This window comes from Capricornis sumatraensis, chromosome 14, assembly GCF_032405125.1.
Source record: "Capricornis sumatraensis isolate serow.1 chromosome 14, serow.2, whole genome shotgun sequence".
Classification (NCBI taxonomy): Eukaryota; Metazoa; Chordata; class Mammalia; order Artiodactyla; family Bovidae; genus Capricornis; species Capricornis sumatraensis.
Genome location: NC_091082.1, coordinates 84,607,251 through 84,895,608, shown reverse-complemented (window position 1 = coordinate 84,895,608; position 288,358 = coordinate 84,607,251). Strand labels below are relative to the sequence as shown.

At 43.2% G+C, this 288,358-nt stretch overlaps 1 protein-coding gene and 1 non-coding gene across 2 annotated transcripts; one reads left to right on the top strand and one right to left on the bottom strand.

The window, feature by feature from the left end:
- Positions 1 to 75,131: 75,131 nt before the first annotated feature.
- PTPRC (protein tyrosine phosphatase receptor type C) lies at positions 75,132 to 209,869 on the bottom strand. The gene is made up of 29 exons (XM_068985975.1): positions 209,754 to 209,869; positions 150,751 to 150,777; positions 142,300 to 142,371; positions 140,900 to 140,929; positions 138,595 to 138,804; positions 136,951 to 137,094; positions 135,707 to 135,850; positions 132,251 to 132,370; positions 130,008 to 130,166; positions 128,085 to 128,293; positions 123,549 to 123,609; positions 106,258 to 106,366; positions 105,617 to 105,651; positions 99,758 to 99,867; positions 99,105 to 99,195; positions 98,936 to 99,012; positions 97,160 to 97,196; positions 96,966 to 97,063; positions 95,992 to 96,117; positions 92,720 to 92,877; positions 92,047 to 92,182; positions 90,001 to 90,150; positions 86,571 to 86,661; positions 85,212 to 85,351; positions 83,396 to 83,530; positions 80,840 to 80,962; positions 80,438 to 80,616; positions 78,748 to 78,883; positions 75,132 to 76,372 (listed from the first exon to the last, which is right to left on the bottom strand). The coding sequence occupies exons 1-29, from the start codon at positions 209,824 to 209,826 to the stop codon at positions 76,097 to 76,099; spliced, it is 3,456 nt and encodes a 1,151-aa protein (XP_068842076.1). The 5' UTR covers positions 209,827 to 209,869; the 3' UTR covers positions 75,132 to 76,096.
- On the top strand, positions 122,246 to 122,348 carry LOC138090945 (U6 spliceosomal RNA). The gene has a single exon (XR_011145913.1). It is a non-coding gene; the product is annotated as a U6 spliceosomal RNA (small nuclear RNA).
- Positions 209,870 to 288,358: the final 78,489 nt, after the last annotated feature.

Below are 288,358 nucleotides of genomic sequence, written 5' to 3'. Positions count from 1 at the left end.
AAACAGTGCTGAGTGCAGAGTGGGAGATGAGTGAAGTTTTGGTTGACTAACTGAACAATGAATGAATAAATAAATACATATTTTGAAGTGGTTTCATCCCATAGCACCTACCACAGTGTCTGACATGGAGAAAACACCAATCAAATGTTACTATTCTTATGCAATTTTCTCAGAGTAAATTCTGAGGTTATTGGATCCCCAAATCCGTTCATAAGCGCGTGGATAGACTTTCCTATGTAATGCTCTATATGAATCCTGAAAATGATTGGGTAGCAACAAGAAAACGTACTGTGAGACATTTTTGTTTATCAAATTCCATGCTTGCTTGCATGACAATAACATATTTTATTATTGTAAAAAGTTTTTCAAAGCGTTTTCTCCAAGCAAGATTGGCTGCACTGTAATTTTTCTGCCTGGGGATATGTAGAACATCTTCTTAGCTGTCTTGCAGGCTATCTTTATCCAAACTTATTTAAAAGAGTGTCTCTAGAAATATCCTCACATTTTATTCTGAAGATGTTTATAAAGTAACTGTCACATATTTCTTACCAGTATTTCATTAGTGAGCTAACAAAGCTAACAAAGAAAATAATTTCACATTTTGCAGCTAAAAGGAGACTCTTAAAGTCAAGCCAGCTGTTCAATTCCTCAGTTCTTGTGATCACCAATGCTTGTCCAGTCATAGGAATTATCATAACCACCCTTTCCTTGAGTTGCTTGGAAGACTATGACCAGGCATAACTACAGAACTCTGGTTTCCCAGCTGGAAACATGGCTGCTCTCCATGGCATAAGCAAGACTTTCAAGCAGGAATCAAATTCCCAAGTTTATTTTAGGTATTAACGTAATATGGACAGACCATGTCGAAGATGAACACTCTTGGAGCAACCGTAAAAAGACCCACCAAAAAAAAAATGCAATTCACCTTCACTTTCCTATTGTTAAAGATATTTCGCACTGATAGCATGGAAGGAATCAATACGTGGAAGAGTTTGACCCGAAACACCTCATTTTTAAAGAAGGACGTTTATCATGGGTTTAAAGGATAGTGAGTTCGCAGGCCCCAGTGTGAACACGGGCAACCGAGGGGAGGAGGTTTCTAGCGAGGCCACTTCCAGCTCCCAGCAGGTGTGGCCTGGATGTCTGTCTGAAGCCTTGATTCATTAAGTCCTGCCACTCGGGCACTGTACTCTTTATGACAAGCAAAACAAGGAGGAACAGTGAGGCTTTTATATTTAACCCATAAAACTTAACACTCTGACCTCAACCATATAAACCAGAAGTGAAAGAGGGCATTGCAAATCTCACCAATAAAACTGGGAAAGCACTTCCAGGCTGGGATTAGAAGATGCCATGTCTGTGTACACCAGGGAGAATGATTTGCAAGCTCCTTTATGTAGGTGGTTCCAGAACTGGAGGAGTCCACATTCTTTACAGCATTTCAGACACATTGGTGAATGGTGGACAGGCCCCTTGGCAAGAGCTGGTTTGCACCAGGAGCTGGGAAGTCTCTTAGGTAGAAAGCGGTGGTGATGGGACTTACCGTGGTCCAGCGGCTGAGACTCCTCGCTGCCAATACAGGGAGCCCAAGTTCCATCCCTGGTCAGGGAGCTAGGTCCCTCTTGCTGAAATAAAGACCCAGCACAGCCAAATTAATAAGTCTTTAGAGAGAAAGAAAGATGTGGTGCGGTGAGAAAGGAACCCTCTGTTGTAGAGAGAAGATAGCATTTCATGTCTGTAAGTTTCCTTTTGTGTCAATCCTGAGAGACCCAGACCATGTAGAACTGAAACTGTGTACACAGCCAACAACAAGTCTCCACTTCCCTTCCTCCAGGCCCCTGACAACCACCATTCTACTCTCTGCTTTTGAATTTGAGTATTTTATTTTTAAATTTAAATCTTTATTAAATCTACTTAGTCAGTTTTATAAATGTTTTATTTATATTGGAGTGTAATTGATTAACCATGATTTCTCAGTTTCAAGTGCACAGCAAAGCGACTCAGTTATGCATCCGTAGGAATCTGTTCTTTTTCAAATTCTTTTCTGATGTAGGTTATCATTGAGTATTGAGCAGAGGTCCCTCTGCTGTACAATAGGTCCTTCTTGGTTATCTGTTTTAAATATTGCAGTCTGTACATGTCCATCCCAGGCTCCCAGTATGTAAAGTATGCTGTGATTTGTCTCACCTTGGAAGAGAGGAAAGGGCAGAGAACCGAGAGAAAGATGTTGTTTTAATGGTCTCTTCCTGGGGAAAGAGAAGTGAAAATAACACTGATGTCAAGAAGGTGTTCTTAAGTTATGATTTCAAGTCTTTCATAACCATATCATAACTTGAAAAAAAATTTTAAAACACCTTTCCTGCATGACTTTCACTTCAAGTTTTTATCTACTTAAAAATAAACCTACCTATGACCCAGTGATTCCACTCCTACGTATTTTTACCCAAGAGAAATGATAATGTAAGTTTTCAAAAAAAAAAAAAAACCCCTTATACAAGAGCGTTCATATCAGCTTTATTCCCAATAGGTAAACTAGGGGATTTTAATTTGCTACAGTTGGTGAAACTAGTGAGTGATAACTCAACCGAAGACCTACTTTTGTGAGAGGCCCAGGTGTACCCCTTAAACTCCAGCTGGAAGAGCACCGCATCCGCCACAATCTCTTCTGCACATCGTCTGATGAGCCCATGAAGGGAAAGGAATTATCTGGAGAACAGAAGCTTGTATCAAGGTTGTTTTCTGGACCCACCAGGAAACATATATTTTAAATAATGTATGAAGACACCATCCTAAGGATGGGGAAAATAAACTGATTCTGAGGCTAAGCCAGGGCTTCAGGGTTCCAGAGATCCACAAACCCAATGTTATGCTAATGGAGACCACCTCCAATTTGCTGCTAGGAGGCGCTGACCTGGAGGGGAGGAAACAGCGGATGCAGGTGTAATCCCTGCAGACCTGGGCTCTGTCTCTTGCCCCCTTGTCTCCCTCTGGAGCTCAGCAATGCTGTGTCTCGCTTCACGGAGTAAGGGAGGGGGTTGACGTGAGAAAGTGTGGGACACCGTACATTCGGGAGGAAGGGTATCCAGTGCATGCGCTTTAGGTAATTATACTTTTCTGATTTTATTGTTGTTCAGTTGCTCAGTCATGTTCCACTCTTTGTGACCCCGTGAACTGCAGCACACCAGGCTTCCCTGTCCTTCACTGTCTCCCGGAGTTTGCTCAAACCTATGTCCATTGAGTTTCTGATGCTATCTAGCTTTTCTGACGCCTTCAGCCAATTCTCCAGGAAACCCTTAACTCATGACAACAGGGTCGGTTTGGGGGCCAAGAAGATGGGGATGATCAGAAAAATCCTGAATACCTGACACCCTTTGAAATGTCAAGATCCTCTAGACACTGCTGTAACCCAGGCTTTAAAAGAAATGGCTGTTTGTTGTGTTTTATTCAGTTTTTTTTTTTTCACTCCACTTCCCATTCTCTGTTAGAGACACTGAAGCACCTGCAGCTGGCAAGCAGAAACAAAATAACAAAAAGACAAAGAGACAGGGATGAGATGAAGGGAAAAAACCACCACCAGAGTCTGTATAATTCACAAACTGATTACCGACTTTGGGCATTTGAGAGTTGGCCTCACTTATATGACTCGGAGCTACCAGAAGGCTGAAGGGGGTCTCCTAACCTAAAGCAGGCTCTACACATTTTTGCAGTTGTTACGGTGTTCCTCCGGAGTCTTAGGCATTGTATAGAACTGCTTAATTGTAAAACAGAAAACTCATTGTGCGAGGTTCAATGACATGTTTGCATAAGAGCCGGTGTATTCAGTGGCAATAAGCGGGTATCGTACTTTCTATTGTAGAGGAAACTGTCCAGTTTAAGCCCTTTTTCCCACTTCTTCAGCATGAAAAGATTTCAAGCTGAATGTGTTTGCATTTTACGGCTTTGTAGCAGTTATTTTAAAAGGTTTCTGTCCCTTCCTTTCAGGTATTTTGTTTTGGAGGGTTTTGAGATTTTATAAAAAAAATATATTGGAGTATAGTGGACTAACAATGTTGTGTAAGTTTCTAGTATTTTTAAATGTTTCTATTTACTGTTTGAGCAGTGCCAAGAACTATCCACCTGTGGTTCCACCATCTTTTCTCACAGTTTCGCACAATTTTCAGGGTGACTGTGAAATTTTGTAACTTTTCAGGAAATCTCTGCTGTTATGGTCCTAGTGGATGGATGTCCTGTTCTGATGCTGATGAAAGCACCTGCCTGTTTTAATACAACAGCACGTCTCCACAAAGATACCTGGAATGTGGGAGGAGGGGTTTGAGCTCACAGGTTTCATGTAGAAATGGTACACAGGAGAGGGTAATGCAAGGGGTGAGTGGAAGCAGAGACGGCTTCTGATCGGAGCTGCACCTGCGGAGGCATAAATCTAAGCCCAGTTCAGTTCAGTTCAGTTGCTCAGTCGTGTCCGACTCTGTAACCCCATGGACTGCAGCACGCCAGGCTTCCCTGTCCATCACCAACTTCCGGAGTTTACTCAAACTCATGTCCATCGAATTGGTGATGACATCCAACCATCTCATCCTCTGTCGTCCCCTTCTCCTCCTGCCCTCAATCTTTCCCAGCATCAGGGTCTTTTCCACGAAGTCAGTTCTTCGCATCAGGTGGCCAAAGTGCTGGAGTTTCAGCTTCAGCATCAGTCCTTCCAATGAATATTCAGGACTGATTTCCTTTATGATGTACTGGTTGGCTCTCCTTGCAGTCCAAGGGATTCTCAAGAGTCTTCTCCAACATCACCATTCAAAAACATCAGTTCTTTGGCGCTCAGCTATCTTTATGGTCCAACTCTCAAATCCATGCATGACTATTGGAAAAACCATAGCTTTGACTAGACAGACCTTTATTGGCAAAGTAATGTCTCTGCTTTTTAACATGCTGTCTAGGTTGATATGGAGAAGGCAATGGCAATCCACTTCAGTACTCTTGCCTGGAAAATCCCATGGATGGAGGAGCCTGGAAGGCTACAGTCCATAAGGTCGCTAAGAGTCTGACATGACTGAGTGACTTCACTTTCACTTTTCACTTTCATGCATTGGAGAAGGAAATAGCAACCCACTCCAGTGTTCTTGCCTGGAGAATCCCAGCGACGGGGGAGCCTGGTGGGCTGCCATTTCTGGGGTTGCACAGAGTCAGACAAGACTGAAGCGACTTAGCAGCTAGGTTGATAATCTTCATGCTGAAGAAGTGAGAAAAAGGGCTTAAAATGGACAGTTTCCTCTACAATAGAAAGTATGATACCTGCTTATTGCTACTGAATACACTGGTTCTTATGCAAACATTACACTGAGCCTCATAAAATGATTTTTCTGTTTTACAATTAAGCAGTTCTATACAATGCCTAAGACTCTGGAGAAATATTATTCAGTTGAATTATCACTCCTGGCTCACCGTAAAAATTGCTAAAATGTATAGAACTTGCTTTACGTTAAGGGACACCCTTCAGCCTTCTGGTGGCTCTGAGTTATGTAAGTGGCATCAACTCTCAAATGTCCAAAGTCGATAATCTAAGACAGAAGAGAGAATCTCTTTGCAGACAGTCTCTGAGCTGTCTTTCTTCCTGTAACAACTGTGGGGGAGCCTGATAATTAAGCCCAACACTTAATTTTGGATGAGCCCAAAAGAGGATTCAGAATTTTTTATATATATAAATAGAGTGCTACCAAAACACTACCAATCAATGGCAATTAGAACTTTTCATCAATGATGGACATACCACGCTGTTCTGAGATTAGGATAATATATGTAGCATGAGAGTGGTTCTAGGTGATCTTTTATTTGATTCATATAAAAAATTAAAAATAGATTTGGGGCCAGTCAGAAGGTAAGACCTGGGCACTTGTGCAGTCTGTGGCAAGAACCCATATAGTGAGGGAGTGACCTGTCCAGTCAGCAGTCATGTGAGTGGCTGTGCAGAGGCTCTTCCAGCCCCAAATGAATGCAGCTCCAGGTGACATCTTAAAGGCCAACTCAGAAGACTCCAAGTCATCACCATCAAGCTAAGCAGCTTCCTTTCGATAGGGACTACATTGAATCTGTAGAGTGCTTTGAGTAGTGTAGTCATTTTCACAGTATCCATTCATCCAATCCAAGAACATGGTACATCTCTCCATCTGTTTGTGCTGTCTTTGATTTCTTTCATCAATATCTTATAGTTTTCTGAGTCCAGGTCTTTTGCCTTCTTAGGCAGGTTTATTCCTAGCATTGTATTCTTTTTGTTGCAATGCTGAATAGGATTGTTTCTTCACTTTTTCTCTCTGGTCTTTCATTGTTAGTGTATAGGAAGCATGAGGTTTCTGGGCATTAATTTTGTATCCTGCTACTTTAGGTGCAGACAAATACTGTTTGATTCCACTTACACAAGGTACCTAGACTAGTCAAATTCATAGAGTCAGAAAGTACATTGGTAGATGTCAGGAGCTGGGGTGGAGAGGGGAAGGGGTGATGGGGAGCTAGTGTTTAAACGGAATGGAGTTTAAATTTAGGAAAGTGAAAAACTCAGGAGATAGATGATGGTGACCTTCATAAACGCAGTTTAGTTGCCTAGTCATGTCCAGCTCTTTGCAACCCCATGGACTGCAGCACACCAGGCTTCCCTGTCCATCCCCTGCTCCCAGAGCTTGTTTTTGCTTTGACTCCGTCTCTTCATTCTTTCTGGAGTTATTTCTCCACTGATCTCCAATAGCATATTGGGCACCTACTGATGAGCTGTCATATCTTTTTGCCTTTTCATACTGTTCATGGGGTTCTCAAGGCAAGAATACTGAAGAGTTCTGCCGTTCCCTTCTTCAGTGGACCACGTTTTGTCAGACCTCTCCACCATGCCCGCCCGTCTTGGGTGGCCCTACACAGCCTGACTCATAGTTTCACTGAGTTAGACAGTGGGATGATAAACGTATGTTTTTTGAGTCCAAAAAATAAAAGACTTCATTTCTAAAGGAATATGAGTTTGGGTGGTGAAAATCATTAAACCTTGTATTGTGTTTTTTGTTTTTTTTTGGCTGCAGCACCCAGCATGTAGGATCTTAGTTCCCTGACTTTGGAGGTGTGGAGTCTTAACCACACCAGAGGGTCCAGACGGGTTGCCATGCCCTTCACCACACCGTTCTGCGATGTCTGATAAAGCCCACTGCCTAACGTTTGTATATATGAAACAGCAGTGGAGACTTATATATGAAACATCAGTGGAGACTTCCCAGCCCAGACTCCCACCCCGTCAAGCCCTCAGCCTGCCTTTGTCTGTAGAAAAATTTTAGTCAAAGAATAAATTCAAACAGAAAAGTGAGAAAATGCAGGAGCAAAGGAAAATAGTCAAATAAGACCAAGTAATAATAGCTTAGTCATTAAACAAAGCCAAGGACCTTTAGTTCCGTCTCAAGGGCTACAGATAATTTTCTGGGCCATATCCTGTGAGCTGTCTCATAGATACTGAAACTCCCACCAGGTGGAGAAGTTAACTATGTGATGACTGCAACTGTAGCCACGATTCTGAAAACTGGCCTCAAAGAAATGGGAACAAACTGACCCGGAACTGAAGACTGACTGTACCTAAAACAGCCCAGATAATGCTGGTCAGACACCGATGACCAGTCTCAGCATGGCTGTCAGACCTGGCCGTGCTGTTTGTAGCCCCCTCCCTCCCTCTGTGCACCCTGGAAGCCCTGCATGTACCAGTTTTGCCCACTGTGACACGGGGCACTTCCTAGGTGGAGTGGTGGTACAGAATCTGCCTGCCAAGGCGGGACGCGTGGGTTTGATCCCTGGGTTGGGAAGCTGCCCTGGAGAAGGAAATGGCAACCCACTCCAGTATTTTTGCCTGAAAAATCCCATGGACAGAGAAGCCTGGCAGGCTACAGTTCATGGGGTTGCAAGGAGCTGGACATGACTAATCAACCAAGCATTCACACACACACATACACACACACACACACACACACACTGTGAGGAGTCAGCATTTGGACACAAGTCCACTTTCTCCTCTGGTTGCCAGCCTCTGAAATAAAGCAAACTGCCCTTTCCACCAACCTGTCTCGAATATTGGTTTTTGAGCCACAAGAAGCCAGATCCCATTTTAGGTAACTTATATGTGTTTCCGTGTGTGTGTGTGTGTGTGTTCATGTGTGTGTGTATGTATATTCATGTGTGCGTGCATGTGCACATACGAGTATCCATCTGTGTCCTTCAGGAAAATCCAGTGTCATGAAAATAGGACCAAGTTGTAAGTCCTGGCAATGCAGGTGATAGCGTGACTGATAGGAAGTACTATTTTTTGAATGCCTATACTGAGCCAGGTAATTGAGACACATTCTGTAAGATGTCTCACAACCTTCAGAGGCAGCTGTTATTAATCATCGTTTCCAGGCTACTGAATAAACACTTAAAGAGGTTACGTAAGTGCCTAGATCCATCTAACTAGAAACTTTATATACCTAGAGACAAGTGCTACAAAATGAAGAAGCACTATAAACAAAAAATAGAGAAGTCTTGATGAGAAGCTTCACCTGCCTTAACCTCTGCCCAGATCCCTAATTTGTACAGTAGACTTACTTGGGTTTACTATCAGAACTCATTCTTCATTATGACAGTTCCACTTGCATGAACACTAAAAAGTTCAGGGTAGACTCCTTCTTCATCCTTGCATGTGTGCATATGCTAAGTCACTTCAGTTGTGTCCAACTCCTTGAAAACCTACAGACTGCAGCCCACCAGGTTCCTCTGTCCTTTGGCTTCTCCAGGCAAGAATACTGGAGTAGGTTACCATGCCCTCCTCCAGGGGATCTTACCAACCCAGGAATCAAACCTTCATCTCCTGAATTGCAGGTGGATTTTTTATCACTGAGCCTTCAGGGAAGCCCCTCACCCTTGCATACCTGAATGTAAAATTACTTTCTGATTGCAAAGTTTCTAGTTTTAGTTTGGATGTGCATAAGAATGTGTGTGTGTGTGTGTGTGTGTGTGTGTGTGTGTGTGTGTTTTAATGTTTAGAGACCCAACATTTGGACTCCTTCAACCAATTCAACCAAAAAGTCCCCTGACAAAAAAACCCAGGACTCTCTGAGGATAGCTCTAACTTAGTGTAATTTGTTTATTGCATTTTGAGAATGCTGTGTATCCTTCCTACACTTGACATAATCTACTAAGCTGGTACCTGATGTCGATTACATGATTATATTCCAGAGTATTCAAAAGAGCTTCCTTGTATCTAGTCAGATGTGTAAATGTTGAGTGACACATGGAGATTCTTACTCAGACTGGGAATCCCTTTCAGAATCAATTCATAAACACTCACGAACAACATATGCCTGCAGAGGATTTGATTACGTTACTTTGTATTGCGTGTTTGGGAAGAGTGTTAATGGCTGGCTTATACTTGCTCTATTGGGATTTATTTTGGAAACAGAGTTTTATTCTATAGGCAGCCTCCTGTTGTGTATTTGTGGTTATTTTTCCACTTCACTGGTTAAAAAGAAACAATTCCAACCCAATCAATTTGACAACATACGTTACAAGAGTTTCCTTATTTCCATAGAAAAGTTTGCTACCATTTATCCAACACCCACTAAGAGTTTTCCATATATCAGGAACTATGCTATATATTTTTATGCATTATATTTTTATCTTATCTAACACCCAATAATCCTATGAGTTGGGTACCATTATATCTGTTTGATGAATAAGAAGCTAAGAGTCTGAAGGTCAGGCATTTGGTAACTAATGGATTCTATCCTGGGTTCTTGAGAACAGAATAGACATAGATTATTTCCACAAATCTCAAAGCCTATTAGCCCATAAATATTTATTTTAGCAGTTCTTGTGGTCTCTGAAGTGTAAAGACCATGATACTCAAGACACTTCGGGAACTCAGTTAAATCAGATCCCTAGCCAGTTAAATAGACCAGAGATTTGAGTGAACCTATTATTGTGAGTACTGATTCAGAAAACTTCAAAGAAACAGAGGACATATTTACATGCTTCCTCAATCAACGATTAACACTAAACTTTGCTTTCTGATGTCATGAAAGGAAACGCAGCTCTATCGCTCTTGCTGATCAATAGCTCAAGCTCCTGAGCCAGATGTTCAGCAGGTCACCTTGCCTTTAATTATTTGTAGCTTTGTGACTTTATTCAAGTTTCTGAACATCTCTGTGTCTCAATTTCCTCTTGTGTAATGTGGAGCGTGTAACAGCATTTATACCATAAACCAGTATAATGATTAACTGACTTCTCATTGAGAATTATTATTTTGCTTGTCACTAACATTTCTTTTGGAGAAGGCAATGGCACCTCACTCCAGTGCTCTTGCCTGGAAAATCCCATGGGAGGAGCCTGGTAGGCTGCAGTCCATGGGGTCACTCAGAGTTGGACACGGCTGAGCGGCTTTGCTTTCACTTTTCACTTTCATGCATTGGAGAAGGAAATGGCAACCCACTCCAGTGTTCTTGCCTGGAGAATCCCAGGGACAGGGGAGCCTGGTGAGCTGCCATCTCTGGGGTCGCACAGAGTCGGACACGACTGAAGCAACTTAGCAGCAGCAGCAGCAATATTTCTTTAAAAGCTTGGAACTATAAAGGAGATTATAAAGCTTCTCTGCCATTATTATTATGACTCAAGATGCGTGATTGGAACTGAGCAATGCGCTGCTTTCCCAGTGCAGTTCACATCACCTGGGAGGGAGGGTCACTCCTCACCCTCTGTTTCTCACAGTAAAACAACTATGGGTGAGTTCATGTAAGATGATCTGTGTATCGCTAAGAGGCACTTTGTAAACAATCCTGAGAAGTCAATAATGTCTTATCATTTATACAGCCCTTTTGAATTTCTTAGTATGTTTTTACATGACATATTTACTGCAACCGAGTGATGTTGGAAGGGAAACATCACCATCATTATTTACAAAAGCAGGAAGTGAGTTGAAATGTGAAGTTTTGGTAGAAGGAAAGATAGAGGCTTTAGCTCCTAATTTCTTGATCACTTGTGTCTCTGAACAGTCTGAGGAAAGATCAAAGGTGATGGTGGTCTGTTTATTGGAAAACTGGATTTGCCCCACCTTTGCCCATCCCAGTGAAGATTATCCCTAATGAGGGCAAGAGCACCCGGAAAGAAAGGATGGACTCACTTTTCAAACACTACCGGGTGGCCCAGAAATCCCACTACCAGAAATACACGCAGAAAAAAACCATAATTCAACAAGACGTCATTGCAGCCCTGTTTACAACAGCCAGGACGTAGCCTAGCTGCCCATCGACAGAGGAATGTGGTGAAGAAGACGCAGTACACGTACACAATAGACTCTTACTCAGCCACAACAGAGAGTGCAGCGGGCCACTTGGAGAGTCGTGGCTGGACCTCGAGACCATCATACAGAGAGGGAAAAATCAGAAAGAGGGAAACATATCACATATAATGAATGTGTGTGTGTGCAATCTAGAAAGATGGTATAGATGATCTTATTTGCAAAGCAGAAGCAGAGATGCACCTGTAGAGAACAAACGTATGGACACCAAGAGGGAAGGGGGGCGGGTGCTGGGAGGTTGGGATCGACACATGTATACTAACGATACTGTGTATAAAATAGATGGCTAGTGAGAAGCCACTGGAGAGTGCAGGGAACTCTAGTCTGTGCCCTGTAGTCACCTGAAGGGGAATGAAATCCAGAACAAGAGGGGAGGGATGGACGCACGTAGCCGATTCACTTTGCTGTGCAGTAGAAACTAAGACAGCATTGCAGCACAACGCGATACCTGTGGCTGATTCACGGGGACGGCAGGGGCCAACACGATATTGCAAAACAATTGTCCTTCGATGAAAAAAGATGATTAAAAGCATGAAGGGGATCCATTCATTCCCAGAGCCAAGGAAGGCAGGCGGTCTCTAGAAGCTGGGGAAATCAAGGAAACAGATTGTTCCCTTGGAGCCTCCAGAAATGTAGCCTGTTGACACTTTGATTTTAGCCCAGTAAGAGGTAACATGGCCTTCTGACCTTCAGAATTTTAAAGCAAGATAGTGTATCATTTTAGGTTACTGATTTGGCAGAAATTTGTTTTAAAACAATAGGAAACTGACATTGGATTTATATTTGATTTGATCATGAATTTTTAATTCAGTAAAAAGAGCAGGGAGGATGTGTGTTCCCATGAAAGAGAACAACAGACGATGCTTAAAGCACAAAGCGGAGAAGGCGATGGCGCCCCACTCCAGTGCTCTTGCCTGGAGAATCCCAGGGACGGAGGAGCCTGGTGGGCTGCAGTCCTTGGGGTCACTAAGAGTCAGACACAACTGTGCAACTTCCCTTTCACTTTTCACTTTCATGCATTGGAGAAGGAAATGGCAACCCACTCCAGTGTTCTTGCCTGGAGAATCCCAGGGACGGCGGAGCCTGGTGGGCTGCTGTCTATGGGGCCGCACAGAGTCGGACACGACTGAAGCAACTTAGCAGCAGCAGCAGCAGAGCACGAAGGCTGGAAGGAGAACAACCAGTGGGCCTGGATGAAATGAAGATGCCTGTGAGGACCAGATGCATGTAGGTGGGGAGGTGAGGGACACAGGTGCTTGGAGCCCTGAATATATTCAACGCCCTTCTTAAAGAATTTGAACAATAGGGAAACATGAGGCGTTGAACTTGCATTGGGAGAGACTTGAAAAATAGTCATGGCTAGAAGCAGAGTGAGATTGAAAAGCTCAGGTAGAAGTTAAGGAATATAGTATCTAGTGAGAAGAGTATATAATACAGGTGCCCTATGCAGGAGGAGACGGCTGGATGGCATCACCGACTCGATGGGCGTGAGTCTGAGTGAACTCTGGGAGTTGGTGATGGACAGGGAGGCTGGCGTGCTGCGATTCATGGGGTGGCAGAGAGTCGGACACGACTGAGCGACTGAACTGAGCTGAACAGGAGCACCTTCATGGGGTAGGAGAGCTACGGGGCTTCCCACGTGGCTCAGCGGTAAAGGATCTGTCTGCCAGGGCAGGAGACGAGGATTCAGTCCCTGGGCTGGGAAGACCCCCTGGAGATGGAAATGGCAACGCCCTCCAGTATTCTCACCTGGGAAATCCCATAGACAGAGGAGCCTGTCGGGCTACAGTGCACGGGCTCCCAAAAGAGATGGACAAGACTTAGCGGCTAAGCAGCAACAAGGTGATGATCGGGCACCAAAGGGTAACTTTCTTCCAGTTCTGATTTCCACCTATAGCAACCGAGAAGGCTGGGCAGGAACAGAGAAACAACTGCCGACCAAGGGCTCGCTCACCCCTCCACCTGCCAAAGAAGACCCACAGTAAAACTCTCTATAACCTGGAGACCTCACTCTGCAAACACAGGCTAACAAGTATCATTCACTACTATGGCTCCAGAAAACAACACTATCTATCTGTGATTTGAATTCATGACCATCAGCAGGCCAAGCTTTAACTTTCTGTTTATCTTAAAGCTTTAACTATTTTATTTTCATGGGAGATTAGTTCCATTTTTGTGCTCAGTTGCTGAGTTGTGTCTGACTCTTTGCAACTCCATAATGCCCACCATGCTACTCCATCCATGGAAATTTCCAGACAAGAATACTGGAGTGGGCTGCTGTTTCCTTATCCAGGGGATCTCCTTGATCCAGGGAGAGAACACCAGTCTCCTGCACTGGTAGGTGGATTCTTTACCACTGCACCACCTGGGAAGCCCATTTTTACACTAGCATTAACAAACAATGTGAAAATCGAAAGCAAAAGTCACTCAGTCATGTCCTACTCTTTGTGACCCCATGGACTGTACCCCGCCGGGTTCCTCTGTCCATGGGATTCTCCAGGCCAGAATACTAGAGTGGGTAGCCTTTCCCTTCTCCAGGGGATCTTCCCAACCCAGGACTCAGACCCAGATCTCCCACATTGTTGCCAGATTCTTCACTGTCTGAGCCACCAGGGAAGCTCAAGAATGCTTCAGTGGGTAGCCTATCCCTTCTCCAGTGAGTCTTCACAACCCGAGAGTCAAACTGGGGTCTCCTGCATTGCAGGTGAATTCTTTACCAGCTGCATTGCCAAGGAAGCCCGATAAATATTGGGGGAAAGATAAATTAGGAGCTTGGGATCAGCAGATACAAAACAAATAACCAACAAAGACCTACTGTATAATACAGGGAACTACAGTTCAGTTCAGTTCAGTCGCTCAGTCGTGCCCAGCTCTTTGCAACCCCATGAATCGCAGCACATCAGGCCCCCCTGTCCATCGCCATCTCCCAGAGTTCACTCAGACTCACGTCCATCGAGGCAGTGATGCCATCCAGCCATCTCATCCTCTGTCGTCCCGTTCTCCTCCTACCCCCAATCCTTGCCAGCATCAGAGTCTTTTCCAATGAGTCAACTCTTCACATGAGGTGGCCAGAGTACTGGAGTTTCAGCTTTAGCATCATTCCCTCCAAAGAAATCCCAGGGCTGATCTCCTTCAGAATGGACTAGCTGGATCTCCTTGCAGTCCAAGGGACTCTCAAGAGTCTTCTCCAACACCACAGTTCAAAAGCATCAATTCTTCAGTGCTCAGCCTTCTTCACAGTCCAACTCTCACAACCATACATGACTACTGGAAAAACCATAGCCTTGACTAGACAGACCTTAGTCAGCAAAGTAATGTCTCTGCTTTTGAATATGCTATCTAGGTTGGTCATAACTTTTCTTCCAAGGAGTAAGCGTTTTTTAATTTCATGGCTGCAGTCACCATCTGCAATGATTTTGGAGCCCAAAAAATATTTTAAAATAAACTATAAGGTGGTGGTCTCCAACCTTTTTGGCACCAAGAACCAGTTTTGTGGAAAATAATTTTTCCAGGGACCTGGGGATGGGCGATGATTTGGGGATGATTCAAGTGCATTGCATTTATTGTGCACTTTATTTCTATTATTATTTCAGGCATTCAATCCTTGAGTCCCTGACATAAGGGAAAAGAATCAGAATATACGTATATATAGACAGATTGACAGATAGATACATCACTTCGCTATACACCTGAAACTAAGAAAACATTGTAAATAAATTATACTTCAATTTTTAAAAAAGCAAAAATAAATCAAATATGGTGGTGGTGGTGGTTTAGTCGCTAAGTTGTGTCAGACTCTTGCAACCCCATGGACTGTAGCCCGACAGGCTCCTCTGTCCATGGGATTTTTTCCAGACAAGGATACTGGAGTGGATTGCCATTTTCTTCTCCAGGGGGCTTTCTCTAAATAATGTGATTTATAAGTTATATGGGCTTCCCTTGTGGCTCAGCTGGTAAAGAATCTGCCTGCAATGCAGGAGACATGGGTTTGATCCCTGAGTAGGAAAGAAAACAATAAGTAACTGAGGCATCGTTTTGAGAAGTTTTTAAGTGTGATTCGTTCATCTGTTCTCAGTCAAGCAGTCGTGTCCGACTCTTGTGACCCCATGGACTGTAGCCCGCCAGGCTCCGCTGTTCATGGGATTCTCCAGGCGAGAACACTGGAGTGGGCTGCCATTTCCTCCTCCAGGAGACCTTCCGGACCCAGGGGTATCTAGCGTCTTTGTGTTGGCAAGCAGATTCTTTACCACTGAGCCACCTGGGAAGCTGATTAGATAACAACAGCCACCACTCCAAGCCTCTCCAGGAGAGCGTTTTGTGTTACGTATGCCCCAATACCTAGGACTAGGAAGCCATTTATTTTCATCATATAAGAGAGCTTACATCTCTAACAGATTTTCCTTTTTTGAAAAAATTCATAAGAACACAGGACACTAACAGATGCTTTGTATGCGTTCTTTGTTTTAAAAAAAAATGTCCAAATATCTCACCCACTGTTTCTTTTTCTTCATCTGAGGCCCAAATCCTTTTTTGAAGCCTTTTGCTGATTTCCCAGAATGTGTCCGGATAGAGCACACACATGCTCAACTTCACTCACCCCAAGAGTCAGCACGTTTGTGACTATCTGGGTGAACCTTTTTCCAGCATTTTGAAAATTACTTATCAAATGCAACATATTATCCAAGCATCCTAACCTTGTCTATTTAACCGATTAACCTTTCTTTTCACTCTTAATGGGAGGGTAGAGCAGCAATTTACTAGGCTTGATGTGCCTATCAGACATAAATAAGGTACCAGTGGAAACAGTTTTTGTTGTAGCTGAAAAAACATATATTTTTGTACTACAGAACCCTGTGAACCATTAATAAAGTTAATCCTCTCAGCATATGTTATTTACTGAAAGAAATCACCATCCTATCCATTTTGCTTAGGCATAATGCCAGAACTATAATAAAATGAATTAAGGCTAATTACGATGATTTTGACCTCAGGATAATGATATTAAAATGATTAGGCAGAAGAGAAAATTGAAATTGAAAACATGTGGAGACCATCTTTTTGGTCTTTGGATTAATTTCAAATGCTTTAGGAGTATTAGTCAGCTGGTTGCCCTACTTTCTACAGTCCTCTTAGACTGTTCAGCTCAACAAACACGTTTCCTCAGGCAGCAGGACCAGGCTGGGTTCAGTCCTCTGCTTAGAGGATACCCCAACCTGAAAAGGGCAGAGATGCTCTTGGATTTGACATGGAATAGCTTCCTGTGTGGTGTTCATGAAAGGAACAGTTGAGTAGGCACTAAGCTAAATCAGTATGTGTGTGTGCGGGTGTATTTGTTAGTTGCTCAATTGTGTCTGACTCTTTGCCACCCCAAAGACTGCATAGCCCACCAGGCTCCTCTGTCCATGGGATTCTCCAGGCAAGAATGCTGGAGTGGGTTGCCATGCCCTCCTCCAGGGGATCTTCCCAACCCAGGGATCGAACCTCGGTCTCCCTCATTGCAGACAGATTGTTTACCATGTAAGCTACCAGGGAAGTCCCAAATTGGTATATGATGTGGATAAACAAAAGATGGATAACCAATGATGGACAGAAGATAAAAATACATATAGGCTAGATCAATGTACAGAGACCCTGGAGAAGGAAATGGCAATCCACTCCAGGACCATTGCCTGGAAAATCTCATGGACAGAGGAGCCTGGTGAGCTACAGTCCACGGGGTCGCAAAGAGTCGGACACAACTGAGCGACTTCACTATAATGTACAGAGATAGAAAGATGACAGAAGATAGACAGGGAGAGAGATGTATAGATAGATTAGATAGGCAAGTGTTAGTCATTCAATCATGTCCAACTCTTTGTGACCCCTTGGACTGTAGCCTGCCAGGCTCTTCTGTCCATGGAATTCTCCAGGCAAGAATACTGGAGTGGGTTGCCATTCCCTTCTTTAGGGGATCTTCCTGACCCAGGGATCAAACCCGCATCTCCTGTGGCTCCTGCGTTGCAGGTGGATTCTTTACCACTGAGCCACTGAGGAAGCCCCTACATGTAGCCATTCTCCCCCAAACTCCCCTCCCATCCAGGCTGCCATATAGCATTGAACAGGGCTCCCTGCGCTATACAGTAGGTCCTTGTTGGTTATCATTTTAAATGTAGCAATGTGTACATATCCATCCTAAACTCCTTAATTGGAAGTGTGAGTCCTCTCGCTTTGTTCTTTTTCAAGATTGTTTTAAATATCCAGTACTGAGATAAAAGGGGAATCAAAATCTAGTCCAAAGTGCATCATCAGCATTGGGCACAAGTAGTGCCAGGTACCAGAGAAGGCGATGGCACCCCACTCCAGCACTCTTGCCTGGAGAATCCCATGGATGGCAGAGCCTGGTGGGCTGCAGTCCATGGGGTCTCGCAGAGTCGGACACGACTGAGCGACTTCACTTTCACTTTCCACTTTCATGCATTGGAGAAGGAAATGGCAGCCCACTCCAGTGTTCTTGCCTGGAGAGTCCCAGGGACGGAGGAGCCTGGTGGGCTGCAGTCCATGGGGTCGCGCAGAGTCGGACATGACTGAAGCAACTTAGCAGCAGCAGCAGTTCTAGGTACTTAACTGTAAATGTGAACGTGTTACATAGCATGTATACAATACATACATTCCCATTCGTGTACACTTTCTTCTCACACACAACATAATATTCTATAGCTGAGATAGATTTTGGCAGCTAATAGGAATTTTCTGTGTACAGATTTCAGAAAGCAGGATTTTCTGTCTTCCAACGCACTACAGAGATGTCCCCTCTACTGAAAGATGTGAGATCACCAAGTTAAAACATGGTGCGGACTCAAATCCCTGGTCTCGATGTCCAGTACCCCCGGGAATAGCACAGGGTTGGATAGCGGTGGTGCTGGCCCAGTGAGAGGTGATGATATCTGACAAGCTGGGTTGTTCCCTTATCTACGTGGAGCTCCCGAGAGAGTCGTCAGACATTTTATGCCTGGTGAACTGCAGAGCAGGCTGGGCTCCTCTGACTGTCTTTCCAGCCTGGGGTATGGGGAAATAACAGACATATAAATCCCTGGAAGCTCCACTGAGTGGTCTGAAACACTGCGTCTCTTTGTAGACTGACTTCTGACTATTTCTCAGATTTCCCAGAGCAAGCAAGAGCCACTCAGGTCAATTAACTCTGTCTGTCAAGGGTTTTCTTTAGATTCCATCACTCCCGCTTGCTGAGTCAATATCCCTTTTTTGCATCTCCTCCTCTCTCTTTGAGGTTTACTTGCCCTGAGTACATCTTTCACTGGACTTTGTGATGTCCTTTCTCTAGCCTCTCATGACTACAAATCCCCCAGCCCTCTAATTTTCCTTCCCACCCCCACCACACCCTCATCTAGTCATCTTTTTACAAAGCCTTCCTTCAAAGATATCTTTATAATGAAAGCTGAGGAAGATGGTGACAGTTTCAGACCATAAGGACACACCAAATACACTTTTAAGTGGCTGTTACATTACAGGCATTTTGCGACCTGCTGGAGACACTTCAGGCAAAGGACGGGTCCCTCCCTTTCCACACAAGTAAACACATGCTTATGAGCGTGTAATAAATGCTATGGGAAAGCCTGAGGTTCTGTTGGGTGAAGCATTTGGCCAGAGATGCCTGGAGGAAATTGGGACAAGTAGGACGAATATGGGGAAATCGATGGAAGAAATATTCCAGCCAAAGAAATTGACGTTTGGAAGCCATGGAGTGGAAGAGCCTATTTCAAGACCCGAAAGTTGTCCAGTACAACTGGAGCTTAGGACAAACACAGAAAATAAAACTGTGAGTTGAGAAAGAGGTACTTAGAGACCACTTGTAGGAGTTTGCCACCATCTATAGGGAACAACCAATGGCTTACCAGAGGGCTGACCAGATGGAAGCTGTGTGTGAAAAGGATGAGAAGGGGACAACAGAGGACAAGATGGTTGGATGGCATCACCGACTCAAAATGGACATGAGTGTGAGCAAGCTCTGGGAGTTGGTGATGGACAGGGAAGCTTGGAGTGCTGCAGTCAATGGGGTTGCAAAGAGTCAGACACGACTGAGGGACTGAACAACAAGTTTATATATTAGGGGTGTATTGTAAGGGGACAAGATGTGGTGTGGTGAGGAGGTTATTTCCAGAGTCTAGATGAGGAATTGGAATGATGTCACTGTGTCACGCAAGTGAGTGGACAGGGATGATCCAGAGAGATGATATGGGGTGGGAGGGGGGTTCAGGATTGGAAACTCATGTACACCCGTGGCTGATTCATGTCAATGTATGGCAAAACCAATACAGTATTGTAAAGCAAAATACAGTAAAAATAAAAATTAAAATTAAAAGGAGTAGATTATTTAGTTCCTTCAGAGGTAGAAATTGCAAATATAGGACTTCTAGGAAGAGAAACCACCAGGCTTGTGAGAGAAAAACACAAAGATTCTAACCCGAGAAAGCAGAGATGTATAAAAATCAGATAGGCCTTGCTGGAGAGCGCCCAGGAGGCCAGAGAGCGTGTTTATTATGGCAGCGGGGCCATCAGTGGTTCGGGTATGCGAGAGGGCGCACTGGAATCACACTTCACAAAGGAAAAGCATGCACTTCATAACATTCCTAAATGTCAAAGTCTGTTGAGTTTTAGCTATTGCTAGCTTTGAAATATTTTTGTCTGCCTTACCTCATCTTATACTGGACTTCAATAAAATGGATTTTTCATTTAGGTAATAAAACCCAGCCTGCGTTCCTTGTAAAATTTGCACATGTATCCTCACAAGGACACAGATCCAGGAGGGAGAAAGCATGAGCCAAGGTCCTCATGGAGAATCAGAAGGTTGGTGACTGAGGCAGCCTCTGAAAAAGACATTAATTCCTATTTTTACCTCCTTAGGACCTTGAAAAAGAAGGCAATGGGACCTGGGATGAGCCAGAGAAGTTCCTTTCACTGATAGCATTTGAAAGACCCAGCCGTGGACTCCATAAACCTGTCACGGTGATTCTCATGAAATGTTTTTTAACTCAAGCCCAAACCCCTTCTCGGAGCTTCAGTCTCATTTATCCAAGTGCCTCCTTGACCCAGCCTTACATGTAGAGCAGAGCTTACCTTAACACGCCCACATCTGAACTCTGGGTCTCCCCCTCATGTTCCAAGGCGTCTCTGCTCTCAGTCTCCACGCCTCTCACTTAGCACCGCTAATGCCCAGCTTCTGAAGCCAGAAAAATAGGGGTCAGGTGTGGACCCTTCCTCGCCTACCACATCTAATCTTCCTGTTCTTTTCATCTTTTTTCTGTTATTTTTTTAGTTTCCACATGTAAGAGAGACCATATCTCATTTGTCCTTCTCTGACTTATTTCATGTACCCTCGAGGTCCATCTGTATTTTCACAAATGACAAGATTTCATTCTTTCTATGCGTGAATAATATTGCATTATCTTTATCCTTTCTGTATCTTTATCCATTCATCCATTGATAGGTGCTTAAATTGTTTCCATAGCTTGGCTACTGTGAATAAAGCTGCAATGAATGTGAGAGTGCATATATCTTTTGAATTAGTATTTTCATTTCCTTTGGATAATCTCACTTTTTTATTTTCACTTTTGATGTAAGATTTAAAAAATCATTGCTAAGACAGATGCCAAGGAGATTACTGCATATGTTTTCTTCTAGGAGTTTTATGGCCTCAAGTCTTATATTCAAGTCTTTAATTCATTTTAATTAACTTTCATGTATGGTGTAAGATAGTGGCTCAGTTTTTTTTTTCTTTTGAATGTGACTGTCTAATTTTCCTGGTACAATTTATTAAACAGGCTATCATTTCCCCATTGTATATTATTGGCTCCTTTCTGATAAATTAATTGACATATATTTGAGTTTATTTCTGGGTTCTCTATTCTGTTCCATTTCCATTAGTCTGTGTGTCCATTTTCTATGCCAATATCATAATGTTTTGATTCCTGGAGCTTTATAGTACAGTCTGAAATCTGTAGTAGAGTACAGTCATATAGTCTACTGCCGGGAGCCAGCACGGGAGATCCCACCCATGACAAGGTCATGTAGGACTCGAGGGACTCCCTGGGCCATCCTACCCATGACAAGGTCATGCAGAAGAGTCCTGATAAGCAAGGCCTCAGGACTTGACAGACCCCTGGACCTGCTCAAGCATCTACCCTCAAACCAGAATCTGTCTGTCTTACTATTTTATGTCTTTCACCAGCTCTTTTGACATTAGCAGGGGGCTGTCCCCCGACCACCTTTCTCTGGTAAGAGTTAACTTAGGGCTCTAGTTAATAAATCTCCTGGGCATGAAAGGAGTGTTTCAAACACTCTGTTAGCATTCTAGCTTACTTGACAGGTTTATCCAGACTCTTGCAACATTGTTGAGCCAATGCTCGCTGCCAAGTTCTCTTACTCCTTATCCATTGTGTTCCTGGGAGTACATATAGTTGAGATGTAGAAATAACAAGCAGTAGCTTTAGCATTAGCAACATTAGATTTTCAGTTAATAAGTTCTTTCTTTGCTGTAACCTGCTGAATCTTTGCTCCATAAAAATGTAACTCTTTAAGGGTGACGCAGGCTAAGAATTTAAGAAGAAACACTTTAAGGGAAAATTATTGTTCTGGCTGACCAACCTTTATCAAAAAGAGGTCATGGAATATCAACAGGCCTCCGGAACAGAAGATGATGTACAAAAAATAAGACTCTTACAAGAAGGAACCTGATATCGATAAAAGTTATTACTGATGGAATGTTGAGTTGACTCTGCATTTTTCAACCTTGCTGTATGTACAACTCAGGGTATAAAAGCCCCAAGGAAAATAAAGTAAAAGGGGCCTCGCTCACTGAAGCCTGGTCACCCCGTGTCTCTTTCCTTATCTCTTTCTCTATCTTTCTTCATTTGCTGATGTCGTCCATCCTGAGGATATCCCTGGACTCTACTGAGGCTGGACCCCGCAGTAGTCTACTATGGTACAGCCTACTATGGTACAGTAGTACAGCTCTGTAGTACAGTCTGAAAGTTTAAGACTTCTAGCGTTATTCTTTGTTCTTAAGGTTATTTTGGCTATTCAGGGTCTTTTGTGGTTCCATACGAACTTTAAGGTTTTTTATTCTCTTTCTGTGAAAAATACCACTGGAACCTTGATAGGAATTGCATTGAATAGGTAGATTGCTTTGCATAATGTGGACATTTTAACAATATTATTCCTTCCAATCTATGAGCATGGAATATTTTTACATTTTGTGTATCCTTCAATGTATTCCATTAATGTCGTCAATAGACAAGTCTTGTAGTTTTCAACATACAGGTCTTTTTGACCTTCCTGGTCCTTTTTCTTTTGATACAGCTGTGAATAAATGTTTTTCCTGTTTCTTTATAATAGCTCATGATTAGTGTATAAGATGCAACAGATTTTGTGTATTGCCTTTGCCCCACTAACTACAGTGTATTAGTCTATTAGTTCTAATAGTTTTTTCAGTTTTTGGGTTTTCTATATATGGTACCATGTCATCTGCAAATAATGACAGTTTTGCTTCTGCCTTTCAAATTTGGATGATTTTATTTTTTCTTCTTGCCTAGTTGCTGTACTAGGACTTCCAAACCTATGTCGAAAGAAAGTGGCATGAGTGGAATCCTTGTCTTGTTCCTGATCCTAGAGTAAAAGCTTTCGTTGACCGTGACTCTAGCAGACCCCCTTTCTAGAGAGTTTCTGTCATTAATGGGTGTGGAGTTTTGTCAAACATTTTCTGTGCATCGATTGTGATGATAGTATAAATTTTACTCTTCATTTTGTTACTGTGGTGTATCACATTGATTGACTTGCGAATGTTGAATCATCCTTGCATCCATGGAATAAATCCCAATTGACCATGGTATGTGCTGCTTTTTAATGTTGTTGAGAATTTTTACCTCTTCGTGCATTAGGGGTGTTAGCCTATAATTTTCTTTTTATGGCATCTTTGTCTAGTTTGGCATCAGGGTAAATGTGAATCAGGTAAACTGTGTTTGGAAGAGCGCCCCTCTCTCTTCTGTTTTTGGGAAGAATTTGAGAAGGATTTGGTATTAATTATTTTTTAAAATTTTGGTAGAGTTCTGGACTTTTGTTTGTTGGGAGGTTTTTGATCTCATGTTCTGATTCTCTGGAAGAAGAAATGAAATTTAAGGGCCTCTCCATGGTGGTTCAGATGGTAAAGAATCTGCGTGCAGTGTGGGAGACCTGGGTTTGATCCCTGGGATGGGATAATCTCCTGAAGAAGGGCGTGGCAACCCACTCTAGCATTCTTGCCTGGAGAATCCGCATGGACACAGGACCCTAGGTGGCAGGCTGCAGTCCCTGGGGTCTCAAAGAGTTGGACGTGACTGAGTGACTAAGCACAGAACATCGTGTTATTTTATGATGAATGAGGGAGAAGCATTGAAAAATAATGGTGCTGACACATTTATTGTAACAATTGAAAGGAGAGAGGCTTAGTTCTCCTAACTGAAGTGAAACCAGAAAGTGGCCTTTCACTGTGCATTCATGTTGCCTCTTTTTCTTTTGCGGTAGAAAAATAACTCTATAGGGAGAGGCATATGTTCGTGAGCTCCACTTGGTTTGTTTTGAGAAGCCCTACTGTTCGATCCAACAAGAGTAAGCGGCCAATATTGCCTGCATTCCGGCCCCTCCTGTGCCTCCTCTCAGCTCTTAGAAACAGACTGACAAGTTATCATTTTGATCCTGACTGCTTCATGCCTGTTTTCCTGCTGTGTCTGTTATATATATGAGTCCTTTTCCAAATGTTTAGAAGAGAAAAATATTGTGTCAGAGCTCATTGTAGCATCTTGAAATTCCTTGGAGAGTCTGGGGCTCCTCATGGAAACTGCTCTCCAGAAGCCTTGAGATGAGCTCCGTAGTTCATGCTGTCACTCCCGCGCTGCGTGAACTTGGACGAGCCAACCTGTGTCTCTGGACTTCAAATTACAGGCCAGCGTGCCATGAGACCATCGGATTAGATTACCCGTGATCATGTTTTCATGGTTTATCTTGTATGTGTGGGGACCCCTAATTAATTTAGATAAGCTCAGTGATTATCAAAAAGCAACACAGTGGTTATCACTTCTGAGCTGTTCACAGAAAGAAACTTAGAGGAGCAGAGAGAAGACATCAAGGAGAAACAGAGCAAGTACTGGGCTTTAGACCATGTGACTCATGCTAATATCGCAGCTGTGCTTTGGCCAAATAAAAAACTTCATTTAGATTCTGCACCAACCAGCTTAGGATAGATTATGTTGAAGTAATGGGTGTGTGCTAGTTGTTTGGGCATGTCTAACTCTTTTCGACCTCATAGACTATAGCCCGCCTGACTCCTCTGTCCATGGGATTCTCCAGGCAAGAATACTGGAGTGGGTTGCCATTCCCTTCTCCAGGGCATCGTCCCCACCCAGGAATAGAAGCTGGATCTCCTGCATTGCAGGCAGATTCTTTACCATCTGAGCCACCCGGGAAGCTGCAGTGATAAGTGGCCACAATTATCCGTGGCATACACCACCACCAACAAAAGCTGTTTTACATTTAAATTACACCTCCAGCACGGATTGGTTCCGGCTCTGCTTCTAATTTCCTCTATTCCTGGGCCCAGGCTTAAGGAACAGCCTCATCCCAGAGTCCCAAGGATGTGTCATTCTTTTTTTTTCTTTCTTAATGGCTTTCAACTTTTTGTTTCTGTCCTTATTTTAAACATTTATTTTTGGCTGCATCAGGTCTTAGTTACAGCACGTGGGATCTTCTGTTGCAGCTCAGGGACTCCTGTTGCGGGGTGCAGGCTTATGGGCTTGGTTGCTCAGTGGCAGGTAGGGTCTCAGCTCCCCAGCCAGGAATCAAACCCACCCCCGCTGCATTACAAGGCGGATTCTTCTCCACTGGACCCCCCAGGAAGTCCCAGGATGTGCCACCCTGAAATCAAAAGCAACAAACGGTGATGAAACCACAAAATTGCTCCTGAGCAGCATCACATTTCCCTTCCACTCCAGTCTCACTGGCCAAAGCAGAGCACACAGCTGAGTCTGAATTCAGGGGAGAAAGAGGGATGCCCATCTTACAAGGAGAGAAGCAAGCAATTAGGGACAAAAATGCAATCAGCTACAGGCACATTTTTATGGAAACTGAATAGAACATAGTGATCCTACAGGAAGGTAAGGATACTTGACTGCCAACTTACTAGATGAAAGATGTGCAAACACCATTACTGGTTGACTTTCTTTACACAGAGCGAAGACAGAGGATTCCCTGTCCTTTGGTACAGCGATCCTCCCAACACTGGCTCAGTTATGTGCTGATCAGAGTGGAGAAGGATCACATCCTGCTTGCGGGATTGTCCTTGGCTCTTCAGCCCCGCTGCCACGCCCGCACCTAATTCCGTTCACTCTTGCCTATTCTCTTCACCTTTGCATTATGGCCACAGTTTTTAGAACTCAGAGTTTCACAGCTTTTGTAAGTTTGGTAAATGCACGTGAACTTGGCTTGTTACAAAGCAATAACAAACCAGCTGCCGTAGGAAGGCTAACACTTCTGCAGATGGGAAAATGTATAATTTGCTTTGCGTGTATAACATAGTGCTTTTCCGAATTTAAGTATTTCAACATTTAAGACCACCGTTGGTATCACACCTATAATAATCAAGAGATTACAGCAATTTAGGGCACTTTAGCTTTATAACCTTTCAAGACTTACATTATTTAGTTGTATAACAAGAAAAAAATTGGTCTAAAGGAGAATGAGTTTTGCTACATGTTAAAAACCAACCAATAATTGCCTTTCAATGTTTATCGTTGCTTTGTTTTGTTTTCTAAGCAGGAAGAAACTTTACACATGCACTCCAGAAGACAATTTTACAGGGCTCTTTAGTATTCTTTCATTTATAGATACAAAGTCTAAGTATATTTAATCCATATAAATTATAATGCCCTTTAATTGGCCAAGTAAAAATTGGAGCTGATCAGAAATGAACCATTTCTATAGAGCAGTTGTCTAGACAAGGCAGGATTAGAGACCACCATTAAATAGTTTTTCCTGTCTCCTTTTAGCCACCTGACACTAAAAAGGCCCAATTAACAAGATTTCTTGCAGGGGGGAGGGCACACCTCACTGACCAAACTTTCTACTGATTAGATGATTATAGCCCCATTTTTTCTCTCCTGCCTCTTTTCTCACCCTCTTCATGCATCAACCCTTCTGCAGATATATTTTGAAAACTATCAGCAGACAGACTATATCTCCGCCTCTTTCCAATTTACTCATCTTCTTTTCATGTACCATGTTTTTGGTGTTTGACTTAGGCCAACCGTGAGGCCGAGATCAGAGACTGACTCGGGGCAGGACTCCTCCCCGTCGAAACTTCCCAACGGTTACTTCCAACCAGTATATCACGTGGTGACTTTGTGTCGTGATTTTGCTTTCAACTTCCACATAGTGATTTGTCACTTGCTTCTATTTTCAGCTGTTTGATCTTGGGCCAGTTATTCAAATTCCTGTGCCCCAGCTTTCCTATCTGTATAATGAGGAAAAGACGAGCATCTACCTATGTGGGTCATTATGAAAATAAACTGTTGCTAATAAAGCACTTGAAATAGTGCCTGGGACATAGTGAAAACTGTTCAGTCAATGTTAACTATTACCATGGAGATGAATACACATGAAAAATCTCAAGCTTTGGAATTTGACTCCTCTGTGAAGGCAAGTCTTTCCATTACTGCTTTTGAAAATAGAAAAATTTCCAATAATCTGATAAATGCATTTAACAATTTTATTTACCAAGCACTTTTGCATGTTATATTTTGGTAAGTTCCATGAGGGTAGAAATCTCTGGCTTCCTGTCTCGGTCATTGTGATGAGATGTATCTTGGTAACTGTTTGTTGACTAACGAATAACAAAATGATGTTCTTTTATCCTTGCAGTCCTGGATCTTGTGAAGGAATGGAGATGTGATTCAACCAGCTGTATTAGTTTGGTAGGGCTGCTTAACAGAGTACACAAGACTCGGTGGCTTAAACAACAGAAATCTAATTTCTCACAGTCTGGAGGCTAAACATCTGAGACCAAGGTGTCTGCAGTGCTGGCTCCTTCTGAGGTTGTCTCCTGGGCTTGTGGGTGTCCACCTCCTCCTCCTGTCTTCACGTGACCTTTCTTCCCTGTGTCTATGTCCTCATCGCTCCTTATAAGGACACGACTCATATTGGAGACGGTCTACCCTAAAATACCCCTCATTTTAAACATAATCGCCTCTTAAAAGACTCTATCTCCACTACAGTCACATTTGAGATTCTAGTGGGTGACAACTTCACTCTATTAACTTGCGGATGCCTCTCATGTTAGGGTTGCACATGGAACCAAACCTCTTTAGTCATCTTCCTGACGCAGGGATCAAACCTGCATCTCCTGCGTCTCCTGTGTTGGCAGGCAGGTTCTTCACCCCTGAGCCACCTGGGAAGCCCTTTAGTCATCACATTCATATTTTTTATTTCCAACAAAATGTGATTTATTCTAGGCTTCCCTGATGGCTCAGCAGGTAAAGAATTCACCTGTAATTCAACAGACACAGGAGACCCAGGTTCAGTCCCTGGGTTGGGAAGATCCCCTGGAGAAGGGAATGGCAACCCACTCCTATATTCTTGCCTGGAGAATTCCATGGACAGAGAAGCCCTGGAAGGCTGTATAGTCCATGCAATCGCAAAGAGACTGAGTACCTTTATCCCGGTAACAGTGGGAATGTGTGGCAAATATTTGGCAAAACAAGGAATTGGAATAAAGATGAAAAAATCAAAGTCAAAATAGAGAAAAAGGAGGAAAATAAAAGTTAAAGCTATGACAAACCTAGACAGCATATTAAAAAGAAGAGACATTACTTTGCCAACAAAGGGCTGTACAGTCAGAGCTATGGTTTTCCCAGTAGTCATGCATGGAAGTGAGAGATGGACTATAAAGAAGTCTGAGTACCAAAGAATTGATGCTTTTGAACTGTGGTGTTGGAGAAGACTCTTGAGAATCCCTGGGACTGCAAGGAGATCCAACCAGTCCATCCTAAAGGAAATCAGTCCTGAGTATTCATTGGAAAGACTAATGCTGAAGCTGAAGCTCCAATACTTTGGCCACCTGATGCAAAGAGTTGACTCATTAGAAAAGACCCTGATGCTGGAAAAGATTGAAGGCAGAAGGAGAAGGGGACGACAGAGGATGAGATGGTTGGATGGCATCACTGACTCAATGAGCATGAGTGTGAGTGAACTCTGGGAGTTGGTAATGGAAAGGGAGGCCTGGCGTGCTGCGGTTCACGGGGTCGCAAAGAGTCGGACACGACTGAGAATCAACCCAACAACAAGGGAAGAAAAGAGAAGGGAAGAAAAGACTGGCTAGAAAAGTAATTTATCCCGTGTTTTGAGGTTTTGTTTTTTTTTTTTTAAGGCTAACTGCCTGAAACCTTAAAAAAAAAAAAAAAAAAGGTTATTACAATGAGTAATCTAAGAATGAGAGGAAAAGCTAATGCTGGCCATAACATTATCACCATCTTTCTCCATGATTAATTCAAAGCCTCACTTTTCACTTTCAAATCACATTTAAATCATTTTTTTTCCATGATCCCAAGCTTACTCTGAAAGCACTGATGAACTTTTTTTTAAATTTTATATACAGAAAACCATCAACAAGCAAACAAAACCCAAAAGTCACTGGTAGAGTTTTTATTAACTGCCGCAGAGCAGCCTCTATCTGTGCCGGTCCACAGCTTGTCCCAGCAACCACAACTGCGGTGTCCAAATCATACAGCTGAAAGTTTCAGTGCTTGGAGCGATGCTGTACACGCTGCCTCTCCATTAATCCATGAACTTCATACACATCCGTCTCCCCAGTGGTGCCTCAATGTCTAACTGAACTACTTACATCCTGTAAATTTGCAGTCGTTTTGACTTCTAGAAAACAAAGCAGTCAGGCTTGCCTGACCTCATCAGTTTAATCTCAGAGTATCTAAGCTGCTCCACAACTCATGTATCTTTATGTAAAAAAGAAAAAAAAATGGCACAGCAAGAGCTGTTATTAGAGACATGTGTTCCAGGCTGTGATCAGAAATCATTCGTCTTTCTGGAGGAACATGAAAATATGAATATAATATATCAAAAACGAATGTGGGTAATGAATGACTATGTGCTGAAATCACCACAGTCACGTGTAGGATGACATCGTCGGGGTCTTCAGTATCAGTTGGAAAACACATCTTCTAGGGAAAATTATTATTCACGAAAGTCGTGAATCTGTCAATGTATGTAAGTGTGTATAATGTATTAATTACACTGTGTCTGAAAGTTTCTTAGCTCTGCTCATGTAAGTCTCAGAAGTCAGGAAACAGTATACACTAACCAGGAGGGCTTGATTCTACAGGGGTTTGGGGACAAAACTGTCTTTTCATGAGTTGTAACTTTATTGCCTTGAGCCTTCTCGGCACCAGGCAAGTGGGCACTGGTGTCATATAATGTCACACAGAAGCAAGAAGAACCAACCATTATAAAGAGGAACACCTATCAGCACATCTTCCTGTTTTACAGTTTGGACGGTGCCTCACAATACCCTTCCCAGTTCTGTGCATCAGATCGCTTCATTCAGTTCAGTCCCTCAGTCGTGTCCGACTCTTTGCGACCCCATGGATTGCAGCTCGCCAGGCCTCCCTGTCCCTCACCAACTCCTGGACCTTGCTTAAAGTCATGTCCATTGAGTCGGTGATGCCATCCAACCATCTCATCTTCTGTTGTCCCCTTCTCCTTCTGCCTTTAGTCTTTCCCAGCGTCAGGGTCTTTTCCAATGAGTCAGTTCTTCACATCAGGTGGCGAAAGTATTGGAGCTTCATCTTAACATCAGTCCTTCCAATGAATACTCAGGACTGATTTCCTTTAGGATGGACTGGTTGGATCTCCTTGCAGCCCCAGGGACTCTCAAGAGTCTTCTCCAACACCACAGTTCAAAAGCATTAATTCTTCAGTGCTCAGCTTTCTTTATAGTCCAGCTCTCACATCTATACATGACTACGGGAAAAACCATAGTTTTGACTATATGGACATTTGTTGGCAAAATAATGTCTCTGCTTTTTAATATGCTGTCGAGGTAAGTCATAGCTTTTCTTCCAAGGAGCAAGTGTCTTTTAATTTCATGGCTGCAATCACCATCTACAGTGATTTTGGAGCCCCAAAAGATAAAGTCTGACACTGTTTCCAATGTTTCCCCATCTATTTCCCATAAAGTGATGGGACCAGATGCCATGATCTTCATTTTCTGAATGTTGAGTTTTAAGCCAACTTTTTCACTCTCCTCTTTCACTTTCATCAAGAGGCTCTTTAGTTCTTCTTCTATTTCTGCCGTAAGTGTGGTGTCATCTGCATATCTGAGGTTATTGATATTTCTCCCGGCAATCTTGATTCCAGCTTGTGCTTCCTCCAGTCCAGCGTTTCTCATGATGTACTCTGCATAGAAGTTAAATAAGCAGGATGACAATGTACAGCCTTGATGTACTCCTTTCCCAATTTGGAACCAGTTTGTTGTTCCATGTCCAATTCTAACTGCTGCTTCCTGACCTGCATACAGATTTCTCAGGAGGCAGGTCAGGTGGTCTGGTATTCCCATCTCTTTCAGAACTTTCCACAGTTCATTGCGATCCACACAGTCAAAGGCTTTGGCAGAGTCAATAAAGCAGAAGGAGATGTTTTCCTGGAACTCTCTTGCTTTTTTGTGTGTGATGCAGGGAAATGGAAAAGATTACCAGCATTTATCAAATCCTTACTCTGTTCCAATTGTTTCCAATCACCCAGACTCTAGAACCACACTGTAAATGGAGAATTAAATTAAACCCACTCCACTTAAAACCAGAAGAAAAAAAAGGGGGGGAGCTTAAGTAACTTTCCAAAGTTGCCGTCCTCCGTGAGTAGGAGACTTTGGACTTGAACTCAAGCTTTTAGCACCAAAGCACTGAGACTAACTGCTTTGCTGTATAGCAATTAGGGGCATGAACTTCTGTTAATGAGGACCTTGGTCTTAAAGAGGAAATGCTGAAATGTCCTGTTTGTCCCACTTTGCCCTAACAGTAAGCCATGTGTGAAGGGGTCTGAGTAGGACAAAGGCCAACTGCTTTCAAAGAAGAAATAACAATAGGGATTGCCCCAAGTGGGGAACTTCCTCCATGCACTTTTCAAGCACTTTCTAAATAGCAACCAAAAGGAGGGGAGGGTGTGAAGGATGGATCTGAATACGGACAATCCCAGCCTCTCTACCTGGGAGACACTGAACTTTGGTTTCTTCACCTTTTCTGAAAATAACACAGTATTTATCTCCTACATTTGAGGAAGTCATAAGACTTCCTCATCTTCTCAAAAATATGACAAATAATTTTAATAGCCACACATGGTTAAATTCATTTGACAACTGAGAGAAGTAGGAAGCAACAAAGTTTAAATTAAATTCAGTCATTTCTAAACTCTATGCTTTTGCTCCTAAATCATGTAGCCTACCATAAGGAGCTGTTTCTAAATTTCTAAAAACTTCAGTGGATTGTTAAGTAGCAATAACTCCCCTCTCAGTGGAGATATTCATATGCTGAAGACCATCTAGCTAGGATGAAGCATTTCCTTGAGGAAGGAGCTATGTAAGAGTCTCCTAGGAATCTAAGGTCCTTAAGTACATGATCACCTAAGATACGGCCACCCATTGCTCTGACTTTCTGGAAGATTTCTGTTTCATATAACCATTGGTTATAGCATCTCTCTGTAGTTAGTTAGCTTAGAAATTTCCTGTGTCTAATTACACTAAGATGACTCAGTGGTAAAGAGTCCATCTGCCAGTACAGGAGCCGCAGAAGACCCAGGCTAGATCCCTGGGTCGGGGAGATCCCTTGGAGGAGGAAATAGCACACCCCTCAAGCATTCTTGCCTGGGAATTTCGATGGACAAAGGAGCCTGACAGGCTATAGACCATGGGTTCACAAAGAATCAGACACAGCTGAGTAACTGAGCGCGCACACTGGCATTGAGTCCAGAAGAGTATACTTATTACCCTGTGAGCCAATGAGTTTTGTATTCCATGTTGTTGTTCAGCCTCTAAGTTGTGTCTGACTGTTTGCTCACCCACGGATTGCACCATGCCAGTCTTCCCTGTCCTTTACTGTCTCCTGGAGTTTGCTCAAGTTCATGTCCATTGAGTTGGTGATGCCATCCAACCATCTCCTCCTCTGTCGTTCCCTTCTCCTCCTCCTCCCGCCCTGAATCTTTCCCAGCATCAGGGTCTTTTCCAATGAGTTGGCTCTTCACATCAGGTAGCCAAAGTATTGGAGCTTCACCTTCAGCATCAGTCCTTCCAATGAATATTCAGGGTTGATTTCCTTTAGGATTGATTAGTTTGATCGCCTTGCAGTCCAAGGGAATCTCCAGTTTTTTCCAGCACCACAGTTCAAAAGCATCAATTTTTCGACACTCAGCCTTCTTTATGGTCCAATGCTCACATCCATACATGACTACAGGAAAAACCATGGCTTTTACTAATGTGGTTCACTGGAGATGGGAATGGCAAACCACTTCAGTATCCTTGCCTGGAGAACCCCAAGAAAGTATGAAAAGGCAAAAAGATATGACTCCAGAAGATGAGCCCCTAGGTTGGTAGACGGGTTCCGTGACCCTGGATTAAGTCCTTAGATTCATCAAGATTCCTTGAGATACAACTAGGGATGAATTCACTCAATCCATCTTTAATTCTGGGAAGCAGATGAAGATGTATGTGCTACTAAAGGCAACTTGGTAGCCTTCTTAGGCTACTGTTAGAAACAACTCATTGCTAAAAAAGCTACATTTCATGGAAGGTTGTTTCAGTTTCATCAGTCCTAATGTGGGATCCACTTTCCTAAAATCTGAAATAGACCTACAACTTTCTGAATCTATCCTTAGGCTACACCTGCCGAGCTGAGTTTATTTTTAAACTGAACTTGTGACTAAATAACTTAATAAATATAGTACCCAGGTTGGAAAGCATCTTTTGATGTAATTTACCATTCTAATACCATCTGTTGCCTTTTGCAGGCATTATAAGCATGTCAGTCTGAAGGTTAATTCAAAAAGAAACCAGAATTCTCTTTGAAGTATTTTATTGCAGCTCTGTATTCTGCTTCCACTGGTTGTGTAGAGGTTATGTAATTTTGTTTTTGAAGAGTCAGACCTCTTTCTTTTCTTGAATTTGCATTTATTTGTGTGCTTTGTCCTTGCTATTTTTATGCTCAAAGGCCATACTCAGAAAAGATCAACTCGAATGAAACGGAACTAAGAAAAGGCATGCACACACACAGCTCTTTGTCACTTGGCAAGATATGGTAGTATCGACTTGGCTCTCATCTTTAAAAGAAATAAGAATAAGGTTCTGACCAAAAAGCAAGACGTGGGGGGAGGGGGCAGGTAGCTTCTTTAGATAAATCCTGGTTGAGATTTTCCAGTAACCTAGAATTATAGCCACCCATGATATCGCCATAACATTCAACAGCAAATGTGCTTCTTCTCCATTCCTGATGGAACACCAATACTGTACCCAACTGCTCTTTCACTTTTGCCACAGAAAATAATCTTAAAACAGAATAAAAATATGAAGGGACTAGACAACAGAAAGCAGAGGGTATGAGTCCTTGAGTGCCGAAAACACGTAAAATACACCCCAGGATTTTCCATAGACCAGTGCAAAGAGCTAGAGACCCAGCGGAGAGCAGTGATCCATTCTGCTGACAGAGGCTGAGCTCAGTGTAGGGCTGATGAGACAACTGGAATTGGTGGATCTAGATATCTGAAAACAGGGAACTTGGCTGAGAGCTGGTTTGTACACACTCAAAGGAGGACTCACAGTGCAGGATGGTGAGCAAGGCAGAGAGCAACATGGAGACATCAGATGTTGTGCAAGTATTCACTCAACTCCATCAGGGCACCATGGTAAGCCCACAACACCATGATTGTGTTTTTAAACATGATATATAAAATACATGCATGCATGTAGGTCACTTCAGTAGTGTCCACCTCTGTGTGAACCCATGGACTGTAACACGCCAGGCCCCTTTGTCCATTGGATTCTCCAGGCAAAAATACTGCAGTGGAACGCATGCCCTCCTCCAATAAAATATATAAGTATTTGTGTAATTAATAAAACATTAGCATATATGCAGCACTATTTATAATAGCTAAGACATGGAAGAAACCCAACTGTGCATCAACAATCAACTTAAGATGTGGTATTAATAGATAGACAGACAGATAGACAGTAGATATAGATAGTGTGCAATGGAATTTACCAAAGTCATTATAAAAGGATAAAATATTACCATTTGCAGCAACATGGATGAACCAAGAGAACATAATGCTTAGTGAAATAAGTCAGAGAAAGATAAAATACTATATGATATCACATAAACATGGAGTCTGAAAAATGAAACAAATGAGTGTATGTACAAAACAGACTTACAGATAAAGAGAACAATTTTATGGGTACCAAAGGGGCGAAAGGGAGGGGGATGAACAGTTCAGGGGCATGGGGCTAATCGATAAAAATGACTATATAGAGAGTAGATAAACAAGAATTTACCGTATAGCCCTGGGAATTATACTCAATATCTTGTAATAGTCTATAACAGAATATAATCTGCAAAAAAAAAAAACAAACAGCTTTCAAATCGCTATGCTGTACACCTGAAACTAACACAATATTATAAATCAACCACACTTCAATTAAGAAAATAATAGGATCAGTCAATCAATCCATGTATTTTGTTGTTGTTCAGTCACTAAGTTCTGGGCTGCAACACTCCAGGCTTCTCTGTCCTTCACTATCTCCCAGAATTTGCTCAGATTCATGCCCATTGAGTCAGATACTATCCACCATTTCATCCGTCACCCCCTTCTCCTCCTGCCCTCCATCTTTCCCAGAATCAGGGTCTTTTCCAATGAGTTGGCTCTTCCCATCAAGTGGCCAAAGTATTGATCGGTGCTTCATCCTCAGAATCAGTCCTTCCAATGAATATTCAGGACTGATTTCCTTTAGGATGGACTGATTGGATCTCCTTGCAGTCCAGGGAACCCTCAAAAGTCCTTTCCAACACCACAGTTCAAAAGCATCAATTCTTTGGTGTTCAGCCTTCTTTATGGTCCAACCCTGACAGCCGTACATGACTACTGGAAAAACCATAGCTTTGACTATACAGACCTTTGTCAGCAAAGTAATGTCTCTGCTTTTTAATAAGCTGTCTAGGTTTGTCATAGCTTTTCTTCACTGAGCAAACATCTTAAATTAAAATTTCATGGCTGCAGTCACCATCTGCAGTCAAGAATGCCAACAGTCTCTCCGAGCCATCTTTTTTTTTTTTTTAGCCAACTTACTGTGTTCCAACTTGAACATGATTAGCCTGAGGGCACTTCTCCAAAACCAGGAATTCATGCAGCCATTGGAAAGGCAGCCTGGCAACAGCCAGCAGTTTTAAGTGAGCAGATCAAGTATTGTTTGCTTTGTGAATAAAACCTATACCTCGTTTCTCTATAGTTGTTCTAGACTGTAAAAAAGCAAGCCTCTTTAACCAACCTAAACTTATGAAATAAGAAATATACGGCTACGTTTTAGCGCGGTGCCAACTTTAAAGAAACACAAGCATGTTGACATATTTGAACTGATTAAAATTCTTATAGCCGTTGATGGGCGTTTATGAAGCAGGTAAGTTCAACCGTGTTTAGAGCTGTTTGGTATATATTCTCTTGATGTAAAAAAACATGAAAGGAAAACAGAGACTAGTGTTATCCTTTGAAAGAGTTGGAAGCATGGCTCACAGATTACAACAATTACATTATTTTCTGTAAACATCTTCAACACAGAGAACTTTACCATTTCATAAGTGGAAAAATTGAGATAAATTTTGCATTAAGTAATAATATCCAGATTTCTTAGACCCTGCCCAGAATTCACTGGCTTCCAGCAAAGTAGCTGCTTGAATTTAAATTTTAAAAGAGCTATATTTTATGGGAGGCTCGCATGCATCTGCTGTTGGAGAATCTGAAGGAAGCAAAAAGCTCTTTGTATACAAGCTTCATTCCAGCAAACAAATCAAATGGATTTTGCCATAATGTGGAATGAAACATGAAAACGTTGGAGTTTATTAACTTTTGGTTTAATGAAAATATAAGTTTTTTTTAGTTCATGAAAATAATGATATTTGAAGTGTGAAATATTTCAAGAAAAGAATAATAACACTAAAACCACTTTGAAATCAAATGAATACTAGATATCAGTTATTAGAAAAATTAGTTTGTCTACTTATTACAACATTTCCTTAAGTTTATCAGACTTTTGTAATTTGGTATTCTTTACTGAGATTTACAGATTATAAGGTTTCTAGTATATACGTACCTGTGTGTGTTCTAAGTCACCTCAATCGTGTCTGACTATTTGGGATCCCATGGACTATAGCTCACCAGGCTTCTTTGCCCATGGGATTCTGCAGGCAAGAATACTGGAGGAGAGAACCAGGCCCCCCTCCAGGGGATCTTCCTGACCCAGAGATCAAACTCGAATGTCTTTCCACCTCCTGCATTGGTAGGCAGCTTCGTTACCTGCCACTCGTGCCACCTGGGAAGTCCGTATGTGTACATTAAGTCACACAAAATTAGAGTTTGGGTCTTTTGAGCCTGAACTGCCTGTTCTCCTTGCTTGGTCCTGCAGTAAGCCTTTCTTCCAGAAGTTGTTGTGCATTTCTTTACAATTCTGCTCTAAAATTTAAACCACAAACAAAAATGCCTGAGGCTTAATTTGATAATATAAAATCAATCAGGGACCATTCCTGAAGCAATCTGCCTGTGAAGAGATTCAGAGGCAGTTGCTTCCTGGAATCAGTGATACAATGACTGAAATTAAAGCAATGTCTTTTACTGTGGAAATCCGTGCCTCAGTCAGACCTTGACAGTACAGATGCGCTACGCATGCGTGCTCAGCTGCTCAGCCAAGTCTGACTCTCTGCAGCCACGTAGACTCTAGCCTGCCAGGCTCCTCTGTCCATGGAATGCTCCCCAGGCAAAAATACTTGAGTGGGTAGCCATTTCCTCCTTCAGGGGATCTTCCCCAACAAGGGACTGAACCTCATCTCCTGCATTTCAGGCAGATTCTTTTTACTGTGTCTGAGCCACCAGCGATTTCAATAGTAGTTATAAGACTTTTTATTATTATTATTTTTAATCGTTGAGAGAAACCTATTCACATGTAAATAAAGTTGTGTTTTAGAAAGAGATTTCTATGGCTCATTTGCTGGTGATTGAAAACATTGTCAGCTAAGATACAGAGGAGAGGTATTTGGGAATCTTCCTTGATTGAAATTGTTGACATAAAGTCAATAGACTACCAGATATTTCTCCAGCAAAGATGGATGTGTTTGGGATCAGCAGAGAATTGCAACTCGGGGCCTGCAAATGGGTCAAGCCATGTACAACTCCCACGCGGCGAGAGAAGGAGACCCCTCTTACAGAGGAGACGGAAGTGCTGAGGGCTATGGAAACAGAGAGACAGTAGCTTTTCACTGGCTGAGTCCTTACAGGAAGTAAGAGGAGCTTGTCTTCCTGTTGGGCTGCTGTGATCATAAGGAGAGCGCCCTCCCCATTCTGGACTACTGGGGTTTCTGTTTATTAATTTTTTGCAAAATCAAACGAGCCTATCAGTAGGAATAATAACATAGTGTATTAGTTGTTGTCAAGGTGTCTCAACTTAGTATTGTATTTAACTAAGTTTCCCAGGAGGCACAGTGGTAAAGAGGCTGCCTGCCAATGCAGAGGACACAGGAGACCCAGGTTCAGTCCCTGGATTGGGAAGATCCTCTGGAGGACGAAATGTCTCCCCACTCCAGTATTCTTGCCTGGAAAACCCCAGGGACAGAGGAGCGTGCCGGGAGACTGTGGGAGAGTAAAGAGTCAGACACAACTGAGCACATGAGCACTTAAAGTTCCAGAAAAGTCAGATATTTGTGTACTTTAGAATGATCTTTAAATATAAATGATATTCTCATGCATTTGATTTCCCAGCTAATATGCTTTGAGGGCCCACACCATCAATAGAAAGTGCCAGGAAATTGATATAAATTAACCAATGCTTAAAATAAAATCTACTCATTGATCAGGTTGGAAATGGTTTCTTGCAAACTTTGGGCCCTGGATATAGGCTTCTCTGAGCACACTCTTTGACAACGTGCCTAGTGCGCTGTCCTGCTCCATCAGCATTTGCGGGTGAAAAGGGTGTTACTGATGATTACCACTGCGTGTAACTTGAGAGCACCATGGAGTTATTAGTCCCAAACCAAATACTGCACATGTCAAAACAAAGCCAGTAGACTTGAAAAGGTTGTGGGAGTTTTTGAAAACTGCTCTAAATTCATGCAGACTGAAAGAAAACCGATTTTGATGCTGAGCATAAGAGTAATGACATGCGTGGAGTTGTGAAAACCTGTAAATGACACACAGCTCAGGAATGCCAATGAGAAGACAGCTAGATGCGCGGTCTTCCTCCCCTGGGCTGAACGGTCCACCCCTGCTGTTCCTTTAAGAAGCAGTTTGTGAAGGATCGAGATAAATTGATACCTTGTTTTTTTAATGCACAATATATTTTAATTCAAGCCTCAGTACTTATTTCCAATCAAATGCTGAGGAAGACAAAGGATCTGTCATATTTTGTAGAAAAGGGTTCATCTTTTGTTTGATAACTTGTCTTTTAGTAATATATATGTATATATATATATATATATATTTGTTATTCACAGAAAAGTTATTCAGGCACTTTGATAAATTACTGTTTCTTTCTCTGTACTAAAGTGAAAATAATATTGTGGCTTTCCCCAGACAATTCAGGGGTGAAAGTTACTATATGAATACACGGTATTTATCACAAGACTGGGTCCTATAACTTTCATGGTGATTTCATCTGGGCTTAGCTAATGGTTTTTCCGCTTATGCAGGATCCTATAAGACCACCCAGACTGGAATACTCGAAAAGGTTCCATCGCCACGGTGAACACACTGGCCTAGAATCCGTCTACTGGGCCCCCAGGCTTGTGTTGAATCACCTCTCATTCCGAAGCTTTTACATTCACTGTCGAGTGTTTTAAACACTCTCTTTCTGAAGTGACTTCAGCGCTCTTTGCAGTTCTGAAATGCCGTGATTCTCTGTGGGGAACCTTGCTTCTCTTCCTCAGAGCAGTTTCTTCCTTCCAGGGGATGTACCAGGTGAGTCGCCTTCCGGGACACCATCAGCATCGTGCTATAAATTCACCCTCTTGTCATAAATTCAGGCCCAAAAACTTCAGGATAGACTCCACAGGATGGCGCTGCCAAAGGGATGTGCCAAACCAGGAGAGCACAGGGTCTTAAATGTTCCAAGAGTTAAGAGAATGCGTTTGTGTGTTTCGTCTCCTTTTATTTTTTTAAAGAAGTAGAGTTGACTTGCAACGCTGTGTTAATTTCAGGTGTACAGCAGGATGATTCTCTTATACATATTCAGATATCTATTTTTGTGATGTCTTTTACAAATTTTTCTAACATGAGAGTTAACTTGTGAACGAACACATTAAGAAAACCATAACAATGAAAACTGTATTTCGAAACACGTATTCCAATGACTGCATGTTCTGTTATAGTGCCCCCTATAACAGAAATCCCCCGGCTAAAGGGAACTGCGTGATTCCTGAATGTCACTGTATCTGTGTTCTTAGTCAGAACCTAAAGATATTTTCATGATTTCTTGCAAGTTTACAAAACCTTTTCCCCGAAAGATAGTTTTTATTCCAGTCCTTGCTCTCGAGCGTGGAGGGCATTGCATATATTTCTAAATAACTTATTTGATTAAAATGATTTCTACTCAACCAATAAAAAGAGAAAGAAGGACAAGACAAGGACAGGGAAAAAAATTAAGAATAATCCGGGTGGAAAAAGCAGGGAAAAGAAAGTAGCAGCCATTCAAAAATATTCCTTGACTGCAGAGGAATCTACAGGGTTCTGCTTTCAATACTCAACATCTGTCTTTTAAAACATATCAATCACATGATCACTAACAGCTGTTGCATTAGAGTGTTAATCAGCCATGATTTTCAAAGGGGAGAAGGAATGCTTTTGGATCAGTGGATGGAAAGTTATAGCGTCGAGTGCACCAGCTTGGTACTGCCAACCAATGCAGAATTTAAAGAGACAAAACTTGACCGAGTATCATGAACACTCTTCCTGAGCAAAGAGCTTTGCTATGAACAGCATAAACGTTCCCACATGTTTGGAAGCCTGAAGACAACAGTGCAGGTCCTGCCATGTGTTTAAAATGATGCATTTAATGTGATATGAAGGGCATTAATTTCAAAACTGCTTCACATTCATAACCAGGCAGGAAAACATTGAAGTGTGGAACATTTTAATCATAAGAAATACTGAACAGAATGGGTCCTTTAAATGTAGGGAGCCTGTTTCTTCAGAGGTGTGTACAACTCCTACTCGTGATATTGGAAATTAATAATCCATGTGGGAGTGCGAGCTTCAGGATGGCAGCAGTTTTACATATATTGGGAAAGAGGTTACTCCTGTTTCGGATTAACTCCCAGCTTTCTTGGAGACGATGTATCAGGTCTGTGCCATTTACCTTCTCTGCTGCTGCTGAGTCGCTTCAGTCGTGTCCGACTCTGTGGGACCCCAGAGACGGCAGCCCACCAGGCTCCCCCGTCCCCGGGTTCTCCAGACAAGAACACTGGAGAGGGTTGCCATTTCCTTCTCCAATGCATGAAAGTGAAAAGTGAAAGTAAAGTCGCCCAGTCGTGTCCGACTCTTAGCGACCCCATGGACTGCAGCCCACCAGGCTCCTCCATCCATGGGATTTTCCAGGCAAGAGTGCTGGAGTGGGACTCCATCGCCTTCTCTGTTACCTTCTCCAGCTAGGACATAACGGCAATATGCTAAAAATTCTTGCACTGAAGTAGGGCAGGTTGTTCCAAATTAAGGGGGAAAATATACTTACTTCCAGCACAGAATATTTCTTATTTCCTCAACCATCTTCTGCTAGCGGTGGTCATGGAGGAATCAGTGGTGTCCAATGAGACTGAAAGAGAATTACACATATATGTGACTCTGGCAAAATAACTCGATCACACTCAAGAAATACATAGAATATGAGTGTTTCCTCCAGAGTCCTATTTGTTGAGACTGTGGTGGAGATAATGCCTCCCATATTATGAGTAAAATAAATTGCAACTGAGTTCCCTTTGAAGGCACAGATTTCCAGTCAGAAGGATTGGATGACCAAATGACCTTAAATGACCAATACAACAAATTTGTCTTTCATCTTATTTATAATAAATAAAAGACCTAGAATAACTACAGCTGTGACTTCTGTGTGGTACTTAACTTCTTTGTTGTAGATCATCATTTCTTATAAGGATCATAAGTTATATCATACAGGATTTATGATGGCTAATCATCCTAGCTCCAGTATCCTGGCCTGGAGAAGTCCTTGGACTATATAGCCCATGGGGTCACATAGAGTCGGACACGACTGAGCGACTTTCACTTTATCACCCTAATGGGTCTTCCTAAGTGGCATAGTGGTAAAGAATCTGCCTGCCAATGGAGGAGAGCTGGGTTCCGTCTCTGGCTCGGGAAGATCCCCTGGGGTAGGAAATGGCAACCTACTCCAGTATTCTTGCCTGGGAAGCCCATGGACAGAGGAACCTGGTGGGTTACAGTCCACGGAGTCACAGAGCGTGAGGCAGGACTGAGTGACTGGGCATGAACATGCAGCCATCGTAACCCGCTCTAGGACAGAGCAGAGATTTAGTGCAGACATATGTGCCCATATTCTACATTAAAGGTGGTGATGCACAAACATATTGCAAGGACATGGATGTACTTTCCTACTGGACGTACTCTCTTGGTCTTCAGGTACTGGGGGTCCTGGGATGAAAGCCTGGGTGAGCTTTCCCAGCAGGATAGTGCTGCTGGGCTTGGCAGTGTGTATCCAGGGAATCCTTGGTGGCCTGGGAGTTCACTGTAAGCAGCCAGATGGCTCCATGATGGACTCATACTCACAGAAAGGAAGTGTCAAGACAGGAAATGGAACACCTAAACTGGAGGATGACAAGTCATCAATGCCACACTCTCAGATCTGTGACTCTCCGTTAGTAAACACTGGGACGCCATCCAAGGAAATCACTTGCAAACCTCTGGAAGCATAGGATTCACCAGGAGATCCACCAGGGACTGCCATGGGAGAGAGGTCACCAAGGTGCAGCCCCCACTCAGAGTTCAGCCAGAGATGAGCAGCACACACTCACAGAACATCATTAAGGAAAGGGTTCTCCTGTGTAAGGAAAAATAAACCAATTTAAGAAGTCCTGTGCTAAGTCGCTTCAGTCATGTCCGACTCTGCAACCCTATAGACTGTAGCCCGCCAGGCTCCTTCATCCATGGGATTCTCCAGGCAAGAGCACTGGAGTGGACTGACGTTTCCTTCTCCAGGGGATCTTCCCCACCCAGGCATCGAACTCTCCTGCCTTGGCCGGCAGGTTCTTTACTACCAGCGCCACCTGGGAAGCCCTAATTAAAGAAGGGAGACATTTAGAACTTAACATGCTGCTGCTGCTGCTGCTGCTAAGTCGCTTCAGTCGTGTCCGACTCTGTGGGACCCCATAGACGGCAGCCCACCAGGGTCCTCTGTCCCTGGGATTCTCCAGGCAAGAACACTGGAGTGGGTTGCCATTTCCTTCTCCAATGCATGAGAGTGAAAAGTGACAGTGAAGTCACTCAGTCGTGTCTGACTCTTAGCGACCCCATGGATTGCAGCTCACCAGGCTCCCACGTCCATGGGATTTTCCAGGCAAGAGTACTGGAGTGGGGTGCCATCGCCTTCTCCCTTAATACGCTAAGTACTTTGAAATGGGAAAACCACAGATATACCATGTTTCTGTGGGCTGGTTGACTGGCTGGTTGGTGGGTTGGTTTTCAAAGCCACTCTGACAGCTGTCTGAAGAATGGACTTGAAGGAAGAGATAATAGAAGCTATGAACAGGCCAAGTGTAAAAGGAAAGAAAAATAAAAAAGAAGAGAACAGGTTTTAGAGATAGATTTGGGCAGACTCCCTGGCACTCATAGTGAACTGGAAGGGGTGATGGTTTGTAGGAGGTGGGGTCCCACAGGGCTACTCAAAGCCTTGTCCTTGGCCACCTGGAGACTCAGCACCCTCCCCAGATTTCCTCAGTCAGAATCTCTGGGATTGAGGAAGGGCAGGGTGCAGGGAGGAGCCAGAATTTGGTGTTAGAAAAAGTCGACCGGATGATCTGTATTCATCCCAAAGTTACAGAAGCCCTGGGATAGCAGATGAGCCAAAATCCCCAGGTCGGTGAACAGAGCAGATGGTGATTTAAAATGAGAAAGGTAAGTTTGGAGACTAGTCTTGAAAATATTCTATTCTAATCCTTAAAAGAGATTGAAGTGGAGTAAAAGTCGTGTCTGACTCTTTGTGACCCAATGGACTGAGTCCATGGAATTCTCGAGGCCAGAATACTGGAGTGGGTAGCCTTTCCCTTCTCCAGGGGATCTTCCCATCCCAGAAGTTGAACCCAGGTCTCCTGCATTGCAGGTGGATTCTTTACCAACTGAGCCACAAGGGAAGCCCAAGAATACTGGAGTGGGTAGCCTGTCCCTTCTCCAGGGGATCTTACTGACCCAGTAATCAAACTGGGGTCTCCTGCATTGCAGGCAGATTCTTTACCAACTGAGCTATGAGGGAAGCCCTAAAACGAAATTACTATAAAATAAGTACATAGTACTTTCTTGAAAACGTATAATATTTCTTTGAGATATGCTTTTTCATAGTATTATGTTTTGGCTCTCCTAGTAATGTTCACAGTATTTGTCTTACATTATCTATTATTATTTTAAAAATCACACACCTGGTCTGTGAAGGACAGGGAAGTCTGGTGTGCTGCAGTCCATGGGGTTACAAAGAGCTAGATGCCACTGAGAGACTGCACAGCAACAGCAGCCTGGAAGCTAGGATGGTAAATGGTTTGAAAAGTGATAGAGCAACGGCTTAGCTGAACAAGGTTTTATCCAAAGGTACAAGATAAGTGCAAATCAGTCTGATTGCTATGGAAGAGGACTGAGAGTCCTGATACTGATCTGATTGCATACCTGGAAATCATGATAAAACATGAGCTTTATGTTGCCTTCAGAAAACATTCTGCTTAATGGTGAGCAACGCACTGAAGTGTCAGTTGCTCAGTCGTGTGACTCTTTGAGACCCCTTGGACTACAGTCCTCCATAGAGGAGCCAGGCCACTCTGTCCAGAGCATTCTCCAGGCAAGAGCGCTGGACGGGGTGGTGGAGTCTAAATCCCTTCCCCTGGCACACAGAGGATCCCAGCATGCAGTTTCGATCTGTCTTTACAGACTCACTTTTGTCATGCTGGAGCCCTGGTTTCTCCCTGGCTTTCTCCTGCCCACTCCCTTGCCCCCAGGAGGCTCTGTGTGGGGAGGGGTATTCCCACAGGGCTCTGCAGAACACACTGAAAAAAGGCCAGATCCTTTCAGGAAACCAGGCAGAGGTGAGACGCACGGGCTGGACCCGGGATATACGTTTGAAACATTTCCCCGTAAGCCAGGTGTCCAAAGCGGTTCAGTCCGTTCACGCGCTGAAAGTGTCTGTCTGAATACGCTGCATTGGTTCTATTTGAAGATCACTTCACTGGAAGCCCTCTCCCATGCAAGGGATCATAATATCACATTCAGATGTGTGTTGTAAGGGATAAAAGGTATAACAACGGCGTGAGATAGAAGAACTCAATAAAGACCAAACATGACTTCTACTGTGTGCTTTTATGTCTCCCAGGACATTGCCAAGTGAAATCCCCAGAAGAGGGTGCTGGGGTTGACGGGGGTTTACTCTGTCCTCTGTGCTTGCTGAGGGAGGTAGGCCCAGCCGGCGGGGGAGGGTTGCTATGTTTATCTCTGGGGGACAGGGGCTGCTGGACTAAGACACCGCAGTGACAGCTGTCAGAATGGGGAGGGCCCGTTAATCCCTATAAACTTTTGTGAGAGTGGTTTCCTTTGTGACGAGCTTGAAATGTTACATGGCTTACTTTCGTCTCGCCAGTGGATATCATGAGGTCAGTCAAGTTTCCTTAGGTGGAGCAGGGCCAGACTTGTGGGGGCCTTGAACACATCCCCCAGGCAACCAGAGGGAGGCCACGGCTACCGAGAGGGGCGGCCCATCGTGGCTACCCTCAGTCTAGAAGGCTCTTACCTCCCTTGCTGAGAAAATTCTAAGCACAGTCCCAACGTTGCTTCTTGCCTGAAGTTAGCCGCCCTCCAGGCCCCACGCCACCCATGGCAGAAAAAGGGCTTCCCATCCACTGTTCCTATAGGGCTTTACTCCACCTGCAAACATGAAAGCAAACACCTTGAGCTACAGGGAGAGAAAGTGGGGCTTCATAGTGCTACAAACTTAGTGTCATCACATCTTTGTGTCTCTACCTCAAGTGGGTATCGATTCCTCCATGAAAAAGGCAGGATAGTATTAATATGTAAGAGACTTTATTGGGGGGGCTCCAAAATCACTGCAGATGGTGACTTTAGCCATGAAATTAAAAGATGCTTGCTCTTGGAAGAAAAGCTATGACCAACCTAGACAGCATATTAAAAACCAGAGACATTACTTAGCCACCAAAGGTGCGTCTAGTCAAAGCTATGGTTTTTCCAGTAATCATGTATGGACATGAGAGTTGGACTATAAAGAAAGCTGACTGCTGAAAAATTAATGTTTTTGGACTGTGGTGTTAGAGGAGATTCTTGAGAGTCCCTTGGACTGCAAGGAGATCTAACCACTCCATCCTAAAGGAAATCACTCCTGAATATTCATTGGAACGACTGATGCTGAAGCTGAAATTCCAATCCTTTGGCCACCTGATACAAAGAACGACTCATTTGAAAAGACCCTGATGCTGGGAAAGATTGAAGGCAGGAGAAGGGGCGACAGAGGATGAAGTGGCTGGATGGCATCACCGACACTATGGACATGAGTTTGAGCAAGCTTTGGGAGTTGGTGATGGCCAGGGAAGCCTGGTGTCCTGCAGTCCATGGGGTTGGACATGACTGAGTGACTGAACTGAACTGAACTGATTATTAACATAAAACCTATTCCAATAAAAGTGCAGGCTGTAGGGATGTGAGGGGCAAAAAATACAGAGAGGCAGGGCCATTCAAATAGAAAGGCCATTCCAGGCTTGATAATTAACCAGGGCAGGCCTTCTGAAGATTCAGTGCAAGAAGGTAACTCAGTTAAATACAATAAGGAAATAAACTGAATGGGAAATTCTCTGCAGATAACCAGAGGCTGCTAACACATGCAAGTGACATTCCAATTCAGATTAGATGGATCCAGAAGAGGTAGAAATCTTGCAAATCAAAGAAAAAGAAAAATCTTGATTGAAGAAGAAAATGAACAATCTCTTCAGCCATGAGGGCAAAGTTTTTGTTGTTTGTTTTTGTTTTAGTCTTATTACTAATGTTCTCGTTCTTCAATGTCTAATAAGGAAAATAAGATTAATAGCTTACATTTATTGAAAGCTTGGGCTTTCCAGGTGGCGCTAGTGGTAAAGAACCCACCTGCCAATGCAGGAAACATGAGACTCAGGTTCGATCCCTGGGCCAGGAAGATCCCCTGGAGGAGGGCATGACAACCCACTCCAGGACTCTTGCCTGGAGAATTCCAGGGACAGAGGAGCCTGGTGGGCTACAGTCCATGGGGTCACAAGAGGCAGACAGGACTGAAGCGACTTCGCAGACACGTAGAACACTGGAAGCTGACAATGGGCCAGACCCTGTGCTGTGAGCTGTGTATAGGTATTAACTCAGTCCTCATACCACTCATAAAACTAAGTTTGTTTACTATTGATATTTTACAAATGAGATGAGTCAGACCTAGAGAGGTGAATTACTGTCTGAAAGTGAGCGGGTGAGGCTGGCGATGGGGGCTGAGCTCGAAACCCAGGCAGCACCGTCACACTCTGTCCTGACGACTGTCGGATGACCATCTGTCATGCCATTTGCTGTCCTTGGTACCCTAGATGGAGATGCTGGGAGCGAGAATCAGAGCCAAGGACACTTCAGAGCAAAGGAATCCCTGATGAGGCAAGTTCTCCAAAGGGAGACAACTGGGTGGAGCAAGAGGGTGAGTCAGCAAGGGACTGAAGGACCTTCTAATCTAGGCGGGTGGGAGTGCTTCGTCCAAGCAGGGCTTTAGGGCTCCATGCTGCTTTAGGGGTGCTAAATATCTCTTGCCATGTTTATCAGCCATCTGTTTTCTATTCACTACTGAATACAACCTGTCCAACTTTTTAATTATCTTTTATAGAATGTATGAATACGGGTGTGTTTGTATGTGTGTGTGTTTTCATATTGATTCTACATTGTTCATATATGTTACAGGTATACATTCCATTTGTCTTTTCACTCAACACAGTATATTTCAGTGAACAGGCACTCTTACCTTTAAAGTAATGAAATGTATGATTTTTTTTTTTCCTTTATGGATGGTGCTATTTGTATCTGGTTGACAGAATCCTCCTCTTTCATAGGAAAATCATTGTCCCATTTCTTTAAACATGCAGGTTTTCTCCTTTAGCTTTTAAAGTCCTAAGCTAAGGGGAATTAGCATGTGTGTATGACTTGAGGCGGAAATGGGATTTCATTCTTTCCCCTTATTGCTAACCTGCTGCCTCTTTAGCCTCTGCCCCTTGGTCTGCATTGCCAGGACCACCTTGAGTTATGTTCCCTGCATGCCCACAGGTTCTATCGGGCTGTTCTGGCTGTGCTGCTATATTCCGTCAAACTGAGGATATGAGAAGGTTGGGCTATGAGACGGTTATCAGAGGTTAACCCAAGGCTGATGGTGTCTCAGAGGCTGTTGGTCCTGGTGTCTCTGCTGATCCCTTCGTTGCTGTGGTCCTTCTCCCCTTTCTCCCCAACACAGTCATCTCATCTCCCCTCCTCCCCACATCTTCGTTCCCCTTTTCTTTCCCCCCTGCAGTTCTTTCCACTCTTTATTCCATTAATTTATCCTTATCGTTCCATTATTTTATTCTAGAAATAAAGAACTCACTTGCCTCCCAAAGAAACTTGCCTCTCAAATAACTGAGCTGGAAGATAAAAACTTGAGTGAGATGTAAGTTGAGAAACAAATCCTTCCAAGAGGGGTAAACCCCAAAGAAGGAGGAAACCAGGGGCACAGAAGTGATTCTTAGAGCGGATAGCGTTTGAGTTGAGACTCAGCAGCAAGCTCTTCCAGTGCCATCTCCAGGCTCAAGGCCTTCCAAGCAGGACGAGCACAGTAAAATAGGCTCCAGGGACATAAAAGCAGATGGCAGCGAGCACACAGGGAATTAAGCAGGCCAGCTCCTGCTCAGAGTTGCCTGCAGGCAACAGGGCTGAGGGAGGGCGTCTCAGGCCAGCAAGGGAGACTAACCTTTCCTTGCGAGGCGTGGGAGGGTCCCAGAAAGACAATGCTGCCATTGGAGATGTATTACAAGAAAGTGATTTGACAGCAGGGTGTTGGATAAACCAAAGATGAGAGCATTGGAGTCTAGGAGACTCTGAGGTTGCATTAAAATAATCTGGTCAAGAGGTGGGAAGGGCTTCCACCAAGGCCTTGGCCTCAGGTATCAAAATAATGGACACTTGCCAGGCCCCCTGGAAAACAAAATCAATCAGTCTGTGTGATCACAGGCCCCAAGAAGGGATCAAAGGCAACACAGAAGCCTTGATCCCAGGACCCTGGGTGATTTTCAGTTGCATTTACAGGTATCCGATGGGAGTTTCCAGGAGTGAATTAAAATGTGAGTTTGGTCCCTCAAAGGAGGCACTGATGCCATCCTTTTTGGTCTAGTATCTAGCTATATAAATAAGACATGAATAGCACCATCCACAAAGGAAAAATGCATACATTTCTTTATATGTATGGCTGGCTTACTTTGCTGTACACCTGAAACTATCACAACATTGTTAATCGACTGTACTCCAACATAAAATTAAAAAGTTAAAAAATAAGTAAAGAAGCAAATAAAAAAGGAAGAACTTCTGTCCACCAAAATATATGGTGCTGAGTAAAATTATATTGTACAGGAAACTAAGGAGAAATTCACTCTATCACTGAATGTGGTAAAAAATGGAGTCACTATTCTATAATTAGAAACAGACCTAACAGAACAGAACCTTTTGGGGAAACTAGCGTCCTTCTAGATCCGAGGGTCGATGCCAGGGCAGGGTATTGAGGAAGGGGCAGTGGGCTGACCACATCTGGAGTCCCAGCTTAGTGGACAACTGAGATGGCCAGTGTGCTGGCATCACCTGCTACAGAAGTCAAGTCTCGTGAGGACTGGAAGGAATCACTAAATTTGATGATGCAGAGTTTATCACTAAATTTGAAAAGACTAGGTATCTGTTTGAGAATAAACATTAGACGTCAAAGATTTGAAAACTGAGCATGGACTGAGGCAATGCAAAAGATGATGTACACGACTCCTGAGAATTGGAAGTTAATGAAGAGGCAGCTATAACAGGACCAGCTGCGGGAATGGCAAGATAGATCGCTGCTTTTAGAATGGGGGAAATGTATTTGTTGATCAGAAAGATCAATAGAAGAATTTGGAGCAGGATCTCTCTGGTGGCTCAATGGTAAAGAATCCAGCTGCCAACGCAGGGGACGTGGGTTCAATCCCTGGTCCGGGAAGATCCCACATGCCGTGGGGAGCTAAGCCCATGGGTCATAACTACCGAGCCTGTGCTCTAGAGTCCATGAGCCGCAACTACACAGTCTGAGTGCTGCAACGGCCGGAGCCCGAGCGCCCTACAGCCCGCGCGCCCCAGAGCCCGCACTCCCCGACAAGAGAAGTGAGAAGCTCGAGCACCACGACCAGGGTCGCCCTTGCTCACCACAACTGGAGAAAGTCCGTGTGCAGCAACAGAGGCCCAGCACAGCCAAAAATAAACAAGGAAAATAAAAAAGAATTCGAAGTAGAGGCTGGTAATTGAGGAGGGAGTGTGAGGCTGTGGGACCGAGAACACAGACGGGCGCAGACGGGGTCTCCTGCAACGAAGAGGGAGAAACAGCGGATGCAAGGGACGCAGGAGGCCCGGAGGAGGACGCACAGGCCCCCTGGGCTCAGGAGAAGCTGGCCAAGGGGACGCGCGGGCTCGTCTTGCTCTTCCTGAAGAAGGAAGCGTTTTCTGCGGAGGCTGGTGAGGCGTGGAGTGGGAGAGTAAGAGGGTTGCAGACCAGGGTTTGCAGACGGCGATGGGATTTACTCACCCGTCTGTGGCAGAATCCACAGGACCCACCTCTTTCTCTTTTCTTATTATCATTGTTGTTGTCTTGTTATTACTTTGTTTTTTGCATAGTTTCAGATTTACTCTCCTGATAATATGAGCCCCAAAGAGTTGAGGAAAAGATTTTCGTTTTCAGCTTCACTGCTTATGAAATACATTAATAGGCAAAAATAGAAATCAAAGCCATCTTTTTTTTTTAAATGTGAAATTACAGAGTACATGTTTAAAAAACAAGTTTCCCTTTAACTCCAGACGCAGACCTGAATCTTGAGGGGTATAAAAAAAAAAGCTTCCACGTGGGAAGCTGGATTTTTAGGCTAATGAATGCAACTCTATTTTTGATACTATGCTGTGTGTTTATATAAAATAGAGGAGCATTTTAGGCCAATTAGTGGCTTGCAAACCCTATACTTTTTCCAGCAAGGGCTAAGCTTGACGAACTTGAGAAGTTAATACAGAAAAGTTGTTGGCAGCGAAATTGTGCGGTCGGGTTGATTCAAGGCAACAAAGCTGGAGCATAAATTAGTTTTTATTTGTTAAAAGGAAAACAAACTCTGTTTGTTTTTGCAATACAGTTTGTTAGTTCTTTTAATTTGGGAGAAAATTTGGGGAATTCCAGTTCGCAGAGCAGTAAGAGGCTGGGGCCAGGGCGAGGCAGGCCCCAGCTCCAGGCCTGTGTAAACAGCCCCCGCGTCTCCCTGGGTATACCTCGGTCAGGGCAGCGGGGTGGGCCTACCACGCCCGGACCTCGGCTGAACCAGAGTGCTGGCCGGAGAGTGACTGGGGGCGGAGTCACCGGGCAGCATTCAGAGCCGCAGAGGGAGGCGTGGCCACTGCCCCCACCCCCGCCGTCTTCAGCAGGGACTCTGGAACCCCAGACTTACAGGGAGATCTTGCTTCGATGGAATGCTGGAGATCCTGGAGGCCTCTCTCCTTCTTTCGGAGATAAGAAAAGTCAAGAGCAGACGGGCAGATGCGGCAACGCGAGACAGTCCCAGTGCCCAGGTCCGAGGCGCTTTGATGTCAACTGGGCCATCGGCAGACTCACTTGTTTGGTGGGACACGCGAGGATGTGAGGGGCGTTCTGAGCCCGTCCTAGGAAAGAAAATGGGGAAGCCAAAGATGTTCTGAATCCTGGTCGTCATTGTGCCTGCACGCAGGCCTCAGCTGCAGCTCCCCACTGAAACCAAGCTAACTCTATCTCTAGCCCCTAAACTGAACCGGGTCTCTACCCTCACCCTAACCCAACGAAAACTCTCACCCTAACCTTAACCCAACCCCCAAACACAACCCCAACCCTACCTCGAGCCCCCGTCTTGGGGAAACTTGAGGTGGGGGTTGCGCCATCTTCCTGACTTTTATGAGTTGGTAAGAATCACAGGATTTGTGGCGTAAGAGTTTCTTTACAAGAAGTCTGCAGCCAGGCTTAGCCCAGCATGGGTTTTTCTTCCCCTTTAGGGTTCACCAAACACTTTCCCATTTACAAGTCCCTTGAGACTCGTGACAAAACTCTAAAGGGCTGTGGTGGAAATTGCTAGTGGTTCCCAATGTCTATTTGGGTTTTTCTACAACAATAGAATTCCTGTATTAGTCAGGGTAACTGTATTACTCCGGAGAAACGGAACCGATCGGATACATAGGGAGATATAAGATGAGATTTATTGGAGGAACTGCTTCACAGGGTGACGGAGCCCGGGACGCCCCACAGTCTGCCGTCTGGCTGGTGGCCCAGGAAGGCTGCTAATGTAACTTGGTCTGAGACAAGGAGTCCTGATATCTGAGGGCAGGAAAGGATGGACCTCCCAGCTCAAGAAGAGGAAAAAAGTTACCCTTCCTTCACTTTTTGTTCTATGTGGGCCTCCACGCACTGGATGACGCCATCCACGTTGGTGAGAGAAGAGCCCACAGGTGAGGGAAGCTTCAGTCTACCGAATCAAAGGCCCACCTCTTGTAGAAACACCCTCATAGACACCCCTAGACATTATGTGTTGCCAGCTGTCTGGGTGCCCCTTAGCCTGGTCAAGTTGACACATAAAATGAACCATCACAAGCCCTGATTTTTACATGGACACAAAGACAGGCCACACATCCCAGGCTTCCTTGAAGCTAGACGAGGCTGTACATCTAAGTTCTGGCCAACGGGATGAGAGAGGAGGCAATGAGATGTTGGCAGGCGATGGGTGCTACTTCTGTGTTATGCCATTAAAAGGAATGCTGTTGGGTCATCCAGTACTCTTGCCTGGAAAATCCCATGGATGGAGGAGCCTGGTGGGCTACAGTCCATAGGATTGCGAAGAGTCAGACATGACTGAGTGACTTCACTTTCACTTTTCACTTTCATGCATTGGAGAGCGAAATGGCAAGCCACTCTAGTGTTCTCAGTCCCTAGAGAATCCCAGGGACGGGGGAGCCTGGTGGGCTGCCATCTATGGGGTCGCACAGAGTTGACACAACTGAAGTGACTTAGCAGCAGCAGCAGCAGACACACCTAGGTCTGGCACACAGATTGAAGTCAAAAACAGAAAAAAAAAAAGTGTGTATTAATGCACATACGTGTAATCTGAAAGAAAAAACTGGTATAGATCTTATTTATAAAGAAGAAATAGAGACAGAGAGGTAGAGAGCAAACATATGTATAGCAAGGGGAAAGTGGGGGATTAATTGGGAAACTGGGATTGATACATATATACTATTGATATACTCGTCTGAAGGACTGGTGCTGAAATTCCTGTATTTTGGTCATCTGAGCCGAACAGCTGACTCATTGGAAAAGTCCCTGATGAGGAGGAAAATTGAAGGCAGAAGGAGAAGAGGCATCAGAGGATGAGATGACGGGATGCCATTACCAGTGCGATGGCTAAGAACTTGTCCAGGGAGGCCTGGGGTGCTGCAGTCCATGAGGCCGCAAAGAGTCAGACACGGCTGGCCAACTGGACAACAGCAGCAGAATACTGTGCATAAAACAGATAACCAGTGAGGACCTGCTGCGCGGCACAGGGGGCTCCACTCAGTGCTCTGTGACCTGAATGGAAAGGAAATCCCGGAAAGAGGGGATATGTGTGCGTGTACAGCCGATTCACTTTTCTGTACAGTAGAGACTAGCACATTATAAAGCTGCTATACTCCAATATAAATTTTTAAAAGTAAACAAAGAGACACACAAAGGCAAAAAAACAAGAAAAAAAAGGCAATAACCAGCTCTTTCTCTCTTCCCACTTCGTGTCAGCACATAGAGTAGCATTGCGGGGGAGAAACCTAGTTCTAGGTGAGTTAGATATGTCAGTGAAGAAAACAAATGCGAAAAGCTGTGATTTTATAGATGCTAATGGTTATGTGACCCTGGGTACACTATGTAAACATTCTAAGTTTATTTCCTCAATTTAAATTTGAACTACAAATAGCTACCTTGGAGAATATAATGTATATTAGAGGGGTTGTGTTTAAAGCGGCGATCACAGAGTTCTTAGGTCAACAGCAAGCTGAGCCTGGATTTGTGAGCTTCGGAGGGGGCAGGGCTGGACAGAAAGGTGGGGAAGCTAGCCAGGGAGTGGGACGAAGACCTCGGTCAACACCGCAAGGCCTTCCTATCCTTTGTGAGACCACTGCGGGGGTTTCCTCAGTGAGTAGACAGGACTCTGTGGTTAGCACTGGGACGCTTTGTCCTGAATTCACAGGAACAGGAAGAGTGACTCAGATTCCAGCCTCAAAGGATGGAGAGGCTGAGTCTGGTTTGGAACTTCCTCCCTCAAGTCAGGATCAGTCTGGGAACGAGGAGAACAGAGTTGAGGGTTAGGATGATTCATAGACATCGGGGGGTAGGACAGTGAAGGCAGGGGGCATGTGGAGAGGCGAAGGGGATGAGCCAGTTCAGGCAACAGCCATTTTTCCTAGCTGGGTGGTTTGAGCTACGTTTTAGAAGTCAGTGGACCTCAGCGTGAATTGCAGCTCTGCTAGCTAGCAACTGTTACTGGTACCAGTTTCCACCTCTGTAAAGGGGATAATAGCTACCTTTTGAAAATGGTTACTAGTCATCTTCCACTGAGTTCTCAGTCACTCTAGCAATTTTTTTGCACATCATCTTGAGTAATCTTCCCATCAACCTTCAGGAGATAAGAACTCTCATGATTTCCAGGTTACAGATGAGAAAACTGGGGCTGAGAGAGGTCAGAACACAGACCCACCATCAAACTCTAATGCTAGTTTGCTTTTCATTTAGAATTAAATGAGAAAACCTAGTATGCTGAGCAGACTTCCCAAGTGGCTCTAGAGGTAAAGAACCCACCTGTCAGTGCAGGAGATATAAGAGGCGTGGATTTTTTGATCCCTGGATCAGGAAGACCCCTGGAGAAGGAAATGGCCACCTACTCCAGTATTCTTGCCTGGAGAATCCCATGGACGGTGGAGCCTGGTGGGCTACAGTCCATGGGTTCTCAAAGAGTCGGACACAACTGAAATGAGTGAGCACAGTATACTTAGCACAGTGCTTGAGTTATTGCCTTAAATAAATCGTCATCTAAAAATATTATTCCAATTTTAGAGATGAAAAAAATGGGAAGCTAAGAGCCATGTTAATAGAACAAAGCTCAGACATTCTGCTCTAAAGGCTTTACGAGCCCTGCACAAAAAGGACTGTCTGAAAGCAGCCTCCTCACCCAGGATGGAGTGGAAGGCTCGCCCTGCCCTCAGAGGTCAGGCTGATGCCCGGGCTCTTAAGGACATGGCCCCAGGCTTCACAGAAAGGATGTTTTCCTTGCTAGATGCATCTTAGGGCAGCAGCCAAGAGCAGCCTCCGTCCACCACCCTGCCCGCCCCTCCTTTCCAGGGAGCGGAGCTGCTGGAGTCACGTGGCCTCTAGCTCACTTCTGTTTATGGAGTTTCTCAGCCAAGAGGAAAACCATTAGGTGTCAAATTGCAAGTAGACAGCATCCAAGAAGCTGCCTCTTCCAGCGTGATTTGCTGCCAAAGAACCTTAAATAAACTCTGTGCAGGGCAGATGTCTAAGCCTCTGCTGCACGCAGCATATTTCATTTGTTAGATTAATATGTAGAGCTTGATTTGGTCTAATTAATTAGTTTATGTTCTGAAACAGAAGAAAACAATGGGCTTCTTTTCTCCTCTTCTGATTCTCTTTGTAGGGTTTCTTTTGGGGGAAAAACAAGTTAATGCATTACTTAAGATAAAAGAAAAATCTATCTGAGGACTTAAGCAATGCTTCATTTATTTATATTTTTAGCCAAAGGTGAGAGGTAAAGTCAACAATTGCCCTTGGAATCAACAGCTGTGCACAGCAGTAATACAGATAGAGAAGACTTGAACACGTAAGAGGAAAAAGTCAATAGAGTAATTAATAAAAAGTCTATAATGAAACATGTAAGACACTTCGCCTCCATTTTTTTTTCTACACGTACTTTTGGAAGGAAACTGAATCTTTTGACCCTCTCTGTATATATACAGATAATAAAGTAGAATCCTCTTATATTTTACATGACAATGAATTTCATGTCTCTTGCTTGATTCCCCACCACAAGGTACATTAATATAAATGGGCTCAGTCGTATTGGACTCTCTGTGGCCCCACCAGGCTCTCTGTCCATGGAATTTTCCAAGAAAGAACACTGGAGTAGGTTGCCATTTCCGCCTCCAGGGGATCTTCCCGGCCCAGGGATCAAACCCGCATCTCATGTGCCTCCTGCATTGGTAGGTCTGATCTTTATCACTTGCACCACCTGGGAAGCCTGCTATTAATAGAAATGACTCTCAGTAAGCAGGGAGATGCTCCTCAGCCCTGCAAAACTCCCTGCAGAGACAAAAGGGTATGCAGGAGTCAGGCTACTCCTGGTTCCTAACACTTGAGGTGGGGAGAGCATGGGCTGGAAATAGAAGGAAGCTGGGTTTGATGCTTTACGTTTAGACACAATGCAGTTTCTCAGGAGAGAATTCACACTGGAGACCAAGCAGACATCCTCTATAGGAGCTTATTGAAATACTCTGGGAATAAATTTTTGGAAGGACCTAAGTTGAGTTCAAGGCAAATGCTGAGACTTCCTGGAAACCTGGAAAGTGGTAGGAGTCTGTTCTGTAAGAAAGTGTCACACAGGCCAAAATGAGATGCCCCAGGAAGCCAAGGCAAGAGTGAAGAACCAAGGACGAAAGACAGTTGGAGGCCTAAACCGTGAAATGTTGATGTATGTGATCAGTACAAAAGCAGTGGACGGTTATCTGAGCGGAAAGCAGGGAAGGTTCAGATGGGCAGATGCAACCCTAAATTAAGGGTTACAAATGCAGAAACAGTGAACAGTCCAAAATTCAAGCTGGGAAACCAGTAGGCCCCAAGTGGCAGTCATGAAAAGAACATCAAGGAAAACTTACAGTACTTAACATTTGATTAAAAGAACTCCCTTCTGCTAGAAGAGCAGCAGTTAAAAAAGAGAAAATGAACCTGTGTAAAGGGATATCCATCCCAGGTGATGCTAGCAGTGAAGAACCTGCCTGCCAGTGCAGGAGATGTGAGAGACACAAGTGCAATCCCTGGGTCAGAAAGATGCCCCTGAGGAGGACGGCAACCCACTCCAGCATTCTTGCCTGGAGAATCGCATGGACAGAGGAGCCTGGCGGGCTACAGTCCATGGGGTCCTAAAGGAGTCGAACATGGCTGAAGCAACCTGGTACCCACAAAAAGCAAGGTCATCACGGAGGATGCTAGCCAAAGAAGAAAAGAGACCATCTGGGACAACAGGCTCCCTCTCGGGGACATGGTCCTCCTGGAGGCAACCTCCTCTCACCAGGTTTGAGGGTCGTTTATTCTTTTATTCTTAAAGAGGAGGAGGAGGCCAGATGCTCAAAAACACAGGGTCTGCCTCCTTGGTATCCATACATCTGAGGCCACAGATGTGCAGCAGTGAGTCTGAAGTGAGCACAGGTCACTAGGACAGAAGATTGGATGCTGTGAAGATGCTCTGCAGACCACAGAGCCTCGACCCACATGATAAGTGACCCCGTGACTGAGGACCTTGTCCCTGGTCGGGCCATGCTTCCCGGGGTGTTCATCTCATGAGTCCAGGGTAAATGAAAGTATGAGAGAGCAACTGGGACAACTAGTAAACCGAAGACATTGTCGCCCACACAGGAGTTTGCCCCGTCCATGGGCAGCCAGCTTCAACGCTGTGTGGCTTCAGGACCCTGTGAGCACCATGGGAGTGAAGGTCAAGGCATGCCTAGGTGTCCAGCTCAGCTGGTTGGGGAGCTTTGCCTTTAGGGGATGCCTTGCGATCTTCTGAGATGGTCACCCTTTGCGGCTGAGGACCACAGAGTGAAAGCAGGGGGTGAGAGCAGACTCCAGAGTCCAGTAAAAGCCCTGAAGACTGTCGTGCGCAGGGACCGAGCTCGGCAGAGAGCAGGGCAACGCTTCAAGTGTAAAGTGCCGCAGGGGGAAAGAAGCCATTGTTTCCCTGAGTAGAACAAAGACCCCTTCCTCCTCTTCTCCTCCTGGTCTTCCTCCTCCTCTTCCTCTTCAGGGGTGGAATTACAGTATATAAATGTGAAAAAACGGAAGGTGAAGTGAAGAGCGCCCTAGCAGATGGGTAGCAACAGTTCTCCCGGACGGAAACAGGGCTGGTAAACTTAGCACGGGGGTGGCGTCAAGCTCAGGCTGCTGGCGTGTGTACTCAGGCCAGAGCCACACTTTAAGAATAATTGAATGTGAGTGCTTTTAGGGGTATGCATTTTCCATGTTTTTCAAGCTGCCACCCTTAATATTTTATCAAGCTTTTCCATTCCTTCTTGTTATTTTCCTAACCACTGAAGGTATGTGAGTTTGCAGACTCCAGCTCTTGAGCAGTTCTGGGAAGATCTCGAGGCCAGCGTTTTTAGAGGCATAACCTCCAAAGATGATCAGACCTGCAGAGATAAGCTCGGACCCAAGGGAAGAAAGGTACAAAATCAAGACCACAACTGAGATGGAGACAAAAACCATCCCCGGAAAGGAAATACTGTTCTAAGAGTTTCCATAGAGTTTCAGACTTTTTATGATTAAAATAAACAGGTTTATGCACCCATGTTTTTCTGAAAACAATATATATATGTGTAACCTGGAAGAATGGGACAGATGAACCAATTTTCTGGGTAGAAATAGAGATCCAGGTGAAGTTACGGACACAGGTGGGGAAAGAGAGGCTGGGACAAATTGGGAGAGTGGCCTTGACATATATACACTGCCCTGCGCAGAATGGGCCTCCCTGGCGGCTCAGAGAGTAAGCAATCTGCCTGAAACAGGGGAGACCCCGGTTCCATCCCTGGGTCAGGAAGATCCCTGAAGGGCATGGCAACCCACTCCAGTATTCTTGCCTGGGAAATCCCATGGACAGAGGAGCCTGGTGGGCTACAGTCCATAGGGTCACAAAGATCTGGGCACAGCTGAGTGACTAACACTTTCACTGTAATGTGTAAAACAGTGGGAAGCTGCTGTATAGCACAGAGAGCTCAGCTCAGTGTTCTCTGATGATCTGGAGGAGGGGGTGGGGGAGGTGGGTGGGGGGTCCAAGAGGGAGGGGACATGTGTATACACACAGCTGATGACTTTTTTGTACTGCAGAAGCCAAAAATGTAAAGCAACTTTACCCTAATTAAAAAAAAAAAAGAAAGTGTACTTTCTAAATTATCTTTATTAAACATGTTGCTTGCTTGCCATCATATTATGTTATTTGTGTGTGTGCGTGCACGCTCAGTTGTGTCCGACTCTTTGTGACCCCATGGACTGTAGCCCGCCAGGCTCCTCTGTCCATGGGATTCTCTAGGCAAGAGTACTGGAGCGGGTTGCCATTTCCTCCTGCAGGGGATCTTCCTGCCCCAGGGACCGAGCTCCTCTCTCCTGTGCCTCCTGCATTGGAGGGAGAGTTCTTTAACACTAGTGCCCCCTGGGACGTGCAGATTATGTTATTTACTTCGGCTCAGTTACAAATTCTTTTGTTTCCAAAGATGATCAAAGAGTATATTGAAGTATCTAAACTTACTTGCATTTAATTTACCACCTGATAAAGGTCTAACAAGAAGGAAATGGCAACCCACTCCAGTATTCTTGCCTGGAGAATCCCAGGGACGGAGGAGCCTGGTGGGCTACAGTCCATGGGGTTGCACAGAGTTGTACATGACCGAAGTGACTTAGCAGCAAAGGTCTAACGAAGGAGTTGCTGAAGTCCTCAGAAAAGTCCTTCCTCTGTCCTCCAAGGAGCCCAAAAGCATTGCACAGAAGGGCTTCTGTGTGAGTGTTTCTGTAACTGAGATTCAGAGACAGGGTCTTTACAACACTGTTCTGATCTGGAGCAAAGAAAACTGTGACCAACCCGGGCCTCCTTTTATGTTTTCTGCCCAGGAGGAGCTGGTGTCGATGTGGTTTAGATAGAGGAAGATGCTGCTAAGATTAGAGGCTTGAGATCTGCTTCTGGAAGCTCTGACCCCAAAGCGAACTCCCTCCCCAGGGGTTCCTGCTGTCTGAAGTCAGAGACCAGTGGGTTTCTAAAAGGGGTGAGTGGAGATGTCAGGATGGACCACTTTGAAAGGATTGTTTGGAACACGGTCTAGAAAAATACCCTTCTCCACAGAAAGAATATGATGAGTGACCCATCAGTACTATTCCCAAGAGTGAGTGAGCCTACCGACGCAATGCCAGCACGCACATGGGAGCCTGGAGAGCGGGCCTGTCTGAATATGCCATTGCTTTTACTGACATAACACAGAAGTGTGTCAATTGCTCAGTCGTGTCTGACTCTTTGCAATCCCACAGCCTGTAGCCCACCAGGCTCCTCTGTCCATGGGATTCTCCAGGCCAGACTACTGGAGTAGGTTACCAGTCCCTTCTCCAGGGGATCTTCCGGACCCCAGGGACCTCATTGCAGGCAGATTCTTTACCATCCAAGCCAACAGGGAAGCCCATAAAGTGATAGCCTTTAGAAGCTGTCCACCCCTCTCTGCCCCAGCCTCCAGCAGAGTAAGACCATTGCAAAGGTTTTAGCACAACCTGCTGGTCATTCTACTTGGCACAAGAAGGTGAGGAAAAGCATTCAAGCACATCCACACAAAAACACCCCAGCGTGAAAAAATTATCCAGAAGACAAACCATTCCCATGAGATTTAACGTTCAGCATTAGCTAATAAGAAAATATGAGCACAAATCAGGAAAAATAGAGCATATATTCTATTAAATTTGTTTTTATTCACCACTCGCTCAGAAAAAAAATATCTATTTTGGTTGAAAAAGTATCCTGAATTGAAAATGGAGTCTCCGCAGACTCTTTTTTTCTTTTACTCAGAGAATTAATTATTTCTGTAGAATTAATTTTTTAAATTATTTGTAAAGTAGCAATTTAGTCTTCATCAAAGAAATAAGTTGGAGCTTAAAAATAAGTTAATGATTAAAAAAAAAAAAGTCGGGGGAAGTCCAAATTTAAACACTGAATATTTTGATATGTTGTTTCATTAATAAATTAACATTCCTCTTAGAGTGATTAAAAAAAAAACATATAGAGTAGTTGCATGCCTTATTTGTCTGGTTTTCTCACCCTAGCATAGAAATCCCACTGAATTCATATATATTTCATTTGTTTATAAGAGCTTTCATTTATTTATTTATTTTTGAGCATTACATGATGTCTATTTTTTCATGTTTATCTGGTTGACAAAAGCTTATTTTGTTGTTGTGTTAAGGTGTTTTTTTTTTTTTCTTTTTAATGTGGACCGTTTATAAAGTCTTTATTGAATTTGTTACAATTTTGCTTCTGTTTGATGTTTTTGGGGTTTTTGGCTGTGAGGCATGTGAGATCTTTGCTCCCTGACCGGGGATGGAACTTGCACTCCCTGAATTGGAGGGAGAAATCTCAGCCACTGGATGACCAGGGAAGTCCCAATCTGGCAAAAGTTTTGCTTATTGGTATTTGGTTTTTAGATTTCAATTTTACTTCATTTTGGAGCATAGTTGATTAACAATATTTCAGGTATACCGCAAAGTGTTTCAATTATACACATATATGATCTATTTTTAAAAATTATTTTTCCATTTAGGTTATTACAAAGTATTGAGCAGAGTTCCCTGTGATAGGCTGTAGGTCCTTGTTGGTTTTTCTATTTTAAATAAGCTTTATTAAAACATTTGCTAGTTCTTACAAAGCAAGGGCTAGAAGGGCTTATTGGGCTGAGACACAGGCTGCCAGTTCAGGGAAGCTGCACTTCCCAGGGGGGTGTATAGGGATGTATTTCCTCTGACACTTTAGGTTACAGTTGATTGAGGTTGGAACTGTTTAAGTCTAAGAATTTTAAATGCTAATTTTTAAAATATTTTTAAGACAATTTTTATCAAGTGAATGTATTAAAAAATGAAGAATTTCCACATTTCATTTATTATGAACCCACAGCTGTATGTCTTTGGTAATCTTCGCATTTTCTGTAATGATGGTATGATTTTTAAAGGTATAAACACCAGTTTTACTTATAAATTAATAAATTAATGATACTCTTTGAGTCAGTCATCCATTAAGAATTACTGTTGAAATATGACTATTTTGATCATTGAACTATGACTATTTAACTAAAATTGGAACAGAATATTTGCTTAGCTCTCTGTAATAACCCCAGTGCTCAGGAGCTACACACAATGGAAAAAAAGGTTAAAAGCTTCTCTTTTGTAATAATACCCCCCAAAAATGCTCTTTATTGGTAAATTTTACTTATTTGGAAGGTTATTTGCATTTGTATAAAAATGAACTATTTCACATGCATTAATGCTTCATTTATTAAAAACACAGATTCTCATGGAAAAAGAAGTCACCCATGTTTTAAATGCCTGTTCAGTAATAAAATCACTTCACAGAGACCCTGTAAAATTCATGATGCATTGAGTGATTTGGCTTCTTTATCGTACTACAATGATAATAGCTGTTTACTCAGATAAAGTGGAATTGCTAAACATGCACCCAAATGAAATTTAATCACATGTTCATTTTTGCACAAGTCTGATGGGAAAAACACCCTTCCCATTAATTCTTCTGGATCACTGTTTTTCATTAGCTGCTTCAAAGCAACCCCATTTCTTATCTTAAAACACAGCAGGTAGAGTGTGAAGTTAATTTTAGGTGAAGTAAGAAAACCAGGGAGACAAGTCTTAGACCCAAAAGTTTCTCTCCAAGACTACAGTGTCTACCCAAGAGCCTCCAAGGGCGATACTGAGTATCCTTGAGATTCCTGCTGTTCCCTCCTACCTGAGCACCTGTCTGAAATTGCCCCAGGGAAACCTCCCCTTCCTGTTTGATGGCAGGAAGACCTGCCCAGGCTGCAGGCTCAGTGCAGCATGAGCAGTTAGCTCCACTCTCTGCAGGGGTTTGTGGCCGACCACAAAGGCACCCACAGATTTGCTTCCTTCCAGTTAATAGCGCTTTCATTAGGATGTCCCCATGGGCTTCCCTGGTAGCTCAGCTGGTAACAAATCTGCCTGCAATGCAGGAGACCCTGGTTCGATTCCTGGGTCTGGAAGATCCCCTGGAGAAGGTCATGGCAACCCACTCCAGTATTCTTGCCTGGAGAATCCCATGGACAGAGGAGCCTGGCGGGCTACAGTCCATGGGGTCACAAAGAGTCAGAACCACTGCACAAGCAAGCACAGCACAGCACGGAGCCTACCACGTATCAGGCGCTCGAAAGACTAGCGACAAACTCGCTGGCGCGTGAGCTCCGTCAAGGTGAGTCCTGATGACGTCAAGACGCAGAAGCGAAAGGACGCCACAAAGAGCGCGGTGTCTATTGCCCATGGGGGGAACGTGCCCGATGCTGGGGAGAACAGGACAACTTTCGTTCCTCAAGGTGGGTGACGTGGATGAGAACACACGGTGATAAAGTTAAGCATCATCTGTTTTATCATCAAGTCAATATTTCACTTGAGGCGGCTCCCCAGGAGGCACTGGTGGTAGAGAACCCGCCTGCCAGGGCAGGAGGCATAAGAGACGTGGGTTTGATCCCTGGGTCGGGAAGATGCCCTGGAAGAGGAAATGGCAACTCACTCCAGTATTCCTTCCTGGAGAATCCCATGGACAGAGGAGCCTGGCGGCCTACGGTCCATGGGGCCGCAAAGAGTTGGGCACCACTGAAGCAGCTTAGCACCTGCAGCAGAGTATAGATTTCTATGGGCAGATCTTGGGGATATCATGGTTTCGGGTCCAGACCACTGCCCTAGAGGGCATGTCTTACTGAAGGGAGTCCCGCCCATTTCCTGTTGGTTTCCAGTGCATATAGAAGCTTGTTTATACGGTAGTGTAGCCTACTAAGCGTGCACATCATTATGTCTTTAAAAGTGCAAATTTCTTAAGTAACAATACTTTATTCACTTAAAAAGAAAGCCGTCACCTGAAAAGCCAGGTTTGCCGCTAACCTTCAGTCTGTAAACAACAAAGCATTTGTAAAGTGCAGTAAAGCAAAGGGTGATAAAAGTATGTCTGTGCAGAAGGACCCTGAGAGGTGACTGACCGCATTAAAACACGTTTAGTGACCCTCCAGTGTTCCTGCTACTAGAAGTTGCTTCGGAAAGGATATACAAATAAATTCTGACATAGTTCTTGATTCTGAGCAGCTGAGTTTCCTGAGACACTTGGATAATAGTCGTCATGGAATACGACATCGACGAAAACCACAGTAGAGTTCTAGAAACTGTGCAAGGAGAGGAAGCTGAAGGGGTGATGAAGTCTAACGAGGTAGTAAGAAGGTGCTTAGAGATTTAGTGATATTTGGGATGCGTCTTAAAGGCATAGAGAAGTTCACCAGTCTGTGATAAGAACTTACTAGGTCCCCAAGAAAGGACAAAAGTCTATAGTCGAGCAAAGGAAATGTAGACGAAACGTAGACAATACCAGGGCTAGGACAAAGTGGTAATTAATATGCTCAGAGAATGTTTCCCATCATGAAGTATCAACATGAGGTGATTAAAAACGGAGATCCTGAGAATAAATTAATTAATCAATTAATAAAAATTCTTATTAATAAAATTATATTTCAGAAGGAATAATCAATGTAAGGTAGAAAATGAAGTTGAAGACTCAGAGCGGAGACCAAAAAAATGATGTTTTATTTTGCTTAAAATAAATGAAAGAAAATTTGAGAATTAAGAAGTTCAATATAAAAACAAATGTAATCTTTACCTCCCCTCACACACATATGAAGAAGAAAATGAGATGGGGGGGGGGGTAAAGAGAGAGAGAGATCTGGAGACTGAGGATTAAAAGAGGAAAGACATCATCAGAGACAAGATTTAGGGAAATTTCCCCAAACTGGAAAATATTAGTTTCCACATGAAGAGGTCTCACAAGTGACTAAAAGAGTAACATTAAAAAGAAACAAAACAAAACCTTATGGTGAATAATAGATCCTAAAATATCTCAGGAAGGAAAACAAGAAACCTCCAAAAACAGGTATCAGAAATCAAGTAGCATTAGACTTCCCAGAAGTGACAGCACTGGAAATGAAAGAGAAATGCCTAAAAAAAAAAAAAAAACAAAAACAGAAGGAATCTAACAGATGTAGAAATTTGAGAAAATGTCCCTGAAAGAAATCAAATGTATGGAAGAAAAATTCAAAGACACAGTTCATGAAAATAATCATGACAAAGTAAATACTAGTTATAAAAGTTGGAAGTGCAGAGAGCCCCAAAATAAGCCCCCTCATATACAGTCAGTTAATCTATGACAATCCTGAGTATCCATTGAAAGGACTGATGCTGAAGCTAAAGTTCCACTACTCTGACCACTTCATGCGAACAGCTGAATCATTGGAAAATACCCTGATGCTGGGAAATATTGAGGTCGGGAGGAGAAGGGGACGACAGAGGATGAGATGGCTGGAGGGCATCACTGACTCAATGGACATGAATTTGAGTAGACTCCAGGAGATGGAGAAGGACAGAGGCGCCTCAGGTGCTATAGTCCATGGGGTGGCAAAGAGTCAGAAGGACTCAGTGACTGCACAACAATCTATGACAAATGTACCAAGAACACACAGTGGGGAAAGGACATTGATAAATGATGTCAGGATACATCTCACTGGATGACTTCTAATGGAAAGTGTATTTCAGATTGTTTTCCTTTATAAATTATTACAAGATTTTGAGTATAGCTCCTTGTGCTATACAGTAGGTCCTTGTTGGTTACCTGTTTGATACGTATTAGTTTGTACATATTAATCCCAAGTTCAGTTCAGTTCAGTTCAGTCACTCAGTTGTGTCCGACTCTTTGCGACCCCATGAATCACAGCACGCCAGGCCTCCCTGTTCATCACCAACTCCCGGAGTTCACTCAGACTCACGTACATCGAGTCCATGAAGCCATCCAGCCATCTCATCCTGGATCGTCCCTTTCTCCTCCTGCCCCCTATCTCTCCCAGCATCAGAGTCTTTTCCAATGAGTCAACTCTTCGCATGAGGTGTCTAAAGTACTGGAGCTTCAACTTTAGCATCATTCCTTCCAAAGAAATCCCAGGGCGGATCTCCTTCAGAATGGACTGGTTGGATCTCCTTGCAGTCCAAGGAACTCTCAAGAGTCTTCTCCAACACCACAGTTCAAAAGCATCAGTTGTTCGGCACTCAGCCTTTTTCACAGTCCAACTCTCACATCCACACATGACCACTGGAAAAACCATAGCCTTGACTAGACGGACCTTAGTCGGCAAAGTAATGTCTCCGCTTTTGAGTATACTATCTAGGTTGGTCATAACTTTTCTTCCAAGGAGTAAGCGTCTTTTAATTTCATGGCTGCAGTCACCATCTATAGTGATTTTGGAGCCCCCCAAAATAAAGTCTGACACTGTTTCCACTGTTTCCCCATCTATTTCCCATGGAGTGATGGGACCAGATGCCATGATCTTCGTTTTCTGAATGTTGAGCTTTAAGCCAACTTTTTCACTCTCCTCTTTCACTTTCATCAAGAGGCTTTTTAGTTCCTCTTCACTTTCTGCCATAAGGGTGGTGTCATCTGCATATCTGAGGTTATTGATATTTCTCCCGGCAATCTTGATTCCAGCTTGTGTTTCTTCCAGTCCAGCGTTTCTCATGATGTACTCTGCATAGAAGTTAAATAAGCAAGGTGACAATATACAGCCTTGACATACTCCTTTTCCTATTTGGAACCAGTCTGTTGTTCCATGTCCAGTTCTAACTGTTGCTTCCTGACCTGCATACAGATTTCTCAAAAGGCAGGTTAGGTGGTCTGGTATTTCCATCTCTTGCAGAACTTTCCACAGTTTATTGTGATCCACACAGTCAAAGGCTTTGGCCTAGTCAATAAAGCAGAAATAGATGTTTTTCTGGAACTCTCTTGCTTTTTCCATGATCCAGCAGATGTTGGCAATTTGATCTCTGGTTCCTCTGCCTTTTCTAAAACCAGCTTGAACATCAGGGAGTTCACGGTTCGTGTATTGCTGAAGCCTGGCTTGGAGAATTTTGAGCATTACTTTACCAGCATGTGAGATGAGTGCAATTGTGCGGTAGTTTGAACATTCTTTGGGATTGGAATGAAAACGGACCTTTTCCAGTCCTGTGGCCACTGCTGATTTTTCCAAACTTGCTGGTATATTGAGTGCAGCACTTTCACAGCATCATCTTTCAGGATTTGAAATAGCTCAACTGTTATTCCATCACCTCCACTAGCTTTGTTCGTAGTGATGCTTTCCAAGGCCCACTTGAGTTCACATTCCAAGATGTCTAGCTCTAGATTAGTGATCACATCATCATGATTATCTGGATCGTGAAGATGTTTTTTGTATAGTTCTTCAATGTATTCTTGCCACCTCTTCTTAATATCTTCTGCTTCTGTTAGGTCCAGACCATTTCTGTCCTTTATCGAGCCCATCTTTGCATGAAATGTTCCCTTGGTATCTCTAATTTTCTTGAAGAGATCTCTAGTCTTTCCCATTCTATTGTTTTCCTCTATTTCTTTGCATTGATCGCTGAAGAAGGCTTTCTTAACTCTTCTTGCTATTCTTTGGAACTCTGCATTCAGATGCTTATATCTTTCGTTTTCTCCTATGCTTTTTGCCTCTCTTCTTTTCACAGCTATTTGTAAGGCCTCCCCAGACAGCCATTTTGCTTTTTTGCATTTCTTTTCCATGGGGGAGGAGAAGGGGACGACAGAGGATGACAGGGATCTAATAGATCCACCTTTCCCTTTTTGTAACCATAAGTTTGTTTTCTATGTCTGTGGGTCTATTTTCTGTTTTGTATATAAGTTCAGTTCAGTTCAGTTCAGTTCAGTTCAGTCGCTCAGCCATGTCTGACTCTTTGAGACCCCATGAATTGCAGCACGCTAGGCCTCCCTGTCCATCACCAGCTCCCAGAGTTCACTCAGACCCACGCCCATCGAGTCTGTGATGCCATCCAGCCATCTCCTCTGTCGTCCCCTTCTCGTCCTGCCCCCAATCCCTCCCAGCATCAGAGTCTTTTCCAATGAGTCAGCTCTTCATGTAAGTACATTGGTATTATTTTTTAGGCTCCACCTTTAAACGATATCATAGGTATTTGTCTTTGTCTGACTTCACTCAGTATGATCATCTTTATTTCATTCTCTTCATACGGCTGAGTAGCATTCCATCGTCTATGTTTAGGTACCACGTCTCTTTTTTCAAATGTTTCTCACATTTTTGGCTGTGCTGGGTCTTTCTCGCCGCATGAGCTTTTCTCTGGTGGCAGCTGGGGCTGCTCTCCAGCTGGGATGGGCTGGCTCCTCCTGCACTGGCCCCTCTCGCTATAGAGTGCAGGCTCTGTGGGCTTCCGGCCTGTGGGCTCCAAAGCTGCGGCTCCTGCACAGTCTCAGCGGTTGCAGTGAACAGGCTTCGTCGCTCCATGACGTGGGAGATCTTCCCGATCAGGGATTGAATCCATGTCGCCTGCATTGCCAGCCAGAGTCTTTACCCTGAGCCACCAGGGAAGCCCTGTACCGCATCTTTCTTATCCATTCCTCTGTCGACGGTTGTTCAGGTTGTTGCTTCCATGTCTTGGCTCTTGTAAATAATGCTGCAATGAACACTGGTGTGTATGTATCTTTTTGAAGTACGGTTTTCTCCGGACGTATGGCCAGGAGTGAGATTGCAGGATCATATTGGAACTCTGTTTTCAACTGTTTAAGAAAGCCCCACGCTGCTCTCTATAGTGGCTGTACCAATTTACATCTCTAATTATTGGAGAAATGTAAGTCAAACCACAATGAAGTACCACCTCATACCCATCAGAATGGCCTTCATCAGGAAGTCTACAAGGAATAAACACTGAAGAGGGTGGAGAAAAAGGGAACCCTCCTACACTGTTGATGATAAGCTTTTAAAAGTAATAGTAGTTCTAAGCTGAGAAGTTGCAAGAATGGAAGTGGGAACAGAGATAGGAGAAACTGGACCAATTCAGAGTTGTCAGTAGGATAGGAGGTTTGAAATTAAAAGACTCTTGCTCCTTGGAAGAAAAGCTATGACCAACCTAGCCAGCATATTAAAAAGCAGGGACATTACTGTGCCAACAAGGGTCCGTCTAGTCAAAGCTGTGGTTTTTCCAATAGTCATGTATTCCTGGATGTGAGAGTTAGACAATGAAAAAGCTGAGCACCGAAGAACTGATGCTTTTGAACTGTGGTGTTGGAGAAGACTCGTGAGAGTCCCAAGGAGATCCAAGCAGTCCATCCTAAAGGAAATCAGTCCTGAATGTTCATTGGAAGGACTGATGCTGAAGCTGAAACTCCAATACTTTGGCCACCTGATATGAAGAACTGATTCCTTGGGGAAAAAAAAACCCCTGATGCTGGGAAAGATTGAACACAGGAGGAGAAGGGGATGACAAAGGATGAGATGGTTGGATGGCATCACTGACTTGATGGACATGAATTTAAGCAAGCTCCAGGACTAGGTGATCGACAGGGAAGCCTGGTGTGCTGCAGTCCGTGGGGTCACAAAAAGTCAGACACGACTGAGCGACTGAACTGAACTGAATTGAGGGTAGGAGGTCTGGTGGCCAAGGAGCTGGTGATGCTCCGGACAAGCATGTGACGGGAATGCACGGAGAGGAGGAGGAGGACCAGAGCTCTCCGTGGAGCTTTCCACTCCCCGTTCTTTTTTCCTCTTGTCAAAATTCATATCAAAACATGTCTTGCACTTGTAATAATTTTAGCTGCTACATAAAACACAAATCCCAGATAATATTCCTAGAAAGATATCTTATATGTAAATCTCCACATGAAAAATGTGTAAATGTAGAATGACATTAAGTAATGAATTATTTACAAAGTATGTCATCTTGCAATGCTAAATAAAATTAATCTCTTCCTTTAACATTGTATAAATTTAGAGTTGATTTTATTTCTGAAATTCGCATGTTCTCTGAATGACTACAGGGCATTGGATTAAAATACACTATACAAATCTGTAGAGAGAAAGAGTGGATTTTAGTGATTTGCCTAAACTTGTCACTGATTTTGACCTTTTTTAACTTCTTGTATTTAAATTGTGAATAAATATTTTGCTACTTCTTGCAAGAACAAATAGTTTATTTACCACTGACTCTCATCAAAGAGAAATTTGACTTCCATGATTTAATGCTACTCTAAACAAAGAGAATACTGCCAAAGCCTGTTTTATTTACAGAAATAACTAGTTTCATTTAAGAAGTCATTTTATAAAACTAAAACCAACTGTGAGCTCAGAAGAGAAACGTTAGACTATATGAAGGGAAACCCACACACTTGCACACACATTGAAAAATCCAGATGAAAGTGTATTGCTTTTATATCACTGATACCTACTATCTCTCGTAATTCACATGACTCTAGCTGTTGAGACAAAGGATTTCTTGGATGTCGAACTAACTGTGGTCGCGTGTGGTGGTGGTGGCATACTTGTGTCCCCCAGGAGGGAGTTCTTTAGGGTTATTAGACATTCCAAAAGAGTGTGGGAGGAAGGTCAGGATGAAGCTTAAGGTCTAATGGATTATTAAAGATTTGTAACCTAATCAGAGTGCATCCTCAGAGACACAATAGTATAAGAGGGGTAAAACACGTTTTTAAAAATGTTGTAAAAATAACCATTGCTAAGATGTTTGGCAGAGCATTCCCTTACATAGCCAGCTAACTGTTCTTTGCTATCGTCTAGGAAGACCCACTACAATGCAGGAGAAACAATGGGAGAGTGTCTGCTGAGTCAATCCGAAGTAACTCAGAGCAGATACTAGACAGCTGCTGAGTAAGTTTTTTTTTAACACGTTTATTTTTGTATAATTTTTTATTGGACTTCAGTTGTTTTGCAATGTTGTTTTCGTTTATACTGCATAGCAAAGTAAATCAGCTGCTGCTGCTAAGTCGCTTCAGTCACGTCCGACTCTCTGTGACCCCATGGACCTCAGCCTACCAGGCTCCTCCATCCATGGGATTTTTCCAGGCAAGAGGACTGGAGTGGGGTGTCATTGCTTTCTCCAAGATCAGCTACACATACACATATATTTCCTCTGCTTTAGATTTCCTTCCTACCCTGGAACTGAGTGCAGCCCCTTGTCCTATACCATAGGTGCACCTTACCTAGCCATTTCATTTTGGTTAGTTTTCTATTTCATACACCAGTCCCAGTCTCCCAGTTCATCCCACTGCTACCCCCAAGTTATGACAAATACCCAACTTTTAGCTTTAAATCTTCTGCATATCCTGTTTTCTATCCCTGTCTTTAGAATGTCCACACAATGAGAGCAAATGATTAAATATAAACGGAGACCCCCCTTATAAAGGGATTTACTACTCATCAATTTCTTATAAATGTACTAACTCAATTCTCCACTGTTTTATAACTCATAACATGTGACAAAAGTCATGCCACATAATTCATGAGGGATGATTTAGTCTGAACTAATGAAAAATGTAAATTATTAATTGCCAGGAAAAATTCTCAATCTGCAGTTATCTAAGCACATCTTGAGGAAACCCCTTCCTTGAGCCCATGTTAAAAAATGGGGGCAAGTTCTGTGGGCAACTCAACTCCATCCCATCTTTCATCCGAAATATTGGCAGGGCACAGACTCTTTCCTTCCCTACTGCCTAACCTTCTCCCCGCCTTACAGAGTGAGCATGGTAACATCATGCAATCCATAAAAATTCAAGAGGACATTTTTATTCTTTGACAGGTTATCAGCCTCTCTTGGTGGGGTTTGTTATACCTCAGAAGTTCTATTGAGTCTAACAAGTTATCCGTTCAAGGGAAATTAAATATAACATCCCAGAGGTCCCACTTATACTATGGTTAAAAAGAACATACGAATCAAGAGGGAAATTTTTCTAGAGGGAAATTTCTGTGTTCTTTTACACAGGAAGCCTACTTCCAAATCCCTGGTATCCTAAGTTTGGGGACAGCTAGGTCATTGGCAGGGCTTCCCTGATGGATCAAATGGTCTTTGGAAAAGACCCTGATGCTGGAAAAGATTAGGCAGGAGGAGAAGGGAGTGGCAGAGGATGAGATGGTTGGATGGTATCACCAACTCAGTGGGTATGAATTTAAGCCAACTCCTGGAGATAGTGAAGGACAGAGACACCTGACATGCTGCAGTCCATGGGGTCACAGAGACAGACACAACTTAGTGACTGAGCAGCAACAGGTCAGAAGAACCAAGCGCCCGTGGACTCACTCACCAGAGATGGGGAATGAGTCATAATCTCCATAAATGTGGTTTGCATTTTATGGTGCTCTGTTAACATGTTTCAAATACTGATTGATGAGTCGTCTGACAAACATACTGAAATGTGATCTAAACAGTAAGAACTTGTTCTGATCACCAAACTGAGAGACAATGGAACAATGACATTTGAGATTGATTGTTGGCTTTTCTTTCCTGGCACTCACTCCAGTGATGAGGTGATCTTTGTTTATGTGCGTTATGAGGACAATCCTTTCCCAGGGATGTTTAAGAGTGTGTTTGTTTTTGGATAATAATTTCAATGTTATGAGTTCAGCTAAGCCTACTGCATTGTACAGTGTTGTTGAGAGAGCCATTTCACGTGATTTTGTTTTTGTTTTTATCATGGGATAAAGACAGCAAATAAGTTTAGACTGTTTTTTCCACTGATTTTTCAAAACACATGAACAAAGTTAATACCCGGGAAGGCAGAAGGGCAAAACACAGACTATGATGTCAGGAAGAGCTGGTTAAACCCTGAGTCTATTATTTGCCAAATGTGTTATAACAAGCCAGGCACCTACCTTCTCTAAGACTCAACTCCTCACCTATAAAATGGAGGTATTACGAGCATGCGCAGCATAAAATTTATCTAGAGAAACAAATGCAGATAAAATAAAATGCCTCGCATGAACTATACCTCAATAAACATTATCATAGTAATACTATTTCTATTTATTTAGAAATGATACAGGATGTACACCCCCTTGATTAGATCAGTATTGATCCAAGAAAATGTGAAGAGGTTTGCAAAAGAAGGGTCTTTCCTGTTGACTCAGATGGTGAAGAATCCACCTGCCAAGCAAAAGACCTGAGTTTGATCCCTGGGTGGGAAGATACTCTGGAGAAGGGAATGGCTACCCACTGCAGTATTCTTGCCTAGGTAAATCCGTGAACAGAAAAGCCTGGCGAGCTATAAACCATGGGGTCACAAAAAGTCAGGCACGACTGAGCAACCAACACTTTACAAAAGAAGGACTGTAGAAAATGGACATTTAGCAGAATAAATCTTTTCACCTGAAATAGGAAATGAAAAAAAATCACAAATTTGAGCATGTCTTTTGAAGAACCTTTAGACCCTTCCAACTGTAAAATGTGTATAAGAGAATGAAAGCATAGCCTTTTCTACTCATTTTAACAGATAGTCTTTTCCCTTGAAGTTGTGCATTTTGAAGGTCTTTATATCAAGAGATTTGTTGCAATTAGCCGGGGCAATTACCACCCACTTTCTTGGACCTAATAGAGTGCTATGAGAACATTTTATAACAAATCTCCAGAGTAAATTAAAAACTAAATTTAAAAGATCAGTTCTAATTAGTTATAAGAAATAACAAGCTTCATATGCAATGCTTTAGCAAGAACAACAATAGATATGAAAGTATCACTGTGTAAGTATTAGAGTTCTAAAAGCCATCTAGGTCTCCCACAATGCAGGCAGATTCTTCACTGTCTGAGCCACTGGTGAAGGAAGCCCTGTTAAGTATTACAATTTTGAGTAAAAGCTAAAAGCTTACATTTAAAAAAGTATCATTGCAAAGACACTCAGCTAATATTTCACACAGTTTTATCTTTGCTTAAAGATGTTAAAATATATACTTCTTGTCTGCAAAGACTCATTTTTCATAGTAAAATGTTAACGTCTTAGGAGTAATGAACCTTCTGTCGGCCCACTCCCCCAGCTCATCCTTTACCGCACCTTCTCGTGTGCAGAAGAAAAACATGTTTCTAGTCTGCTTCTGTTAAACTATTGATAAGAGAAATTACTATTGCTCTATTATTTAAGGATTTATTTTGTGTCTTCTCAAAAGGATGGACTCAAGTGGAAAATACACATTTAAACACACAACGTTCACATTTTGAAGATGTCACTTGCAGCTGAAATCTCTAAAAAAATAAATAAAAAACTCTAAATTTTAACTATACCGTAGTATAAATGGCAACTGATCAAGTTTCTATGAAAGAAACTGAGGTACAGAGTTTGAATGAAAAAGTGAAGGCCAGTTTTCTTTCTTTCTGGAGCTCAGAGCTGCTGACTCCTAAAACCTCTTGTTTCATTAGTAACTAAACAATGTCAATTAGAAACTTGCTTCATTCTGAAATTCACTTCTCATAAGTTAATGGCACAGTACTATAAAATAAGGTAAATATTTATTGCTAATTTTGTGTGCACAGCAACAAAAGAAATAGAAGGCTGAACGTGAGACAAATGTGAGCTGAATGGAAAACAACTGAGTATGCATAGTTGAGACACTTAACTTAGCCAAGAGAGTGAAGATGTACAAAACCACGCCAACTCAGAGGCAGTTTGTGACTAATATAATAAACTGACGTGGAATTCAATAAAAAGGGTTTTGTTTGTTACCTTTTCTTGAATTTTTTCAGATCCCAAACAATTATTAGACTATAGATCTTTTATAAAATGAGACCTATAAAGTTGTTACACAAATGTTAACTGCAAAAAGCCTATATTTTAATACATGCTTACATAGTTCATATATGAACATGTGACACAATACATTATATACAAGAAAAGATAATAGTTGGATTTTATTGTGGTTGCTGTTACCAATTCATGGTAAAAAAGTAGTCTAAATATTTGAGAAATTCAAAGTAAATTCATTTCAGTGAACAAGAACAAACTTAACGATGAAAAATATGCCTGTGCAATATTATATACCTCCTATCAATGTCTTATTCCATAAAAATAGATATGTTAGGCTTCATATGTAAATACTTAGCGCAAATAGATTCTAATGACTCTACTTTTGTCCTAAGGATTGAATACACATTACATTTATTTAAAGGTGTTTATTGAAGCTCAATTGTAGCAAACACATAGTTTTGGGTCAAAAGTATCAAGCAATGAATTTCACAGATTATACATGTGAGAATAATCCGTGCTTCAAAATTATAAACAGCATATGAAGATAACAGGATAGGCTTTCTTGAAATTTTAAATTAGATTAAATAAGCCTGAAATATTGGACTAAATGCTAACATATGGAATATAAGATTTCCAAATGTTAATTTACTTAACTTTCCTGTAGTACACATATTCTATTTTTATGTCTATTCTGAAAGTAAAATAGGAAATCATAAGATGTATTTCAGCAGGACAAGGAGGCCATCTTGAGGTCATTCTAGAAATGTACATGTCCTTCTTACTGGCAGCACACACACAATTTATGATTAAAAAAAAATAGAACCTTTGAGAGAAGTTAATATTTCTAGTATAAAATACTGTCATTTTTCTTCAAAACCAAAATGGCAAAGATTTTCAGAGCACTTAGATTTACTCGAAAGCATCCTCTAACTCAACCCCATGTCTGTCTGTTTCTGCCTCTTTCTCTTTCACATACACACACACACACACACACACACACACACAAAGACTACAAACAAGCTGCTTCTTGCTGGATGATAGAGATGGATAAAACTTAAAATAAGCACAAGACTGTACAAAAATGCTGCAGCAAAACTGTCTTAAATATTTTTCTACAGTTGTAAAACAAAAGCCTCCCACAAACCCCAGTCCATGCCCTTCACGAATCCACTGTGTATCTATTTTGCCTCTCTGGTTCTAGAAAAATAGAAACAACCTTGAATCCGGGGATGGGAGCTGCCCCACGTCTTCTTTCCTACGCACTCTGAGTTAAAACGGGACTCGCCGGGCCGTTGGCGGCATGCTCCGGCTCCTCAGCACCTTCCGTGGGTTTGGTGCCTCCAGCCTCTTTGTCTCCTTCGGGAGTCTTCTCCAGGGCCTCCGGGGGGCTTGTGCAGTTAGCATCCGACTTAGCTTTGTCCACCTCGTTATCAATTTCAACCTTATCTTCTGGATGCTTGCTTTTCTTTACTTGTCCATTCTGGGCGGGATAGGTGCTAGCAATGATGTCATACAGGAATTGGTATTGCTCCTAACAAAGGGAAGAAGCCAGGGATTACGCAAAAGAGGTTATGTCCTTTTTTCTTTTTTTCTGTTAACATCAGATGAAAATGAACAAGACTTAATCATTTACGTGTGGAAGACTCTGGGTAACAGAAAACTATTCCTGTGTGTTTTCATAAAAAGATTGTTTTAAATGACTCACTCTCCTTAGGGTTCTGAAGGACTGACTGCAAGGCAGTCTTCAGGACTGACCTTGTAGCCACACCAAATCGATGTTTGGTCCCCTCTCAGGCCATAAGGGGGCATCTCGTTCCTAAGCTTTTGCAAAGGACCCCATCTTGGATGCCCATTCCCTTGATTTATGCCTACATATCACTTGGCATCCAATCCAGAGTCTGCAGAAAGCCAGTCTGAGCCCCTTGGGTTAAATTCAGTGCCCTCATTCATGTTCTAGTGATCTCTCCATCATTTCACTCATGTGTTCAGTTACTCAATCGTGTCCGACTCTTTGCAACCCCATAGACAGTAGCCCACCAAGCTCGTCGGTCCACAGAATTTTATAAGCAGGAATGGAGAAGAAATGGGTAGCCATGTCCTTCTCCAGGGGATCTTCCTGACCCAGGGATCAAACCCAGGTCTCTTGCAACTCCTGCACTGGCAGGTGGACTCTACCACCGCACCACCTAATAATTTCTCTGTCATTTCACGTATGGCATTGCTTAATATAGGTCTGCCTTTTCCTCACACTAAACAGTGAGTCTCTTAATGGCAAAAGCACATAGCAGGCACTCGGTATACTTTTAAAATCAATGCATGCAAGGTCAAGGTCATGCACAAGTAAGGGCCGCCCGTGCTTGGGTGAGTGGTTAAGTCTGCATTGTGACGAGTGCCTGGCTCCCAGACCATCACCTGTGGTCACTACACTTAGGACACAACTCGGGTTGATAAGGACAATGCTCATTCAACAGCCTCTCTGTACCCATGAGACAGAGCAGGAGCCTGTGGTCCTCATCCCCCGGACCCCGGTCCTCTGCTTGCCCTTGGTCGCTGGAAAAACCTTAGGCAAAGAAGAAGTTTAATCAGAGAAGTGAGAAACAAAGGAGAACAGGCAAAGGAGACTAAATAACAATGGTTTAGTCATTAAGCACAGTCAAGGCCCTTCAGTTCCTCTTCATGGGCTGCAGATGATACTCCGAGCCATATCCCGTGAGCTGTCTTACAGACAGTGAAACCCCCGCCAGGTGGAGAAGTTAACTACAGGGTAACCGGACTGTAGCCATAACAAAAGCTGCCACAATTCTGAGAATTGGCCTCAGAGAAACGGGAAGAAACCCGCCATGGAACTGAAGACTACCGGCACTTAAAACAATCAAGACGATGCTGGTCAAACCACCGATGACCAATCTGAAGATGACTGTGAGAGCTGACTGTGCTGTGTTTGCAGGCAGTCCCCACCCTTAGTCTGTAAAAGCTGTTGCCCGCTGATTGTCAGTGGAGGGGGGGAGCTGGCTTTGGACAGGCGTCCACCTCCCCGCTGCTCCAGGTGCCAGCCTCCAAGATAAAGCACACTTTCCTTCCTACCAGCCCAGCCTCTTTATTGCATCTGAGTGGCAAGCAGCCAGACCCCTGCTTTCCTAAGAGGCATCCACACCTCTTAGGAAACTGACTTTGCAGGCCCTTTGGGCAAAGGGCGAGTCTATCCCACCCCTACACTTGAGCTGGCCTTGTGACCTGTTCAGGTAATAAAATGCAGAGAAACACACATGCCAGTCCCAAGCATGGGCCCTCAGGGGTCTCACTCTGCAGGGATTCTGCTGCCTTTATGGGAACACGTCTGGACCAGAACAGACATGCAATCCACGCACCCCTGTTGCCACAGCTAAATGCCAGCCAACTGCCAGCCTAGGGGCACTCAAGGTCCCTTTGGACAAGCCAACTCCCAGTGGACACACCAGCGACAGCAGACACACGAGGGAGCCTGGTCCAGGCTGGCTGAGCCTGGTGTGAGCAGCAGGACTATTCAACTGACCAAACAGATGATTGAACTATAATAAATGTTACCTTTCTTCAGTCCCTAAACGCTGGGGCGGTTTGTGGTGCAGCAACACAAACTGATTCAAGATTGGCAGTGGAGGGGTGGGGGGAATTCATGAGCTTTTAAATAAAGTGTTCTTCATGAACCACCACCACGCATTGCTGGCAAACTCCCGTTAGGTCTCTTATTTATACTGATAACAATCCAATGTAAATCCAATGAACCATCATGTAAAATGCCATTTTAAAAGAGAAGACTAGAAAAGTAAATAGAAGAGAAGGAACAGAAAGGAGAGGATGCGAGAGGGGGAGGAGAGAGAGGAAGCAAAAAGGGAAAACACGCTAAAAGCGTAGGTGCGGCACACTTACGAAGGTGGGGACCATTCCTGGCCGAGCTTTGCGGAGCGACTTCACAGCTTGAAACACGTCTATCACCTCTTCTGTGTCAGCGCTTTCCAAGAGGTTGAACAACGCACAAAATACTCCTGTTTGCTGAGATCCATCTCTATAAAAGAAAGAAAAGATTTTTTAAAATGCTACGGTTTATGGAGAAAGTGATATTGGGATAAAAATCAAAAGACAGAGATAAGAATACATTCTTTGCTTCAGGTTTACTGTGATTATTTTATTCCCGTCTCTTAAGAGCAGAACGTTCCTGCTAAATGCATGTTTTATGCAAACTTTCTCAACCTGGGAATACAATAGTCCTTTAGTTTAAAAACGTACACTTTAAAAATATACTTTCTCCTGTTTAGTATTTTACTAATTACCGTGCACTTTAATTTATATATGAAGTTGTTAAGACACATATCATAAAGCCAGTTTGATAGGTGAAAATACTGAAATTTAGGGAAGATAAAGGCATGGCTAGAAAGTGATAAATCCAGAAAACTGGACCTGATGTACGGTAAATTACTAAACCATGTACTTTCTCTCCCCTCTGCTGCCTCTCTAGTGCTTTTTTTTTCTCTCACAAACGTTAACAATTCTGCACCAACAGGAAAAGGATACCTAGTGAAATTACTCATTAAGGAGAGGGCAGTCAAATCACTTATTAAACTGTGAGAGGCATGTTACATTATAATAAAAATTCAATGTAAAGAATATTATTGGAAGATTTTTGATGTAAATAACCAAGGAATGTACGGTAGGTACTCATCTGTCCCCTAAGAAACACATGCAGGTTTAAATACTAAACTTTCTTTCTTTAGTTTTCTTTCCATGTAAATTTTACCTTTGAAAACTCAAATAAATGCCCCAAAGTAGTACTTGTTTAAGGGCGTGGTTGTAGTATATGCAATTCTAATAATAATAATGAGGTTTTCTCAAAAAGCCTCATTTCTTCTAAGCACTTCGCTAGATTTACGTTTCTCATCTTACTTTACTATTTTAATTTCTGATTTAGTGTAACATTTTATGTAAATAGTTTACAGCTTGCATCCTTCTTTCAAACCTCTTATTTAAGGTGGACACCTATCACAGATGAAACTTAAGGGTCTGCATAACATAAATTCAATAAAATCAAGTATTATTATGTATATTTTTAAAATCTTTGCCTTTGGGGCTCTATTTAGAGAGTCAAGTAATGGGTTTCAAATCAAAGTTGCTAAGTATGAGATTTCAGCTAATAAATAAGATACGTGTATTGGAGGCAAAACATTCAGTCCTCTGGATTCCACTGACAACTAGCAGAGTGGCTCAACGCACTTGTAAAGGTAGAAATAAGATGTAACATCTGTCCACCCATCTGTCCACGCATGCTTCCATTCACTCATTCATTCAGGACAGGTGACATTCTGGGTTCAGCATTAGCACCGAGTCAGGGATTAAATGCCCCTGATACTAAGGGACTCATAACCTAATATTCCCGCACTAAAATATAGTTATTTCTACTGCATTTCCACAATAGTTGCGCTTCTGGAACACGTGGGAGGGACGTGTTCCACTGCAGTCCTGCATTTTTAACTATTAGGAGAAATCGCCTTTAACAAGAGGTGTGAGCCAAGAGGTCAAGCAGGACGGTGGGTTTTAGAACATATCCCGTGAAACCCCCACCAACCTGCAGTGGATGAGAAGAGGCACATTCCTGTGATATTTATTCCCTTCCGGAGAATTCTTCTTGGGAAGTTTTTGTTTGAGATTCTGGATCATCAAGACCAATTCTTTGGGTTCTGCAGGCAGCTCTTCCCCATTCCAGTTATTAAATTGGTACTGGTACACCATTCTGGGATCTTTCCTCTAAAACCAGGGGAAGGAACATGAATTCAAGGGAGAAACTCCGCCCATTCGGTAAGTTGATTGTTACTTTTCCCTCCCAGTTACTTTCATTTAAATCATTTTTTAAAGTTCATCCTGAAAGCATTATATAGAGAGTTGCTTTGCTCTCACAGAGCAACGCATCTTAATTTTTCAACCAGATCAATTATACCAAAGACACATACTCCTGAAATTGAGTGTGTACCTTGGAATGTCTCAGTTCAAATGCACGGACGGTATACGCTGAAGATTTGTTGGTGTCCTTCATGTGAACTTCCACATCTCCGTAGGTTTGCTTTCCCTCCTCCCAGTACTGAGCACAGGCTTCCTAGATGAGAGAGAACGTGGTTCAGCATCAGCTGCCCAAGCGCTCTGTTCACTTGTCCACGTGCTCAGAGCCACTGCGCTCATCTCGGCTTTGCCTCTGTCCTCTTTCGTGCTCTTCTTCACTCTGCTCTGTTAAATGTGAAATGACTAACTGTGCTGTCAAACTGAGTCCTCTTCACAAAAATCTAAAACCTATTGGAAGTATTCTGGACATCCATCCAACAGATACATGGTGTTACCTTGGGCAAGGAGCCCAGGGAGAGCCAAGGTGCCCAGCACACCATGGGCATGGCTCTGCCACCCCAGGCTAGGTCTCAGCTTTGCTTTTCCCACCCTTCCATGCCTCACCACCACCTTTTCAAAAAGGATGGACTGGGCTGATGTTGTCATGACCCCTTCAAGAACTTAGGTCTCCTTGTCCCTCCAGGGGTCTGGCGGGAAAGAGACTGCACCTTTAGAAGTTTCGTCTCTATCTTGTCTGTGTCAGCTGACTATCTGAGGAAAGAGTCAGACTGACAAACACATGGATCACAGAAGTACTTGCTCCTTCCTCAAATGATTTCCGCTAACTACAGACCCACAGTTGCTGAGCACGATAGGCATTCCTGTCTGAAGTCCTGTTCCATTCCCTGCCTTTCCCAATTTACATGAAGGAAAAGATTACTAGAATCCCATCCCTTAAAAAAGAAAGGAAAAAAAACACATAAAGTAGCTAGTGGGGAGCTGCTGTATAACATAGGGAGCTCAGCTGGGTGCTCTGTGATGACGGACAGGGTGGACAGCGGGTGGGCATGGAGGCTCAAGAAGAGGATATATGTATCCTCACAGCTGATTCACGTCACAGAGCGGAAACGAACGCAACATTGTAAAGCAATTCTCCTCCAGTTAAAGTTTTTTGAAAAGAAACAAACGGAAAATGAAAAAAAAAAACATAAAGAAAAAAAACTATTTTCTATGCACGCAGGTAGGGGAGAAAGGAAAGGAGAGAGAAAAAAAGAATACATATAGCGTAACTGCATACTGGTGAGAACATTCATTAAATAAGCTTTAACATATGTCAGATAAAGTGTTAGGTGGTAAAAACTAAGATGTACTGCCAGGAAAATCTTGATAACTTGTGATATTAAGAAAAGGCTCAAATATATGTAACAGGCATTAGGCAGAAGATCAAATTAGGTCTGAGGTTCACCTCCAACCATAGAATCTTGTGACAGTAACTCTTACATGGATATAAAGAAGACGGGATTTAGATATGGTTTTCAGGAGTTTTGTCTTTCTAGAAGAAGAGGATCAAAATGGAAAAAGAGGGTACATCTGGCTGCGTGGGATGTCAGAAAGTTAAGCTCACTGAGGAGAGTACGAACGCTGTGTTAAGGTTCCGTCAGTAACTTGTCCAGGGTGGAAAGTGAGGAAAACGTAAAAGCGTGAGGATATGGCAAGATACATTGGGCCTGATTACTAATGGTCTTAAATGTCAGATCAAAGAGGTGGGTTTCTATCCTGCAAAAAGAAAAAAAAAGAAGAATAAAGATGTGGCTGTTGTGTGTGTGTGTGGTAAAAGTCACATAATATAAAACGTAGTATCCTAACCATATCTAACTGCACAGTTCAACTTGTTGGGCAGCTCTCACCATCATCCATCTCCCCAACTTTTCACTTTTCTAAACTGAAACTCTGTCCCCATTGGACACTAAGTCTCGATCCCTCCCCACCTCCTGCACGCACCCCAGTCCCTGGCGCCTACCAACAGCGTTCTGACTCTACGAATGTGACTAGTCGAGGTGCCTCGTTCAAGCGGCATCAAGCTATGTCTGTACCTATCGCATCCTCCCCTGGTGGCTCAGACAGTAAAGAATCCGCCTGCAGTGCGGGAGACCTGGGTTTGATCCCTGGGTCGGGAAGATCCCCTGGAGAAGGGAATGGCCACCCACTGCAGTATTCCTGCCTGGGAAATCAATGGACAGGAGACTGGCGGGCCAAAGTCCATGGGGTTGCAGAGAGTCGGACACTCTCACTGCATACTGGAATGCGTTTTTAAGTTTCACTCAATGCATGTCCTACAAACAAATCGCACCTTGTTTTTTTCCCCTGTGCTATACAGTAGGTTCTCAGCAGCCCCCTGCTCACGCGGTCCGCTGCGTTTAGCAGAGGGAGGCCCGGGGTTGCTGTGCGTTATTAGACAATCGATCTGTGAACAGTGGGCAGAGCTGGCGGGGGCCGGGGGGAGGCAAACAGGGGGCACGGTCAGAACCCAGCTGAAAACTCCAGAGGCCAGCGCTCGGATGGAAAACAGGGAGAAGGAGCAAATGGAACTGTGTGACAGGGGGATCCACGGGACTGGGATACAGAGATCCATCCAGTAAGTGATCCAGGAAAGAAGGATCAGATTTTATGACAGAAAGACCCGAAAGAAGAGATTCTCAAACGCACAAACCTGGTCTCCACTCTTCAGTTCCGTCAGCATGACGATCACCTTGACTTTCCTTTGGAAGACCATCTGCCAGAAGTCACCAATGGTCTCTTTCAGCGGTCCCTGAGCCGCAATCATCACTTCAGGTTTCCAGTAACTCTTTCAACAAAGAAAAAATTGAGACCCAGTTAGTGCTGCTGGGGAGGGAATAGTGGATTCTTAAGACAACCATGTGGAAAGAGAGTCACCTAATTCGATGTCAGTGCTATTACATAAAAGTATTAAGACTCTTAGGTCCCATCCTGTGATGAGCCATAACAGAAAAGAGCACCGTAATGAGAGTGTGTGTATATACATGTATGTATGTATGATTGAGTCACTTTGCAGTACAGCAGAAATTAACACAATATTGTACAGCAACTACACTTCAGTTTTTTAAAACAGTGACAAACAGATTCTTAGGTCCAAAAAGAACCCAATGTCTCTATAAAAGATAATAGTTAATGATAATACTTGGCTACTAATGTAAAATCAAGTTTAGAAGATATTATTTTAGAAAACTAACACATTTTTCCCCTCCAAAAATACCATCTTTTCCTTTAAAAAGCTTAATGTGATGATTAAAAAAAGAAAGCATAAGCATTTCAGAATTGTCTTCATCATGCCTCTAATTTATGTTTATATATTCTTCTGCTAGGGACCCCTGGTAGCTCAGCTGGTAAAGAATCTGCCGGCCTGCAGTGCAGGAGACTCCAATTCGATTCCTGGGCTGGGAAGATCCCCTGGAGAAGGGATAGGTTACCCACTTCAGGATTCTTGGGCTTCTTGGTAGCTCAGAATTAACCTACAACGTAGGAAACCTAGGTACAATCCCTGGGTGAGGGAAGATCCCCTGGAGGAGGGCATGGCAACCCACTCCAGTGTTCTTGCCTGGGGAATTCCCATGGACAGAGGAACCTGGTGGGCTTCAGTCCATGGGGTTGCAAAGAGACAGACACGACTGAGCAACTTAGCTCAGACAGCATTCTTCTGCTATCTTATAACCACTATTCTATGAATATGTATTTTAAGAAAATTGGGAAAAGAAATAAACTCAGCTTAGTGAATATGCAAAAAGTATGTACTGAATTACCTAAGTCCCTTCTTGAATTCTCAGTATACTAAAAAAACCGTATGTGACACAGATTCACTTAAATATTCAGAAAATCTGAATGAAAAGGTTTAACTATACATACAAGCAACTTTGGATCTGCTTGCAATATGGGGATCTGAGTATACATAAACATTTTCAAATATTTGTTTCTGCTGAATTTCATTATTTTTCAAATTACATTGTAGTCATATTTGCCATAAATTGTAACTAACAGTATTGTTTTGTATCAACTCATTAGGTTTTAATGTCTAAGTATTGCAATAAGTTAAGATATAGTATTAAAAATGGAAACTTTCACATCAATGAATACATATATATGGTCAAGCTAAAGAGAAGGCAATGGCACCCCACTCCAGGACTCTTGCCTGGCAAATCCCATGGACGGAGGAGCCTGGGAGGCTGCAGTCCATGGGGTCGCTAAGAGTCGGAGACGACTGAGCAACTTCACTTTCACTTTTCACTGTCATGCACTGGAGAAGGAAATGGCAACCCACTCCAGTGTTCTTGCCTGGAGAATCCCAAGGACGGGGGACCCGGTGGGCTGCTGTCTCTGGGGTCGCACAGAGTCGGACACGACTGAAGTGATTTAGCAGCATCCTTCTTTTATAAAATCACTTAGTGCATGGCCGAAAGAACATATGCATCTTTTTGGAGGTGGACCTCGGGTTTGGGAATGTGAGGACGTACCATGATGAAGGAGGCATTGATGTATCTGCTTATCTCCTCCAGGTCGCTGTCGTTTTCGTCATCGGAGGACTCGTCAGAGTCTTGCTCACTCTCCTTGCTTGTCTCCAGCTCATGCTTCAGCGCCACTCTGTTAAAGTCATCTGTGCAAAGTAAACATGAAATTTAAATTCGATTTAAAAAACAAATAAATCTCTGCTTGACTGTCACGAGGAAACTAGAAAGTCATTTAGAAGTGACAGACAGCATTATGTATACTTCTCGATCTGCATGGAACAAGATCCTGCTCCATTCTCATTGATTAACAAATTATTTTTTTAAACTCTAATTGAAAGGCGATCGATCCCAAGAAAGTCCCAGGAAAAAAACACAGGACATAACTCTATGTCATAATGTTCCATATGATTATTCAATATTTAATACATATACTTTAGTTTTCCATGAAATGGCATAAATCTGATGGATAAAAGTTTTAAAAATACATCTGTAAGTTAATAAAATACATACCTTAGGTAAAACCTAATTTTTCAATTTTAACAGTAAATTAACAATCTTAATTAAATCAGTATCAAATAAATAATTATTTCATCGAGGAAAGTATTTAGTCCGTAATTTCTCGATGTTACTCAATTTCTTAAATTTAGAATAACCTGATCAAAGGATCTGATTAGTTGTATCACCATCAATTCCATATTTTAAACTGTATTCATAAGGTCCATTTCAGAAATTAACTAGGTCAACCCTGCATTGATCCAATTTATAAGGTTGTCTATCTTGGGTTATATTTTCTCCACGTTAGTTTTAGTGTATGAATATTTATTTAGCAACTGAATGAAATTATAGCTGTATAGGCACGGTCCTATCAATACACTCAAATAGCAAAAGATGCATGTTTTGTTCTGTTAAACGTGATGATCAAGAGTTCGTAGCATCTTTCCTGCCTACTTTTAACTGCCCTGAGGTAAGGATGGGATAAATAGAAAACATAAAGCGAACAAAAGGATGTAATTTTCTACTTGGCAATTAGCCTGGAGTGAATAACTGCAATAAACTAAAGATGAGAGAAAACCTGTAAAGAAAACTTGGCCTTTCCCCGGCTTAAAAGGTTATGTCTTTCTGAAAACTCATTTCTGAACTAACTGATAAAAAGAAAACAGTCAATACCGTCTGTCTTCCAAAGTCCATTGTGAATGTCTGGGGTTCAGTGTACTTGCTACAACTAAAATTTAAATAACCTATAACTATTCTCTGCTGTCAAGCAAATGTTGAAAAGTTGCTTCCCAAAGGTTTGTGTGTATGTCTCACATTAAACAAATTCAAAGAACTTCACTATGATACAAAAGATAAAAATAAACTGCATACATGGAATGACATTAGAATTCCTGTTTTTACTCTTATTTTCTTCTTGGTTCCCAATATGCTGTGTCCTCCAGCCCCTATAAGAAGGAAGTCTCTGAAAGAAAGAAATAGAAAGGAAACACCTTTTAAAATGTAATGACTGGTTTAGTTTATTACTGCAGCATAAGACGTTCTCTAAAGAAAAGAATTTCATTAAGTTTTATGAAATCTGCATACATTCCCTAAGGTCCCAATTTTTAAGTTTATCCCTGATCTTTTTTTTTTTTTAACTATTCAGGTCTTAAGTACTTTGACATGGTGAATTTGAACATATACAATTATATAACAGAATATGTTTCCCAGTGAAGAGGTGCTAGATAGTAAAAAAGTATGGTTTGATCTTTTATAAGTTAAAAGCACTGTACAGATATTGGCCATTCTCCATATGGCAAAAACAATGCTAAATTATTTTAAATGACCCAAAGTCAACTCTCCTCCAGGATAAAGCGTGCACAGATGACTCGGCTCATGCTTTGCATAATCAACACTTCATTTCTTTAAGCCCTCCAGATTCTTCCCCTCTCCCTCCTGGTAGTTAATCAGTTGGCAAAAGCTGTCATATCTCCGGGTGAAGCTCTCAAATCCTTCTGCGTTTCTCTCCTCCTGCTTAGGACAATCATTTTCATTTCTCACTTGAAAACATCAACAGTCTCTTTGCCGGCCTCTTTACCTTCAATCTCACTTGCTCTAATCCTTCTAGAACACAACAGGGCACGTTCCTCTCAGGTTTCTGGCAGCTTCCCGTCCTTGTCAGGAAGGACCCAACATCTATCTGCACAGCTCAGGAAGCCTCTAGGGAGGTGGCCCCGACCATCTCTGCAGCCTCACCTCCTGCAGGGCCCTCTGCGCTGCAGCCAAACCAACTCCTCCACCTTCGGATGGGGCCAAGCTGTCTTTGAATTCTCGGGAGACTCACAGGCGTGTTTTCTGCCTGGACTACCCATGACCCTTTCTGCCTGGACTACCCATGTTCCTTCTGTCACTCTGCTAACTTCTACTTGCCCTTTAGATATCTGTGCAAAGGTCAGTTTCTACTGGAAGATCTCCCTGCCTGCAGCCTTTTCTTCCTAATAAATAACTAATCTTTCAAGTGGATAAATAGCCTAAACTGAGGGAGCTCAACATGCACAGTTGAGTACCATTATACACACAGTTACACACACTCAGTTATACAGTTGTACACACTCAGTGGAAAAGACCCTGATGATGGGAAAGATTGAGGGCAGGATGAGTACCATTATACACACAGATATACACACTCAGTTTACACACTCAGTGGAAAAGATTCTAATGCTGGGAAAGATTGAAGGCAGGAGGGGAAGGGGACGACAGAGGATGAGATGGTTGGATGGCATCATCGACTCTGGACATGAGTTTGGGCAAGCTCTGAGAGGTGGTAAAGGTCAGAGAAGCCTGGTGTGCTACAATCCATGGAGGTACAAAGAGCTGGACATGACTGAGAGACTGACCACCAACAACAATACAGATAGGTGTATGCACATACATGTCTGCGTGTACATATATTATGAACACATTTAGAAAAACTATGGTGTCATCTTTCAAAGTCAGTACAGCACTTTGTTCCAAACCACACTCATGTCTTCACCTCCTGTAATTCTCCTCCAATCTTCAGCCATCCACAGTCTCCACTCCACTTTTGTAGACAGGTTTCATTCCAAAAATTGCATCACTTTAAACGCCATGATTTCCACCATACCTGCTATGGAAAATTGCCTCCATTGTTCCTAGCCATTTATTCTAGCACCTCCAATTCAGTAATCTGCAATCCTATCAAAACCTTCAGCATACTGCTTTTCTGACTTTCTCATTGTACCACATGTCTTTCTGTGGCTCATACGCTCTTTATTGACCACCCTAAATTATTCACTTGCAAGCACCCTCAGCTCCTTCACGTCCCAACTTTCAATTGGCCACTTTAAAATATGCTAGATGTGGCTAACCCAACTGCACACAGCCTCTAACCTCAATGTTACTGCAGGAAACAAAAACAAAAAACCAACTGGCTGACTCTCTCGGAAAATTCATGACCATAAATTTCAAAAGATCCAACAGTAATTTCTGGCCACCCTACCCCCTTCACCTGGGAGACTGCTTTCCTTCTTTGATAGAACTATTCCAAATCATTCTCTCTTTCTTGAGTATGAACTCTTCTTTGTGACTCACTTCTGCCCCACCCCCAAACTCTCAACCAATGATCTTACTTCATATGCCCTTAAGAAAGACGAGGCAGTTAGACAGCAACTGCCTCAATGTCCCATCACTAATCCACCAGCCAACCTCCATCTCCACTCTCATTTTCTGTCTCCCTTTCTGCTAAGCTGGAACAATTTCACTGTTTCTATCAGAGCTGTGGTTACTGCCTGTGCGGATCACACTCACTAGCCACTTCCACATACAAATCACTTAGACTCTTGTGCTTAGAAGCACAGGCTCAATCATATTTGCTCAGTCAAAGAATCTACTCTTTCTTTTAGTGACTTCACATATGAATTTTTAGATTAAATGTATAAGTATTTCAAACAGTGTCTGTGTATATGGAGTACAGCAGAGTTAGTGAATTAAATGCGTGGAAAGAGCAAGAATGAGAAAACACCCCTTACTGAAGACCAAGCTGGTAGTCTGCTGGTTTTTCCATCAGAGTACAGTCTTCAGGTTGGATCATGTTACTTGGTGACTATCTCAAGTCCTACCCCAGTCCCATTCTGATCCAAAACATTAAATGACTCTGTATCTGATTAAAAGCACGTTCCTGGTCTTGTTGTGATAACCTCTGAATTCACCAGTTTGGTAGTTCACACACAGATTCGATAAACTGAAAATTACAAGTGAAAGAGAAAAGTAACAAAACTTTTGTGACGGCTGAACAACCTGGAGACAGCTACACCAACTCTCTGAAATCACAGTGAGCCACATCCTAGGTTAGTTTTCAGAGTAATTGCCTAATAAATAGGTTAGGACACACGTATTTATCCTTTAGTTTCTGTCTACCAGCTCCAGCCAGTTCCCATTCCTCAGTCGTCATAAACTCCTATAATTATCTCCTTTACAAACCAAAACCAGATGCAGTTGTTGAAGGTGAGATGTTACGCTGCCTTTGGCGGGCCAATTTTGTGGCTATATACTATTATTTTGACACTTTATTTTATACCAGGTTAACGAGGAATGGTTAACATGTTGGCCACAGAGTCTGATTTCTAGATTTAAACAAGTTTCCTACATAACAGTGTTGTGCTCTCAGGCATTTCTCTTAAACTCTCTGTGTCTTAGTTCCCTCATCGGTGCGCTGTTTTATGGCAAAGCCCAAATACAAGAGCCAGGCCACGTGCACAGGACAGCCTGGGAAACAGACAGAGGTTCAAGTGGCTGCTGTTACCTGGAACTCAGCCTCCAGCGGGGAAGGCTCACTGGGCGGGTCTCTTTTCTTCATATTAGACAGGTATGGGTGTAACTCAGACAGGCTCACTTCCGTCTCCCCAAACTGATTGTACTCCACCAAGGCCTGGTGAATCAAGACGTACTGTGCCTGTCATTTCAAGGAAGGACAGAGTTAATTTATCATTTACAGTCCTATGAATCACATTTAAATAAAGTACACCCCCCCACACATTTGGTTCATCGGGAGACAATAGTTGGAAGGGAACACTGGTATCTGCCACATTTAAATAATCTGGAAGTTGGCACTCATAGATCTCCAGGAAATGAGTAAATTCCATCTTGGATTATTTTGCCAGGAAAAAAAAAATAGCTTCACAAATAGATTAGGCATCTTATAACTTCTATTTTATTCCTAACAGTTAAAAAACACTATCTGTTACTTCCTCCTGGGACTAGTGTTGAGTTAGTAAGTTAAATTACTAATATATAAAACTGTAAAGTTCCACACTGTATCTGAGAGGGGAAAAAATTTGATGTTCCAAGGAACACATTTTTTTAAAGTTTTCTAGCATTTTTAAAAATAGAGATTATACGAAAAAATCTGCCTGATTTGTGGGAGACCCAGGTTCAATCCCTAGGTTGGGTAGATCCTGTGGAGAAGGGAATGGCTACCCACTCCAGTGTTCTTGGGGCTTCCCTGGTGGCTTAGATGGTAAAGAATCTGCCTGCAATGCAGGAGCCCCAGGTTCAATCACTGAGTTAGGAAGATCCCCTGGAGAAAGGAATGGCAACCCACTCCAGTATTCTTGCCCAGAGAATCCCATGGAGAGCGGAGCCTGACCGGCTACAGTCCATGGGGTAACAAAGAGTTGGACACGACTGAGCAGTTAACACATATACGAGAAAGCATAAAATACCAAACCCAGATTTAACTATCCTTAAACTTTTATCATATTTGAATTTACTGTTTTTAAACAAATGACATATTTCTGATAAAGTTCAAGCTTCTTTAACGCCACCTCTAGTTTGACTGTATTCTTCCATTCTATATTATTTCTCCAAAGGAAATAGTTCCCTTTTTTCTAGTGGACGATCCATTTTAAGACTCCTACAATACCGTGTGTGTATTTATAAACACCGTATTTCTGTGTCCTTTCTTAACAGTTGCATACATTGTACTGTATATGTTTCATCTGGGAGCTGTATTTGCTCACTGCTCTCATCTGAGGGCCTGCCCACACCGAGAGCTATAGACCGATTAACCCTGCCAACTGCAGCAGAACACGGTGTACAGAGCCCACCTCCCACATTCTGCTGGCCTGTTCCCACACTGCTATATATTAAAAGTTTTCCGCTCGTTGTTACCCTAGCAATGTTGAATTCAGTGAGCACTCTTGAATGTGTGTCTAGCTGTGCAGATTTGGAAATGCTTCTCTTGGGTACATACAATATATGGAATTTCTGGGTCAAGTGCAGACATTCTCAATAATAATATTCATCGATTACAACTACTGACTACGTGTATGTTCCAGGGATCTGTGTAAGTGCTTTACTTGGATGACCTTTTGTGTCTTAACTCTGTAAGGTAAATACTCTTGTTATCTCCATTTGGATGACTTCACTGAAACACAAGAACTTTAAAAACTGGTTGAAGAATTAAGAATAACTGTCACTATTTGAAACTTCTAAATCTAGTTCCAAAAACCAGACTCTTAACCACTGCACTGTACTATTAGGTCTTCCTAGTTTTAATTTTATGAAATGCTGACAAATTGGGTTTTGGCGCTTTTAATTGTTTCCCAGCCTAGGATGTGTAAATGGTATTTCATTATTTTTTAACATAAACTTTATAGTCATCCTTATTCCACAAGTGCTCTCAGCCACCAATGCAAAATGCTTCTGTGATCAGGGCTTGAGTTTTCAGCAAACAGAAAGAAGCTGTTTGAGATTGAGAACAACTTGGATTTCCTTTAAGGTTACTACTCCCACCATGAAAAAAGGTTTAAGCCGGAAGCTGAAAGTGAGGACCGTGCCTGGAGCATACCTCCACCTGCACCATCAGGCACCTCTGGCGCCGGAGCTTGACGACGTAGCCGTAGACGTCCACCTTGTTCTCCGCCTCCAGGCCTTCCAGCATGGCGTCGATGCCGATGTAGGTGCCTGTGCGCCCAACGCCAGCACTGGCCAAACAAAGGAGCAGCAGGACAATGAGCAGAGAGGCCCAGGGGCGCCTCCCGCCTCCCTGCCCACCCGCTAGGCTGATCCAGAGCCCCTGTTAGACAGCAAACTCCCCTTGCCTCTCTATTTTGCATATGGTAATGTAAGTTTCCACGTTCCTCTTCCCTTATGACTCACCCTCTCCTCTCCCTCCCCACGTCCATAAATCTATTCTCTCTGTTTCTCCACTGTTGCCCTGTAAATAAATCCGTCAGTACCATTTTTCCAGATTCCATATATATGTGTTGGAATATGGTATTTGTGTTGAGGTTTGACAGAAAACAGCAAAATTCTGTAAAGCAATTATCCTTCAATAAAACAATAAATAAATTTAAAAATATAATAAAATAAAAGCCCAGAAGGGTTAAGCAGGGGGAACACTAACTTTCTTCTCATAGACTCTCTGGAAGCAACAGTTGCCAAAGGGGAGACCGCGCCCGACAGCCCCATGGGCGCGGGTGTGAACAGCCCTGCTGCTGTCGGGGGCCGTATCCACATACCTGCAATGCACCACAATGGGGCCGCTGAAGAAGTTGCTGAAAGCGTTCACCCTCCTGCGCAGCTTGAGGAGCAGGTGAGGGTCTTCGGGGACCCCGTGGTCCGGCCAGCTGGTGAACTGAATGTGAGTCACGGCTCTTCCGTTTGCCTTTTCTTTTCTCTAGTCAGGAGATAATATTTCTTTTAGATGACATATATGTTTTAAACTATGGAAAGTAAGTAGGTGGAAGGGAGGGCCAGTACAAAACACTTCTCATGCAAGCTTTTTTTTTTCATTCATGACTGCATTTTCCTCTCCAATGAATAACGAGGAATTGAGACATCATGCAGGGATGGCATGCACTAACCGGTAAGCAACTACTTACCAGGAAGGTAAGTAATGTATGACAAGTGTAGCTGAAACTGCTAGGAGCTTTCGTGCTGCCAAGCCAAAAACAAACAAAGTAAAAACACAAGAACATACACACAAAACCAGGGGCTGGTGGATGGGATTGAAAAGAAATAAAGTAAAAGCTCCTCTCACATGGTTTGGAATACTTCTTCCTGGGTAGGCAGACAAACAGGACTATCATCATAGGAAGAAAGTCTGATTAATTATTTGACTAATGCTGTATTTCTCATTAGAAATGTCAGTTCAGACAGTAGAGAGAGAACTGGGGAAAGTCAGCTCCAGATTACAGCTCATGTTCACCCCAATTCCAAGGCAAGCACTAGAAGACGCATAATTCATAATCTCTAACCAAGTATGAAGAGGAACTGCCAACTTGGTTGGTCATCATTTTCAGATCAGAAGTAACCGAGCTAATGAAGAAGAGTCATGTCAGACTAATCAAGGTAACCAGACGGGCATCGGCCTCTACACATCACCCTCACCTATGACTGGTCCTTCCTGGCTCCAGAGCATCATATATTCAGCCATGAACCACTGGCTTCACAGCCCTCCAAGGTCAGAGTTGCTAGTTGTCCAGTTCAGTTCAGTTCAGTTGCTCAGTCATGTCCGACTCTTTGCAACCCCATGAATCACAGCACGCCAGGCCTCCCTGTCCATCACCAACTCCCAGAGTTCACTCAAACTCATGTCCATCGAGTCGGTGATGCCATCCAGCCATCTCATCCTCTGTCATCCCCTTCTCCTCCTGCCCCCAATCCCTCTCAGCATCAGGGTCTTTTTCCAATGAGTCAACTCTTCCCGTGAGGTGGCCAAAGTACTGGAGTTTCAGCTATAGCATCAGTCCTTCCAATGAACACCCAGGACTGATCTCCTTTAGAATGGACTGGTTGGATCTCCTTGCAGTCCAAGGGACTCTCAAGAGTCTTCTCCAACACCACACTTCAAAAGCATCAATTCTTTAGTGCTCAGCTTTCTTCACAGTCCAACTCTCACATCCATACATGACCACTGGAAAAACCATAGCCTTGACTAGACGGACATTTGTTGGCAAAGTAATATCTCTGCTTTTCAATATACTATCTAGGTTGGTCATAACTTTCCTTCCAAGGAGGAAGCATCTTTTAATTTCCTGGCTGCAGTCACCATCTGCAGTGATTTTGGAGCCCAGAAAAATAAAGTCTGACACTGTTTCCACTGTTTCCCCATCTATTTCCCATGAAGTGATGGGACCAGATTCCATGATCTTCGTTTTCTGAATGTTGAGCTTTAAGCCAACATTTTTGCTCTCCTCTTTCACTTTCATCAAGAGGCTTTTTAGTTCCTCTTCACTTTCTGCCATAAGGGTGGTGTCATCTGCATATGTGAGGTTATTGATATTTCCCCCGGCAATCTTGATTCCAGCTTGTGCTTCTTCCAGCCCAGCATTTATCATGATGTACTCTGCGTCTAAGTTAAATACATGAGGTGACAATATACAGCCTTGACGTACTCCTTTTCCTATTTGGAACCAGTCTGTTGTTCCATGTCCAGTTCTAACTCTTGCTTCCTGACCTGCATACAGGTTTCTTGGGAGGCAGGTCAGGTGGTCTGGTATTCCCATCTCTTGAAGTATTTTCCACAGTTTATTGTGATCCACACAGTCAAAGGCTTTGGCATAGTCAATAAAGCAGAAATAGATGTTTTTCTGGAACTCTCTTGCTTTTTCCATGATCCAGCGGATGCTGGCAATTTGATCTCTGATTCGTCTGCTTTTCCTAAAACCAGCCTGAACATCAGGGAGTTCACGGTTCACATATTGCTGAAGCCTGGCTTGGAGAATTTTGAGTGTTACTTTACCAGTTATTAGTGATGCCGTAAGATTTTAGAAGGCCATAGGAGAAATAGGCAACTGGTATTTTTTTTCCCCTGTACAAAATGTATCTGGATCATATGGAAATACAATTCAGATTACTGAGAAAACTTCCAATAAGTGGAATTGAGAGAAACTATCAAACTTATCTATGTGCGTATGTGTGTGTGTTAGTCCCTCAGGCGTGTCTGACGCTGTGTGACCCCGTGGACGGCAGCCTGCCAGGCTCCTCGGTCCATGGGATTCTCCAGGCAAGAATACTGGAGTGGGTTGCCATTCCTTCTCCAGGGAATCTTCTCAACCCAGGGATCGAATCTCAGTATAAGGACCTCCCTTTTAAATACCTTTATTAAGATATTTTCGCATTCCTTTAAAGAGTAAAGTTTTTATTATATTCACAGAGTTGTGAAGGCATTACCACTAATTATAGGGTATTTTCATGACTCTCCAAAAAACCCCGTACAGATTAGCAGTCAGCTCTATTCTTGCCTCACCCACCTCAGTACCAAACAATCACTAACCAACCTTTTGTCTCTGTAAGTGTGACTATTCTAGACTTTTCATACGAGCAGAATCATGTAATAGTATATGGGAGGACCACCACTTTAACAGGCCACACTGACAATTTTTTTTTTCTGACCTAAACATTTTATTTCTCCTACAGAATTAGAACTTTAGACTTCTTAGAGTAGTCTCTATGCCATTGTATATTCTTTCCATAATGGTAATAAACCTACTGAGACTAAGGACCATTTTTATCACTCATTCAATAATTCGGTCATTCATTTAACACAATTAATGAGCTCTTTCTACTTCAAGGGTCACAACATTATAAATACCTGAATGCGATGCAGACAAATATCATCTGTCACTTACTTGACCTTGGTGGCTTATTGTTTTAACCAACTCTTCCCCCATGTAGTTCATTAAAAATAAAACTTCCAGGTATATTTCAATGTCTCACATTGACTATTCCATAGTCACATTTTAGACTAAGAGTTTGAAAATTAAAATTCTATCAAAACCAAACTCACGTTTCCAACAGTCAGCTTCTGAATGATGTAATCTGGGCATCTTTTGTGCTCAGTGATCTCCACAATCACATCTCCATAAACTCGGCTGCCCTCGTCCATTGACGGCCAGTACTCTGCACACTTGTTCTATGTTTAAAAAACCATTAAGCATTTAAGTTCTTCATTTAAATGAATTTGTTCATTAAACCCTCTTTGTAAAACAAAACAAGAAATGTGTTCTTTGAAGGTCTCAAAACATGTTTCTATTCCATTTCACTGGGATGCTTGAAAAGTGTTCCATTTCCCGTGAAGTGCCCAGAAGGATTTCCTTCATTCTACCCAGCAGATGATCTTACCAGGCTTAGCTGCATATTAAATGGGGACGTGCTTGGTGGTGAGCAAGAAATTATGTGGTTGCATGTGGTTAATTTCAGGCTGGGGCATGCAGAGGTTTTCAGGCTTCCAAAAGTCACGTTACATAAATTACCATCTATCTGCCTAGGGTCAGTGCGAAGGTCAGTGTGTTTCAAGTAGTCACAAGAACTTGTGAAACCAGCTCACAGAAGTGTACTGAACTTAAAATAAGACTTTAACAAAATAGGAACCCCATAGGAGTCCAGCAATTAAGCAGAAACATTTAAATTTTATTCTTATATATGTAGATTTGTACGCTCAGTTGTGAAGACATGCCCGCCTTTTGTAACCCCATGGGCTGCAACCTGCCAGGCTCCTCTGTCCATGGAATTTTCCAGGCAAGAATACTGGAGTGGGTTGCCATTTCCTTCTCCAGGGACGTATATTTATATACGTACATATTTTATCCTTCTATAGGTATGAAAATTTAAATCAAATGTTCAAAGAGAGAAGTGTCTGTTTTGTCACCAAGCACATACAGATGTGACTTTTTGAAATGCAGTCCAGCTCTCTTTCCCTAACATCCAGCCTCCACCTTGTGAGTCCCAGACCTTCACCCTGAGAACCTTCTGGGTTCCTACCTTGTTGCCTTCTTCACATCTAGTGACCATGACAATAACCGTGGCCTTCTGCTCCCAGATCATCCTCCAGAAGTCATCAACGGTCTCATCCCTGGGGCCTGGGGGTACACAAAGGAAACCTGGTGAGAAACACCCCTCTTAAAGGGCTAACAAGCAATTTTTCAAAAAGAATATCAGACTACCAGAGAAATTACCTTGTGCTGCAATGTACTTCCTGGGTTCTTTGAAACCCTGTTCAAGACAGACAAAAAAGAAATATCATTTACTGAACATTCAATTATTCATTTACATGCAAAAGTGTGAAGTAAGGACGTTACTTCAAATCAGTCATTTCTTGGATGTGTATTTTCCTGAGCAGTTTCAAATTATAAGGAGGAGTTTATTAACTCATGATCAGTCATTTAACTGTGCCAAACATATTAACATTTACAAACAATATCCATAACTTCATGTGTCTTTGTGATATACCCTAAACAAAGCTGAAAAGTACGTAGGTTTTAGCTCCATCTGGGATGGTGCAGCAATTTATAAGAGTAATCAGGCATTCCTACATTTTATATCCTGTCAAGCTTTAAAGCCTCCTTACCAGCCATAGAGTAACTTTGGGGATTTCTACTCAATTTCTTTCAATAACTCATCCTGAGATTAGCCTCAAACTTCTACCTTTTATCTAGTGCCGGGATATACCACTGATGGCCTAGTATTAGCCACATTGTGTATTATCTATAGAAGTGTAGCCATGGGCTTCAGAGTTGAGTAGCTGTGATAGAGGTGGTGCATCCTGTAAAACCCCCAAAGCTGCTATCTGGCCCCTTACAGAGAAAGCCTGCCAATCTCTGCTTTCATAGAGTGACATTTTATGTATCTGAAATATATATTTTAGGTAAATTAAACATCATACAGAACAGTATGAATATCATGGTAACATTTTTGCATAAGTAGGGGTAACAAATATTGCTGTTTTCTGCTTTATGTATAAAGAAAACTCTCAGTGGATAAAGAGGAAACAGGATGTGGTGGTTTAGTCCCTAAGTCATGTCCCACTCTTGCGACCCCATAGGCTGTAGCCTGCCGGGCTCCTCTGTCCATGGGATTCTCCAGGCAAGAATACTGGAGTGGGTTGCCATTCCCTTCTCCAGAGGATCTTCCCAACCAGGGATAGAACCCAGGTCTCCTCTGCCGCAGTCAGATTCAAGAATAATCTATGATAAAAACTGAAGCTTAGTATTAACATATATACATTACTATATATAAAATAGGTAACCAATAAGGCCATGCCATACATTCTGTAATAGTGTCTCTGTATTTTCATACTGCTTATTTTTTTTTAATTTTGTGTGATGCATTACTTCATTAGCAATGGTATAATAGATTACAATTTTAAAATATTTTGGATAAATTAACCATGTACAATATCCTCAGACATTTACTAACTGAACAAGGGCAAAGTAACAAATTAACCAGTGCCTTCCAATCTTCACCTCTACGGTGAGGCGCAAAGGCAGGGCTCTTATGAGAAACACACACATAGATAATCTGCGTAAGGTACAACACACGACAGGCACCAGAGCATTTTAATTCTTATCATTTTGTTGGGAGACAAAAGTCCTATAATAAATGATAGTAAGTAATAAATAACTGTGATAGTAAATAATATATAATTGTCCTTGCAAATATTAGTGATGTTGTTGTTTATACCAGTGACAGGGATGGGCTTCCTTCAAATGATTTCAAATAATGTTTCTAAAAACTTGCCATGAGTGGACATATGTATATGTGTGACTGACTCACTTTACCCCTGAAACACAGCATTGTTAATCAACTGCAGTGCAATAAACTCTTTGAAAACATTAAAATTTGCCATGACAAAGTTGGAGCCGAATAGAATGTATAGACACAAGAAAAATGAAAATGGTCAGTGACAGAATGGTGAAGCTGTAAAACCTGGCCATGATGCACTTTTTACTCACATCAATATAGCTGGCATTTATATAGTTTGATCCTGCATCTCCGTTTATGTCAGAGAGTTCAACACGGTTGTAGTCATCTGCTCAATGAAAAGAAATATTAAATAAGTGAAATAATGGATAATCAAGTAGCCTAAATGCATGGGAATCCAATTCTCAATGAACAACTTACAGGGAAGGATATCAACATAGCGATTTTTGTTCTGGTTAAAGGATTTTCGAGCATCCTTGATGGAAAACTTGCTGAATACCCGTGGAATGCTCTGAAAGACACAAAGATCCTTTGGGTCAGGGCAGATTGTAGAAAAACCACTTCCCCTCACCACTTATGGTTCTGAACAAGTGAGCCATCCTGGTGCATATTTCCTTTACCCCGTTGAACAAGCTGCATATGGTAACTGAAATGAACGTTATTAGGAATTATGCAAAAAGCCCTCTTTAAGAAAATGAATGATGGACTACTTGGAGAATAAATCCCATGAGAGCAAATTTAGCAGTAACTGCTCTGCCACTTTCAAATTCATTGAAAAACACACTTGGGTAATTATCTAGAGCACAAGGACACATCAGCCCAATGTGTTTCTGGACATGACTTTATAACTGGTACTCATTCACTGAAGCAGCATTATCTTGAAATGTTGACTAGTTTTATGACTGTGAATCTCTCTGCTGGTCTGCAAACACCTGGTAATAATAGCTGCTTTGACTCCGCTGCATTATTATGTGGGATAAACTATCAAGGCCAACAGCTACACAACACATTTAAGATGGAGCATGTTGGTGACAGAATGAACTTTCTCATCCTATGGCAAGAGGAGCACCCACCTGAAATTCAGCCAGGAAGAGCCTTGCCTCGTCAGCCATCTTCCGCTTGTAAGTCTCCAGCAAAACATCTGCATGGATGGGCTCCACGTGCATCAGCTGCTTCTCATCATCTTTAAACACATTAAAGGTTCATGGCTAGTATCACATCTCTCTTTCCCATGTTCATACACATTTCATTAGAAGCAAATCTTGGGTTAAGTCCTGAGTGTTTTTCCCTTCTCACACACAGTCCACCTGGAACACCTCACTCACATATAGAGATTCACCTGTAAACCTATGACATCTAAATTTAGGGCTCTAATATTCTTCTGGTCTTCTTTGTATTAATTAATCTTTCCCACTGACTCTCAGGTCTTCCACCCAATTATTCCGGAAGGACCCCAAACTCAAGATATTCAAAGTCATCTCCCTTTCATTCTAGCATCTCAGATCTCAGCAAATGGGACCACCATTCCCAAAGTCGGCTATCAAGCAAACTTCCAGGTGACCCACGATTTCTCCCTCTGTGCTTACATCCAACAGGTCACCGTGTGCCTCCCCTTCTGCCCATGGTCATGCTCGGGACCCCTCCTCATCCACATGATGACCCCTCTCCCTGCCTCCAGTCTGTGCCCACCCTGACTGACTTTTTAAACTCCACAAATTCATCTTCTGATCCACAAATATGAGCGTGCAACTCCGCTTGCTGACAAAAAAGCTCACACTACTGTTTGTGCTCCACAGGCTACGGGTTAATGTTTCGATGTTTAATGTGATATATGAGCACTTTTTATAACTTCACATGACTCCTCTCAACCACAGTTTCCTATACTCTTGTTCTATATCTTAGGCATGAATATTCAACAAGTACATCACAGAGGTTCTCCCCATGCCTCCATTCAACTGTTCTCAATGCAGAGAATGTCCCTCCTCACTGTCTATCTGCACTAACAGACTTCAGGTCAAGTATCACCACGATAAGCAGATCTCGGGCTACATTTCTCTGTTGCATTATATGCATTTCCAGTGGTCACGTATGGACGTGACAGCTGGACTGTGAAGAAGGCTGAGCACCGAAGAATTGATGCTTGTGAACTGTGGTGTTGGAGAAGACTCTTGAGAGTCCCTTGGACTGCAAGGAGACCCGACCAGTCCATTCTAAAGGAGGTTAGTCCTGGGTATTCTTTGGAAGGAAGGATGCTAAAGCTAAAACTCCAGTACTTTAGCCACCTCATGCAAAGAGTTGACTCATTGGAAAAGACTCTGATGCTGGGAGGGATTGGGGGCAGGAGGAGAAGGGGACGACCGAGGATGAGATGGCTGGATGGCATCACGGACTCGATGGATGTGAATCTGAGTGAACTCTGGGAGTTGGTGATGGACAGGGAAGCCTGGTGTGCTGCAATTCATGGGGTTGCAGAGTTGGACACAACTGAAAGACTGAACTGAACTGAACTGAACTATAGTTACCCATATCGTATTTTTAAATTTTATCTATTTTAACTTATTGTGAAATATTGTAAACATATAAATAGGAGAATTTGATGACTACCCTGATACCCGGGACTCATCTTAATGTGATAATCTCTGTCACTTCAGTTTAGTTCAGTCGCTCAGTCATGTCTGACGCTTCGCAATCCCGTGAATTGCAGCACGCCAGGCTTCCCTGTTCATCACCATCTCCCGGAGTTCACTCAGACTCACGTCCATCGAGTGGATGATGCCATCCAGCTATCCCATACTCGGTCGTCCCCTTCTCTTCCTGCCCCCAATCCCTCCCAGCATCAGAGTCTTTTCCAATGAGTCAACTCTTCGCATGAGGTGGCCAAAGTACTGGAGATTCAGCTTTAGCATCATTCCCTCCAAAGAAATCCCAGGGTTGATCTCCTTCAGAATGGACTGGTTGGATCTCCTTGCAGTCCAAGGGACCCTCAAGAGTCTTCTCCAACACCACAGTTCAAAAGCATCAATTCTTCGGCGCTCAGCCTTCTTCACAGTCCAACTCTCACATCCATACATGACCACAGGAAAAACCATAGCCTTGACTAGACGGACCTTAGTTGGCAAAGTAATGTCTCTGCTTTTGAATATGATATCTAGGTTGGTCATAACTTTTCTTCCAAGGAGGAAGCATCTTTTAATTTCATGGCTGCAGTCACCATCTGCAGTGATTTTGGAGCCCCCAAAAATAAAGTCTGACACTGTTTCCACTGTTTCCCTATCTATTTCCCATGGAGTGATGGGACCAGATGCCATGATCTTCGTTTTCTGAATGTTGAGCTTTAAGCCAACTTTTTCGCTCTCCTCTTTCACTTTCATCCAGAGGCTTTTTAGCTCCTCTTCACTTTCTGCCATAAGGGTGGTGTCATCTGCATATCTGAGGTTATTGATATTTCTCCCGGCAATCTTGATTCCAGCTTGTGTTTCTTCCAGTCCAGCATTTCTCATGATGTACTCTGCATATAAGTTAAATAAGCAGGGTGACAATATACAGCCTTGATGTACTCCTTTTCCTATTTGGAACCAGTCTGTTCCATGTCCAGTTCTAAGTCTTGCTTCCTGACCTGCATACAGATTTCTCAGGAGGCAGGTCAGGTGGTCTGGTATTCCCATCTCTTGCAGAATTTTCCACAGTTTATTGTGATCCACACAGTCAAAGGCTTTGGCATAGTCAATAAATAGATGTTTTTCTGGAACTCTCTTGCTTTTTCCATGATCCAGCGGATGTTGGCAATGTGATCTCTGGTTCCTCTGCCTTTTCTAAAACCAGCTTGAACATCAGGGAGTTCACAGTTCACGTATTGCTGAAGCCTGGCTTGGAGAATTTTGAGCATTACTTTACCAGCATGTGAGATGAGTGCAATTGTGCGGTAGTTTGAGCATTCTTTGGTATTGCCTTTCTTTGGAATTGAAATGAAAACGGACCTTTTCCAGTCCTGTGGCCACTGCTGAGTTTTCCAAATTTGCTGGCATATTGAGTGCAGCACTTTCACAGCATCATCTTTCAGGATTTGAAAGAGCTCCACTGGAATTCCATCACCTCCACTAGCTTTGTTCGTAGTGATGCTTTCTAAGGCCCACTTGACTTCACATTCCAAGATGTCTGGCTCTAGATTAATGAACACATCATCATGATTATCTGGGTCATGAAGATCTTTTTTGTACAGTTCTTCCATGTCTTCTTGCCACCTCTTCTTAATATCTTCCCCTTCTGTTAGGTCCAGACCATTTCTGTCCTTTATCGAGCCCATCTTTGCATGAAATATTCCCTTGGTATCTCTAATTTTCTTGAAGTGATCTCTAGTCTTTCCCATTCTGTTCTTTTCCTCTATTTATTTGCATTGATTGCTGAAGAAGGCTTTCTTATCTCTTCTTGCTATTCTTTGGAACTCTGCATTCAGATGCTTATATCTTTCCTTTTCTCCTTTGCTTTTTGCCTCTCTTCTTTTCACAGCTATTTGTAAGCCCTCCCCAGACAGCCATTTTGATTGTTTGCATTTCTTTTCCATGGGGATGGTCTTGATCCCTGTCTCCTGTACAATGTCACGAACCTCATTCCATAGTTCATCAGGCACTGTATCTATCAGATCTAGGCCCTTAAATCTATTTCTCACTTCCACTGTATAATCATAAGGGATTTGATTTAGGTCATACCTGAATGGTCTAGTGGTTTCCCCTACTTTCTTCAATTTAAGTCTGAATTTGGCATTAAGGAGTTCATGATCTGAGCCACAGTCAGCTCCTGGTCTTGTTTTTGTTGACTGTATAGGGCTTCTCCATCTTTGGCTGCAAAGAATATCATCAGTCTGATTTCAGTGTTGACCATCTGGTGATGTCCATGTGCAGAGTCTTCTCTTGTGTTGTTGGAAGAGGGCGTTTGCTATGACCAGTGCGTTTTCTTGGAAAAACTCTATTAGCCTTTGCCCTGCTTCATTCCTTATTCCAAGGCCAAATTTGCCTGTTACTCCAGGTATTTCTTGACTTCCTACTTTTGCATTCCAGTCCCCTGTAATGAAAAGGACATCTTTTTTGGGTGTTAGTTCTAAAAGGTCTTGTAGGTCTTCATAAAACCATTCAACTTCAGCTTCTTCAGCGTTACTGGTTGGGGCATAGACTTGGATAACTGTGATATCGAATGGTTTGCGTTGGAAACGAACAGAGATCATTCTATCGTTTTTGAGATTGCATCCAAGTACTGCATTTCGGACTCTTTTGTTGACCATGATGGCTACTGCATTTCTTCTGAGGGATTCCTGCCCGCAGTAGTAGATATAATGGTCATCTGAGTTAAATTCACCCATTCCAGTCCATTTTAGTTCGCTGATTCCTAGAATGTCGACGTTCACCCTTGCCATCTCTTGTTTGACCACTTCCAATTTGCCTTGATTCGTGGACCTGACATTCCAGGTTCCTATGCAATATTGCTCTTTACAGCATCGGATCTTGCTTTTATCACCAGTCATGTGCACAACTGGGCATTGTTTTTGCTTTGGCTCCATCCCTTCATTCTTTCTGGAGTTATTTCTCCATTGATCTCCAGTATCATATTGGGCACCTAATGACCTGGGGAGTTCCTCTTTTGGTATCCTATCATTTTGCATTTTCATACTGTTCATGGGGTTCTCAAGGCAAGAATACTGAAGTGGCTTGCCATTCCCATACTTGAGTGTAAAGAGACTGCATTCATTTTTTACACCATCAGAGTATGAAACTCATTATATACCAAAATTGCAAAATAACTTACTAAAGAACAAAATATATTAAAGTAAAGAGCTATAATTGCATATGGACACTGACAAACAAGTTTCAGAATCTTAAGAGACTATAAGCTGCCACATGTGTTGAAAGTTATGTTCCTGCTCCTAACCATGTACATCTAGCAGCATTTCTTTTAGTATCCATGTTAATGTCCCCTATTTATCAGATGAAAAAAATGTTCATTAGGGTTATATTTAGCTTTTTGACTGTGGAAATCTTCTATCCAATCACAACTATCAAACTGTCCATGTACACGTGTTCCTTTGGATGGTTAGAGCTCCTGGCATTCATTCATCCTGACCTAGGGCCACCTTGGAGGTTTTATGGGATCTGGGTAAGTTCTAACCACTCCAAGGGGCAATCTGTGGCAACTCTGAGATAAATGCTCCTTGACCCTTTCCAAGACAAGTTAAAACCAAAGAGAGGGGTTCTGAAATGTTTGCTATCTTGAGTACACAAAACCAAATCATTTTCTTTATTATAAACACAGTTTCAACTTCTTTAACCCCATCCCCATTTTACTGGATCAAAAAACACAGTTTAAAGAGAACTGAAAAAAGTACAGTAAAAGTGGGAAAAAAGAGAGAGAGAGACAAGATGAAATATGCTCTCATTTCCAAAGTCAGGGTGCGGTCTTTTGTCGTGTCTGTCAATGTGCCTTTAGTGGGATCAGCCCCCGTCCCACCCTTGCAGGGACATGAACACACTTGCCACCTCCCTGCCTATGTGACCTTCCATCTGCTCTTCCATCATGCTCCTTTGATGGTCTAATGATTCCCCACCACCTTAGAAGACCTAGCTTCTTGCCTTCTGCATAGACAGCTTTCTATCTTCTACAGCACTGTACACAGCCCATGCCCGCGGCACCTAGCAAATTCTACCATAGTTGTCTGCGTCTGTCTTCCTCTGCTAGACCCTAAAATTTTAAATGCAGAGTCTGTAACCTGTCACTGCCATAGTTTCAGGCACACTCTGAGAAGGTTCAGATCCTTGCTGGTTAAATCAACACATCCATGAATTTAAATTTTATCACAGAGGAAGTCCAGGTTAGATTTTTAAAATGTTGAATTATTATATAAAACAAGGGAGATATTCGCCAGTTAAAAAAATGTGCACACTTACCCCTTTCCACTAGCTCCTGCTGCTCATCTAAATTGCTGTAAAGATAAGACATGTAAGTTTGCATGCTCTTAAGAAACAGAATTCAGTTGGCAAGCAATTTATATTTGATGAACGCCTTGGGGGAATGAGGAAGCAGAGATGGGGAGGATGAAAGGGAAGAGGGGAGGGGGTAAGAAGGCATAAACCGGGGGGGAGGGGAGGAGAGGTAGGGGGTGGGGAACCAACCATGGGAGGTTGGTCAGTCTCAGAGAAGTGACCGCATTTTTTTTATCTGGAACTTCTTGATTTTCATAAAGTGTAGTTGTTCCTGGCTAGAGGAATGTATATGCTTCCCAATATATTTCTCTCCATTGTCACTTCTAGATACCTATGACCCACTTCGTACTAAAAGAACAGACACATTCTTTTCATTGGTTATTACTGAAGGAAATCTATCCCATTATTAGTAAACATAGAAAAAATAACATTTAATATAAACCAATAAGACCATAGGAAAGTCTTTCATCAAAGGTTAATGATGTCCTAGACTTCTTACTGTCATCTCTGAATTCCACTTAATTGGCTCCAAGTTGGCCTCATAAATGGGACTTTCATCATTATAACTACTATTATTATCTTTTCACTTTGAAATCAACTCTTACCTGGATCTTTTCTTATGCAGATCATAGATCTTATAGAGAACAACGAGCAGGGCTATCGATGTCACAATAATCAGAAATACCAAAAATATGATGACTGCGTTAGCGTTGTCTAGGAATGAAAAAGAACACAGGAAGAGAGCTTATGTCAAACATGTTGCTGGATTCTTTGAGAAATCACTTTTAAAGTACTTACATTTTAACACTTTCATTTCTTTTGAAGTTTTTTAAAAATATAATTTTTATAATGAGACCAAAGACAGGATGTTTCTGATTTTGTAGAGTCTTGCCCATATCTCACCCATTTATTGGTTCAGAACCAATAAAATATTTCATATTTTAAGAATTCATAGAGTATGGAAGATCAATTCTCTTCCTTTCTACTAAATAATGTCCATTTATGAGACACTACCATATAGATTTAATTCTCTTTCTTTTGGTCACTCCTTTAGAAAGGGATCAAATAGGTAATCTAGTTACGATTCTCAGAGATAACCTCCTATAGTTTATGTGCAGAACTCAGTTCAGTTCAGTTCAGTCGCTCAGTCGCGTCTGACTCTTTGCGACCCCATGAATCGCAGCACACCAGGCCTCCCTGTCCATCACCAACTCTCGGAGTTCACTCAGATTCATGTCCATCAAGTCAGTGATGTCATCCAGCCATCTCATCCTCTGTCGTCCCCTTCTCCTCCTGCCCCCAATCCCTCCCAGCATCACAGTCTTTTCCAATGAGTCAACTCTTCGCATGAGGTGGCCAAAGTACTGGAGTTTCAGCTTTAGCATCATTCCATCCAAAGAAATCCCAGGGTTGATCTCCTTCAGAATGGATTGTGCAGAACTAGCTAGCTTCTTAAGGGGATCAGAAAGGTCATTGCCCTACATGAGATAAACCTGTTTATTGAGGTATAAAATCAATTAACCACAGGACAAAATTATTTTATTCTACACTTGATATTAGACTTATCCTGACATTAATTTTTACAAAGGTTTAATGTGAAACCACATCCTTTCTTGGAGGAAGGGCAGAGAAAAGAGCGCTTATTGGAAATATCTCTTGTCCTGAACAAGTAGGTAATACTGTTCATCTACGGTGAAAGTCCAGTGAAATAATGTGGAGACATCAGGGTCTCAGTGCTGGATACAAACCTCTTGGGCTCCCAGCCTAGATCCACCACTTCCTGATTGGGACCGTGGCCACAACCCTTATTATCTTTGTATCTACATCCCTAATTAGTAAACTGAGGCTAAGTTGGATCTACAGTAGCATAGTGTCGAGACATCAGTTTAGTTCAGTTCAGTTGCTCCATTGTGTCCGACTCTTTGCGACCCCATGAATCGCAGCACGCCAGGCCTCCCTGTCCATCACCAACTCCCAGAGTTCACCCAGATTCACGTCCATCGAGTCCGTGATGCCATCCAGCCATCCCATCCTCGGTCGTCCCCTTCTCTTCCTGCCCCCAATCCCTCCCAGCATCAGAGTCTTTTCCAATGAGTCAACTCTTCGCATGAGGTGGCCAAAGTACTGGAGATTCAGCTTTAGCATCATTCCTTCCAAAGAAATCCCAGGGTTGATCTCCTTCAGAATGGACTGGTTCGATCTCCTTGCAGTCCAAGGGACCCTCAAGAGTCTTCTCCAACACCACACTTCAAAAGCATCAATTCTTCGGCGCTCAGCCTTCTTCACAGTCCAACTCTCACATCCATACATGACCACTGGAAAAACCATAGCCTTGACTAGATGGACCTTAGTTGACAAAGTAATGTCTCTGCTTTTGAATATGATATCTAGGTTGGTCATAACTTTTCTTCCAAGGAGGAAGCATCTTTTAATTTCATGGCTGCAGTCACCATCTGCAGTGATTTTGGAGCCCAAAAAAATAAAGTCTGACACTGTTTCCACTGTTTCCCCATCTATTTCCCATGAAGTGATGGGACCGGATGCCATGATCTTCGTTTTCTGAATGTTGAGCTTTAAGCCAACTTTTTTGCTCTCCTCTTTCACTTTCATCAAGAGGCTTTTTAGCTCCTCTTCACTTTCTGCCATAAGGGTGGTGTCATCTGCATATCTGAGGTTATTGATATTTCTCCCGGCAATCTTGATTCCAGCTTGTGCTTCTTCCAGCCCAGCGTTTCTCATGATGTACTCTGCATAGAAGTTGAATAATCAGGGTGACAATATACAGCCTTGACGTACTCCTTTTCCTATTTGGAACCAGTCTGTTCCATGTCCAGTTCTAACTGTTGCTTCCTGACCTGCATACAGATTTCTCAAGAGGCAGGTTAGGTGGTCTGGTATTCCCATCTCTTGCAGAATTTTCCACAGTTTATTGTGATCCACACAGTCAAAGGCTTTGGCATAGTCAATAAAGCAGAAATAGATGTTTTTCTGGAACTCTCTTGCTTTTTCCATGATCCAGCAGATGTTGGCAATGTGATCTCTGGTTCCTCTGCCTTTTCTAAAACCAGCTTGAACATCAGGGAGTTCACGGTTCACGTATTGCTGAAGCCTGGCTTGGAGAATTTTGAGCATTACTTTACCAGCATGTGAGATGAGCGCAATTGTGCGGTAGTTTGAGCATTCTTTGGCATTGCCTTTCTTTGGAATTGGAATGAAAACGGACCTTTTCCAGTCCTGTGGCCACTGCTGAGTTTTCCAAATTTGCTGGCATATTGAGTGCAGCACTTTCACAGCATCATCTTTCAGGATTTGAAACAGCTCCACTGGAATTCCATCACCTCCACTAGCTTTGTTCGTAGTGATGCTTCCTAAGGCCCACTTGACTTCACATTCCAAGATGTCTGGCTCTAGGTGAGTGATCACATCATCATGATTATCTGGGTCATGAAGATCTTTTTTGTACAGTTCTTCCATGTATTCTTGCCACCTCTTCTTAATATCTTCCGCTTCTGTCAGATCCATACCATTTCTATCCTTTATCGAGCCCATCTTTGCATGAAATATTCCCTTGGTATCTCTAATTTTTTTGAAGAGATCTCTAGTCTTTCCCATTCTGTTCTTTTCCTCTATTTCTTTGCATTGATCACTGAAGAAGGCTTTCTTATCTCTTCTTGCTATTCTTTGGAACTCTGTATTCAGATGCTTATATCTTTCCTTTTCTCCTTTGCTTTTCGCCTCTCTTCTCTTCACAGCTATTTGTAAGGCCTCCCCAGACAGCCATTTTGATTGTTTGCATTTCTTTTTCTTGGGGATGGTCTTGATCCCTGTCTCCTGTACAATGTCACGAACCTCATTCCATAGTTCATCAGGTACTCTATCAGATCTAGGCCCTTAAATCTATTTCTCACCTCCACTGTATAATCATAAGGGATTTGATTTAGGTCATACCTGAATGGTCTAGCGGTTTTCCCTACTTTCTTCTATTTAAGTCTGAATTTGGTAATAAGGAGTTCACTATTATTCACTATTCACCCAAAATATTTTGGGTCTTAGTGTGTGTCACTGATTTAAGTATTTAAGATGCCTCAGAGAATGAGACAGACAAAGATCCTTGTACTCATGGGACTGATGTTCTGGGAGGAAAGGCAGTTAACAATATATACTATAAACAAGAGAACAGTGAAGTAGGTTGAAAGATGATGGAGACTGGAGCGTCGGCTGCATGGTGCTGGAGCAACTGTGAGGATATAACCCCACGTCCAAGGGCAGAGAAGCCCCAGCAAGATGGTAGGAGGGACAAATTCACATTTAGAATCAAAGCCCATTCCCACCAGAGACACTCAGAGGGCTCAAACAAACCTTGTGAGCACCAGGACTCAGAGACCCAAAGAGACTGAGCCAGAGCTGTGTGTGAACATCTCCTGAGGAGGTCCGGGTCAGCAGGGGCTCTGTGAGCAGCAGACCTGGGTGTGGAATAAACCCTCTTGGAGGAGGTCGCCATTAACCACCATAGAGCCTCCAGACTGTACACAGGACTGGGGAAACAGACTCTCAGTTCAGTTCAGTTGAGTTGTTCAGTCCTGTCCAACTCTTTGTGACCCCATGAACCGCAGCACGCCAGGCCGCCCTGTCCATCACCAACTCCTGGAGTTGACTCAAACTCACATCCATCGAGTCGGTGATGCCATCCAGCCATCTCATCCTCTGCCTTTTCCTTCTGCCCCCAATTCCTCCCAGCATCAGAGTCTTTTCCAATGAGTCAACTCTTCAGATGAGGTTGCCAAAGTACTGGAGTTTCAGCTTTAGCATCAGTCCTTCCAATGAACACCCAGGACTGATCTCCTTTAGGATGGACTGGTTGGATCTCCTTGCAGTCCAAGGGACTCTCAAGAGTCTTCTCCAATACTACAGTTCAAAAGCATCAATTCTTCGGTGCTCAGCTTTCCTCACAGTCCAACTCTCACATCCATACATGACCACTGGAAAAACAATAGCCTTGACTAGATGGACCTTTGTTGGCAAAGCAATGTCTCTGCTTTTGAATATGCTATCTAGGTTGGTCATAAGTTTCCTTCCAAGGAGTAAGTGTCTTTTAATTTCATGGCTGCAATCACTATCTGCATTGATTTAGGAGCCCAGAAAAATAAAGTCTGACACTGTTTCCATTGTTTCCCCATCTAGTGATGGGACCAGTTGCCATGATCTTCGTTTTTTGAATGTTGACCTTTCAGCCAACTTTTTCACTCTTCTCTTTCACTTTCATCAAGAGGCTTTTTAGTTCCTCTTCGCTTTCTGCCATAAGGGTGGTGTCATCTGCATATCTCAGCTTATTGATATTTCTCCCAGCAATCTTGATTCCAGCTTGTGTTTCTTCCAGTCCAGCATTTCTCATGATGTACTCTGCATAGAAGTTAAATAAGCAGGGTGACAATATACAGCCTTGACATACTCCTTTTCCTATTTGGAACCAGTCTGTTGTTCCATGTCCAGTTCTAACTCTTGCTTCCTGACCGCATATGGGTTTCTCAAGAGGCAGGTCAGGTGATCTGGTATTCTCATCTCTTTCAGAATTTTCCACAGTTTATTGTGATCCACACAGTCAAAGGCTTTGGCATAGTCAATAAAGCAGAAATAGATGTTTTTCTGGAACTTTCTTGCTTTTTCCATGATCCAGCAGATGTTGGCAATGTGATCTCTGGTTCCTCTGCCTTTTCTAAAACCAGCTTGAACATCTGGAAGTTCATGGTTCAAGCTGAACCCTGGTTGGAGAATTGTGAGCATTACTTTACTAGCATGTGAGATGAGCGCAATTGTGCGGTAGTTTGAGCATTCTTTGGCATTGCCTTTCTTTGGAATTGGAATGAAAACGGACCTTTTCCAGTCCTGTGGCCACTGCTGAGTTTTCCAAATTTGCTGGCATATTGAGTGCAGCACTTTCACAGCATCATCTTTCAGGATTTGAAACAGCTCCACTGGAATTCCATCACCTCCACTAGCTTTGTTCGTAGTGATGCTTCCTAAGGCCCACTTGACTTCACATTCCAAGATGTCTGGCTCTAGGTGAGTGATCACACCATCGTGATCATCTGGGTCATGAAGATCTTTTTTGTACAGTTCTTCCATGTATTCCTGCCACCTCTTCTTAATATCTTCCGCTTCTGTCAGATCCATACCATTTCTGTCCTTTATCGAGCCCATCTTTGCATGAAATGTTCCCTTGGTATCTCTAATTTTCTTGAAAACATCTCTAGTCTTTCCCATTCTGTTCTTTTCCTCTCTTTCTTTGCATTGATTGCTGAGGAAGGCTTTCTCATCTCTCTTTGCTATTCTTTGGAACTCTGCATTCAGATGCTTATATGTTTCCTCTTCTCCTTTGCTTTTCGCCTCTCTTCTTTTCACAGCTATTTGTAAGGCCTCCTCAGACAGCCATTTTGCTTTTTTGCATTTCTTTTCCATGGGGATGGTTTTGATCCCTGTCTCCTGTACAGTGTCACGAATCTCCGTCCATAGTTCATCAGGCACTCTGTATATCAGATCTAATCCCTTAAATACATTTCTCACTTCCACTGTATAATCATAAGGGATTTGATTTAGGTCATATCTGAATGGTCTAGTGGTTTCCCCTACTTTCTTCAATTTAAGTCTGAATTTGGCAATAAGGAGTTCATGATCTGAACCACAGTCAGCTCCCAGTCTTGTTTTTGCTGACTGTATAGAGTTTCTCCATCTTTGGCTGCAAAGAATATGATCAGTCTGATTTCAATACTGACTTCCCTGGTGGCTCAGATGGTAAACAGACTCTGGGAGGGCACAAACAGAACCTTCTGCACATATGGACCCAGGAGAAAGGAGCAGTGACCCCACAAGAGACTGACCCAGACTTGCCCGTGAGTGTCCAGGTGTCTCCGCAGAGGCGTGGGTTGCCAGTGGCCTGCTGCAGGGTTGAGGGCACTGAGTGTAGCAGTGCATCATGGGACCTTTGGAAGGAGGTTGCCATTGTCTTCATCACCTCCACCATAGTTATGTCCCAGGTAAATAACAGAGGGAACACAGCCCCACCCGTCAACAGAAAATTGGGTTAAAGATTCACTGAGCATGGTCCCACCCATCAGAACAAGACCCAATTACCCCCTCAATCAGTCTCTCCACCAGGAAGCTCCAATAAGCCTCTTATCCTTCTCCATCAGAGGGCAGACAGGCTGAAAACCACAATTACAGAAAACTAACCAGTCTGGTCATATGGACCACAGCCCTCTCTAACTCAGTGAAAGTATGAGTCATGCCATGTAGGGCCAACCAAGACAGATGGGTCGTGGTGGAGAGTTCTGACAAAACGTGGTCCAGTGGAGAAGGGAATGGCAAACCACTTCAGTATTCTTGCCTTGAGAACCCCATGAACCGTGTGAAAAGGCAAAAGGATAAGACACTGAAAGATGAACACCCCAGGTGGGTAGGTGCCCAATATGCTTCTGGAGATCAGTGGAGAAATAACTCCAGAAAGAATCAATGGATGGAGCCAAAGTAAAAACAATGCCCAGCTGTGGATGTGACTGGTGATGAAAGTCCAATGCTGTAAAGAGCAATATTGCATAGGTACCTGGAATGTTAGGTCCATGAAACAAGGCAAACTGGAAGTGGTCAAACAGGAGATGGCAAGAGTGAACATCAACATTTTAGGAATCAGTGAACTAAAATGGACTGGAATGGAGGAATTTAACTCAGATGACCGTTATACCTACTACTGTGGGCAAGAATCCCTTAGAAGAAATGGAGTAGCAATCAAAAGAGTAGTCAACGAAAGAGTCCAAAATGCAATACTTGGATGCAGTCTCAAAAATGACAATGATCTCTGTTCATTCTCAAGGCAAACTATTCAATATCACAATAATCCAAGTCTATGCCTCACCAGTAATGCTGAAGAAGCTGAAGTTGAATGGTTCTATGAAGACCTACAAGAACTTATAGAACTAACACCCAAAAAAACTAACACCCTATAATGTCCTTTTCATTATAGGGGATTGGAATGCAAAAGTAGGAAGTCAAGAGATACTTGGAGTAACAGGCAAATTTGGCCTTCGAGTACAGAATGAAGTAGGAGAAAGGATAATAGAGTTTTACCAAGAGAATGCACTGGTCAGTGCAAACACCCTCTTCCAACAGCACAAGAGAAGGGTCTACACATGGGCATCACCAGAGGGTCAACGCTGAAATCAGACTGATTATATCATTTGCAGCCAAGATGGAGAAGCTCTATACAGTCAGCAAAAACAAGACGGGGAGCTGACTGTGGCTCACATCATGAACTCCTTATTGCCAAATTCAGACTTAAACTGAAGAAAGTAGGGAAAACCACTAGACCATTCAGGTATGACCTAAATCAAATCCCTTATGATTATACAGTGGAAGTGACAAATAGATTCAAGGGATTAGATCTGATAGACAGAGTCCCTGAAGAACTATGGATGGAGGTTCGTGACATTGTACAGGAGACAGGGATCAAGACCATCCCCAAGAAAAAGAAATGCAAAAAGGCAAAATGGCTGTCTGAGGAGGCCTTACAAATAGCTGTGAAAAGAAGAGAAGCAAAAAGCAAAGGAGAAGAGGAAATATATAAGCACCTGAATGCAGAGTTCCAAAGAATAGCAAAGAGAGATGAGAAAGCCTTCCTCAGCAATCAATGCAAAGAAAGAGAGGAAAAGAACAGAATGGGAAAGACTAGAGATGTCTTCAAGAAAATTAGAGATACCAAGGGAATATTTCATGCAAAGATGGGCTCGATAAAGGACAGAAATGGTCTGGACCTAACAGAAGGGGAAGATATTAAGAAGAGGTGGCAAGAATACATGGAAGAACTGTACAAAAAAGAGCTTCATGACCCAGATGATCACGATGGTGTGATCACTCACCTAGAGCCAGACATCTTGGAATGTGAAGTCAAGTGGGCCTTAGGAAGCATCACTACGAACAAAGCTAGTGGAGGTGATTGAATTCCATTGGAGCTATTTCAAATCTTGAAAGATGATGCTGTGAAAGTGCTGCACTCAATATGCCAGCAAATTTGGAAAACTCAGCAGTGGCCGCAGGACTGAAAAAGGTCAGTTTGCATTCTAATCCCAAGAAAGGCAATGCCAAAGATTTCTCAAACTGCTGCACAATTGCACTCATCTCACACACTAGTAAAGTAACGCTCAAAATCTCCAAGCCAGGCTTCAACAGTATGTGAACTATGAACTTCCAGATGTTCAAGCTGGATTTAGAAAAAGCAGAGGAACCAGAGATCAAATTGTCAACATCTGCTGGATCATCAAAAAAGCAAGAGAGTTCCAAAAAATAACGTCTACTTTTGCTTTATTGGCTATGCCGAAGCCTTTGACTGTGTGGATCACAACAAACTATGGAAAATTCTTCAAGAGATGGGAATACCCGACCACCTGACCTGCCTCTTGAGGTCAGGAAGCAACAGTTAGAACTGGACATGGAACAACAGACTGGTTCCGAATCAGAAAAAGAGTATGTCAAGGCTGAATACTGTCACCTTGCTTATTTAACTTCTATGCAGAGCACAAGCTGGAATCAAGATTGCTGGGAGAAATATCAATAACCTCAGATATGCAGATGACCCCACTCTTATGCAGAAACCAAAGAAGAACTAAAGAGCATCTTGATAAAAGTGAAAGAGGAGAGTGAAAAAGTTGGCTGAAAGGTCAACATTCAGAAAACTAAGATCATGGCATCTGGTCCCATCACTTTATGGCAAATAAATGGGAAAACAGTGGAAACAGAGACACAGTTTATTTTTGGTGGCTTCAAAATCACTGCAGATAATGACTGCACCCATGAAATTCAAAGACGCTTATTCCTTGGAAGAAAAGTTATAACCAATGTAGACAGCGTATTAAAAAGCAGACATTACTTTGCCAACAAAGGTCTGTCTAATCAAAGCTATGGTTTTTCCAGTGGTCATGTATGGATGGGAGAGTTGGACTGTAAAGAAAGCTGAGCGCCAAAGAACTGATGCTTTGAACTGTGGTGTTGGCGGAGACTCCCGAGAGTCCCTTGGACTCTGAGGAGATCATACCAGTCCATCCTAAAGGAGATCCATCCTGAATATTCATTGGAAGGACTGATGCTGAAGCTGAAACTCAATCCTTTGGCCACCTGATGTGAAGAACTGACTCATTGGAAAAGACCCTGATGCTGGGAAAGGTTGAAGGCAGGAGGAGAAGAGGGCGACAGAGGATGAGATAGTTGGATGGCATCACCAACTCCATTGACATGAGTTTGAGCAAGCTCTGGGAGTTGGTGATGGACAGGGAGGCCTGGCGTGCTGCAATCCATGGGGTCGCAAAGAGTCAGACACAACTAGGTGACTGAACTGAACTGAGAAGGTGAGGAGTTAGCTGGCAGGTATCTGGGGGATGCTTGTTCCGGCACAGGTTGGATTAGGTGAGAGCCTAGAGGCAGGAACACACCTAGCATCCAAGGAGCAGCAGGAATCCCCTGAGGCTGGAGTAGGGGAGAGGGATGGGCATCAGGAGATGCCAGCTGAGAATGAGTCAGCAGAGGGCAAGGGTAAGATTGGAGGGGATTGTGAAGCATTTAAGGTCACACTGGTGTGTGTGTGTGTGTGTTTGCTTGTTTGTTGTTTTGCTGCACCACTATATTTGTAAGATCTTAGCTCCCCAATCAGGGAGAGAGCACAGAGCACGAGCCATTGGGCCTCCAGGGAATGCCCGCTTGCCTTGGTATTTGAGTTAAATCTGTACCACCTGCAGGATTTTGAGTAGAGGAGAAAGAAACTGTGACTTGGGCATTATACAGATTTGTATAACCCCCTTGTTGAAAGTACTATCATCCAGGCAAAATTTGACAGTGGCTCAGACGAGGCTGGCAGCGCAGGTGTTAGGAGAAAGAAGTCATACAGCACCACAATCAGTGAAGACCACGAAGGCTGTGCGGAGCAGCCCTCAGAGGGAAACAGAAGCTCAGTTTGGGATTTGAGTCTGAAAGGACAAGTAGACACCCAAGCGGAGGTGCCAAGTAGGAAGCTGGCTAGAAGGGATCTGAGACTGGACAGAGGGTCTCCAACACACAGCTGTTGCTTAAAGCTGTGAAGACTGAATGATTAACCCGGAAATTAAAAGTGGACAGAAGTCCCAAGACTCAGTCCTGAGACATGCAGGGTTAAAAAGTAGGAGGCAAAGATGCAGCCGGCAAAGGGACTCTCATGAAAGCAGGATGAAAGGAGGTTTGCTGTTGACAGGTGTGCGGGTGGAGAACTCGGGCGGCAGCTGAAGAGGAAACGGGGTCAGGAGAGATACTGCGCTTGCTCCTGCTTGTTTGCTTTTAAGCACTGCATGCCGACGAGGCCTATCCAGCAGGGGAGGGAAACGACGAGCCAGGAGAAAAAGAAGGCTGTTGGTCATGGACGTTGGTTCCAGGATCAAGGGATTCCAGGGTAATGGCAAGAGAGAGATTACGGTGATGGATTACGAATTGACTTTGCGCATGGTGGGAGCCCTAAAGGCAGTCGGTCCTGAATAGTCGTTGGAAAGATTGATGCTAAAGCTGAAACTCCAATCCTTTGGCCACCTGGTGCAAAGAACTGACTCACTGGAAAAGACCCTGATGCTGGGAAAGATTGAAGGCAGGAGAAAGGGATGACAGAGGATGAGACGGTTGGATGGCATCACGGACTTGGTGGACATGAGATTGAGCAAGCTCCGGGAGTTGGTGATGGACAGGGAAGCCTGGCATGCTGCAGTCCATGGGATCAAAAAGAGTTAGACACGACTGAGGGACTGAACTGAACTGATGGTGGGAGTGGAGGGCCTTTATCTACATTAGGGTTCACTACTGCTGCTGCGGTCACTGTGCTTCATGAAGATGGGCAGAGACCTAGCATTCTTACTCTTGTAGATGAGGAAACAAATTCAACCCTCCTAAATCATGTTTCTAAGGCAATACAGAAATTACACATTTGAGGTGGGGGTGGGCTGAGAAGCCTGGGTGCTTTGAAGGAGATGGGTGGTGAGGAGAATTTCCAGATGGTGCCCAAGGTTTCCAGTCTCGGTTATCTCATCAACCACTAATGTAGGCACTACGACAAAGAAGCTGCAGAGCAAACTCCAGCCTCAAGTCAGCGGGGACTTTCCCACTAGAAGACACCAAGACTGTTCTGGGTGACCATGACCTAACCATGAGTCCTTTAAAAAAGCTGAAGTCAGTGATTTGAGGTGCTGAAGGACTCCCCAGGCTGTCTGGAGCAGGTCAGCTGAAAAGAACACAAGGGGCTTCTGGGAGCTGAGTGCAAGCCCTGGCCCCGGGACCCCAAGGAAATCAGGCCAGCGGTCCCACCACAGCAAGAAACAGGACTCCGCCAACCTGGATCAACCCTGGAAGCATTTGTATGCATGTTCTCCAGACAAAAACTCATCCTGGCCGACATCTAGGTTTCAGAAGACCCAGTCACACGGAGCCAGAACTCTGACTACGGAATTGTGAACTAATAAATCAATGGGTGTGGTGTGAAGCTGCTGGTTTAACCCGTTAGACAGCAAGAGAAAATGAATACACAGCTACCTGTCCCATGTGCTTTCGGCTAGAGACAGTCCGTGGGGTTGAGGGGAACAACCGGCCTCCTCCCCGACCCTGCTCCCCTCCTCTGCCCGTGGCTGGCCCTAGCTAACTCTTAAGCAGACTTATTTTCTCTCCCTTGCTGTTAAGTCTGTACAGGTAACTGAGATAAGGGTAGCAGGCATCTCGATCACAGCTGGGTCTGGTATTTTCCACCCTGTGAAAGACCCTACATTCTCTTCTCCAGAGTGCTGGCTGGGGCTTGGTTGTCATCCCAAATTCAGGAGCCACCTCTGGAGAGGGCAGCCCCTGGGTCCACATGGAGCTTTGAATGAGTGTGTGGAGCAGGACTCTGCCCTTGACAAGGACATAAACATCGCCAGTTGGAGTAGAAACGGACCTAGAGCCCATCAGACAGAGTGAAGTAAGTCAGAAAGAGGAAAACAAATTAATGCATATTAATGTCAGTATGTGGAATCTAGAGAAATGGTACAGACAAACCTCTTCGCAGGGCAGGAGTGCCCATGCAGATGTAGAGGGCAGACAGGCGGGCACCAAGGAGGGGGACGAACTGAGGGCCGAGCACTGAGACACGCACGCTACCCGCGGGAAGCCGCTGTCCACGGGAGTTGGGGATGGACAGCAAAGCCTGCCCAGCTCAGCTCAGCTCAGCTCAGCTCACTGCTCTGCGACAACCTAGAGGGGTGGGCTGAGGGGTGCAGGTCCAAGAGGAAGGAGATGCAGGTGTGCTTGTACATAAGTCACTCCACTGTACAGCAGAAACTAACCCAGCAACTGTGAAGCAACTATACTCCAATTTTTAAAAGTGATTAAGAAAATAAGCAGTGTCTACTCAGTTACGCCACAGAGATTTGGGGGTCTATCTGTTACGGCATCCGCCACTGTCTTAACTGATCAATGCCCCTCACTCATCCCACACTGACCGAGCAAATGCTATGCTTCCTACAACCATGACAGTCTCTGGGGATAGGACAGAAAACATGGCATAAAAAGGCACCAGTTTGGAGGGAATCTTCCTCCTCTCTGGAGGGAAACAAAGGCTAGACAGGTGAATAAGCCAATAAAATGATTATATATTTTCCTTGGATTTAAGGGGAAAAAGGTAGGGAAGTATGAAAATAAGAGAAACCTATTTTCTACATGATCTGTGCAAGATTTCCTGAGCATGAGACGTTTCTTTTACAGCCGGAAGCATGGAGTGACTCAGCCAGGCCAAGGGCTGCCCAAACTGCGTGTCCGGAGACAATGGATGATCAGTAACAACACAGGGGATCTCCGCGGCCCACATGGCCGCTTAAGGACGACGGAACTTCTAATCACCTTCTCCCCTGTGTCTCACTGTAACCAGGATGAAATCGCCACTGAGAACCAAGCCCTCAAGGAAACCCTCTCACGAAAGATGGATGCCAAAATAATACATCAACTTCTGACTCCAAAATGTGACCCAGACGAACTCCAACAGGCCAGCAAAAAGAAAGTGAACCAAAGAAAATTTTCCACAGATAGTAGTCTCCAGGTCACAAAGGCCAGTAGCATCCAGGAAAATAAGTGCAAAAGACCCACAGACGACCAAGAATAAAGAGGAGAGCCGAAACGCTCCCAGAAGAAAATAAAACACGGGGACATAGGAAAAGAAAAAGAAGCCGGGAAGTCACACGGGACACAGTGGAACAAACAAACATACTTCAGAAAAATTCTTCTACAGAGCTTGCAGGTATTTATTTGTTTATTTGCCACACCATGCAGCAAGCGGAATCTTAGCTCCCTGAGCAAGGACTGAACCCACAACACCCTGCAGGAAGCTGAAGACTCAACCACTGGACCACCAGGGATGTCCACAGAAATACTTTCAAAGTCTAGATTTTTAAGCTTAGATTCCATCCCAGGGTAACATATCGATCAAGTGCCATTATAAAGATATCTTAATGCAAGCAAAATCGGAATATCTCCTTCTTATAGTACCAGAGTTTTAAAAAAACAGTAAAGTTTTAAAAATACATGAGATTCAAATGCACCAATTCTAAAACGGGAAACCGATGCGGGGAAATTTTATAATGGCATCTGGGCTGTACCCTTAGAGAGCTTCAGAAGAAAAGGGCCCAAATGTTGTTAAACTACAGGTGGTAGAGTGTGATGCCAGAAAAACTGCGTAAAATACATTGCGAGTAGCTGCGCTTCTGCAATTCACAACTCGAGAGCCGCCCCACCCTCGAGTAGATGTCACTATTAAAAGGGGACGACATGATTTATCTCTTAGGAGAATCTGTTGCTAGAAAGAATTGATACTTTTTCTGCCTTATGGAGAAAAGGAGGATGGGGTAACCCTATATCTCCACTGAAGGTAAAATCTGATAAAGATGGACTCGCAGCTGTGTTACTTGGCAACACGGCAGGTATCGACACAAGCCCTGAGTTCTACATGGCGTCTGGGCCAGGACGGGCGTGGATGAACCACTGTCCTGGTGGGAAGTGCTGACCTGGGCTCCCCTGAAAGCATGCACCCAGCACGCATCGTGTCCCTGGGCTCACCCCCATCGGCGCCTTTGGCAGCTGTGCCCAGGGAACTATCACATGATCCGTCAGCTCCTTTCTTGACATGGGGCTTCTAAGCCGGGACGCTCGAACACAGGTGGCCTCACTCTTCTCAGTGGAGTCTGGAGGGTTGAACTGTTCATGGTCCACAGACTGCGGTGGGCAATGCTACCAGGAATTCCTTGGCCAGACCCCGCTTCTGACTGTGTTTCCTGCTCCATGTTTCTCTGAGTGAACTGGTGCCAAGCTGGGCTTATAAAGTTGGGTGTGTGAATTGTCCAGTGGAATCTATGACCCCCAAGAGTAAGTGCTGCTGCTATGAACTGTTTACATAATCAGAAGAACTCAATGAAGCTGTTGGTATTATAAGAGCTTAGAAAAGAAAAGTGCATGGAAATAAAGTTCAAGAGAGCTGGCTGAATGTGTGTGGCATTTCACATTAGGAGCCTTCATTTAAAATATCTGAGCAGAAAGAACTAAAACTTTTTATGGAACCTAGTCAAGCAAGTTTGGAAAATAAGATGCTTTTATATACCCCCTCTTTGGAAAGACTTCGGGAAATAAAGCATCAGTGAATGCACATGTGCATATGAGCACTGGTGAGCTGCCATCAGAATCAGCTGTGGAGGGGCTTCCCTAGTGGTCCAGGGGTTAAGACTTTGCCTTCCAATGCAGGGACCGCAGGTTTGACACCTGGTCAGGGAATCAAGATCCCACATGCCTCACGGCCAAAATAACCAAAACATAAAATGGAAGCAATAGTGTAACAAACCCAATAAAGACTTTAAAAATGGTTGACATCAAAAAACATCTTAAAAAAATTAAAATAAAAACCAGCTATGCTTGGTAACACCGCACTTGGAGGTCTGAATTTAACTTAATTTACAAAGCTGACAAGCAGAGAAAACTCAAGACAGTGCGAGGTCTTCTTCCTCCACAGGCTCAGACCAATAAGCAACTCTCCAAAGAGCAGCAGATGATATTGTTTTTAGACATGGAGGAAACTATAAGAAGAACTGAAAACAGAAATAGTGAAAATTGGGCATTCTGGTGAGCAGAACAAGCAGAGGGGAGTGGTGACATCCAGCTGTTATCCTCACTGTTACAATGACATTTAATTTCAGTGATTTTTCCTACACACAGCTCTACTTGGATTAAAGCATTTTTGCTTGCATACTCAGTCACGTCAGACTCTTTGTGATCCCATGGACTGTAGCCCACCAGGCTCCTCTCTCCATAGAATTTTCCAGGCAAGAATACTAGAGTGCATTGCCATTTGTTTCTCCAGGGATCAAACCCATGTCTCTTGCATTGACAGATGGATTCTTTACCACTGAGCCACTAGGGAAGCTTGTAGGGACTGTTTATCCTAGCTTAGTTGGGTACATCAACATAGATTTGTAGTAACACCTGCCTCTGCCAAGCATACAGTTGAGGGACAGAAAAAAAAGAAAAGGTGACAGCGCTGGCTTCTGCAGCACATATACTGACTGAAACAACACAGAGAATTTTAGTGCCACTCCTGCGTAAGGATGACACACAGATTCATGAAGCGCCCCATATTTGGGGACAGTTTGGGATGAGCAGATGCAAACTGGTGTACATACTGAATAGATTATAATGGATAAACTACTAGGTCACACTGTATAGCACTGGGAACTATATTCAATATCCTGGATAAACCATAATGGAAAAGAATATAAACACAGAGTGCTTTTAGATGCATGTGAGATGCTTCACTGTACAGCGGTAATTAACACAACACTGTAATCAACAATTCAACTATACATCAATAAAAAGTAAGTTCTAAAAAAAGTAATTTCTAACACGGTACACAAAACAAATGTGCTGGTTCCTAACATGAAGAAACATCATAAACAGAATCATAATAGGAGTCTATGTAGATAAATTCTTCATGAATTATTTTATGAAATCAACCAACTTTCAAGAATTGAATTTCCTAAACTGAACTTAAGATATTATTTCTTTTTCAGGAAACCTCAGGTTGGATACATTCAGTTGATGATTGAAAAGCAATGTCCAGAATGACCAAAATCCTGCTTATGATAAATAAACAGCTTTGGCTAACTGAGTCTAGTTTTTGGTCATGGGAGGTAAGGTTGACTGGTTTGATCTCTGGGTAGGAAGATCCCCTGGAGGAAGAAATGGCAACCCACTTCAGTATTCCTGCCTGGGGAATCCCATGGACAGAGAAGCCTGGCGGGCTGCAGTCCATGGGGCTGCAAAGAGTCAGAGGCACTGATCGACCTAGCACACACACAAAGCATTTGTTTGAAAAAAAAAGAATACAAACAGCGAATGCACACATGCCCCACGGTGATAAGATGACTGAAGATACCAGACCGCCCCTCAGCTTACTTTACATGCAAACACGCTTATGTCAGAAGACAGGTGGCTGAGGACAGTAGCGGAGCCTTTCTTTCAAGTTTTCAGATAAATGCCAACAGAACAAAATATTCCACTATGACATTTATTGAGCATTGTGGAGTAGCCAGGTGCGTGCGGACAGGAGAGGGGCCCACACCACGCAGGGCAGCCCGGAGCCTGCCCAAGTGTAAGGCCTTATTTTAACATAATGTTCACCTGCACGTACATTTGCTCATACAACTTAAAATATAATGTTTATGGAAATACATAATTTGAAAATTTAATAATTAAATGTGAGTACGAATGTAAAATAATAAAGCATTGGAAGTGGGAACACATGTCCCATGAAAACAGAATAAATAGCCAAGAGAAGACTTACAAGATGTTGATTCTGTAGTACTCTCCCGAGGACCAGCATATTTTGTATTGTGGTAATAGACCTGGGTTTCAGAAATGAGAGAGAAGAAGGTTTTCTAAATTAAATTTGTGAATCACAATATAACACACTCCTATTTGTCATACATTGCTGTTTATTTTCATTAAAATATATACTGGATAACTTGAAACTTCAAGACTATGGCAATACTCTTATCAGATTTCTTAAATATTTACCAGTGAAAATGATATAAAGAAATCTTATCCAATTTAGCAATAATAATAATACTGATAGTTATGGTCAGCAAGAACTAAGTGGACATGAAGGAATAAAATCCAACACACCAGAGTGTTCATTATTTAAAGTTAAAATTCCCTATGAATAGACTAATTCTGCACATTTCTTTAAAAAGGAAATTCTGGTGTATACTGCTTACTAGAGTTACACAGACTCAGACTCTGTACAAAACAATTTTAAGACTAAGTGGAAACAATTTAATGTAAGAATCACACTATTTATATTAAAGTGATTTTAGTTCATAAGGGTTAAAATGATACAAATTGATGACATGGCAACATCTACAGTTTAGACATAAGGAGCTCAAAATATTAAACATGATCAAGCAAAAACAATTTAGATAAACAAGGGAAACTGCATGGACCAAGAAAGCATTAAGAATCTTCAGTCAAAAAAACAAAACAAAACAATTGAGGTAAAAGTAGATTTGAACAGTATAATTAAAAGAGATTAATGATAAACATACTTTGGCAACCTGATGTGGAGGACTGACTCACTGGAAAAGACTCTGATGCTGGGAAAGATTGAAGGCGGGAGGAGAAGGGGACGACAGAGGATGAGATGGTTGGATGGCATCACCGACTCAAAGGACATGAGTTTGAGTAAACTCCAGACCTTGGTGATGGACAGGGAGACCTGGCATGCTGCAGTCCATGGGGTCGCAAAGAGTCGGACATGACTGAGTGACTGAACTGAACTGAACTGAATGATAACTATGATAGATCTATAAAAATATATATACCTAAGCTTTTACCCTGTGGAGGATATACAATCTCCCGGTACTCACAGAATGTTTATAAATATTAATCTCACATTGAGCTGTAAAAAATAGTGTAAATTTCAAAGGGCAGAAATTGTAAAAGCCCAGTTATCTTTTTAAAATAATAATTAAGCATAATAAAAAATGTAGGAATTAGAAATGTACAAACATTTTCTTTAAAAAATTAATTAAAAATGTTTCCATATTACAATCACATACTCTATGGAAATTATCAATAATAAGAACAACCTAGTTTATAAATCCATTCATTCAATTTTATGTCAGTCATTGAGAAGTTAGGGATAAAAGACATGGGATAGAGTGAAAATTTTAGCAAAGGATAATCGATAAGTTGAAAGCTTTTTCTTAGTTAATAAAAAAGAAAAGGAGAAAGAAATAGTCAAAAATCACTTTCAGTTCCCAAACTAGCAGAACATCAAAATAAACCTATAATAATGGAAAGTAATACATTAATAACTATAAAAACAATTATACTAATTTATTAACCGGAGATAAGAATGATGTATAAAGCTAAAACGTTACTCCTTCATGAAGGTATAAACGTAGCAACAGGTTCTGAAATAAACATAAAAGCAAGTTATGGAAACTGCAGAGAAGAAAACAATAGTCTTTTGAAGAGTGAGGAAGAGAAAGGAAAGCTAAACTGTCTCCTAATTTGAATTTTAAGACTGCACTTTAATATGGTGTTGAGCTATATTTTTCCAGAATAAGTTATCACGATTGACACATGGGAGAAGAAAACTCCAGAAAGAGAGAAGAGTACTAAGTTCCTAAAGAGAGTAAAACCTAAGTGTTTTGAAAAACAGAAAGAAAGCCAATGTGCCTGGAGCTTCCTGGGTGCTGAGGAAGATGAGGTGAAATGGACAATGATAGATAATAACAATGCATTTGTTTGGGTAAATAAAAAAAGTGCACTCATTCAAACCCTCCTATGCTGTGGGTAGGAATGTGAATTGGTGCGGTCACTATGGAGAATAGCATGGAGGTTCCTTAAAAAGCTAAAATTAGAGCTGTCACACGGCACAGCAATCCCACTCCCAGGCATAAACCCAGAGGAAAACATGGTCTGCAAATGTGCACGAACTGCGATGTTCAGGGCAGCACTGTTTACAATGGCCAAGACATGGAAGCAACTGAAGTATTATCCAGCAGCAGAAGGGCAGACAGAGAAGACGAGGGACATGTGTGCAGTGGAATTTCACTCAGCCGTACAAAGGAACTCAACAGCGCCGTGTGCAGAGACGTGGATGGACCTGGATTGCCACACAGAGTGAAGTAAGTCAGAAAGAGAAAGACAAACATCGCCTAGAAAAACGGTGGAGATGAACTTACTTGCAAAGCGGAAATAGAGACAGACGTAGCAAACAGACATGGTTACCAAAGGGGAAAGAGGATGTGAGATGATTTGGGAGATTAGGAGTGACACAGAGACACTGTTGATACTGTGTATAAAACAGACAGCTAGTGAGAGCCTGCTGCCCAGTGCAGAGACCGCTCCTCAGCGCTCTGGGGCGACCTAAATGGGAAGGAAATCCAAAAAAGGGGATATGTGTACATGTATGACTGATTCACTTTGCCGTACAGCAAGAAACTAACAAAACATTGTAAAGCAACTATACTCCAATGGGTTAATTTTTTAAAAATCTTAAATTATATGTAACTCCCTTTTGGCCCAATACATTCTTTTTCAGGAATTTATTCAGAGATAATAAAAGACATATTCAAAGACGCTGTTATTTTCCAAAAGAGTGTTTACTTACTCTTGCTTTTAACAGAGACCAAAACAGTTACGGTGAGTAGAATGCAATCAAGCCATAAGACAGAACCTTGTGCAACCATTAGAAATTAGTAGCAGAATATTTAATATGGAAAATGTTCATGATACAGTGATTTTTGAAACATGCAGTTTATCAAACTGTGTGCTTTCATCATGGGAGTGGTGAGATAATGAGAAATATATCCAGTTTCTGACAGAGAGCTCCTAAAACCTGCATCGTTTCCTGCGTGCATGCTCAGTCATTCAGTTGTGGCCAACACTTTGTGACCCCATGGACTGTAGCCTGCCAGGCTCCTCTGTCCATGGATTCTCCAGGCAAGAATCCTGGAGTGGGTTGCCATTTCCTCCTCCAGGGAATCTTCCAGACCCAGGAATCAAACCCAGGTCTCCCACATTGCAGGCAGATTCTTTCTCACTGAGCCACCGGGAGTGACAGTCTTTTCTTCCACTGAAGTACCAATGAGTGGGTTCCCAGATGGCTCCCGCAGGAGGACTGCCAAGACCAAGCCAGAATCAGTCTTGGGATTTTCAGCACCGCCCCCCCCCCCATTCTTGTGAGAAGTGAGAAGAGTGGAAAACGGAGTTAATGACTGATCACGTACACGAGTACAGGGTTCAGAGAGCTTCCAGACTGGGGAGCACATTCACATCAGGAAAGAGACACACCCCCAACTCCACGGGGACAGAGGCTCCCGCACTCAGACCCTCCCAGACCTCCCCTACGTATCTCTTCAGCTGGCTGTTTACCTGAATCCTTTCTCACAGCCTTTAAGTATTTGCCTGAGTTATGTGAGCTGCCTTAGTAAATTAACCAAACTCAAGGAAGGGGTGATGGGAGTCCCCGACGTGGAGCCCAATTGAGCAGAAGTGATGGGGATCTCTTAGCTGTCTTTTGGAAGTGGGGCGGGGCCGGTCTCATGGGACTGACCCCTCCCCTGTGGAATAGGACACTTTCTCTGGGTAGATGGTGTCAAAATTGAATTAAATTATGGGGCGCCCACCAGTCGTCTCAGATAGCTGCTAGACGTGGGTGACCAAAAGTGTCAGGAGTCTTTCAGGTCTTCAGTTTTCTTTGGAAATTCTCTGTATTTCTTACAGGGAAGAAACAGAGGAGGCAGAATGGACTGAATGAGCTGAGGCTTTCTCCTACAGCAAGAAGGAAAGACTGAGCCCTCCCATTTGAGAAACACATACACAAAACATGGTCAGTAGACAGTGAGCTTATGGGTGAGCTTTTAAACTCTGCGTACATTGCTGTTTCCTTACATTTTTTTCCTATTTTCTAACCTCAATGTACCTGTAAAAAAATATTTGTAATTAAAGAAAGATCACATTAGTAAAGACACAGAGCCAAGAAGAACAAAAGATGTGGCAAAGTAATAACCAATAATTATCATTAATAAATAATAACAATGTGTGCCCTGTGTTTCTTGACATAGGAACAATAATTTAACCCTAAGTAGTCATGCTGAAGGTCAAAAATATTCCAACCGAATATCTGCCATAAATCCCTATATTTAGATGAAAAGTATGGAGTCAAAGTTTGAAGACTTATAAAGTGTGATTCCTTTAGACATCAGAGCTTCTCAAGCTTGTGTGAGCACTAGTCCTAGTATCAAGCACTGCAGAATAATAACTATAATACACATCAGCTCTGGAGTGACTATAGAAATCGTAATCTTACCGAAAAATTATATTCTGTTAAATAGTTGAGATTTTCTAACAAGAATCTGCATTCTGATTTTGAATCATTTTTAACCAAGGTAGTTCCAGTTCTCACTTCCAAATGATACGTCCCTTTGGGGCCATTATCCCGGTCAGGAGGTTTACAGTTCACTTCTATAGTATTTTCTTTTGTCCGTGAAGCCTTTAGATCATTGACCTTGCTTGGATCTATCAAAATGAAAAAGAAAAAAAAAAAAAAAACAGTGGTTACTTTAACCATTTGTTAAATGAATATTTAAATTACTGAATAATATATGTGAACAATATAAACCATTCTAAGTGCTTATTTGGGGATGGGGAAATCAGGAGATAATGTACATTAAAAAGCTGTTTAAGAAAACATCTGAAAATAAATTACACATCTTTCAATGAATATTAGCACATAAGTCATTCTTGAAACTCTGAGATGTTTGCGACTCTCCCAAAGAGGTCACTCAGTTGTGTCCAGCATTTTGCAACCCCGAAGACTGCAGCACCTCAGACTTCCTGTCCTTCACTGTCTCCTGGAGTTTGCTCAAACTCATGTCATTGAGTTGATGATACCGTCCAACCATCTCATCCCCTGTCGCCCCCTTCTCCTCCTGCTCTCCATGCTTCCCAGAATCAGGGCCTTTTCCAGTGAGTTGGCTCTTCACATCTTGTGGCCAAATTATTGGAGCTTCACCTTCAGCATCAGTCCTTCTAATGAATATTCAGGGTTGATTTCCTTTAGGATGGACTGGTTGGATCTCCTTGAGGTCCAAGGGACTCTCAAGAGTCTTCTCTAGCACCACAGATTGAAAGTATCAGTTGTTTGGCACTCAGCCCTCTTTATGGTACAATCCTCACAGCTGTACACAACTACTGGAAAAACACAGCTTTGACCATATGGACCTTTGCTGGCAAAGTGATGTCTCTGCTTTTTAACACGCTATCTAGTTTTGTCACAGAGAATGTGTAGAAGCAGAAAACAGAGGAAATGAAGAGAAGGGGCAGGGAGGGAAGAGATGGTGATGGGGAAACATCGAAGACCTGCAGACGGCTCAGGCCCTCCTTTTGGAAGCGCTTACATGACCCTGGAGATACCTGGCTGAATTCTTCATCAGCAACAAATCGTCTTTGTGTCTGTGATAGCATAGGAATTCAGGAAAATAACCAAAGAGTAAAGTTTGAGGACTTGGATTTTTGAAGCATGAACTTAAATGACGTTAGGAGCATTTTATACCCAGCCCCGAGTAGAACACCTGTCCTCCATGAGCCTAGCCCCAGGGAGGGTCTCTGGAGCCCCGGCTGCTGATCTGCATAGGGCTGTTTCTTCTGTCCTGACCCTCAGGGAGTTCACAGTCACCCCAGAGACGGATGGAGCTTTGCACCTGGAGTCTGTGATGCCTCCCATTGGTGGCAAGAGCCGAACGAATGTGAAATGGGACTTAGAACAGAACGCAGTTCACTGCAGTGAGAAGAAAATGCGGGCAAGGCACTACGGTTTATGAAGTGCTTGTCATGCAGGCGAAAGCCAGCAAGTGGATGGTTTGTGAGTGTGGTATTCTCAGGTATCTGATAGCAGTCGAAATTTCCAGACAATAAAGCAAACAATAGATAATTCATTTTTCTCTGAGTTGGTTAGGTTCTTCACTGCCTGAACTCTTACACACTGTCCCAGCTCATGGTTCTCAGGCTTCATTCTTACAGTTCTGTGATTACACCTGAAGGACACAGAGAAAAGCTCAAATGAGAGCTTTTAAATTGTTGTTTTTTACATTATTAAAAAACCCTAGGTATTAACAAATGTGTCAAGTCAACGTGCTTCCCAAATGAAGAATAAATGTGAACTTGCTGTTTAGACGGTTTAGATTTTGCTTTTCGCCATCCATAGAAAAAAGCATTAAACTTCATAACTTACTTGTTGCATTTGTCTTAAATTTACAGGTCACATTTCCACTGCGAACTATTTTTCCTGTGACGCAGGCTTGTAACAGCACCTCATAGTCTGTGAAAGGTGTCAAATGGTGCAAATCTCTTCCAATCTGGGTTTTATCCAGAGTGGTGCAATTTGGTTTACCTCAGAAGGAAAAACAGAAACATTTATTAAGTCATCAAAAGTCAGGATTACCACATATTTAACTTGGCCTGTACCATTAAATCATCCTGAGCCCACTCCAAACTGAGTGACTGAAATACAAAAATATTGTTTGTGCCTAGAAGTACATACAGCTATCGGCAAATGTACTGAATGAATGTAATTACTCCAAATAAACTCAAATATTCCAAACTAATGGTTTCATAGTTAATTTGGTACATAAGATATTAATAAATGAGTCCAAGCGTATCAGTGAAGATGGTCTATTTTCTTTCTGAGAAAGCACAGCCCATGGCGGATATTATGAAAGTCTTTTTTCCAATACTTCAGTGAAGCTTTTCCTGATAACCTCCAAACTTTGAACTTTGGTATGAGCTACTGTTATGGACTTCAGATGCAGAATCCATTTGATCACCGATTACTCCGTCTCCATGCCCTACTCCTCTGAGCGCTACAGGAATTGAGACAATGAGGGAAAGCAGCGGAGTCTGGAGGCCGCGAGAGACAGGGGACTGCGGGTGAGCTGGTTCCGAAGAACCCTTTGAGCAGAGTCAGTGCGTGAGCCACCGTGGAGGCTGGATTCAGCCAGACACCAAGCCAGTTTCTGAGAAAAGGGCACACAAAGCCTGAGGTTGTATCCCTCCCTGCCCATCCCTCCCCACCCGTTCTGCTCAAGCATTATCACAGGGCGGTCATAAATTCGGATAGCACTGAATAAGGAGGATCTGCACTCGCTACAAAAAATAAACAAGGACTCGTCTGACCACAATAACCAATGCATTACCTCCTCCTAAGCCTATTATTCAAATGCTTTTAAAAACTGCATAACATGCAAAGGAACAATAAACATTGTTCCATAAATTCCCTCCATATACTCTGGCATTGAAAAAAACTCCATAGTGGAGAGAGAATATAAAAAGTGAGGAATACAGCAAGGGAAAGTGAGAAGGAGATTCAGAAAAGAGAAAAGAAAACCAATGTGCTCACACAGAAACCAAGCAAAGAGAGCTCACAGGAGAGGGGTCCAGAGAGGCAGACTATCCGACTGTCCTGCAGTTTTATCTTCCAATAATTTCCACATTCCTTTTCTCATAGACATAACTTTTCAAAGTACCATAAGCTCAAATACATGACAAACATTTCCTCTCCGTAGCATTTGAGTCCTCTTATGCTAACTGGAAAACTACATGTGGACGGAGCTTTGCTTTAGGAGTTTGATTATTATGATTCAACCAGCAAAAGGCACATGTTATCAAAATATGCAACAACACGCGGAAGAGTAATGGCTTTCTGCCTCTTAAAATCTGAAAACTTCACCTACCCACTAAAGAGATGGAACTCTGTGAGATGTTCAGCTCAAAACTACTTTAAACTACAGGGCAAGGGCTGTCAAGAGGGCTATCCCAAGGGCTGAGTCTATTCTGAGATCGTCCACAGTCCCCACTGTGTTCTACAGGCATTTTAGATACCTCGCATCATCCAGGAGAGCTCTGTTCTCTTAAATAGCCCCTCCAAACGAAGGGCGAGTCCAGTGGTTGGATTCATCATAGCATGTGTTTTGGACTGCCTGTACTTCTGCAGAAGTTTCATGCTAACTAGAACTACGTTCTAAGATTCCACTGGCCGGTAAAGTGCCCTCCATGACTAAATAGGAATATGTTCATTTTTATTTACCCAATTTTCTGTGGGTGCCAGTTGGATCAAGCTATGAAAGTGATTTGTTTGTCATCCAGAACAATGAGTTCAAGCCAGTGCAGCTCACTTACATAATATGTGGAAGACAGCTGAGTATTATCGTCCAGAGATTTTCTTTCTCTAGGCTTTAGAGTGTAAAGATTATAAGTAAGAAGGACAAGCAAGATTGGGGATGTTCTGAGCTTCGGTCATCTCAGAGGCTGGGGAGTCCATGGTAAGTGGAGGCAATTCTTAAAATCAGGACATATAGGATGCCCATCACGGTTGCTGTGTAGAAAGCTCTGCGGCTCACTTGCTCCATCCATATATCTAGTGTTTTCCAATTTTAGATTTATCTTTCCTGATATGGAATTAAATTTTCTACAAATTACCTGAAGTAATCCAATAGCAAAGCGAGAATCTATCAAAATAATTTTGAGGTGGTATCCAGGTAATCTTTCCTTCAGTTGCACTTTTAGCAGAACAAGTAATATTCTGAGGTGCTTTTGGTTCTGTTGAGAGAATAAGAAGATAAACTATGGAAAAAAAAAACAAGACATAGAGAAACCATTTTTCATATTATTAGCATGCATTGTTAATAGTCATAATTTGATTATGAATCAAAGATGAAATTGTAAGAAAGATATCTGCTCTTGTTACATTTTCTTTAGAGATCATTTGGCTCAGAAAGTAAAGAATCTGCCTGCAATGCAGCAGGCCTGGGTTCAGTCCTTGGGTTGCGAAGATCCCCTGGAGAAGGGAATGGCAACCCACTGCAGTATTCTTGCCTGGAGAATCTCACGGATAGAGGCACCTGGCAGTTTACAGCCCATGGCGTTGCAAAGAGTTGGACACAACTGAGCATATAACACTTCTGCATATCTCCTTTTGTAACTATATGTTTTATAATGTACTAGAGAATTGACTTGGTTAGTAATTCATTTACTATTTAGTACCTACGTGCATGGAAGAGACCGGCTTAGAGTGGCCTCATCTTTGTGCATGTTTGGTATCCACATAACAGTATCCCTAAGCCTATTCCAAACCCTAACAATAATCAAAGTGAGTTGATAGATTTACATGTTTTCTATACTGTGGGGTAGTTTGGATAGGACAGAAACTGTAAGCTTACCTTTCTTGTTTTTCTTTTTGAAAGGGTAGGTGAAGTAAGCAGACAGGGAGTGTGAAGTGAGTGAAGAGGTATTAGACTGTAATTTTAAGTCTAATTTTCTAACTTTTCCCCTAGGCAAATGCTCATAATTCGTATGTTCTAGAAAATTATCCATTTTACCTAACTTTTCATATTGGGTACAAGATTCTTTATAATCTGTGAAATTTCTGCTGTATTTTTAATGTCCTTTTGTTAATGCATGGGGAAAGGTTGTTTTGCTAGAGGTCTATTTTATTATTCTTTTCAAAACCAAGCCTTCAAACGGATTAGTAAATTCCTGATATTTTTGCTGGTTTCTTCTTTCAATAATCTGTACTCCAGGCTTTGTTACTGTCTCCTTTCTAACATTTTTGTTTTGTTTTTTTGTTGTTGTTGTTGTTCTTTTCCAAGCACTCTCCACTGATTTCATTTAACAGGAGCTAAGTGATAAAAGTTCCCATACATTATCATTTGATCTTACTTAAGGTACAAATTCCCCTCAAATATGTCTTTACTTTAGTCAAGTCTGAATGCCTTTGCTTCTAAAGGTAAATTTAAACCATTTTATTTATACTAACTTTTGATACAGTGGTTTGTTTAGTCGCTAAGTCGCGTCCGACTCTGGCGACCCCATGGCCTGCAGCCCGCCAGGCACCTTTGGCCATGGGATTTCCCAGGATTTCCCCAGAACACTGGAGTGGGTTGCCTTTCCCTTCTCCAGGAGATCTTCCCAACCCAAGAATCGAACCCAGGTCTCCTGCACTGCAGGCGGATTCTTCACCAACTGAGCTATGCGGGAAGTCCGGCTTTCGATATGCTTTGACATTTCTGCTCTTTTACCTACTGTTTGCTACTTGGCCTTTTCTCTCTCCCTCCCCGCCACGTTCTTCCTCTTCCTTCCCCTCCTCTCCATTTTTCTTCTTCTCCTCCTCATCCTCCTCCTTTCTCCTTTTCCTCCTTTAACATGTAGAACGTCTTTTATTCCATAACTTTCTTCTCCCGATTATACACAGTGTCATCTGTTTATCTGTCCTTCACATTTTTAGTGGTTGTTCATAAACTGCCTCACAATTACCATGTTTTCCTAGTAAATTTCTGAAGTCAACTGGAGCCTCTTGGTTGTTTAGTCACTCAGTTGTGTTCAACTCTTTGGACGGCAGCATACGAGGTTTCTCTGTCCTTCACTCTCTCCTGGAGCTTGCTCAAACTCATGTCCCTCGAGTCACTGATGCCATCCAACCATGTCATCCTCTGTCATCCCCTTCTCCTCCTGCCTTTAATCTTTCCCAGCATCAGGGTTTATTTCATTGAGTCAGCTCTTCACATCAGGTGACCAAAGTATTAGAGCTTCAGCTTCAGCATCAGTCCTTCCAATGAATATTCAGGGCTGATTTCCTTTAGAACTGACTGGTTGGATTTCCTTGCAGTCCAAGGGACTCTCAAGAGTCTTCTCCAACACCACAGTTCGAAAGTATTAATTCTTTGGTGTTCTGTCTTCTTTATGGTCCAACTCACATCTGTACCTGACTCCTGGGAAAACCATCCCTTCGACTATATGGACCTTTGTCAGCAAAGTGATGTCTCCGCTTTTTCACTGTCTCGGCTCATTATAGCTTTTCTTCCAAGGATCAAGCATCTTTTAATTTCATGGCTGCAGTCATTATCTGAAGTGATTTTGGAGCCCAGGAAAGTAAAGTGTGTCACTGTTTCCATTTTTTCCCCATCTATTTGCCATGAAGTGATGGGAACAGATACCATGATTTTAGTCTTAAGTCAGCTTTTTCATTCTCCATTTCACCTTCATTGAGAGGCTTCATTTCTACTAATCTCTCTACTTCCACTAAATATGACTGTAGTTTTAGCACTTTTTGATTTCTTCTCCCTGCCATCCTCCAGATGCTGTTATTTTCCAGAATTTTATTTTTCAATTGCTACTAGTTATAATAATCCTGTTAGTATTTATGTTGCTGGCTTCTCAGTAGTAACAACTATTATTTTGCTATCAACAATTCGCTTTATCACTGCTTCTCATTAGCTTCTGTGCTCACCTTACTCCTGTGAGAGGCAGGATTCGAAAGTGGCCCAGAAGAGGCAGAAGACACCAAAAGGAGGAAGCTGCTACAGGAACGAGGAGAGGCAATGGGGATTGTGTGAACAAGCATGTCACTTACCTCACAGTCTTGTTTCCACCTGGACCTCACAGCAGCCTACAGTTTGCAAAAACTTCATGGAGGTTTGGATTCTCTGTCATTTATTTCTAAATTCTCACTTTAAAATGGACACAACGCCTTTCTGTGAAACCCCTTCTCCAAATTCATAATATCTTTTTCTGTGATTCTTAAAGAATCATGCTGCTGCTACTGCTAAGTCGCTTCAGTTGTGTCCGACTCTGTGTGACCCCATAGACGGCAGCCCACCGGGCTCCCCCATCCCCGGGATTCTCCAGGCAAGAACACTGGAGTGAGTTGCCATTTCCTTCTCCAATGCATGAAAGTGAAAAGTAAAAGTGAAGTCGCTCAGTCGTGTCCAACTCTTAGCGACCCCATGGACTATGACCCACCAGGCTCCTCCATCCATGGGATTTTCCAGGCAAGAGTGCTGGAGTGGGGTGCCATTGCCTTCTCCCAAAGAATCATAAGAATCATAAGACTATAAAAAGAAAAGAAATTTAACATACAAATGTAAGCAATATACTCACCTTCAAAATCTGTTTCAATAGTTTTATTTTGGCTAGTAAGAAGCTGTTGATTATAGAATACTTGTGAACTACAAGTATAATTAGTTTTGGGTTTAAGCCTCCTCACTTCAAATGTGTCTTTACTATCATTTTGAAAACGGCCATCTAAAAAATATAAGTATTGCATATGAGTATATGAATGTAATATATCACACTTAAATTTCACTTTGGTTTTATATCTATAGTTAATATCTATTAGATTAAAAACCTATGCAAATGGTCAAAACAATAAGTAAAAGATCCAGAGATCTGCTGCAATAATGTGTGATTTCGCTACACTCATTGTTAAAGAAAACACTGGTAAGTAGAACTCAGCTTGAGAGTGTCTCTAATTTAACTGAGGAAATGAGGTGTTAGCTCATCGTTCTCTGTTCAGAGCTGAGACTGCATTTGAGTTAGCCTTTATCTCGCAGATATCTGAGACCATGGCTGTGTCACCAGTCCGTCATACGTTTGCTCTTGCTTTCCTCATCCTGCTCGTGTCCAAGCTCCACATCTTCCCCAAAACATGATGTCTATAACTAGTCCCACACTCCACCCTCTGTGAGAGTGTATATTTTCGTCTGTCTTGCCAAATATGGCCTAGCAGGTGGCTTTATGCCAAGGGAGGGAGATTTCATCCCAATAAACTCAAAGGAAGAGAAATTAAAAGGTAGTAAATCATTAATTATTAAAAAGAAATTCTATCTCAAGTGTCCCCCCTTCCATGAACACCAACTCATAGCCCTTGCAGCACTGATTTTTCTTTTCCTACTTTCCTTTGTAAAAGTCTTCTGGCAGTTTTTTATGAGTGTTGTTGATGGAAGGCTGAAAAAGGAACTCATGGAATCACATGAAATTGCTTGCTTTCCCACTTATGCTAAGAGAATGTGTATCTTAACTTTTTAAACTCTTCTCTGATCATCTCTTAAGCAATGCCTCCTGCGTAACTGTTGCCAAGAAAATTCTTATAAATAAAAATGATACGGCTATTTCAAAAGTTATTCTTCCAATGAAGTATTTGTCTCTTTTATGAGTTTGAGTGCTATAAAGAATACAAGTGTTCAATTCCAAACGTATCATGGACTGTGCAAAAGAGAGAGGGAGAGAGACTGAAAGAGAGTGGATGAAAGGAGGGAGGAAGGAACCATTAGATAAAATTTAGAGAAACTTCCCACTATAGAAAAAAAAAAAAAAAACTCCTCTAATCAATGTTAAATTCTTACCACATTGAAATTTGTATTCAATTTTATTTTCATCACACATGAATTGTCCATTATAAGGAAAATCTTCGTTTTGCCAACATAAACAAAGGGAAGTATCTGCTTCTTTAGGTTCCACACAGTCTATCAGCTGAAACCGATTAGGATCTGTCAGAATAAAGATACAAAAATGGATGATTAATATTCCATAATGTGTGCTGTATGCTCAGTGACAGTTATTCAAATTATATTCATGATACAGAATCTGGCAAGAATTTAGATTACTTTTGAAAAGTTGAATAATTCTCAGGGTTTTGCATTTCTTAAGCCTTTATTCTTTTTTTTTTTTAGATTTTTGTTTGGGTTCTATTTCTTAAAAGTAGCATAAATTCTAAATGAAATGCTACCAATATATGTAATGCTAATTCATTTAAAATTTACACTACTTTAAAAAAGTAGAACTCAAGCAAAAATCTAGATAAAATTGCATCTTTTGCACATTTTAAAAGACTGGCTTCATTTTGTATTCTTACTTATATTTTCAGTTTGTCCTTTACTCTTTGATTATTTTCATTGAATGGTCATTACACAGAGCATGTGAGATTCCCTCTGGGTGATGCATTTTTTTAAAAATTGTCACTTTCTGTCTTTATTTGATCATTTATTTCAGTAATTTTTTTTTAAATGAGTAGGTTAAGTTTTCTTTTTCAAAAGCATCAGACGTTTAGCCTACATAAAGGTTAATAAGTAAATCAATGATCTTGGATTAATAAAAGATGTAAGAGGCTTAAGAAACTTACACAGCTCCCAAGTCTCATTTTGAAAACACATTTAGTGACGGTTGTGTCCCTGAAGTCCACACAGTACCTTAGCCCCTTCTCTTTCCCAGCAGTCACTGAGGCACCAAAACCAGCTGGATCCCCCTAACGTGACTATAACTCTCCTTTTTAATTTTTTTTGCAAAAGTACTTTTTTTTCCCCACAAACATCAAATTTTTGACTTTGTATCCTTCCCCCAAGATAGTCTAGACATGCACATGCGCGCTCAGTCGTGTCCGACTCTTTGCGACCCCGTGGACAGTAGCCCGCCAGGCTCCTGCATCCATGGGATTCTCCAGGCAAGGATACTGGAGTGGGCTGCCATGCCCTCCCCCAGGGGATCTTCCTGACCCAGGGACTGAACCCACGGCTGCTGCAGCAGCGGATAGGTTCTTTTACCACTGAGCCACCTGGGAAACCTTTATTCTAGATACACTTGCAATTAATTAATACATCAATTAATATATACATATGTGTATTGATGTGTATATACGTATAATGTATGCATATATGTATATACATATAATGTATAAATATATATATATTAAATGACTTGAATTCAGTTGAGGAGAGAAAAGAAGCTCGTGAATAATCGCTCAGAGGAGTAGATTATATCTGGTCGACACAAAACACGCAGTAAAAGAGGTGCAGGGAGGCGAGTAAGGGATGAAGACAGAAGGCTCCTCCCAGGTCACCACTTTCACTGGGTCAGGAGAGCAGCACGCCCCGCCCCCCGCCCTCCCACCCCACCCCCGCCGCCAGCGTCCCCTCCCCCCCGCCTCCCGACAATCCACGCACAAAACCGCACTGTTGTTGTAAACACACAAATAGAAAGCAACTGGCATTTACCTGGTGGTACCTCTAAGAGATATTCAAATGGAGGCTCACATGAAGGGTGTGAGATATTGATAGCCTTAGCTCCACATGCAGGCAGGCCACGGTGCTGCTTTTCACATCCAGGATATTCACATTCCTCTCCCTTAACATCGAGCGTTGCGGTAAATGTGTAATTGTTCTCGTTCCAAGTGTAGTCCACAGACACACCTCTGTATTTGTCCTCTGAAAAAAAATAAGACCGCCAGCATTATCTTCGATTTTTCAGAACAAACAAACCTACATTAACTACAAACCCCTTAACATATATTTTTTAAAATATCCAAACATCAACAAAAATAGCCCCAGGAACATAAAATGGAGAAGGAACACGTCAGCGCCCCCGGGTTACTCCTTCCTGACTGTCTTTAGATCGCTGCCCCATCAAAGACCCCCGCTCAGGAGTCTGTACTTGGATGATTACTGGACTCATGTGTCTTCCCAACTGGACTGTAAATTCCATAAGAGCAAAATCGATTTTGACCATCACCATAAACTCAGATCCTTGTGCAAAACCTGTCACTAGTAGGGTCTCAAAAGTGGTTGAATTTACGCAAAAAAGAGCGACATAGCAGACAAATTTCTTATTCCAGCTCTCTCATTTCCCTTGCTTTCTAAACTGCAGCACTGATTATCTCTTTCTCCTGACACGGAGAACACTAATTAGAGAGCAGAGGCCTCACTATGCCTCTGCTTATGTAAAGCCACGGACAACAGCTCCTCCTCAAGCTTTCTCGAGTGTCATCTCACACTCTCCCCTTCATCTGAACAGATTCCACTGACTCACAAAAACACCTTCTCAGTACACGCTGATGTATTCACTCATTTTTTAGTGCAACAAAAATTATGACGCACTTGTCTTAAAACACTGTCCCAAACAACAGGAATACAAATGTTCTCTAATGTGGAGATGGGCACAGGAATGGGCTGAAGAAGACAGGAAAAACGCCGAAACAAGAGGATGCACAAAACAACACGGGAATAAAGAAGCGGAGGACCCGGAGAGGCTCTCCAGGAGAGGCTCTCCAGGGCACACGACTCAGTTTGCAGTTTAAAATAGGAGCAAGACATAGAAAAAGTGACTGGGGAGCAGGGGGTGGGCAAGGATGGCATGGAATTCCAAGTGTAGGGAAAGAACCTGGGAGGAAGAAACTTGTGCTCAGAAACCTAGAAGCAGCCCTCTACGTCTGTCAGTCTGTTCCTATTTTGTAAATAAATTCATTTGTATCACTTCTTTTCAGATTCCAAATATAAGGGATACCGTATGGTATCTCCCTTTCTCTGTCTAACTTACTTCACTCGGTAAGACAATCTCTAGCTCAATCTCTAGAGAACAAATTTACAGGCAAAAGGATCGGGGGAAGGGATAGGTAGGGAGTTTGGGATGGACAGGGACACACTGCTATATTCAAAACGGATAACCAGCGAGGGCCGACTATACAGTGCAGGGAACGCTGCTCAATGTTATGTGGCAGCCCGGATGGGGGAGAGTTTGGGGGAGAATGGATACATGTATAGGGATGGCTGGATCCCCTTGCTGTCCACCTGAGACTATCACAATCAGCTGGACTCTAAAACAAAATAAAAGGTTAAGAAACACAACAATGAGTATTTCCGTGCTACTTAAGTGAAAAGAGTAAAAAAGCAATAATGCAAGAGGAATCTGATCACGAAGGATCATATCAGTTAAGCAAACACATGAAGGCTGGTGTTTGCACCGAATGTGAAGAACTACTGAAAGCAGCGACTCCAGGGGTGAGATTTAGAAACACGTGGAGTGCACGAGCCCAGGTCGTGAAGAAGGACTCTGCTTTCACTGAGAACAGAGGAAGAAGATGGGAGGACAGACACAAACTGTTTTCAAGCATCTGCTTTGAGGAGAACCCTAGCGAGACAGAGAGACAGGGGAGATTTTTCTTCTTGATTAGCCTTGAAGGTGCTTTTCACATTCCACATTTATCACTACACGGAATCCTCCCCCAACCCCCAAACAAGCTTGCTGTCACCCCACTTTAAACACCCAAAGTAAGGGTAAGTGGCTCCACCCAGAGTTGTTTAGCTAGTAATGATTGATCCAGGTCCTCAAATCCAGGTCTGAACATGACATCAAATTTCTCACCCTGAAGGACTCTGGCTCTTAAGAGCTGGAGATAATCATTGGTTAGAAATTAGAGCCACTGAGTTTATTTTGCTGGGGTGGGGGAGCAGGGGTCTTGGAAACTTGAAATAAAGAATGAAATCATTAAAGTGATATACGTTGCCTCTAGGTAGACAAACTTACCACATGATGGCTTAGATGTACTAGTAGGAGCTGAAAGAAAAAAAGAGAATGCAGATGATTAAAATCAACTTTTAGGATATCTCTGACCTTAGTCATTTTGGGGAAGGGTGGTTTACAATGTTTCATCTTCATAAACTGTAGAATCTACCAAATTAGATTTAACAGAAAAGCCAGAGTTTGCAGTGCCTAGTCCCATGTTTGGATCTCAGAACCTCAAAGGTTGTAAACCAAGGAGCTAGCCCCATAAAACATTTTCATGAATTTACCTAATAAGCCCAATCGTGATAATACAATATTAAGACTTTCTGACACACATCTGATTATGGAATGGTGATGTGGCTGACTATTCAAGCAGCCAGAGGCATTTTTAAAGTCTTTATCCCCCTGATTAATCTCAAGAGAGGTTTATATATTTATAACCCTAGAGAGTTCAGTTTGCATCTCTGCAAAGAATGTCTCCCTGGTGGCTCAGAGGGTAAAGTGTCTGCCCGCAATGCAGGAGACCCAGGTTCGATCCCTGGGTCAGGAAGATCCCCGGGAGAAGGAAATGGCAACCCATTCCAGTACTCTGGCCTGGAAAATTCCATGGATGGAGGAGCCTGGTGGGCTACAGCCCATGGGGTCGAGAAGAGTTGGACACGACTGAGTGACTTCACTTCATTTGCAAAGTTATATCAGAAAATAGGTAAGGGCTGCCCATGTTCTGGTTTCACTTTTGTAAGCTCTTTGCCCATATACTAGACTCAGGGTAAAAAATCTGTCCATCCATTGAGACACGTCTTGTGTGAGCGTATATATTTAACTACTGAACATGACGGAAATGTGGCTTGTGGAAGATACGAGATCCCTGCTAGTCTGGTCTTGGAGATGGAGAAACTGAGGTGGGAACAGCGCCCTGGCAGGCTGTGATTGGCTAACCAATCGCAGACTCCGCCAACTCCTGGGCGTTCACTCCCGCATGGAGGCCTCCTCATCTCTGTCTCCATACCCCCAGCCCCAGAATGCTGAGGCTCCCCTGCCATTGACTTCTTGATACGGAGCCTCCCACTGAGAGAACTGTTCTGTTTCATACCAAGACCGAAATCCACTCTTAAAAGTCCTGGTATAGCTAGCTGGTCATCTCTACTCATTTTCCTCAAGTCCACACCCGAGGGGAATGCTACGACCGGGATGCAATAGGTTACCACAGTGACACCGGCCCAGATCTCAGCGGCTCTAGCACTGCAGACCCGGATCAGTGCTTTGGACCAACTGCCCCTCCACGGTACCAGGATTAGGACACTCAAGTGAACATCCTGAGGAAGGAGCCTGGGGTAGACGGGGCCAACGCAGTGCCTTCAGGGAGCCTGTCCCAAGGGCATGGTGGTGGGGTGACTGCACGACTGGGGCCAGGTCGTCACCTGTGGTCGAGGAAGCAGTTGCAGAACTGACGTTGGATGCAGGGGTCAGTGCAGGGGTCGTGGTCTGCTCATCTGCAAGGAAGTGAACAGGGGCTCACAGTTAATGAGCTTGTCCCATCGAAGGGCGAGGGGAAAACGCCTCAGCAAAGATCATTTCTTAAAGGAATCTTTGCTAGAGGCTTCCTCCTCATTTGAATGGATGCTGGCTTGTTGCTAAAATAAGAAAGTGAGCCAAAGATTTATCTACGCATGGCCCTTTAAGATGACTAAGAGTTCATACCATTGGAACCAGATGCTGTATATCCTGAGAAGAAACCCTTCCTTGGTGTAATTCTGACGTGTGCAGTCTCCCTCCAATTGCTTCTCATTCTGTTACAACTCTCCTTATTCTAATTGTTACACTAACGAGGATCCCAGTTACCTTTTTGTATTATTCATCTCATACCAGGCTTTTTACATATCCCACCCTCACATCAATCCTATGAAATGAGTATTATTACACCCCTTTTTACAAGAAGTGAAAAACAGACACAGAGAAAGTAGGAGCAACTTTCCTGAAGTCAACCAGAAAGTTGAAGAGGCTGGATTTGATCTCAGGGCTATGGGACTGAAAGCTTGTTACCTTTCTTCTTTGCCATGAACTTTTATAAAATAAATAACAAAATAAAACATGCCCAGAGGAAGCTTACTGGTAAGGTTTTGTTGCCTAATTTAGTACCAATGTGTGAAAATTTGTAAAACAGGAAACCCACTGAGCCCTGTTGGGTGTGAAATAAAACAGCTGCCTAAAGGTCTCAAGTTTCCATTTCATGATCCAGCATCTAACATGCCTAAGGCATCACAGTCAAACCTGAGGTGTTATCCTGGGTGGTCGGGTTGGAGGTGAGTGGAGGTGAGGCGTTATCCTGGGTGGTCGGGTTGGAGGTGAGTGGAGGTGAGGCAGCAGTGCTGCTGAGTGCAGGGCTGCGGGAGGTGGCTGATGGGGCAGCGGGGTCTGCAGGCAAGGTGGCCGTGGTCCCTTCTCCTGGGGCACCTGCAATCACAAAGGCCATCAGCATTCCCGCCGGGCAAGTGCAGGGCCACGCGGCCCGTGGAGGCATCGCCTACTGATCAAGCTAAGGCCGGGCAGCAAACACTCAAGCACTCCTGCAGCATCACAACGTACCCGTCTGCAAACCCGGATGAAAACCAGCGAGGCACGCGGGAGAGATGACTTGAAGGGCGTCTCAACTCACATTGTAAAAGCACAGGGGGTGGGATGGGGGGAGCTAGCCTGGTGGCTCAGGGGTAACAAATCCTCCTTCCACTGCAGGGGACACTGGGTTCCATCCCTGCTCTACGAACACCCCACATGCCAAGGAGCAACCAAGCCCGCGCACCGCAACTATGGAGCCTGCACTCTAGCGCCCAGAGTTGCAACTACGGAAGCCCCCGCGCTAGAGCTTTGGCTCTGCAACAAGAGAAGCCACCGCAAGGAGAAGTCCCCATCTAGAAAGGAGCCCTGGGCTCTCCACAGCTGGACAAAGCCCGCGTGCAGGAGCAAAGACTCAGCAGCAGGAGTAAACGAGGCATCTGGGACCTGGAGAGAAACTCTGGGTCTGCCCTCCCACCCAGGGAGGCCTCGCTTCCTGCCGGGGGTAGGGCGTACCGTGGGTGACGCTGAAAATGCACAGAGTGGGTGCTGCTGGCGGGGCAGAGGCCACAGAGGTGGAAGTGAGCTCTGAAGGTGGAAGGCTGCGGTGAGGTCCCCACGGAGGACCTGCCCCCCAGCCCTGCCCCGAGCCTCGGGGCGGAGGAAGCCCGCGGTGCGGGTGCTCCCTCCTGACTTTCTGAAAACAGAGCTGCGGAGGGTCTCGCCTGCACCTTTGCGGAACTGGGTACTTTTTTCTTCCAGCTGAGGGTCACGATGTTCCCTTCAGGATGGCGGCTGCCCTTGCCAGGGGAAAGTGGACTGGTTTCGAGCCCAAGAACGTCATGCTACACTGACAGCCGCCCACTGGGTTTCCAATCACAGACGAGCTCATGAGTGTAGTTCGTGGATATGGAATCAAGGATGGCCGCCGATGAAAGCCCACCGAGAACTTCCTTAAGACGCCTCATTGTCAAGGTTCAGAGCACCCACCGCGTGTCACACATCCCCCACCCCAGACACACTCACTCACACGTACACACACTTCACCCAGAATCACAGCACAGGGGAGCAACGAGTATTCACTCAGTGCTAACTAGACGCTTCGTTGTCCTGGCAGAAACAAAATACCGGCTAGCTCCAGGTTGAACTTGTGTGGCGGCTTCGCTGCACTGACCGCTGGGGTCACTGGCTCAAAGGTATGAGGTTGGCTGCGCTTCTGCAGTTAGATGCTGGGTGTGTCAGTGTGTGACACGCACATGCACGTCCCTCGATGGCTCTGACGTGAGCACGCAGGCTCCCTCCCATCACGCACATCCATGCCTGCCAGAACTGAATGTGCATCTTTCCCAGATTCTGGGTCTGAGTTCTCAGCTCAGGCTCCAGAAGCCCCTTAACCCCCAAATTTAACTAAAGCTGTTCCAGAATGGAGAACGTAAACATCTGTTCTTCAGTTCCAGATCCTCAGAAGCAGCTTCCCACAGAACCAGGAGAAGAGTGGAAACATGGTTGGTTGGTTTGTTTTAAGCCTTCAAAAAACCGGCAGGCACACGACTGGCCCTTCTGAAATCAGTCGGGCTTGACTTGAGGCTTCCTGCGCACCTTTTTCTCCTCCTCCACTCACCAGCTCATTCTCTCTGTCCCTCCCAAGGGTCCCTAGTCCTCAGGGCGTCCTGAGAGCCCTCACTCTTCCCGGTCCAGACATCCATGACCTTCCCTCTTCAAGGGAACCTGCTCTTCCTGGAGGAGTGATCTCAGAGATGGTATAGGAGTGGCAAGCACAGTTTTAATGAGGTTAATTGATCCTAATCGATTTTTCACTAGTGGACGTAGCCACTGGGACAGAAGTCCCTGATGGGACAAAGCAGACAAGTCTGTGTGACAATCACCCCTGCCCTCATTCGTGGATGGGAAGCGTCTCGGAAAAAGTCCTTCCAGCCACAGTTCTTGAATCTATGGATTTGCTAAATCTCCAGATCTTTTTAGGGCTTGCCAGGTGGCTCCATGGGGTCACAAAGAGTCAAACACAGCTTAGCAACTGAATAACAATAGGTGGCTCAGTGGTGGAGAATCCTCCCAAGGCAGGAGACGCAAGATACACAGGTTCAATCCCTGGGCCAGGAAGATCCCCTGGAGAAGGAAATGGCAACCATTCCAGTATTCTTGCCTGGAAAAGTTTCCACGGCAGCTGGAGTCAGTGAAATGGGGTGGCTATTTAAAGCTCGTGGATTGCCTGTCATAATTTTTATCCCAAAGGAACGGTTTTAATACTTCAAAATAATGATTTGATTATTGCCAAGATTATTTTTCAGAAAAGAAAATGTGTTTTGTTTGAAAGCATATGAAGATTTCCATGCTAATTTCACCATCAGTGTTACTGTGCCAGAGCAAGTTAGTATTTGTAAAGAATTCATCCTTATGTCCAATCCATTTCCTTTTAAACCTTTTTTTATCGAGCTTTGCTTCATACGTAAATCTCTGGCTTTAATGGCTTTGGGGGGAAGTTGTGGAAATAAAAAGTAGTAATGTTGTGTGTGTGAGATAAAGCAGGGAATCTCTGAAATAGAGAACTTTGTGTACTGTGCTGTCACTCAGTCATTAAAAAAGTTTAGCATGAACTAGACATCAGCTCCCTCATCCTCACATTCCTTTTGTTAAGGGGAATTTGAACGCTTGCCATGTTTAGGTAGGTCCCAGCCACCATGCCTGCCCTGTGGTTGCAGGGGAAAGTGGGATAAAGGTTAAATATAAATTGCTGCAGTTGATATAACTGCTTACCACAACCAATAAACTTCACTGGGATGGTACTCAAAACCCTATGTGTGCCGTGGACCACAGGTCTGTGACGGCGCTACCCAAGCTAAGATTGATGACCTAATTGAACAAATAAATTTCTTCTTCTCTTTAATCAGAGCAGGCCTATTAAACAGTTTGCCTCAGAAAATGGCGCCCAGCACACTACTAAGGCAAAAAGCAGGAACAGTCCTCAGGATGGTCAGTTTGTGTGGCAGATACACTTGCAAAGCTGGCATTAAGCAGAGAACCAGCAGCTCACTGGTGTCCCCGGATTCTAGGAACCTCAGAGACCTCCCCGGCAGAAACACCTCCCATGCACTCTGCCACTTTGCTACCAACATGGCCCTGCTATCTTAAATTCTACTCTTGGGACTCACAACCCTAATTAAATAATTAAAAAAAAACAAGAATCCCTGGAAGAAATCCAAGAACAAAGCTGTATTATTACCCTTCAGCGTGATTAAAAAAAAAAAAATCAAAGGTCTGTCTCCAGTGATTTTCTGATATTGAGAACCTGGGATTGAACCAAGAAAAGCTCTACTTTGGGGTAAAAGCCAGGAAGGGTAAGACTGACAACCTGAAAGGGGACATTCTGGCTCTTGGAGGGCTACAGAAAGTCTAGGTGAGCAGGATCCAGGAAAACGAGGCGGTACGTGAGCCAGAGGACACTCAGAACCCACTCCCCACATCCATGCACACACTCATACTACCTAGGGGGCTTCCCTCTCTCCCCTTCTCCCCAACAACAGGCTTCGTGACTTGAGTCGGCCAACATTCCACTAAAACCTAGAGGTTCTACACTTTACACACTTCAGCGAAATCACATACACAGACACCGAACACAGAATTTAAAGGCAAACTGTTCTGATAACTTTAAAAAGAGAGCGAGAGAGACGAGTTTTCCTAATCCTGTGTCACGTTAATCTCTGCCAACCTGTCACAGCAGTACTATCACTTTTCCAAGAGGTCAGGGGTGCTGTTGTGGTGAGACTGTGTGGACTCGCAGGAGGTGAGGTCTCTGAGGAGTCTTTTCCTCGTTCAGAGGTGTCTGCGGGTGAGAATGCAGTGGTGGGAGCAGGTAAGGGGCCACCTGGAGTCGAAGCAGAGGGCTCTTCTGTTGTGTTCCATCATGTTCACAGGAGATGCAGGAAGGAGAAAACAGACACGTGAGTCATACCCCAAATCACACCGTCTGAGCCTGCCAACTCCCCCGCCCATTACTGTGTGTACATCAACACACACGCATATATGTAAATATATACACACACCATACTGCCAGGAGCCGTGGTGTATATGTGTATATGGGGTGTGTATGTGTATACATATGTGCACACGCATATATACAAATAAAGATGCGTGCAGACGTATAGACAGAATATGTAGACGTGTGTAACGCAAGCTACAAAACGGGGGCTAAAGGTGAAAATAGGGAAATGGAATCAAAAGCAGTAATCCTCTCCCCGCCTCTTACTTCACTGGCGGATTCTGTCTGAAGCACTCAGGTTCAGAAGGATGAAACACAGAACGTGAAGATGATTAAAAGAAACTATAGAAGACTGATCAAGGAAAAGGATAAAAAAAAAAAAAGTCGAAGAGGTTCATTAGGAGGGCTAGGGTACCAGGAGATAAAAAAATGAAAGACAAATGTTCTAAATGCACACGCTGATTTTTTTAATTAATCAGATCCAAACAAACCACAGTGCCATGTGGCAGCCTGGATGGGAGGAATTTGGGGCGGGGGAGGGGGGGGGGGGGGGGCGGTGGGGGGGGGGTGGGGGGAATGGATACATGTATATATATGGCTGAGTCCCTTTCCTGTCTACCTGAAAACTATCACAGTATTTTTAACCAGTTATATGCCAATACAAAACAAAAAGTTTTTTTTTTTAATTAATAAAATGGAAAAAAGAAATTCAAACAAAGAGTGAGTAAAAGACTGGAAAACAAAGTTCACAAATATACAAATGACCTAAGTCTCCAAAAAAATATTTTTTCATGATAACAAATGAAACATCAGTCTGAGATGCTGAGGTAACATTTCCCCCAGTTTCAGTTCAGTTCAGAAAAAAAAAATGTGGCGAGGGGGCGGTGGAGTAGAACGGTGCACCGCCGAGATGAGTGCGCAGTGGAAGAGGCTGCAGGCAGGGCGAGCAGGAGCCATGTGCCTGAGGCCGCAGCACGTGTGCACTCTTCCTCGGTGAGCAGGCTTCCTCATCTCAGAGGAAGGGGGACGTACACGCGCTGTTTAAAATAAATAAATAAATAAAACAACACGGTGATCTCTGACTAATGGGATTATAGAGATCCATTTTTTTCTGAATTTTCTGTTTAACCTGTGTTTACTTCTATGAATAGCAAATTTCATGTTATGCAATATCTAATTCATGAAAAGTTGAGTTCTATCACACAAGCATTTTGATTCATTCAGTTCAACAGAACGAAGAACAGAAATGGAAGATCCGAGCAAAGGATTAAGAAAACAGAAACAGCAAACGACGGAAGGAATTCGCAGCTTCAGTCATCAATGTTGAAGGTGACCTGAAATCCATTTTTCACCAAATAGCTATGAAATCTGCCTGAGTCACATGGAATTGCCCCGAGGCCAGAGCGCCCGAAAGATCACAGAACTAGTCTGTAATTAGAGACAGGGCAGTTGCTCCATGTGGTCTTTGCCAAAGAAAGGCCCCAATCCCTAAAATGTCATAACCTAGGACAGAGGAGCCTGGTGGGCTGCAGTCCATGGGGTCGCTAGGAGTCGGACACGACTGGGTGACTTTACTTTCACTTTTCACTTTCATGCATTGGAGAAGGAAATGGCACCCCACTCCAGTGTTCTTGCCTGGAGAATCCCAGGGACGGGGAAGCCTGATGGGCTGCCGTCTACGGGGTCGCCCAGAGTCGGACACGACGGAAGCGACTTAGCAGCAGCAGCAGCAGCAGGACGTCACAAACAAGGAGTTTAATTAACAAACTTTCATCCACAATGACACGCCAACACATCCAGCTGAGTAATAAGCAAGTGGCACCTTCCTGTCTTCAGCGTCAAGGGCTAAACCTAAACCTTAGGGTCTCTCATTGCCAAGTGTCGAGTGACAGGAGGGGCGGGGGCCGGGAGAGACTGGAGGAGGGCGGGGGCGGGGGGGAGAAAGAAGCGGGGGAGGAGCTGAAGATTCTGCCCAGTAACGTCAATCCACAGGCATCACTACGGACTTGACCAGGGTCTTGTTTTTAGGCTAAACTAACGTTTGTGTCAGCAAGGTTCCAGGGAGCCCTTTTGCTTTCAGGAAAAAGAGACTGGTTCTCACTGATCGTATTCTCGTACTTGGGAGAGAATATTCTGGCTTGCATCCGGGGCCACTATTTTCACTTACCCGGTTTCACCGTTTGAAGGCTTGTTGTGATGGGTCCGTGCAGAGAGCGTGGAAACTCTCCCAATAAGGTGAGGGTCACCTACTGTTTTAAATGTTCCCTCTCCTTTCCACCCCGTTCCCATGCCCTCCGGCAAAAGTAATCAGTTTCTGTGGTCGAGACGAACTTACTCTTCTGTAAAAGGTGGGTATGTCAGCAGGTGGGAATAAACTGATTGATCACAATCTGCTATGCTTCAATGACTTTCATATATTTATAAGACCTCTCTGCCGTGGGCTAAAGTTTCTTTAGGGAGCGGACACATATATACCTGTGGCCCATTCATGTTGATGGATGGCAAAAATCATCACAATATCGTAAAGTGATTATCCTCCAAATTAAAATTCTTTTTTAAAGAATAACAAACAATTCTGAGGAGATTTCAAATGTGCCTCATTAGAGCTGTGCTCTATAATTGTTAAACCAGGATTATCTTAGGGACATTACCTATCTTCTTAATGATTAATGTTATAGGGTACCTATAACATATTTTCAATAACAATAACATTTAACCAGTGTAATTTATTTTTAATCAGATGTAATCTAATTTTTCTCTCTCCTTTGACATGTGAAATATATGAACTAATTGTCAGCATCTTCATTGCTTAAATATAATTTACCTCAGGATTAGGACACTTGTTAAAACAGTTTGGGTGTGACAATACAACTTGGAAAAGATTATTTAAAATATCTCGATACTGTCAAAACTTTTCGGTTGTAGGAATTTATACAGATATATATATATAATTATGTTTAGAATTCTAATTTATCATACAGTTCCCTAACTATGAAGCTCTGCAATCTGACCAAAATAAATTGATTTCTTTATAGCAATAAAATTTAAAAAGAGATTGAAAACTTGCCATATGGTTTACTGTCAGGTGTAAGAAAAGCTATAATTTATACACAATAATTCATCTACAAATAATATGTTCAGGTAGTTATCAAACTTTATAACTTTCAAGTAGGAATATTAAGAACAAGAGAATGTCAAGGGCCATTCATGATTATAAGGCTTGTCTGTATAAAACAATTTCACTAGAATATCACAGAAAATTTTATCAACATTAAATATACAAAGTTAGCAACAAAAAGTAAAATAAGTAAAATGTAAATACCTTGAGTGGAAGGACGGGTAGAGTTTCCTGAAAAAAGGAAAAGAAACATCTCTTAGAAATTTTCAAATTTCACACATACATATGTAAATGTATATATATATACATATACAGCATCTCTTGGCCCCCCACTCCAGTGCTCCTGCCTGGAAAATCCCATGGATGGAGGAGCCTGGTGGGCTGCAGTCCATGGGGTTGCTAAGAGTCGGACACGACTGAGCGACTTCACTTTCACTTTTCACTTTCATGCATTGGAGAAGGAAATGGCAACCCACTCCAGTGTTCTTGCCTGGAGAATCCCAGGGACGGGGGAGCCTGGTGGGCTGCTGTCTCTGGGGTCGCACAGAGTCGGACACGACTGAAGTGACTTAGCAGCAGCAGCATGTTGATTCACATTCACACAGTCACAATTTTCAGTACCTTTTTCTCGGTGAAACCATAGCTATTCTCTTAACATCATGTTTATAAAGCCAAAGTATGTAAAAAGTACCCTATTAATATTAGTTTTTGAATTCTTGGGTAAAATAAAAATAATAGGCTAAAGAAGAACTGTTGGAATTAATTTCAAGTCTGCAAAAAAAATCTTAAAGGACTTCTGGAAAGTTTTTCGAAAACGAATTCCTTTATTGAGATGATAAGTATTGATTGCTTACTATGTTCTTACCTATGCCACATTCTAGGATTAAATATGATCAAGATAAAGAAATTCTCTACCCTCAATGAACTTAGTCCAATGTGAGATATACACAAAAAAGATAAGAAAGAAAAAAGAAAGAGAAAAGCCATCCAGTGTGATGATAGACGAGAGGAAATACGACATAGAAAAGAATATGCTGCTGCCAAGTCGCTTCAGTCGTGTCCGACTCTGTGCGACCCCACAGAGGGCAGCCCACCAGGCTCCCCGGTCCCTGAGATTCTCCAGGCAAGAACACTGGAGTGGGTTGCCATTTCCTTCTCCAATGCATGAAAGTGAAAAGTGAAAGTGAAGTCGCCCAGTCGGGTCCGACTCTTAGCGATCCCATGGACTGCAGCCCACCAGGCTCCCCTGTCCCTGGGATTCTGGAGTGGGTTGCCATTTCCTTCTCCAATGCATGAAAGTGAAAAGTGAAAGTGAAGTTGCCCAGTCGTGTCCGACTCTTAGCGATCCCATGGACTGCAGCCCACCAGGCTCCTCCGTCCCTGGGGTTTTCCAGGCAGGAGCACTGGAGTGGGGCTCCATCGCCTTCTCCGAGAGAAGAATATGAGGATCACCTAACGCAGGCTCCCAGTGTTGGTGGCTGGCGGGTGGAGGACGTGTTGGAGAGCGTTTCTCGGTACATTTAGCCTGTGAGCTCAGGGATTACGGTCAGCTACTGTACTGGCGTGATGAGAGCTGGATTCCAGCCCATCGCAAGGCGTGGAGCCATCCGCCCTCTCAGTAAACAAGTATTGAATAAAAAGATCCTGTCAGTTCTCCCCCAAAAGACAGGCAGCTGACCTTGTGAGAGGGTAGCATAACGCGTGGGCTGGTATTTAAACTACTTCCTGCCTCGAGATTTTATTTTCTGAGGACAAACAGATCTGAAAAAAAAAAAACCCTCTCCCCTCAAAAACACCATCAGAGGTGTGTATCAGCGAGGAGGGTCCTTCAATTACATTCCCTGGTATGCTCTTCAAAATAAAACATATTCTTGTATTAGGAGATCAAACCAGTCCACCCTAAAGGAAATCAGTCCTGAATATTCTTTGGAAGGACAGATGCTGATGCTCCAATACTTTGGCCACCTGATACAAAGAACTGACTCATTCGAAAAGACCCTGATGCTGGGAAAGATTGAAGGCAGGAGGAGAAGGGGCTGACAGAGGATGAGATGGTGAGATGGCATCACCAACTCGATGGACATGAGTTTAAAGAAGCTCCGGGAGGTGGTGATGGACAGGGAAGCCTGGTATGCTGCAGTCCATGGGGTTGCAAAGAGTCGGACATGACTGAGCGACTAAAATGAACTGATTTTATAGATAGATAGACACACACATATATACTATACATTATTTATGTAATATGAGCTTCCCTGGTGACTCAGATGGTAAAGAATCTGCCTGCAATGCAGGAGACCCAGGTTCGATCCCTGGGTTGGGAAGATCCCTGGAGGAGGAAATGGCAACCCACTCCAGCGCTCTTCTTGGCCTGCAGAATCCCATGGACAGAGGAGCCTGGCAGGCTATAGTCCGCGGAGTCTCAAAGAGTCCAACACAACTGAAAACTAACACTTTTCCACTTTCATATATATAATGTTCATTACACATAAATATTTAAGAAAATATTCAGGCACTACAGCAATGTAACTGGAAAAGACACTTTCATTTCCATAAGCCATACCCACTAGACTACAATTAAAATATTTCAATTAGTTTTTAGAATTTAGCTATCATTTGCAAGGCGGGAACACATATAAAGACAGCCTACATGAAGTAGACTAGTCAAAAATCTAAGTCATAGGAAAGGACATGTGTGTATGGAAAGTGTGTTAGGTGCTCAGACTATTCGCGACCCCATGGACTGGAATCCCCCAGGCTCGTCTGTCCATAGGATACTGCAGGCAAGAGCACCGGAGTGGGTTGCCGTGCCCTCCTCCAGGGGATCTTCCGGACCCAGGGATCAAACCCAGGTCTCCTGCATTGCAGGTGGATTCTTTACCATGGAGCCTCCAGGAAGCGCCTCTAAGGACACATCCATGCTCAGAAGTCCTCTGATGACTGTCCCACAAATGAACACAACAGACACTTGTGTGGAGGTTATCTCCCCAGGAGAGATAAAGAGAGGATAGAAATTGCCTGGTGGTCCAGTGGTCAGCACTCCATGCTTTCACTGCTGAGGGCTCAATCCCTGGCCGGGGGGAACTAAGATCCCGGAAGCCCAGAGATGAAGCCAGACACAAACAAACAAACAAAAACCACAACAAACAAAACCATGATAAAGTAACAGAAGGTTGGAATTGCGTCAATATTGAGAGGAGACTGAACTACCAAATGTCTGTACAGTTTGTTGACGCCCCATCCTAACTGGCAATTCTTCCAAAATTACATAAGCAGTGATTTCAAGTGTCTGTTGCACTTCATGCATCAGAACATTAGCAAAATCACAGGCCGAAGGGACTCTGCTGAATCCTTTTCACTAAACAAGAAGACCTGATGAGAAGGGTTGTGTGAGATATTTAACTATGTCACCATTTAGCCATCTGGTCAATGCGTTTGGTCACTGAGGGATCTGATAGGCCAATGAAGGTGGCGCGGTTACCTGTGTCATGTGATATAGGCAGGCAGCTCTCTTTATACCCAAATTCGTGTATGATTAGAAAGCAACCACCTACTGTTAGTGGAATCAAACAGACCTGGAAAAGCAAATAAGATATCTGCCTAAAGCACTTAATAACTTATGTATGACAGGTACCGATTTAATACTGTACATATGTGCCCAGTCATTCAGTTGTGTGCAACTCTTTGTGGCCTCATGGACTGTAGCCCGCCAGGCTCCACTGTCCCTGGGATTCTCCAGGCAATAATACTGGAGAGAGTTGCCATTTCCTCCCCCAGGGGATCTTCCCGACCCAGGGGTCGACCCTGCATCTCCTGCACTGGCAGAAGAAGGCTTCACCATTGATCTCCCTAGAAAGCTATTTAATATTAGGAGGTTGTGCTAATACAAATAGCATTACAATAGGTGTCAAACTTACATGAACAATACGGAGAAGGTCTGGAAAACAGGTGAAGAAAAATGAGTGAAATAGCCGTAGGAATTATGAAAGTACATGCTTAGGATGTGACAGTCAAGAGAAGGTATCAAGATTTTTCCTTTTTTTTTTCGCATTGAATGGTCTCTTGGGTTCCACACACACACATCATATCCAATAAATATAGTAAAATAGAGCACCATTAGGTATCAAGTGTTTCTGTGTGTTATAATCTGACTTTTTCTCTTCTGGGAATAACATTTCTTACCCTTTAAAAAATATATATATATGGTAAGAACTAGTTTTCACCGATTAGACAAAGGACTATTTAGAAGTATTCCAGTAGGTGGCACAAGAGCACCAAAAATCTGCAAATCCTGTCCTAGCATTCCCATCCCGCTGCTGTGAATCACCCACGGAACTGACTAGGTACATTAAACAGATGAAAATGGAGATAACAGGACACTTGATCTTCAAAGCCGTGTTATTCTAACACATGTCTTGTTACTGAATTTACCTTTCCCAATATGTTTCTTTTACAACTCAAAATGTTTAACTGATTGCAAATCAAAGTTACCTTGAAGTCACACCCCTAAGTCCCCCACCAGAGATTTCAGCAAAAACTAGGAATCAGTTGAGTGAAAATGACATTTCAAAAGACATACTTGAGCTTTAACTACCAACTATGCCTATAACCACCACTGCCCCAACCCCCTGCTCCCTCAGAAGGGATGGAACGCCATTTCCAAAGGGATCCAAATCTGTCTCGTCTGGCAAATCTAAGAAAGGTACAAGGACAGAGGGGTGAGCAGAAGAAACGAAATCAATGCTGGTTTTCAGGATCCAGCCTCCAAGGAGTGGCTGCATGTTTTGAAGCTAAAAGTGCACATCTGACCTCTGTCAACATAAAAGCAAAAAATACAAACATGGAAAAGCAAATCAAGACCCCCCAAAAATACAGGTCAAGTAAGACAGATATGGATGGCTTTCCCTGGTTACTAAGGCGTGATAATGACAAAACAGAATAATAAATATAAAAGGATTCTACCTTAACTTACTCTGTAAACGTATGAGCAACAAACAGCAAATCCAACAAATATATCCAGTTACTCCGCATCTACGGCATGAGTCTTCATGCAAGTGACAAAGCATTGGCTCGACTTCGGAAAATTGTAGGAAGTAGTCTCTCCTTCCCTCCTTCAGTAAATATAATAATTAGAGCAACAGTTTGCCAAAAAGCTGTGTATTGGACACTCTGCAAGCCTCTTCTCATGTTTTTGCCCTTAAGCATCCCAGCAAGTCAATGAGTCAGCAGTTATTTTTCCTACTTTACAGGGAATGAAACTGACACTGAAAGGAGATTAGTAGATTATCCAGTTGCGCTGAGCAAGTGGCAGACATGAAGACTGTCTGATACTGGTTCTCCTATTTTTTATGCAGAATTTGTATTAAAACATAGCTTACATTTTTTAAGTGTCTAAAGTCCCATGAATAAAATAGTTGCTGCTTACCACCAGAAAATCATTTTAGATATTTCAACTGGTAAAGGAACATAGGATTTTAATATCTATTGACATGGAGCTCTTTTGACAGATAAGGAAACTAAGGCTCAGTGAATTTTAATGCCTTTCTGATTTCATGCCATGTAGAAAGACTCGGAGATTTATTGGTGATTCAGTGGTAAAGAATCCACCTGCCAATGTAGGAGACGTGAGTTCAATCCCTGGGTCAGGAAGATCCCATGGAGAAGGAAATGGCAACCCACTCCAGTATTCTTACCTGGGAAATCCCTTAGACAGAGGAGTCTGGCGGACTACAGTCCACGGAGTCACGAAAGAATAAGACACAACTTAGCAACTGAACAACATGATTTATAAGCTCCATCAGTTAGCACAGATTTTCACATCCCTTTTGGGAAGCCTCATTCTTAGATGCAATGGGCTTCCCAGAAGCATGGACTGAAATCTTTAGGAAGGACAGAGACCAGAATAAGCAGAAGACCCGGGAGAGACAAGAGCATGCAAGGAGCAGACAGACCGCTGGAAACTGTAATTCTTCTTCTCAGAAATGAGACAATATTCTATCCACGAACAGAAGGAGGAGCACTAAAAAGCAACATTTCAAGAACAAGAAAGGAGATCAAGAGATACTGGCCAAGATCTTCAGGAAAAACAAACAGCAGGACAACAGGAAAAACCTGTTATAGACAGTCAAGTAGCTCCGTGTTTGTGTTTTCTTCTGGAGAGCTGGAGGATGCTAACTAACAGGTGGAGGGCCGTGGCCTGGGCTTACTACAGACCTCCCAGTCCCATCTCATCAGAAACCCCAGAGAGGAGGTGGCACTGTCCTCTTTTAACAGAGGAGGTCTCAATAAATAAATACATGCAAGGCTAAAGAACTAGCAGAAGGAGTTTGGTTTTAAATGTAGATATGGTTCTAAACAGAGAAGGCAATGGCACCCCACTCCAGTACTCTTGCCTGGAAAATCCCATGCACGGAGGAGCCTGGTGGGCTGCAGTCCATGGGGTCGTTAAGAGTCAGACACGACTGAGCGACTTCACTTTCACTTTTCACTTTCATGCATTGGAGAAGGAAATGGCAACCCACTCTGGTGTTCTTGCCTGGAGAATCCCAGGGACAGGGGAGCCTGGTGGGCTGCCATCTATGGAGTCGCAGAGTCGGACACAACTGAAGCAACTTAGCAGCAGCAGCAGCATGATTCTAAAATGTCCCAGGCTTTTTCAACTACACACTGCCATAAGGGAAACATATTTCATGCTCAGTCCAGTAGTTACTCTAGAGAGACCCACGATGAGTAAAATGCCATGTGTGAACCATCAAAGCGGGATTCAGAGTAAGTCATACATTGAAATTTATTTTTTAAAAGCTCAAATTGCTGAATGATGGCTGTAAAAGAGGTAGCTTCTTACTTAGAAACAAACCAAAAAAAGTGATGGGGGCGCATGGAAGGCAACGAAGGGTGTGAACAGAACTGTGGTGAGCTAACAGAACTAAAGCCAAGCTGAGAGACATCCCTGGTGGTCCAGCGGTTACGACCTCACCTTCCAGGGCGTGCGGGTTCCATCCCCGGTCAGGGAGTTACATGCCTGTCACATGCCTCACAGTCACCCAAAACATAAAACAGAAGCCATATTATAAAATTCATTAAAGGCTTTAAAAATGGTCCACATAAAAAAATCCAATCTTTAAAATAAAAATAAATAAATAGAACCAAGCTGACACCTTATCCTTCAGTGTGTGTGTGTGTACTCAGTACTGCCTGACTCTTTGTGACCCTGTGGACTGTAGCCCACCAGGCCCCTCTGTCTGTGGGATTTCCCAGGCAAGAAGAGTAGAGTGGGTTGCCATTTCCTTCTCCAGGGGATCTTCCTGATCCAGAGATCGAGCCCATGTCTCCTGCTTTGAAGGCAGATTCTTTACCACTGAACCACCAGGGAATCCCCTTATTCTTCAGTATTTGTACACAAAGCTTCAAGGAAGGGAAAATAAAACATTCCTGAAAATGGTTTACTCTTATTATGTGCATGCTTTAAAACTAAACAAACAAGCAAAAAAGTCTGTGATCAAACCTACATCTCCTAAAAGAGGTGGGATATGGGAGAGAGAGGGTGGTGGGTGGGCTTCCTGGGGCCAGGGGTTGACAGCTGGCTGCAGGGCTGGGCACTGATCCAGGTCTGGGTCAAGGTCCATGACTTAGCACCCACAGACTTTTTTTAAAAAGGAACCAAGAGTGAAATCTAAATTATAGTGGGTTGGCCAAGAGGTTATGGAAAAACCCAAATGAACTTTTTGGCCAGCCCAATACTATCTTCTAGTGAACTAAACACTAGACAATAATAAGTAAACAGGAGAAGGACGCTAGGTTGCAGCGAGTCTGCCTAACCAACATGTCTCTCCTCTGGCAAACAGGATCCCTAGGTCTGACCAGGCCGCCCAGAAGGGAAGGGAAATAAAAGCAGAGTCTGATAACACGCGCTGCTAACTTCTCATTTCCCCTTGCTGAAAACTCCGAACAGAAACACTTGATTGACTTTCAAAATCATTAAAGGAACCTGGCCTAATGGGAAAAGCTCCCCTTTCAAACAGAAGAGGTTCTCAACACGCTCTTCTCATCAGAAGGCTGTTTGCACAGCGAAGAGCAGCCTTGGTGGCTTTTCTGCTCTTGTGGTTTCTCCTCCTCCAGGGTACTTCTGTTTTTCTGATTCTGAGTCTTTATAGGAAAGGAAGAGGTGTAGCCGTGCGGTTAAGCGCGCAAGCCTTTGCAAATGGTGCAGCGCGTTGCCATGGCAGCGTGGGCAGCGGCCCCAGCCCAGGGTTAAACCACAACTTCTCTAGTTGATGGCGAAGCCGGCTGATAAGACAATGAGCTCGTGCTGCAGCCCTGAGTTTCAGAGCTCTCTGTTTTTGTTTCAATGAAAAGGTGTTTCAAGGAGAAGGTTGAGAATTAGGAGGGTGGTTTGTACCCCTTGGAAGCACTCCGTTTGGAAAGGCGTTTGCAGATCATATTTTAATGAGAAAAAAAAATAAGTTAAATCCAAGCTCCTCTTCAATAAAGTAAAAAGTCACCCTCTCTTGGGCCCGCAGTGAAACTGGATTCATTAGTTACATAATGCCGCTTAGAGAAAACAGGTTCCAAAGAAAAAAGTAAGACAGATGTGCTTATTTGTAAATAGAATTCACACTCCTTTAACCTTAAGGTTATGAAATGACCAAAGAGAGCAGAGGTGAAAATATTTCACCAAGTGCAGAGTTCTTTATCATCACCTATGAATGTTACTCTCCCGCTACGACGCAACACATCACACCCTTTGCAAGCAAATGTTCTGAGCTAAATATGTTCAGCAACTTCCTTAATATCACACTTGAAGCCTCCTGAAAGGTCACGCCTGAGAACCCAGAAATGTATAGGTGAGTTCTGGTCCCTCAGCCATGTTACCAACCGGCTTCAGCCCTGGTTAGGAACCATTTTCCATGCCGAGTGTTTCTACCAACTGCCCTGATGTTGTTGTTCAGCTGCTAAGTCGTGTCCAACTCTCTGAGACCCCGTGGACTACAGCACGCCAGGCTTCCCTGTCTTTCACTGTCTCCCAGAGCTTGCTTAAGCTCATGTCCATTGAGTCCATGATGCCAACCAACCATCTCATCCTCTGCTGCCCCCTTCTCTTTCCACCTTCAATCTTTCCAACTGCCTTAGGTCTTAGCTGAAGATAGTTAATGATATATAAAATATTAAAACAGCATATGAACACCCATAAATTATCAATCTTGGAAAAGGTCATGAGATCATTTTTATTGGATGTTTTCAGGAAGATTCATATTGGGTCAGTTTCTTGGGCCTTTGTGTCTCAGGAAATTTTCCTCTCTCTCAAGTAAAAAGGAGCGTTTTTGGAATACCTACTTTCTTTGGAATATCTCTGTGGGGGTGTTAGAACTCTTGCTTCATAACTGAGAAAACAAGGATGCTGACAGTTTGAATAAATTGGATTAAATGAACACACAGAGTGAGTAAGTTAACAGTGCAAAAACTCAGTCCCACCTCTGCCAGACAGCAAAGAGCCGGCATTTTTTATCAACCACAGAAGGCCACCCCCTGGCACTGCAGGATTCAGAGCATCCATTTCACATTACTCTTGAGCTTTGGCTCAGCCTCCGTGAATATCTAATACCTGGGCTCCGAGCTTCTTTCCCCAGCCTTTCCCCTAGTCTGACCTTGTGCTATTTCACCAACCTTTACACTCGGGCCTAAACTGTGAACCAGCCCCCCACTTCCCCATGCATTTTAGACACAGCCACGAGGAGTCCACTTTTACAATGTACTGATATGCTTGATTCTTGTCAAAATAACTTAGTAGAAGATTCCAGAATCTTTACTGTTATTATTGAAAGCCCTTCCCAATCTATCTCCAAATTGCCTTTCCCATGACATTATGCTGAAATGAAATTGCTTATTTAACTTCAAATTCAGTTTAAGTGCAATTTATTGCAACCAAATAGGGTTTCAGCATACTTCCCCACTTCCCTTTCAGTTTTCTTTTACCCTAACCTGGAGTATCTTTCCTTCTTTTAATGACCCTGAGTCGTGGCCATCCAAGACTTGCTCCAAAATCCAACCTCATGACATCTTTCCTGGTCCCCTCAGGTCACCAAGGTCTTCCAATGTTTAGAAAAATAATGATGTATGGCACTCACGGGCATATATATATCATGAGTAAACTTATCTATTTAGTTATCTCTTTCCATGGAATGTTCCGGTTAAGGTCATAGCTGTTTGAAACAGCACAGGATGGCTTGAATCCCTCCATCTCCACTCTCCAGCTGTCTGACCTTGGAAAAGTGGCATATCCTCTCTGAACATCAGTTCTCCAGTTAATCTATAATATCCACTAGGGCTCTATGTCTGTTAGGTAAGACAATGTGAAGCACTTAATGAGTGCACTCAGCCCCTAAGGAATCACTGAGCCCTTTCTCACTTAGGGACTTACATGGATAATGACCACTGTTTTTCTCATGAACACCATGATTATCACCTTTGGGAATCTGACTTGTTAACTCTATCTGTGTTCCTTAAAGTTGCTGGTGAATCGTCAGGCCTTGTGTGTTACACAGTGACTATTTATGGAAGGTAAATAATAAATATCTTGGGTTTTAGCCTTCATGCAGTTCGTACATGGTAACACAACATTGAGCAAGATAATTCTGAAACTCATTGTAAGATATGGGATGTGTAATTGCTCATTTCATAAGACAGCACTGTGGTTGCTCTTGACATGTTCGTGTGCTTCCACATTTTCCTGCACATCTCTATTTACGTCCTGCACTGAAGACCAAAATGCAAGCCCACACCCACAGCAAACCGAGCTTTGCATCGCATTCACAACAGCCTGGTGTTGAATCCTAGCCAGCCACTTAGGACCTCGAGCAGACTGAATAATATTTGTGAGCTTTGTTCTCCTTGTGTGTGGAGACAGAATCACCACACCTCATGTACATGTAGGTACAAACGATTAGATGGAGTAATACTTGTGGAGGGTTCACAAAATGCACAGCAGGCACACAAGTGGTGTTGAATCAACGTTCATTCCAATGACACCCATCCATCACTCTGCTTTTTTCACTTGGTGACTCTCAGTAGTCCTAATTTTCAAAAAAGAGTCAGGAATCCAGGGGTAGTTAAAGCTACCATTTTAAGAGGCTCTCAGGGCTGAGTCATCTATTCATTAAATTGGCACTCCAAATCTCATTTTATTTTTCATTATGAGTTGAGTAAGAATCTACATGTGCCTACTATCTTGAATTCTCAATTTTTGCAGACCTGTTGTGCAATTAATGCAACTTGTGCTGGGAAAGAAAGGAAAGACTCTGAGCTCCACCCAGAATATGTCATGTGCCCTTAGCATGGATGTGCTTTTCATATCCAGGAGTGTGTCTTCTATATTTCTTTTGCATGCTCCTCATCCCTTGGATGAAGGACTGTCGCTGAAGCTCCAATACTTTGGCCACCTGAAGCAAAGAGCCAGCTCATTGGAAAAGATCCTGATGCTGGGAAAGGTTGAAGGCAAAAGGAGAAAGTGGCAAAGGGTGAGATGGTTGGATGGCACTGCCAACTCAATGCACATGAGTCTGCACAAACTCCAGGAGATAGTGGAGGACAGAGGAGCTTGGCGGGCTGTACTCCATGGGGCTGCAAAGAATCGGACATAACTTAGCAACTGAATAACAACATCCCCTGGAGGGCTGTGAAGAAATTTTATCAAAGAAGGGCTTATGAGTGAAAATAAAGATACCAGCCCTCAAAAACATGTGGTTTCCTAATGACCCATCAGCTGTGATTTCTGTCTCGGGCAAGCAGTGGAAATGGCTGGGGCCCATGGGTCCTGAGCCCCAGGCCTCCCTTCCCAGAGGTGCTCAGACACCAGCGCCATGCGCTCTGGGACCCAGCCTTCTGGCCATCACCCAGAACACTAGCCCGAACCCCTCACCTACTGACACAGATCTTAAGTTGTATAATAGTGATAGCCCATGAAGGACTTTTCTTCTTGCCTCTAACTTACGTTTATAGGATATCAGAGGCTAACGCAATATTGAAATACTAAGTGGTCCTAAAGAACTATGGGAGTACTATACAGCTCAAGCTTCTGTCTGTGTGTCTCTGTTCTTTGTAGAGTTAATACAGCAACACTGTAAATGAGTTGTATGCACACCAAAAGATAGTAATAGCAGTTTGCTGGATGGAGACAGGCCTGCCTTCTTTTCAGCCTCACGTCCAGTTCACTGTCCTCCTTACCGACTGGCCGAGGCATTGCCCAAGTCGAAAGCATACCAGAGGCTTTCGTGCAAGCCACGCTAAGGTTGTCACTCTTTTAAAACCTCCAGATATGGCTTCATTAGACCTGAGTCCTCAAGTATCCAGTGCCAGCCTGGGGTCCCAGACAGCACGTCGACTCTGTGTATTGAGTTGAAACTGGTTTGACTGAATCTTGTTATTAAAAAACACAACAGCATCACAACGCTGAAGCGCGGGTGTGCAGTGGCCAAAATAAAACGCCTCATCGTGCGTCTATTTCTCACTGCAGCTGCGTCTTGACTTACTGCTCACATTAAGGCGCCATTTTCATCTCACAGAGCATGCATACCCTCGAGTTTGGCCCTCAGTCCTGAGGCAGGCGCGGACTCTGGGCAGGCAGAGCTCTGGAACGGTGCTTTTCACAGGCTTTGGTCATCCTTTAAAGTGAAGTCAGCAGTGACAACAGAAATTGGCCCACCCATTTCAGATCCAGGAACAGAGCCACTGGTCAAATAAAGGGGGCATTCAGGGTCGGGAAGCCTGAGAGATCCTCTGGCGCTCCAGTGGCTGAGACTCTGTGCACCCCTTCATAAGGCATGGGTTCAAGCCCTGGCCAGGGAACTAGAATCCTGCCAGCTGTGAGGTGTTACCCAAAATGTGTGTGTGTGTGTGTGTGTGGGTGTGTGTAATAAAATAAAATGGATAGAGAGGTCTTCTTTCCTTTTATAAGTGATAAAATGATCCAACAAAGACAAGCCACATGGGTTTGAATTATCAGTTCATTAACATATTTGCATAACTTATACCTAATTTACAGAGATAGAAAAATCATTTTTATGCCTGACTTATAATAAAAGAAATCTGGTTTCTGGCCTAGTACATCATTTCATGTCGTAGAACAAAAAAGTATACTTGGGCCGAGATAATTCTGATGGAAATCTCATGAGAAGCTCATAGATTTAATTTTTTCACATCATTTTTCTCTTTATGAGAATCTATTCCAATTGACCCTAGTGAGGGGGAAGCTGAGGCCACAATTAAGTAAATTCTTACTGTAATGAGATATTATCAATGTTTTTTTTTTTTTTTTAAAGAATGAAAGTTACATGCGAATGAAATAAAGGTAAATTGGAGCACATTCAGTGAGAAAGCACTGGGTTGTTTTTGTTTTTTGTTTTTTGTATTATAAGTTCTTATTTCATAGTCTCTCACCTATCTCAACAAAATTACATTTTCTTTAAAATTTAGATTTTGTCCCTGATCGCTCAGTTGGTAAAGAATCTGCCTGTAATTCAGGATACCCTGGTTCGATTCCTGGGTTGGGAAGATCCCCTGGAGAAGGGAAAGGCTACCCACTCCAGTATTCGGGCCTAGAGAATTCCATGGGCTGTTTAGTCCATGGGGTAGCAATGAGTCAGACACGACTGAGTGGCTTTCACTCATTTTCACTTTCTCACAAAAATGAATTACACATCAAAAAACTACAGTTGCTACAATCTTACAGTGAGTGGAATTGAGAAATGTTAAAAGTTTTCCAAGGATGACTGGAAAAAATTTGTTATAACTGAAATCAGGCCTTCAGATTACAGAAATAGTTAAATGAAATTCACATGCTCTATAACTGTTAATAGATAATTTTAAAGAATTATGCAAACTACTGGGGGCACTGCAGAGTCTCCAAAAATGGAGTGGGAATTCTGGTAGAGTGGTTTTGCAGTATACGGTATGAGTAAAGTTTTTGGTAAATTAAATTGAGTCACTTTGGTATATGCATGGGGAAGAGAACCTAGAAGTGTATGCATCATTATATTAACTAATAAATATTTTTAACTGCTTACCTTATTGTCCATCTATTTGCATACTTCTGTGTCTACATTGTTATTGTGAATATATTATATTTGTAATTAGAAAATTAATATTGACTGTGTGTTAAAGAAGTTCATTTAAAGCTACATTTAATCTCTATATTTTCTGCTAATTGATTTTGAGACAATGATTGAAAGACTATGAAACAGAACATAGCTATGTTTTTAGAAGTTAAGGGTCACATTATACAATATCCTCAACTTGTGGATTCTTGAAAACTGCTCTGAGAGTTATAATAAATCAGAGCAATGGACCCACCGTGAATCTTAGAACATGTAGCCACATCTTTTGAAAATGGAGAATAAAAGATAGAATTAGAAAAATGGGAAAATATTTGAAATGGCTTAGAGCGTCCCTCTCAATGTAGAAATGACAGCGACGATGATGACGATGAAGGTGAGGGCACCAGTTAATGCTGATCAAGCTCTTGCCCTGCTGGTGTGATGGACTCCCCCAGTGCTTCAGCGGTAAAGAATCTACCTGCCCATGTAGGAGACACGAGTCTGGTCTCTGGGTTGGGAAGATACCCTGGAGAAGGGAATGGCTACTCACTCCAGTACTCTTGCCTGGGAAATCCCATGGACAGAGGAGCCTGACAGGCTACAGTCTGTGGGGTCGCAAAGAGTCAGACACAACTTAGCAACTAAACAGCAGCTACTGCTAGTATGACATCAGGGAGCTTAGACGGATAGTCTTCCCTTGAGGTGGCCTCCTGACACTCTGCTCAGCCAGGACGAGGTCAGGATAACCTACCTCCCTCGCTGCTCCTCCAGATAACACCAAAGCCACTGGGTCTTCAAGACCATTATTTCTTTAATATACGTCCCATGGGGTGCTAGGTGGCATCCTCGAATTACCGTGGACTGGACCACCGTGCAGACAATGGTCCAGGCTAAGAGGGCGGGGGGCTCAGAGGCTCTGCCTTCCACCCATGGATTTAGGTCCCGAGAGTAAGGTTTGCCTTCTTATCTTAATACCGGGTGGATAAGCCCCATCTGTCCATAGTGTGGTGAAGAGGAGGGATCCGTAAAGACTCAGAGGCAGAATAAGCTTTCCAAGTCACAGGCAGCTGCTTTCATTGTCAGGGATGCAAATGTGAAGCAGGAAAGGGCCAGCTACAGAAAGCTCATAGCAAAGGCCCGGTGGAAGTTTCCATAAGGAAATCTGTATCCACTGATACTTGAGTGAGGGCGTCTGTGATGGAGGTACTACCTGCATTTCAGAGGGGAGGTCAATGCCACATTGATGAGGACAAGTCACTGTGGTAACAGCCTAGCTGCAGAGTGGCGCATATGCCACTGGGGGTCATAGGACCCCAGTGACCCGCAGTGAGCCCCGGGCTCCAGCATCACTGTGAGAAGTGACCCGCAGTGAGCCCAGGGCTCCAGCATCGCTGTGAGAAGTGAACAGCGCACTGAGTGTTAGTGCTGTGAGTTACTCAGTCCTAAAGGAGGCTAGTTTAATAGTAAAATCCTCTTGAGAATTACTCATCATTAGTATCTACGTTCAAGAGGGAGCATCGCCGTTCAGTTGGTCCGTCAGACAAACCCCAGTTCAAATTCATTCTACAAGACACCTGACCAGTAACTCTGCAAAAGTTTCAAGATCATGAAAACCAAGGGAAGACGTTAAGAACACTCACAGGTCCGAGGAGACTGGAGAGGCTTGATGAATAATTACTGTGCTGTTCTAGACTGGACACCGCAGCAGAAGGAGGGCATTGGCGTTAAAAATTGGTGAAATCTCAACGTCTATTTCTCAGTTTTGACAAATGGACCGTGGTTATGTAAAAGGTTAAAATTTGAGGAAGCTGAGTGAAAAGTGGATGGGAACTCTCTTGGCAACTTTTCTGTGAATCTAAAATTATTCCCCAATTAAAGGTTATTTTAAAAAGCGTTTTTTTTTTTTTTCATATCTCTTTTTTTTTTTAATTTTTTTTAATTTTAAAATCTTTAATTCTTACATGTGTTCCCAAACATGAAACCCCCTCCCACCTCCCTCCCCATAACATCTCTGTGGGTCATCCCCATGCACCAGCCCCAAGCATGCTGTATCCTGCGTCAGACATAGACTGGCGATTCAATTCTTACATGATAGTATACATGATAGAATGCCATTCTCCCAAATCATCCCACCCTCTCCCTCTCTCTCTGAGTCCAAAAGTCCATTATACACCGTAAAAAGCGTTTTATTTTTATGCTTCTGAGAAACATAAAGATTGCCTTGCACTCCTACAGAGAATTACTCTTGAGATTCAGAGGAACTTTCGTGGCACATCTGGTAAATGCTTGCCGTCGTGGCTCTGTCCTCGTGGAATTGCAATGCAGATGCTGTAAATAGCCACTGGGGAAAAGGCCGCATTGGATACTGGGCCGTTTTAGGAATCATAAAATTTCAGGACTGAACGATACAATAAAGCATCCTTAATCATCTACTTAACATGAAGCTGCTTTAGAAAATTCCTGCACACTATGTGTGAGTTCACCCTTAAACATCTTTATAGAAAACGTACTCACAGCTTTTTATAGACATGGACACAGCATCCGTCACCTAACAGAAGGGATGGTGGGTTTGAGACAATTGCTCCAGGTTCCCATGGAAAGAGGACATGGCCTTCAGGCCAAAGAGCCAGCGTCATTTCTACTACAGGTAAGGAATAAACAAATGCGGGGAAATAAAGCCTGTGGGTGAAGAAGATAAATCTGGATTCTGTTGAAAATGCGTAAATATAATTTTTTTCAGAGTGGTTTTTGATTGCTACTTTATGGTATACCAAATGAATATATGAGTTTACCAATAGAGCTTATAAATAACTCTACTTATTTTTTAGGGTTTTTAGCCCCTATATGTTTACACAATTCACCATGGCATGAAAGTCATTTAATTAAAGCAATGTTTGGAGAGAAGTATACCATGAACATCTCCCAACTATAAATTTCTGAAATTTGGGTTTACTTTTTAAAAAATATCAGCAAAGTAATACATATATGAAGTGAAGTGAAATGTTAGTTGCTCACTCTTTGTGACCCCATGGACTGTAGGCCGCCAGGCTCCTCTGTCCATGGGATTCTCCAGGCAAGAATACTGGAGTGGGTTGCCATTTCCTCCTCCAGGGGAATCTTCCTGACCCAGGGATAGAACCTGGGCCTCCCACTTTGCAGAAGGATTCTTTACTGTCTGAGCCACTAGGCAACCCTATATGGATAGATAGACAGATAGACAGACAGAAAGATAGCACAAACCAAACGATTTATTTGTGGAGAAATTCTGCTTCTCTCTGAGAGCATATTCTTCTGTGGCCTTCCATCATGTGTTGTTAATTTCTAATAAGAGGCTGTGCTCCTTACTATCACTGGAAGAGAGATAAACACGAACTCTTTCATTTTCTAAATAACAAACTGAGAGACTGGGGCTTTGCCCCTATGAAGGAAACAGCCCAAACAGGGTCTTCTTGTTTAATAAAATCCAATGTTTCACTGTTAATTCACTCACTGCTGCTGCTACTGCTGCTAAGTCGCTTGAGTCGTGTCCAGCTCTGTGCGACCCCAGAGACGGCAGCCCATGAGGCTCCCCCGTCCCTGGGATTCTCCAGGCAAGAACACTGGAGTGGGCTGCCATTTCCTTCCCCAATGCATGAAAGTGGAAAGTGAAAGTGAAGTCGTTCAGTTGTGTCCGACTCTTAGCGACCCCATGGACTGCAGCCCACCAGGCTCCTCCATCCATGGTATTTTCCAGGCAAGAGTGCTGGAGTGGGGTGCCATTGCCTTCTCCGAATTCACTCAATACATATAGTCAAATCCCTGTTGTATGCAAGACGCCGTGTCTGTGACGCCAGGGAAACGCAGCCTCTGGTGTCGGGTGACGTCCAGCCTAGTCGACATGTAGTCCTAGTAACACTGGAGCCTGCACAGCCCCTGTCACGTACCCGCACTCTCACACCCCATCTCCAATGTCTGTGTGAATGTGCCGTACGTATTAGCTTCCTTGTTCATTGCAATCATGTGGCGTGTGTATAATTACCACCCCGACTCTGGAGATGGAGAAGGCACAATAAGGTACCGTGAATAATTTGTCCAGGCTTATTCAGCTCGTGAGCAGCAGAGATGGGATTTGAGTGCAGACAGCAGGGCTTGAAGTCAGCTCTCTTCATCACTGGCTGTAACCACACAGCATCATGCTAAGTCCCTTAGTGGAGCCGAGCACAGCTGACCGCAGCAACCGACAGACAACGCCTAACCCGACCCTGGGGGGATAAAGGAAGATGCCCTGGAAACAGCAGTGTCTAAGCTGAGAAGGACAGGCTGGAGCTGGCCAGGGAGGAAAGATGAGTCTTTCAGAGAAAAAGACCAGTGAGGCCCCGAGTGGAGAACCTAGAACATTTCAAAAAAGTGAAAGCAGGAGGAGAGATAGAAAGGGCTCGAATCTGGAAGGGAAACTGCTCTGCTGGTGGAAGGACCTCCTATTACACACTCTTCTCCTTGGGCAACCAGACCAGCAGGGGCGCTTTCAGCAGGTGGGTGACCTGTGTGTGGATTCAGAGTGGAGTTCAGGCAAGACAAGGGCACGGTGTGGGAGCCTGCCAGATGCTCTCCAAATGCTGTTAAAATACCTTCCGCTGCAGAGGCTGGGAAAAAGAAACCCTCAAACAGAATAAACACAAAGGAATTTACTGTTTTCCCCCAAAGGGTTAATTCAGTGCGTCCACAATGGTATCAGAGTCCAGGTTCCTTCCGTAGATTCTCTGACATTCACAGGGTGTTGACCTCAGTGGCCTCAAAGTCTCAAAATGACTAGGTGCACCGTCTCATAAAACAGATCGAAGACAGGAAAGGTGCCTCGCCGTCCCTTTGCTTCTTCTTAAACCTGAGGACAAGGTCTCCCCAAGCCCACTTGATGTCTCATGGATCTAAATCACACCCCTGTTAAAGGGAGAACGTGCGTCACAAGCTACTCTGACCCATCAGGTGCCACCACCCCGAAGCTGCCAGGTCAAACCGAACTTTATCGTACGGAAAGGCATAAATAGATGAATAAACAAAAGAAGGCAAAACCCACTTCTGTTTCTAAGAAGTTCTCATTAGCAAGAAAAACAGAGGTGTGGGGTTACAAACTCAGATGTTTCTCTTTAAAAAAAAACCTTTTTATTTTGTACAGGGGTATAACCCATTAATGGGCTTCCCAGGTGGTGCTAGTTAGTGGTAAACAACCCGCTTGTCAATGCAAGAGACGTGAGACCTGGGTTCAGTCCCTTGGTTGGAAGATCCCCTGGAAGAAGGGTTGGCAACCCAGTCCAGTATGCTTGCCTGGGGAATTCCCTGGACAGAGGCGCCTGCTGGGCTACAGTCCATGGGGTTGCAAGAGAGTCAGGCGTGACCGAAGAGACAGTACGCACGCAGGCATAGCTGATTAACAATGCTGTGACCATCGCAGGGGAACAGCGAAGGAACTCAGTCATACATATATGTGTATCCATTCTCCCCAGACTCCAGCCTCGCATCCAGGCTGCCACATGACATTGAGCAGTCTCAGAGGGCTCGACTGTAGGAAGCCAGGTGGGCTGCATTGGAGCTATGGCAGCCGGAGTGGACAGGAGTGAGTATTTCAAGACATACAAAGACTGTCGACTTGGGAATCTTTTATAAGTGAAGGCTGAGTAAGAGGAATGAAGACATTCAGAATAGGTTCTAAGTTTCTGCCTTCCAAACTCACTGTGTGAAAACTGATAGGATTCCTGGTTCAGGGACTGCAAGAGCAGAGTAGGTTAACGGAAGAAGGTTCTGAGTTGAGTTTTGATAAGGCTGTTCTGAGATTCCTGGGATACGGGTTCTAGGTGTCTGGTGTATAGTTGGACAACTTGGGTCTTTAAAACAGAAGAGACAGCAAAACTTGAGACACAGACCTAGAAGCCTGGGAGGGAGTGATCACTCCCAGAAAGATACCAACACCAGTAATTAAGGAGCCAGCCAAGAAAGGGGAGCCGGAGGACTGAGATAAGGAAGAAAGCCTAGAGAAGGTGGTTTCATGTTTCCTGCAAACTAGGAGAGGAAAGAGATTCAAAAAGAAGAAAGCCAAACATCTGGGAGGGGTGGAGTAAAATAAATGTTCAAGCTTGGTCCGCAGGATTTAATTCCTTAGAAACTGGAAGATGGGGGAGGGGGGTGATGTTGGTGTGTGACTGTGAGCAGGTGTGGAAGATGGGGGGGTATTGGTGTGTGACTGTGAGCAGGTGTGGAAGATGGGGGGGTGTTGGTGTGTGACTGTGAGCAGGTGTAGGAGCTGGAAGATGGGGGGTGGGTGATGTTGGTGTGTGACTGTGAGCAGGTATAGGAGCTGGAAGATGGGGGTTGTTGGTGTGTGACTGTGAGCAGGTGTAGAAACTGGAAGATGGGGGAGGGGGGGTGATGTTGGTGTGTGACTGTGAGCAGGTGTAGGAGCTGGAAGATGGGGGGGTGATGGTGTGTGACTGTGAGCAGGTGTAGGAGCTGGAAGATGGGGGGGTGATGTTGGTGTGTGACTGTGAGCAGGTGTAGAAACTGGAAGATGGGGGAGGGGGGTGATGTTGGTGTGTGACTGTGAGCAGGTGTAGAAACTGGAAGATGGGGGAGGGGGGGTGATGTTGGTGTGTGACTGTGAGCAGGTGTAGGAGCTGGAAGATGGGGGGGTGATGGTGTGTGACTGTGAGCAGGTGTAGGAGCTGGAAGATGGGGGGGTGATGTTGGTGTGTGACTGTGAGCAGGTGTAGAAACTGGAAGATGGGGGAGGGGGGTGATGTTGGTGTGTGACTGTGAGCAGGTGTAGGAGCTGGAAGATGGAGGGAGGGTGATGTTGGTGTGTGACTGTGAGCAGGTGTAGGAGCTGGAAGATGGTGGGGTGATGGTGTGTGACTGTGAGCAGGTGTAGGAGCTGGAAGATGGGGGGCGAGTGTTGGTGTGTGACTGTGAGCAGGTGTAGGAGCTGGAAGATGGGGGGGTGATGGTGTGTGACTGTGAGCAGGTGTAGGAGCTGGAAGATGGGGGGGTGATGGTGTGTGACTGTGAGCAGGTGTAGGAGCTGGAAGATGGGGGGCGAGTGTTGGTGTGTGACTGTGAGCAGGTGTAGGAGCTGGAAGATTGGGGGGTGATGGTGTGTGACTGTGAGCAGGTGTAGGAGCTGGAAGATGGGGGGGTGATGGTGTGTGACTGTGAGCAGGTGTAGGAGCTGGAAGATGGGGGGGTGATGGTGTGTGACTGTGAGCAGGTGTAGGAGCTGGAAGATGGGGGGGTGATGGTGTGTGACTGTGAGCAGGTGTAGGAGCTGGAAGATGGGGGGCGAGTGTTGTTGTGTGACTGTGAGCAGGTGTAGGAGCTGGAAGATTGGGGGGTGATGGTGTGTGACTGTGAGCAGGTGTAGGAGCTGGAAGATGGGGGGGTGATGGTGTGTGACTGTGAGCAGGTGTAGGAGCTGGAAGATGGGGGGGCGAGTGTTGGTGTGTGACTGTGAGCGGGTGTAGGAGCTGGAAGATGGGGGGCGAGTGTTGGTGTGTGACTGTGAGCAGGTGTAGGAGCTGGAAGATGGGGGGGGTGTTGGTGTGTGACTGTGAGCAGGTATAGGAGCTGGAAGATGGGGGGGTGTTGGTGTGTGACTGTGAGCAGGTATAGGAGCTGGAAGATGGGGGGATGTAGGTGTGTGACTGTGAGCAGGTGTGGAAGATGGGGGGGCTGTTGGTGTGTGACTGTGAGCAGGTGTAGGAACTGGAAGATGGGGGGCGAGTGTTGGTGTGTGACTGTGAGCAGGTGTAGGAGCTGGAAGATGGGGGGGGTGTTGGTGTGTGACTGTGAGCAGGTGTAGGAGCTGGAAGATGGGGGGCGAGTGTTGGTGTGTGACTGTGAGCGGGTGTAGGAGCTGGAAGATGGGGGGGTGATGGTGTGTGACTGTGAGCAGGTGTAGGAGCTGGAAGATGGGGGGCGAGTGTTGGTGTGTGACTGTGAGCAGGTGTAGGAGCTGGAAGATGGGGGGGTGATGGTGTGTGACTGTGAGCAGGTGTAGGAGCTGGAAGATGGGGGGCGAGTGTTGGTGTGTGACTGTGAGCAGGTGTAGGAGCTGTAAGATGGGGGGGTGATGGTGTGTGACTGTGAGCAGGTGTAGGAGCTGGAAGATGGGGGGGTGATGGTGTGTGACTGTGAGCAGGTGTAGGAGCTGGAAGATGGGGGGGTGTTGGTGTGTGACTGTGAGCAGGTGTAGGAGCTGGAAGATGGGGGGGTGTTGGTGTGTGACTGTGAGCAGGTGTAGGAGCTGGAAGATGGGGGGGTGATGGTGTGTGACTGTGAGCAGGTGTAGGAGCTGGAAGATGGGGGGGGTGTTGGTGTGTGACTGTGAGCAGGTGTAGGAGCTGGAAGATGGGGGGGGTGTTGGTGTGTGACTGTGAGCAGGTGTAGGAGCTGGAAGATGGGGGGGTGTTGGTGTGTGACTGTGAGCAGGTGTAGGAGCTGGAAGATGGGGGGGTGTTGGTGTGTGACTGTGAGCAGGTGCAGGAGGAAAGCAGTGAGAGGGTGGTAGGCGGGTTGATGGGAAGTGAGGGTGCTGACTGTGAGGCTGGAAAAATCTTTACAAAGTCTGTGACCAAAGAGCTAGAGAAGAAAGGCTTGCAGGGACGCCGAGTGGGGAGGGGCTTCTTATTTGTTATTCACACTTTCACTGCGATTACTTCTCCCGGAACTGTGTTTTGATGGTCACATTGAACTGTTCTGGAGCCTTCATGGCAGAAAGCTTTAAAAATATGTAATGTAATTATCTCTGGGATGTATCACGTACTAAATCCATTAGGAAAAATTTTGGCATTTAAACCTTTGTTTTTAAATATAAGTGATGATTGTGTCTAAGCTATCTTCTGTTGTTTTTTCTGCGTGTTTCTTCAATGGTTTTTCCTTATATTACAAATCTTTAAGCCTCAAACTGCTTAGGTTTCACATTTAGGAAGTTAAGTACACTTTTTATGCTTAATAGGGCTATATAACATTAATCAGTTATCATGAATTTTGGCTTCCAGTGTTTTTCAGTATCTGACATAGTTACCATGAATTTTAAGCCTGTGTCTTTCCTTAAAAGTGCTAAGGAAATAGCAAATAATGCGAAAACTTGAAAAACAAAGGAAAATATTTTAAAAGAAATATTTCACGTTTAAATCTAATTGTATCATCTCTAAAGAAATAAGTCAATCTACATCTCAGCCTTTATAACTTGAAAAACTCTTGATCAAACAAATCAATTAACCCCCTGCACAAATGATGCCTACTGGTAGACCTTCTAAGTCATCAAACGATTTCTGAGTGAAACAAAGGAATTAATTTTTTTCCCCCTAAGCCTAGAATAGCTCTAGTTAAAGTCAGTTACAAATATGCTGTCCTTTCCGCCATAAACACACAGAAACCCACAGGCACACAAAAACCTCATCTGCCAAACACAGTGATTCATTACCAATTGGTTAAAGGTAATATTAAAGACCAGTGGAGGTAAAGAATGATGATTCTCAAGGTTTAAAAAAATCTCGCAGGAATCCCTTGGCGATCCAGTGGTTAGGACTTGGGGCTTTCACTGCCAAGGATGTGAGTTCAATCCCTGGCTGGGGAGCTAACATCCCACGAGCAGACAGACCTAGCAGAGAAAACAAAACCAGGTCTTGTTTTGTGGCTGAAGCGGGAGGGAGGGCACACATGGCATCACAGGGGAACGCCGGGTGAGCAGGTGGGTGGGTGTGAGCCCCAGCAAAGCGGGCAGAGAGCCCACAGGAGCACAGCCAGTCAGAGAGGCAGAATGGAGCCCTGTGCAAGCCCCTGGCAGCAGAGGAAATGGCGCCGAGAACTAGCCATTCTCAAACACACTCACATCGACCACCACAATGTGAATTCTGAAAATGGGTTCATTTCTGGTGGTTACTATGCAACCAAGCAGTGACTTCTTTGTAAATTCTGACCCATTAGCTATGGGCACCATTTCAACCATGTTATTTGCACAAAGTTAGCTGTGGGCACCATTTCAACCATGTTATTTGCACAAAAGTCACTCCTTTGAAATGACTGCCATTAAGCTGGATCCCAGAAAATGGTTCCTTCTGAGAGCCAACAGTGCCTGTGTTTCAGCCTGTCTGCTCCATGTCACCTACTGTATGTGTGAAAATGACTTCTAGCCAAATGTATCATGGCCTTGGCGGTCTTGCTATGTGGGTGGATGGAAGGTCTTTGTTAAACAACCTTCAGTCAGTTCAGTTCAGTTCAGTCGCTCAGTCGTATCTGACTCTTTGCAACCCCATGAATTGCAGCACTCCAGCCCTCCCTGTCCATCACCAACTCCTGGCTTAATCTCCCTTAAATACGTATCTGTTCACCAAAGAACTCTAATTCTTCCATAGGTAGAGATGGATGTTCCCAATCTGAAGGCTAAAACACCTGCCCGCGCCGTTCCGAGTCTGAAATCTCTGTGACTCTGTGTTTATCTCCTCTAGAATGTACACTCTTAGTCTCCTTTGCTCTCACGTACCTGTCTCACCTAATCTGAAAAAAATCTTTGCTTGTTCCTGGAAGACACTTTAGCTGTGGCCATATTCCCTGCTTCCTTTCAAACCATCTCCCTTGATATAGACGCGACTCATGACTTAACCCCCATTCTCACCTGGCCCCTGATCAGTGGTTTTTCCTCCAAACCATGCAACTGGAATGATTATGCTCGTTTGTCACTGACCTGCCAAATGCAAGAAGGGCTCTTATTTCATTCTCCCGCATACTGTCTGTGCTGAGTGGCAGTATGGGAGGTGCTTGGCTAAATTAAAGCCGTCTCTTTGCAGGCAGGTTCGTGCCCCAGATGTCTGAATGTGTCTGTGTGCGCTCCACCTCCCCAACTCCTATAGGATCTTTAAAGCTCGACCTTAGCTGATAGTACTTTTTGCTACCGTTTCACTCTCTGTCTACGCTTATATAAAATGCATCACACTGTATCATCACTGTATCTTCTGATTTGAGCATGTGGAATGCTCTTCTCCCACGTAGGTATGTGGTAATTCTCACCGTTTCTGCTCTTCCTCGGAAGTCACTTTCTGTGACTACCCTGGCCCCTGTAACAGTCTCTATTCCACTGGTATGAGAGCGCATTTTAACTCCGACTTCCGCTTTCAGAGTCAGCTACACGCTGAATCCCTGAGTAATATTCTAACACTCCCCAACTCCACCTGTGTTGTCGTTGTTTAGATGGAGGCCGTGGCTTAAAGTCTTTATATTGCATTTTCTGTTTTAGGTTTTGGTTTTCTGGCCGTGAGGCTTGTGGGATCTGAGCTCCTTGACCAGGGATCAAACCCACACCCCCTGCCTGGAAGGTGAAGTCTTAACCTCCGGACCGTCAGGAAAGTCCCTGCCACTGTGTGTTTTTATGACTCTACTTTCTTAGGCTGTGTGCTGAGGACACCTGTGTCACAGTGACGATGCATCCGAATCGTAGGGTTTAAATTCTATCAGCCACTTCAGTATTTCTCTAGACACCCAATGTGTGGTTACCTGTTCAGCATATTTCTATGGCGCCTTGTGAACTGCTGGTTTGCAGACATGTGTGTGTATGTCTGCAAATACCATAAACATGTTTCTGAGGCAAAGACCAAGACTTTATCCTTTCTGTGTTGTGCCCAGTGTTGAGTGCATTGCTCTCAGATAATAAGGATTGGATACCACGGCTAGAATGATCGCAATGACCCAGCACCTGGGTGAATGAAGGGCCTTGCTCTTTGCTGCCTGTCAGTAAAGGAACTAAGCCAAAACCTTCTCTTCCTAGACTCATTTGGCCAAAGAGGCTGGCCTCTTACATCACCACTAACTGTATGATAGAATCAGTCCCATCTGAGGTCAGCTCACTATTTTTCTTTGATCTTTACACCCTGGAAAGCTTGTCAGATAAAATGGCCTAACACAGATTTAATCATAGGCAATGAGCACCAGCTCTGGCAACGAGCAGACACCATGAGTACTCAAGAGTGCCTCCTCACCCTCTTCTTCCTTGTCCTAGTCTACCATAGAGGCTGGAAGGTGAAAATGTTTTATTTCTCCTTGCCTCCTCCCTATCCCGAATTTCAGTGGGTGCCCCACGATCAATTTTCTGGCCAGTAAGTGAAGACAAAGCCTCTGGGAAAGGTTTCCATCTCTTAAACAAAAGGCAAAAGCTCACTAGAAAAAAAAAAAATTCTCCTGCTACTTTTGCCCTTCCCTTTCTTCCTTCTTGGAGGCAGATGAAAAGCATGGATGTACAACAGCCATTAAGAGACACAAGATGGCCAGCGTGAGGACAAAAGCCTCTACAATCTTAATAGAATTAGATCAGACACATGAAAAGAGGAACGCCACTATAGCCATTCCAATACCTCTGTGCTGGGCATGGATTAAACTCCTCTAGATCCCTACTTGGATAGTTTTAATTTGTTTGAATTACTTACTTTGTTTGCTAGCTAAATACCAAGTTGACTGATACAGTAAGCTGCAGGATCATTGTTGAAGTTTCTTAGAGTTATCTACACTCAAGCGAGGTTAGAACTTTGAAAGACAAATGGAAATAAATCTACTATGTTTAAAGGTAGTTTAAATAAATATTACTTAAAATAAAAATTATTTACATAAATAAATTAATTAAAAATAAATCTACTATGTTTATGATGGAAGTACTCACAGTCTACCTTGAAAACAGTGTTCTTTTAAGAAGGTCGCTTTGTTCATGGAGTACTGCATGCCTGCGAATTCTGCGTCTGGTCTGACCGAGGCTGGATAAAATCTGTTCATGCCATCTCTGCTCTGGCCCTGTGCATCTTAAAGACTGCTGTGAGTCCTTCTCTTCAACTCAGTTAATAGATTATTAGACTTTTCAGCTTTACACTTCCTTCAGCATCTAGATAGCAAATTGCCTTTCATCATCGCCTTTTCTTTCTAAGATAGAGCAACCTCACCTCAACAATTGTTTCTAAAAAGTATTTGGCCTAGAAATAAAAATCTATTAAATCCAGAGATCACCACATCTACTAAATTTACAATCACCAAGGGAATCTCACCCTTGTTTCTGCCTCTCCTTCTTCTCTAAGTGAAAAAAACACACTTTTCCAGACACATAAGTTTGCCGTTTCCACCATTCAAACCTCTATAAGTCAGTGTCCACAGCTCTACCTGCATCTTTAAATGTGAAGATGGGAGTCAATTAAAAGACAGTGAGCTCCCTTTGTAGGTCAAGACACATGAATGACAACATGAATCGTGCATGAGCTGTCTTTCCAGGATCAGGAAGAGACTCACTCAAATTTCTCCATATTCTCTTTTTATCCTGAATGTGCCGATCAGAATTTATCTGCCTACACTTCAACAGTTTGCTAAAGAGACTCTTCATTTGGCCTTTCTTGCCATGAACCCTGAGGAACAAGCTTGAATGTTTGTGCTGTGTTTACCACCCAGAGGGTAGGGAACCAAGAGGACCCTATACTGAGTTCAGAGGTATCTGTTCTTGAAGTGAAGTGAAAGTCGCTCAGTCATGTCCGACTCTTTACAACCCCATGCGCTATACAGTCCATGGAATTCTCCAGGCCAGAATACTGGAGTGGATAGCCTTTCCCTTCTCCAGGGGGATCTTCCCAACCCAAGGATCAAACCCAGGTCTCCCTCATTGCAGGAGGATTCTTTACCAGCTGAGTCACCAGGGAAGCCCAAGAATACTTGCCTGGGTAGCCTATCCCTTCTCCAGGGGGATCTTCCCAACCCAAGGATCAAACCCAGGTCTCCCGCTTTGGAGGTGGATTCTTTACCAACTGAGCCACCAGGGAAGCCCAAGAATACTCGCCTGGGTAGCCTATCCCTTCTCCAGGGGATCTTCCCCACCCAAGAATCAAACTGGGGTCTCCTGCATTGCAGGAGGTTTCTTTACCAACTGAGCTTTCAGGGAAGCCTGATATCTGTTCTTGGAGACACACAAATGTGTTGAGAAATCAGAATGAGGATGTCAGATGCTCTGGGGGCTAACCTTTCTGCTGCTTCACTGGCTTTGCCTCCAGCCTGCTTCACTGCCCTGGTGCCTAACTTGATTTCTCTTGCCCATTTTGATGTCAAAACACATCCATCAAAATTATAATAAGTAACAACATGTATTCCCTACAAAATAGGATATCCAAATGACCTATTGAACTGTTATAAAAGGCTGTGGAAATCTTCCAAAATCACTGCCTTTTTGTTAGACCCAAACCCACTCAGATTCAAGACCCTCTCTGAATTGGAAGACCTGAATTTTTCTTCCTGGGCTCCCAGAACGTCAGCCTTAGAGGGCTAAAGCTATCATCGACTGCTGTTGATATGTGAGTATCACAAAGTCAAAAGAAAGTAGCTGTCCAGTTGCTTCTTCAGGTGTTAGAATCTATAGGAGTTAAAAGGAGGAGGCCCGGTGGGAAAACTAGTCCTTAACTTGCAAGCCGGTGCTTCTTGGGGTCCTAAGTAGCCTCAAAGAGGAGATTCTTGTCTTCTTTCTCAGCCAGAGTTTCACACGCATGGGCCATAAACATCAGAGCAGGTCTTGGCCTCTGGAAGCTGGAATTTTCCAAATTTCCAAAAAGCATTCATTAAATACCATTAAGAGTCCCTCTACTTGGCCTTGTTATCAAGTAACATGACTAGTGAAAATTATGGGGACTTCCGTGATGGCCCAGTGGCTAAGGCTGCTTGCTCCCAATGCAGGGGGTCTGGGTTCGATCCCTGGTCAGGGAACTATATCCCACGTGCCATAACTAAGACCTGGAGCCAAATAAATAAAAACAGGAAGAGCGGAATCAAGGCTTCAGTGTTTTCCCTAAAAAAAATTATGAGTTGACTAGAAAGCCCAGCTTTCTACAGGGAAACAGTTTCTACATTGGGCCCCAAGAAGACGGCCCTAAGGGTCTGAAAAACACCATGCCCTCTGCAGCTTGTTCTCAGGAACACAGGTGGGCACTTGGTTTTCTTACACACAAAGCATCTTTAAATCTCTTCTCACCAACCAAATAGTTTATTTGCCGTTAACACCCTTCACAGTTGCCGCAGAGTTCAAATCAGCCATTTTGAGCAAATACTTTCCCGTTTTTGTGAACCTTTCAAACGTGGGAAGATGGTCTGTTCCTTATTTCTCACAACCAGCCACAGATGCTGAGAGAAACAGAAGGAACACCCGCACTCTCACCTCAGTTATCCACAGATCAGTTTTCTTAGAACACAGAGGCTTATATGGATGCATAAAAATCAGAACAACGCTGCCCCAAAGAGTATAATTTCCTTCCCCTCCTCGCCTCCATACAGTCTCACTATGTGATGTACTGGTTCCTAGATGACTTACAGGCATGCAGGAGAAAGCAGTACAGTTCTGAAACGCTGAAAGTGCTTGTTGCTATTTTTAATTTTTTTTTTTTTTTTTTACTTTTTTGCCACGCTGCACAGCATGTAGGATCTTAGTTCCCTGACCAGGGATCAAACCCGAGCCCCTGCATTGGAAACTCGAAGTCTTACCCAACTGGGCTGCCACGGCCCCTGTTACTGTTCACAGAGAAACGCTCTTTTGTTTGTGTTCTACTCTGCTCAAAGGCAGGCAAGGTGACGTCAGACAGAAAGAAAATAATGATCCAAATAGCAGTGTAGCCATGACGATGTGCACGCTCAGTTGCTTCAGTCGCGTCTGTCCCTCTGCAGCACCATGGACGGTGATCAGCCAGGCTCCTCTGTCCTTGCAGTTCTCCAGGCAGCAACACTGGAGAGGGCTACCCTCTCCTACTCCAGCGGATCTTGCTGACTCAGGGATCAAGCAAACCCTGGCCTCCTGAGTCTCCTGCATTGACAGACAGGTTTCTTTACCATTAGAGCCCCCTGGGAAGCCCACGATAATAACAAATGCTAGCTAATATATGCTCACATATATTTAATGCTTTCTCTGGGCTAATTGTTTATTCTTTAGGACTTGGGAGGTAGATGCTCAAAATCTCCCTATTTACAGAAGAAGAAATGGAGGCACAGGGCGGTTGAGCAACTTTCCCAAAGAAATCCAGTATGTGGAGGGGCTGTGATTTAAATCCAGGAAGTCTAGTTAGTCAAGTCCCCAATCTTAAGCAAGGGAAAGACTACCCTATAACTGAGAGTGTGTCTCCAGGCCACCAGGTCTGCTCCGGATGCAGAGGAGGCTACAGGTCTGCAGTGACCTGATCAGGGCATGGCCCATGGGATCCCCTTAGAACTGAAGCCTCTTTCCATGCTTCCAGAAGCTCACCAGTGCATCCACTTATCCAGACTCAGGATTTTTTCCTTCTATTTCCACAAACCCACCTGAGCCCCTCTACACTTCACAAGGGGTTGGGGCTTATTTAATTAGATAAAGGAACCATATAGCTTCAAGCACTCTTCAGAATGCTGTTTTTTAAAGAAAGATAAAAAGTTCAAGACCATTATTATTCAGATTGTGAGCACTCCCAGCTTGGCTCGGCTCCATAAATGGACTGAAAAGAATAAAATTCAGCAAGGTGTCGAAGGGAGCAGGTGTACCCAGCAGGGCTCAGGTCTGCGGAATTCAGAATTACATAGCGGAGTCGTGATCCAGGGCACCTTGCCTGCAGGGTAATTGTGCGGGAGAGCGTCTCTGCTCCCCAGGAGCGTGGTCACAGACTCGGGAGGCTGTGGTGGTCCCCAGGAAGTAGGACACAGAGGCTCCCCTTCTGTGGCAGGCGGTTTGTGCCCTAGCTGGGGACCATGGCAGTTCAGCCCCTCCCCCCACACTGGGACATGTGGCATTATTGCAGCAACTGCATAAATGGATGGGTTAGTCCAGAACGAGAGCTTGACCGACCACCACTCACAGACTGCTTGAAAAGATATGGGCTTCCCAGGTGGCGCAGGGGTAAAGGACTGCCTGCCAATGCAGGAGATGCAGGAGACGTGGGTTCGATCCCTGGGGGGAGAAGATCCCCTAAAAACGGCAACCCACGCCAGTGTTTTTGCCTGAAAAATCCCATAGACAGAGGACGGGCCACAGTCCATGGGCAGCAAAAGAGTCGGACACGACCGAGTGAATGCACACACACACATAAGAGATATATGTAGGTTTTCATTCCCACAGAAGTGTTCTATATCTTACTTGCTCTACTTGTGGTGTATCTGGCTTCCCAGTGTCTTGATCTTTAATATATAAAGTTTCTTTCCCTTCTTTTTTAATACTTCATTTCAGATAATATTGAAATAACTGAAAACAAAAAAAAAAATTACTCATCCTCACATCCTCAACTGCATTGTTTAAAATCCACATCACCCTTTGGTCTGTTCATGAATGTGTTCAGTATTTGTTTTTTTACCCTAATATCGCAGGTGGAGTTTTACAGTCCACATTTTCCATTAAGAAATGTCACGTTTCCTTCTCCCTGAATAGTGACCTCTCCTGCTGCCGTCCCCTCGCCCTTACTCTCCACCCTAAATCACGCCCAGCGTTTGTTTTCCTCATCCACACCTGGCAATTAAATTCCTGTTAAACCAAATAATTATCAGATCCCTTAAGAGAAAAAGAACAGGGCTTGAAATAAAGACCTCAGAGTTAAAGGAGAAATCATCATTTTCATAATTGCTATGAAAACACCGTCAGGTAAGTTCAAAGAACAGAAACATCACTGTCCGGGAGCCGGCTATCTATAGCATCTGTTAGGCTGTCCTGGCAAAGCGGCGAGTGACCCTGGTCTGTGTGTGGAAGGTCACTGGGTAGATTTAAAACAGGAGTCTCCGGCATAAGGGGAGGACAAAGCTTGAAATTTTTTCCAGTCTTCCTAAATACTTTTTCATTTCTTCTCTCTCTCTCTCTCTCTCTCGGCATCCTACTTTATCCCTCTCATTGCTACCAAACAAACTACTCCCACCTGTGATGCTCTGGACTAAATTACACACTGAGGGACTTCCCTGGTGGTCCAGAGGTTAAGAATCCACCTTCCACTGTAGGGGATGCAGGTTCAATCCCTGATCATGGAACTAAGATCCCACATGCCTAGAGGCAAGTAAGCCCAAGTGCCCCAACTAGAGAATCCGGGGTGCTGCAACAAAGACCCAGCACAGTTAAAATTTTTTTAAAAATCAAAAAAATAAAATATGCATTGATATTTATGTTTATAGTAATACACACTTATACTGTATTTTTATATATTTATCTAAACACACAGCCTCCAGAACACTCCTGGTCAAAATGAACCAGAGTCAAAAGGTTTCAGACCACATCTTCACCCTGCTTCCTATGAGCCATGTAACTTCAAACAACTTACCCAATTTCCCGACACTTCCCATTCTCTATCTATCAGATAGGGAGGGCAAATGCATGTACACCACAGGACTGTTGTAAGAATTAGATGAGCGAATGAATATTGCATTCAACATAGCACATTTCAAGCACTGAATAGTGTCAGTCATTTTAATGATTATTCCTGTTGATGTTATTATTTAGAAGCCAATATAGCATGGAAGAAATATGTCACAGGAACCCAGTTATGTGGACTCCAAGATCACCAGGGTTTAATGCAAAAAGTTAGCCTATTAATTGGACATGGTCACTTCTTGATAGTCATCCTTAGAAAGACACATGTTTGCTGAGTCAAGATCCTAGGTGTCTGAAGAGCCAGATCCAGCCCTGGATACCACACTGAGAATGAAACTGAAATCCTGGACTATTCAAAAGAGGTTAACCCAATCATGTGGGGAGCAGACGATGAAATACTACATGTCAAGCATAGAAATTTAAGAAAATGTAGAATATTTTTTTCTGAGATAAAATAGTGTTGGTGAGGATATAAGAAATACATCCAAATACTCGGAATATTATATGGGAGAAGGTATCATCCTATTTTATGCCAATGTAAGAGAAAGAAATTTACCAAGTTGGTTTAAGTCAGTAGGTCTCCAAGTGTGTTCTGGAGACTCACAGGGTCCCCAAGGATCTGTAAAGGTGTCTTCAAGGCCAAAACTATTTTCACAGCAATGCCTATTTTTCACCCTTTTTTTTCCACTCATTAGTAGAAAATAGAAGGCAATGGCACCCCACTCCAGTACTCTTGCCTGGAAAATCCATGGATGGAGAAGCCTGGTAGGCTGCAGTCCATGGGGTCGCTGAGGGTCGGACACGGCTGAGCAACTTCACTTTCACTTTTCACTTTCATGCATTGGAGAAGGAAATGGCAACCCCTTCCAGTGTTCTTGCCTGGAGAATCCCAGGGACGGGGGAGCCTGTTGGGCTGCCGTCTAGGGGGTCGCACAGAGTCAGACACGACTGAAGTGACTTAGCAGCAGCAGATATTCCCAGAGGCTACATGGCATATGATATAACAACAGTCAAAATGCAAAAGCAGGGAATCCCTTGGCAGTCCAGTGGTTAGGACTCAGCACTCTCACTGCCAAGGGCCTGGGTTCAATCCCTGGTCAGGGAACTAAAATCCCACAAGCCATGTGGTGCGGCAAAAAAAAAAAAAAGAAAAAGTAAAAGCAGAGATGAGAATCCAAGTATTTCTTCTAAGACAGACATTAAAGAGATTTGTAAAAATATAAAACATTGCCACTAGCCTTACTAAATTCTTATTTTGTAATATGTGATTATTTTAAATAAATAAATAAATAATGAATATTTATTATTTTAAATAAATATTATTATAAATACTGTTTATATTCACACCTATGGGGTTTGTTTCTATTATTGATTTAATGGTAAATAAATACTATACAGTCTCAGTTTTCTCTTTCATTGTGGTCAGTAGAGATATGACCCACATAAAGAAAAACTCTTCAAGGTTCATAATGATGCTGAAGAATGGAGTTTACTTTAAAGAATGTTCAAGAAGGTGCACTAGAACTGGAATGTCTGAGGTCCAGTCATAATGGAGAGGCTCTGAAACCAGTACTTTCAAATAATTTGAGCTGCTCACCACCAAAGTAGACTTTCCTCTTATAGTTATTGCTTAGTTGCTAAGTTGTGTCTAACTCTTTGTGACCCCATGGACTGCAGCCCGCCAGGCTCCTCCGTCCATGGGGTTCTCCAGGCAGGAGTACTGGAGTGGGTTGCCATTTCTTTCTCCAGGGGATCTTCCCAACCTGAGGACTGAACCCACATCCCCTACATCGGCAAGTGGGTTCTTTACCACTTGAGCCACCAGGGAAATCCCCCCTACAGGAAGGGTATGTGCTAAATGGATTCATTGATATTAATGGCCTCTAAAATTTGTTTCAATTCAGATTGTGCAATTTCCTTGAGAAAGGAAACGAAAGAGAGTTGGCTGAGATACTGTTCTCATGAGGCTGCTGGAGGAGGGGGCAGATTGGCATGTGGTTATGGATAGAAGTTTGGGGTGAAGCAGAAAGTGAAGAGTTCTCCCCAAGCAAGGGACATGCACTCTGACCGCTGTGCCTGAGGTAGGTTCTCTGAGAAGAGGCTCTGGGTTCACAGCCCAAGTCACTTCCATTTCTTAAGGACCTCTGTCTAGTCAAAGCTATGGTTTTCCCAGTAGTCATGTATGGATGTGAGAGTTGGACTATAAAGAAAGCTGAGCACAGAAGAATTGATGCTTTTGAACTGTGGTGTTAGAGAAGACTCTTGAGAGTCCCTTGGATTGCAAGGAGATCAAACCAGTCAATCCTAAAGGAAACCAGTCCTGAATATTCACTGGAAGGACTGATGCTGAAGCTGAAACTCCAATACTTTGGCCACCTGATGCAAAGAACCGATTCGTTGGAAAAGACCCTGATGCTGGAAAGATTGAGGGCAGGAGGAGAAGGGGACGACAGAGGATGAGATGGTTAGATAGCATCACCGACTCAATGGAAATGTTTGAGTAAATTTCTGGAGCTGGTGATGGACAGGGAGGTCTGGCATGCTGCAGTCCATGGGGTCACAGAGTTGGACATGACTGAGCAACTGAACTGAACTGAACTGGAAGGATAAAGGTTGGTTTTCCTAATGGCCCCACAAGTCTCCCCTGAACATTCCAGAAACTAATGGTTAAGAGTCATTTGAAGAGGAAAATTGGTCAAAGCACATAAGATTCCTCCTCTGGACTATGTCACCTCCAATAACTTGGAAGTCTTGACTCTGCAGACTCATTGTTCTGGTTCCACTGCTGATCAACATTTGTATCTAACTTTCACAAATACTTGTTGTTGTCATCCAGGCGCTAAGTCATGTCTGGCTCTTTGCAACCCCATGAACTGCAGCACATTAGACGTCCCTGTCCTTCACCCTCTCCCTGAGTTATATACATATATGTTTCTGTTCTCTTCCACTCAGTTTTATATCAAAATTTAAACACAGCTGCACCCAAGATAAATGTGCAAACTAGGAGAATGCAGTTCACAGAGGAAATGCAAAAGATGATAAGCAAATGAAAAAAAGAAAACAGTAAGTATCAAACTAAATACAAAATAGGCACATTAAGGAGTACCAGTTGCTCCTATAAAATTAACATGTTGAAAATGATACAAGTAAACCCTGGCAGATGTACATGAGAGACTGCCATACCTTGCCAGGAAGAGCCTCGGCAAGAAAATCTTTCTGAAAAGTTCTTTGTGCCTTTACACGCAGAGACTCAAACTGTTCCTGGTCTTTGACACAGAAATTCCAGATCGGGGACTCTGTCTAAAATAGTCACATATCTGTGGTCAAAGGTTTCTGTATAATGATATGCATTTTAAAGAGAAACTGCCGAAGCATTCTTCTTTGACGACAAACTAAAGAATTAGTTCCATGGGAAAAAGTAAGACACCTAACCCTCAGGACCAAATCGGCTTGGTCATCAAACACACACTGTCCGATTCTTGAGACAGCCCCCACCTGCTGTTGCCTGAAGCTTCGGTCCCCTGCACGTCTCCAGGGGGGATCACACAGGAGGGTCCATGTAGGAAGGGGCCAGAAACTTCCCACCACTGCTGTGTCTTCCATCCCTTGGCTCAGAGTGATGCGTACATCTGTTCAGTCCTTGTAGGGAATAAGCAAGTAATTGCTGTGACACTGTACGTGTCCAGTGACCACCGGCAGGAGCACAAGATGGAGATCAGAGTGTGAGGATGTGGTACCAGATCGTCAGAGACGTGGGGCTCATGTGGACACCCCCTTAGGACCAGGCACCTTAGGACCGGCCACCTCCACCGATCCATGTTGGGTGTCCAATCTTAAGGAAATAGAATCTCACTTCTCTGCATGTGTTTATTTCACTTGAAATCACTTGGTCCCTAATTTTGAGCTCACCATTAAGACTTTGAAAAAAAAAACGTTGTCAACAAAACCAGGCCCGTGTAGAAAATGGCCTTTCTCGTTCACCAGTGCCGAGGCAGAGCGCTGCCTGCCGGGGGAGACGCTTGCTATCTGCTGCCACGAGGTAGGACCACGTTGCCTTTTCAGCTTGACATTCTCAAGTCTCACTAACAAATGTCCTTTCTTCTGGAGACTTACTCCCAAGGGAAGGTGTCTCCTCTGATCATTGTGAAAAGCTTCCAACAACCGAGCCGTGTTCTCAGCAGTCATTGTGGGGGACCGGATGAGTAGGGTTTTCCGGAAACTCGCATCAGAACAGAAGAGCCATTTCACCACCTCATCATCTGCGCGTTTGTGTGTGCACGTGCGTGTGACGGATGTGCTGCATTTACTATTCCCAGGTTACAAATGCTGAAGTGCTAACCAGCTTTTGTGGGGTGCGAGGGACAGGAAAGGGGAGGAAAGGCACAGAAAACTTATTACCTTAGTCTGTAAAAGACCAAGTAAAAAGCCTCTATGACCCAAACCGCTGCACACGGAGGAAATGTTTTTCTCACGCACCGGAGACTGGCCAGTCACGGGGACCATCCCAGCCTCTCCGTGTCTTGCTGTCTCCGTGTCCTCCGATTGCGGAGAACGCAAAGCATTTACGTTCCAGGTTTCCTTCACTGGTTCATTTATTCTCGGTGCATGCTGCTTTGTTCTGTGCCCTCCTGGTACAGAGAAGTAACATAATACCATCCTACTCAGACCCAATGGTTTGCCATTTTTCTCTCAGAATAGCAGCCATCAGTATCAGTGTCTCTATACAAAACAGTCTAAAATATTCCCGTGTTCACAAGGAACCTCAGAGTGTTAAGGGTTCATTCATTCATTTCTTGTGAATCCAGCAAAGATGTGTTGAAAGACCGCTCTCTAATGCGAAAGCATTTGCCCCGGAGGATATAAAAGCAACAAGGACAAGTCAGTCCTTGCAGGGACTTACAGGATTATGTGCGTGATGTGTTTAGTGGTTCAGTCGTGTCTACTCTTGGCAACGCCGGGGGCTGTAGCCCTGCAGGCTCTTCTGTCCGTGAGATTCTCTAGGCAGGAATATTGGAGTGGGTTGCTGCACCTTCCTCCAAGGCAGGTTGGGAATCTTCCCAACCCAGGGATCGAACCAGCATCTCTTGTGTCTCCTGCATTGGCATACGGGTTCTTTACCTCTAGCGCCACCTGGGAAGCCCTGCAATATTTCTGAGAGAAACTAAAATGTCAAGGAAAGAGCATTCCCATGAGACAGGTCAGAAGACGTCCCTGTGGGGATGTGGAAGGCAGCAACCTACAGGCACATCAACCTCTTTCCTAAAAATGTGAATATAGAAAAAAAAAAAAAAAAACTGGGCTAGGCCACGGAGCTGGTTACCAGGCTACAGTTCAATATCTAAACATAATTAGACTAGTCTGTATAATTATGGAAGAGATGCTACCAATGCTTATTGAATTTTAGGGGGCTTGGAGGAAGCCCATGGCAACAAGAAACCTACAAGAACTTGTTCAAGATGAAAGCAGGGATGTTAGCACATGAGCAGAAATTTTGAATGGGTAGAGGTACTGTGGTGTTGGAGGAGACTCTTGAGAGTCCCTTGGACTGCAAGCAGATCCAACCAGTCCATCCTAAAGGAGATCAGTCCTGAGTGTTCACTGGAAGGACAGATGTTGAAGCTGAAACTCCAATACTTTGGCCACCTGATGCAAAGAGCTGACTCATTGGAAAAGACCCTGATGCTGGGAAAGATTGAAGGCGGGAGGAGAAGGGGAAGACAGAGGATGAGCTGGTTGGATGGCATCACCGACTGGATGGACATGGGTTTGGATGGACTCCAGGAGTTGGTGATGGACAGGGAGGCCTGGTGTGCTGCAGTCCATGGGGTCGCAAAGAGTCGGACACGACTGAGCGACTGAACTGAACTGAGGGTGCCCAAGCGCCGCGGTGGAGATGCAACCCTGAAATGCGTGTTTAGCAAGAATGGACTTTCCTCTCAGACTTCTGGTATCTCCATCTGGGCGGAGATTGAAAAAAATTGAGCCAAAGTTTTCTCACAGTATTTTGCCACTTCTGCTTCCGGACTCATTCAGAAACCCGGAAGAAGCAAGAGAGATAAAAATGAAAACACTGTTAATTTATTTTTAATGACAATTGATTTTTATCCACAAAACTCAGTCTACTTCATTCAGATATGTTTGAGATTATAGGCAAATATCCCTAATGAATCTATTTTTATTTAGAGAGAAACATTGTTTATTCTTGACATTCTCTACCTTAGCTTGGGGAGAAATAAAGTCTTCACTGTTTGATTTCAATAAATACTCAAAATGGAATTAGTTACAAAATTTGAATTTCTTTAATGAAAAAAAATATTAAAGCACCATATTGGTGAGTATTCAGGATCAGAAAAGCTTCTTTTCTCCATTAGTAAACTTGGAAAAACTTAATTTTCTGAAACAGTTCATTATCAACACTGGTTAGAGAAAAGACACAGGTAACTTTCTCTGCTGTAATAACCAATTTTTTTTTTTTTTTTGGTAATATCAGCCCAAACTTTTCTTTACTGTAGGAAATCAAAGTCTTTAGTTTAAATATTCATATACATGTAAATATTGTATTTTTATACTATTATTTACTATTTACACCTACTGGTGTAAAATGATCTTGATTCCATGCTATGCTGCATTTTAAGTGTTCCATAAACCCAAGAAACACATCTTCTAGTCGAAACAAAACTGGCTTTCCTCTCTAACTGAATCTCCTTCTCTAGTGCACTTTGCTACGGCTCCCGGCTAGAAGGCTGCCTGTGTCCGCTTTCAGTTTCGAGTCACAGGATGTGGCTGCCTCAATTTTTATCTCCATCTGGCAGAACATAACCAACCTGTTTAAGTTCTCAGCTCCGACTTTATAGCAACTGAATGTTCCTTGGGTTCCCGGCCCCCCACCAGCTCCACGACGCGTATTTCCTATAAAACCTTAAGTCAGTACACTTGTTTGGGGAGCTTGCAGCAATGTGTGAACAACAGCCTCAACTCGCAGCGCCCAGCCGAGCTGCATCAGTAGCTGGACAAGTTTCTGAGATCCCTTTGGTAGCTCCCGAGCACACCTTGTTCTGAATTAGCCTCTCCTATTCTCCTGGCAGGTGTTGGATTCAATGGGGGGTGGAGGGGGTGGAAATATGGAGGACGAAAAAGAGACAGGAAGGAAAGCAACAGTATCTTCTAGTTTGAAACCTGAGGATGGTAGGTATCTCTTTCTTCCCTGTGTAAACAATGCAAACACATCTGTGACCCTTTTCACCAGGAAACACTTAAGGTTGGTTCTAGAACATCTTATCAGAGACAACTGCCTGAGACAGTTGAACTACTCTTAGAGAGGAACATGCCTTGTGGCCCCCTATGATTAGAAGTGGGTCTCTACTCATCGATGAAATAGGGACCGAATTGCTGTTTTGCCTTTGGGACAACTGGTAAATACACAGATAATTCTTACATGGAGAAAAAAAAAAATGATGCCCTTACAAGGAAGATGTTTTTATATTGTTCTGTTGAGCCTTCTTAAACCTTTTTACTATTTACTGTCTTGCGGCTATAGTAAAATTCTCAAATTTGTGGATATTTCTGATCTTTTAAGTTTCTAAACAACAACAAAAAAAATCAATGTCCCCTTTGGTCACTTTAAACAGTAACCCATCAAACTTCCTGGTGAACAATGCTTTGTATGTCCTTCCTGGAAGCATCCAAGAGTTATGTCCTTCCCAAATTGCACAACGGTACTGCTGGGGAAGTCCTAAAGAAGTGATTTCAGCTAAACCACTAGTTCCCAAGGAAGGTGATGAGGGTCTGAGATTTTGCTCTCAGACCACTGGCAATGCCTAAAGACTTTTTGGGTGGTACTGACTGTGGTGGAGGGGAGAAGGGGGCAAAGGAGGCTATGATGTCTAATTTGTAAAGACCAGGGGTGCTGCTGAACGTGGTACAATGCACAAGACAGCCCAATTATCCAGCCCAAAACGCCCATCACACTCAGACTGCGTTCATTTCACTTTAGGGAACTGAGCTCCGAGGACATCAAGTGACTGACTCAACACCATCCAGAAGAGTCTGAGAGAGTTGAAGCAACAGAAACTGGTGACAGGGTCAAGGTTCAAAGCGTGTCCCTGAACGTCTAATCTCATATTCATTTCATTCTGTCAGGCAAATCGCTATGAACCTCAGGGTGTACAAGAGCATTTCTGGACTGGGGTTCCTCATTTTAGAGCATATAACACAGGGCAAGTCTTAAACGATCTTGAGTTTCAGTCTTTTTCACTCGTAAAGTGGATGAGCTAAAATAGATGATTTCTAAAGTCCTTTTTAGGATTTCTTTACTCTAAAATTCTATAATTACATAAATAATGATGCCTTACATTATAATTGTCTCCAAATTCCCTTCATCTTTCTCTCTAAACATCTCTGGGAATCCTAACCCCAAAAGAAGCAGAAAATATTGCTACTAATTTAAACAAAACAGCACCTAACAAATACTTGACTCTCAGTAAATAGTGAAGAGTGTAGTGTGCAATATGATTCAAATATGTAATCTAAAAATAAAGTGAAAGGAGTAAAGGCATCCTCAGTGTCTATGATTTTAGTAGGAAAACAAGTTTTTCTGGTCCTTTCCTATCCTATGTACATATTAACTTATTTTGACCATAAACATGCAATATAAACACTAGGATAGGAAAACACAAGAAAATCAGTCATGTACTCAGCAAGATGTTGCTACCCAGTTAATGGAATTTGCTTGACAGATAAAATCCACGATATATTTCCTGAGATAAAAGTCCCCCAAAACCTTCACTGATCTTAATTATCAGTAACTTTGATAATATAGATAAGAAAAATTAATCAGTACTTAATTCTCATACTCATGCATTTAGAGCAAAAGTGGGGTTAATGGTGCTTGTTATGTGCTCTATTTTGAAGACTAAAACACTCAGTAGGTTAATTGCTACAACTGTAAAAGAGGACAAGGGATTTTTTAAAAATGTATAGTTCTCCTCTGTTCACTAAAAACAAAACTATTACCTGTAACCTGTATACATAAATTTTTTTTTGGGGGGGGGGGAGGGTTACCATGTAACTTTTAAGTCCTAATTTTAAATCCTCTTTCTTTATTAAAAAAAAGGGCAAATGGCATTTTTAGATGTCAGACTGCTGTTAATTTTCCCACTAGTTAATTTTTTAATCAGAATTAAATGAGCTACCATTTCTCTCTCTCTTTTTTTGTACAAAAAGAATTTTAATCTGACCCATGTGCTATCATTATTGTTGACCTCTGGAGGTTTTAACAACATTTTGATGAATCTTAAATCAATTAACACTCTAAAGGAAAACATCTGTGGTCCTAATACTTTTTAGAGTGGCTCTTAATATTGTTTTTATAAGGAATTTTAAAGGGTATTTAGTTTTAAAGAAGTCATTGAAAATTCCATAATTCACTATGTTAAAACAGTAGATATGAAAGTCATGTCCATTTTATTAACAGACATGAGGCATGTGCATCTGTAAGAAATGATTATTTAAAAAGTCAGCGGAAGGAAATATTTTCCTGCCCATCAAATCCAGATGTTCAGCCCATAAAATGGAAGCCTAGAAAGAAAGGCGGGCTATGGTATCTGATAGCCTTAAGAAGTGTTGCTTCTGATAAAATTCATGGACAAGGAAAGCCAAATTAGATTTTTAAATGAATTAAGCTTTAGTTTTAAGAGAACTGTAACAATATTTTCTACATTCAATGTGGAATGGAATAAAGGGTGAATTAAAAGACGCAGGATTTCTTTTTCAGAAATAACATTATAAAACACTTCAGTTTAAAATATAAAGATTACTCTTTTAGCAAAAAAAAAAATGTAGATCCATGATAAGAATTTTCTTTCAAAAACTGACAAAACAGATATCAGAGCAAATATTCCACAAAACCAATGCTTTGTGGGTTGCACTGATTTTTTTTTCTTTTCTTTAGTCCATTGGTCTTTAGCAAATACAGATATTTATAGAATAGTTTGATCACAAAATAGGTGTACACACTGACAGTGGCTGAATATTCCATATTTCCGTTCGATTTATAGATTAATATGAGGTGTACACACTGACAGTGGCTGAATATTCCATATTTCCGTTCGATTTATAGATTAATATGAGAACATTTCTTATTTTTTAAATCAAGATTTCAACTTTTATTCCGATTCATAAAGTGAAAAACCAAAAGAGAGCTAATAATGATTACAGTAATAACAGAACTTCCTACTCCCTCACGGCTTTCCAAATTCTGAAAGAATTCCTTCTATGACTTCATTTCACTGCACTTTATGAAGTGCTTTCTCGTTCACTCTCTGTAACCACCCCGTACTTAGAAAGTACATTTTGACATTTAGTTTAAGAGAAGGCATTCTGTTGAGGATCACAAAAGTCATTTTGGATTCCTTGAGCCTAATGCACTTTTTTTGTTTTGCAAATTGATTAAGCTAGATGGGGAAAACATGTAAAGTTAAATTGATGTTAATAGACAATATCTTTAGTTTTGCAGCACTCCTGAAAAATAGAATGTGACAGAGCTGGCACAAATTTTACATTTGACAACTAAAGGTGCTTTTGTGATTCTATTTCCTCAGCTTTGAAGTTCTGCTCATACTCTATCTGACTTGTTCCACGTCCAGGATGCTGAGGTTCTACTTGTCTCTGACCCTGCACTGGCCATCCCCTGTGGTTCTTTCATCAGCACCTTCTAGAGGCCCTCAATGTAGCATCGCCTTCTATTCTGAGAACAGGGATCCTCTTGTATTGCAAAGGCTTTGGTGAGTTTGAGTTGTAAGTCACCCTGAAAATGGTCTTCCTCTCTGTAAGAACCTCCCTCTCTCAAATCTGTAGACTTGTGGGTTCCATTTGTTCTCAAGTTACCAGTGAGCAAACCAGCATCACAGCTGCTCACATGGAAAGTTGTTTCGAGTTCTCTTTTATTTAGATGGAAAGTCATTCCCTTCATTCAAACTTTTATCCTTTAAAAAAATGGGCAAATAAAGTCATACTTGCTCCATCACTGAGCTAATACCTCTGAAAATGGATTACTTGGTTGTTCCAGGCTTTCTCACCCTACTCCTTACACACAAGTGGATGGTCTTACAGCAGCTGCTGCTGCTGCTGCTAAGTCGCTTCAGTCGTGGCCGACTCTGTGAGACCCCAGAGACGGCAGCCCACCAGGCTCCCCCGTCCCTGGGATTCTCCAGGCAAGAACACTGGAGTGGGTTGCCATTCCCTTCTCCAATGCAGGACAGTGAAAAGTGCAAGTGAAGTCGCTCAGTTATGTCCGACTCCTAGAGACCCCATGGACTGCAGCCCACCAGGCTCCTCCGTCCAAATGATTTCCCAGGCAAGAGTCCTGGAGTGGGTTGCCATTGCCTTCTCCACTTACAGCAGCTAGGCTTTCTGATTGACTGATGCAAAAGTCACAAGCATGATCATCTATGCCCCTGTAGGAAGAGACTGCTTACAGTACTTTGGTCCTCTTTCTCTCATTCCCTCTCCCCCAACCCCAACCTTGCGTGCACGTGTGATGAAGCAGTTGTGCCTAAACTATGCTTTATACCTGAACGAAGATACAGCAGGGCCAGAAGAGAAGGCCCTACAACTATCTCCTGTGCTGAGCCTTTTCGGTATGACTTCATTATTGGGATCACAGTAAATGACCCAGACATTCGACGTGCCTGTCTTTCAACTTAAGTGAGACACCATCCCACAACACTAAATGTGATAATATCTCTATTACTTGCACTTTGGGTTTAATCTTATTAATAATTCCGCTGTCCTCTATTAAGACTAGAGACCGAGGATTGTCGGAGCATTGATTTGAGAGTCTGCAGGATTCTGAATACAGAAAGTGTAGAAAGGGACATCAAAGAGCAGCGTGGCACAGGCAGCTCATCCTGCCGCTCCGGGCACACGGGAGGGGCCCTGGGCTCCTTCCTTCTCAGGCTTTGTACTTAAAACCAGAACAGCAGCCAAGGGGGAGTCTACCTATTCGCTCTTAGCACAGGACAGCCAGTAGCTCTTACGATGAATTTTGGGAAACAAATGAACAACCACAAGTATGAGCCAGACTTGATAACGGCTGTGTGCCTGTTGCAGGAGATCACGTTTATAAAATGTTGAGAGCAGTATTTGGTCAGCACTACTTTTCTTGCTAGTTAACTACCAGTGAGTCCAAAAATAAGCTCCTCTAAAGATTTACCTGTAAGAAAACCTCTAAGCCTGAAATTAAGATTTTATTTTTGTGTGGTCTCGAAAGGACAAATCCTCGTGTGTATGCTGCAGAGTTATCAAGGCTGTTAGTTCCACCTGGTACAAGACTATGGTATCACCAACTGTTTTCACTTTTCTCAAGGAAATGAAAGATTTACAATTTGAGTTGGAAATAAGCCTCTTATAGAGGAAGACAAATGCTATATGATGTCACCTCTATGTAGAATATAAAAAAATAATGCAAATGAATCTATGTACAGAACAGAAATAGACTCATAGACATAGAAAACATACTTATGCTTACCAAAAGGAAAGGGAAGACAGAAGGATAAATCATAGGATTAGCAGATACACACTACTATGCATAAAATAGATAAGCAACAAGGATTTATGGTCTAACTCAGGGAATAATATGCAATATCTTATAATAATCTGTAGTGGAAAATAAAATATATATAACTGGGTCACTTTACTGTACACCTGAAACTAACACAATAATATAAATAAACTATATTTCAAAAAAAGAAAGCAGCCTTTAATGTAACAAATTCACTCCCAACAACCCACCACAACCTGTCCAAGTATTGCCTTAAATAGTATTTAAAAGATTTTTTTATCAGTAAGCATCAAAACAAAGTCCCCACAATAGACTCAACAGAGCATTGTTTTTTGAGTTAAATTCTTAATTTATTAAGTTCTCAATACATTTTACATAGTTTTTACTTAAAAACTATTGTACCTTTCTTTTTTAATAGCTAAGCCAGCAAGCTATACATATGATATGTGAGATATTTGATATTTAATATATCACATATAACACATATATGTGATATTAAATATACCATGTTTCTAAATATTATTATAACTTCATTCACATTTATTTTTGTGATAATATTCAAGTCAAATGGGGATATTTGACAATAATTAGTGAATTCATAATCTCTTATCAATAACCTTTCAAGAGGCATCATGAATTGGGATTTCTAATGGGATTTACTGGATTCTTATTACATGCCAGCAAACATGTTAAGCCTTTCACAATCATCACTTCTTTTTTTCAACATCCGAAGCAAAACATTCTCCATTTTCCCACTAGCTACCCCTTCTCACATTCTTCTCTTAAACCCTCCTGCCAACCCCTTCAAACATGGTGCACCAGGCCTCAGCTTCGAGTCCCCGGTCCTTCTCCACCTGAACGTTCTTCCCGGTGTCTCAGAGTCAGTCCCTCAGCTCTGAATTCGTATGCACACAGTGAATCCCAAAGTTAAGCCTCCGATCAAGACCTAATGAGCCCCTTAGTCTTAAAAAAAAAAATTATTGGAGTATAGCTGCTTTGTAGTATTTGTTAGTTTCTGTGATAAAGCAAAGTGAATCAGATATATATATATATATATGCTTTATTATAATAGATACATATACATGTATATACATATATACACGTGTGTGTGTATGTGTGTGTGTTAGTCATGTCCAATTCTTTGTGAACCCATGGACTGCAGCCCACCAGGCTCCTCTGTCCATGGAATTCTCCAGACAAGAATACTGGAGTGGGTGGTCACTCCCTTCTCCAAGGGCTCTTCCCAGCTCAGGGACCAAACCTGGGCCTCCTGCATTACAGGCAGATTCTTTACCATCTGCGCCACCAGGGAAGCCCCCACATCTGTGTCTCCTCTTTTCTGAATTCCCTTCCCATTTAGGTCACCGCAGAGCAGTGGCAGAGCTCCCCATGATATACGGTAGGTTCTCATTAGTCACAGAGGACCAACAGGGCACATATGTCAATCGCATTAAACAGGGAGACCCCTACGCTTAATTTAACTCCAGCTGACTTCTCCACATCTCTAGATGGATGTCTAATGAGAATTCAAGCACGGACAAAATAGGCCCTGGATTGTCTGCCTCCTCCTGGGATGTTTCCCGTCTTCACTGCTCATGGGGAAAATAATGAGTCATTCTGCACGACGTCTTACTTCCTTTTCACACCGCAACTTCTCCAGACCCTGTGCAAATCTCTCCTTTCTGTTACTATCAACACTCAGCCCAGATTCTCCCTTCTGCCATCTCGCCTGGTGCTAACTAGTCCCCAGACTTGTCTCATCTCCAGCCTGCTCTCCCCACAGCACCAGGATAGTTTCTGAAGAGAGAAAAGAGGCTAGGTCATTTTCTGTGGGAAAATTCCAAATGGCTTCTTCTCATTGCACTCAGGGTGAGGCCACACTCTTTCCACCCCCAGGAGGTGCCGGGAGCCTGCGCCTCCTGCTGCTCTCTCCCTCTTCAGCACACCTCAGTACTCCCTCTGCACCTGCCACACTGCAAGCCTCTCACCTCCTTTCTGGGCCGTGAGCCCATCCATTGTTTGCTTTTTCCAAAGGGTCTTTGCACCTGCCAGTTGCTCTTCACATGAATCTTTATATTCTTGGCGGCTGACAAGGAGCTTGATGACACTTCCTCAAAGAAGCCTTCCTTGATCACTCTGTCTGAAGGTCCATTCACGCCCACCTGATGGGGGTCATATCACACTGCTTCACTTCCCAACACTCATCAACATCTGCATGTTCTCAGTTATGTATTTGGTTTTCTGTTATCTTTCTTGCTAAGATGGAGGCTTCAAGAAAGTTGTATTTACCACTATTTACCACTATTTTTATTCCTGGTGCGTTTACCTCTATGTCAGCACTTTTCTGGCACATAGTAGGGACTCTAAAAACAATTAAATCAATGAGTAAATTGTCTCATTTAATAACGGCTGCCATGATTCCCACTGTACAGATAATGAAGCTGAGAATTTAAGAGGTAATTTTCCTCATGTTTCGTAGTTGGAAAGCTCAGAATGAAGTCTAGGCAAGATGGCAAAGGTTAATTTCTTCAGCACTTTAAAAGTAGAACTTGCCTGAATCCAACATTTTTAGTATCATCTCTTTTTTAACTAGTAATAAGCAGGTTTATCTATCTGCAATATTCAAGTTCTTCAAAATCAACAGGGAAAAAGGTGGCAATGGCAATGTATATGGGCAAATATAAATGGTTTCAAAGATGAAGTTTAACCGCTAGTTACTAGTAAAGATGAAATTTACTAGTGAACCAGAAAAGTAAATATTAAAAGAAAGGAATATGGGGGTGGGGGAATTGCCCCTATAAACTTGGCAGAAGTGTAAAAGAATGAAATACAAGTGGTGACACGGAGAGGGGGTTTGAGAACTCATAAATTTTTAAGCATGTATTGATAATGTCTAGCTTGTATTGATAATGTCTAGTATTATCTCTTTAAATTTCTTCTGTCAACTTCCCGACCCTTTTCTCGTCCTCATCTACCTCCCTCATATCATCACTTCCTCTCACAGTCAAAACTCTGAACTGGTGTCTTCCACTGTCTTTATGCTTTTTTCATGAGTATAGATCTTGATCACACCTGAAGAATCAATAAGCAAATTAAGAAAATAAAACCACGGACCACCGAAAAGCAGAGAGACAGGGTTTATTAGGGAAAAGTTAAAGTCTTGGTTTAGTAACCCAAAAGGGGTTAAGAAACCAAAGTCTGAGAAGTCAGAGTACAATATTTGGCCTGAATTATCTGATGGGCAGCCTACATTCATCAAGGCAACCAAACAATAAATATATTTTTTTCTTTACTTTCCTTTAAGTTATCATCAACTTATTCCTGGAGTAGCAAACTGCAAGAATGCTCCACCTGATTCATTTACTATGCCTCTGGGATGACCACGAAAAGATAATCTGGTGTCTACACTTCCTGGAATGAGACGAGAACCTCATATGTTTTCCATGATCAAAGTGTTTAGCAAAGGTCAAGTTACTTCCCTTGCTTCAAACTTCAAAAGCAAAAAAAAAAAAAAAAAATTCTAGATACTTCTGTAAATTATTCAATAGCTTTCACTTTATACAATATCAAAACCAAATTAGGTATGGGGAAAATCCAGTATTTCCATTCTGTCACTCAGCTCCAGTCAGAATTGGTGCTACGCTCTTGTCAACCACTATTTCAAGACAAGGGTCATACACCAGTCTTGCATTATTAACATGGCATCAGTATTCATAGTTAGGACCAATTAATCAAAGATGTCTTTTTGCTTTTCATAAGAGATAGTCTTAGATCTCGCTAATGACACGGAAGCGGCTCAGGGTACAATGGCTCACTCATGGAGCTAAGTCAGGTAGATGTGGATTAATGTGTATCTCACCCAAATAACCTCTAAGCACTGCCTCCTCAGTCTTGGTGTGAGCTGCCCATCACCAGGCAGCCATGTGCAAGTGTCCCTGCTCTTTAAGCTGACCATTAGGAAGGATGGAAAAATAAACCTAGAATCAGACAGCCTCAGTCTGAAATCACAACCCTGGATTTCCCTGGTGGTCCAGTGGGAAGACTCCATGCTCTCAATGCAGGGGGCACAGATTCAATACCTGGTCAGGGAAATAAGATTCCCACATGCCACATGGCATGGCTAAAAAAAAAATAATAAAAATTTGATAAACGAAATCACAACTCCCACTCTTTATGAGGGGGTGACCTTAGAAAATTACTGTGAAAGATCACCAAAAACAGTGGAGGATTTGTGTGTGTGTGTGTGAGTGTGTGTATGTCTAAACTTCCTCTCCAAGTAAATATTTTATTTTCAGTTTAAATCATAAACCGAAACAAATTGATACCGTTGGCTAGCTCCTCCGTACGTCTATCACCTTGATTGATTAAATATCTAATACTAATCTATACAACTCAGTGGCAGCCCCAAAATTTCCATAACCAAAAGCCTGCTGAAGAAACCTGGTTGGAATGGGTCCTAAATGTAGCCTGGCAAGAATAGAATTTTTATTTAAATAATGTACTATATGTAGATTTTAAAGGAATAATTTATCATTTGTAAAAGATTGAGAACACAAATAATTATCTGTTACGAGTTGAACTATTACTTTATGGAGACAGCTTATGAAGAATTTGGAAGATTTAGGGACTTCCTTGGTGTCCAGTGGTTAAGACTCCATGCTCCCACTGAAGGTGGCTTGGGTCCAATCCCTAGCCCAGGAAGCAAGATCCCTAATGCCACAAGGTGGAACCAAAAAAAAGAAAAGACTCTGAAAGATGTAAAACCTTCTCCCTAAGCTGCAGTGCCACATGGAGTTCACAGACTACACAAGGAAAGCCATGGAGTACGGTATTCCCAACTCACGGTACAGGGGAAACCCTCACCGAACATTCATTAGTGAATGCATGAATAAGTAAATAGGGTTCACTAGTCTGGTAAAATGAAATACTCAGAAAGTGTTTAGGTGATGGGTATTGGTAACTGGTTTTTATTTCCTTATGTATTGATTTCTGCATTTCTCAAGTTGTCTAGAATAATCGTGGTTCATCTGTGGAAAAAAAATGGGATATGCAGTTTTATACATAGCATGTGACTGAAAGAGAGGAACAGCAGGAAAGAAAGAAAAAATACTAGCAAGGAGTTTAAGAATTTTTTTTTTTCTTTGATCTATTTCTTGAAATTTTGTATCACATAGAAGTTTTTCTATGAATAATTCACTTAAGGAACAACAACAACAAAAGGGCAATCAATCCAGCTCTTTTCTATGACTTAAGTACTTTCCAAGGACAGAGCTGGGTTGGACCATTCAACTCTGGTAAATGAGTAGAGACCTGCTGAAAACCTACCAGAGCTCACCAGCAGCGGTGAGAAACAGCCAGAGAAACAGACCTCCGGCTCAGAAGAGGACCTACCCAAGTGTGAAAGGCGCAGAAGACCAGGGGAAGTCCAGGAGGGCTGCCGGAGGAGGTGACCTTAGAACTAAATTTTGAAGAGCAATTATACTTTGCCCAATTTAAAAACATTATGGAGGGAAGAAAGCGCAGTGGAGGAGAGTTGCAACAGCTTGCAGGCAGGAAAACACTGTATTTTGGGAAAATGGAAGTGACAAGAGTATTCAGTGCATGTCACAACGTGGCTCCAGATGCAGCTGGAGAAATCTAGAGGGATTCCCCGAGAACCGTGTGTGCTGTGCTAACTGCTTTCATTTCTCCTAAACGCACAGAGAACAGAGGAGGGTGCTCGTGTGTTAGTCGCTCAGGCATGTCCAAGACTTTGTGAGCCTGTGGACTGTAGCCTGCCAGGCTCCTCTGTCCGTGGGATTCTCCAGGCAAGAATACTTGAGTGGCTTGCCAGTTCCTTCTCCAGGGGATCTTCTAGACTCAGGGATCGATCCCTGGTCGCCCACATTACAGGCAGATACTTTACCATCTGAGCCACCAGGGAAGCCAATTAGACACTTCATTCTTTTACTTCACTTTCCATGGTGTCTCGAGAACATTTTTAACTTCTGTTGATTGTTCTATTTATCTTTTGCTCCACCAGTTATTAAGAAGTTGGCACAAACAAATGAGAATTAACACATAATAATGCTAGACTGTACAACAGTCCAATCAGTGTTTCTAAAGTTTCCATTGGCTACCTGAGAAATAAAAAAAACTCCCAGTCTCAAAGGAAGCTTGGTAAAAGAGCTCTCAATCACAAAATGGGTGTTACAAATAGAGGTATCAACACAAAACAGATCTGATGATGGCTAGTACTGCCCAACCTAAAATTTGACAAAAGTGAAAAATTATATCACATAAATTACATTTTATGTGACTTTGAAATGGGAAAAAAGAAAGCAAGAAATCATAGTGTCTAAAACTGCACACAGGAAATGTTGTTTCTGGCTGCATAGAAAAACTAAAGCCTTTTGGGGAATGTAGATCCGTACTGCTCGACAGGAAAAATCACACTTGGAAAAATAATAGGGCCTCCCTGGTGGCTCAGACGGTAAAGAATCCTCTTGCAATGCAGAAGACTTTGGTTCTATCCCTGGGTTGGGACGATCCCCTGGAGGAGGGCATGGCAACCTACTCCAGTATTCTTGCCTGGAGAATCCCATGGACAGGGAACCTGGTGGGCTATAGTCTGTGGGGTCGCAAAGAGTCAGATACAACTGAGCGACTAAGCACGTATATTGCTTGACAAGAAAAATTACACTTAGAAAGAAAAAAAAAAGAAAAACAATAGCCATAAAGGAAAAATTCCCACAGGCATAAACTATAATCAGTAAATATGATGTGAATAAAAATCAATTCATGAATTTAATAACAATTGTAAAAGCTACATGAAAACTGATGCTGTTGAACTTTAGTTCAGTAAAATAAAAATGGAAACACTGGTAATGATTCAATTAAGTTATATAAAAAATACAGAATTAAATTGGCTTAATGGAGGGAGATTTTTGCATGAAATCTGTTTTCAAGGAAAATTCAAAAATGTTGGTATATTCTAATTTAATGTTTATATTCATAAATGTTGAGTCAAAACACTCCTGAGATCAAAATCACAGGATCACTATGTTCTCCACCCCTCTGGGAGGCTCTGAAGAAGGCATGAAGCGAAGGTGAGTTTTGCCTTTTACAAAGACAGTCCTAATGGGATCTGAGGGAAAGCAAGGTTCTAGGCTATGGTTGCAGTAAGAAATAAGACTCTGGAGCAGAGCTGTGATACAGGACGAATCTATAAATCAAGAAGGAGAATCCAGAGGAGTTTGCAAACCTCTAAAACAGGGGATACGAAATTTAAAACATTCAAAGATTCCTAAGGGTTTATTCCTCTGCCACACAGTCTCCAACTTCACCTTCTCAGACCCTCCAAGGAAGAAGTATGACTTGGACCCATATTTCAATGGAGAAGAGCTGTGTGCTGACTGCATGGGATTATAAATGGAATTTTCAACTTTGCAGAGGGTCTCATCGTTTTCAAAGCATTTTGACAAGATTATCACTTTTCATGCCAATGACGGTTTATAGATGAGTAAACTGTGGATCAGAAGTGGAAAATGATTGGACCCAGATGATACAATTCATAGAATTTGATTTCCAGTGTATTTATCATTCCACCTGCCATGGTCTTCTCCAACTTAGAATGGGTCCTGACTCACTTTCTATGATGCTTAATATGTCTCTTTTATCAATAAATGAAGGATTGGGTTTTTTCCCTTTAAGTAGACATATTTAAAATACACTGACCGCACTTTATTCCCTTGATATTGCCCCTTTGATAACATCTCTTAACACCATCACTTATACATGTGTCTCTAATCCCTTTTCATGACTGCCGGGACACTTTTTTTAATGAACAACACAGAGATTCTTCTTATCCATCAGGGATTTTTGCTAAGTGCACTTGGCCAGCTCATTTCCCAACACTAGGAAATGAGCAGGCCATTGAGGTGCCCTCAGCCCTTAGGCTCTGCTCCAGAAGATCACTTTTTCAGGGAGTTGATGAATTTCCTCCAGTCAATCACATTTTGATTGAAGGTAAATTTTTAAGTATATGAATGACAATTTTTTCATTTAGATACCACGACACGCAGTTACAACTTTATCACACCTGCAGTACGCTTACAGGAGAAACTGAAGTTTTAGTAAGGCAAATTTTTTTCACTTCAGATCCGTGTGTCTCATTTTTAACAGGAAACGAATGTTTGGTTTTCAACACTGTATAACTATGCACCATAAAAGATGTTAACGTTTGCTTCAGTTTGGGCCGTCAGTAAAGAACCTAATAAAAGCATTGACAATCTTCCTGATTATCTTTTCAAAATGAATCAGCGATAGGTACAGTGATGGGACGTGAACAGTTCTTGAGGACTTCACCAACACTGACTTTCTGTTTGCTTATGTTTGTCCCAGCTGAAAGAGTAGGAAGCTTTCCGTTTCTTTATTTTCCTTGTTTCTATTGTTATATCTGAACATATAATATTCTGCTTACAAGAGCCATTCCCCAAGCTCTTGAGAGACTGAAATTTAAGTAATATATTGATGTATATATTAGAGGTTAAAGGGATGCATAGTAAAGATTTTAGGAGATAATTAAATAGTTTCTAATCTAAATATCAGTTGGGTTAAGGAAATGGCAACCCACTCCAGTGTTCTTGCCTGGAGAATCCCAGGGATGGCGGAGCCTGGTGGGCTGCCGTCTCTGGGGTCGCACAGGGTCAGACACGACTGAAGCGACTTAGCAGTAGTAGTAGCAGTAGCTGTGTAAAAAAAAACAAGTAATTTCTATATTTACTTCTATGTGTTTCAGAAGTATGTAAAAATAGATATCACATGGTATTTTTAAATGAATAACCTGCCATATTTTTTTTCTTTATCCTTCCATAAGACTACTATCTTTGTTTTTTTTTTTTTTTTAATTGAAGTACAGTTGATTTATAATATTGTTTTAGTTTCAGGTGCACAGCAAAGTGATTCAGTGATTTTTTCAGATTATTTTCCATTATAAGTTATTACAAGATATTGAATATAGCACCCTGTGCTATATAGTAACTCCTCATTGCTTATAAGACTACTACTAATATCTTTATGCTTGTAAACGTCATAGCATTAATTCTGTAGTGTTAGGCAGCTTTGATGTGGTTGGGTCCCTTATAATGAAAAAAACTAGACAAGATTAAAATTAAGTTTAAACTGAGGTTAAGTTAAATTCCATTGTTTTCTCTCCTAACAATTCTCATAAACATAGAAGACGACTGAAAACAAGCAGGGAACTGCCCTGAAGACGAATTTCTTTCTCTGCACCATTGCCTTACACACACAGGGTCTGAAAACAAAACCTTGCAATGTTCACACTAGACTTTCAGTAACAAATTTGATCAACCTGACTACAAATCTCTGCTCTTCACCTGCTCAGACCGAAATTCAGTGTCACATTATCCAGGAAGAAGTAATGCTCAGACTCCTCCAGGCTTGCTGTGCACAGGTGGTGAGGCTGACAAGGTGAGCTGTATTCCATCCATCCTTGGAAACAGCCCCAGTGCTCTAGGTGCCGCCCACTCGGGTCTGTGGAAAGGCTGGACAAGACCCCAGGGGCCGTGTACCCCTGCCACATGAGTCCCTCCCTTCCTAGTCCTTACTTTTTGCCCCAGAGACATCTGGATTTGAAGAACAAAACTGATCCACCAAACAAAATGGCTCTAACAAGAATGTCCAAAAGAGCAAGTCAAGAAAAATTTAGGAACAATATTCTTGAACATTGTATTTTTAAGAAATCAGAGGCTCTTTCCAGATAAAAAGTAAAATGATATGAAAGAAGGAAATGGGGGTAGGGGGAGGCAATGCCTGTAAAGATTTAGATCTAAAATGATTTTATCTAACCTTGATTGTTTGATTTTATTGTTCATTTTATCAAACAGCCTCCATCCTTCCACTTGGCCTCTGTCTAGTTTTTTCATCTTTTATTTCTCCTCTTTCTGTCTTTACTTTTTTCTCATCTCCTCCCCCTACCCCCGCCTCATTTCTCTACTGTTATAATCTGCAGGTATGCACCCCCCAAAGAAAGATGCCCGTTACTTTTTCAGCACCTGGGAAGAAATCAAGCACCAAAAAGATGGTTCCTGCTTTCATGTAAGTTACACCGGGAAGCATGCTCTGATTGGTAAATAGGAATGCCAAGAGCCAAAGTACTGGAGTTTCCTGTGCTCATGTGTGGATGTGAGAGCTGGACTGTGAAGAAGGCTGAGTGCCGAGGAATTGATGCTTTTGAACTGTGGTGTTGGAGAAGACTCTTGAGAGTCCCTTGGACCGCAAGGAGGTCCAGTCCATTCTAAAGGAGATCAGCCCTGGGTGTTCTTTGGAAGGAATGATGCTGAAGCTGAAACTCTAGTACTTTGGCCACCTCATGCAAAGAGTTGACTCAGTGGAAAAGACTCTGATGCTGGGAGGGATTCGGGGCAGGAGGAGAAGGGGACGACTGAGGATGAGATGGCTGGAGCCATCACGGACTCGATGGACATGAGTCTGAGTAAACTCTGGGAACTGGTGATGGACAGGGAGGCCTGGCGACGGAGTGACTGAACTGAACTGAACTGATTGCTAAGAGCGAAAAATTGAAACAGTATGTGAAACACGGTTTCATTTTTTATACAGGGAAGGGTGATGAAATGTATAGAATCATGGTGGAGATATTTTGTGGCAGGAGTGATGGCAGAGAACTTCAGAGGGAAAACAGGACCTGCACAGTACCTTAGAGGTCTGAAGCAAGAGTAGAGCAGCAGGGTGTTGAAACTGCCTCCTGCCTGTTCTATTTTAGTCCATCTTAAAAGGAAAAAATATCCCCGCCCAGCTCCTGTCGCCCTGAGGAGTGCCCCAGCAGTGAGTTTAGAAGGCAAACCAAGGCGATGAGATGTCCGAGGGTGTTTTCCTTTTTCATTTTCTATTTTTAAAGCTGTAGGGTGTGAAAAGAAATGGACAGACGATGAGATCGTTACAATGAGTGTGAAAAGTGATAAAGACACGAATGAAAGGGATGGCAATGGAGAAGAAGAGGGGAAAGATTTTAGACATCTTTATAAAGTAAAATGATAGGACTTGGGGACCATTTAAATACACATTATTTCAGACTTTCTCTTTTGCAAAAACCCAAGGCAATGGAACAAGATTCCATTTAGGCAAGGAGGTAGGTTCACCCGTGTAAGGGCTGAATCTGGAGACAGAGAATAAGGACCATTAGTACATAGCAGGTGATGATAAGGAGCTCTGAGTTTCAGTTCAGTTCAGCCACTCGGTTGTGTCCGACTCTTTGCGACCCCGTGAATCGCAGCACGCCAGGCCTCCCTGTCCATCACCAGCTCCCAGAGTCCACTCAATGAGAATAAAACTGGCCAAAGATTGAGGCCTGTAGAACCACAGTGTTAAAAGCAAATATGGAGAATCAGTAGACAGATGAGAAACCGCTATATACTCATATATACGTTTGTATGTGTGATGAAATAACTGGCACATATTACATACAGAGCCCCCACACATATAACTAGCCTGTTCATGTGTGTGTATGGACATGTTGAAGCATCTGTATTCTTACAGAGGTTGACCATCACTGGCAAAAGGACACCATGTAGCCCAGAACACAGCAAGGACCTAGCTCAGTACTGAGTGCGCTGACCCTGCGCTCCGTCTCGTGAAGCAAGGGTGGAAACGGAAGCAGACCCCGAGCCTCACCTTACCTTCCCCTCACCAAACGCGTTTCAAATCCTAGCAACAAGAAGGATCCCAGGCAGATGTGTATTAGGAAAAATACTTTCCGAAAACTCGGTACGTCTTCATCCCCACACCCCCAAAACTCTACCTTGTATTTAGACCTTAATAGGATTGCCAATCCAATTCCATTAACAGTTAGACTGAACTCCCGCAAGTGTGCAAGGCAAAGTACGCATTTGTAACATAAGCTATTTATTTTCTGTCGATGGAAAAATGAAAAACTATGTCCAGGAAACAACTCTTAATTGTTATGACTCATAACTCAACATAATTCCTGCATTCATAGCTGTGACGGTACAAAGCTGTAACCTGGCCATACTTTGTTCAAGCCAGGGATCATTCATCTCTACCTGCATTCTTGAAACCCTCTCTCTCCCCGCGAATTATTTAGAAAATTTAAACAAAATGTTCGTTTCCTGTTATCTCAGCAAAGAGGCACAGAGCAAAGAGATTACTGACTTTTATGTAAAACTCAGCCCAGCATTGTGACTGCTCTGGGAAAGTTGAACTTTGCCAACATTTGCATTTTAGAGATTAAATAACATATCCAAGTTGTGCATCAATTTATCCATTGATGTCTCTCTCCATTTGGCTCTATTTCTTTATGTGTTTAGAATACACAATATAAATTTGATGTCTAATATTTCTTATAAACATTAAACTCAATTTAACACCTTCAAATAAAACATATACTCCAGCTCACAGCTTGCTAATAAAAGAAAATATATCATTGAAAGAAGTAATAATTTCCCAAATTATGCAGTGAATCACAAAATCTCTCTTGGGACTTCAAAGTATGATAAACAAGATTTGCCCACCTAGATAACTGTATCTATATTTTTTTCCCCAAAAATGAGCATATGTTACAGGAAGGTTAGAAAATGTTTGCCCTTAGTGTTTCTCTGAGCAGTTCAGGTTAAACTTGGTCTCTCAAAATAAATCTTTGTACACCTATTCATTTATCTATGGTACAAACTATTCAGCAAAATTGCTTTAACGGTTTCTAGATCATTTTATACTCTCATGTTGAATATAAATTCAAAGATGTGTCTTAGAGTAAAAAGCCTTAATAGGCGAAGTTGAAATTTTTATGGTAGTTTGCTCTATGGCCCACAAAATATCTCATTTAGAAAGTTGTGCAACAGTTTCTGTGGGAAAATTTTAATGGAAATTTACTCTGACATGATAATCCATGTATTACCTTATGAAAATTATTATTCCTTATAATACTTTAATTGTGATAACCAGCTTCATAGGAATGATAACTTAATAAACATTTTCTGTACTAAGACAAAATGCTATACCTACATAAAAAATATTTAATCCATTTTTGCAGTTAAAAAAAATATATATATATATACACACTACTTTCTACTATCTTTAGTTTCACAGAATGTAAATTAACAGTGTAGCATGTTCAAAAGAAAACTTCTGTCCTGCCTTTTAGAGAAAAGGAGAGTGGTGCAAATTTTTTTAAAAGGCATTTCAAAGCGAATTGCAATAAGCAAGATTTTTTTTTAAATATGTTTCCCATTTTTTTAACTTTTTTAGAAATCTGCAAAAATATCATTTCAAATATCCTTTCAATAATAATTTTTTTAAAAAGCTTTTCGATCCTCCACCGTAAGAAGTCATACTAAATATCAACCGAAATGCACTCATGACCCACACTGCAACCGTTCGAGAAATGCCCACTAAGTGGGCCAGAAGTGTGCAAAGATCTTAAAGCTGAATAGATGCAGGAGCTCCAGTCAGTTACATTTTCCTATAGAATGCCTCATCTACATGACTCTTAAGAGTTTAAGTATTTTTATCTCGTCAAGGCTGTAAGATTTACCCAGCACCCAGGAAGGGCGGTGGCCCCGCAAGAGTATTCAGAGGAAATAATCATTCAAAGGATTGTAAGGAACAAAAACCTTGATTTAAAATACATTTTGTGATAAAAATTTTGCAAAAAGGTACTCTTTAATGCCATATCCAAGTTTGCTTTTTATTTTTTTAAGTACCATACACTTAAGTATTCAATAAAATATTTTGGCCATAATCAAAATTTGAGGAAGCAAACCCCCGGTCTGAAAAAAAAAAAAAAAAAGGAGTGGTTTGTGTGCAAACAAAGCCATATTATGATTTTTACAAATGCAGTTTTTGTTAAAAAGACCAAAATTTAGTTTTTTGGTCATTCAGATATCTTCAGACTTTCAACACTGCTGTTGTAATATCCTTGAACAGTTTGTAAACCAAGATACAGATAGACAATGTTTGCCTTTGGAATGGTGATTTTGCGGCCAAACATGTATGCCTTTTTAAACAGAAACAATGTATTCTGTCCCCCAGGGAGCCATGTCTCTCTGAGGGACAATGACCTTGACCGTTTTACAGAGGGCTTCCTCACCTCCAGTCACCAACACCTCACTTGCTTTTATGTCTATTTCAAACCAATGTCTTTACACACAGACACACACACAAATTACTAAGGAAATATGAATTTCCTTGTGCTTACCTGCAACAAACACTGCGGTGTCCAGGAAGGCAAAGCCAAATGCCAGAAGTTTAAGCCACAGATACATGGTCATATCTGGAAATCAGCCAAACTCCCGAGAGACAGCATGCGTCCTTCTGAAAGGCAAAATAATGGTTATCTCCGAACCAATGTTTCTCTGTAAGGCCGAATCAAGAAGGAAAGAAGTGAATGCGTACTCTTCAACTGGTGTCTTATCAGACAGGGGCGATTTCCTCCTGCTACCCTGAGAACAAACCACTTGCTGAGAGGTAGTGATGTCAGATTCAGTTTTACTAACTTCTCCAAAAAGGCTGCAAAGGGTCCTCTTTGCAGGAAGTCAAGAAAGTTGTTCAAAGTCACTGCCAAGGCCTCTTACTTCCTTAATTCAAGTAATTAGACTGAGTTACTAGGCCTCTCAACAGATTTTCCCTCAAGAAAGATGCATTTTTCATATCCAAATACTCCCATGCAGTATTCATGATAACTAGAAAATGACATGCCCCACAAAATCCATTACATTCTTACCTAAACAATGATAAAACAGTCAGCATAGGTATAACAAAAATGAGGACTGGCAAGATGATATGCTAATTGAATTAATGAAGAAAAAACAACTGTATTTGTCTTAAAATGACCAAATGAATGAAAAAGCAACTACCTCTCTAGTTATTTTCGACAACCAGAATCTTGTACCATTAGGGCATTCAGAACTCAGCAATACGACAGTTCGAGTATCCAGCCACTTTCTATGCAAAGCGCTTTCAGAAAGCTTAATAGGCTCGCCCCAAATCTTTCACAGATATTCTTGCAGGGCTGGGAATGGAATCAGAAACTCACCTCTCCTGCAGTAAACCATGCTTCAATAAAGGGGTGCCTCTGTGACCTGAGATATTCTTGGTGTTGCTGATGAGGGAAAGAAGAGACATTCAATCAAGAGCTATTTTTTTTTTTTACAAAAGTTAACCTTTTGTTCCCCCTCAGCCATACTGTCTCAGACCTTTCTGATTAAATGACTGCAAATAAATACACAACATCCTTTGTGATTTGGATGGTGTTTCTCAGTAAGTCGATTAACTAGGAAAACGCGTACGAGAAGGAAGCCTCTATGACATCAGCAGTACAGGACTGCCCTGGTGGTCCAGCGGCTAAGACTCCGAGCTCCCAGCACAGGGGGCCCGTGTTCAATCCCTGGTCAGGGAACTAGACCCCACGTGCTGCAATTAAAACATCCTGCACTCTGCAACCAAAGAACCCATGTGCCGCAACGAGGACCCGGCAAAGTCAAATAAACCAATAAATAACCAACATTTTTTAAGAAGTCAGCAGTACAGTAGAGTGAGCTGGTCTCATCATCACAGAACCTGCAGGCATAGGCAAGGCATCGTGCTCTGAACTACAGATCAGGCGGAAGGGACTTGGAGACAGACCCCTTGCAATGATCTGGCTAGGAAGTGCTAGAGCAGGATTCCTATGTTGACTTGTATAAACCTTTTGATGTCTGCATACTTATTTGTTTTTCTCTTACTTTAGCTGCTAGGAACTACAGAACCCAATTTGCACACACACACACCCCAACTTGGTACAAATGAAAATAATTCCACCCTTTAATTTCTGAACAGTAAGTAACATTTTAATGAGATTCTTTTCATTATTATGATTTTAAATGATGGTTGTTATAGTAGCTAACACTACTGTACTCTTACCACATCCAGGAAAATGCTTAGCCCTTTAATCATATAATGCAATTTGTACAACAAACTTGGAGATAAAGAGATACATAATTCTTCATCTTATCTGTAACGTTCAGAGAGGTTAGGTGATTTGTCTGAAGTCTCACAGCTGGGACGTAAGCAAGCTACGTTTTGAACCCAACCTCAGGTTTCATCTTACTTTCCTTATTTGCTTAACTTTTTTTTTTTTTTTTTCGTTTTTCTCATCTCCTTCTCCAATCTTTTATACTTTGTACTTTTCTAATTCTTAATCTCAGAAAGATAGAACCTGATGGCATACAGATGATACTATTCTCTTTTTACAAACGTGTGTTTTAATTAAGCATTCGTGCTCGTCAACACTATTGTTTAGGAGTTAGGCCTAAAGAAAAGCATTGATCTATGTCAGAGGTCACGAATTTTAGTTCTTCTCACCTCAACGTGTTTCTTAAAACACATTTGCAATGGAAATCTATCTGGGGATTAGCTGTATCTTTAAGCAAATATCTGTGTTCTGTTAGCTCACTCTTATGATAGGATATTCGGTAAACTAAAAGCCAGGGAAAAGCTGTGTGACATGCCATTTTTTAAAAGGGAGTTAAGACAATATACTTTGACTGAGCTAAAGAGAGGGGATTAGAAGCCTTTAAGAGACATTTTTAAAAGGGCTTTGCAGGTTATAACTTTGAAGGGATAGCAAGAAATCAGGAGACTTAATTTCATTTCAGGCAAGTGGGCAGAGCGAGTCCACCCAAGGAACACTGAAGTTAATCAGCAGCAAATGAACTGGGTGGTGTTTTTATTTTAAAGTGTTAAAACTGAGTTTGGTGTCAACAAGAAACCTTAGACTTTGAGGTAGCAAAATGTGTAAGGGATACTGCTGCTGCTAAGTCGCTTCAGTCGTGTCCGATTCTGTGCGACCCCATAGACGGCAGCCCACCAGGCTCTGCCGTCCCTGGGATTCTCCAGGCAAGAACGCTGGAGTGGGTTGCCATTTCCTTCTCCAATGCATGAAAGTGAAAAGTGAAAGTGAAGTCGCTCAGTCATGTCCAACTCTTTGTGACTCCATGGACTGCAGCCTACCAGGCTCCTCCGTCCATGGGATTTTCCAGGCAAGAGTGCTGGAGTGGGGTGCCACTGCCTTCTCTGATAAGGGATACTAGAAAGGTATAAAGAAATGGGGCCTCATATAGGAAGACAGCACTGGGTAAATAGTATACAGTTCAAGGGCTCTCGGTGGCTTCCCTGGTGGTTCAGGGGTTAAGACTCTGCCTTCCATCGCTGGGGACACAAGTTCAGTATCTCATCAGGGAGCTAAGATCCCACATGCCATGCCAAAAGTTTTATTTTTAAATATTAATTAAAAAAAATTTTTTTTTAAGCCAGACATGAAGAAGAAAAAAAAGATCTGGCTCAGAAGGAGGTGATAGTTAAACCCTGCCAGACCTCATAGGTTCTAAGCCACTTATCACTTTATCCTTAGAGACACAGGAGCTGTTGGAGTGTGTGAAGAGCTATTCCCTAGTCTCCTTGCTGATGACCCCTGCATCCAAGATCTGATCCCCGCACTCACTTCCCTGTCCTCATCTCACGTGACACAGCAGCATCAAGCTGTTAGCCTCTCCGCCAACCCTTGTCTCTGGTCAGCTTCCAAAACACATTCCCTGACCCTCACTGGCTCATCTGTAGCAGCTGTCATGAGAGGTCCTTCCTGTCCCTGACACAGGACAAGCTCAGGCCAGGCCCGCTTCACTCTTCCTGGACCTCAGAACCCCAGCTCTCCTGGCGATTCTCGGTAACCTGGCCCATGGATCTGCAAACATCACTGCCAACTGATGCAAAAGCTTCAGTGTTGATATGCAAAAGAAAAGATTCTGCCTAGTGGCCAAGAAACAGGGTTAACTCCTAGTTCAAGCAATGACTTGATCTCCTTAATATGGAGCTAATAATTCTACCTAGTGTTGCTGTGAGAACTGAATTAATGAAACAGCATTCCATTAATGGTGTGAACATATGAGGTTACACTTAAAAGCATACACATTAGAGCATGCATCCTGTCCTTCCTTCCAGGCCCAACCAAAAGAGGAGAGCCCCAGAGGAGGGAGGAGGAACACCCCGAGGACCTCACCTCTCCAGAACCTTCTACACCTCCTCCTGGCAACGTCTGTGGACACAGAAGGAGAGGAGGTGAAAGCTACGCTGATTGAGGTTTGCTCAGCTGGATGGACCTCTTTTTAACCCCAATGTAGCTAGGCAGTTGGGGCACCTTCCCTACTAATGTTAACAGATGGAAATGAAAATTCAATATGCTTTCTTTAACTGGTTTAAAAACACTGTGGATGGTAAGATGCATTCTGATTTCAGCCAGATCAAAGTGCTTTATAAGATATGTGTCTCAGAATCAATGAAATACATTGAAAGAGATGACCCATGGCAGGAGGGTTATACAATTATTTTAATGAGCTCAGACTGTTCAGTAAACCAGTAATGTATTACAGTGAGTTCCGACAGGTTTCCAAATCTGCCTCAATAAGAAAGTCTTGTAGCTTTTCACAAATTCAGAGAATATTCCACTCTGGCCAGTTGGTCTATGGATCCCACGTTGTCCTTATTCTGTAAGGTCTGAGCCGGGGTATGAGTGCTCTGCTTCAGCAAGATGACTGATGACAAGCCGCATTTTACATTGGTTGGTTCCTTTCAAGGCTCCAGGATGCTACTTCTCTCTCTCTATCTGTGTGTCTGTCTGTCTGACTCTCTCCATCTCTTACTGCACAGGCTCCTGGCAATGGATGACTTCCTTTTCTGGGCCATTCCAATTACCTAACTAGATGCATAATATGAGACGAATTGGCCTCCAAATGTTATGAGCAATAGAATGTTGGAATCATGTTCATGTTGGTGTAAAAGAGAGGACTCTGCACACTCTACGGTGCATGCCTTGACTGTGACCTGACGTGTTCACTCTAAGCCTTGCACTGAATGCTCACTCGACTGATTTAGTTTCCTGGAGGCTCAGACAGTAAAGAGTGCCTGCAAACCAGGAGACTCGGGTTCCATCCCTGGGTCAGGAAGATCCCCATGAGAAGGAAATGGCAACCCACTCCAGTATTTTTGCCTGGAGAATCCTACAGAGGAGCCTAGTGGGGTCACAAAGAGTCGGACATGACTGAGTGACTAACACACAGTTTTCACAGCCCTAAGTGTCATGACTTGTTCAACAAGATAGAAAATAAAAAACCAAAAGACGCTGCACACTTGGCTCCATCTGAGCTGCCACTGACACCCCCTTCATACCCTGTCTGCACTGCTGGGGTCCTGCCCTCTGGTGTCCACGTGTTTTCCTTTGTGGGATTTTTCCCATTGTGTGTCGTACCATGCTCAAACTCCTTATCACCAGCTTAATAGCTTAGTAGCTCTTATAGTTTGAAAATATTGTTAAATAGTCATCTGCATTTTACTTACATTTTCACAAAAAAATTTCTAGAAGTTCATGCTGCATTTAAAATAGATTACCAACAAGTACCTACTGTATAGCACAAGGAATTTGGCTCAATATTCTGTAATACTTAAAGGGGAAAAGAATTTGAAAAAGAATGGATACTTGTGTGAATCACTTGAAATTACTGAAATTAACTTGAATTAACTGAATTAATGTGAAATTAACTGAATCACTTGAAATTAACACAACCTTATTAATCAACTGTACTTCAACATAAGATGGAAAATTTTTTTAAAAGTCCATATTTTAACCACACAGCGGTTTGACAGCCCTGTGGAGCAGTAGGATCGTATCAAAAGATACATCAGTAGACAGTGCTATAAATGTTACAAAAACACAAGTTTCAAGTTAAAATTTATGAATCCAGCATTAAATTAGTCCACACAAATAATCAATGATTAAAAAATGTTCCATCAAAAAGTTCACAGTAAATCTCAAAATGTCAAAAATATGGACATGCCAGTGTTCCAAGCTTGTTACACAGAATCACAAGGGAAACAGTGTTAGAGTGGCAAGGGATTGGACCCCGTGAAGCTAAATTACACAGAATCAAGGCCAAGAATGTGAGAAGGTGCCCATTCCATGTAACGGGCCCTAGAGCTTCAGTCTCCTGCAAGTCTCAACTTAAACATGCCCTTGGCATCACAAAGACATTGCATATTGCTTTGGCCAACTTATAAAACACATTATCGAACAAAACAACAGGGAAGAACAGGAAACTGTACTCAGTGTATTGTAATAACCTGCAGCGGAAAAGGATCTGATAAAGAATATATATCTAGTTGTATATTTATAGTCTTCCCAGGTGGCACAGTGGTAAAGAATCTGCCTACCAATATCAGATACACAAAAAGATAGGGGTCTGATCCTTGAGTCAAAAAGATCTGCTGGAGAAGAGAATAGCTAGTATTCTTGCCTGGGAAATCCCATAGACAGAGGAGCCTGGTGGGCTACAATCCATAGGGGCACAAAGAGTTGGACACAACTAAGCCAGCACACACACATGTGTACACACACACATATGTATACTTGAATCACTTTGCTATATACCTGAAACTCACACAACATTGTATATCAGCTATACACTAATAAAAACTAATTAATTAAAAGATTCATTCTCCATTCTGATTTGTTTAAACTTGACATGTAAGCTTTGATTGTGCTGGTTTCAATTGGACATGATTTCGAAGATGCCCTTAGGTTGATAATGTGAGATATAACATGTTTGGGGTTTGTTTTTTTTTTTTTTGGCCAAGTTGTCCAGCATTGGGGATCTTAGTTTCATAACCAGGAACTGAACCTGTGCAGTAAAAGCACAGTCTTAACCATTGGACAGCCAGGCACATCTCATCACATTCTGTTCTGAGGGTGATGAACTCCTGTATGATTTTTTTCTAATTTGGAGAACAATTTTTCAGAAAACGTTTTATTTGCTTGAATAAGGCCCAGTGGTGGAGACACCTGAGGCCACCTCCTCCAAGGAGCCCTCTGGTCCAGCCCTCCCCACAGCCCTGCAGCACAGCACACTCATGGAACACCAGCCCCTGGACTGCTTCACGCCAAGTGTCCTCTGGGGCATGTTACTTGGGAGGAGCCAGGGCAGCGCTGTGGATCCCTAAATCCCACGTGTTTCTTGCAAACCGATGAACTGAAAGCTAGGTAGCTGCAAGTCTGCCTAACTCGAAGCCTCGCAGGTGCTGCTTCTGAGAATTAGAAGGGTGAGAAAACCTGCCACTTGGGTCACTGAGTTGTGCAGCGTACTTCCTAGTGCAAACATGATTTCTGAGAAGCCAGCTTTCTCTGCGGACAAAGGAAAGACACAAGGGTGGGTGGTGTGACTTTGTGAGCCGGTGTGTAAGAGACCCAGGCCAGCTTTCCCTGCGGGCCGGCCTTGGTCGATCCCTTCTTCTGAGTTCTGTCTGCTTTACACTCACCCATGTCATTGGAACAGGGCTGTGTCCCAACTGAGAGATCCTAACAGAATAGTGAGAACTCTGGCAGGACAGCCAGCCAGTACAGTAAGGCGCCTGACAGGCTCAGAAAACTGACCGAGCGGATCGTCGGGGATCATCTGCCGGAGACAGTGGACAGCAAACTCATAACCATTCTCCCCCAAACGTGCTTCTGCTCTAGAGCATCCCACCTCGGCTCGTGGCACTCCCAGCCACCCTGTTGTGAAAATAGAAACCTCAGCGTCATTCTCGAAACTCAGTTCCTCCAGTCCATCACTAACTCCTCTCCATGTGATCTCCTAAGGGTATCTTCCATTTCTCTCCATCCACCTCACCAGCCAGGGGACCACCACCTCGTGAAGATGCAGTTAAGATGAGCTCTTCACGGCTCTGCCTGTTTCTGCTTTAACAACATTTCCTACTCCCCAATTCATTCTCTACTCTGTAATCAGTGGGGTCTTTTCAAAATGAAATTATATCCTAGGCACCTGCCCTCCATCCTGTAAATATTTTTCACAGAATTTAGGTTAAAAGAAAAATGCTTAAGAGGACCTTCAGTGGCTTTGCATGACCCAAATTTCTGCTTCTTCTACGACCCAGTTTTTCACCATCTCTTCACCCCAGTGATACAGACATTGGCTCACACCTTCCTGTTTGCCATAGTTTCACCCAGGTAAGAGATTTTACATCTAATGTCCTCTTCTCCACCTGTCGACACTCTATGAATCCTACAGGTAGGACCAAGCACCCCTATCTTGGGGAGCATTCCTTTACATCTCTGATTAGACCGAATAACCTACCATTACCGCCCCCCCAGTGTTTATTTCATCTTCACAGTCACATTGTTTGGGTAATTGTTTGATTAATTTCTTTCTCCACCACCAAACCAAATGTCCCATGAGGTCTGCACCTCCAGCGCGTGGGCAGAGGTGAACTCTCGTTAGTTTTTAAATGAATGAATAAACACAGAAGTCTTTCCTGATGTTTCTGGACGGCCTAAGACTCTCAGGACTTTAGTGCAGCCCTGAGGTGAGGATTCAAGTTTCCACCCTTCCTGGTATAAAGTGGGTAGCAGGTTAGATTTGAGTTACAGAAAAATAAAGAAGTGTGACAACCTGAGGATACCTGAATTAAAGTCACAGAATCATATCTGCTATACAGACAGTCCCCAACTGATGATGGTTTGACTTGAACATTTTTTTGATCTTATGATGGTACAAAAATGATATGCATTCATTACAAATCATACTTCAGATATTGAATTTTTATCTTTTCCCAGGCCAACGATACATTATACAATACTCTCTCTGAAGGCTGGGCTGTGGCAACCTTAGCTCCAATTCAGCCATGAGATCACGAAGGTAAACAAGTCATACACTCACAACCATTCGGCTTTTCACTTTCAGAACGTATTCAGTCAATTACATGAGACGTTCAACACCTCACTATAAACTAGTTTTGTGTTATATCACCTTGTCCAGCTGCAGGCTAGAATGCAAGTGTTCTGAGCACAGCGGAGGCAGGCTAGTCTAAGCCACGATGTTCAGTAGGTTTGAAGTACGAAACGCATTTTGACTTGTGAAATTTTCAACTTACAGTGAGCTTATCAGGACGTAACCCCATCACAAGTGGAGGAAGATCTGTGCTTGCTGAGTAGGGCACCCTTATTCTTCCTGTTTACCAAGACAAGTTCATTTTATGCTCTGTATCCAGGAAGAAACAAAAGGGCATGTAACACCAAAATCATCTTCCAAAAGTTGTAGCTGTGTTTTCACGGAAGTCCTTTTAACAGTAATAAGCACTCCATTAAAGTGAAAGTGAAGTCGCTCAGTTGTGTCCAGCTCTGCAACCCCACGGATAGTAGCCTACCAGGCTCCACGGTCCATGGGATTTTCCAGGCAAGAATACTAGAATGGGCTGCCATTTCCTTCTCCAGGGGATCTTTCCCACCCAGGAATCGAACCTGGGTCTCCTGCATTGCAGACAGACGCTTTAACGTCTGAGCTGCTGACACTCCATTACGTAGGGTTAATTCTTCCTCCTGGATCAAAGAGACCCTCAAATCTATAAAGGCTTTTTCAAACACGGGGAAAGCTGATTTCTGCCTCACCAGATGCTTCAAGTCTAGTGTCCCCAGGCTGGAAGTTGATCGGCCCCACACAGCGATTCAGGGACCAGGTCCTTTCCGTCTTGCTGCTTCACACTTCCTGGCCTTGGAGTTGCCAGCATTCAGTGGCAGAAGGCTAAAGACAGCACGGATACATCATACACAGTGCTTTGAGGCCTTGGCCTGGAAATCACACTTTGCCACCCACTCCATTGACCATGATTTGTAATGTCAGAGCCAGATACGGTTGGGGAAGGGCAATGGGAAAATGCAGTCTCCAACTGCGGGCAACAATTCTACTCTATGGAAAAGAAAGCACATGTAAGTTTGGGAGGACAGCTAGAGTTTTTCCAAAAATACCTTAGGTTTGCTGCTGCTGCTAAGTTGCTTCAGTTGTGTCCGACTCTGTGCGACCTCAGAGATGGCAGCCCACCAGGCTCCGCCATCCCTGGGATTCTCCAGGCAAGAACACTGGAGTGGGTTGCCACCTCCTTCTCCAATACATGAATGTGAAAAGTGAAAGTGAAGTCGCTCAGCTGTGTCAGACTCTTAGCGACCCCATGGACTGCAGCCCACCAGGCTCCTCTACCCATGGGATTTTCCAGGCAAGAGTACTGGAGTGGGGTGCCACTGCCTTCTCCACCTTAGGGGAAAAAAATGTCCAGGAGAACTTGGAAGTAGAAACAAGAGAATGTTGGAAAATAAAAAATACTGCTATGTGTCGAGTACAGTGCAAATAAAAGTGAGTAGATCTTATCCACACCCTATAGGAGTTGGGGCTTCCCTGGCAGCTCAGATGGTAAAGAAGCTGCCAGCAATGCAGGAGACCCAGGGTCAATCCCTGGGTCAGGAAGGTCCCCTGGAGAAGGGAATGGCAACCCACTCTAGTATTCTTGCCTGGAAAATCCCATGGACAGAGGAACCCGGTGGGCTACAGTTCCTGGGGTTGCAAAGGTCAGACATGCCTAGACAACTGACACACTTTCAAGCTAAACACTACAGGAGTTCAAGCCAGGGAGGAAAGCGTCAAATGCCCAGTAACTATAACATAAGATGCTGTGTGACATAAACGTGAACAAACATACATGTGTGCATACGTGTGTGCGTTTGCTTTTTTTTTATGAATTTAAGACTTTTCAAATTTTCAGGACATGCTTAGATCTTAAGGATTATCTTTATTTTCTTCAGATGATTATCAAGCATTGGGTTTTGTGGCTGCCAAAGGTATATCATCTGTAAAAAGTTATTTATTAGATAACTAAGGAGAACCTACCATACAGCACAGGGGACTCCACTCAGTGCTCCGTGATGTCCTAAAAAGGAAGGAAATTCTAAAACTAGGTGATATATGTATGCTTCTAGGTGATTCACTTTGCAGTACAGCAGAATCTAACACACCATTGCAGAGCAACTATACTCCAATATAAAATTAATTTTTAAAAAAATGTTGCTTGTCTTATAGGAGAAGCATAGCATTTGTGACCCCTTATCACCTGTCAGATAACCTCGACACTTTATTTCTTTTTTCATGAATTGAGGATGTATTTACTATGTAGGGGGCTTCCCTGGTGGCTCAGCTGATAAAGAATCTGCCTGTAATGCAGGAGACCCTGGACTGATTCCAGGGTCGGGAAGATCCCCTAGAGAAGGAATAGCAACCCACTCCAGTATTCTTGGACTTCCCTGGTGGCTCAGATGGTAAAGAATCCGCCTACAATGTGGGATACCTGGGTTTGATCCCTGGGCTGGGAAGATCCCTTGAAGAAGGGAATGGTAACCCACTTTAGTATTCTTGCCTTAGAGAATTCCATGGACAGAGGAGCCTGGCAGGCTACAGTCCATCGATCCCAAACAGTTGGACACAACTGAGTGACCTTCACTTTATTATGAAAGGTAGTAAATTTTCACAAAAAAAAAAAAAAAACATTGTAAATTAAGCAAGATAAGACAGGCAGCACGGTAGGGAATGAACTGGAGTGAAAATGGGAAAATACCATGAACCTGGACAATTTCACGGAACAAGATTTTGTTTAAAGAGCCAAGAGGGGAGAGTCATCTTTCATTAGTTACGTTCTCTCAAGCACTGGAGAGCAGGAACAGCAGTAGTAGCGGTTGTAATATAGTCATCAAAAGCTGCTCTCACATTACCACGAATTTTCTCACAGGGTCAGAGCACCAGTATGAGGCAGGCAGTATATGTCACCACATTCTCAGGCTCAGATCAGTAAAGAAACTTCCCCTAGCTTATTAACACTGTAAGAGACAGAACTTAAATTTGAACCCAAGTCCTGAGTGTAAGCACTTGAACCCCATCCAATCTTCCAAAATTCTACGCTAAAGGATTTTATTTGCAAGTACACATAATTCTAAGCAACTCAAATGGAAAAATCCCAGAATCAGGAAATGTTTCCAATCAAACCTACCTTCGTGTCTCTCAGAAGTAATAAACAGTACAAACACGTATACAACGCAGTTTTTCAGGGTTTGATGTCCAATCTCTTCTACCCACCTTCTAAACATTGCAGGCCCTGCTTCTCTGCCACACTTCCTCCCAAGACAGTCTGATTGACTCCTGTGAACTAAAATGCCGTGGACTTCCACTGATTCAAATCTTCATCGGTATTTTCTACCCGAGGCCCAAACTTTACCTCTGTGCCCGTTTCCTATTGCCTAATATGACAGGATTGTGCTCCACCGACAACACGTGGACCCTGAACTCTCTATGCTCCCCCTGAATCCCACCCTCCTGCCCCGTGCACAGCCCTGCCCCAGTGAAGGGCACCACAACCTACCCAGCTACTCAGGCCAGGAACCTGGAGATCAGTCTCACTTTCCATGCTCATCTCAAATGGCCAAGTCCAGTCCAGAAGTAAGTTTTCTCAATCCTGGGTCTAAACTGTGCATCCCTTTCATGACCTTCCTCCCATTGGCATCACTGCCGTGTCGGTATGACACCAGTTCTCTCCTGGAGAACCAGCAAGGTCTCCTAGCCCAGCTCTCAGGTTCCACTCTTGCCCTGCTCAAAGCCATCCTCCATAATGGCAGCAAGAGAATCTCCTAAAATGTAAATAAGCCTGTGATAGGAACTTGCATACAATCTGCTTAAAGGTCCTGTTTGCAATTCAAATAAAACCCAGCCCCTTAGGAGAGCCCCCAGAGTCCTGTAAATTCCAGCCTGGGTCTCACACTTAATCCCGCCGACTGTTTGTTCCACGCTTCCAGGTTTGTTCTCCCCATACGTTGGCCACGACGTATGCGGTTAACTTGAACTACACTCCTTCCCTCCTACTTCCGATCACCAAATCTTTCTTCTGGAACCCTGAACCAAGGTCAGAGGACAAAAAAAAAAAAAAAAAAAAAAAAACTCTGGAACTGACCAAGTCCCATAGCAACTGTTTCTATGAGCCTTAGGATCTAAGCCGGTCAGGTTTCTGACCCCATATCGGGTAAAATATCCACCTATTACCCACCCTATGACATCCCAATCAGTCACCTAATGCCACCCTTCCAACAGGAATTTTCTGCATCTTCTCGGTCAGTCAGTCAGTTCAGTCGCTTAGTCGTGTCCAACTCTTTGCGACCCCGTGGACTGCAGCACGCCAGGCCTCCCTGTCCATCTCCAACTCCTGGAGCTTGCTCAGACTCATGTCCATCAAGCTGGTGATGCCATCCAGCCATCTCCCCCTCTGTCGTCCCCTTCTCCTCCTGCCTCAGTCTTTCCCAGCATCAGGGTCTTTTCCAATGAGTCAGTTCTTCGCATCAGGTGGCCAAAGTATTGGAGCTTCAGCTTCAGCAAGAGTCCTTCCAATGAATATTCAGGACTGATTTCCTTTGGGGTTGACTCCTCTTAGGTGATTGATTGGGATGTCATAGGGTGGGTAATAGGTGGATATTTTACCCAGTATGGGGTCAGAAAACTGACCGGTTTAGATCCTAAGGCTCATAGAAACAGTCGCTGTGGGACTTGGTCAGTTCCAGGGGGGTTTTTTTTGGGGGGGTTGATCTCCTTGTAGTCCAAGGGACTCTCACGAGTCTTGTCCAACACCAACATAGTTCAAAAACATCAATTCTTCTGTGTCTTGAGGCTGCTTAAGAACTGGCTACTAGCCCGCTAAAGGGCTCGGCTCTCCCTTAGAGCCTGCTGCTGTTCTAACAGCGTCTCCCACTCTAATAAACTCTCTTCTCTCATTCTGCCTCACGTCTGGAACTTCTTTTCCATCTCGTTCATAGACCACTACACTCCTGCTTTTCACATCATGGCTTGACTATCAGAACAGCCTTCCCAAACCATCCTTCCTAAAGAAGACCCCAACTCTGCTTCTCTCCTCTAGTTCAGCCCCTCCATCTTTCCCTTTGTAATGTCTTTCAACAATTGGGATATTTCAGTTTGTCCATTTATTTCCTAGACTTTCATCCATGTTCCCCACTTGGATGTAAACTCCGTAAGGGCAGTGGTCTGCTCACCTTGCCCACCGCTGAATCACTGGTGCCAGGCATAGCACCTATTCTTTTTTTCCTGGCCTCACCGCATGGCATGAGGGACCCTAGATCCCCAACCAGGGATCAAATCCACATCTCCTGCATTGGAAGTGCAGAATCTGGCCACTGGCCCTCCAGGGAAGCCCAGTGCCTATCTTCTGGAAAGTGCGCAGTTCATGTCAGTGAAGGAGAGCGTGGTGGTATGCACGAACAAGAAGAGGGTTACATGAGTAAGTGGAAGATGTGTGTTTATTTTTCCCATGTGAGGAAACCTTAACATATATAATTTTGGTAGAGACACAGCATAATATATTGACAGCTTGCACTTTGGAGTAAGCTTTCTTTCCTAAAAATGTAATAGCTGCCACCAAGTTTGGAGAACTTTGTGTAAAAGCTACTTTGCTCTCTACACGTAATGGTGCTTTTTCTTAGCACAGCTTTCTCGGTATAAAATGGTCGACACTACTTGACTGAATTGGAACATGAACTAAATGAAATGCATGTTGAGCATCTGGCACCACGTCCTGTGTATGAAACGACAGTTCCTTGGAGAACACAGCCCGGGATCTACATTGATCCCGGGGTCAGAGAACTTGTTTCTATTTGTGAGCTTCCCACTTACTTGCTCTCAGTTAACCACTCTTTTATTTTTTACTTTAGGGCAATACTCCATCATTTTCTACCCATAATATTATCTGTCACATATTAGCTTCCATAGATAACGTGATAGGATAATACCAAGTTGCTTTTAGCTCTAATTTAGAGGCTTAAATCCATCATCACGGCATTTGGGAAACGTTTAATGTAGTTTTTCGTGAACCTTAATAGTTGCAAGGGTTTCCCTGGTAGCTCAGATGGTAATGAATCTGCCTGCAATGTGGGAGACTCAGGTTCGATTCCTGGGTTGGGAAGATCCCCTGGATCTGGCAACCCACTCCAGTATCCTTGCCTGGAGAATCCCATAGACAGAGGAGCCTGGCGGGCTACAGTCCACGGGGTCACAAAGAGTTGACATGACTGAGCAACTCACACACACAACAGCGGCAAGAAGGGCAAAAATGAAAACGCTAACTTTTTACAAATGAGATTTTAGTGCAATTTCCAAAATAAGCTGTAACTGTGTAAACATGACTTTCAAAAATCTGCAAGCACGTCTTTCCTTATCTCTTACTTGACAATTTAATGACCCGGTTCAAGAGTCTGAGAATGACTAATCTGAAGGAATCTGCCACCAGGCCTGCCGGGGGCACTTGTGTTTCTGTCAATGGACTTCGCTTTCATATGTAATCAGTTGGTTCAGATGGACAGACGGTTGTGGGGTTTTGACCTTTGTTTCTTTGGGGAGAAGTATTGTGTTTTGGGAAAGCCGCCCAAGGAAGTCACCTTCGCACTTTCTAGAACCACAGTGAGACTCCATCCTCCACTCTGAACACATGAAAAGGCGACCAGGTAATAAAACCCCAACCCCATCTTGCTGTGATTTGGCATGCAGCAGGAGTCGAGGGGACTTACGTAATCGTCAGCGACTTCTCCATTAAAGAGGAGTCAGTTACCCTTGTTGGGAACAATGGGGTGAATCGTGAACATGCCCCATGGTAAGACCAGAAACACAAAGCTCTCAAGTTTATTAGAAGGGGTCCGAACACCGAGAGCAATAAGAATTCTGAAGTCTCCACTTCTCCATTGGATCCTCATTTCCAAACTGAAGATGAAGTAAGATGGAACGAGTTTTTCCCCCTCAAGCTTGATAGCAAGGCAAAGAGATGTCATCAATTTAACAACTGGAGTGCAATTGCGCACATGTTCATTGACTTGGGGAAAAATAATTCAACAAATGTCCTCTACCTTCCAAAAATCTCCTCTTTGGGGAACAGGCTGTAGGTCAAGTGAGAGAGATGAAGGAGGCCACACTATCCTTGGCAAGATTTGAACAAGAGGAGATACTTTGGGAAAATAGCAGCTTCCACGCCCTGTCTCTTGAACACTCACTCTTGAAGCCTTGAGCCCATATTAGCCACGTGTGGAGGTCATTCACCGTAAAGGGCAGCAGATTTTTCCATAAAGGGCGAAGTGGTTACTGTTTTTCAGGATATACAGTTGCACAGAGTAGATAACATTTAAACAAGTGTGTGCTGCCATGTGAACGAAGCTTTATTTATGGCTACAAATTTGAATCTCATATAACTTTCAGACTTCATGGAGCTTTATTCTTCTTCAGATTTTTTAAAAACATTGATACATTTTAAAACTTTGCTTGGCTCCTGGGCATCCTTAGTTCATGATACAACAGGCTGCAAGATTGCACTGGAGAGAAAAAGATGCTCACCCATCCCTCATCTGCTCCAGTCCTTGACGTGTGTGTTATCCCAGATGAGGCCCCAGTTATCCGGGCAAGATGAGTCATCTGGCTGTGCTCTTGCCAAATTCTTGGTTCCTAGAGCATGAGATATGATAATAATAAATCATTTTAAGCCCTAATTTTGGGAATCATTGCTTAAGCAGCAGTAGATAACCGGGATGACTCATAACAAAGACAGCAATGAAAAGTGACATTGAATATTTCTGAAAACTTGGAGAGTATCTCACTAGCCTGTCCTTCACAGATACTCCTTTCCTTTGGGCCCTATGAGTCAACAATTTTGATTGTATTGATCAAAGTAAGTAGTCTTCTTGGTGCGGTAGATACAACTCTATTATCGAAACAAGCAGTTTCCATTTAAACATCACACTGAAAGCTATGCAGGGGCTTCCCTGGTGGCTCAGGGGTAAAGAGTCTGCCTGCCAATGCAGGAGACACGGGTTCGACCCCTGAGCCGGGAAGATCTCACATGCCATAGAGCAACTAAGCCCAAGTGCCCCAAGTACCAAGCCTGTGCCCTAGAGCCCAGACACCGCAACTGTTGAGCCCACGCGCCCGAGAGCCGTGCTCCACAGGAGAAGCCAGTGCAATACGTCCACACGCTGCAACTAGAGAGGAGGCCCTGTTCGCCACAACTAGGAACAAAGCCCATGCACAAAGGAAGACCCAGAAAAGCCAAACAGCATTCCTGAGTGTTCCTTCTATCTTCTGTTAGCCCCCAGGTTACCTCTTTGCCTTAATTAAAGTCCAATAACATGGGAAAAGCCTTTCTGGCAGTGGAATATTCATTTATTTACCCTTTGAGCAATACTTTCAGAATTACATCAAGGATATTCCAGGCATCGGTGACAGGCCATAAGACCACAAAAACAGGTAGGCACAAAGTCTACCGCCACCAGCGGCTCACCGTCTAGTAGTAAAAACAGACAAAATAACAAAAAATTCAAATGGAGTATGAGTACAGGGAAACAAGACGGCGGCCTGAAGGAGGAAGTGATAACCGTGCCTGAGTTGACGGCAGAAGGTGCCCTGAGCAGAGAGGGAGCTGGGCGGGGGAGCGGCGGTAGGAACACCCGCCCTGTCCCCAGTTCTCAGCAAAGCTCCTTGTTTGAAGACCTGCAGAGATTTCCAGGTCACAGAGCCACTGTGTGCCAGGGGAGGGGTTTGGAGTTCAGTTACCTCCTCGGGTAATAAAGGGTCCTGGATATGACACCAGTGGTTTGGAGTTCAGCCCGTGGGCAGTGAAAGATCCTCAGGGCCTTCTGACATTTCCTTTTGGTTAACTGGTCTGTCAATACTTAGGCTGGGGGATAAGCCTCATGTCACCAGGATGAGAGCCTGAACCAAGACAAGGCCGCCAGGCTGAGGGTGGGAACCAACAGCCAAAGCTTCTCAGGATGCTTCCTCAATGCATCAGAGACTGTCAACAGGAGGGGGTGACATGGAATATTCCCAGGCTACTCCCAGGCTTATACCAGCCAGATGAGCAGGCCATCGGGCACATGTGGGTAACTGAAACCCTCTCCCCACGGGCCTTCAATCCCAGCTTCTGTTTTGTCTTATACATGCTTCCTTTTTCCTTCCTCTCTGCTACCAACTCATTTCCATTTTCCCTCAAGAACGTACAGTTTGGTAACTTCCCTTTTTTATTGTTTGCTTTGTATGTTCTTCATGTCATCGCCTCCCTAACAAGCCTTTGGCTGATTTATGCTCTCTCTCTCCTTTCTCTTATTTCTTGGTCTTTCCTTTACTGTTTCTTCCTCCAAGCCGGTGGAACATGTCCAGGGCCATGACATCCCCGGACCACCGACGGAGGGTCTGAGTATGTTCGCTGCAGAAGGTCCCTGGGAAGGCCGGGTGAGCAAGGGCGGCTCCCCACCGCCTGAGCACTTGCAGGGCAGGTCTCTCCGCACCGCGTCCACGTGGCCCCCGCAGCACATGGCGTAGGAAGTGGCATTTTGGTCTAGAAGATGAGAAACAGCTAAAGGAGGGCTCAAGTGCAGCTCCCCACAGCCTCCTTGCTGCCTCTGATGTGGGCGGAAGTGAGCTCAGCCTGCCCTGCTCCCTGCTTCCCCTCCCCCTCCCCTCCCCCTCCCCTCCCCCTCCCCTCCCCCTCCCCTCCCCCTCCCTTCCCCCTCCCCTCCCCCTCCCTTCCCCCCTCCCTTCTCCCCTCCCCCTCCCCTCCCCCCTTCCTCCTCCCCCTCCCCCTCCCTTCCCCCCCTCCTCCCCCCCCCCCCCCCCCCCCCCCCCCCGCCTTCCCGCCTCGGTGGCGGTGCAGCTGCAAAGCATGTTCTGTGAACACTGGGGCCACAGAGCCGTGACGACTTTGCCGCTGAGTTAGAAGCAGACAGAAGCGGAGGCCCGGGGGCCGTGAACAATGGGAAGGTGGCCCTGGGTCTCCCTGCAGGGGGCCTTGCCCACCCAGCTCAGAGCTCCTTGGAGCAGCCCCTCCAGGCCCTGCGAGCACCTCCCCTGCGATGAAGAGCGGGTTCCCTGTCCACAGGGCCGCCCGAAGCCGGCCTCTCTGGCTGCCTGGACCCGGAGGAGCGGGCGGGCCGCTGGCCCTGCCCACGTGGGGATGCGCTCCAGTGGCGCGTGGAGGGGAGCGGGCTGGGCAGACCCCCCAGGCAGGCCCCTGACACACCCCTGGGACTCACACCCATCCCTGCCCTTAGCTGACACACACAGCCTACCTCTGGAGGGGATCCTTCCTCATTTAAATATGCTATGCTTTGAGGGCTCCTCGAGTGGACTGAAATGTCTGCTACGCCTAGAAACGTGCAAGGGAGGAGAGAGCTGCTCACCTGGTACCATGGCGCCCAGTGTCCCCTCCATGAAAAGTGATGGCCACAAAGAAAGAAGGGGCTGGGAGATTGAACAGATCAATGCCAGTGGCAAAATGCCTTACTGCCTAAAGCATATGACGAAGGAGAGTATATATTCTAATCCTAGTCACCTGATTAAAGACTGCTGAAGGAACCCAATTCATTCTGTAGGGTTTATTCTCCTGATGCCCACAGTTTCCAATGAATAAGATCCAAATCAATAAGCCAGCTTTTCTTCAACGACGTTTACACTGACTTTCGTGTTTTTGAAATACAGGAACCAGGTCCATATTGTACTGTGTTTGAATACAGCGATGCTCTGCCTTATGGTCTGGGGTAGTGCTTTAAAGGATGTACATGAATCTTGGGTTTCTGAATAAAGAGGTGACTCCCACAAACAGTCTGGGGTTCTGTACCAATGGTAGAAACAGCTGAAGCTCACAAACATTGACACACTGTAGATACGAGATGTCCACAACAAATTGAATGCAAAGGAGAAGGTGCCAATCGATACACAGTTGTCTGTCCATTTGTAATTAAATGAGAATTTTTTTTCTAAACAGTTGTCTCTCCATTTGCAATTAAAAGGGAAATTTTTTTTTTTTTTTTGCTACTAGCTTTTGAAAACTGACTTTTAGAAAAAGTCAGTTCTCAATATTAAATGATATTCAGGATTGTATAGTCATTTTGCTAGGTATGTGGTAGTGGTACCTGATGATACAAATGTGAGTGCAGGAGAATACTAATAATTTTCATACATCCTGGCTGAAGTCTTTAATAGCAAAGTGTCATGTTGTTTTTATAATGCTTCCAAATAAAACATCAAAGAGATTAAACTGAGAGATTGATAGATAACAGACAAAGAAAATACAGACAAATGTTAAAACTTGATGGGTCTAGGTGTAGTATGCGAGTGATCACCATATAAGTATTTTATTTAATTTGGATAATACAAACTTGAAAAAGAATATATGTAACAAACATGCAAATTTACCTTCCAGTTAACAGTATCTAATCATAGCTCTTTGATACTCACCATCTAAAATATCTTCATTCAGTATCATATTACATCTAACCTGCCTCTTGAGAAATCTGTATGCAGATCAGGAAGCAACAGTTAGAACTGGACATGGAACAACAGACTGGTTCCAAATAGGAAAAGGAGTACGTCAAGGCTGTATATTGTTACCCTGCTTATTTAACTTCTATGCAGAGTACATCATGAGAAATTCTGGGCTGGAAGAAACACAAGCTGGAATCAAGATTGCCAGGAGAAATATCAATCACCTCAGATATGCAGATGACACCACCCTTATGGCAGAAAGTGAAGAGGAGCTAAAGAGCCTCTTGATGAAAGTGAAAGAGGAGAGCGAAAAAGCTGGCTTAAAGCTCAACATTCAGAAAACAAAGATCATGGCATCCGGTCCCATCACTTCATGGGAAATAGATGGGGAAACAGTGGAAACAGGGTCAGACTTTATTTTTTTGGGCTCCAAAATCACTGCAGATGGTGACTGAAGCCATGAAATTAAAAGACACTTACTCCTTGGAAGAAAAGTTATGACCAACCTAGATAGTATATTCAAAAGCAGAGACATTACCTTGCCAACTAAGGTCCGTCTAGTCAAGGCTATGTTTTTTCCAGTGGTCATGTATGGATGTGATAGTTGGACTGTGAAGAAGGCTGAGCGCCGAAGAATTGATGCTTTTGAACTGTGGTGTTGGAGAAGACTCTTGAGAGTCCCTTGGACTGCCAGGAGATCCAACCAGTCCATTCTGAAGGAGATCAACCCTGGGATTTCTTTGGAAGGAATGATGCTAAAGCTGAAACTCCAGTACTTTGGCCACCTCATGCGAAGAGTTGACTCATTGGAAAAGACTCTGATGCTGGGAGGGATTGGGGGCAGGAGGAGAAGGAGAAAACCGAGGATGAGAAATCTGTATGCAGGTCAGGAAGCAACAGTTAGAACTGAACATGGCATGCTGGATGGCAACGCGGACTCGATGGATGTGAGTCTGAGTGAACTCCGGGAGATGGTGATGAGCAAGGAGGCCTGGCGTGCTGCAATTCATGGGGTCGCAAAGAGTCGGACACGATTGAGCGACTGAACTGAACTGAACTGATTACTTTGCTAACACATTGAAAGAATGTACAACTGAAGCTCAGTTGGAAAAGGATGCTACAAATACACATTCATGGGCACAGGGAACTCTGCTCCATGTTATTCCATGTTAGATGGAAGCCTGGGTGGGAGGGGAGCTTGGAGAGAGAATGGATGGTCGGCATGCATGGCTGAGCCCCTCTGCTGCGCATCTGAAACTGTCACAACGCTGTTCATCGTCTATGCTCCAGTACAAAATAAAAAGTCTAAAAGACGCACACATTCAGGGGTGAACTTACCCATCTTCCTATAAAAGGGGTGCATTTTATTGATGAATATAAAAGTAGGTTCTGAAAATCACACTTTGCAAGATTCCACTGATGTGAAGATCTCTGTGTGTGTGTTTGTGTGCACATACATCATAGACAGATGACCGTTTGCCAAGAGGCGAACGAGGATTATCTCTGAGTGCCAGATTGTCAGGTGACGTTATCCTCTCCTTTGTATGTGTTAATTTTGCTTGGTTCTTTACACTGTTACATCATCTTAAAACACAAAAGTGTAAGAAAGCACAGAGTCATTTTGTCTTTAATCCCGTCCTATTTAATCTGTTCCTGTTAACCAGAAACATTCTATACACACAGTACCCAGACATGAAATTGACTTTCTCAGGAAACATGCAAAGGCATGGAACTTTTTTCGCCTTGTACTTAAGCCCATATTTCTTTTTCTTTTCCACTTATGATAGCATTTGGGTTTGTGGTTTGTACTTCAAAGAATTAGAAATTCTAAATAAATAACGCCCTTCAGCACTGTATTTTCCTTGGTACCTTAGGAAAGAATTATTCATGTGCTGTAGGCAGGCCAAACTATGAGGAAAGCAAGTCAGAATGACTGTTACGTTTTCAATGAGTCTCTTTTTACTCACTTAAAGCATTGTCATAAAGGCAGATCAGTACATTTCCCATTTCCACAGACCTGCCTTTTAGCTTTCTTATCTCATGGTATATCTTACAAATGGATTGCACACACTGTGTTTTCATATCGGTATACATAATTATGAAATGAATTAAGCTCAAACTACATTGTAGTATAGTGTATACTTTTCCTCATCATGTTTATTACGATGATGAAACTTATTCTTAATTTTTAACATCTTCAGCCGTATTTATTGGATGTTAACCATGACTGCAGGTGGATCCCTCTTACAGAGTGGTTAATTTAAATATTTCAAAAACTAGCAACATATATGGCAGAAGCCTTCACAATATTGTAAAGTAATTATCCTCCAAGTAATATAAACAATAAATTCTTAAAACCTAGCAACATGCAACAAGCAGAACAAGAATAACTTTCTTACCCTCTTCTTTTTTTTTTTCAATACTGTATTGGTTTTGCCATACATTAACATGAATCCACCACAGGTGTACATGCATTCCCAAACATGAACCCCCCTCCCACCTCCCTCCCCATAACATCTCTCTGGGTCATCCCCGTGCACCAGCCCCAAGCATGCTGTATCCTGTGTCGGGCATAGACTGGCGATTCGATTCTTACATGATAGTATACATGTTACAATGCCATTCTCCCAAATCATCCCACCCTCTCCCTCTCCCTCTGAGTCCAAAAGTCCATTATACACATCTGTGTCTTTTTTGCTGTCTTGCATACAGGGTCGTCATTGCCATCTTTCTAAATTCCATATATATGTGTTAGTATACTGTATTGGTATTTTTCTTTCTGGCTTACTTCACTCTGTATAATCGGCTCCAGTTTCATCCATCTCATCAAAACTGATTCAAATGTATTCTTTTTAATGGCTGAGTAATACTCCATTGTGTGTAAGTACCACAGCTTTCTTATCCATTCATCTGCTGATGGACATCTAGGTTGTTTCCATGTCCTGGCTATTCTAAACAGTGCTGCGATGAACATTGGGGTACATGTGTCTCTTTCAATTCTGGTTTCCTCGGTGTGTATGCCCAGAAGTGGGATTGCTGGGTCATAAGGTAGTTCTATTTGCAATTTTTAAAGGAATCTCCACACTGTTCTCCAAAGTGGCTGTACTAGTTTGCATTCCCACCCACAGTGTAGGAGGGTTCCCTTTTCTCCACACCCTCTCCAGCATTTATTGCTTGCAGATTTTTGGATCGCAGACATTCTGACTGGTGTGAAGTGGTACCTCATTGTGGATTAAAACATAATCACTGCTGTTCATGCTGAGGTACTCAGGGTAGCTCATGCAAAAGTAGAAAATTGTAACATGACGCAATGATTACTGTCTTTCTTTCTGGTTTGCTTCGTTCATCCTTCTGAGCAAACTCTTTCTGAAGTAAGGATCAGAAAAATTCCCTAACAGTGATGTAGTGGATAGAGTCTTCAACTAAAAACATCAAAGATCTATTAATACAATCTAATCTTATTTCTGCGATTAACTAGGTAAGTGATTTCTACAAATTACTTAACCGATCTATCGATTTTGTAACTGGGAGACAAATGGTTTGGACTGGTCTGTGTTTAAGGTCCTAATGCACTGATGTTCAAATCTGGAAAACACCGTCTCTGATCTCCCTTGAAGAGAGGAAGGTGAAGCAGAAGGACCATGTCAACACAGCCAGGTTCTAGAGCTGCCCTGGCCCCGGTGGATACATTCGTTCCCCTCACGCTGTCAGCCTCTCCCATACCAGTGTCTAAGCAACAGAGTTCTGAGTTTCCTTTCAATGACCCCTTGTCTGTGCTTGTTTGTCAGATGCAGTGCGTAGCCTGGCTGAAATCAGCACATCAATGAGATGAACTCCCTTTTGAAGCCACTTCTCCCTGCAGCTAATGAGGCTTGTCCATCCCTCTTTGTCTCTGGGGCTCCTGTGTTTTTTTCTCTCCATATCTCCCCCTGGCCATTTCCCCCTTGTCTGAATAGCATCACAGGTTGATGCTTAGACCTAGCTCTGGTGTAACTCCCTAGGATTCCTGTAAATGGTAAGAGCATTACAACTAAATGTACAACTGAAATCTGAAAGTGGCTTTGGTAACAAAGCATCAGGGCATCGCCGCTTCTCCAGCATAGGATACAGTGGTGATTGTTTCTGCTGTGGTAAGATGCCCCTGACTCGGACAGTAACATCCTCAACAGGGCACGTCATCGACAGAGCCACAAAGGAGGAGAACCAAAGACGGTGAGGGTGGCTCAGAGGATGAGTCAGAGGGAGCACATGTGAGACGGCCCTCTCCTGCCCCGCAGACGATGCTGGGACTACTGGAAAGGGATGCTGAAAAGGCCAAACAGAGTCCACAAATGGCAGAAGGATATTGTGAACTTCCTCTTGCCATCTGCTTAGGAAAAACATTTTACATATATTTTCACAACATACTATTTGACTCCAGCTGCCTGAAAATCCTCTCTGGCTAGTCTAAATCATCTATAATTAGCCTCAACATTTTCCATGATTTCCAGAATCCTGACACTAATACAATATTCCACGATATATGTCAAAGGCTTTTAAGCACATAGATAGAGGTCACTACTGGGCTTCCCCGATGACTCAGCAGATAAAGAAACTCCCTGCTCTGCAGGATATTCGGGAGACTCAGGTTTGATCCCTGGGTCCTGGGTCCGGAAGATCCCTTGGAGGAGGGCAAGGCAACCCACTCCAATATTCTTGCTGGGAAAACCCGATAGACAGAGGAGCCTGGTGTGCTACAGTCCATGGGGTTGCAAAGAGTTGGGAGCTGCGCCTGCTGCAGCCTGTGCTCCTAGAGGCTGAGACCAGAGAAGCCGCCAGCGAGAAGCCGGTGCCCCGCAGCTCACCGCAACTAGAGAAAGCCCGGCAGCCACGACGAAGACCCAGGGCAACCAAAAACAAACACATAAAGCCGTAGCAACAGATCAGGAGCCACTGTCTGTCAGCCACTGGCTGCACACCAGGCACTTTTGAAAACTTTTATTTAATTGTTGAAACCAATGTTGAGCAGAGTGGTATCATCTCTCTCCCACAGCTGGGAGGTGGCTTTCAAAGCCAGCTTAAAAACTTTGCGGCGATTATTTTTTGAGGGGGTGTTCGTATTGTGTTTGTGGTTGTTTTAATCTGCATTAACTGTTACCGTTTAAACAGGAGAAGGATTTACTGCCACATTCACATTTTTAATTTCTCTCGAGAAACTGGAAGATTGTGTACTGCTCTAGGGCTTCACATTTTACATAATAACAACACGATAAAGCTGAATCATGGATGTCAGCTCTAAACGAGGCATCAGGTGTCCACTACTGTATTTTTTGAAAAATGCAAGCAATTGAACTGGATACATTTTCACAACATTAATAAGAAGTTAATTTTCACAAACAAGTGCCCACAGCAGAAAACGGGTCATTAGCAACACCGCCTCACCCTTGTACTCTCCCCCGCCCACCCCCATCCAAGGTCGTTACTACCTTGACTCTAGCACTCAGGTTACTTTTTACTGGTTTGAATTTTACGTGAATCATATACAGTTAATCTTGTGTGTGTCTTCTGCCACACGTCACTGTACTTTTGAGACTCATTCACGTTGCACTGATGGTCTGCAGCTTATTCATTCTGGTTGTGAATTCTAATTCCATTCACAAATGTCAATTTTGTTTAGCCATTCCACTGCTGATAGACATCCTGTTTTTCCCCTAGTTTTCGGCTATTGCAAATAATGCTGCTGTGACATCCTGGTGCACGTTTTCTGGTGAACACACCTGCATTTTCCTTAAGAGAATTAGCCAGAGTAGAATTGCTGGGTCACATGGTATGCATGGCTTAATTCCAGCACGCATGCTCAGTCACTCTTTGCAACCCCATGAACGGGAGCCGGTCAGGCTCCACTGTCCGTGGGATTATCCCAGCAAGAGTAGTGGAGTGGGTTGCCATTTCTGCCTCCAGGGGATCTTACCAACCCAGGGATCACACTCGAGTCTCCTGAGGGTCCTGATTTGTCAGGTGGATTCTTTACCATTGAACCACCTGGGAAGTTCAGCTTAAGTTACTGTCAAAAATATTTCCAAAGTGACTGTGCCAATTTACACTCTCCTCAGAAGTGTATGAGTACCCTGATTACTCCCAGTTCTCATCTTCCTCTTTCACCTTTTCTTTCCATTTTCCTTCTTCCCACAGGAGTATAAGAGTATCCCATCATGCTTTTAATTGGCATTTCCCTGATGGTGAATGAAACTGAGTACTTTCCATAAATCTGTTGACAATTCTCTTTTGTAAAGTACATGTCAGCCTTTTACCCATGCTTTTTTGAGCTGTCCTTCCCTTCTTAGTTAATTAGTAGAAAATTTTTATATGTTTGAGATATAAAACTTTGTGAGATGTATGTATTACAAATCCTTTTCTCCTACTGTGTAGCTTAATTTTTATTCCTTAACAGTGATTTTTAGTGAACAAAAATTTTTCTTTTTTTTGAAGGGAGGGGGGGCTTCCCTGGTGGCTCAGATGGTAAAGCATTTGCCTGCAATATGGGAGACAGGGGTTTGATCCCTGGATTGGGAAGATCCCCTACAGGAGGGTATGGCAACCCACTCCAGTATCCTTGCCTGGAGAATTCCATGGACAGAGGATCCTGGCGGGCTACAGTCCACAGGGTCACAAAGAATTGGATACAACTGTGACTTTCAATTAGTAAACAAAAATTTTCCTTTCTACTGTAATCCAGTTTGCCATTTCTTTCATTTCATTCATTCATTAAAAAAAAATTTTCTTAATTGTACTGGGTGTTCGTTGCTGCACCCAGGCTTTCTCTTGTTGTGGCAAGCGGGCTTCTCATTGCAGTGGCCTCTCTTGTTGCGGAGCACATTCTCGGGGCTCAGCAGTTGAGGTGCCTGGCTTTAGCTGCTCCGAGGTATGCAGAATCTTCCCGGACCAGGGACTGAACCTCGCCCCCTGCATTGGCAGGCGGGTTCTCACCTACTTCACCGCCGGGGCAGTCCGCCTTCATTTCCTATGCGTTCCATCCTTTCATTCATTTTGTGCTTTTACTTCGATAAGTCTTCATGTCCAGTTTACAAAATTGCTGCCTATCTGAAGTTCATGGAGATACTCTGCTGCTTTCTTATGGACTATTTGTTAATAATTCAACTTCTGACATTCAGATCTATAATCCATCTGAAGTTGTTCTTTGTCCATGGTGTTGATGTAAGGGTCAGGATATTTTTTTCTGCATGGATATACAACTGACCCAGCACAATTTATTGAAGAAAAAAAAAAAACCATCCCATCATTAGAGTGGCAGCTTTGTCATAAACTATTACACAATCAGTGTTTGGGATGTTCTCTGGACTCTTTCGAGTTTTTTGGGCAGTTCATTCTTATATAAATACTGCTGCTACTGCTGCTAAGTCGTGTCCAACTTTGTGCAACCCCAGAGATGGCAGCCCACCAGGCTCCCCCGTCCCTGGGATTCTCCAGGCAAGAACACTGGAGTGGGTTGCCATTTCCTTCTCCAAAGCATGAAAGTGAAAAGTGAAAGTGAAGTCGCTCAGTCGTGTCTGACTCTTAGCGACCCCATGGACTGCAGCCCACCAGGGGTTTTCCAGGCAAGAGTACTGGAGTGGGGTCCCATTGCCTTCTCTTGTCTTAATTACCATACCTTTACCAAAAAATGAGCCCTTCAGCACTGTTCTACAAGATTGCTTCACTAGGCTTGGTCCATCGCATTTCCACATAAATTTCATTTTATTTTTTAACTGGAGGCTGATTACTTTACAGCATTGTGGTGGTTTTGCCATACATTGACATGAATCCTCCACGGGTGTACATGTGTCCCCCATCCTGAAGCCCCTCCCATCTCCCTCCCCATGCCATCCCTCAGGGTCATCCCAGTGCACCAGCCCCGAGCACACTGCCTCATGCATCGAGCCTGGACTGGTGATCTACATGGATATTATCATATGTGAAACAGATCTCCAGTCCACACAAATTTTAAAAAGAGTTTGACAGTTTTCTGAAAATATCTTCTGAGATGTTGACTAAGATTACATTATATACTTCAATTTTGAGAAAATGTATATCTTTACATTTTTTGTCTTCTGAACCATGAACGTGGTATATAATCTCCATTCATTTAGATGATCAGTTTTTCTCAGAAATGTCAGGCATCTTGCAAATTTTACTAGATTTATCTCTAAAAATTTGACGTTTTTGATACTACTGTAAATTGTGCTGTGTTTTTACTTTCATTTTATGTTTGCTCTTGATACATAGAAATGTAATTGGTTTTCACATAATGACTTCATAGCCAGCAAATGTAGTTTCAGTGTTATTAAATTCACTTGTGAATTTTAGGGATTTGTAGACTCATTTGGATCTTCTACACCATATTTCCTTCATTCCTAGCTTTCTGTCTTTATCCCTTTCCCTGCCTTTATGTACTAGGATGGCCCTCTGGTACCCGGTTGAAAAGCTATGATGATACTGAGAAACAGTTTCTCAACCCCAAACTCAGAGGGGAAGCCTTCAATATTATACGATTAACTATGCATCTGTTGTAGGGTTTTGTTTTGTTTTTTTAAATAGAAGCTCCTTTTTTTAGATTAAGGAAGTGGCTCTCTGTTCCCAGTTCGCTGAGTTTTTTTATGACACCCTTTATCGCTTTTGTTTTTGGACCTGAGGAAATAATTATAGGATTACTGTCTCTCTCTCTCTCTCTTTCTCTCTGCCCCTGTCTCTCTTTCTCTCTTTCTCTCTCAATGACATGGTGGAATACATTGCTTTTTGAATGCTAAACTTTCTTTTCGTTCTTGGAGTAATGTTGTGAAGCATTTTATTCTTTTTGTATTTCTTTATGTGTGCTAATATTTTATTTAGCATTTTTGCTTTCTTTCATACTTTCCTTGTAATGCCAGTGTAAACTTTCAATAACAAGACTGTGCTGCCTTCTTAAAATAAAATGGAAGATATTTCCTTTTGTTCATTTGTTGGGAGAGTTAATAGAAGTCTAGAGTTGCTTCTTATGAAAGCTATCTGGATCTGGAAGGTTGAGAGGAGAAGGAATGGGATCATTAATTATGGAATCAGTTTTCAGGTTAAAAAAGAAAGCAGTTTTGCTCATTCTTGTCGAGGAAGTTTGGATAAGTATTCTCAAGAAATGCATTTATTTAGTCTAAATTGACAACTTTCTTAATATAAAGTTGTTCTTAATGTTCTTTTGCTATTTTTTTAAAAGTTTGTAAGATCTAACTTGTGCAGCCACTGAAAAACAGTGTTTACTTTGCTTATTTATAGTCGCTCAGAAGTAGAAGCCAAAGTATCCCTCACTAGATGCATGAATAAAGAAAATGTGATTGTGTGTGTGTATGTGTGTGTGTGTATAAAATCATTATGTTGTACACCTTAAACTAATTCAATGCTCTATGTTAATTACATCCCAATAAAACTGGACACAACTTTTAATATTCACAAGTTTGGCAGTGATATCATTTTTAAAAATTACTGGTGTCAATATTTTATCCTGTTTTTCCTCCTCTGTCCTAATCAGTTCTGCTAAATATATACTAATCTTTTCAAAGAACCAGTTTGAAGGTTTTGTTTCTCACTTATATTTATTTTTTATTTAATTGATGATTTTGCTCTTTTATTTATTTCCTCCTTTCTTGTGTGTTACTTTGGTTTGATTTGCTACTCTATTTCTAGTTTCTTGAGATGAAGGCTTAGATCTTTGATTTTTGATGTCCTCTATTGTCCTTCACCACGCATTTGGGGTTCTTAAACCATCCTTTAAATGGTTTAAGATCAGTGTGACATATTTATATGTTGATAGGAGGTAAAAGAGCAAAGATTCAAATCCCGGCTATATTGCCCTTAAATTCATGCTCTTCCTTCTCACGTAGGGTTGATTCTGTGAGCCAGCAGGTGAAAAGAAGAGCACATGGGAAAGCAAAGGAGAAGCCTGACTGATGCCCGCTTCTTGCTGAGTACAGAGCAGCTTCTGGAGGAGACAGAGAAGTGAGAGGAGAGCCAGACTGGCTGTGTCGAGATCCTCCCTAAGTATCAATCTTTCTGCTTCTGTGGCCATTGCTTCCTCAACTGTAACGCACAAAGCGTGGACTAAGCATTCCCAAGGTTCCTTTCCATGCTAACAGCAGAGTTTAAAGAGGAAATGATGACCAAAGATATTGAATGTTATAGAGAAGTTTAAAATGCACAGTTTAAGAAATAGGCAATGCACTTTTTAATCACATAATCATTGTACTTCTAAAAGTGAAAGTGTTTGTTAGTCACTCAGTCGTATGCAACTCTTGGAGAGCCCAAGGACTGTGGCCCACCAGGCTCTTCTGTCCACGGAATTCTGCAGGCAAGAACACTGGTGTGGGTAGCCATTCCCTTCCCCAGGGGATCTTTCTGACCCAGGGATCAAACCCAGGTCTCATGCATTGCAGGCAGATTCTTTCCGTTTAAGCCACAACGGAAGTCCCATATTTCTAAAGGCGGGAGCCAAATGGCAACAGTTTTAAAATTAAATGGGTTTTATGCCTTTCTCAAGTGGATGGGGAACTCTGTGTGGAGAAACATCTTGCAGAGTCTTACACAGCGGGAGAAAGTCATAGCAGGGGTAGAAAGCACAGACTTTGTCAGCCTGAGTGACACTTGGGTCCTGGGTCCTCTTTTTCATAGCTAGAGAGTTACAGGCACAAGATGGGACCAATCAAGAAAGATCATCACAAATGGCAGAAAATAATAATAATTAACTTGGTTTTCAACATCAAGAGAGTACTGTAAAGAGATTGTATCAAAAACAAAAACTCCAAGATAAACAATATCTTATCCAGTCAAGACAAACTCGATAAGACAAGTCCTCACACAAAGACAATTCATAATACGGTTGTAACAAAAATCCCTTCAGTGACCTGAGGTTTTCATCTATGACTTTATGGGAGCAAAAAAATTAAAAATGAAAAGTTTAATTCTCCCTGTTGAAAGTAAGGGGAAAGATTTTTCTTCCCTCATTTTTCTTAAAGCACTGACGTTGGAAATTTTGTAATTTTAAGTACTTTCTCCTCTCTTTAAAACGTGTGCGTGCACGCATCCGTTTGGAAACAAGATAGAAAGCCTTTTGTCAGCTTTGTGACCGGGACTGCGCTCCCAAGCACTTGGGAGAGTTCTCCTTGAAATGTAGCTTCATGGGAGTGAGCACCCCATCCCCCAGTGTCCACGGGAAGGCACCCCATCCCCCAGTGTCCACGGCAAGTCACCCCATCCCCCAGTGTCCACGGCAAGTCACCCCATCTCCCAGTGTCCACGGGAAGGCACCCCATCTCCCAGTGTCCACAGGAAGGCACCCCATCCCCCAGTGTCCACGGCAAGTCACCCCATCTCCCAGTGTCCACGGGAAGGCACCCCATCTCCCAGTGTCCACGGGAAGGCACCCCATCCCCCAGTGTCCACGGCAAGTCACCCCATCTCCCAGTGTCCACGGGAAGGCACCCCATCTCCCAGTGTCCACGGGAAGGCACCCCATCCCCCAGTGTCCACGGGAAGTCACCCCATCCCCCAGTGTCCACGGGAAGGCACCCCATCCCCCAGTGTCCACGGGAAGGCAGAAATCCAGCTGCAGTGGATTCCTTGCTCCAAGCTCAAACTTGAAAACTGGAAGTAAAAGTCTCTCAGTTGTCAACTCTTTGAGACCCCATGGACTTTAGCCCGCCAGGCTCCTCTGTCCATGGAATTCTCCAGGCAAGAACACTGGAGTGGGTTGCCATTCCATTCTCCAGGGAATTTTTCTGACCCAGGGACTGAACCCTGGTCTCCTGCATTGCAGGCAGAGTCTTTACAGTCTGAGCCACTCCATCATAAAAATATTAAATATTTGTTTCTTCTCTGGATAAAGCCAATAAGCTAACATAGATGGTAATGCCAATTTCCAAAGTAAAGTTTGGATGAACTACGAGTGACTGTCAAGTTTTCTTACTTGAAGGCTAGTTATTCTTTATTTCAAGTCTGGAAAATATTTATATAATGGATTGTATCCACCTGACTGTATCAATCAATGAGGGTTTTTTTTTTTCCTTTTGTCTTTTCAATCTCTTAGCAGATTACCTGTGGTGCATGGATCTGGATGAAAGCTTATTCAAGAACAAAAGTGCTTTTGTTCCCTGAGAACTTTGTGGAGAGGGCTTCTGAATTCGAAGATGATTTTGTTCTTATTTATATCTGCCAAATGCATAGTAGGGTTGAATCTAGCTCTGACCCTCCTGAGACTTTAAAGTATATTCCAAGATAAAGAACCTCATCTCTGTAGCTAGACTTCTCTGATGTCTGCTCCCAGCCAACTGAATGTATCACTGCCTAGACGTGGATTGTGCTAGGAGGGGAAAGGAGATGGAGAGAGTGAAGTCTTGAGCCTGGACCCCAGGAAGCATGTTCCTGACATCAGAATTATTATGTTCATCTCCCAGTAATTTTCTGGAGCTGGGTGAGTGTCCTCCATGTGAGCACTCTCTCACATAGAAGAAACAAAGGGGGGTATTAAAGTCCAGTGATCCAGAGTTCAGGAAGGAGAGCAGAAGTGAGGGCACTTGGGACTTGGGATTTGCTTGGTGGCCCAGTGGTTAAGACTCCAGTGCAAGGGGCGCATGTTTGACCCCTGGTTGGGAAGCTAGATCCCACATGCTTCATGGCCGAAAACCCAGAACGTAGAACAGAAGCATTATTGTGACAAATTCAATACAAACTTTAAAGATGGTCCTCATCAAAAAAAAAAATCTTAAAAAAAGAAAGAAAGGAAGGAAGAAAGAAGTGAAGGTACTTGAAGCTACTGGGTGTGAGTTTCAGGGCCTTTGGCTTAATGGGCCCCTTGCAAGGACCTAAGGAGGTGTTTACATGGTCATATATGTTTATAAAATTGGCAAAAGTAAGAAGTTTCTGTATTCTTTTTGATAAAGCTGCTGCTGCTGCTAAGTCGCTTCAGTCATGTCCGACTCTGTGTGATCCCATAGACAGCAGCCCACCAGGCTCCCCCATCCCTGGGATTCTCCAGGCAAGAACACTGGAGTGGGTTGCCATTTCCTTCTCCAATGCAGGAAAGTGAAAAGTGAAAGTGAAGTTGCTCAGTCATGTCCGAATCTTCACGATCCCATGACTGCAGCCCACCAGGTTCCTCCGTCCATGGGATTTTCCAGGCAAGAGTGCTGGAGTTGGGGTGCCATTGCCTTCTCCGAAGGACCCACCAAATCATGAAACCTGTAAGCTCTTGCTGTGAGAGGAAGGAGAGAAATGAAACAGGAGCAAGAAAAGGCGGAAGAGTGACTGTGAATTTACGTATGTTCCTGAGACAGGGTTTTCAAAAGAAAGTAGGCACTGTCCAAAAATAGCCACCACATTTTCGTAGGGAATAATAATTTTTTAAAAAAATTCCTGCCAAGTAATAGGAAATTCAGCTACCTAGATGACCTAAATTCTTGACATCCAACTGAAAGCCTGTCAGAAAATAGTTCTCCAATACATCTGCTTTTCTTACACATAATTTCTTTCACACATTTAAATAGCACCAGCTGAAAAGAAAATAATGTGATCATTACAATTGTACTTTCTTTCAAAAACAGAATGCTTCAAGAGTTTAGGACTTTAAATTATGAAAGTGCAGGTGAAATTTTTTCTCCCATATACTAAAAGTATTCCAGCAAAAATGCAAAAATCACTACTTCTGGGCCATTTTTTCAAATTATTATAAAAATGCAAGTCTATGCAACAGAAGATAATGAAAACCCTTTGCCAACATCCTTGTTTCTAAAAGACTCTGAATTAAAATAAGATGAAAGTTCATTGAGCACAGCCCCAGGTGGGTCGGGGGCTGCAGAGACACAGAAAGAGCAGCCAGTACAAGCATCATCCTCCAGAGTGAAAAGGCACGTCCTGCACCCACCAGAATCCCGGAGGGTCCTGCGCTCACGGCCTCCTCCTTTCTGTTGGGTGGAGCTTAACTGAAGGTGGAAGAGTGAGCAGAATCTGGACTCAGAGACTAGAAAGGAATGGATTTGGGAGCCTCCGAGATGAAAGGAGAGCAGTGACTTGGCCCCCACCCACCCTCTGGAGGCCTTAAGCTTTGCAGACTTACTGTGAAAACCCATGGGGTTACTGAAGGTGACTAGAATATGTTGTTGTTGTTTTTTCTTTTCCATTATGTTTTATCAAGGATATTGACTATAACTCCCAATAGAACCTTGTTGCTTATTTATTCTATATATAATATAGAACTGTAACAGTGAAGAAGACTCTTGAGAGTCCCCTGGACTGCAAAGAGATCAAAACAGTCGATCCTAAAGGAAATCAACCCTGAATCTTCATTGGAAGGACCGATGCTGAAGCTGAAGCTGCAATACTTTGGCCAACTGATACGAAGAAACGACTCATTGGAAAAGACCCTGATGTTGAGAAAGACTGAGGGCAGGATAAGAAGGTGGCAGAGGATGAGATGGCTGGATGGCATCACTGACTCATTGGACGTGGGTTTGAGCAAGCTCTGAGAGATGGTGAAGGACAGGGAAGCCTGGTGTGTTGCAGTCCATGGGGTTGCAAAGAGTCAGATATGACTGCGAGACTGAACAACGACAGCAACAACATCTGCTAGTTCCAAACTCCCAACCACCCCCACTCCCCTGGGCAACCACCGTCTATTCTCTGTCGATAGTCCGTTTCTATTCCAAAGTTCATTTGTGCCATAGTTTAGATTCCACATATAAGTGATTTCATATGGTTCCTGTCTTTCTTTTTTGACTTACTTTGCTTAGCTGATAATGTCTAGCTCCACCCATAAATAACATTATTTCAACCTTTTTTATGGTTGAGTAATATTCCATTGTTTATACATAGCATATCTTCTTTATCCATTTATCTGTTGATGGACATTTAGGCTGCTTCCACGTTTTGGCTATTGTGACCACTGTGTTGCTGTGAATATAGGGTACATGTTTCTTTTCCAATTATAATTTTATCTAGATATGTGCACAGGAGTGGGATTGCTAGATCGTATGGTAGCTCTTTTTTCCATTTTTTGAGGAGCCTCCATACTGTCCCCCATAGCAGCTTCACTAATCAACCTTCGAAGGTTAGAACCTTAGCCTTGTTTCACAGGAATTCCCTCCAAGATTTTCATTGCCCTGCACAAAGTATATGCGCCACAGAAGCTGAAAAACCAGGGTCACAGGAGAAGGAGGCTATCTTTATCCAGTAATTTTTCAGGCTCTGGTAGGCAAAGAGCATGGGCCTACCCCAGTCTTCCACCTTGAATTCCAATGAGTGATGAAAATGGGCCGTGGTCCAAAATAAAAATAGGGGGCTGGGTCCCCTGGAGCAAGGGCAGCATCTGGGCATGAGGTGTGCAAGGGAGCCAGTGGGGCCACAGTCAGGCCAGCCGCCAGATCCTCTCAGGATTGTGGGTGGTGGGGCGGCATGTGATGGGTAATGAGCGAGGCCTCTGTAAACCACATATTTGATTTTTCATGCTGTTCTCTTCATATAAGAACTTTGGTGATTAAACAAATTTCACTACTTGTTTCAATAGGGGCTCTCTTCAACCAGGCTGAAACCTCCTCAAGGTCCCTCTCTCTCTTTTTTTTTAAAATTTGTGTTTTGGGGGTTTATTTGTCTTTATTTTCTCTTTACCATGGAATAGCATCCAGTGATTCTCAAGCAGCAGCACTCTGTTTGATAATACCAGGTAATTCATTATGAATTAATGATATTATAAAATAATAACTGTAAGAATTGTTGTTCAAAAACATAAATAGGGAGCAAGTCCTAAACAACAGATGTCCTAAAACTTAAAATATTAACATTTTCTTAAACTAACCATTATAAGAGTTTTAAGTTTTGTGATCATCTGCTAGACATCAACAGAAACAAGGGCAATAATTCCACCAAATTTGAAATAATTCTTCCAAAAGCTCAACTCATTTTCAAAGGATGTAACTTTCTAAGGCAAATGTGTAAGGAGATGAGTTGATAGTACTTTTCATTGTACATGGAAGCCACTGGGGCCCAAGCCTGACCGCCTCCATAAGCTCATGACTGAGGGCTAATAGCTACAGATTTCATTTTCTTGGGCTCCAAAATCACTGCGGACAGTGACTGAAGCCATGAAATTAAAAAGCACTTTGTCCTTGGCAGAAAAGCTATGACAAACCTAGACAGCCTGTTCAAAAGCAGAGACGTCATCTTACCATCAAAGGTCTGTCTAGTCAAAGCTATGGTTTTACCAGTAGTCATGTATGGATGTGAGAGTTGGACCATAAAGAAGGCTGAGTACCGAAGAACTGATGCTTTCAGATTTTGGTGCTGGAGAAGACTCTTGAGAGTCCCTTGGACGGCAAAGAGATCAAACCGGTCCACCCTAAAGGAAATCAACACTGAAAATTAATTGGAAAGACTGATGCTGAAGGTCCAATACTTTGGCCATCTGATGTGAAGAACCAACTTATTGGAAAGGACCCTGATGCTGGGAAAGATTGAAGGCAGGAGGAGAAGGAGATGGCAGAGGATGAGAGGGTTGGATGGCATCACCGACTCGATGAACATGAATCTGAGCAAACTCGGGGAGACAGTGAAGGACAGGGAAGCCTGGCGAGCTGCCGTCCATGGGGTCGCAGAGTTGGGCACAATGTAGCAGCTGAACAGCAACTCTCATCAGATCTAGAGGCTGACTCACACTTCTGGAGCCATTTCTAGGAACCACCTGAAACAAAAAGTTTAGAATTCTCCTTTTCATTTAACCCGACTCAGTTGGACTGGCTCTTGTCTCTTCATGGATGAGAGCACTTGGTGTGAAGGCGTTTACAGTGCTGATCTGGTACATGAAAACAGTCAGCTGATTATCGAGACTCAGAGACTGCCCCTAAATCCATTGAATGGAACAATGTGTCTTAAAAGGCTGTGATAACAAGTCAATTAGTACAAACAAGGTTCTTCAGTTCTCACAACGGGTGACGTTGTCTATTTTACGCGATGTGGCCAGCGTTGATTTGATAGCTATGAGGATTTTAAACACTGAGTAACGTGCTTCTACCTGCAGAAAGCTGAAAACTGCCAAGTACATTTCCTGTTAGCACAAAGATTTTATTTATATGGTGAAAAAGAAGCGGCAGCCCCCAAATGTGCGTTTACTTTCGCACTTCCAAACAGAAAACGTAAACACTTACACGTAAGAAAATGCCAAAAGTGGGATGAATCACACAAAATACACATTTTGAACAGTGCATCCCACAGCTAATGCTGACTACCTCAGCGGTAGTAAAATGCTGCACTTACACAATAATTCACCGTGAGCCCAGTCGCAGGGGCCGAGCTCGACATTTCATAGGCTCACGACCCTCAGTTTGGCCCAAGACACACTTTACAGAACTTAACACAAAATGATTTATAATATGTCTCTTCCTAAGTAATTTTCATTTCAACATTTTTGCTTTCTTATGCTTGGTCTTGCAATATGAAAATGCAGGCAGATGATTTAGAAAAGCAAAAACAAGAAAACAGCAAAAACAAACTCATATGCTATTCACTTATAGTTTCAAACAATAATAAATGAGATTTTGAGGTTTTAACTAGGTGTCCTAAAGTTATCATTATCTAAGTTTATTTGAAGCCTTTGAGACTTTTAAGTCTAACAATGTTTATGATATAAAGGGATTTAAATATGACCTTCTGATGTTAAAACAGCCATATCTGGTTTACACAAGACAACTTTCATTTATAAGCTGCTGTGATCACTCTGGTATTCTAGGGTTTTATTTATTACTCATAGCTTTATTATAATTAAGCTAATTTTCTATTTCGAGCAAAGAGGTATTCTTAAAGGGGTGTGTCTGAGTAGGTTTCAGTTGGACTCATTTCATATTCAAGATCTATTAATGTATTATCTTTGAAAGCCCAAAAGGTTGGAAGCAAACTCTTTTGACTCTCAGTATAATCGCTGAGTTTCCGTGAGTAGATGGACAATTTACTTGACATATTAATAGTTCAATGAAGGACAAGTGTTGGGTTCCACCTATGTCTTCTCCTTTTTCTTCTTTTTTCTTATTTTCTTGTCTGTGCCACATGGCATGTTGGATCATAGTTCCCTGATCAGGGATGGAACCATCATCCCCTGCATTGAAAGAGCAGAAGTCTTTAACCACTGGACTGGCAAGGACGTCCCTCCGCATATGTTCTTGGCATCGAATCAGGCCAGGATTCCTTAGTATCGGTCTTATGCTTGGGTAGTTCTTTGTCATGAGGGCCTTTCCTGAGCACGGTACCATGTTCAGACGAATCCTGGCCTCTTAACACTGGATGCCAGCAAGACTTCCCAGTTGCAACAATCAAAAATATCTCCAAATGTTCTGGGTGGGCAGATGGACGGGGTAAACTGGCCCCCAGTTGACAACAACCACTGGATTGGGTGTTAGGAATTTTAGAAAGTAAGTAAAATACGGAAGAAACAGAAGATTCTCTTTTACCTAGCATCGGCTTAAAACCTCTTTGAACTCGCCTCAGCTAAGGATGGCAGGCTTTCTCTTCTGCTCCCGCAGCGCGGAAGCGTGGTCCCGAGGTCAGGGCAGCGGGGCTGGAGGGACGCCTGCCTCTCCCGGGCCGCGCTGTGCGCGTGAACAGCCCAGGAATTGTCTCCACCGGGCTCTTCTGGGGTCCGTGGAAAATCTCCATCTCTCACACATATGAATTGCAGAAACCGGTAAGCTTTTCAAGCGCGGAAGAATGGGCTTTGTCTAACCCGAAGTGATTTTCAATGAAAGCGCACATTTACATCGGTCGGGGCCGCTCCCCCGGGGTGTGCGGGACCGGACCCCCGCGCGGGGTGACCCTCCCACCGGGCCTGTGGCCCCGGCCCGCCTGTGGTCATTTTTGATGTGGGCTTGGGGGTCCTGCTCGGAGCGGGCTTCGCCCGGGGCCGCTCGTCCTTACAGAAAATGTTAACAAGCGCGCACACTGAGGACGGGGGTCTCCTGCAGCGATCCTGACCCGAGGCCACAGATTCGGCAGTGAGTTTATGGCTTCATAGCATGGTTTTAATTTAGTCACCTCAAAGATTTGTATTCCTCAGACTTGCAAACCGCCCGCCCCCTCCCCTCCCTGGAGCGCCCCTCGCCGCCCCGCAGCCCCGCGGAGGAAGTTTCTCTTGTAAAGAGCGCAGAGGCCGCTGGGGAAGCTAATAAGCAGCAAACACAGCTCGGAGAGGCAGGTGGTTTTCTTTTTTTTCTCCTTCAAAAGGCAGCTCAGAGGGCTGCTTTCTTACCCAAGTCTCCACAATACCCCCTGCCCTGTCCCCGCCGCCACGTTATTTCCTATTTATCAGGGTTTTAGTCAGTCTGAGCTGCTTTTCATCTGGGCTGACCGCAGGAAATTTAGATAGCTCTGAAAAAGACAAGACTGAGCTCTGAGAAAGACTGAACCTTTTCTGCAGATGCTGCACGGTGGGCTGACTGGCTTCACACGGTAGACTGGGCTCAAGCTGACTGAGCTCTGCTTATTGACGTTTTGGCGGTGGGCTGACTCTCGGCCGTGGGGTATTTCCTGGGGTGTCTGCGTGTTCAGCACAACCCCTGGGCTTTACTCCCTGGATGTTATAGCAACTCCCACTCTTGGCATGACAACCAAGAACATCTCCGGCGGTTGCCAAGTGTTCCCCGGGGGTAGTATTACCCCCTGATTGTTTAGTTGCTAAGTCATGTCTGATTCTTTGTAACCCCATGGACTGTAGCCCACCAGACTCCTCTGTCCATGGAATTCTGCAGGCAAGAACACTGGAGTGGGTTGCCATTTCCTTCCCCCTGATTAGAACCATTGATTTAATGTCACAGGGAGTAACTGTTTGTCATTGTATTCTGTTCTGGAATTTTAAGACTGCTGAACATTTACTGCTAGAAATCATGGACACAGAATCAAATGGCTTTGCTTTTTTCCAAAAGAAAACATTCCTCCCCCTTTTTTTTTTAAGATTTTGATTTTCCTGATCATCAGTTTTTCATAGACAAGTGTCATAGATTTTGCCAACTTTTCATTTTCTTTAGGAAAGGAAGACTCATATACTTAATTTTTTTTTCAGTTTTGCCAAATATCTTGATAGAGAAGACATGGAGAGAAACCTGTTCAGTCAGAAGCCAGGGTGTTTCATTTTTCATGAGTGTTTTCAGGGTAAGTGGATTTTTTCTTAGTCGAGAAGAATGTGATTTTCTCTCCAGCACTTGCCTGCTGCTCCCTTCATGACACCTTCCCATTTTTCCTGACCGAGTCCAGATCGTCTGTGCTACCGCATATTCCAGGGGAGCTGGGCTGTGAGATAAGGTGAACCCATTCTCAATCATTCACTTGTGACTGAATAACAGGGATCCGAGGGGCTTAGGATTTTAGTAAGGAAATATTCCCTGGTCAACAACTGACAAATTACACCACATAGAACTCTTCAAAATTAAATCAATTCATGTGGTCTTTATACCAGTAGTACACAAGGTATATTTTAAGAAATGTTTTTAACTAAGTACATTTTAATTTTATGAAAACTATAAATAAAAAAATAAAACTATAGCTATCATTGCAACTGAGCACTCTTTGATTTTTTTTTTCTCAAGTAAGCAATTAAAATAGAGCTTGCCCATTGCATTAAAGCTTGATCCTTGACACATGAATTTTAAATAAGGGCCATTTGCTAGAATCTACAAGGAGAACTCTGGTGGAAAGAAGAGGACTTGAGATGGGACAAGTAAAACAATCTCAAAGATGGACAAATAAAGAATCAGAAGACATAGTTATGCTTAAAAATACAATGATATTTTTGCATTCATCGTTGCATTTTGCAGGATACTGTTATTGTTGTACAACGTGTTCAGTTGCTAAGTCGAGTCCAACTCTTTGTGACCACCAGGACTGCAGTCCACCAGTTCCTCTGTCCATGCGATTTTCCAGGCAAGAACACTGGAACGGGTTGCCATTTCTGACTCCAGAGGATCAAACCCACGTTTCCTACATTGAGGGCAGATTCCCTACCATTGAGCTGCCAGGGAAGCCATTACATATGATAAAACACAATAGAGCATAAAAAACTTAAGTAATAAGATCCCAGTGAACAACAAGCAGATAGCGTTTAATTATTTATATATTGATTGATTGATTGGTTGTTCGTAGGAGCAGAGGTGGGGTGCAGAGTATGAATTTTGTGAATTAGGTGAAACAAAGTAAGATGAATTTCTCAGTACTGAGCAGTGCTGGAGAGACTCTTCAGGATAGCAGTCAGACGTGAATGTCTGTCTCTGCAAAACCTCTCTTGCTGTGCAGATTTAGAAAGGAAAGCAAGTTTTTGCTTGCAGGCATTATGTAACCGGCCACAGCAACTGGAGGGATTTTATTGCCTGGATCTGTGAGGTGCCAAACATGAACAGAAACTGCGGAACTTTAACAGTGGGATCGAAGACCAATTAAAACACTGAACTGAAAAAGACTGACTTAGGAGTGAGTGTGGAGAGACGGGGATCATCTCTAGTTAGTAGTGCAGCAATTCCGAGGTAAATTACCACCCAGGTGAATTATTTGGGCTTCACACGGTGTATAGATCAGAGTAAGACCCAGAAGATGGGCAGAGAGTGTCAACAGAAGACAATCGTCAGAAGGGTCAGGAACAAGAAAATTGCACTAATTGCTCCTGACTACAATTCTCATTAATAATCAGGTGAGAATAAATGGAAACCAACACAGAAAAACATTGCTGTTAAATTTTCATACTATTTGCAGACAGTGGGCTTCCCTCATAGCTTAGTCGGCAAAGAGTCTGACTGCAATGCAGGAGGCCTGGGTTCCATCCCCGGGTCGGGAAGATCCCCTCGAGAAGGCAATGGCAGCCCGCTCTGGTATTCTCACCTGGAGAATCCCATGGACAGAGGTGCTTGGAGGGCTACAGTCTACGGGGTTGCAAGAGTCAGACACGACTGAGCGACTAAGGGCACAGCGGGGCACTTGTAGAGAGTAGATATGTTTATGCGTAGGTTAAACTGTTTTGTAAACTGGGCATATTATTTCATAGTCGAGGCTTCTTTCTGCCCGACTAGTTGTTGTATTAGCTTTATCTTGTTGAATTTGAAGAATAGCTTCGAAGCATCATCTTAAGATGGTAAAATGATGGACCTGAGTAACAGCTTTTGACAAAATTTTAATGCTTACAGTTGAAGACCCTGTAAAACAGCAGAATTGAAATTAGCCTGTTAGTTGGACATGTGCTCATACACATTAGCTCAGTACTAATGTGAATTAGGTCAGTCGATACTGTCTTGTCTCATTGCCACACTATCCTGTTACCCACATGCCAAGTCACTTCAGTCGCGTCGACTCTTTGTGGCCTTAAGGACCACAGCCCGAGGGCGCCTCTGTCCAGGGCCTTCTCCAGGCATGAATACTGGAGCGGGTCGCCAAGTCCTCATCCGGCGGATCTTCCTGACCCAGGGATCGAACCCAGGTCTCCTACGTCTCCAGCACTGGCAGGCCGCTTCTTTACCACCCCCCGGGAAGCCCCTGTTATCCACATAATATTGCAAAGAGGCCCTTGGAATACCCTTTCCATGAAAGGGAAGAACTCGTTCAAAGAACTTTTACTGCAGACATTTTAGGTATTCTGATGACAATTACTTGCAGTACTGCCATCCATTCATTTATCTAATACACACACCTGCACGCAAACACAAGGAAATATAGGAGGCACCGCCCTGGTTTGCTCAACGTGAGATGTGAACGAAGCTCCAGCCCCTTTCCTCGGGAAGTTCTCAGCCTGGCGAGGTACAGTCCCTGAGGAGGGATCTGAGAGCAGAACAACGGGAAGGTCATTAAGAGTTTTAGGCAGACAGCGGCATAATCTGATTTACACTTTTTAAATCTCCTGCAGACAGTGTCTTGTAGGGAATCTAGAATGCAAGTGAAAGAAACAGTTGGATGCCGTTGCTGTGGGCAACATGAGAAAGGATGGAGCCTGAAAATCAGGACTTTCCTCCAAGGGAGGCGGAGGGAAGGGACAGGCTGCAAACGCAGTGTAGACGTGGCGTCCCCACCCTGACTGTGGTGGTGGGCATGGCATGGGAGTGAGACGTAAAGGTAGAAAGGCTCAAATTTGGAACATTCTTTGAAAAAAAAAAAAAATTAAAAGTCTAATTAATGGCACTTTAATACAGGAACCAAACCAGAAGAGTTTGCTGGTAAAAGGGATGACAGAATTTTTGAATTTCAAATTAAAGGATAGATGTGATATTGAAACCGGGTAATAGGATGAATTCCAGGGCTGAATAGAAATAAACTGATTTGGAATCATTGGACTGTGGCTAGGATGACGGTGATAATCAGAGTTGGTTAAGCTAACTTCTCTCTTTTTCATCACCCGCAACAAATTCTGGACAATTACCACCCCCGATATATTTTGAAACAAACAGGTACTTCCGTTCTCCAAGCTGCCTCAGATGCAGGGATTGCAATGTGGACTTAGGAACCACCCTCCTGCTGGGTAGGCTCTTAGAAAACTTGCTTCTTGCCAGATGGAAGAGCCGGAGGAGGCCTCTCTCCCTCCCTCTTCCCTCTGCTCTTCCTTAAATCCCCTTTGCCTTCCACCCAGGCCCTCTGATGTGTCAGCCAGGAATCATCTGCTTTAGTGATGTGTCTCGTTCTCTCTCCTCAAGCTGCCATGACCCTTGTGTGTGTGCTAAGTCACTTCAGTCGTGTATGACTCTTTCTGACCCCAGGGACTGTAGCCCACCAGGCTCCTCTGTCCTTGGGATTCTCCAGGCAAGAACACTGGAGTGGGTTGCCATGCCCTCCTCCAGGGGAGCTTCCCGACCCAGGGATCAAACCAGCATCTCATTACATCTCCCGCATTGCAGGCAGATTCTTTAACCACTAGCACCACCTGGGAAGCTTGCCATGACCCTTGCTTGGGTCCATAAAACATGATGAATATGAAGCATCATTTCTAGGTAGCAGCAGTAAGAAGCCTCACAGAATTACAAAATACCAATCCAGGATTTTGATAAATCAACTCCAATCTTCTTGTTAAGAAAGCGATAAACACTTCATGCTTGAAACGACAGTGGGTAGGATTTTCTGTCATAAATTAATCCGTGCTAGTAGGGGGTAGTACATTCAAGTGTCAGTTTAGACTAAAAAAGAGTAATAATAAAAAGTGGAGGGCAGGTTAGCCATGGTTATAGTTGTATGAGTCCAACTGAACTGAAATCTTAATCAGTAGCATTGATATGATAAACTAGACTTTTTAAAAAGTTGTTCTTAGTTCAGAGTCTCTTTTTAACAAACAACAGCTTGGCATAATGGAATAGGTCTGCCAAACACAAACTTAATCCAAAATCCGCTCCTCTCTATTTTAGCTTTGTGGCTGTTGGCAAAGTTACTAACCTTTTTATAGTTACCTAAGGTGGTTGTGTCCGACTCTTTGTGACTCCAAGACTATACAGTTCATGGAATTCTCCAGGCCAGAATACTGGAGTGGGTAGCCTTTCCCTTCTCCAGGGAATCTTCCCAACCCAGGAATCGAACCAGGGTCTCCTGCGTTGCAGGTGGATTCTTTACCAACTGAGCTACCAGGGAAGGTGGTTGTGAGAATGAAGTGAGAGCACCTAGGTGCAACATGTGATGCGTGAGCTTTGAATGTGGTGAGCTGTTGGTAACAACAGTCTCCAAGCATCAAATTTCTCATGACAAATCCACAGGCTTGACGTGAAAATCAAATGATGTAGCGCATATATTTAATGTCTAGCAGAGAGAAAGTTCTCAAAGAATACCCAACACCTCACCTCTAGATCAATAACAGAACTAAACTGCTTTCATGTAAAATGTCTGGTGGAAATGAAATAAATACACAGTAAAAGTAAGTGTCCATTCCTATAAGATGATGAAATAACTTGAAAGTGTTGGAATCTACCTGGTTTGAAGATCTTTGAGGTCAGGAACCAAACGTAAAAATGAGGAGGCTCTAGAGAACGAGGGGCTTCCCAGGTGGCTCCTGTGAGTAAAGAATCCTCCTGCAAGGCAGGAGACACAGGATACGCAGGTTTGATCCCCGGGCTGGGAAGATCATCGGGAGGAGGACATGGCCACCCACTCCAGTATTCGTGCCTGGGAAATCCCAGGGACAGAGGAGCCTGGTGGGCTACCGTCTATGAGGTCGCAAAAGTCAGACAAGACTGAGAGACTAGGCGCACACATAGAGAACTAGCTATTCTGTGTCCATTGGAATTAACATTTGAATAAATGTCAGATGGAGGAAGAAAGCTCTGCATATCCATTCTAGAGACTCAAGAAGCCTGGCTGTCTGTCTAGTTAATCTTTTTGTTATGGCTCAGAAGTTTGCACTTACCCAGCTAAGCCTCACCTCAGGTCCCCCCTTCTTGGAGCGCTTCCTGCCTTGTGTTCCTGGCCTTGGATCATTAACCCTGGAGCTGTTACAGCCCCAGACCCTGGCAGCTCTGTCTCTAACCACAGTGCGGTGACCCGGCCAGGAGCCTTGGGAACTGCCACATGCTTTTTGTTGCTCTGTTCCAGCCTGAATAGTTCTGCCCTCTTGCTTGCTTGTCCCTATAAACTTTGAGCACCAGTAACGTGTGACTTCTGAGGGGCAGCATTAAGATCCGGGGTATGGTCATTGGGTTTCCTTTCCCGTGGTAGGCGATCCTGGAGGCAGAACTATATCTGATCTCTGAGTAGACTGCAATGGCAGAGGGAGAAAGACCCCCTGCCAACCCTCACATTAGAAGCAAGAAGCAAACCTGCTTCTTCTAAGTCTCCGTGAGGTTGAGGCTGTTGGTACCCACTGCCTAGCTTACCCTACCCAGATGAAAACCTTCTTGAAAGGAAGCTCTCTACCCTTGATTAAAGCACTCAGATCTGCAGATCCAGACTAGTTATCTCAGGAGAGCTCACTGAAGATCCCTTACGTGCTTAGTCATTCAGTCATGTCTGACTCTTTGCCACCCCGTGGACTGTAGCCCACCAGGCCCCACTGTCCATGGGAGTCTCCAGGTAAGAACACTGGAGTGGGTTGCCATTCCCTTCTCTAGGGGAACTTCTCAACCCAGGGACTGAACCCACATCTCTTGCATTGAGGGCAGATTCTTCACTGAGCCACCAGGGAAGCCCAAAGCTCCCCTACTGAATTCAAATTCTCCCAATAACAAAGTACGTTTCTGAAGGTCCAGTTGGAGGAGCCAGCACATTTGGAGCTATTTTAGCATCTTTTATTTGATGTGTTATGCTCAAGGACCCAAAGGAAGGGTATATTAGTTAGGATTCTAAAAAAGAAAAAAAATGTACCTTTTTCAATATCTCTGTTTTGCAACATATGAAACATCAGCTTTACTTGGTAGCAATATGGGTTCATGGCCAACTGGAATTAGCACCAGCTTCATGAAAATACTAATTTGAAAAGCTATATGTAGCCCAATGTTTATAGGACATTATTTATAGCAGTCAAAACATGTAAACGACCTAAGTGTCCATGGATGGATGAATGGATAAAAAGATGAGGTGTATGTATACAACTGAATGCTACTCAGCCATAAAAAAATACAATCCCACCATTTGGGACAACATGGATGGACCTTGAGAGTATTATGCTAAGTGAAATAAGTCAGAAAGGCAAATATCATATGATTTCACTTACAACCAACAGAGAGAGAAAAGGAAGGGGAGGGGGGGAGGGGGAGCAGAGAGGAAGTGGGGCGAGAGAGAACAAGAGAGGGAGGGAGGGAGGGATGAGAGAGAGAGAAACTGGCTTACACGATCGCAGAGTCTGAGAAGTCCCCGTGACCTGCCATCTGCAAGCTGGAGGTCCAGGAGAGTGGGTGGTGCAATCCAGTCTGAGCCCACAGGCCTGGGAACCAGGGAAAATCCCATGATGGAAACCCCAGCCTGGGGGCAGAAGAGATGTCCCAGTTCAGCAGTGAAGCAAAGCAGGGGAGCGCTCTGACTTCCTCTGTCCATCGTTCTGTTCAGCCCTCGGGACTGGATGCGCCTTGCACACACATGCTGGGGCAGGGCATCAACTTTACTGAGACACCCACTCAGTGCTAATGTCAGCTGTCGTCCTCCCAGACACACCCAGAAATCATGTATCCTCTGGCACCCCAGGGCTGGTCGAGTTGACACATAAAACTGGCCGTCACCAAGAGGAACATAAAACAAGGCTAAGAATCAAATGAAGAATTGAAATGTCAGTGGCTTGGTCATGTCCAGCTCTTAGAGACCCCATGGACCGTAGCCCATGAGGCTCTTCTGTCTACGGGATTCCCCAGGCAAGAATACTGGAGTGGGTTGCCATTCCCTTCTCCAGGGGATCTTCCCCACCCAGGGATGGAACCGGGGTCTCCTGTATTGCAGGCAGATTCTTTACCATCTGAGGCACCAGAGACTCGGTGCCTGCCAATGCAAGAGCGTGGGTTTGATCTCTGAATCAGGAAGATCCCCTGGCGGAGGGCATGACAACCCACTCCAGGATTCTTGCCTGGGGAATCCCATGGACAGAGGGGCCTGATTGGCTACAGTCCATGGAACAACAAAAGAGTTAGAAACAACTTAAAGGCTAAACAAGAACAGAAGCATCAGAGCCCTTAATAAAGTAGGGGAGAGGCTCTTTCTGGACTTACACCCTCGCCTCTTGTCTGAGAGAAGCTGAGAGTGGTCCTTTAAAGCATGGCTCCTACCAATCTCTTCAGGACTATCGATTTCAAACTTAGGAAGTCATACGGTGGAAAACCAACTGACTTTTCTTCCTCATTTCTTTCTTTATTCACTTTCAAGTCAGATAATTGGAGTGTTTTCTTTGTAAGTTTGGGAGGAAGGACATTCAAGTGGGCCAGCTAGCTCCCTGCTCCTCTGATGGGTTAGGAGCTGTACGCGTGGTTGAAGAACTTCACGGGCTGGGCCCTTGACACCCAATGGAATGCACATTTATACCAAACACCCACATTTTCTGACCCTTCAAAGCTCTCACAGTACTTTTTCTCTAAAGCGATCATATCTGAAAAACAAAGCTTGCTTCATTTAGAAACTATATCACTTATGGGTTATTTAAGCCATCCAAGATGGCATCTAGATAATGATGGGAAAACAAGATGTGCTGTGTGGAGTCAACTCAGGCGCAGAGAGTGGAGTAGCTTTAATGCTGTTTTTTGGTCGCTCAGTCCGACTCTGCGAACTCGTGGACGGCAGCTTAAACAAGGCAACTGCATTTGTAAAGTTAAAAGTCAAACCAACAGGTTGCACCATGTGTGTAAAACATTGAGTATATCCATGAGCTTCTTAGGAGATGTTTCTCTTGAAATTCCTTTCCAGTGGTTAAATAAAAATTAATTTAAGGTTTTAAAAAAAAGCACAAGCAAGACCATAGGTTTGACAGTTATTTTATTTTGAATTCTTTTCTTGCTGTTTTTTTTTTCTTTTGCTTTGCTCCCCACAGCATGAGTGACTTAGTTCCTCCACCAGGGATCAAACCCCTGCCTTTTGTGGTGGAAGCTCGGAGTCCTGACCACCGGGGCACCAGGTGAGTCCCTTCTTAATGTTTTTGATCACACATGCAGTGTAGTATTTTTAACAAAGTGAAAAGGAGAGTGTTCTTTATCAAGCTGCACCTTTTGGTTCTTGCACATTCCTAGCATCTTTGGGGATACATATAGAGTATGATGATGTTCCAAAATAAAGAAAGAAACTCTGAATGGCTTCTTAGGTCTTGGTCAAGAGACAGTAACTCCCTGAGCACAGGGCGAGCCCACCCACTGCTAGGTCAGCCCTTCTAGGAACGTCTCTTGTTGCCCCTCAGATGGTAGGGCCCCCATAATTCCACACTGACCATCAAGAAGCCGGTGAGGAGAAAACGGAAAGCATAGGGTACCTTTTGATTCAGACACAAACAAATAAGCAAAATTTTCAACCAAACTCAGAAGGAGAGAACGTGGGTACATCACAGACCTTCAGTCTCATCAGAATTTAATTTAATAAATGCAATACCTCTAATATTTGAGGCTGGTGAGATAATAAATGAGCTATTCCTGAAGACCTTCGTATTGAATAATCAAATATCAATTCTCGGTTTTTATCTTTCTCTGTAACCCTCAATAGGGCTGATCCCTCCCTGCTTCTTTCTTTTTTGTTTATATCTGGCTGCCTCAGGATCCTTATCACATCAGGCAGGATCTTTGTTATGGAGTGCAAGCTTAGATGACCCATGGGATGTGTCTTGGTTCCCCAACCAGGGATGGAACCTGCGTCCCCTGCATTGCAAGATGGATTCTTAACTGCTGGACCACCAGGGAAGTCCCTGCTGCTAGGTCGCTTCAGTCGTGTCTGACTCTGTGTGACCCCATAGACGGCAGCCCACTAGGCTCCCCCGTCCCTGAGATTCTCCAGGCAAGAACACTGGAGTGGGTTGCCATTTCCTTCTCCAATGCATGAAAGTAAAAAGTCACAGTGAAGTCGCTCAGTCATGTCCGACTCTTAACGACCCCATGGACTGCAGCCTACCAGGCTCCTCCATCCATGGGATTTTCCAGGCAAGAGTACTGGAGTGGGGTGCCTCTATTTCTTGGACTGCTTTCTATGCTTGACTTCCAGGATGTCAGGCTTTTCATTTTTACTGGCTGCTCCTATTTTGGTCTCTTGCTGATTCAGCTCAATTCTCCAGCCTCTAAAGTTGAAGATGCACCACCATTCAGTACTTGGACTTCTCCAAGCCTCACACTTCCTACTGAGCCCCCTGCACAACACCACATGTACCCTGATGATTCTAGAATATCTCTAACCTCTTTGTGAACTCCAGACTTGAATTTCCAATTGCCGACCTGACATTTCCACTTGCATCACAAAATTACATAATTTTATTCTCTCTGACAACACTCTTCTCTCTGTTAGGAAATGAGACCATCATTGAAGTCAAAATCTCAGGAATACGTCTTTACTCGTTTCTTGGCCTCGGACCCCACATTCACTCTATCAAATCTTATCAGCATGCCCTTTAAAATATTCTAGAACTGAATTATTTATTATCACCTCCAGTGCTATTACCCTTACCAAACTGGAATCCACTCTTGACCTCTTATGATCAGTTTTCTACTTAGCAACTAGTGTGAGCTCTTAAAGTGTTAAATCTGCTGCTTCCAAACGTACACCCTTGCTAAAAATCCAACAATAACTTCTCATCGCACCGAGAATGAAATCCAAAGTGCTTCCTTCCTACGAGTCTCCTGTGATTGGAGCACCTGGCTCTCTCCAGGCTCATCTCCGTGGCCCCTTCACTGACTCAGGCACGTGACCTGCACATGTTCACTGAGGAGGGGGCAATCGTGCTCCCATCACTGTGCATTCGTCTGTTTTTATTGCAGTTTAGTTGCTTCACCGTGTGTGTCTTGATACAGCAAAGTGAATCAGCTATAGCTAGGCATACACCCCCCTTTCATTGGATTGCCTCCCCATTCAGGTCACCACAGAGTCCTGAGTAGGATTCCCTGAGCTATACAGAAGGTTCTCACTGCTTATCTATTTCATGCATAGTATCAAGAGTATATACATATGTGTGTGTACATATATATACAGTATGTGTGTGTGCATATATACACATATGTGTGTGCACATATATACACACGTCCACGTCAATGCAAACCTCCCAATCCATCCCACTCACCCCATTCCCCTTCAGTTCCCATATGTCTGTTCTCTACATTTGCGTCTCCATTTGTGCTTTCCAAATAAGACCATCTGCTCCATTTTACTAGATTCCACATATATGCATTAATATCCTATATATGTTTGCTCTTTAAGATTTACTTCACTCTATATGACAGTCTCTAGGTCCATCCACATCTCTATAAATGGCACAGTTTTGTTTCCATTTATGGCTGACTATTATTCTCTTCTCCATATGTACCAAATCTTCTTTATCCAATCCTGTTGATGGATATTTAGGTTGCTTCTACATCCTGGCTATTATAAACCATGTTCCTATCACTCTTCTTAACTTTGCTTATTGCTCTCCTCAAATGTTCTTCTCCAGGATAGCCTCACGGCTCGCTTCTTCAGCACCTTTATTGTTTCTTCAAATTACCACTCGTAGAGAGTCCAGCGCTGTCTCTCCAGATCTATACTCTATTCCACGTTGATCTTTCTCTCCCCTGCGTTGTGCTTTTTTCCTTCATAGTCGCCAAAATCCAGAACAAAAAAATGTATAAAGCGGTGATTTTCAAGAAGTTAGACATCAGGTAATAAGAAGTAAACCCTGGAAGACGGAAGACAAACAAAGTCAGGTATACCAGGGCCTCAGACGGCTGACTACCAGCTGCGCGGCGCTGGAGCGACTGTGAGGAGACGTCCCACATCCAGGGGTAAAGGAGAGGGCCCAGCAGGACAGTCCAGCCCAGTCCAGTTCAGTTCAGTCGCTCAGTCGTGCCTGACTCTTTGCGACCCCATGAATCGCAGCACGCCAGGCCTCCCTGTCCATCACCAACTCCTGGAGTTCACTCAGACTCACATCCATTGAGTCAGTGATGCCATCCAGCCATCTCATCCTCTGTCGTCCCCTTCCCCTCCTGCCCCTAATCCCTCCCAGCAGCAGAGTCTTTTCCAATGAGTCAACTCTTTGGACAAGGTGGCTAAAGTCCTGGAGTTTCAGCTTTAGCATCAGTCCTTCCAAAGAAATCCCAGGGCTGATCTCCTTCAGAATGGACTGGTTGGATCTCCTTGCAGTCCAAGGGACCCTCAAGAGTCTTCTCCAACATCACAGTTCAAAAGCATCAATTCTTCGGCACTCAGCTTTCTTCACAGTCCAACTCTCACATCCATACATGACCACAGGAAAAACCATAGCCTTGACAAGACAGACCTTTGTTGGCAAAGTAATGTCTCTGCTTTTGAATATGCTATCTAGGTTGGTTATAACTTTTCTTCCAAGGAGTAAGCGTCTTTTAATTTCATGACTGCAATCACCATCTGCAGTAACTTGGGAGCCCAAAAAAATAAAGTCTGACACTATTTCCACTGTTTCCCCATCTATTTCCCATGAAGTGATGGGACCAGATGCCATGATCTTAGTTTTCTGAATGTTGAGTTTCAAGCCAACTTTTTCACTCTCCTCTTTCACTTTCATCAAGAGGCTTTTTAGTTCCTCTTCACTTTCTGCCATAAGGGTGGTGTCACCTGCTTATCTGAGGTTATTGATATTTCTCCCGGCAATCTTGATTCCAGTTTGTGCTTCTTCCAGCCCAGCATTTCTCATGATGTACTCGGCATATAAGTTAAATAAGCAGGGTGACAATATACAGGCTTGACATACCCCTTTTCCTATTTGGAACCAGTCTGTTGTTCCATGTCCAGTTCTAACTGCTGCTTCCTGATCTGCATATGGGTTTCTCGAGAGGTAGGTCAGGTGGTCTGGTATGCCCAACTCTTTCAGAATTTTCCACAGTTTATTGTGATCCACACAGTCAAAGGCTTTGGCATAGTCAATAAAGCAGAAATAGATGTTTTTCTGGAACTCTCTTGCTTTTTCCATGATCCAGCGGATGTTGGCAATTTGATCTCTGGTTCCTCTGCCTTGTCTAAAAGCCAACTTGAACATCTGGAAGTTCACGGTTCGTGTATTGCTGAAGCCTGGCTTGGAGAATTTTGAGCATTATTTTACTAGTGTGTGAGACGAGTGCAATTGTACAGTAGTTTGAGAAATCTTTGGCATTGCCTTTCTTTGGGATTGGAATGAAAACGGACCTTTTCCAGTCCTGTGGCCACTGCTGAGTTTTCCAAATTTGCTGGCATATTGAGTGCAGCACTTTCATAGCATCATCTTTCAGGATTTGAAACAGCTCAACTGGAATTCCATCACCTCCACTAGCTTTGTTCATAGTGATGCTTCCTAAGGCCCACTTGACTTCACATTCCAGGATGTCTGGCTCTAGGTGAGTGATCACACCATTGTGATTATCTGGGTCATGAAGATTTTTTTTGTACAGTTCTCCTGTGTATTCTTGCCACCTCTTCTTAATATCTTCTGCTTCTGTTAGGTCCAGACCATTTCTGTCCTTTATCAAGGCCATCTTTGCATGAAATGTTCCCTTGGTATCTCTAACTTTCTTGAAGAGATCTCTAGTCTTTCTCATTCTGTTCTTTTCCTCTATTTCTTTGCATTGATCACTGAGGAAGGCTTTCTTATCTCTCCTTGCTATTCTTTGGAACTCTGAATTCAGATGGGTATATCTTTCCTTTTCTCCTTTGCTTTTCACTTCTATTCTTGTAAGGCCTCCTCAGACAGCCATTTTGCTTTTTTGCATCTCTTTTCCATGGGGATGGTCTTGATCCCTGTCTCCTGTACAATGTCATGAACCTCTGTCCATAGTTCATCAGGCACTCTGTGTATCAGATCTAGTCCCTTAAATCTATTTCTCACTTCCACTGTATAATAATAAGGGATTTGATTTAGGTCATACCTGAATGGTCTAGTGGTTTTCCCTACTTTCTTCAATTTAAGTCTGAATTTGACAATAAAGAGGTCATGATCTGAGGCACAGTCAGCTCCCGGTCTTGTTTGGCTGACTATATAGAGCTTCTCCATCTTTGGCTGCCAAGAATATGATCAATCTGATTTCAGTGTTGACCATCTGGTGATGTCCATGTGTAGAGTCTTCTCTTGTGCTGTTGGAAGAGGGTGTTTGCTATAATGAGTGCGTTCTCTTGGCAAAACTCTATTAGCCTTTGCCCTGCTTCAATCCATACTCCAAGGCCAAATTTGCCTGTTACTCCCAGTGTTTCTTGACTTCCTACTTTTGTGTTCCAGTCCCCTATAATGAAAAGAACATCTTTTTGGGGTGTTAGTTCTAGAAGCTCTTGTAGGTCTTCATAAAACCGTTCAGCTTCTACAGCATTACTGGTTGGGGCATAGACTTGGATTACTGTGATATTGAATGGTTTGCTTTGGAAACAAACAGAGATCATTCTGTCATTTTTGAGATTGCATTTTGAGATTGCATTTCAGACTCTTTTGTTGACCATGATGGCTACTCCATTTCTTTTAAGGGGTTCCTGCCCACAGTAATAGATATAATGGTCATCTGAGTTAAATAGATACTTTTAAACTGTGGTGTTGGAGAAGACTCTTGAGAGTCCCTTGGACTGCAAGGAGATCCAACCAGTCCATTCTGAAGGAGATCAACCCTGGGATTTCTTTGGAAGGAATGATGCTAAAGCTGAAACTCCAGTACTTTGGCCACCTCATGTGAAGAGTTGACGCATTGGAAAGATTCTGATGCTGGGAGGGGTTGGGGGCAGGAGGAGAAGGGGACGACAGAGGATGAGATGGCTGGATGGCATCACTGATTCGATGGATGTGAGTCTGAGTGAACTCCGGGAGTTGGTGATGGACAGGGAGGCCTGGCGTGCTGCGATTCATGGGGTCACAAAGAGCCGGACACGACTGAGCGACTGAACTGAACTGAACTGAACTGAAGTTAAATTCACCTGTTCCATTTCATTTTAGTTTGCTGATTCCTAGAATGTCGATGTTCTCTCTCTCCATCTCTTGTTTGACTACTTCCAATTTGCCTTGATTCATGGACCTGACATTCCAGGTTCCTATGCAATATTGCTCTTTACAGCATTGGACCTTGCTTCTATCACCAGTCACATCCACAACTGGGTATTGTTTTTGCTTTGGTTCCATCCCTTCATTCTTTCTGGAGTTAGTTCTCCACTGATCTCCAGTAGCATATTGGGCACCTACTGACCTGGGGAGTTCCTCTTTCAGTGTCCTATCATTTTGCCTTTTCTTACTGTTTATGGGGTTCTCAAGGTAAGAATACTGAAGTGGTTTGCCATTCCCTTCTCCAGTGGACCACATTTTGTCAGACCTCTCCACCATGACCTGCCCATCTTGGGTGGCCCCACACGGCATGGCTTAGTTTCATTGAGTTAGACAAGGCTGTGGTCGGTGTGATCAGATTAGCTAGTTTTCTGTGATTATGGTAGCACAGTGGCTGCGATGGACCGCACAGAAAGCGCAGCGAGAGGGACTACCCCATACCCAACGTCAGGAGTGGTGACCTAGAGCGCCAGGCTGCAACAACGCAGGAGCGGCCGAGAGGAGCTACTCCACATTCAAGGTCAGGAGGGGCGACTCATCCAAGGTAAGAAGCAGTGCTGCGCTTTGCTGGAGCAGCCGTGAAGAGATACCCTACGTCCAAGGCAAGAGAAACCCAAGTAATATGGTAGATGTTGCGAGAGGGCATCAGAGGGCAGACACACTGAAACCATAATCACAGAAAACTAGCCAATCTGATCACACCAACCACAGCAGGACAGTAGGAGGGGTGAAATCATGTTTAGAATCAAACTCATTCCCACCAGGGATACTCAGAGGGCTCAAACAAACCTTCTACGCACCAGGACCCAGAGACTGACCCAGAGCTGTTTGAGCACCTCCAGAGGATGTCCGGGTCAGCAGTGGCCTGCCTCAGGCCAGGGGCTCTGGGTGCAGCAGACCCGGGTGTGGCATAAGCCCTCTTGGAGGAGGTCACCATCAACCCAACCATAGCGCCTCCAGAGCTTACACAGGACTGGGAAACAGACTCTGGGAGGGCACAAAGAGGACCTCGTGGGCACCAGGACCCAGGAGAAAGGAGCAGTGACCCCACAAGAGACTGACCCAGACTTGCCCATGAGTGTCCAGGAGTCTCCAGTGGAGGCGTGGGTCAGCGGTGGCCTGCTGCAGGGCTGGGGGCATTGAGTGCAGTAGTGCATCATGGGACCTTTGGAAGGAGGTCTCCATTATCCTCGTTACCTCCACCATAGTTTGGCCTCAGGTCAAATAACAGGGAGGGAACACAGCCCACCCATCAACAGAAATTGGATTAAATATTTACTAAGCATGGCCCTACCAATCAGAACAAGACCCAGTTTCCCCCTCAGTCTTTCCTATCAGGAAGTTTCCATAAGCCTCTTATCCTTCTCCTTCTGAGGGCAGACACTGGAAACCACAGTCACAGAAAACTAACCAATCTGATTACATGGACCACAGCCTTGTCTAACTCAATCAAACTATGAGCCATGTCCTGTAGGGCCACCCAAGATGGATGGGTCACGGTAGAGAGTTCTGACAAAATGTGGTCCACTGGAGAAGGGAATGGCAAACCACTTCAGTATTCTTGCCTTGAGAACCCCATGAACAGTGTGAAAAGGCAAAATGATAGGACACTGAAAGAGGAACTCCCCAGGTCAGTAGGTGCCCAATATGCTGCTGGAGATCAGTGGAGAACTAACTCCAGAAAGAATGAAGGGGTGGAGCCAAAACAAAAACAACACCCAGTTGTGGATGTGACTGGTGATGGAAGTAAAGTCTGATGCTGTGAAGAGAAATACGACATAAGAACCTGGAATGTTAGGTCCATGAATCAAGGCAAATTGGAAGTGGTCAAACAGGAGATGGCAAGAGTGAACATCGACATTTTAGGAATCAACGAATTAAAATGGACTGGAATGGGTGAATTTAAATCAGATGAACATTATATCTACTACTCTGGGCAAGAAGAGTAGAAAAAGACATGGAGTAGCCTCAGAAGAAATGGAGTAGCCATCATGGTCAACAAAAGAGACCAAAATGCAGTACTTGGATGCAATCTCAAAAACGACAGAATGATCTCTGTTCATCTCCAAGGCAAACCATTCAATATCACAGTTATCCAAGTCTATGCCCCAACCAGTAACGCTGAAGAAGCTGAAGTGGAACAGTTCTGTGAAGACCTACAAGAGCTTCTAGAACTAACACCCCCAAAAGATGTCCTTTTCATTATACGGGACTGGAATGCAAAAGAAGGAAGTCAAGAAATACCTGGAGTAACAGGCAAATTTGGCCTTGGAGTGCAGAATGAAGCAGGGCAAAGGCTAATAGAGTTTACCAAGAGAATGCACTGGTTATAGCAAACACCCTCTTCCAACAACACAAGAGAAGACTCTACAAGGGGACATCACCAGATGGTCAATACTGAAATCAAATTGATCATATTCTTGGCAGCCAAAGATGGAGAAGCTCTATATAGTCAGCCAAAACAAGACTGGGAGCTGACTGTGGCTCAGATCAAGAATTCCTTATTGCCAAATTCAGACTTAAATTGAAAAAAGTAGGGAAAACCACTAGACCATTCAGGTATGACCTAAATCAAATCCCTTATGATTAAGAGTGAAGTCAGAAATATATTTAAGGGACTAGATCTGATACACAGAGTGCCTGATGAACTATGGACTGAGGTTCATGACATTGTACAGGAGACAGGGATCAAGACCATCCCCATGGAAAAGAGATGCAAAAAAGCAAAATGGCTGTCTGAGGAGGCCTTAGCTGTGAAAAGAAGAGAAGCAAAAGGCAAAAGAGAAAAGGAAAGATATACCCATTTGAATGCAGAGTTTCAAAGAATAGCAGGGAGAGAGAAGAAAGCTTTCCTCAGTGATCATCCAAAGAAAAAAATGAAAACAATAGAATGGGAAAGACTAGAGATCTCTTCAAGAAAATTAGAGATACCAAGGGAACATTTCATGCAAAGATGGGTACAGTACAGGGTAGAAATGGTATGGACCTAACAGAAGCAGAAGATATTAAGAAGAAGTGGCAAGAATATACAGAAGAACTGTACAAAAAAAATCTTCATGACCCAGATAATCATGATTGTGTGATCACTCACCTAGAGCCAGACATCCTGGAATGTGAAGTCAAGTGGGCCTTAGGAAGAATCACTACAAACAGAGCTAGTGGAGGTGATGGAATTCCAGTTAAGCTATTTCAAATCCTGAAAGATGACCTGTGAAAGTGCCAGCAAATTTGGAAAACTCAGCAGTGGTCACAGGACTGGAAAAGGTCCGTTTTCATTCCAATCCCAAAGAAAGGCAATGCCAAAGAATGCTCAAACTACCACACAATTGTACTCATCTCACACGCTAGTAAAGTAATGCTCAAAAGTCTCCAAGCCAGGCTTCAGCAATATGTGAACCACAAACTTCCAGATGTTAAAGCTGGTTTTTAGACAAGGCAGAAGAACCAGAGATCAAATTGCCAACATCCGCTGGATCATGGAAAAAGCAAGAGAGTTCCAGAAAAACATTTATTTCTGCTTTATTGACTATGCCAAAGCGTTTGACTGTGTGGATCACAACAAACTATGGAAAATTCTTCAAGAGATGGGAATATCAGACCACCTGACCTGCCTCTTGAGAAATCTGTAGGCAGGTCAAGAAGCAACAGTTAGAAATGAACATGGAACAGCAGACTGGTTCCGAATCAGGAAAAGAGTATATCAAGGCTGTATATTGTCACTCTGCTTATTTAACTTCTGTGCAGAGTACATCATGAGAAACGCTGGGCCAGATGAAGCACAAGCTGGGATTAGGACTGCTGGGAGAAATATCAGTAACCTCAGATATGCAGATGACACCACCCATATGGCAGAAAGTGAAGAAGAACTAAAGAGTCTCTTGATGAAAGTGAAAGAGGAGAGTGAAAAAGTTGGCTTGAAACTCAACATTCAGAAAACTAAGATCATGGCATCTGGTCCCATCACTTCATGGCAACTAGGTGGGGAAACAGTGGAAACAAAGACAATCTTTTTGGGGGGGGGATCAGGGGGCAGCTCCAAAATCAACACAGAAGGTGACTGCAACCATGAAATTAAAAGATTCTTGTTCCTTGGAAGAAAAGTTATGACCAACCTAGACAGCATACAAAAAGCAGTGACATTACTTTGCCAACAAGTCTGTCTAGTCAAAGCTATGGTTTTTCCAGTGGTCATGTATGGTTGTGAGAGTTGGACTATAAAGAAAGCTGAGTGCCAAAGAATTGATGTTTTTGAACTGTGGTGTTGGGGAAGACTCTTGAGAGTCCCTTGGACAGCAAGGAGATCTAACCAGTCCATCCTAAAGGAAATCAGTCCTGAACATTCATTGGAAAGACTGATGCTGAAGCAGAAACTCCAATCCTTTGGCCACCTGATGCGGAGAACTGACTCATTGGAAAATACCCTGATGCTGGGAAAGATTGGAGGCAGGAGGAGAAGGGGACAACAGAGGATGAGATGGTTGGATGGCATCACCAACTCGATGGACATTAATTTGAGTAAACTCTGGAAGTTGGTGATGGACAGGGAGGCCTGGCGTGCTGCAGTCCATGGGGTTGCAAAGAGTCGGACACGACTGAGCAACTGAATTTAACTGAACTGACTGACTTGGATGAGACTCCAGTTCATGAGATCAGGACAGAAGATTAGGTGTAGCCTAGAACATTTCCTCTCTTGAGGAGATAGAACTATAAGAGTTCGGGGGGATAAACACAACCTGAAATGCATTTGAGAAGGGCATTTATTGTGCTGCTGTTTGATAGAATGTTGTGTATATGTCTGTACATATCCATTTGGTCTAAGGTATTTATGTTTCCTTATTAATTTTCTTTCCGGATGACCTATCCATTATTGAAAACATGGTATTGAAGTCCCCTATAATTATTGTATTTTGTCTACTTCTTCTTCAAATCTGTTAGTATTTCCTTAATATATTTAGATGTTTTGATGTTGGGTGCACATATATCTTGGGCTTCCCAGGTGGCTCAGTGATAAAGAATTAGCCTGTGGATATAGGAGATGCAGGAGACGTGGGTTCCATCCTTGGGTCGGGAAGATCCTCTGGAGAAGGAAATGGCAACCCACTCCAATATTCTTGCCTGGGAAATCCCATGGACAGAGGAGCCTGGCGGGCTATAGTCCGCGGAGTCGCAAATGATAGGACACAACTGAGCAGGCATCCACGCACATGTATTTTATAATTGTTTTTTAATTGTTTTATAGTTGTTTTATAATTCTTTTCTCCTTTTGGTGAATTGTCCCTTTATTACTCTGTGATGATCTTTCTTGTCTCTGGTCATAGTTTTTTACCAGACATAAGTTTACCCTGCTCTCTTTTGCTCTCCATTTGGACGGCCTATTTTCCCCACTGCGTCACTCTGAGCCTGTGTGTCCTTAAGGCTGAAGTGAGTCTCTTGCAGGCAGCGTATAGGCGGGTCTTGTTTTGTGAGCAATTCAGCCACTCTGTGTCTTTTTCATTGTTATTGAATTTAATCCATTTATATGTGACATAATTAATAGGTAAGTACTTACTCCGGCCATCTTGTTGTTTTCTGACTATTTTGAGGTTCCTTTCTTCCTCTCACTGTTTTCCTTTACAAATAGATGCTTTCCCTGAATGGTAAACTTTGATCCCCTTTGCTTTCTCTAGTATTCACTATGGATTTTTTGCTTCGTTATTGCCCTATACATAGATCATTATATAAACATATGGTTGTTGGTTGTAAGTTGTGTCCAACTCTTTGTGACCCCATGGACTGTAGCCCCCCAGGCCCCTCTGGCCATGGGATTTCCCAGGCAAGAATGCCAGAATGGATTGCCATTTCTTTCTCAAGGGGATCTTCCTGACTCAGAGATCAAACCTGCATTTCTTGCATTGCAGGCGAATTCTTTACTACTGAGCCACCAGGGAAGCCCACTACAGTCTATTTAAAACTGAAAATAGAAGTGAAAGTTAAGTTGCTCAGTCACGTCTGACTCTTTGCGACCCCATGGACTGTAGCCTACCAGGCTCCTCCATCCATGGGATTTTCCAAGCAAGAGTACTGGAGTGGGTTGCCATTTCCTTCTCCAAGGGATCTTCCCGACCCAGGGATCAAACCCAGGTCTCCCGCATTGGAGGCAAAGTCTTTACCATCTCAGCCACCAGGGAGATGATTATATATTAAATTTAAAACTGATTGCGTATTAATTTCAATTGCATATGAAAAGTCTGTTTTTTCACTCCCCTGTAGATGTTTTGGTTTTGATGTCATATTTTGCACCTTTATTTTTATTTTTGGGGGGGTATAGTTGCATTACTCCCTTGTGTTAGTTTCTGTGACACAACGGAGTGAACCAGCTACATGTGTACATATAGCCCCTCCCTCTTGGACCTACCTCCCACCCCCTCATCCCACCCCCCTCGATTATCACAGAACTTAGAGCTGAGCTTCCTGAACTATATAGCAGGTTCCCACTAGCTATCTAGTAGGATTTTAGATTACCTGTAGTAGGTTTTTCTTACCTGGCTGCTGAGAAACCTGCATACAGGTCAAGAAGCAACAGTGAGAACTTTACAAGGAACAACTGACTGGTTAAAAATTGGGAAAGGTGTACAACAAGGCTTTATAATGTCACCCTGTTTATTTAACTTATATGCAGAGTACATCATGCAAAATGCCAGCCTGGATGATTCATAAGCTGGAATCGAGAGAAATATCAACAGCCTCAGATATGCAGATGATACCACCCTAATGGCAGAAAGCAAAGAGGAACTAAAAGCCTCTTGTTGAGGGTAAAAGAGTGAAAAAGTTGGCTTAAAACTCAACATTCAAATTACTAACACATGACATCTGGTCTCATCACTTCATGGCAAATAGAAGAGGAGAAAGTAGACAGATTTTATTTTCTTGGGCTCTAAAATCACTGCAGACAGTGACTGCAGCCATGAAATTAAAAGATGCTTGCTCCTTGGAAGGAAAGCTGTAACAAACCTAGACAGTGTATTAAAAAGCAGAGACATCACCTTGCTGACAAGGTCTGTATAGTCAAAGCTATGGTTTTTCCAGTAGTCATGTGTGGATGTGAGAGTTGGACCATAAAGAAGTCTGAGTGCCGAAGAATTGACACTTTTGAATTGTGGTGCTAGAGAAGACTCTTGAGAGTCCCTAGGACAGGAAAGAGATCAAACCAGTCAATCCAAAAGGAAATCAACCCTGAATATTCATTGGAAGGACTGATGCTGAAGCTGAAGCTCCAGTCCTTTGGCCACCTGATGCAAACAGCCAACTCATTGGAAAAGACCCTGATGCTGGGAAGGATTGAGGGCAGGAGGAGAAGGGGGCTGTAGAGGATGAAATGGTTAGATAGCATCACCGACCCACTGGACATGAGTTTGAGCAAACTTCGGGAGACAGAGAAGGATAGGGAGCCTGGCATGCTTTAGCTCATGGTGTCGCAAAGAGTTGGACACACCTTAGCAACCGAACAACAACAACAATCTGGTTATGAAGGTTTACTGAGTTCTTTGCTGATGTCGTGTTTCCCTTATCCCTGTAGCCTTGTGTAGGTATCTGCACACTTGAAGCAGCAGTCACCTCTTTCCGTCTCTACAGACTGACTTCAGTATGAAGACCATTTGTGGAGAGGGACCCACCAGAGCTTGCTGTGGCCCTGGGTCTAAGGCTGCAGGGCTCTAAATGCAAGAGTACGTGGTGGCTCTGCGTCTGGGGTTTCTAAGGTCTGGAAAGCTCAGGCTGATGGGGACCATGACACTCACATGGTTCTCAGCGTTCTTAGACTGCTGAAGGGGCCTGCAGAGGCTTCAGGAGCTGGTGGAGTCCTTGGAAGCACTTCTGTGCCCACCAGTTAGGGAGCAGGGCAGGGCAGCCGGGGCGGCCTGCAGGGCGGTGCACACAAGCCGAGCGGCAGGGCTGGCTGCAGCTGCCTGTGTAGCGACGAGGGCAGGCTGCAGACACATGTACAGACTGAGGGCCCACAGCAGCGGCTCTGCTCGAGTGCACAGGCTCTGCAGCTGTGGGCACCCTTGCTGTCAACAGGCACTCCCGTGACTGCTGGGCATTCCCACTGGCACACTTGGGAGCAAGGTCAAGAAGATGCAAACACATGGATAGATGGGTTAGCTGCAGGAGAGCCCAACAGTTCTTGCCAGTGTCAGGAGAGAAGGCTGATTCTGGGTCCACAAGCAGTCTGCGGGAAGGGGTACTCTACTGTGATTGCAGGCTCTCATCACAGGTACACACGTGGCATGGCGGCCTGTGATGGGGCTCAGGCCAGCGGCGTGCAGGTGCACAGCGGGAGGTGCGGGCCCACTGTGTGCACATGGCTGTGAAGTCTGCTGCAGCGATCTAGGGTATGTTGCCCCCCGCCCCCCGACCCCGCTGCTGCAGAAGTCAGGGTTGACTGCCAGTGAGGATCCTGCGCTCCTGGGGGAGCTGGAGGGTGGGCAGGATGGAGATATTCAAGCTGCTGGCATCTGCAAAGATGAAACCGATAGGAAAGAAGCATCCGTGATGCAGTCTGCAGGTTTGGCGCGGGGGTTGTCCGTGGTGGCTGTGCTGGCCTTTGGTTTCTTAAGCTGCAAAGCCACCCTGTATAGGATGCCCCTGGGCACCAAGGTCACTCCCGCCACGTGGCTCTTACTGGTCGCCACTGCCCTTTTCCTGTTCCCAACTGTCTGCTGTTCACCTCAGCCTCGCTAGGTCTCTGGGTGGGGTGGGTCCAAAGAGGGTCCTCCAGGAAGTGCCCTCAGGAGGCTGAGGAAGCTGGTCAGTTGCACTCCTCTGCCTTTCCTGGCAAGGGGCACTCTTCTGAGCTGGGGCGTTCCCTCTCAGCACTGACCAGCATCAGCCCGGAGGAGGGGATGATGTGAGCAAGATGAAGCTGTCGCTTCCTTCCCCTTTTCTCTGAGGCTTATCCCCAGGCTTTCTGTTTCACTGTGCTGCCGAGGGTTCCTATGTGTGCTCCTGAGCTCTCCTGGAGGAGTTTCTGTTCATGGAGCGCTGTCTAACCTTGATTTCTGTTGGGGACAGTGGCTAGAGTCTTCTGCTCTGCGATTTGGTGACATCACTCCCTAGCATGTATTACACTGGGGTCCCCAGAAAGGGATGAGTGAGAAAAAAAATGTAAGGAAACCGTGGGTGAACACTTTTCTAGCTTGGTGAAAACTATAAACCCGCATATATAAAAGAAGTTAAAAAAAAACTCATGCACAAAGTGTGAAGAAAACTATAGTAGGGAGCATCATAATCGAATTTCTCAAAACCAACAACAGATGAAAATATGAAAACATCAAGAGAAAAAAAGCACGTTACCTACAGAAGGCCGGAGATAAAGAGGACAACAGATACTTCGCTGAAGCCAATAAAAGAGAAAAAGCACCATTAAAATGTTGAAATGTAAAAAAGAAGATTGTCTAGAATTCCCTACATAGGAAACATATTTCAAAAATAAAAGCAAAGACTCTTTCAGAAATATAAAAGTTGATGAACTGATCACATCTCCAGCAGATCTGTGGTACCAAGAAACAAAAAAAGGTAAAGAATGTACTTGAGAAGAAAGAAAGTGGTACTGAGTGAAAATATTAATCTACACAAAAGAAAGAAATCACCAACAATGGAAACTAGATGAGTGAATGTATAAAATTTTCCTTATTATTTATTTAAGTTTATCTGGAAGATAATTGAATATTGAACAAAAAAATAAAGAGATATGGTGGGATTCTTGACCTATGTCAAAGTGAAATGTACATAACAAAACCACAAAGGGCAGGAGAGGGTAAATGAAAACACGTTGTTATAAGCTCTTATATGACACATAAGGGGTTCTAATATCATTTGAAAGTAAACTAATAAGCTAAATAGGTATACTAATAACCCTAAGCAATTATGTACAAAAATGTGATAGCTAATATCAATAAAAATATAACAAAAACAAAAAATATCCAATCCAAAAAAAAGAGAGACAAAGAGAATTTAAAAAATGAAACAAATAGAAAGCAAATAGCAAAATGATAGATTATAATATAACTATATTACCTACCACATGAAATGCAAATATTCTAAACAAACCACTTAAAAAGCAAGGGCAGTCATACTGGATATATAAACAAGACCTATACACGCAAGAACTGATGCTTAAGCAGACATAGTTTCAAAATAAGAGAACGGAAGAGGATATAACATCACGATACAGACTGAGGGAAAGATGAAGCGGCTACGCTAAGATCAGACAAACTCGATTTCAGAATAAGAAATGTTGGAGGTAAGAATGACCAATTTACAATTCTGAAGGTGTGAATTATTCAAGAGAACATTACAATCCTAAATATGCATTTTAGTACAGAGCTGCAAATTCATACAGCAAACATTGATGGGATTTCCATGAGAAGAAGACAAAGCTCACTAAAGACTCCGATACTCCTCTGTAAATAACTGGCAGAACAAGCAGAGAACTTGTTACGTGTATAAAATACTCAGACAGCAAAGCCATTAACTAAATTGACCTAGCTCATACTCCATTCAACAATAGCAGATTACACAAATTTTTCAGGTGTGCGTCGGACACATCAAAATAAACCATATTCCAAGCAATGAAACAACTGTTGACAAATTCAAAAAAGTCAATACCTATATGTTTTTTTATAACAGTAGGATTAAGTTAGAATCAATAAGAGAAATATTTTTGGAAAATCCTCATATATTGGGAACTAAATAATACACTTATGAATAATTTATAGTTCAAAAAAAGAAATGAAAAGGAAAATTAGAAAATATTTTGAAATGAAAATGGATTATGGTGCATTTGAGTAAAAATTAAATTTTTAGGGATTCTTCAAAAGCTACCTGTAGGGGAGTTCATAACATTAAACAGTTATATATTTTTTAAAAAATCTTAATACCTAAAGAAAATTGAATAAAACTCAGCAGTGGCCACAGAACTGGAAAAGGCCAGTTTTCATTCTAATCCCAAAGAAAGGCAATGCCTAAGAATGCTCAGACTACCACACAAATGCACTCATCTCACACGCTAGTGAAGTAATGCTCAAAATTCTCCGAGCCAGGCTTCAGCAATACGTGAACTGTGAACTTCCAGATGTTCAAGCTGGATTTAGAAAAGGCAAAGGAACAAAGGTCAAATTGCCAACATCTGCTGGATCATTGACAAAGCAAGAGAGTTCCAGAAAAACATCTGCTTCTGCTTTATTGACTAGGCCAAAGCCTTTGACCGTGTGGATCACAATAAACTGTGGAAAATTCTGAAAGAGATGGGAATACCAGACCACCTGACCTGCCTCTTGAGAAACCTATATGTGGCCAGGAAGTAACAGTTAGAACTGGACATGGAACAACAGACTGGTTCCAAATAGGAAGAGGAGTACGTCAAGGCTGTATATTGTCACCCTGCTTATTAAACTTCTGTGCAGAGTACATCATGATAAATGCTGGGCTGGAAGAAGCACAAGCTGGGATCAAGACTGCTGGGAGAAATATCAGTATCCTCAGATATGCAGATGACACCACCCTTAGGCAGAAAGTGAAGAGGAACTAAAAAGCCTCTTGATGAAAGTGAAAGAGGAAAGTGAAAAAGTTGGCTTGAAACTCAACATTCAGAAAACGAAGATCATGGAATCTGGTCCCATCACTTCATGGGAAATAGACGGGGAAACAGTGGAAACAGAGAGAGACTTTATTTTGAGGGGCTCCAACATCACTGCAGATGGTGACTGCAGCCATGAAATTAAAAGACATTTACTTCTTGGAAGAAAAGCTATGACCAACCTAGACAGCATATTCAAAAGCAGCAGCATTACTTTGCCAACAAAAGTCCATCTAGTCAAAGCTATGGTTTTTCCAGTAATCATGTATGGATGTGAGAGTTGGACTATAAAGAAAGCTGAGCACTGAAGAATTGATGCTTTTGAACTGTGGTATTGGAGAAGACTCTTGAGAGTCCCTTGGACAGCAAGGAGATCCAACCAGTCCATCCTAAAGGAAATCAGTCCTGAATATTCATTGGAAGGACTGATGCTGAAGCATCCAATCCTTTGGCCACCTGATGTGAAGAGCTAACTCGAAAAGACTCTTGATGCTGGGAAAGATTGAAGGCAGGAGGAGAAGGGGACGACAGAGGATGAGACGGTTGGATGGCATCACTGACTCAATGGACATGAGTTTGAGTAAACTCTGGGAGTTGGTGATGGAAAGGGAGGCCTGTGGTGCTGCAGTCCATGGGGTCACAAAGAGTCAGACAGGACTGAGCGACTGAACTGAACTGAACTGATTAAGAAAATTGAAAAAGAGGAAGAGCAACTTAAACTCAAAAGCAGAAGAAATTAATGAAGATCAGAATATAAATTACTGAAATAGAAAAACGACAAAATAAGAGTGAAACAATGAAACCAAGGAGCTCATTCTTTAAGAAGATCAATAAAATTAATAAAGCACAGAATTTCAACATCAGGAATGAAAGAGTTAACATTACCACAGAATTTGTAGATATTTTGGATATTACGAGTATAGTGGTGAAGAATCCACCAGCCAGTGCAGGAGATGCAAGAGATTCCAGTTCGATTCCTGGGCCAGGAAGATCCCCTGGAATAGGAAACGGCAACCCACTACGGTATTCTTACCTGGGAAATCTATGGACAGAGGAGACTGGTGGGCTACAGCCCATTGGGTCACAAAAGAGTCAGGCAGGACTTAGCAACTAAACATAAACAAACTCTTCTCCCCCCATGGACACCCCAGAATTACAACCACTTAGACAGCACTTGGGGCTTCCCTGGTGGTTCAGATGGTAAGGAATTCGCCTGCAGTGGGGGAGATCTGGGTTGGATCCCTGGGTTGGGAAGATTCCCCTGGAGGATGGCTTAGCAACCCACTCCAGTATTCTTGCCTGGAGAATCCCCATGCACAGAGAAGCCTGGCAGGCTATAGTCCCTGGGCCCACCAAGAATCAGACATGACTAATCAGCAAAGCACAGCACATCACAGAGAAGTTGGGCTTCCCAGGCGGTGCTAGTTGTAAAGAAGCAGGCTGCCAACGCAGGAGACGTAAGAGATTCAGGTTCAGTCCCTGGTTTGGGAGAGGGCATGGCAACCCACTCCAGTATTCTTGCCTGGAGAATCCCATGGACAGGGGAGCCTGGAGAGCTACAGTCCTTGGGTTGCAAAGAGTCGGACGTGACTGAAGCGACTTAGCACGGTAGAGCAGTTACCTGTGAGAACAACCTGAAGATGAGCTGAAAAGATTTTCCACAATTAAAGACACGAAGAGGGAACCACGATGAGACGAGTAAGAGGAGCAGAGACGTAGTGAAGTCAGAACCCTATTCTCAGGTAGCAACAAACAAATGGGGGGTAATCACAGTTGCAGAGGTTCTCCCAGGGAGAAGGGGTCCTGCATAGGCAAGACGAGGCCCCAGAAACCTGGCTTTGAAAACCAGCAGGTTTCGCACTCGGAAGACCCAGGTGATTGTAGGGGACACAGACTCCACTCTTGCAGGGCACACAGGAAACCTCACATGCTCCGGGCCCAGGGCAGAGGCAGCACTTGAGAGGAGGCCGGCTTAGGCACCCTTGCTGATCTTGGGGAGCCTCCTAGAGAGGCAGGTGGGACCTGAGACTCCTCCTGGGGAAGGAGGTGATGGCAGCAGGCATTCGGGGAGCTCGTTCTACAGGGCATCATGAGTGCAGACAAGCATCACTCTGGCATCTTTCCTCTGGTCTGTTAATGCCAGGGGCCCAGCCCTGCCCCCCAGCAGGCCGGGGGCCCCATGCCCTCCTTGGCTTCACAGCCAACTGCCTGGGAAGCTGACCCCACCTTCCCTGTGCTCACAGCCATCCCCTGAGGGTGGGCTCACAGCCAACTAGGCCGGGGCTGGGCGCCACCTACCAGTGGACCCCCAGCAGAGCAAACGAGTGCAGGCAGCCCACCTAGGGAGCACCCCTGAAGCTACAGCTCTGGGGACCAGACAGGAGCAGGCGACCAGGCCCGGAGGGTGCCTCTTGTGTTCATGACAATTCTACAGCCAGCGCATTCTTAAAGGTGAAAACTGGATGCTTTCCCCTCGAGATTAGAAACAAGATAGGGTGTCCACCCTCCCCACTTCCGTTCACTGTATGAAAGATTCTAGCCATTAAGGCAAGAATAGCTAGACCAAAGCCACCCTGATTGCTAAGACAGAAGTACCAGTGTCTCTCTCTGAAGACAACGTGATCGTCTTCGTGAGAAATCTAGCGGACATCACTTACCACTGGGGAAAAGTTCATTTAGAGAGGTTGTAGAATAAAAGATCAACCTACAAAAATCAAAACTGTGCTTCTCTGTATCAACAAAGAGTAATTTGAACTGAAAGTTTTTAAAAAATACTGTTTGTAGTAGCCTTTAAATAATCAACTACTTTGAGGTGAATCTGATAAAAGATGTGCAAACTGCATAAAACTGAAAATTATAGAACATAACTGAAAGAAGGTTTTAAACATTTGAATAGAGAGATGTTCCCAGTTTATAGTTCAGAAAACAAGACATTTCGATATAGATTTTCCTCAAATTGATCTGTAGATTCAGTGTGATCCCAATAAAATATATCGTGTGCTTTTCTATACAAATTAATAGTCTGATTTGAAAAATCTGCACAGAGATTCAAGGAACCTAGAAAAGTCTAAACAAACCAAGGAGGAGTAACTTTAACTGATTTCAAGACTAGCTGTAAGGCTAAAATAATAAAGTGTGGTGTTGGTATAAAGGTAGAAAATAGATCAGTGGGACAGGATCGCGGGCCCATACATAGATGGACAACTTTTTGGCAAAGATGAAATATCAAATCTGTGGAGAAAAGAGTCTTTTATGCAAATGGTGTTCAAACACAGTCTTTAGTTGATATTTTTATATGGTGATCAAACAATTGGATAAGCATATTCAAAATATAGACTGAGTCACACCTCATACCATGTGCAAAAGTTAAGTAAAAAGTGATTCTAGATGTAAATGCTAAACCAAAAACTCTAACATTTCTGGAAAAAAAGAACAGGAGAATATCTTTCTTATCTTGTGTGTAGGCAAAAATTTCTGTGCTACAACACCAAAAACATATATATTAAATAAAAAAATTTAATTCGATTTCATCAAAGTTTAAAACTTATGATCTTCAAAAGACTGTTGAGATCATGAAAAGTCAGCCTAGGAGAAAATATTTGCAAATGATAAATATAACAAGAAATTTGTATTCTAAATACATAAAGAACTCTCAAATGTCAATAATAAGGGGGGAAAGTCCATTTTTTTTAATGGAAAAAAAAATTGAAGGAGCCATTTCAACAAAAAGTATATGTGGATAAAAAGGAAGTGCACATGAACAGATGCTCAGTTCTATTAGTCATTAGAAATTTTCAAATTAAAACTGCAAGGCAGGAAATTCCCTGGTGGTCTAGTGGTTACGACTCTGGACTTCCAATGTACGGGGCTTGAGTTCAATCCCTAGTTGGGGAACTAAGAGCTCACATGCTGCACAGAGCAGCCAAGAAATAAAAAATAACAAAATTGTAAAAAATAAAATAAACTTCATTTTTTAAAAAGTCCTTAAAGCTTCATATTTATTAAAAAAAAAAAAAGAACAAAAAACGGCAAGAGACCCATATATCCCTCTTAGAAAGGCAAAAATTAAAAATACTGACCATACTGACTATTGGCAACAGTGTGGAGAAGCTCTAATTCTTTTTTTTAATACTTATTTACTTGTTTATTTGACTGTGCCAGGTCTTGTGGCACATGGGATGTAGCTTCCTGACCAGGGATTGAACCCAGAGCCCCTGCATTGGGAGCATGGAGTCTTAGCCACTGGACCACCAGGGAAGTCTTAGCAGCTCTAATTCTTATACATCAAGAATGGAAACACAAAATGGCACAGCCACTTGGCAAACTCTTTGACATCATTTAAAAAAATTATATATATATATATATATATATATATATATATATATATAGTGTGTTCTAACCAATCTGCTTCATACTGACTCATACAAAAGTATTTTCGCAGCTTTATAAAATCTGTTTTTGACAGAAAAGTGGGAATTCAGGTTGTGCCTAGAGAGAGGTGTTGTAGCCTTCATCTTGATGGTGATAGCTCAGGACTCTCTCAAAAGGGATTCAGCGATTCTGCTAGCAATGTGCTCAGAACGTGAGTTCTGTGTATTTACAGGCACACTGCTGAGGTTTGACTCCCAACCGCGTTAGTTTGGTATGGGTGGGTCTTTGGCAAGTTTCCTTCTCCAATCGCATGAAATTGTTGAGAAGATTTAATAGACTGAGTGGTAAGTGCTCAATAAATGAAGGCTGTTATATTTTTATGTTAAAGTGTGGTTGGTGGTGATGCAGGGGGCGGGGGGTGGTTCATAGCACTGGTCGGATGCTAAAAGAGTCCCATGACTCAGAAAGACAACAAGTCCTCTGATAACTGAAGCTGTGGAAACAGGTGAAAAGGCTCAGAGACAGTACGGAACCCTGGGGGGACATCTGAGCTTAACCGACAAGATGATTGAGAAGCAATACAGAGGGGAGGTGAAAGCAGGAAAAGCCAGGGTCCCAGAAGCTAAAAGAGAAAATAATTTTTTAAAAAAAGTGTTATCAAATACTGCAGCCCTGTGAAAGCAGCTCAGCTGTAAGACAGATCCATTGGACTCGATGAGTTTGTGTTGCTTTTTTTTTGAGATATAACTGACATAGAACATTGTATTTCTTTCAGGTGTACAATGTAATAATTTGATATTTGTCCGTACTATGAAATGATTATCACAGTAAGTCTAGTTAGCGTTGACTCTTTTTTGTTGTTTTGTTGCTTTGCAAGGTCATGTTAGTTTCTGCTGTGTGGCAGAATCTGCTGCTTGGACACGTACATCCCCGTCGTCGCCACAGAGCAGAGCGGCGTTCCCTCTGCTATGCAGTGCGTTCTCACAGATACCTGCTTCACGCGCAGCACCAACAGTGAGCATCTGTCGACCCCAGTCTCCCGACCCATCTCACCCCTCCTCCCTCTGGGGTCCATCCATTTGTTCTCCACCTCCAGGTCTCTATTTCTGCTTTGCCAGTGGGCTCAGCTGTACCATTTTTCTAGATCCTGCATATTTGCGTTGATGTACGATACTCGTTATCCTCTTTCTAACTTACTAACATTGACCTGTGAGAGAGCTGTTCCACCAGAGAGGCGGGGAAGCAGGCAGGTGGGAAAGGGGTTGTGAATGAATGCTTTGGAACTGTTGGCAGTTCATTCAGACTAATTTTTCAAGAACTTTAGAAATGAATTTAAACCAAAAAAAAAAAAAAAAACAGGAGAAGAAGAAGGCTATGACTGTAGGCGTTAGTAGGTCAGAGAGTTTCCCCCACACTGCTGGTCTAGGGCAAGAGTCGCCTTAGAAGGGGGGTATGTTGATGGGCGTGGCTATATTCTATTACAAGTTTATTCTCGGAGACAGGCAATAGTAGTAGGCAGGATCTGATTCTGCCAGAGAGGATGAATTGGAGATAATAAGACAAAAACTGGGGTCTGATGTTTCAGGGAGATAGTTAGAAAAACTGAGCAGGCAAAGAATGCAGAGACTTGAAGGAAGCCCTTAGCACAGGCAACAGAGAGGAGGGAACCGAGTCTAAACAGACGTAGGAGATGAAAACCACGGGTCTTGGCAGCCGATTGGATGGAGGAACAGATGAGGATGAAGGCCTGAAGCCTGGGTCTGGCTTGGAGGACAGTTGTTCCCGCTGACTAATGGGAAACCGCGCAGACACAGTCACAGCTGTGGAGAATGCAGTACTTAGGAAACCTCTGTGTTCTGGCCACAAACCACAGTGCTGACCAAAATTCTCACCTCCATCCAGGACTAGCTACATAATTTCCGGGACTCACTGCCAAGTAAGTGAACATGTGGGACTTCTTGTTCAAAATTGTTAAACATCTCAACAATACCCCAGAGCATTCAACCAAGGAGCCATTCTAAGTGCTGGACAAGGTGCGACCACACAGGTCAGAAGACCGTAAATCTGACTGTACCGCCACCTCCAGCCTGGCAGCTGGCAGGGGCAGGTTAGCTACTGGACTTCCGGAAGCTGGCTACATTTACACAAAATGGAACCTCTTTTGCTTCTTTTTTTTTTTTTTTCACTAATGGTTTTCAACAGTGCTTTACCATATCAATAACTTAAGGAACTTCTTTTTACTGGGGTCCTAACTTTTTAGCATGCCTCAACAGCCCATTTTTCTCAGTCTCCCAATCTGTTACCTAGAATAAATAGCTGTCCTTCGAAGATGTTTTCACTTTAACAGAGCTTTTTTTTTTTTTTTCTTTCCTCCAACTCACAGCTCAGACGACAGCAGCGTGTCAGGGTACATTCTCCAGGACGATCAGGAAAGCCCCTGGCAGGTGAGTTTCTCCAGTGCCTCAAGCTGACAAGTGCATTTTGGGAGCTGGTTTGAAAGTGAACACAAGTTCCAAAGCTTCAGGACCTGTGGATGCCTCAGCTGGCTAACCTGCTAAGAGAACTTTGTGTGGTCCGTGGGGGAGGTTTTCCTCTGACCAGGAGTCCAGAGCCGCACCCTGTCCGTCCAGCTCACCACAGGTGTTTTCTGACCTTAATCGACTCACGTAACTTCACTTAGTACCTCTCCCTATGGTGACATAGGGCGTCTGGATCTTCAAGATCCAAAAGTCACTTTTCTATTAATTTTGCTGTTATTCCACAAAGCTCCCTAGGCCCTAGCCTGTCAGGATATTCAATAATGAACACTTCAGAACAAAGAACAAATTAAAATTTCATCTTCATCAACTGCAGTGATTACATACACATATTTTTTGGATTTAGATTTTCGTATATTTTTAGTCATGACAACTATTATAACCAAATATCCGAATTGCTCTATCATAAAGGTTTTTGACAGTTGTGAAGCATTTCCATATTTTTCATGTATGAAAATGTTCTTATACATCTCCTTTGTGAGACCAAAACAGCTTTGATATTTAACTTTACATATTAATAAGATTTCAGAGAAATTAAAATATTTTGGCTCATTCACAAATAAAATGTACTATAAATTATTATTCGCTTGCTCTTTACCTCAACTTTTTATTTTTTAATGTTTATTTGATTACATTTGAAAATGTATGTAGCTTATAAATAAATAACATTTAGAAATCAGAGGTAAATGCTGAAAATTTTCTATTGACTGCTGTGTTCTAAACTATATATATTGTGGTCTGCATAATTATCTATCTTTGATAGTTAGGAGATATTCCAAAACTGGGTTGGTACTTTGTTCTAAATGAGCTCTAAGTTGTTCTTTTTTTTCCCCTTTATCTCTGAGTTTATTGTTTTTAACAATTCATTGTTATCCCAGGTTATCCCAAGGAAAGAAAGTTACTCTTTCTTTTAGAGAGGTAGGCGGTCTTCTGGTTTTGCAAAAAAGAGTTTAATTTAGAGACCCAGGCCAGAACTAGTCTTAAACTGCTTTGTGCTTCAAAATTTAGTGAAATGTGGGTAACTCTTTATCTTTTCTTATAAAACATAGTTTAACAGAGCTATTTAATATTTAATTTAATCACTTCTAAGGCATTTCCCAGGTAGCTCAATGGGTAAAGAATCAGGCTGCAATGAGGGAGACCCAGGTTCGATCCCTGGGTTGGGAAGATCCCCTGGAGGAGGGCATGGCAACCCACTCCAGTATTCTTGCCTGGAGAATTCCATGGACAGAGGAGCCTGGCAGGCTACAGTCCATGGAGCCACAAAGAGTCAGACACAGCTTAGCAACTAGACACTTTCTACGCTCCATCTGACAAGCTTATCTTTGAAGGTTCAGCTGACTTACAGCCTCTTTAGTGAAAACATTCGTGGTTAGTCTGGAATATTTATGCACAACTATGCCACAGACTGTTCTCCACAGGTTTAAAATCTTGTCTTCTCTGCTGGAATATGAGTTCTACACACAGTTTTGTTTTGTTTTTTAATTCACCTCCTCATGCCCAGTGCTTAGAACAGATCAGCTCGTTGTTGATAAATGTCTGAAAAATTCCAGAATGAATGAAAGAAAGAAAGGAAGAAAGAAGGAAGGGAAGAAAGAAAGAGAAAGGAAGGAAGCAAGGGAAAGCTTGATTAAATGAATGGATAAATACATGAACAAATGGTATTTAAAGGAGAAGTTGCTATTAGAGCTATTGGAAGAGAGCAACACATTTCTCATTCAGTGTTCTCTGTTAGACAATCAGTAGACTCAGCCTTGAGCACTGGATGGAGAGGAAACTCAAACGTTTGTAGCTGGAGCCAAATGTAGCCGGTAGCAAAAAAAAAGTTACCACTAAACCAGAGCTGGGCAGATAATTGAAACAGAGCTTCCAATTCAAAGAGCATAAACCTGAAAGTCGGAATCCAAGTGAAACTCAAAGGAAGGAAGGATGGAATGCTAGAGCGAAGGAAAGAGACGGAGGAACCAAGAGAAATCCCAAAGGAGAGGGAGCATTATGACTAGCATCCTTTATGTGCTAGTGATGTCGGACATGGCTGAAGCAACTTAGCACACAGCACCAACGTCCTCGGCATCCGCAGTGACTCAGAGTCGGACCCTGGAAGAGGCCGCCCGAGCTCCTACGTTCATTCTACTGCCCACCAGATGCCTTTCTCTGATGCTGACACTTCTCTCATTTGCAAACCAGGGATGACAGTCTAGCTTCCCTGAAGGGCTGATGTGAGAAATTAACTAAAAAGTGTCTGTAAAGCATCTAGCATCATTCCAACATATAATCAGTGATAAATGTTAGCTACTGTTATTAGGAGGCCCTGATTCACTTGGACAGATAAGGTGAAGTAAGAGAATAAAACATCTATATGGGTCTTGGTGTCTCAGACGGTAAAGAATCTGCCTGCAACATGGGAAACCCAAGTTTGATCCCTGGGTTGGGAAGATGCCCTGGAGAAGGGAATGGCAACCCACTCCAGGTATTCTTGCCTGGAGAATTCCATGGGCAAAGGCTACAATCGATGGGGTCTCAAAGAGTCGGATATGACTGAGCAACTAAGGTTTCCATGGGTCTTGGATGCGGTGACAGTATTTTTTTTAAGCTTTTTATTTTATGTTGGAATATAGCTGATTAACAATGTGACAGTTTCAGGTGCACAGCAGAGAGACTCAGCCATACACACACAGGTATCCACTCTCTCCCAAACTCCCCTCCCACCCGGGCTGCCAGATAACAGTGAGCAGAGTTCCCGCGCCATACAGTAGGTCCTTGTAGGGTGACAGTATTCATCAGTTGCTTAGACCAGACCTCGTTATGCATGTCGTCTTGGTAACTAACATGTTCTTTCACTAGCATAGATTGTCTTAGAACATAGTTAGCACATCCAAATCAGAAATGATTTTTGAAACACGAAATAAAAGATGTAAATTATGAAGAAAAATATGTTAAATCACACTGGGTCAACATTTTACATTTCTGAACAGAAGACAAAAAAATGAAAAACTACACTAGTAATCAAGAAAATAAAGACAAAATACAATGGTGATTTTGCTTCTATAATAAGACAGAGGGGGTTATAGTGCAAACCTCCCACAGGGACCAGGTAGAAAAGTCGGACACATTGTGAAGAGTTTAAATTAGACACAGTGGGAGGAGAGAGGGATAAATTAAGAGGTTGGGATTAACATATAAGCACTACTATATATAAAATAGATAATCAACAAGGATCTACTATATAGCACAGGAAAGTATACTCAATATTTAGTAATAATCTATAAGGGAAAGTAATCTGAAAATATGTATATATATAACTGAGTCACTTTGTTGTACACTTGAAACTAATACAACATTGTAAATCAATTATACTTCAACTAAAAAAAATTTTTAAATCAGACCGGAGCTTCCTTGGCGATCTTGTGGTTTAGACTCCGCACTCTCACCACGGGGAGAGCAGGCTCAATCCCTGGCTGGGGAACTAAGATCTCCAGGCTGCCTGGTGCAGCCAAGAGCTTTTTAAAAATTAGACAGAGTATGTCCTATTACGATGCAAGCTATAAATTAGTAGCAGAAAGATAACTAGAGAATACCTAGATGCTGAGAAATTAGACAATATTTTTCTAAATAACCGATGGCTCAAATAATTAAATAAAATGTAGATGATATCAATGCAAATTAAAATATGGCTTATCAAAGCACTGAGAAATATATAGCATTGATGAAAATATTAGAAAAGGAAAAAGTACGTATAATGAATGATTTTTATTGATCTAAGTACCCATTTTTTAGACACTTAAAAAAGAGCAAATTAAACCCCCCAAAAAAATGAAAGAAAGGAAATACATATAAAAGCAAAAAGAAATGAAAGACAAACTATAGAGCAAATTAACAAGACCAAATGCTGTGGTCTTTAAAAAGACTTATAAAAGTCATAAATCTGTGGTGACTGGCATTTTTTTCTGGTATTTTTTTTAACAAAGATGAAAATAACTAATACTAGGAATAAAAATGAAGTCATCACTACAGATATTTATTCCAGGTAGGCATTTACCCTTCAAAACCAAAGGAATTCACATTAATGGAATAAAGGAAAAATAATTATGTGATCGTTTCAATAAAAACAGAAAAGGTATTTGATAGAGTTCAACATCTATTCAAAATTACTTTTCTAAACTAGGAATAAAAGGAAATTTCATTAAACTTATTTTTTTAAAAAAACAGCCAGCTTTATTTTCATGGAGAAATATTAAAAGCTTTCCTCCTTGGATCTTGAATGAGGCAATGATGTTAAATCATTTTCTTAAACCAGAGTAGAAAAATCAGAATCACATTTAGGTTAAAATGCAATATGGATGGACCTAGAGATTGTCATACTGAGTGAAGTAAATCAGCGAAGACAAATCCCAAATGATATCGTTTATACGTGGAATCTTTAAAAATGGTGGAAATGAACCTATTTACAAAATAGAAACAGACCCATAGGCATAGAAAACAAACCTTCAACCGGGAGAAGGGAGGTGGAGGAATGAATTGGGAGCTTGGGATACACATTACTGTAACTAATAAGGACCCACTGTATAGCGCAAGGAACTCCACTCAGTACCCTGTAATGGTCTATATGGGAAATGAATCTAAAAAAGAGGGGATGTACGTGAATGTAGAACTGATGCGCTTTGCTTACCCCTGAAACACACCAATAAAAATAAATTCTAAAAATGAAAGCTAAAAATAACCCATCTTAAAAAAATTCAACTTATTCATGAAAGAAAATAGTCACTTTTGAAAACGCAGGTCGAGCCCTAGCATTTGCAGCGTCCTTTTTCTGGGAGGAGGAGGTGGGAGGAAGGGAGAAAAAGACAGAAGATCACTGGCTCTCTCTCAACCATTTTTCTTTTTTTCATTTTTTTTTTAAATATGAAAAGGCATTTAAAAGACAGAAAATTGTAAGCAGTTCCAGAGGCTCACGTTAACACGTAGGTGCTACTGGTGTGAAAGAAAGGAGGACATGGCAGGAAGCCAGACAAGCTGGGTGATTCACGGAGGCACAGGGGAGAGGCGGGCAGGGCTGGGAAATGAAACACTTGCAGCCGGAGGAGTCCGGTTCTGAAAGTCCCTGTATTTTACATTTTGCTTCTATTCTATTTTCTATTATGGTGTCATAAATGCTCCTAAATCCTGCTACAAATTAGATCGTTTGCTTTTCACTGAGTCAGAAGCAGCTATTATCTCTTTTGACTAGGATGAGAAAGTATCAAACTGCAGAAATAAAATGGATTGAAATAAGTCGATGGGGTCCTTCCCTGGCAGTCCAGTGGTTGGGACTTTGCCCTCCAACGAGGGCTTGGGAGGTGGTGGTGTTGCGGAGTTAGAGGTGTGTGCAGGTTCAATCCTAGGTCAGGGAACTAAGATCCCACATGCATCATGGCCAAAAAAAAAAATAGAACATAAACAATTCAATAAAGGCTTTAA

Bases quoted from the DNA above. Each gene is read 5' to 3' on its own strand.
- PTPRC (XM_068985975.1), bottom strand. From the start codon at position 209,826: ATGACCATGTATCTGTGGCTTAAACTTCTGGCATTTGGCTTTGCCTTC. The intron at 150,778-209,753 runs GTAAGCACAAGG...TCCTTTTTTCAG, and splicing joins CACCGCAGTGTTTGTTGCAG to GAAACTCTACCCGTCCTTCC. The intron at 86,662-90,000 runs GTAACAGCAGCC...TCTTTCTTTCAG, and splicing joins CGCTGGAGGCTGAGTTCCAG to AGACTTCCTTCTTATAGGGG.